Genomic DNA, 288,358 nt, shown 5'->3' on the forward strand with positions numbered 1-288,358 from the left:
ATGGACGTGTGACTTGAGGCTCAGGTCACCGCTTCGTTATGTATCCCATTACAGGGTCATGCAAACAATTACATAAAACCCACACACACCGCTGAATGTGAGGGTTCAACAGCTTACTAGCAGGGGATTTTGGTAACAGGATTAGCGACAGATTAAACTCTGCATTTAGGTTCAAGGAGTGCAAATAATCAGTGAGCCTGTCTGAGCATCTCATATAAAAAGGCTCACACGGCGTCTCCTCACCACAGCTCAGACTGCGACAGAAACTTCTTCAGCACTTCAGGTAAGAACACGCTGCTTTGTGGGGACCAAATGTTTTTTTTACAAACTAAATGAGGAGTTGCAAGAGTTTTCTTTTAGCCAGATTCAGCAAGTTGCTCTAAAATAATGAAAATTCATACTAAATTAAAATCTGCTCAATATTTTTTGGCCAGAATGGACTTCCAAATGTTCTCCCTGGCGATGTTGCTACTGGCCGGTGTGGAGCAGAGCCTGGCCTCCTGCATGGTGGACAGCTTCACTGTGAAAGCCGACTTTGACCAAGCAAGAGTGAGTAGAGAAATATTTTAAAGTATTTAAATCTGTTCAAGTGCAAGTTACTGTAACTAAAAACCGTTTACAGTATACTCATCTGTAGGTTCAGGGCAGATAGCTAAATGAACAAGGAGGACAATTTGATCAACATCCTCCAAAGTACAATCAGTCAATGCATCATCCGCAAACAATTGAATATAATGTTGCATATTGTGTACTATCCTTCCATTATTATACAAAATACACTGAGATTTACATAACAATGAATCCCAAGGATTATGGACCTTTCAATTAAAAATGGAATGGTACAAATCAGTGATTGGATAGGCCAACATTTTCTTTTTTTGTGCCAAAGGATCAGGCCTAATCAGGTCAGAAATCTTGGTGTAGTGTAGACCTACATTCCACAACCCGCAAAAACAAGATTACAAAATCCGGATACTTCTACCTCAAAATATAATATATATAATACTAGCCTAAAAGGAATCATGTTTCAGCATTTGTCTCAAATACACTTGATGTATGTATTCTTTACTAAAATCTGGGGTATAGGAATTACATTACATTGGATTTAGCTGACGCTTTTATCCAAAGCGACTTACAATAAGTGCGTTCGACCAGGAAGATACAAACTTGAAGAAAACAGAATCATATAAGTACATTAGGTTTCATAGAGCCAACATATTTCAAGTGCTACTCAACTGGCTTTAGATAAGCCAGTCCTTTATTAGTATAATTGCTTTGTTAGTAATTCTTTGTTAGTAATTCTATCGCTCGAAGTGGAGTCGAAAGAGATGAGTTTTCAGTCTGCGCCGGAAGGTGTGTAAGCTATCTGCCGTCCTGATGTCAATGGGGAGCTCATTCCACCATTTTGGAGCCAGGATAGCAAACCCACGTGTTTTTGCTGATGGGAACTTGGGTCCCCCTCGCAGTGCGGGTGCAGCGAGCCGTTTGGCTGATGCAGAGCGGAGTGCACGTGCTGGGGTGCACAGTTTAACTATGTCCTGGATGTAGGAAGGGCCAGATCCATTCACAGCATGGTACGCAAGTACCATTGTCTTGAAGTGGATTCTAGCAGTTACCAGAAGCCAGTGGAGGGAGCGGAGGAGCGGCGTGGTTTGGGAAAATGTTGGAAGGTTGAAGACCAGACGAGCCGCTGCATTCTGGATGAGCTGCAGAGGTCGGCTGGCACATGCAGGTAGACCAGCCAGGAGGGAGTTGCAGTAGTCTAGGCGTGAGATGACGAGAGCCTGGACCAGAACCTGCGTCGTTTTCTGGGTCAGGAGGGGATGGATCACATTCAAAATAAGCCTTCTTTTTTCAAGTGCATATCCATATTGTACTGATGAAATGGCTCTCAAAATATTTGCCCTAATGATTTGTCTCCACAGTATGCAGGAAAGTGGTACGCTCTGCAGAAGAAGGACCCTGAGGGTTTGTTCCTGCAGGACAACATCTCTGCTGAGTACACCATCGGAGAAGATGGAGCCATGGTCGCCGCCTCCAAGGGCAGAGTTACTCTCTTTGGGTGGGTATTTAAGTGGTGGAAAGTAATTAAGTACTTCCACCCAAGAACTATACTTAAATACAACTTTAAGGTCCTTTTGCAAAAGTGCCATTTTTTTCTCTTTTGCTCCAGGTTCTGGGTGGTGTGCGCCGACATGGCCGCTCAGTACTCCGTGCCCGACCCCGCGTCCCCCGGCAAGATGTTCATGAACTACCAGGGCCTGGCCAGCTACCTTTCCAGCGGAGGTATGTTTCTTTAGGACCAGCCTCAGGTTCCCATGCCAAGTCTCTAAGGCCTGAGCCACTGATGCCTAAACACTTTATGTACTTTGTGTTACCTTTTTTAGTCAGATAACTGCTATATAAAAAAAGTTTGAGGAGAGGATTGTACCCACACATCCTCTCAGTCTCTTTCTCACACAGCAGAGACTACTGTAACTTCTTGTTCTCTGCTCTTTCAGGTGACAACTACTGGGTCATTGACACAGACTACGAGAACTACGCCCTCACCTACGCCTGCCGCACCCTGAAGGACGATGGAAGCTGCGACGACGGATACTCCCTGCTCTTCTCCCGCAACCCCCGCGGCCTCCCCCCCGCCATCCAGAGGGTCGTCCGCCAAAAACAGGAGGAAATCTGCTTGGTCGGCGAGTTTCAGCCTGTGCTGCAGACTGGTACGTAACTCAGTACATTTACTCAACTCATGTAATTAAGTATACATTTGAGGTACTTCTACTTTAATTGAGTATTTCTATTTATGCTATATTTAATACTTCTACTGTGCTACATTTTGGAACTCAATATTGTACTTAATAACTCTCGCCATTTATTGGGATGTTTATTAATATTGTCATATTCTAAACATTTCTTGTCACTACGCCCTCGAAATGACTCCCTTCACAATAAGAACGTGACCTTTTTGGTTCATTACAATCGGGCAAGTCTAGAAAAATCACAAGACTGAATGTAAAAGCTTGTCTCCGTGGACAAGTATTCATCTCTGGATCTTAACAACTAATTTGAAAATATTTTTGTAATTTTATTTGTTACATTTGAATAAATCTGACACTTGTTTCTCTTTCTTTTTTCAACAGGAGCCTGCTAAACTTCTTCTTCTGGAGTTTCTGTATATACCGGATGATCATCCTGCCCAAAATGAAGACATAGCCCTTCTCAAAGAAAGAATAATAATGATGTTATGCTTATGATGTTCAAACGTCATAAGTGAGACTTCGGACATATCAAATGAAATGTCCCATGGAAGAATTAAATCAACACTGCCAATGACAAGATTAATACTAATGTACTTACCAAAATTCAATGAAAAGTATTATTGGTTGAGGTAATGTGATGAATAAGCAACCACACAGTATGTTCATGTATCTGATCTGTGTTATCATTCTGATTGGTGACAATACATTTTGTAAAGAAACTTGAAGTTGTTGTCTGTGTCTTTGGAAAAACTGCCATGTTAAATTTGGTGATCCAACTTTTACTTATCTTACGCACAAAGATATTTCCACATTTATATAAAAGAGTATAAATAAAATAGAGTATTACACATTTTGAAAAAGATAACAAAATCATCATGAATCCATTACATTTGTTCTGATTGTAACAGTTTTTAACAGTGTCATCAGTTAATTACTTATCTCTTCCCTTTCGTACAAATAGGTCGCATTTTCTGCTATCATCTGTCCCAAAGATCATGAGCATAAATGATAAATGTATGCTAACAATGTGATGAGAAAGATGACACAGCATACTGTATAAAACATATCCAATCAGCACAGTGATCTCTATCAAATGTATTTACATGGTAGAAAACTGTTAAGAAAATGATTTAGAAGTTTATTTCTCCTCTGAGTACCTCTCCGGCAGCGAGTACTGGCCGGGCCTCCCCCAGTAGTCCACAGCACGGACTCTGTACAGACCGCCCACCAGCAGGTCTACTACAAAACACAAAAGGGTATATGGTGGTATTTAGTTTTTAAAAAGGTGAAGACATTTTTCTGAAATGTTGTTAGTCATTATTGACAATATTGTCAATGAAATCATGAATCTTGAAATCATTTCCTGGGAATCCTTACCAGGTGAATACACATAAGAAGTGAAAATGGTGTTTTGAGTATTAATTCTGCTGAATTCCTCGTGGTCTGGGGAGAACTCCACTTCAAAAGTCTTAATGCATCTGCAAAGAAACAGAGAAGTTAAAGTGCATAGCGATGGCTTTCTTGTTCTTAGTCCATGCACGTATATAGAAATGTTATTCATTGGGATAAACCCCTTGAGATGCACCATCTCGTTTTCAAGGGGGTCCCGACAATAGCAACAACTTACAGACATACATAAACAAAAAGACAAAATGCAAAACATGACACACAAGACAAACCACATACAGTCTGTTAAGTGAATTTCAAGCAATGCACACAATCATTGCAATTTGAGACAGTCAAGCAAATCAGTTTCATCAATATCAGTTTCATTAATAACAAGTACAGACCAGTTGAAAGTACATATTACATATTAACTATTCATCTACTGTAATGCAGCAAGCAGTATGAGAAGGAACAAAACGCAAACCGAGTTGCCACTAATGTTTTCTCAGCTTATTTCTCTGATAGCTAAGAATCAGACATTCCACAGTTTTTTCTGTACAGAAGCTGAATTATCCGCAGAGGTAACCTCCTCTAGAAAACAACAGATCTGGTAAACACACTGAAAAAGCAGATTCATGTTACAAATCATTGTTTCTTTGAGGCGATTTGGCAGACATGGGATTGAGGTTCTGCGAGCTAACTGCTTAAGATTGCTGAGATAACTGATAAATGTGTTTACCACAGCTTCTTGAAGACAACCACAGTGCTGACACGTGTGCAAAGATGGATATGTCACCATTACAGGAGACCAAGTCAAATCTCACCCTTACTTTAATAAACAATTACAGATGTATCTGGGTTTGAAAACTGTTAGCAACGTTTGGATAACATAGGTACAAAACTATTACAAAACTACTATAGGTAACACTTTTTTACAAGGTTTGTAACTGAGGTGTGGTCGTTTATATACATTTGTATGTGAAAATGAACCTTCAAATGATTAATCTTTACATATTTTCACTCTTTTACATGTTTTGCAGTGAAAACAAAAATAAAGGAATAATTATGTCACCTACTTGGAATCAACACAGTGGTCCGACCAGACGATCAGGACCTGGCCCTTGGTGATCCTGATGAAGCGTAACCCATTAACCTAAACAGAAGTCAAATATAGTTGAGAGTTCATCTCTTTTGAAATATGCAGCTTAGTACCATGAAGGTGTTTGTCTGTTGAAAACGTAGATCCATCAGGCTTTCATCATAACATTCAGAACATAATCATCATAAAACACTCATTTACTTGTCTTACTTGCATTGACACAGACATATGCTTAACTGTATATAAGATAGTATTAACCTATGGAGAGACCTTTTATGATCTCTTTAAGGTGGACTGTAAAACACATGCAAACAAGAGGAAAAATCACATTTATTTTTTCTTTGTGGTTGCGAGTTGATACTGACCTGGTCTGGCTCAGCTTTGGGTCGTGCACAGATATGTACGAGGAGGACGGAGGGCAGAGAGAGTCTGGCTCTCAGAGTCAGAGTGTCCCCAGCAGGAACCTCCAGGGGTCCATCCACATGAGGGTGCTGAAAACAATGACAAATCATTAGTGGATCAAAGAATGTCTCACAGCACCTCACTGAGAAGGAAAAGCTAAAAATAGATCAAAGGAATCAGCTCTGCTGCACCATCTCATTAATAAGATAGCGCCGGTATCAGAAAGTGGAGCTCAACATGTTGATTAAAGATGCAAGAATCTTTTACATGGAAATACCCGGTGACAAAACTGAGAATATAAATAAGCACAGCTGGCTTGCCATCTACCCAAGGTTAAGATATTTATCATTCTAGTAATATATAAATAGGGGAATACATTGTTTTGTTAAAAATATTTCAAAGTAAGGTAATTAGATAAGTTTAGATTTACTTTATTGATCCCAATATGGGAAATTGTTTAGTCACAGCAGCATGTAAACAAGGAATTGCACATGAATGAAAAGTAAAATAACAGAAAATAAATATCAACATTATAAAATAAACAGTAAATACCTAAATCTATAGAGAATCTAACAGTGAAAGATATACATTTATATAGTATATAACGGGAAAAGATATGTAATTTTGAGTAAAAAAAACAGTGTGTTTCTTTCAAATTCCAGAGTTTCTTAACTGTAAACAACTTATAAATCACAACGTGTATTAAAAAAAAACATAAATATGATAATAAACATACATTTTTATAGAATCATTCTTCCCTGGTGTGTACCTGCTCGCTCCTGAGGCGTCTGAACTGCTCGGCTGTGGGGAAGTCGGGGCGGCCCATTCTCTGCCACAGCCCGTACGGGTTGGTTAAGTTGTTGTCAATATAATATGCAACATACACAAGACCTGCAGAGCAAACAGACAGATGACAATCAGGACTCAGATTTAACTCAACTTGCAGAAATCATGGTCTGTTGGACAAATAGTTATATGAATCACAAATCTGGATCCAACTCACAGAAATGGCAACTATCACTTATTTGAAATCAAGGATGAAGACTTGCTGCAGATGAAGATGCTGCTGCCTTTTATTTAATCAAATAATTGTTCATATCTTTCACAGCGTTGTTAGTTTTATTCTTGCATTATATTCCACGTTTCATTTAATATTCTCTTGTTGTAATTGATATTCTCTTTAATTTATAATCACTTTATTTAAATGTTTAAAATGTCTTGCGTTTAAAGGTTTTGGTAAAGCACATTTTTATTTCATCGTTTATTTTTGCTATATAAATGAAACTCGCATAACCTATTAATAATATTAAAAGGCAGCAGTATTTCATTTTATATTTTTTACTTTTTAGAGATGTATTTGCAGCCTGAACAGATGGGTTGTCAGTCTGCTTGTTTGAGTTTAGTTGAACCCACCCTTCTGTGCAGCCAGTCCCTTCAGAGACAGGCGGACATCATCAGTGTCGGTGGAGCTGCTGTTGTCGTCACTGTTGAACAGCAGCAGGGCGGCCTGCCAGCTGTCGGAGCCGCGCTCTGTTACAGGGCTGTGGATGCTGGCGAGAACTCCCACTGTGCTGTTAGTACCTGCGGAGCTCAACACCTGAGAGAGGACCTGCGTCTCTCCTGAGAGTGGAGTCACAAACAAAAGAGGCAACATTCAAATACGACTGGGAGGAGATGAGAAAGCAACATTTTAAAGATTTTAAAAGGCTTGATTGTCATAGGCACAGATACAGCCTAGCACTGAAGGTATACAAATGCAACAATTCTGTATTTTATATTTTTGAAATATATAATACAGTTACTAAAGTTAAATTCACATAATAAAATGCTGTATACGGATATATGGGAAGTTATGAATGAAAAGGTCGTATAAACAGATAAAAATAGATATCTAATATCTGAACAGATAACTATAACAGATGCAACATTGCGGTAATATGGTATTTACATGTAGTAAAAATCTAGACCGGAGGTATTTAGGTGGCAGCAATAAGACCTGGTCTAATTCTCTTATTCATCTTAATGCTAAGGAAAGAGGATTTAAATGCTTTCTCTCTTATCCCATATCTTTAGCGCAGGATACACTGGACGGTCCTTTATGAAAGTAAAGGAGATAAAGCCATCTCACAATTCCTTGCAATTCCTATGGATAAATTAAAAACATCCTTCTTAGGAGACGTTACTCTATGAAAATAACACCTTTCCTTTGCATTAAGAACATTTCAAGTGGTTATCATGGCTGTCACTAAGACACTTTTGGGTCATTCGACTTAGTTAGAAAACTTCCTATGAGACAATAACTATACGATCCAAAGATACTATCCTCTCTCTGATTTATTGACATTTTCCATGGAGGTAAAGGAAAGTGTTTAGGAAAAGACGGTCACCTAGCAGAGCCAGCAGGCCCATGACGGAGAGGACGGGCTTCCTGATGATCTGCACGTGAGGCGGCTGGGTGTTGTTGACCTGGAAGCGAGCGGTAAGCGTGCGCTGGGTGAAGGGGTGCGGGTGGTAGCTGAGGAAGGCGTTGTCGTTGCTGAGCAGGGTGTAGTTGATGGTGCTTGTTGGGTCTGCCAGCAGCAGGTCCTGGTGCTGGTTTATAACCTGTTAAGATGAGCAGGACAGAGAACTGGTTCAGTGTGATTTAACTGGTAGAGAGATGAGTTAAATTAAGAGATGATATTATTTTTCACCCTGTAGTGCAAACTGTATGTGCTATATTTGTACTTCTGTTTTTAGACACATTCTTAATGTAAGAAACTAGGCAAGGGTAAATAATTCACAACACATTTATCCTGGTCCAAATAATTGCAGTCACGAAATGATCCTGAAAAAGCATCAAAATATGCTAAACAACAGGCAAGAAATGGTACTAAACATACTTGAATAACGTAACATTTTGTCAAGACGCAAGTTTTTTAAAATTGCATCACAAATGGGACACACAACTTTGTTTAAAGAAGAAACAAAAATTAATGTCACTTTATTTTTTTCCCTGCTCTTTCGAGGTGACTGAATAGCAGCAATTATTTGACCAAAATAGCAATTAGCTTCAGCCACTAAAAATCCTTGTCACTTATTTAGAAAACATAATAATAAGATAAATGCCCTCCAGATGGTTAATCATTCATGCATATACCCAAATACATGCATTATTTGCAATGCCCTTTATTTATAATATCCAGTATTCAAACATGATTTTAGTCTCTGGGTGTTTTTCATGGTGCTCTCGTCACCTTCACCACCATCGCGGCGTAGGTCACATCCGCCCTCCACTCCTGAGGCCGGGACCAGCCCACCAGCGGATCAGCCTCGTCGTTGTAAACAGGGAGGCTGCTGAATCGGGGGAAACGCTCCTGGATCTCCCCCATGGTCTGGATCTCCTGCTGCAGGATGGGCAAGGAGAAGCCTCCTCCCTTTAGGACGGCCACAGTTAGTCAAAGTCAACAATAATTAAGCTGGTGTACGCATTAATAAATATAGTTTTACTTAACTCAGGGGATTTGAATTTTAATATTTGAATGACATAACTATACTTTTGTATAATTTGTTTGCTTTCGGACATTAATATAACAACTAGTCTGGGCAATGAAGATGTCCAGATGATTCAGATGCTTTAATTTCAGGGAAGCCCACCTTCTTGTGCAGGGCAATGTAGTCGATCCTGACCCCCGTCTCTCCAGTGAAGTAGTTGGTGCCGTTGAAGCAGTGCTGCAGCATGGCCCAGCAGTACGGTGAGTGTGGGGGGGAATGACAGGAGTCCCCCGGACCCCCAAACTTTAGGAGACTACTGGCAGCGAGCAGACCCTCCGAACAGGCATCATAGTAGTTTAAAAACCCTAAAAAAATATGTATTATCAAAAACAACTGATCATGGGCACAGCAGTGGAGTGTCTGTTTTTTCTAAGTTCAAAATTGCAATAATACATCTGTGAAATGTGAGCATTTTCATCGCAAAAAAACAATAAAAGATAAACCTTTTACAAATGTATCATTTTCAAGTCGCAAAACATATTTAAAAAATTGCTTTTTGGATAGTAAATTATCCACTGAAGTCTCATCTTTAACCCAGACTTCTTTTATGTTTGCAAAAGGATCTGTCTTATATAAAAAATGGTGTTATCCGAAAAATACGTATATCATATTGCAGGTAGACAATTGGGATAAGCTTGTGTCACTTTTTAAATTGAGTGTCAGTATGGCCTAATAAGCATGTATCAATAAACTAAAGCAAAGGAACTAATATCTATGACTGAAAATGATGAGAATGTCAGTATCAACCAACCAGTTGCAAAAAAGAATGTATCCAAATTATTTTTAAATAAATAGTAGTTACATAACCACAAGTAATATTACATCTATGAGATACAATTATGACAAAATAAATGATTTACAGTGATTATAAAAAATCGAAAATGATGCATTATTGGTTTACCTTGAATTGACACGCTGACATTATCAAAGTCGTGGTTGTTTGGCTCATTCCATGTTTCAAAGTTCCACTGAGAGACAGTCCCCAGGCCGTACTGTTCTGTCATTAAAGAAAACATGGGAACAATTACATTACGTAGCAGCAGGGTTATAGAGTGCAGATTAATTGTGTATCAGTTCACTTATTGTTACACTTTATGTTGAATTACACAAGAAACTAATAATATGTTTTATTAGGTTTGCAAGCTCTACCTAGTTTCAAAAATAGCTAAATTCATATTAAAGAAAGATATTTCAACACTTTAAATAGCACTTCCAAGTTAAAACTAATGTCATTTTATTGATCATGATTACATGGCATGCAAACTACATATAAAACATAATGGGGACAAAACAATGGCACTCACTCACCGATGTACCTCTTGGCTATGAGATAAACCAGATTTCTCCACTCAAACACTTGTGACTTGTCTTCAAAGTCAGTGAAGTAGTTAGAGACACTGCCCATGAGTTCAAAACCTAAAATATGTGTAGCCACATTGTGGTTAAAAACATTGAGGTTTCTTTATGAAATAAATACTTGAACACTATTGTGATTTATCTTGGGAAAAAAATACTTTAAATATGCATCACAAATATAATGTGATATTTTACAGACTGGGGTTGAGGTACCTGGTCGGAGTCCATTTATCCACAAGAGATCTATCAGCTGGTCCAGTTTAGTGAAGTTGTACTGGGGTTGTCCTCCAATATCCCTTTAAAAACATGCATAATTAAAAACCAGACAAATATTAAACTACACTTAGGTGGTGAGCTAGTTCACTTACTGTGCAGTGACCAGCTCCAACATCCAGTGTATCCTGACCTGCTGGATCCCTCCATGAGGGACGGAGCCCACATGAGCCAGGTTCTGCTGCTGGTCTACGCTCAGGTCAAACTGGTGGGCCTGGGTGTGAGGCAGCGGGGGGCTGAGGACAAAGAAGAGCCTCCAATTTATATTTGTGATACATCTGTTACACAGATATGCATTCATAGATTGAGAATACAATATACATATTCTACTTAATTACGAAAGTGTAGATCATTTCAGTTTCAGAGTGGGTCCTTAAAAAAACTGCAAGTCTCCACTGAAAAGAAAAACTATTAAAATAATACCTGGGGTTTATTGAAGATGCTTAATTGATACAAACATATCTAATACATAGATAAAGAGGTATTCTGGTGGATTTGGTGTGTAAATAAGCACTTTTATTTTCTAATTTCAACAAATTGTCCACTTCCTCAGTGCTTCCTGATCACCACTGTCTCTGTATTTTCCTGGAATAATAATTTAGATTTAACCTACCAGAAACCAGTGCTTGTCCAGAAGTGTTTAAGATCTCCTACTGGTCTCCCCACATCCACTGTGATGACATATGAAGTTGTTGAAGTTCTGGTAATGTTAAGAAGTAACGCAAAGACAGAAAATTGTTTCCACTGCATGTCTGCAACTGAGCATGGCAGCGTTGTGTGCTCGTTATAAAACGATTAACCGAGTGGTCGAGTTAACCACAACATGGCTTACACATTGTATGCAAGCAATGAAAGAAACACATTTAATAGATTTACTTGAGCAAAACACAACCACACACATGCATTTCTGCTCTTGTCTCGAGCTGCAGTCGCAGTCAGCTGAGAATGATGACGCGTAATCTGAGCGACACTGTTGTTGTAGTCTTTCTGGGAAACATCGGTAAAGTTAGTTTTAGGTTGGATAGGGCATTCAGCAGACATTTATTTCGCATCCAGGGCCGTCTCGTCAGTTTAAATAATGACTACACTTCTATAAAAAGCCCTATAATCCCATAGATAATTTAATTTGAACGCATTTCAAAGGTCCGATAGTAATTAGTTAGCGTCACAAGCTGTGAGGTTGACAGACAAGCCGAAATAGCTCAGTTGGGAGAGCGTTAGACTGAAGATCTAAAGGTCCCTGGTTCGATCCCTGGTTTCGGCAGGGGTTTCTTTTTCATTGCTTCTGATGTTACGGTCTATGTTTTGGCAAGTAACAGAAAAGCAAGTCTTCAGATATCAACAACGTCAATATCGGCATAAAATGTCCCCATTCTGAAAGTCATTGTCATATATTAACTGGCTAAGTTGTTTTTAGTTTGTTGTGTTGTATATTTAATTTAGTGTAATACTGTCTGAAGTTCAGACTCTGAACCATCATACACCAAAGCAAATTCCTTGATAAGTGTCCAGTATCGTTTAAAGCTGTAGACTTTATTAATGATAAACAGGCTTCTTATTAATCATATTACTTGACAAAAACTACAAAATAAAGAGTAAAGATTGAATCATTGTAATTTAAAAAATGGTATCTGGAAAACAATTCTGACTTTTTTTTATTATCATTTTGTATGTTAATAGGTATAAATGGCTGAATCATGGTTGAGTCTTGTATTTTCTAAAGTACAAAAACAGATGTGGTGAGTTCAAGTAAAAAAGATGGACGATTACATTTCTCTTTTTAAAATGAAACACAATGAATTGTCGTAAGCAGGTCCGCATGCTGCCAAACATTTCAAACATATAAAAGGTTTTTCTACTTTAAATGAAAATATCTCTCATGTGATAATTCTTGTGAAGATTGATTAAATTACATGTTGCAATAGCACAGGTAGCTGAGAGCTCATTTAATAAGATGTGAATATAAGTCAGTGAGATAACAGTTAACACTCTAACTAACTGGCATGCTGTCAAACTTTAAGACGACTGCCTCAGTATAGATACGACAGGAACATTGGAGCTCCTCTTCAGTTGATAATGTCACAAGTCATGCCACCTTGCTGCAGACGTGCCTGATATCCTTCTGTAGCTTCTCCTTGTTAAGGTGGGATTTGATATCACCTATCTGTCTCAGGGACTTGATGGCATCATGCACCAACAGGAAACCTGTTCAAAAGTGAGCCGGGTGTAGAGAATCAGTTTGGCTCTCTCTCTATTGTTCTTCTGCTGTCTGTTACTAATATAGTTCTACGTCCTAATGTATTTTTCATCGGTTATCATGACTTTATCTACTCTAAGAAGTATAATCCAGGGACTACAGTCCCTCTGTGGGGTGGAGGGACACACTTTTTCCAACAATGATGGGATATTAAATCACTATCCTTCTCTTTTTGACTCCACGCCTGTCTTGCCAAGTATATTTACGACACTCATCAATTATGTATTGCTTTTCTCCCATTTAATACCCTCTCCGTCCATCTTTTCATCCTATACTTAAAATAGAATGTTGGATGGATGGCTTTCTAGCACTGAGAGCAGTGATTCATAGAGCAGTTTTCTCTTGTTGTTATTTACTGCAGGGAGTCTTTGCCTCTTTTGTATTTATCTACACTTTAATAACTGTCAGGAAATGTACAACCTAACCCTGGTCCGCCCAGTAGTAGTAGTCAGATCGCTACTCCTGCTGATTTTAAAGCTAGGTCTGGGTTGGGTTTCATCCACTTGAATGTGCGCAGTCTGTTAGGTAAACTAGATTTTGTCCGTATCTGGGCGAGCTCGACTGACGCTGACGTCATTGTTTTATCAGAAACATGGCTAAACAAATCTATTTTGGCCTCTGACATTGCCTTAAATGGTTTTAATGTGTATCGTACCGACCGGCCAAATAAAGGTGGTGGCGTTGCCATTTATGTTAAGAATATATTCAGTGTAACCGCTGTAGTTTCCAAATCTATCAGTAAGCAATTTGAATTTTTAGCCTTAAATATAGAAGTGGCAAAGGGTCAACAGGTCATGGTCGTGGGCTGTTACAGACCCCCCTCAGCTGTCAAAGACTCCTTGTCTTCGCTAGCAAATCTTTTATCGCAACTAGACTACAAGGAAATAGTGCTACTTGGAGATTTTAACTGGGACTGGTTAACTGCAGTGTCAGAGGATTTTAAAAACCTTTGTATCTCTTTAAATGTTACTCAGATTGTTGACAGTCCTACTCGCCCTAATATTAAGTCCCCAAATAAATCCTCCCTAATTGATCTCATTTTAACTAATGTTCCCTATAAATACTCAGCTGTGGGAGTATTTGCGAATGATCTGAGTGACCACTGTGTTGTAGCCACAATTAGGGACACTAAGGTCCAAAAGGTTAAACCTCGTATTATCATCAAGAGAGACATAAAACATTTTGTGGAGCAGGGTTTTGTACATGATCTGTTTGGGTTTGATTGGGGAAAAATCGATTTGTGTGCTGATGTTGAGACTGCATGGTCTTATTTTTATCTTGGTTTTATGGAAATTATAGATAGACATGCACCCCTGCGTAAATTTAGAGTGAAGGGACGAGAAAATCCTTGGTTTTCTGCTGAATTATCTATTCTCCTACATGAGAGAAACAAGGCCTGGACAAAGGCTAGGAATTCAGGCTCAGAGGTAGAATGGCTGCGTTTTAGGCAGCTAAGAAATAGCTTCATTTCACATGTCAAAAGTGCTAAATCTAAGTATTATCTGTCAGTTACCACAAAGAACCTGAACAACCCTAGAAAATTCTGGAAAGCCATAAAATCGATATCCACCGGTGATATCCGTAATGAGCTACCTCCGTGCCTTACCACAGTATCTGGCACTATATCGGATAGGGCCACCATACTAAATTGTTTTAATGAGCATTTTGTGTCCTGTGGCTCTCTGTTTCATTCTGTTTCTAATTCTGCTTCTGTGAACACCACAGTCGGTGACTCAGAACAATGTGGTCTGGAAAACCCTTTCAGTTTTACTCCTTTTACTGTTGATGTTGTTCGTGAAGTCTTAACCAAGCTAGATCCTAAAAAGCCGGCTGGTCCGGACAACGTAGAACCTTTCTTTTTAAAGATAGCTGCAGATTTTATTGCTCCACCTCTTACTACTCTTTTTAACCTCTCTCTCAGCACGAACAAAATCCCAAAAGTATGGAAGTCAGCTTATGTCCTGCCACTACTAAAAGGAGGGGAGGCCACCTTATTAAACAATTATAGACCCATCTCTAAATTGTCAGTTCTGGCCAAGGTTCTTGAACGCCTAGTGAGTGAACAGGTAAAGGAGTTTTTATGTACAAATGACATCCTGTCTAAACATCAGTCAGGCTTCAGAAAGCAACATAGCACCATCACTGCCACAATGAAAGTGGTAAATGATATTACGAGTATTTTAGATAATAAGCAGAGTTGTGCAGCTCTATTTGTTGACCTATCCAAAGCTTTTGATACTGTCGATCATCGCATTTTGAAGCAAAGGCTGGTCAGTATAGGCATGTCCAGCCATGCAGTGGGGTGGTTTGTAAACTACCTCTCTGAAAGGTCCCAATGTGTTCAGTTTGATGGGCTGTCTTCTGAGTGGTTAAACATCACTAATGGTGTACCACAAGGTTCAGTTTTAGGTCCACTATTATTCTCTATCTATATTAATAGTTTAGGTGAAAATGTCGAAGGAGCAACCTTACATTTTTATGCGGACGATACCGTTATGTACTGTGCAGGTCCCTCGATTAACGAGGCTGTTGTTAAATTACAGGCTGTTTTTAACATTATTCAGGCTCAGCTCTCTGAGCTTAAGCTTCTTTTAAATGTGGATAAAACCAAGGTAAGGCACTTTTCGAAAGCTAAAGCTAAAAATACACCAGAGACTGCTTTGGATATTGTAACTACGCAAGAAATACAACTTGAAGTGGTTACTTGTTACAAATACTTGGGTATCTGGCTTGATGACTGTCTCACTTTTAAACTTCATGTCAATAACCTGCTTAAAAAGCTGAGGGTTAGGCTAGGTTTCTTTTACAGAAATAAGTCCTGTTTCTCGCTTGAGGCCAGGAAAAGGCTAGTCACTGTGACCTTTTTACCTGTGCTGGATTATGGTGATTTGTTATATATGAATGCACCTGCCAATTACCTGAGCAAGTTAGATGCTGCGTATCACAGTGCACTGAGATTTTTGACAAATTGTAAAGCACTTACGCATCACTGTACCCTGTATACCAAGGCGGTTATGCCATCACTTACTGTACGGAGGCTCAGTCACTGGTACTTTTTCATTTACAAAGCCATGTTGGATAAACTACCACCTTATATCTCTGCTCCTTGATCTCTCTGCGAATTGAAAGTACTTATTGCCTGAGATCGCATGCTGTGGTTTTATTAAATGTGCCAAGTGCTAGGACTGTCTTAGGGAAGAAAGCTTTTAGATGTGCAGCTCCACTAACATGGAACAGTCTGCAAAAAGAATGGAAAATTACCAAGCTAGTACCACTACATGTTTTTAAAGCTCGGTTGGATGCTACAAAATCAGATGCTGTTGGTACCTGTACATGTGGTTAAATATGTAAATTGTAATCCCTGTACATTTTGCTGTATGATGTCCTTTTGTTGTTCTGTTGTTTATGTTTTTATGTCTTCTTGTGGAACCTACTGCTCCAGGTCTCCCTTGAAAAAGAGATCATTGATCTCAATGGGATTTTACCTGGATAAATAAAGGTTTTGAATTGAATTGAATTGAATTGAATAAGAGCCGGAGACTGAGAGAGGTTGACAGAAAGTAGGAAAGGTTTTGAGGTCTTGTGCTCCTGGGAAATGAGACTCCTATTTGCAAATCAGTGAGATGGGGATGGATATCAACAGCAGCCTGATGTAGAGTGGAGCTCTGTGCTGGCTTACATAGATGGTTGTGCATGACATACTGTAACCCATCATTTATTAGATTTGAGGTAGCCACACAAAGCAGCTGTAGCTCAAACACAATTTATATAGGCTTTAACCTCTGTTGTAAGACTTATGAGTCAACATGTATGAATTTACATCCTATTCTGGCCTGTCAAGTAGTTCAAGATACCTGGGATAAGAGTAGTATACAAACTTTTCAATATTGTTAAAAGTATCTGTACACAATGCAAACATTTAATGAAACAACATGATGTGAGAGTTAATACGTTTCTTATGTTGCCTCCTGTGTAAAAAGCCCTGCTGCCCTTATTGTTAGTACAATTCAAATAAAGTTAACTGATATTAAGCGTCTCATTTGTGGGAGAAATAAATGAACTGTTTTAATCAAGTAATCAGTTCACTTCAAAATATGAGTAATTACAGTCTGTCTCTCTTTTTCTGACTCTTTTGTGAAGCTTTCCTGCATGTGAGCATTTTCCTTGACGTATATGGAACATATGTGTGTGTTTACCCACTGATGACAGCTTGGTACAGACAGTGCTAACCCACCTTTGTGGTATTCTTGTTTGAGCAGCTGCAGCTCTTGATGAAGGCTGCTCTCCACCGAGTTCATTCTCTTACTCAGTTTTGTTTCAGAGCGTTTCAGATGATCTGACTGACGCCGGTCTGCCTGATCCTGCTGGGCCTCAAACTGCTCCACACGCACCTCCAGAGCCTGTAGCCGCACAGCTAATCTAGATTCTGCCTCTAACTGAATACAGAACAAACATATAACAACTAAAACTTCAAACACACATCACTGTTTTCAACCATTGAGCTGTATGTGACGAGTCTTGAATACAATTTTTAAATCATGGTTTTAAAAGGTACTGCAAGATTTACAACTTAATTTCCATATTTATTTTTGGTATATTACTTTAAGTCTGTCATTATAGCACCTGTCTCATGTCAATTTAATGATCATTGCTTAAAAATGTCTCTCATGGCATCTTGAATAACTCACCCATAGAAAGGACTCTCTTTAGCTGAAGCTTTCTCACCATCTGTCTCTCTTTATTATCATTTTTAAATGTAAAGAGTGACAACTCGAAAAGAGTTGTTGAACTAACACCACTCACAATGAAATATATATCTTGCAGGTCCTAATAGTATAATAAATGGGGCATAACAAAGACAGATGAAGAGACATTTTACAGATAAACTTTATTCTGAATAAAGCCTGATTTGTACTTGCAAGTTGTTATTGTGGAATTCAATTGTTGGTCATACTGTCAGCTGCCGTACCATTTTGTCCTGCAGTTGTGTGCGGAGCTCCTGGCTGCGATCTGCATGATTCTGGGCCAAACTATTGAGCTGTTCTGTCCACTTCTTCAAATAATCGGTCTGCTCCTTGGCTCCCTTCAGTTCCCCTGACATCCTGCAAAGTCATCAAGGCAAGGCAAGGCAAGGCAAGGCAAGGCAAGGCAAGGCAAGGCAAGGCAAGGCAAGGCAAGGCAAGGCAAGGCAAGGCAAGGCAAGGCAAGGCAAGGCAAGGCAAGGCAAGGCAAGGCAAGGCAAGGCAAGGCAAGGCAAGGCAAGGCAAGGCAAGGCAAGGCAAGGCAAGGCAAGGCAAGGCAAGGCAAGGCAAGGCAAGGCAAGGCAAGGCAAGGCAAGGCAAGGCAAGGCAAGGCAAGGCAAGGCAAGGCAAGGCAAGGCAAGGCAAGGCAAGGCAAGGCAAGGCAAGGCAAGGCAAGGCAAGGCAAGGCAAGGCAAGGCAAGGCAAGGCAAGGCAAGGCAAGGCAAGGCAAGGCAAGGCAAGGCAAGGCAAGGCAAGGCAAGGCAAGGCAAGGCAAGGCAAGGCAAGGCAAGGCAAGGCAAGTTTATTTATATAGCACTTTTCAACGCAAGGCAATTCAAAGTGCTTTACAAAAAATGAAAGACATTAAGAAAATGGCATTTAAAATCAGTCATTAAAAAGAAAAGTTAATAAAATAAACATTAAAAGAAAAAATACATGGATAAAAGTTACAGTGCAGTCTAAGATATTAATAGTTCAATTAAACATTAAAAGAAAAAGTACATGGATAAAAGTTACAGTGCAGTCTAAGATATGAATAGTTCAATTAAAAGCAGCGACAAAAAGAAAAGTCTTCAGCCTGGATTTAAAAGTAGTCAGAGTTGCAGCGGACCTGCAGGTTTCTGGGAGTTTGTTCCAGATATTTGGAGCATAATAACTGAACGCTGCTTTACCATGTTTAGTTCTGACTCTGGGGACAGAAAGCTGACCAGTCCCTGAAGACCTGAGAGATCTGGATGGTTCATAATTTAGCAGGAGGTCAGAAATGTATTTTGGGCCTAAACCATTCAGTGCTTTATAAACCAGCAGCAGTATTTTGAAATCTATTCTTTGACACACAGGAAGCCAGTGTAAAGACTTCAGAACAGGAGTGATGTGATCCACTTTCTTAGTGTTAGTGAGGACTCGAGCAGCAGCGTTCTGAATCAGCTGCAGCTTCCTAATAGATTTTTTAGTGAGACCTGTGAAGACACCATTACAGTAGTCCAGTCTACTGAAGATAAAAGCATGGACAAGTTTTTCCAAATCCTGCTGTGACATTAGTCTTTTAATCCTAGATATATTGTTTAGGTGATAGTAGGCTGATTTAGTAACTGTTTTAATGTGACTGTTGAAACTCAGGTCAGAGTCCATGACTACACCTAGATTTCTGGCTTTATCTGTTGTTTTGAACATTGCAGACTGAAGCTCAGCGCTAACTTTTATACGTTCTGACTTGGCTCCAAAAACCATTACCTCAGTTTTATCTTTGTTTAATTGGAGAAAGTTCTGACACATCCAGTCATTGATTTGTTCAATGCACTTACTCAGTGTTTGAATTGGAGCATAGTCTCCTGGTGAAATTGTTACGTAAATGTGTGTGTCCTCTGCATAGCTATGGTAACTTATTTTGTTGTTTTTCATTATCTGAGCCAGTGGTAGCATGTAGATGTTAAAGAGAAGAGGCCCCAAGATGGAGCCTTGAGGAACCCCACATGTCATATTTGTCAACTCAGATATGTATTTACCTATAGAAACAAAGTTGTTTCTGTCCTTTAAGTAGGATTCAAACCAATTTAGAACTGTTGCCGAAAGTCCCACCCAGTTTTCCAGTCGGTCTAGTAATATGCTGTGGTCAACAGTGTCAAAACGCAGCACTGAGATCTAATAATACTAACACTGAAGTTCTGCCACTGTCTGTGTTTAAGTGGATGTCATTGAAGACCTTTACAAGAGCAGTCTCAGTGCTGTGGTTTGGACGAAATCCTGACTGGAACACATCAAAACAGTTATTTAAATGCAAGAAATTACTCAACTGTTGAAAAACAACTTTTTCAATGATTTTACCTAGAAATGGGAGGTTTGATATGGGCCTGTAATTGTTCATTACTGAAGCATCTAGATTATTCTTTTTTAAGAGCGGTTTAATGACTGCAGTTTTCAGGGCCTGTGGAAAAATACCTGAGTGAAGAGATTTGTTTACTATATGAAGTAGATCTGAGGCCATGCAAGGCAAAACATCTTTAAAAAATCCTGTTGGAATAATATCAAGGCAGCAGGAGGAGGATTTCAGAAGTTGAATAATGTTTTTATCATTAATCTGATGGAATTGTGTCATGGTGTTTGAATTGATGTTAGGTGGACACAGAGACAACACATTTGCTGTTCCTGATGCAGAGGCACTGACTGCTTGTCTGATTTTCTGAATTTTGTCAGTGAAGAAGGAGGCAAAATCATCAGGAATAAAAAGGAAATAATCTAGAAGGCTCTTAGTTAAGAAGCTGCAATTTGAATTTCTTTATTTCAAACAAGACACTAAAAAGCCATTAGTAGATAAGATTAGATAATTAGAAAGGTTTTTACAAATAGGCTACCTAGAAGGCTTCATGTAAGGCCCATTTTATACAGCTCATGCTTGCTGCTTGGCATTGGAATAAGCACTGGTGTGAAAACAATCATCCATCATAAATCAATAATTGATGTTCTACCAGTTTATGTCAAAAGCAGGATGCATTATGTTGAATTTTTTGGTTTAAACTTACTTGGTGCCAGCCTTAGTAGGCAGAACACTTTTACTCTGTTGTGAGGTGCTGCAACTATATGTGTATACTAGAGATGCATAGACTTACATGGTGCATAAAAAGTAAATAAACCCTTGATGTTGATCTTACTGCGCTGTTTCTTTGGTAAAGCAAAACAAATCTCCCTGTTGTATTGGACCGGTTGCCATTTATATAGGTTAGCTGTTTGCAGTCGTTGTATTGTACCGTAACACACAATGCGTGTCATCAAATATTTCTATAATGTAAAAAAACATATTGGCACTTCAATTAAATGTACCTACTTTCCTCTCAATACTAAGAATTCATGCTAAATGGGAAAATCAATGAGACCCATGTCGGGACTTTATGTGTGTCTGTGTTTAACAGCAAGACAAATCAGACTGCTGCTAAAGAAATTATATAGCTAGGTCTGCTGCTATAGAGACACCTCAATGTTATCTCCACCCAGGCTGGCTAATCTACCTAATGTTGACAGTTGTTAAGGCGGTGAATACTAGACAACAGGGCGGCTGATTTGGCCACGTAAAATGAGACTAAAATTGTAACAGGGTCAGTGTGCCTCCATTCTTTGCTGTTGTCGTGTTTTTGAGCTTGTCTGAAACAAATCTTCTGAGGTCCCACTTTGGGATAGATGTACATGAGAGTAAATAAACAAGGAGCACCCTGGATGGATGGAAGATATAATATCGCAAACTATTTGTTTTGTCATTACTCCACCTGGCTCAGAATCACAGACAGTGTTGCTTTTCATCTATTTTATCTACTGTTCTTTTGGTTCCAGCATCATCAGTGACCTGGTTTCCACAAAAGATCCACCGCAATACTAAATAGAGCATATTCCTCATTCATGTCTCTCTGTTTCTGTTCTACCATTGCAGAACTATGTGATTCGTTCTTCATATTGCTGCTGATTGAGACTTTTTATGAGTCAGGAGGACTCACAGGGGGTAGTATTTGATAATCAAATTAAATATTGGATTATTATTTGTTATGTGGATCTGGCCAGAATAAAAAGGTAGCATTAATCAATCAATTAGGTAATGCTGCTGAAATGCTAATTCAAAAATAAAATGACTATCCCAGTCACCAGCAGCACACTCACAGATGTTTCTACAATACAGTTGTTTTAAAAGTAACACTAGAGAACCATCTTGAATGTTGAAATTATAACCTCTTCCCCTCTCCCTCAATTTCATAGGTTTGAATATATTCTGGCAGTATAAAATCCCTCATAAACCACGTGCACTATGAGGAAAGCTGCTTTGTGCAGTATTAGTTGTGAGTCATCTGATGCCTTTTTTTATTATTTATTTATATTATTACTTTTACTCATAATCACAGCTATGTTGCAGTTCATCTACATAAGTACCACTGTGCATGGGTGTCAGTCCATGGAAAGAAAAAGGGGAATAAATACAAATAAATCAGACTAACACATGCTTTACTGCGATAAACAAGTAACCTATGTGTGTTTGGGTTGAGCTTCCTCTTTAATGCATGGCCTTACCTGTCATTGAGTAGTTTAAGTTGCAGATCAGCCATGGAGCTCTTTTGGCTCTGGGAATGCTTTGACAATGAGGCCTCCAGCTTTCCAAGATCATAATAAATCTGGAAAAACAAACAAGCACATGCTGTGACGTTGGACTATCTTGTGGTGCAGCCTCAGTGATCTGACCTTTACCCTCCACAGTTTCTGCTGAGTCAAGGTGATTGAGGTACTGCACCACTCCTGTAGCTGGTCAAGCCTGGGATTAACAGCGGCGACCCACTTTCTCTGAGTATTCAATTACCTTAATGGCACATTCTTGACCACTGCTCCACAGCTAATGTGCTGCCATCACAGTGATCTACCTTGCTGCGCCACAAACACAACTGAGAGCAGGGTGAATCAGTGTGAGTGTTAAGGTCATTTATGGTCAGCTTTGGATTTAGTTAAATGCTGGAGAGTATTATAACATGTTACAAACTGTATCTGTCCTAAACCAGTATTTTAAGAATTTTTTTAATATTGTAAAGATAATTTGACCTCAAAGGCAGGTAACACTGTTTTAATTGAGTCACCTTGAAATCCCTGTATGAATTAATTTCACATCTCATTTACCTCTTTCAGAAAGTGTGGTTGAGCCTCTGAATTTATTTTATAAGACCAGTCTCACTCCGCAGGAATAAGCTCCAACACATCAACGCTTGCCATCCTCTCGAGGATAAACAGCAAATACTCCCCCTGTGTATTCTCGCAGTTAATTATGTTTGTTCATTCAGGTAGCATAATCCCCTTGTTATACCTTAATCCATTCACAGAATAAAATGATTTCCTTAATGTGAAACTAGAGTAAATTAATCCCAGTTTCAACACCCTTTGTGTGTGAGAGAGAGTGCGTGTGTGTCTTAATCTGATGTTCAAATAACCTTTTTAGGATGTTTATTTTTTCAAATAATGTTCCTATAAGGTTTAAGGTTAACTAAGACATAACGTTTTAACTGCAACATTCAGAGGATGTTTTATGGATGTTATTGAGGCCTGAGATGACAGAAAGTTTATTTATAAAACATTCCTTTAATGTGATATGTTAACAAAGGTGGAACGTTTTCCTTGCAACATTCTAAGGATGTGTTTTGGACGTTGTTGGGTAACACATTAAAGATGTTCTTTATAAAACGTTCCCTCAATGTTACATGATAACAAATGAAGGACATTTTCAATGCAACATTCTGAAAATGTTTTCAGGATGTTATTGAGGCCTGAGATGACAGAAGGGTTTTATAAAAATGTTCCTTTAATGTGATATGTTAACAAAGGTGGAACGTTTTGCCTCCAACATTCTAAGGATGTGTTTTGGACGTTGTTGGGTAACACATTAAAGATATTCTTTATAAAACGGTCCCTCAATGTTACATGATAACCAAAGAAGAATATTTTGAAACATTTGGATAATGTTTTCAGGAGGTTATTATTTTTTTATAAAATGTTCCTGTGATGCGAAATATTAACAGGGTCATGGTCAACGTCAGATTTATTTGTAGTGCGCTTTAAAAAACAAACTTGCTGCATTTGTTTGAAAAGGATGTTTAAAAGAAATCTGATGTCACCACATTTTCGTTTTTAGAAAAAAACAAGCACGTAATTCATGATATTGCACGTTTGCGTAGGCATGTCTGAGTTCCCAGCTAGACATTGTTGGTTCTAAAAACATTCTGAGAATGTTACCATTCATTGTTCTAGGAATGGTTTACGGTTGCGTGCCGCTCTACCTTTTTACCAGCATATTCTTTGACAACTTTGCCTGCTTTTGCCTCACACTCATTTTTGTGTCTCTCCCAGGAGGAATCCAAGGCCTTCCACACTCCCAAGACCAGCCAGGCCTCTCTACCCACCCTGGAACAACTGTTTCCCACTGCCGCCATAACCAACCTCCACTCCCAGCTCCCCTTTTCTAATAAACAAATGTTACTTTCACCAGCTGATTCCGAGTCATCCTTTTACATGTGTTAAAGGTGGGGTAGGTAAGTTTGAGAAACCGGCTCGAGATACACTTTTTGTTATATTCCATGGAATGCTCTTAACATCCCGATAGCAATGAATATCGTAAGTGCTTTGACAAAAATCCATAAAAAAATTCATCGGTGGAAGCCGTAATACTGTAAAAAGTACAACCAATCCGTTTAGCCGGCCGGATTGGATTGCTGCCCTGTCTGTCAGCCTTCCATCTCGTGCACGCACAAATGTATCTCGTGCCCTCATTGGGCGTGCCGTCATTGGGCGTGCATTGCAGCAGTACTTCAATTACCTCATTCACACCAACGCAACTCCGGTTCAAGCTCCGTGCTAGGGCTTTTTAGGTTCAGAACCAGTTCTTCGGTTTAGCTCTGGCTCTTTTCACACCGCCCAGAGTCCGACTGGTAATGCGTCGTTGCGTCATCGTTTGCGTCATGACGTAACCGTTTGCGTGACTGCTTCATAAAGCCAAACCGCGCAGATTAAATCAGTTGCATTCATTTCTTATGGCTCTATCTGCAGCTTTTCCGGAGTCATTTCTGTGGTTTAGTTATATTCTTATAAAAAAGTGTACTCGTGTCAATTAAGGTTTTTTTAAAACACAACTGCTTCCGAGGTCGGTCTTATTTCTTAAGGTGGACTAAACCATGAGTGTGGAGTAACGTTGTATCTTTCATTTAAATTAACTGTAACCTTCACCCAGGTATGTAACAGCTGTTCTCAAATGAACACGTGAAGTAAAGTTTAATATTTATAGTTTTATAGATTTATAATGAGTTATAATGAGAGGTGATCAACGTGAATGCTCAGTCCCCCTTAACACGGAGACACGTTGCTTCACCATGAGCAGAAACCTTTATATACAGTCTATGGCAGAAACACTGAAACTCTTGTTAACCCTTGTGTTATGTTCACATTTCGCACCCTTTGGTAATGTTCGGGTCAAATTGACCCGGGACATATTTCAGGGTTTAAAAAAAATACAGAACCAAATTCAACATGCACAATTCCTTATATATATTGTCTTTAACTCATTCCCCAACAATATAAATGAAATATATGATTAGTTTTTGAAAATACTCTTTGCTAGATCAAATTTAACAATGGAAGTGTCCATCGTTTTTTGTGCTAAAAATGTAATTGATGTTAAAAAAAAATACACTGTAATAAAAACTAAGTTTACATTTTGCTCATGCTTTTCTAGGACTAATGTAAATGAAACATTTTTTCATTAATGTTTATTATTTTTAATCTGTCATATAATAATCAAAGCCCTGAAGGAAATAAAGAAATTAATCAGCAATTGGAACACAAGAACCACACATCCAAAAGTATTTGGCTGTGAAATATAGAGAGAATGAAACATCCATATAAATTACATAGAACAGATATAAACACAAAGCAAATAAAAACAATTAACAGTCACTATTCATAAAATACAGTATATCTGAAAAATATATTGATGAAGTGACGCTGCAGAACATCATGTGAGTCAATGGGCAAGTCCGTTTAGGTAACACATGATGTACAGAACTTCTTCCTGTGTCTAACACAGATGTACTTGTTGCAGTTGCTGCATGTAGTCTGTGTCTTGGAGTCCTTTGAGGGTCCACAGACCTCACAGCTGGCTGTGGGGGTCTTCCAGAAGCTGACTGTGGGGGTCTTCTGGCGGCTGGCTGTTGGGGTCTTCCAGCAGCTGGCTATGAGTCAAGTTCATCTTCCAATTTGCTGTCAAATTCTGAGTTTACCTCCACATCTTCAGAAATGTATTCCTGTTCCACTTCACCGTGTTCTTCTAATGCAGTGTTTCTCAAACTTTTTCATACCAAGGACCACTTAACCAATAAAAAAACACTCGCGGACCACCTAACTCCACAAATATCCAAAAACACATCGTTTTTTACAAATCGCCTGAAAATTGTACAAACAAGTGGCAACATGTGTGATGAAGGTGCTTATCTGGGCTATATCATGCAATCGAAAGTTAAACTTAAGCTCGTTTCATTGCGGAGATATTCCCGCGAGAGTGCGAAAAACTTAAATAAATGTATTTATTTCAAATGTGAAATTTTACCAATATACTCACGGACCACTAGGGGGTCCGCGGACCACACTTTGAGAAGCACTGTAAAAATGCATTCCACTCACTCTCATCCATTATTAGCTCCAAGGCTCTCTGCGCAGAATATCTTTTGGCCATTTTGTTGGTAGATAATTGTAGTTCTGCACTACACTGTAACTACACTGAGGTTATGTCTCTGTTTAGTCCCTCCTCCGGCGTGCAGGTGCGAGGGGGACAGTGCGAGAAAATGTAAAATGTTTATACATTTCTGGAAGATCTCAAATGTTTATAATGTTCTAGGATAGTTTTGTGTACACACTGCAAAGGGTAAATATCAAGGGAAAACAGGATCAAACAGCTTCTCTATGCATACAATTGTGTCTTTAGTTTGTGTGTTTTTGTGTTTCTGTGTGTTTTTCTCTGTCTGTCCTGGTATTGTATCCGGGTCAGAAAATAAAAACAATTCCACATGTCCTTCACAATAAATAAGCCCCGGCCATTGAGTTTCAGGTTGAACGAAAATATCCTTATATTTTTTTTTATTCATTGAAAATGGAAATGATTGATTGATTGATAGAAAAGTTTATTAACAGCTTGTATATTGGGTACAGTACAGTACAGCTCAAAACATACAATTGTTAAGGGGATGCAGACCAGAGAAAGACTTTCGTCTTGTTTACATCAGGGTCCCCCATTTCCAATTCATCATATCATTTAAGACATATAAGACATATTTGACATACAGATGGCTTATTTACAATTTACATACAGGTGGTTTTTTACATACAGATTGCTTATTACAATTTTCATTTTAGATTTCGTTCTAATACATCCTAACCGGACATTTAAGACATACCAAGTCTACAGATATACAGTTAGTAACAGAGTCTAAAATGCGAGTATATACATAGATGGGGGGGGGGGGGGGAAGCTGTCCATTGTAGACAGGTTGAGATTTGTACCATTACCGGGGCCAGTTTTGCAATGCTCTCCCCCAAAGGTGCTCTTTAAGAGAGGTTTTGAAGGTAAGTATAGTTTTACTTTCCTTTACAGTTGTGGGAAGAGCGTTCCACCTTGATGTGGCATAATTGCGAAACGTGTATTCCCCCTTTTTTGTGCCAAATCTGGGTTTCACATGATTTGTGGAGCTCCCTCTGGTGTTATGATCATGGTATTCCTTGACCTTTGGGAAGAATTTTGACATGTACATGGGTACCATAGAGGTGTAGTGGATCTTGTAGACCAGGCCCATTGCAAGTAGCTGTACTCTGTCGTCTACTCTAAGCCATCCTAGGTTGTCAAAGTGGGCAGAGGTGAGGTGGGTTCTAGATGAAAGGTCAAGCAGTAGTCTGCGATGTTTGAAGTTTTATTTTTAGTGCCTTGGAGGTGCTATGGTACCATGATGTGCAAGCATAGTCATAGTACCCTTGAATGAGTGCTCCTGCCAAAGTTTTCAGGGTGTTTTTGTTTACCAGAGAGGAGATCCGGTACAAGAATCTAGTTCGTTGATTGACTTTTTTTATTACATTGGATGCCATTTTGTCACAGGAGAGGTTTGCCTCAAGAATAGATGCTAGGTATGTAATTTCCTTCTTACTTGTGACAATGTCACCCACTGCAACTGAGAAGTCGTCGGATTTGCTGAGATTATGTTTCGAACCGAAGAGAATGGACTCTGTTTTACCCAGGTGTAATGATAATTTATTATCGGCGAGCCAGGTGCAGATTCTGCCGAGCTCGGAGCTGAGGGTTTTTTCAACCTGCTCCTGTCAGAGATCAGCAGGGCTGAGTCGTCCGCGAACAGGAACAAGTTGCAGTCACATGCTGATGACATGTCGTTTGCATAAATTAGGAACAGTAACGGTAAGTATGCTTCCTTGTGGAACACCACAGCTCACTGGGAGGGGGGGGGACAGAGTACCGTTTACCTCCACCATCTGTTCTCTCCCCTCCAGGTAGGACCGCATCCAGCTCACCGATAGTTTATCAAAACCAATTGCTTTTAGCTTGTCAATCAGAATGGGGTGATTGACAGTGTCGAAAGCCTTTTGTAGGTCCAGCATCACCATGCCGCAGTACTTGCCCTCGTCCACCTCTTGTTTGATGTGGTCGCTCAAATAAAGAAGGCATGTGTCAGTGGAGTGGGATGTTCTAAAGCCAGATTGAAATTCATAGATTAGTTTCTTTTCCGCGAGGTATACTTTTCGACCTGTTCATATACTATTTTTTCCATGACTTTCGAGATGGAGGTAAGTATAGAAATAGGGCAGTAGTTGCCTGGGTCCAATTTGTTGCCCTTTTTGTGCAGGGGGGTTACTCTTGCAATTTTGAAGTCTTTGGGTACTTTTCCCTGTTTTATGGAGAGGTTAATTATGTGAGCTATGACTGGTGAGATGGCGGTTGCTGTGTCTCTGAGGAATTTGGAGGGGATATTGTCGTGGCCAGTGGCCTTGTTAGGTTGGAGGGCGCTCAGTTTAATGAGTACCTCTGCTGTTGTTACCCTTGCTAGACTGAAATCATCTATGCGTACCCCTAGGTTTTTGTAGTAGGTCATGATGTGATCTACTCCAAAAAGCCCTGAGTGGGAGGGTAATTTATTTACAAGAGTTGTGGCTATGTTTGTGAAAAAAATGTTCAAGTACTTGGCCACATCCAGTTTGTCTGTGATGAGCCTGTTATCTGTCTTTATGTTTAAGTTCGAACATTTCGTTTTAAGTTTTTTACTGCAGCCAAGCTGGTTATTGAGTAATTTCCAAAGAAATCGGGTCAATGTGACCCGAACACCACACAAGGATTAAGTTTCTCCATCGTTGTGTACAAACCATGGTACAAACTGGATAAAACGCGGGCTTTTTGTTATAGTTCAGGAGTTGATCTGTCTCTGCCCCTGCCCCCACCTCGATGTATGTGGTGCTTTTGCTCTGGCCGGACAATTTTTTGGTACTTGAAACGAACCGGATTCCCGAGCTAAGAGGCTGCTCCGCTGCGGTGTGAAGAGGAAAACCCGGTGCTTTTCAAGCTCCAGCTCCGAACCGGCCCTGAAACACCGTTGGTGTGAATGAGGTATAGACTCGCCAGCAACAGGCGGCCACTTTCACCAGTCTGCTGACGTCATGTGCGCGTTCATGTGTGTTGGAGGAGGTGCTCTGTAAGGAAGTCTGAAGGAACGGGCGGATTATTTTCGGCTGTGTACTTTCAAATTTTAGTGCACTCGAGCCGGTTTCTGAAACTTACCTACCCCACCTTTAATAGTCAAATTCCAATAGTTAAGTAAACTATCAAAATCATCCTAATGACCACAGTGGTCAGTCCACTTACCCAGGAATTTTGAGTTGAACAATTACAGGAATATTATGTCTTTATGTTCTAATAATGTAAACATATTTTAGTAAATTGTTACCACAGAACATTTGCATACTTTTTTTTAATATAAACCATGTTATCCTTCTCTAAAATAATAACATTCTGGCAACATAACAAATCTAACTTGCAGCTGAAAATGTTTTAAAAACAGTAGGGCATAATGTTCTAACAATGTTATCAAAAACATTTTAAGAATGTTTTTAGAGAACGTTATCCTACCTTTCAGAAGAACATTCTGGAAACCAAAATAAAACCTCCTGCTGAAAACGTTTTAATTATAGTAGGGCATAATGTTCTAACAATGTTATCAAAAACATTTGAAGAAGGTTATCACCAAACATTTTAAGAATGTTTTTAGAGAACGTTATCCTACCTTTCAGAAGAACGTTCTGGGAACCGAACAAAAACTTCCCGCTAAAAACCTTCCTAGAACAATGACTGTAACATTCTCAGAATGTTTTTAGAACCAAACATTTCTAGCTGGGAAGAGTGGTCGACTTTATTAAGTGTAAAAAGTGGCATAAATTAAGACATATGAGAATAAGATTAAGAGTCAAAAACCATGCAAACATTTATTTGAGTCTCTGCTTAAAGGTAAAGTCCCCATCCCCGCCCAAAAGCAAAAACGCACAATAACCTACAGAAATCTCAAATCCATCTCACCTTCAGCAATCACTGCCTCCATTACCTGCAAGATGTCTGTCTCCCCCCCCCCCCCCCCCCCCCCCCCCACTTTCTGAAAACCCATCTGAACTTGTGGACTATTATAACAGCACCCCTCTCCTTCTGTCTCAATGAACTGGCCCCCACAAAAACAAAAATGTCTCTTTCATACACTCCGCCCCCTGGTATACCCCCGAACTCCGCCAAATGAAATCAAGGAAACGTCAACTTGAACGCCAACACAAGAAAACCACACTAACAGTCCATCTTCAAATCTACAAAGACTATCTCCAGCAGTACAGTAATGCACTCAAAGAAGCCCGGTCTAATTACTACTCACAACTCATTCAGTCTGGCTCCAGCAACCCCAAGCGTCTGTTCTTCACCATCAGCAAACTTCTCAAACCCTGTGACAACGCCACCTCGTCCTTCACCACAGAACAGTGCAACTCCTTCCTCTCGTTTTTCCAAACCAAAATCAGCAACATTTACAGCAATCTGACACCCTCATCAGCACCCCCCCACCTCCCCTCCTGGCTCCCCCCCCTTCACCTCACAGCCCCTGTCCCACTTCTCCCCTGTGACCCCCATGCAACTGTCCGACTTCATGACTGGAATTAACTCCACCTGCACACTTGACCCAATGCCCTCCAAATTTGTTAAAGAGAGCCTCCCTGCCATCTCCCAACTCATCGCCACCATCATTAACTCCTCACTCAGATCTGGATCAGTTCCCCCCTCTCTCAAACTGGCTGCTGTCACACCCATTCTCAAAAGACCTGGACTCACACCTGACATCATGTCCAACTTCCGGCCCATCTCAAATCTCCCCTTTCTGTCAAAAATACTTGAACGTGTCGTTGCCTCACAACTTAAAGCCCACCTCAGCTCCAATTATCTCTTTGAGCCATTTCAATCCGGTTTCCGATCAAAACACAGCACAGAAACACTGAAAATCACAAACGACCTCCTCCTCTCCTCTGACTCCGGCAACCTGAACATCCTCATCCTCCTCGACCTCACCGCAGCATTCGACACCATCAACCACACCATCCTGCTATCCCTCCTCGAATCATCACTCAACATCACCGACACTGCACTCTCCTGGCTAAAATCCTACCTCACCGACAGACATCAGTTTATCAACATCAACAACTGCACCTCCTCCACTGATCCTCTGTCCCAAGGCGTCCCCCAGGGTTCGGTGCTTGGCCCCCTCCTCTTCATCCTCTACATGCTCCCCCTTGGCAAAATAATTCGTCGCCACAACCTTCAATTTCACTGCTACGCCGATGACATCCAACTTTATATCTCAACAAAAACCATCACCCCCACAACACACTCCACTCTCACCAACTGTCTCTCAGAAATAAAAGCATGGATGCAAACAAACTATCTCCAACTGAACAGTGCCAAATCAGACATCATCATCATCGGCCCCCCATCCCGTACCAAAGCCATCCAGAATTTCAACTTCACCATTGACAGCCACACTCTACCCCCCCCCCCCCTCACATCCGCAACCTCTGAGTCATCTTCGACAGTCAGCTCAAATTCAACCACCACATCAATCACATCACCAGGACCGCCTTTTTCCACCTCAAAAACATTGCCCGTCTCCGCCCATCACTCTCCTCCTCTGCTGCTGAAACCCTGATTCATGCATTCATCACATCACGACTCGACTACTGCAATAGCATCCTCTCTACGGCATACCATCCAACCTCCTCAATAAACTCCAACATATCCAGAACTCTGCTGCCCGCCTCCTCACCCACACCCGCTCCCGAGACCACATCACTCCCATCCTCCAGAACCTCCACTGGCTCCCCGTCCGTCAAAGAATCAACTTCAAAGTCCTCCTGATTACTCACAAAGCCCTCAACAATCAGGCCCCCCCCCCCCTACCTCACAGACCTGCTGCACCACCACACCCCTTCCCGCTGCCTCCGCTCATCAGAAGCCAACCTCCTATCCATCCCCACCCGCATCAATCACCGGACCTGGGGGGACAGAGCCTTCTCCGTCGCTGCCCCCTCCCTCTGGAACTCACTCCCACAACCCATCAGCGACTGCACTAACCTCACCACCTTCAAACAACTTACAAAAACTCACCTCTTCAATCTGGCTTTTAATGTGTGATTGTTTTTGTATTATTTGACTTTAACTTTAACTATATATTTATTTGTTGTTCCTTTATTTTATTTTATCTTCACTATATATGTAAAGCGTCTTTGAGCACCTGTAAAAGCGCTAACAAATTAAATCTATTATTATTATTATTATTAAAGTGGTGCTTTGAGCTCAATGCCAATGCCAGCAAGATAACATGCTCACTATGATAATGCTAACTTTCTTCACTTGTTTATCATTTAAGTTGTGTGTGTTATAATACTCACCCTTTCTAATTAGAACTATACCTTAAGTACAGCAGGAGCCGATGGGAATCTCAGTGTCTTCCAAGTTTTGATGTCCTGAATGTCGCAGAAACTGAGAAGAATGTTTGTATGTCTAACTATGTAATGAAGGACTGACTTTGAAGACTAACTACATTTCATCTTCCAGACCATTTGTCAGCCTTCACACTCAGTCTCTCACCTTGACCTTCATCTCGTTGAGCTGCCCCCTCTTGCTGCAGTCTAATCAGCCACCGCTCCCCAGAGCTCACGTCAGCGCTCAGCTTGCAGGTGGCGGCATCACACCTAAAAGAATAGGTGAGGAAGAAGAGAGGGAAACTGAATGAGAAAAGCGGGATGGAAGAAAGTTGAGGGAAAGGTGTCAAGTCAGGGAGATTTTTCTGAAGTGAACATAGTCAATACTTTCCAAGGCTTACTAATGGAAACCAGAAGAAGGCTCTGCTGATAATTAAGCAATGTTAGTTTATCGAGGACAAACAGTGAACAAACACATTTGAACTTTTCATTGGAAGTATGTTTGTATCTGAGGATGAAATACTAATAAAGACACAGGCAAAGCTACCAAATAAAAAGTATACTAGTTTTATAAACTTATCACTAACGCAATCAGAAGATAACTAAAATACTCTCATGTGACATCCTGCTTCTCGTTCCGTTTATGTAATGACGATGAACTTTGTCAACATTGCAATATAGCTCTCAGCCTTCCTGTGCTAAATTTAAGATGCCATCAGCCAGCAAACACTCTCTTCAATATTCATGATAAAGCACAATCTTAGATCAACAACCAAAACTAGCAGCTAGTTATTATGTTAAGATGCCCAGTGTGAAATAAGGGTTATTTCCCTGTGGAGCACTTCATCTCTACCATAAAGGGATTCACAAAACAATACAGTTCATCAACAACCACTGGCCCATAACTTACTTGATTATTTATGACTAGAGAGGTCATTAGGCTGAGTAGGTGAGGTTTTATACAGCATTTAGTGGACTATACAGTAAATCAGCTGTTTGTTGAGTCATAGGCAATATCTTCTCTCACCACTAACATCTTGAACACCACAGAGGAGAAGAGCCTATTTTTGAAATAAGATGTTCACCAAAGTACATTCATCTATTGTCTCTTTGTGATGAGGAATTAGGCGAAATCATCTCCATGTATTGAGCAATGATGGCCATGGCTATTCAAAAATAATTCAGCCTAGGTAGCTACAGAGGAACATTTCTAATCCAAACACAATCCTAATTGTGACAGCCTCCTTTCGGGAATGCAATCTCATATGCACCATCTTCATAGACATCACATAAGAGCTAATCAGAAAACTTCACTCTGGTGAGAACAAAATAATGAATGTGTGCAATCAAAGTGTTTGTTTCTGTTGGAGTGTCGGAGGGGATGCCACGCTGGAATTGAAATTGTGAGACTGTGAAGAGCTGCCAGACAGGAAGCAGACCTCATCAGAGATAAACAAGTAAGATATCTGCAAGAAACCTAAGCCCTACCCATAGATTGTCAACTGTGCAGCAGATCTGGGTCTAAATAATTGCGCAATACCTTTAAACAATACTTCAGAGGAAAGTTTACTGTGCTAGTATTCAGCCCTCAATGTTGTATTTGTTCAAACTAAACAGTTTGTACCACAGTGTTTACAGACATTATTTGACCCAGAGGACCTGCTGTACCTGGCCACTCTTCCTCTCAGGTCTCCAATGCCAGTCATGTTCTTCTGGTCCAGGCTTTGAAGGGCCAGTGTGGTTGCAGAGGTGATGGAGTCCCTCTGGGCAATCTGTCTTTTCAGGGACTGTTCAAAACAGAGATCATATTTCAAGAAGTGGTGCTTTTTAATCGTGCATTAACTCCCTTTCTGCCCCTCTTTTCAATGCTGTTAAAATAACCAATGTGGGTTAAACTGCTCTGGAAGGTTAAAACTGGCAGACATTTTGTTGGGAAAATACTGAATGTACTCTTCCAATACCAGAGTAGCACATGATAATAAAGGCCCAGCTGTGTACGTAACAGGAAGTATGATGACCTGGAAGAGCATCAGGACACACTGTTTTAGGCATATGATAGCTATGTGACAACGATTAACATGATGATTCAGCCTCTATGGAGATAGACATATGACAAGCATGATCATTTCTGACGTAGGTCTTAGTTAATCTAAACAAAACATTATATACTGCATTGAACCGGTATTCCTGCATCTTGTAACTGTGTAAAACCCTCTCTTGTATATAAGCATGTGAAGGACACTGTTCAGGTAACTAGTTATACCATATGCTCTGTATGTAATGACTACTTTCATTCTTGAGAGGATAATAAATACATGTATCCTGATATTGAAGCTCAAGCCGGTGACGAGTGATATTTTTCTAACACATTTCATCACCACTTATGCATGAATTATATTTCTATGAAACAGGCCATAAGCATGTTTGCAATATGCCTGATGTTGATAACCCGACATCAACAGGACGACCCTCTGGATTATCATGAGAGCAAGTATGTGACTGTGTGATGTTCCTTTCATCTGATTAACTAGCACATTTATTTCACGCCTGAGCTTAATTCCTCATGTGCATAATTAATTAGCTCTCAGGCTTAATGTTATATTTCAGATAATGACAGCGTTTAATCATGTTAACAGCCCAGTTGGTATGCACTAATGAAGTAATGAGTAACAATGTTGTGCTCTGTTTCTATAAGTCAGTTATCAAACTGTGAGGCTGGATGTTGTGCTCGATCAATGATGATTGTACATCATTTTTTTTTTGCATGTATATACAAAATGTCCACGGGTTGACGTTGATGAGGTGTCGGGCAGGCTTTGCTCAGGCTCTGCACCATTCTATCAGGTGTAATCAAATCAGCTGCGAGTGTGTGTCCGGGAGTGTGCTGCACATCAAAGGAGATGAGAAGAGAGGAAGGCAGATAAAAGATGGAGTGACAAAAGAGGACTAGACATGAAGAGAGAAAAGGGAATGCACACAAATAGACACTGACTTCATATACATAATACCAAATATATATCACAACACGCATTAGCACATATGTGTCCACCTTATACCTGTATGTCCATGCTAAGCTGCTTGACAATGCGTGTAATGGTCAGTAAGTATGTGATTCTCCAGCAGCTTGCGGGACAGTGTCTCAACTTGGAGGGAGTCCTGGGCCGACTGCAGGCCTGCTGCCACTTCCTCTCTGATCCTGAAAGCCTGTTCCAGCAGCACAGCCAGTGTCCTCTCCTGACCACTCAGACTACTCCCCAAGACATCATAATGAAGTGAGCGGAAACAGAAAACCAAGCTTTGAGTCATGAAACCCCATATTATTGATATCTGTACAGGGAGACATGTCGTAAATCATGACAAATTAACATTTTCTAGCACTGGAGGCAAGGGAATCCTTTTACAGTATGATTCAATTAAGCATTCATCCACCCAGAATAATAATGGAGAGAGATGTGCTGGTTCTCAGACCCTCTGGTCTTCCTCATAACACATCTATCACTGACTTCATGTCCCTGTGAGTGCTCTGTCACCCTGTCTGATGCTATTGTGGATTAAGGATGAATTGATCAATGTGATTCACAGCTGTGTTAGAAAGGTCGCAGATGGATCTCCAACATACCTCCATCCAATCATTGAAGGGAAAAATAAGTATCTACCTCTGGACACAGACTGGTTTTAGAACACATGGACTAAGAAAGGTGAAGAATAAGGTACTAGAACATTTGTAATATAGAAATATTCAATTGAGGAAGTAAAAAGGAAAAAGTTACTTGCCGGGGTTTTGGTAGGGCTGCAACTTGTGTGACATTGTTCTTCTCTAAAAAGAATTTAAAAAACACATATTAAATATTTGGTGGTATTAACAGTACACTTTTCATTACATTGTGTTTCACATCTGCTGTCAACCTACTGCAGGGTTAAATGTGTCACAATTGTTCCAAAAATAAACAGAATAATAGCAGGCAACATACACAACTTGCTTTGACTACTTTTTTGTGCAGAGAACAAAATCACAGAAGATCAAAGTTTATCACCATTGCATTCATTTATTAAAGAAACATTCAAAGTTTGGACTTTTGGAATTTGCAGGGTAGCTACCCTTTTTCCTTGAATTAAAATCAACATTTGAAAGTCCTATCTGGGCATACTTCAACCAAAATAATGCAAAATGTTCCCATTTAAAACATCAAAACATCAACCAGTTCTTACATATTCAGTAATACTCACAATACTCACCTGTGCTTTTTTCTTCAGCCGGCTCTTGATTTGTTTGTGTTGTGTCTTGGTAACTGTGGTCTCCATGAGTGAGGTGTGCCTGCCAGTGCGTTGTTCAACATAGCAATGAGTGATGCTGATATTTGAACTCACAAAATAATTATATTCATCATCTCTCTCACTCCCACTGCCTTTCTGCTCGTGGCATTTCCCCTGTCCTGTGCACGAGCATGAGTAAACTCTCTACTGACTCATCTTTTAACTCAGAAAACGAGAACATTTATTTAAATTGAGTAAGTCATGTGTGCACATCACTTTTACGGAAGCTTAATCAGAAATGTATCAAGGTGCCTGTTTATCTTTTTGACCTGGATGGTTTATTACTTTATAGATATCAAAATCTAAAGTCCTGTTGGTGTTATGATCACCATCAGTTCCTCACTTAATTAGTATCACTGTTTACTCAATTATGATAAGCTGCTAAACTAATAGGTAACGGTTGGAATTTGGTGTCTAACTTGAATTGGCATCCTGGAGTTCTCCTAATCATGATATTCTTCATTAATCGTTTTCAGTTTCAGTACTTAAGAGTCTATTGTGTTTGTTAATGAAATACTACAATCTAGCCCTCATTGAGTGTTCCTTTCCATTTGGCTGACTGTGGCTAATAACAGATTACAAATGTAAATGTGCATAATAGCATTAGATTCAAATTCAAACAAATGTCTGTGCTAAATTAATTCAATTCACATCAAAACAAAAACGTTTTGCCAACAGTACTTAATCTATCCTGCTGTACATGGCTGATTTAAGCCAAAAGCTCTCCTAAAGTTTTTTGAGTATAAACTTTGAATAACTTAATTGCCTGCAGTAAGAGGTCATGACAGCTCCAATTACTCTTGCTGAGGCTGTAAGGAAGAAAATGTAATTATTCGAACTGGGAACTGGGAGTATTATAAGGAAAAAATAGCTAAATCAGCTCTTCATCCGGTCTGTCTGGTGTTTTATTGCACACAATATAATTACATATTTATTGTACATTGAGATTTACTCTCAATCCGAGAGGCAACACAGTGAAAATGGCCTTATCATGTTTTATATACACAAAACCTGAACTATTTATCATACAATGTGACTCAAGCTGTACTGTGCCACTGCATTACAGTTAATGCAAATGCAGACAGTGTACAGGATTCAGAATTTTTAACGGCCGCAGATACTGCAGATTCGTCTCTTATCAACCGGTCCAGGCTTATTAAGAGGAAAGGCCTGCTTAATGCAGACTCATCAGTTCTCCAGAAAGCCGATGACAGGCATTGTTTGGCTCACATTCTCCCATCTCCATCTACTTAACTGAGAGAGGGCCTCAGGGCAATCCACTGTGTGCCGCCAGTGCCCTCCTGGTTGTAATTCAAGTGTTTCATTTTGCAGGAAGGAGGGAGGATCCCAGGCCTCAACAAAAGTCTTTATTGGATTCTCATCCAAGGTTTGATAAATAACCCGATTACTCAAACACATGACTATTTGTCAAGTATGATGTACTCTGGTCATTGCTGCTATAAATCATCACACAACATTGCAAGCTGATTATCCTTTTCTAATTATTAGAGGGTCGAAGCCAAGTGCTTGCAACAGAAAGCATTATTAGCACCAATCACACCTCCATCGTTACTTCTACAAGTGATACCAGGGTCATATTAGTGTGTGACGTCACATGAATAAATGACCATGCAAGCAGCTACTCTCACTTACTCTCTTTTATATTCCTTTATCCCTTATTCCTAAGTATGTATGCTGCGTGTATTTTGTTGTCTTATGTTGTGATGTTTTGTTTTTGTTTTGATGGCACCCTTGAAAGGTATACGCATTTATCTCATTGTACATGTATAATGACATTAAACTATTCTATTCTATTCTATTTTACATCAGCCCTGTTTGCAAATAAAAGGTCATTCTCTGACCTTCTTCGTACTGTGTACATGTGTAATTACTAGTAATTATTGTCTCTGTTTGCTTGTTTAAGTGAAAGTGGGAACAATATTAACCAGGGGCAAAGAAGAGTCCTGCATTGAAACAATGGCCAGAGGGTAAAACGTAATGAGTTATTACAGCGCAGCAGCACAGCATCTAAAAGGAGAAGAGGCTGTTCAGTGCTGCGTGCTCACTGCTGCATGTGGGTGATAACGTTCACAGTGCAAGAACATCCACACAGTACACGTCTTTCAAACCTCTGAGGTTTCACTGGACTCTCTGTCTGCTCCGGCTTTACCAAGGTCAATGCTTTGGAGGAATAATCTGGTGGCTGAAAATCACCATGCACTAACAAAAAAGAGATACACTGGGATGGGGTGACAACAGAGTATTATAAACATCTCCACGAGGCATTGTGGGGTTGTGTTATGCAATCACCAGCACACATATTATCCAGTGACACGGTTGGCCAGAAGGAGGCGTGGTGCAGTCTTCATTTGAATAGCACAATTAATGTGGAAGTTTGACTTAACCCTTGTAAAGTACAGTGGACCGGTAATCAACAACCACCCGGAGCCTCACCAAGCATTATATATTTTTGAAGAAGTCACTGCATGTGCTCCAACTTCACAGCTTAGAATCTTCAATAGATGGGGCTATTACTTCCAGTCTATCCAACGTGCTGCACCGTGCAAGGCATCCAATTTACGGGCTGCATGCATCGGCATTTTACAAGGCTTGGAAGACTAACACCCCCTCCATTATCACATTGTGCGTATCCTTCTTGGCGCTCTAAACCTAATCATCAGTGGAAGTGCTCCCGCACGGCAGCAGCCCAACTGTGACATCCTTCCACTGTTCAGTGTGCTCAGGCTGGCTGGCTGCTGCACAAGCACCATGGAGAAGAAATCACCTAAGCATGAGAGCAGCGGCAAAGGACAGGAGTCTCTATCCTACCAGAGGAGGATGTGGAAGAATTTCCAGGAGAAAACCAAGCCTTGGCTCAGTCCTAAACTGGGATCTGAGCGTCGGAGTTCCGGGGGCGCGGAGGGCAGCAAAAAGGAATCGGGGTTATGGATGTTTAAGAGGAAAAAGAAACAGTTGGACCGGGTGTTCTCGTCGTCTCAGCCGAATCTGTGTTCCACTCCTCCAGCGTCTTTTGAAGGAGAAGTGAAGTCCCATGGAAGCGACCAGGTCCCCGCCACCAGCAGCGAAGGGCAGCCTCTGCATCCTCTTGGCGCAGCTTCTGGAGCCACGGGGAGCAAACCCGAGCTGACTGCGCATGGAAGCCCCAAACTCGCCATATCCCAGCTGATCACGTACCAGCAGAAGAGCTCCTCTCTCGGCTCGGCGTGCTTCGAGAAACTCGTGGTGGACCCGGCCGTGGTGGTGGGAGAGGAGGATCAGCTGCGTAAAAACGCAAGTGATTCTGTGAGTATAAAATCACGCATATTGTGGATTATGTTTCTATCAAGTAAGGCTATTTCCAAAAATCAATATATTTAAGGAGGCGGGCATTGACCAGGAAATCAAATAACGGAGACAAGCTTGTATCATGTGATGCGCTCAGTCCACTGCTTTCTTAACTCTGTCCTATAGCTCGTATGGGCCATGCCTACAGCCAATGCCAGTGTATGTGATCATCACCTACAACAATCTTATTTCACGAGTTGCTTGGTTTTTTCCTCATGTAACCAACACATTCACCCACTGCAGACATCCTGGCTGTGTAAAGGATTATTTCAATTATAGACTCACTGATAAGATATACTCAGGCTACAGTCTCTGATGGCAGCCTCCTTTTGCCTGCTCACATCATTACCCCCCCCCCCCCCCACTATAGGGATTGTGTGCCCTAGCTTCTCAGTCCATCTGTCACAGTATCCTTGCCAGTAGACAGTGGCTGCAACAGGCCAATGAGAGCTCAAAGGTTCATCATGGATTTCCTTTTCATGAAAAGTGGCCTGTTGGGAGGTGGTTATAAGCGACGCCACCAGCATTGTTGGAGATTGATGGCAAGTATATTCCCACACTGCTAGCCATGCTGAGTCAGAGAGCCCTAGAAGAAACACGAACAAAAGGATATCAGCAAGAGGATAGTTAAGGCTACTATCACATAAATGACGAACAGCCCACAAGGTCTGCGAAATATATTTTAAATAAAATAATATGGTAAACAAAATACCTAATGCAAATAATAAATAAGTGTCATGTCTGGAACCATGCCTTATCCCCTGATATGAATCCAATGCACTATTCATTCAGGGCTTGTCAGTTCAGATTGGCTGTTATGATATTTGACACAACTGTCAAAAGGAATAATATTGAAGATATGTGTGCACATTAAGTGCATTTTGTATCACTGGCAGCAGTTATTGCAAAGCTTTTCATCACAGCACTCTTGAAGTGTTTCAGGTCTGCTTTTCTGAGCATCATCCAGATTGCTGTCTAAAAGTGATTTAGCATATGAACACTTCTCCCCACTGAAGTTATGGCCATAGATCTGAGTCTATATTAATCTATATGAGAAGTGCAATGCACTCAGTTGAAGAGGTAAAAGAGAGCAACTATTAATGAGGACTTAATTTCAACGGATCTTGCAGTTTCATCACAGCACTTACCAGGTCAGTTACATAATACACAGGGATCTCACTTCGCCAAATAAAGTCTTAGCATTCAGTGTGACCTAGTAGGTTTTTTCTGTTGTTGCCGTGTTTATTCAAGCATCTGTTGTTCATTTGTTGGATTCTTTCACATATGAGGAGAGCCGTGGTAAACACGAAGTGACGGCATCATCTTCTCAAGTTTCACTACAGTCAGTGATAATAATTTGTTGTTAGCTTGACTGAATATGTGCAATCACATATCTAAGAAATACTGTATGATTTTAGTCTATTATGTAAGGATGTAAGAAAGAAGAAATGGAATGAGATGTAATGAGGGGATGAGATGAGGTCAACTGAGATTAGATGAGAGATGAAGATGATTTGATGTGTGATAGAAGAAGATGAGACAAACAGAAGTAAAGAGAGAGGAGATTACAACAGAAGAGGTTAGACCGAGATAAGACATGCTTTATTAAATTACTTGGGGGGAAATCAAGTGTTATAGGACAAAAATGTCACTGAAATGAACACTCAACATCACAATACAGGCTGGTAATTGAGCTAAAAAGGTCTACAGATGCATCTGCATTTTGTGCATGCTTATTGACTGCAATATTATTGACAATGCATTTATATGCTGCCTTAACACTTTCCTTGCCCATCAAGGATTATAACTCAAAGTTACACACTTCTACAGTCATCCACAAATCCAGTTTAGGTGAGTGTATACAACTTTTCATTACCAAAATGAGAGCATAAAACTCCTAGCCACAATTTCATTAATTTAAATAGGATATATTGGGCATAACACTGTGTCTCAGCTTGATTTGAAAAGCTAATGATGGGAGGGATTAATGCCAAGTTCAGGAAGTCATTTAATAATTGACTCCAAAGAAAAAAAACAAAGTAAGCACATTTAACTTTTGCTTGCAAAATAGAAATGTATAATCAATCAATCAATCAATGTTTATTTATATAGCCCAATATCACAAATGTTACATTTGTCTCAGTGGTCTTCACAGTGTGTACAGAATATCAGTATGACAATACGACATCCTCTGTCCTTAGACCCTCACATCGTACAAGGAAAAACTTCCAAAGAAACCCCACAGTTTAAAGGGGAAAATGGGAGAAACCTCAGGGAGAGCAACAGAGGAGGGATCCCTCTCCCAGGACGGACAGACGTGCAATAGATGCCGTGTGTAAATTGAAAAGATAATACATTTACAACATAGGTAGTCCAAATGGTTGGAAATGCATGTGTGTATAATAGGAAGATGAATCCACGAGGATGTCAGCAATTTTGTGGGAGCCAGTAGTATGGTGAGAGTCTGGCAGGACCGCAGAGACAGGTTCAGCCACGACCCGAAGTCCAGGACTCAGATCCAGTGCTCAGGATAGAGGATCCAGGACACACGACCACAGCAACAGGATTAGCCTCGACTCAGGATCCCGGCGTATATATGGACACAAAAAAGAGATTTTGGGGAAACTGGGTTAATCGGAACATGAGAGTACACAGGTACAAACAGCCAGAAAGACGGAGTAAGGTGCCCCCCCCAACAGTCCAAGCCTATAGCAGCCAAACTAACGTGTCTACATACATGCACTCCCTTGGGATAGGTTGAGGGAAAAGGGTAGCAAGTAAGAAGTAGGAAACAAAGGTGGAGAGGCACACGCAGGGAGAGAGGTCCCCATTGGAACCTGAATTTGTCAGAGGTAGGAGTGGGTCAGTGACTATGTTCCACACTCCCCGGCCGGGCTAGGCGTTCTCTGCAACCTGTTACCCTCTAATAAACCTTGAGAGGTCATAGAGAGGAAAGGTTTGGATAAAGTTTTAAATATAAGATTTAAGTTTTTAGGATTTAAGTGAAGGAGTAAGAACTAAAATGTATAGGTGAAGAGGCACAACGTATCTACGTCAATGATTAAAGATTTTATTTTATCACTATAAGCTTTATCAAAAAGGAAAGTCTTAAGCGTACTCTTAAAAACAGATAGGCTGTCTGCCGCCCGAACACAAACTGGAAGCTGATTCCACAAATGTGGAGCTTGATAAGAGCATAATTTATAAGAGTTGTCTATGTTCAGCAACATATTAAGATTGGTTAGTATATCAAATCGGAGAGCAGGGTCACACTATTTAATACGATTAGACTGAAACACACTTTGGACACCTCTTTGAGATGAGATAGTTAGCATTGTTGCTGGATTTGTCATGTTCTTCCTCATTATGTCGCTATAATTTAACATCTCATAATTTATAGGAACTTTCTATTCTAAGTCTATTACAGATATATTGGATCTACAGAGGTTTCAATACAATGCATGTTAGCCCTTAAGCAAAGTAGGTCATTACCTAATTCAAAATTCTTCACTCATTCTATGCTGTCAAATCTACTACCTTTACTAAATGAATACAGTAGACTAATTTATATTGACGAAATAGATTAAGTTTAGCGTTTGTGTCAGTTAAGCTCCATTTTCCAATTGAACAGTCTTCTGGTCTTCCCTATTGTAGTTCAATCAGGAGAGACGTGATGTATGGAATACATATTTATTATCGGTCACATTATATAATTGAAACATAATGACAGTTTATAACAAGTGAATGAAATGGTGTTTTGGCGATTAGGCCCAGGTTTTGTAGGATATAAATCGGGAAGGGAAGAACCGTTTCCGATGAACCCCCCTGGGTCTAGACACTGGTGGTGGTGATAAGTGGTTAGGTCCGGTTGGAAGGGAGAAGGTTAAGCTTGGTCCTGAGTTGAAAGCAGGAGGCGAAGGGGTGGAGGAGGGTTGCATGTTGACACCTGGAAGACAGCTGATAGGAAAGGGGAGAGCATATATAGAGGGATTAACAGGTGCGATGATTAGGCTTGTAAATGGAGGGGAGTGATAGGTTAGCTGAGGAGTGGCGCTCCCTCTCATTTAGATGCAGGGAGCGAGTATTGCCATGACGTGCAATACGGAGTGATAGGTCTTCCTGTCTGAACTTGCGCTAAGCTTCATTTGTCTCGCTGACCTTAAGTTCAGGTAGAGCTGCCCTTCTATCATTACTCACCTTGAAGCCTTTCATGAACACCATTACTTCGATATAGGCATAGATACTTAACTCTGCCCTGAGCTTTTAACAATACAAAACAAAAAGTAGGCCAATAATACAACAACATTCAAGACATAATTCCTGACATCATTAACAACATCACCCATATCATCAACAATTTCCAACATCATCAACAATCTCATCCACTTTCATTATCAAACTCAGCCAAGTATGAGTGCACTAGACACCCACCAGTACAAAATATGAGATCAAATTAAATTAGGGTTCACAGCTCACACGGGTACATGGTCATTAGTAGATGGCCCTTCAATCTCTTCTTGAAAGAGGCTCTGGACTCTATTTCAGTAAGGTAGTTTGGCAATGAGTTCCATTCCTTTATAGCTCTATAAGACACAGAAGATTTCAGAAGATATGTCCTGGGTTTAGGTGCCAGTAGATGGCCTGATGTAGCTTGTCTAGTCTTATGGTCATGCTCATCTCTTGTGTAAACTATTTGATCATAAAAATACAGTGGTCTTTTGCTAAATTGGACATTTTTTACAAAAGTGATAACACGAGATTGCAGACGTTTCTCAACCGGAAGCCAGGATAGGTTTCTATGCATAACTCCAATATGAGTGCGCTTAAACCAACCGTATACGAATTTATGATACTAACGTTACCGCACCGGAAATACAAGGGTCCACAAAGCGAGGGAATTTAGCGTACTAGCGGGTTCAATGCGGTTCAATAGTGAACAAAGTTGTATCTATTTGTTAGCGACTAAATGTGATCATTACGTTACCGTGAACCCGTCCTTCTTTCCCACTGGACCCTGCGTTTGTCCGGACCTGTTGGGATATGACTGAGACCAATCCGGTCAAAACGTTACCTGTTCCTTTTATACAAAGATGGAAACAGTTTGTGAGTGCTTGCCAAGGATTAGTCGAGGCATTTGTTGCATGTTATTTAACCCAAGCATTATTTATTGTATCTTAACTTTCTGTGCGGTATCAAATGCCCAGTCTGTATTACCTTTGAAACATGGCCCGACTGATGTTCATCACCAAACACCCTGGAGCCATACTTCACACAGGGAAGGGCCCAGTTAGAGCTGCTGCCTTTTTAAAAGAGAGCCCAGGACATCCAACATGTTTTAATGGTGAGTGAAGCTTTGGCATTGTTTTTCTATCCAACACACTCTCACTCCATAATCGTCCAGGAGCTATCAGCCAGGCCTACAGTACTTGCTTTTCTTGTGCTGGTAGCCTTACACTCTTGTGTGCACTACACCCATCTTTATCGTATCCATATTTACACAGTACAGTCTATGTTTGATCAAGTGATGTGTAGTTTTCTATGGTAGGGTTTATGAATATTGGATGTAATTTGGGGTATGGCAGCAGCATCTCAGACAAGAGTAATAGCCTTATAAACTGGACATCAAGTTAAAAACATTCACAGAATTGCAGGACTCTATTACAATGCAACCTATTACATAATCAAAACAAATGCAAGTGACACAATGGTGCAACAAATAAATAAATGCATTGGATCAACCTGCTACTGAAGCTCTTGTCACCTTTCCTTATCATCTTTAATCACTTCTGTTTCCATCATATGAGATAACTTACTTTTCTTTTGCTAGTAGCCTTCTTTTCATATGAATATTCAATTAGTTTTTAAGTAGCCTATGCACAACATGCCTAGTGTATTTTCAGATATTTTAGCAAAAACAAGAGTCTTTTTGAACAAGTAAGTTTGTATTTTGTGCTGTAACTGGGGTTGAGCTTGCTTGCAGTTCTTCTCAGTCTTCATCCCTCTCAATTTCTTCTGCTCAGCTCATATGGAGTACTATAAAATATTTAACACTTACAAGCCAGGGAAGTAGGTTTTTGTGTCACTGAGACGATACGTTCACAGTCTAATGCTAAATATATCAGATGTAAAATATGTCTTCTGGATAATTAATACATTAAATTGTTTCACAGACAGGGTGATAATGTTTTGTGCATGTACAATAGAGTATATGGCAAATACACCTGTTTTTAGAAGAACATGGCTTTGATACATGCTTTATCCTTTATCTAACCGAGTTGCGTTTTGAAATACTGCAACTGAATAAATACTAGTTATAAGGCATGCATTTGGATATCTTTGAGGCTATGGGAAGGTTCACTCAACAATCAAAAAACATCGAAACATTTTCTAGTGCCTATAACACTGTGTATATTTATACAATATAATTACTGGAACATTTAATCAATATAACTTTAACATTCATTTAAACTAACATCTCAAATCACAGTGAAGTTAATCTATGCAAGACTTGCTGCCCAAAATCATTTTTTTTGCACTATGGGAAAACTAGTGAAAATCTGAGCTTCATTTAAGCTCAGTTGGAAGCATATTCCAGTTTGATGGCCATAAAGGAGAAAGCAGATTGCATAGTGTGCTTCAATGTTTGCTGACGAAATTCAACACCACCTTGTTAGATTTTTGCTGTCAAGACCAGGCTCTTTTGATAATGCAGCGACACGTATATCAGAAAATGAGCAATGTTTGGATGTCCTGTAGGATCACGTGTCTCACTTGTGGCTGTTCGGAAACCGCCTGTGTCCTCGTTTTGAAGTGTCCTGATGTCAGCTCAAATTTGGATTTATTACAGCCAGGGGACCATCGATTGTAACACGTATGCACTGACAAGCACATGATTGATGCTGCCCTCGAAGCTGTCTGGCATCGCGAACATTCTCACAAAAGTATATGACTGACACCATTTGGGGATGTTGATGGGATTTTGCTCTCACTTTGTGATTAAGTGTCTTGTAGTGCCTCCCACACATCTGAGTTCCCTCTTTCACTGCCATTACAATCTGTGAACAACCTATGATAGAGTGTTCGAGTGGTTTTATCTGTAGACAAGTGTAATAGTGAGCAGTAAATGCTGATTTAATTTAAGTTTAAGGAGATACCGAGGTGTCGCTGTTGATACAGTGTTTCCTATGAGCCAGGAAGCCGAGGTATATGCTTGGTCTTTGTCTTCACAAGACTTGTCAGCATTTGAGGAGGTGCTAGTTTGGTGCATCAAAAAACGTATGGCTATGCTGAGTATCTATCTGTTAGCCCTGCTATGAACTAGTGACCTGCTAGCACAAAAGAAGAAACAAGCAGTTCAAAAGGAAACTCCACTCCACTATTATTTTCAAAATGTAAAAATGAAATTCTCTCTAGAACATGCTTATAGTTTTATTATATGCTTAATGATTGTCTTCCAAGTTCCTGTTTTGTCTGAAAAACAACACGGCCAATCACTTTCTAATGATATCAAATACAGGGAAGTTGCAGATCCTCACACTGACTATTACAGTGAATAGTTTTTAACTGTCTGCTAAACCTTTCAGAACTAAGTTCAATAGCCTGATGAACTCTCACCTGATCAGCAGAAACCTTATACTCTAAACCACCAACCTGTTTTTGCAAGTCATTGCCCTCGGCTCCAAGAAACTATGAATCCCCTTTTCCTTCCTTTCATCACTCATCAGAAGAGTGTGTCTTTAAATGATAACCTTACCTGCATTGTCTCTAACTCCCTGGTCTATATCCCATTCCCATTTTATGATCCATGGCTTCCCTGATAGGACACTTTTCCTTTTTACAATAGCTTTCGGAGGACAAATCCAAAAGACATCCCTGCCTGTGAGGAACAGCCTGTGAATTGCAAGATGGGAACTCTGCAGTGTGACACTGTGTTACCCTGGAGCGTTGTTCTCAGCAATCTCAGCCAATCCAATTGCAGTAGTATACACATTCACAAGCACATAAACAAATAATGTTTACACAGACATGCACACCCACACACTGCACTTGTCTGAGCCTCTGAGTGTCATTGTAAACAAGGTTAAGGAAGACAGTGTAGACTGCTGAATGACTGGGGTAGTGTCAATGCCCCTTTTATGAATAGCAGCATTACACAAAGAGAGAAAAATATATTGATGTGTTTCCTCTTACACTGAAGGAGGATAAAGCTCCTCCTCTTCATGCTTAATGCAGCATCATGCAATGATCAAGCAGGCACATATACATTAAGAAACGCAGACAGCGATGGCAGACATGATTTTCAGTCAGAGTAATGAGAGCAGGTAGAGAGGGATCAACCTTTAAATCTATAGATGGAGCCAGGGACTTGGCTTTTTTTACTCTTAATGCTGCCCTCCCACATAGATTAATCATCACTTATTCCAGCCTGATCAAAGTGGTGGGTCAGTCGGCGTAGGAGCCTTTGTGTGGGTCTGTTTGTGTGTGTATGTTAAGAGAGGAGGGTCAAATTACACTTAGCAGTCATCAAAGGCCTGCTATGATATGTGTTGATCCTCTAGAAACAGACAGTTGTTATTGTTTGAATGAAGGGATACGCTGACTGACAATGTTCTTGTTTAAGAGCCCAAACAAAGCTTTTGTATCTGCTATTTATTGTGTCGCTCTCAAACTCAAACCCTGACACTCTTGAAATGTAACAACCTACCAATTGAGCTATGACAGCTTTTATAAGTGGGTTGAGTGTAAATGAGGAAAAAAAGGATAAAACCCAGGCAGACGGACAGCAAACAGACAACAATTATATGGCACAGGTGGGCTGTGGTCATTCTTCCCGGACAAAACAACACTGTAACCAAAGGCTGTTTGTGTATTTATTTGCTGCTCCTCATGCTAATCACACCTAGGTCATTTGCAACTCAATATAGACCCCACTTCCTCAGTGGTGAGTGGATATTGAATATGTGCAAATTAGCTTTCCTGCAGCATGGATCAAGCTGTCCCAATAGTCTCTGAGTCATAGGCTTGATATGGAACATGGCTGTGCATTTGATGTACTGCATAATAAGACTTGGACAGTGTGCCTCCTATTATTCCAGTTAAAGACGTGGGCTGTTGAGTTTCCTGTGCAATGTATGATACACCTTTTTAAATACACACACGCATATGAATATCCTTCCATATATAATCATTTTGTTATATATAAATGTGACTAATTCTATTTAAAAACCCACTCGACATTTAAATGAGCTGATTTACCTATTGTCACGTTGATACCTCATGAGTTTCATGTTTAGCCTATTTGGGACACATCTACCCAACTCAAACCGTTACAAAACAAAATAGCCTGACAGTGGTTTACATCTCTGAAATGATGATGAGATGTTTTTCCCCCTAAAAATTAAATGTTGTTACCCAATCCAATCCAACTTTATTTATAAAGCACTTTAAAACCTCCAGACCAAAGTGCCTGTACAGAGAGATACGTAACATATAAAATCACACAGCTCAGCTCACAAAACATAAAAATAAGTATAAAATCACATAAAAGATACGAACACAAAACAAACCAGAATAAACGTAACAATTACAAAATAAAAATAAAAACAGCCATATAGTAAAAACAATAGACTACTGAAATCAAATAAAAGCAACAATCTACTTGGTTTCGAATGCTAAGGAGAAGAGGTGGGTTTTAAGACGGGATTTAAAAACAGACAGTGTGGGAGCCTGTCTGATTAGCAAGGGCAGGTCGTTCCACAGTTTAGTTATCTCCTGTGTTACATAATAAATACAGTAACGTAGGGAAGACCTGGCATTTCCTTACTGCATTTACCATGGTGGAGGTGAAAAGCAAGTTTAATTTGAGCATTGTCCTAAACCATACATTTGAATTAATTGAAACAATCGGTTAATCCCTCAGCTCTGACTGATTATAGAATGATCTTCTCTGGAGCACACAAATACGGCAGTGCAATTGCACTTGTATCGCTGTTACATATAAACAAATGTAGGTCTAAAATACTTGAATATGTCTTAACACAGAACTCTTGCCCTCTTGTTAGCAGATCACAATTGTACATTTTGACAATCCTTTAAAACTCCAGGGAACATCGGAGTGTGTCCGTGGGGGATTCTAGCAAGTCATTGTAATCCGTTGAACAGCACTATATTGATCCAGAGAGAGACAACAGGGAGAGGCTGAACCAGGCTTGTTGATGGAGGAGAGGTAGAGTGGCGTGTGAGTTGGGGAAATACAATGGGAAGTAATTTCTTTAGTTCCTCATCCAATGTTTTTTTATTAGATTCCTCTTCACTAAAGCCCAGTAATCAGCGATTCATGTACAGAAAGTGGACGTGAACATATTTAAGACTGATTGACTTAGAGGGTGTTTCTCAATGTCAAAGAGGGATGCTCCAGAGCCACTATTTCAAGGATACTTCGTTATCGAGTCCCGCCGAAGGACTGTATGTCCAGGCTCCTTGGAATTCTACCGAGCCCGGCGTCCTTCGTAGCGAGAAATTACGAAGCTGCACATGTGTATCCTCCGCGGTCTTAAAATCCCCACAATACTTTGCGCACGGACCAATTTCCAAATCTTTGGCGGAAATAGCGCTCAATTTAAGGCGGGGCCTCGCATATGACGCACACCTGCACACCTGTTAGCCTGTTCCACCATTCTTCGTTTTCTGAGGCTAGGAAGGATTCTTGCCTCGCTTCTGAAGCAAGTGACTCGGAAGACATGTCCAACCAAGGAAGCGTCCTCGACATTGAGAAACACCCAGAGAGCAACTTTCCTTCCTGCCAATTATCACTGCAGTGCCACTAGCTGTAAAAAATGCCCCCTAGAATGTTCCAAATACAATTGTGCACCATAAGATGAGGCTGTACTTATTTCAGTTTCCGAGGAGTTTCTTTCAATAATAATGTACTTCTTGGTGTTTTTATGGTTGTGTGGTGGATGGGACAAAGGGACAGCATTGCTTGAATTTATTTTCTTGACCTCTCTTTGATTTTAGATTTAGATTAGATTTTCTTCACATATGAGAGGTTGAATATGAGGTGACTCAAAGTTGGGTTTGTGTGTCGATTTATACTTGTGGCTTATGGATTGCTTTACCTTTTTGTGCATCAGTTTGTGTCTGGATGTGTTGGGTTTCTTGTTCAATAGACTGTAAGACATCCTTACTTTCCCCACTAAGCAGAGCTTATTGTTGCTCATGTATAGTGAATAGGTCAGGGTCAAACAAATACCCTGATTATTAATGTAACAAAATATTGCATGCTGCTATGATAAAAGTAATAGTATTTTTGTTTGTTTTTTTAACTTGGATAACAGACATTATCCAGTTAATATCACTGAAATACGATCAACAATGAGAGTTGCTAACTTCCAGCCCATCCTGTTGTTCTTTTACCTCGGACATTAAACATTGAGGTCATACACAACAGTTAAGACAATGTGGCAAATTCAATCTTCTCACAAAGGTGATGAAAGACATTCAGGCTGACTCCGGGTCGCTTTTAGATAATTTGCCTGCTAGCTTGTGTGAACGTGGAGCAGGCAGACAGCCTGCAGACATGCTGCTGTCCTGATACATTGGTGTGGAAGGATGCACCTCATAATTGCGAGGTTTGTTTTGTTCCCTGCTTGTCGGATGTAATGAACATAACAGTGGTTGCAGACACTGAAAGAGTGCTGTTCTGTGACATAATTGTACCTGAATGATAACGTATCGTAATGTGTACGATACAGATAGTCGCATACATCTTTTGAACATGTCTTACATTGCTGTGATTTTAACATTATTTTTTATTGGTTGGTGTCATTTCACATCATAGAGAGGAAGTGTGTGTGTGTGTGGCATTGATGGTGCACACATCACCATCATTTCAGGTCAGTGCTCACTGCTCAGTGATACAGCCAGCTAATTTCCCTTAAATCAGTCTGTGGGAAGTTTCAAAGGACAGAGAGGTTGAGGAAATACTTCACAGACATTGGAACAGCTGACAATTATTCAGCCACGTATGGTTCAGACCAAACAATTGTACTTAATTATGGATTAATATTGTATTTTGTAGCTAGCCTGTTACAGTGTAGTGTGTCTTTAAGGCTTTAAAGTCTTCTGTAAAGTATCTGTCTTTTCACTCCGTCATGACCTTAAAAGTTGACTTTTAGAGTTGACTATGGTAGACAACTGAGATTAAACTCAGTTGAAGCTGTATTTTCATTTGTTATGTGTTTTGCTTTCCGTCTGCCTATATTGTTTTATAGGTCTTTTTAATTTAAGGCATTAGATGAAGTAAGTCCGTCCCTTAACGCCAATAATCTTTTTTTATGGTTGTCTCTGTGAAGCTTTCATCTTCACCGGTGGTTTAACTCAGGGCTCTGACTGTGTGAGAGCAATCTGGCAAATGATTATCGAATTAGCAAAGTGTTATCCACAGCAGCGGAAATAGCAGACATCAACACCTATATCCAGTATTTATCCGCTTTCATTTTGCCTCTACATGCAGCCTGGGGATCAGCTGATGGTCAACTCAGTCTGAATCTGACAGAATTACATCAGTGTTTATCTTACTATAGAAAGGGCCTGCATCACCGTGAACTCCTTTTTAGCACTGCTGAACTTGATGCTGAATTAGTCTGGAGCTTGAAAGGTATTTAGTGCCACCTGCTGGTGCTGATGTGGATTTCTGGAGAGAAGACAGGAGACTGCTTGGCAGGGACTGATTATAGAGGCTGCTGGCTGGCTGGATGAATGTGATGCTTAACCTCCATTAATATCAAACCAAGGCCACTTTCTGCACTCTCTTGAGATGAAGAGGCATTTGTAAAATAGCTTTAAGAAAGTTAAAGATATTGGACATCAATCATGCATATAAATCATATTCTCTTTATGGAGGTGAGGTAAGGTAATTTGAATGAATATAAAAAGCATGACTGCACTTTTCTCTCCCTGATACATAGTTTAACTTCAGCTTTGTAGTTTGTTTTTCAAAGGAGTTTGCAGTCCGAAGTAAACAAAGTTCCACCTTTCTGTGTTTGTGTGTGTGTCCGTGTGTGTGTGTGTGTGTCCGTGTGTGTGTCTGTGCGTGTGTAAGTGTGTGTGGGCACGTGCACACATTTAACAAAATGTTATCTTTGAGGCATCAGTTTTAGTGTTATTTGACCGTTTTATGTTACAAATAAACTACGCTATGTTTCATGTTATCTACACATTCTTGCTGCAGTGACCACCTTATATCTCATGTACATTTAACTACAATTTGTTATGTACAAGTTTCATTGCAGAGAGGGAGGTGGTGAGCACAATGAAAGATAGGATATTATTATAGTTTTTTTCTTAAGTCATAATGCTGTGAATGTTCATTTGCGTTTTATTGTATGTACAATTCAAGGTTGCATACGATATAAGTGACTGCTGTTATTAACACCAGTCTGAGTGTGGTGCTCTACCTAATCCCATATCTTGGACGGCTCTCTGAGTACTGCAGAAGCCAGGTGTTTTTCCTCAACTACAAAGAGCCTGTGTAATTAGCTTGCCTATTGCTCTGTTCATATTTTTCCTAGAAAATCCTCCCTTCTCAATAAGTAATTTATATGAGCATTTATTTATCAATTGATTGAAGGAATCAAAAGTATACATCTGTGTTTTTAAATAAGTCTGAAACCTCTGTCATGACTCATTGTATGTATGAGTAAGATCCTAGCTCTAACCTTTGAGACTTAAAGTGGACCTATCATGCTATATTTCACAAATATATTGTAGGGCCATACCTATTCAAAACATGTCTGTGAAGTTTTTTTTTCAAAATACCAAACAGATCACCCATTGTAGCCGTGCCTCATACTGCTCAAACCCCTCTTTTGCAGCCCTGTTAGAGAAACGCGGATCTTGGGTCCTTAGCTTGAAAAAAAGAAAAAAAGAGGAGGCGGAGCTAATGCCTGATCAGAATTCTACCGGAGATAAAGTTAAATTCTGCTGTGATAAAACGCCATCCTGTTCTAAACCACATCAAGGATTATTTCTGAAACAGTATGGAGCTCAAATGCTTTTTCTCTTGCGGGTTTATCACAAGGTGACACGTCAGGCATTGTTTCTGATAGCAACTTTCTGTGGGTCCGCCAACGTCACAGCGGATGGAAATCTGTATCCGCTCGTTGTACACCCGTTTTTAAAAGATTTGGGTATGGAGGAAAAGAGAGAGGGTTTTATTTTCTGACGCTGCGTGAGTTCCCCGATGCACCGGGGACACATATTTATGTATAAAAGACATCACAAAGTGCATTTTGCATGATAGGTCCCTTTTAAGATGGACACTCTTTAAAGTTTTGAGGAAGCTTTCAGATGGATGTGTATTAATATTTTATTGCCATGATGAAAGCTAAGGTAGGCGTCTGGAAACATTTGAACAGAACGGTTTAACCTTTTGAACTATTGACTATATCTCAGTTTTTGAAAAACACAAGACCATAATGTACCAGTTTCTTTTAAAAGTGGGAGTGGGGTGAAGAAAGCACGTCATTTGGGAAAATGTGATTTTATACGGTGGATAAAAGGTTAACAAAAAGCCCCACTATCATTTTCCGCCTCGGACAGTCTCATAAATCACTCTGATACACACTGCTCCACCAACACACTGCAGACACGGAGATGCACAATGTTTTATTCCTGATTATTGTACATAATACTCAAAATCTTGGATGATTTATGAAGCATGGCGAACGGATAAATGAAACCGAGCCGATTCTTCAGTCTTCATCTTCGAATCTCTCCCATTTATGGAATTTAACAGGATTCATGAGGTCAAAGAAAAGGGTCTTCATTTTTTTCACAGCTTTGACCTCTTTTGGGTTTTGCATCACCTCTTTCTGTGGATGTGCTGCCTCTCTCGGTTTTTCAGTATTCTGTTGGTCAACTTGCTTTACTTTGTAAGTGTGCCCTCTCATTTCCTGTTTGTCCATCCATTCCTTCCATTGTCTCTCCGTCTGCACATCCTCTTTCTCCTCCTCTTCCTCCTCTTTTGTTCCATCCACTCGGACTCTTTCCTCCTCACACCCGAGTCCCGCGGTAGTGAACCCGGGATCAAAGGGACTCCTCGAGTATTCCTTTAACCGGCTGGTGTCAGCGACAGTGGCAACATCTGATGACATCTCTTGGTTTTCCTCTTCCTCAAATATAGCTGGCGGTGAGCTGGGGACAGAATCATTGGCGGCGTCACTGGTTCCTACATCAGGGCTCTGACTGTGTGAGAGCAATATGGCACATGATTATCACATTAGCAAAGTGTTATCCACAGCAGAGAAAATAACACACATCAACATCATTCCAGTGTTTCTCAGCTTTCCTTCTGTCTCTACATGCAGACGTTCCTGCTTTCCTCTACCTCAGATGATGTTGGTTTCTTTACTACGAAGAGGCTGAAAGTATAACATATTTTTTTAGAAAGGTTATACCTTAATGTCTCCAAATTCACAGAGTTCGCTTCATCCTTTTCCTCCTCTTTGCTTTCCTCCATGTATTCTTGCTCGATTCTTCTGTGGCACCTTAATAGGACTCTCTCCTCTTGCTCCTGCCTCGTGTAATTTAGGAATATCTGATTTGCTGCTACCGCCATCTCTCCAAGCTCTTGAATCTCAGACACCATCTCTCTCAGATTCTGAATATCAGACATCGTCTCTGTCAGCGTATACCACAAGTCGAGAAGTTCTGCATTTATCTCAGCGGTTTGCTTCTCCACCTGCTTATTCACTATCCTGTTGATCCAAACGATGCAGAACCTCCTGTTATTGGCTGCATGTCGTCTCCACCTGAGCAGTCATTAACACAACAGTTGTTAGATAGGAAACATATAAGCATTAGCTTGTATGGTTTGTTTTGAAATAAAATAAAATAGTAAACAGGAAAACAATGATAAATATGTGTAGCCTAAATATGTGTAAGACTTGCCTAAAGGGAGAGAAACTGAGTTCCTTCTTTGGACCAGATTTCCCCATCACTATCTCTTCTCGACCAGATATCTGTGAGGAAATGGAAGAGTGATTTTATTTAGAGTTTAACATTTTGGTGACTAGAATATCATTAAGAAGTATTTCTGCCATCCAAATCAACACACTATATTATAAATAGCAGTTGAAGAGTAAAGGGGTTCAAGAGGTATTAGGGGACTAATACCCTCCAATTGTAATGTATGATACTGGGACAAATGACACCTGAAACAATGTTGGCTATCATGTTAGACTAAATCAGAACAAATCTGAATAACAGTTGCTCTGCATTAAATTGTTGACGTTTTTGATTCGTCAGACAAAATGCTGTAAATGTTTTACAGCCACATCTAATGTGCTTTAAATAAATAAATGGCTTAGCGTTCTGAGGGAAGCTGACCAATATTTAAGGCCCGTAGCCTACTGTAGATATGACTAGCTGTTGCCATCATTTAAGATGCTTAGTGTTCTAATTTCCTTCTGGACTCGCACTTTTGAATAGTTTTCTTCACTGAACTGTTGAATATTAGAGAAAGCGTTTGAATAAATATCATCCAGAATGGACTTACCTCAGTTAAGTATTGGACATGTATTCTCTCTTCCTTTTATGAATCTACACCAACTAGACTTGTATACATTTGAAAATGAATGAAGCTTTGCAACATGTTCTCCAGAACTGCGTTGTTGCTATGCAGCAATCCCTTACAGAACAACAATCAATAACTGTATTTATTTAAGATATTGTGTTTGTGTGGTATCGTGTCAAGTCATCTGATTTCAAAATGTATTGAGTTTGTTAATTTCTCCAAATGTTGATACTTAGACTGGTTTTTAATGTGCAGGAATTCAATGTGTGCATGTTTTGTTTCTTATCTCACTCTATTTTAATGTACATTTTAATCTTCATATAATGAAGTTATATCAGTAATATCTTTAATTGTTGGTCTTCTGTCTTTATGTAATATGTTGATGGTGTGAGGCAAGGCAAGGCAAGGCAAGGCAAGGCAAGGCAAGGCAAGGCAAGGCAAGGCAAGGCAAGGCAAGGCAAGGCAAGGCAAGGCAAGGCAAGGCAAGGCAAGGCAAGGCAAGGCAAGGCAAGGCAAGGCAAGGCAAGGCAGGCAAGGCAAGGCAAGGCAAGGCAAGGCAAGGCAAGGCAAGCAAGGCAAGGCAAGGCAAGGCAAGGCAAGGCAAGGCAAGGCAAGGCAAGGCAAGGCAAGGCAAGGCAAGGCAAGGCAAGTTTATTTATATAGCACTTTTCAACACAAGGCAATTCAAAGTGCTTTACAAAAAATGAAAGACATTAAGAAAATGGCATCTAAAATCAGTCATTAAAAGAAAAGCTAATAAAATAAACATTAAGCCACTCTGTGTTGCTCTGGAGTTTCCCCCTCCAACAGGTGGCTGCTATTTCCAAGTAATAATTATGACCACAGCAGGCCAGAGTGGTTTCTATAAAAGGCTTATCACGTTACAGCGTTACTTTACATTGTACTTAAATGTCCACATTCCTACTTTACCGCCTTTCATTTAACCACTTTGTATGCTTATTGCTTACCTCTCTTCTTTGTCTCTTTTTGTCCCTTTGTCTTTCTGCCTCCATCTCTCCATATTTCCCTAACTTTCCATCTCAAGGACAAATAGCAGAGATTTTTAAGAGGGTTGCTGGGCTGTAATTCTAAACTAAGAAGTGTCAGGACTCAGGAGTGTTGTATTCCTTTACAAGATGGCAGGCTCTCAAAATGAGTCATGTTAATCTACAAACGTGTTAATTCCTTGGTCTGACATTAAAGTGCTGCACGCTCTCATGTGACCAAGGATTCCCGTTCTCATTGATGTGCACATCTGCTGTCGTAAAACCAGCTGACGCATAACTTCTGGACACACATATCACCTATTAACTCTTTGTCCCTCAGTCCTACGAGTGTGTTTTGTTGCTGTGAGGCACATTGGACTGTTGGCACTCTGTATTTTAGCAATGAGCTCCACAGAATCAGGGGTGAGTTTGATATGATATCTTTGACTAGGATTTATTACAAAGCTACTCAAGCGCAATATCACTTTTTCTATTCTTCTATACAATTGATCTGTTATTTTATTTAAAAAAGGATTCATTTCGTAGCCTGTTCCTTTAATTATCGTTGAATACAAGTTTGACATTTAGCCCAAATATTCGTTGGTTCTGCACCTTTGCCAATTACACACCTGAGAAATTTCCAAATGAGTTATCTGCGGATGTGATGTGTTTATTATCGCTCTTTACCTTAATGACATGATAAGTGATTCAGCTCAGACGTAGCACACCCCCACCCAGTCGTAACATCTCAGAAGTGGATATGGATCTTCCATCTTTTAAAATGTCATGCAGCAGAAACTGAAAAAGCCATTTGTTTGTGCATGTGGTAAATACTTTGTTTTGCCCTAATGTCAGTACAAAAAGAAAACAACAAAATCTGTTGTTGTTTTTGAACATGCACATCATTTCATTCTTATAAGGAAAATGTCAATTTCTCTTCTGGGAATGCTGAAAACTGAATATTTTTCATAAAAACACTAAGACAATCATGTAGACTTGAATCAGAGCATGCATTGGGAGGACGTTAGTATCCATCAGACATTTCTGTGACTACATCTGTGACTTCTAACTATCAAGAGACTTAAAACCAAGAGAAAGTTCACTCTTTTATTATTTCTGCACAGTGGGACCGTAGTGTCCCTCATTGTCTCCAGACTGGGAATCCTTCTTTTCATTAGCCATCTGTTCGTCTCTGTCCTTCCCATGTCTCCTTTTCTGCTTTAATAATTCAATCTCTCCTGCTGCTGCTCATAAGTATTCTCTTTGCACACCAATGCCAGACTACATTATCCATTCAAGGAAATAGTAGATGCTTTTTTTTATGTGATAGTTGGTACCAATACAGTGACTTATCAATTCCTAGCAAACCCCACTGACCATTAAACCAGTCTGTACATTATACAAAAGGGAATATCAGTGTCCTCAAATATGAACACAATACAGTTTTCCCATTATGGGAGCTGAGTTATCTTATTCATAATTGTTTATTTTGAGAACAAAAACATGATTTACAGCGATGCAGCGGCAAGCTAACCGTGGTGCTGAAAGATGAATGTTCGGATATACAATAACATGTGACAATGTTGTACTTTAAAGGTGAAAGCGTTCACATTTGTCCCAGCCTTTAATTATTGTATTGTACTCTATGGTAGTATTAAGTGGCCTGATTAGTTTAGATCAGGGGTGTCCAAACTACGGATCGGGGGCCAAATGCGGCCCGCGGCCCATTATGAAACGGCCCTAATTCAAAAAGTATAATGAAATATGGCCCACAGGTGAAACGTGTGCTTGTCTTGTATTATACTTCTTAAATATAGATGAAAACAGATATTACACAATAGGGGTGGGCGATATTGAAAAATATATTATCACGATATTTTTCAAGCAGTATCACGATAGACGATATATATCACGATATTTTTTCTTGTCGGTTATTATGGTTATTTTTTCAAGTTACTTAACAGTACAAGCACCTACAAGGTAACAGAAACTAAAACAAAAAGGAGTAACAGACCAAAATAGCATTTCAAGCTGGTTTTATTTCTGAAATGAATCCCTGAATGAACAATTCAACATTTTGATATGGCTTCAAGGCACAGTTTCTCAGTATAAAAATGAACTTTCTGAGCACTAGCAGTGAACATCAATAAACATGAAAAGGAGGGTAAAACATAACTAAGTAAAACATAAAACATCAATGAGGAAAAGTCAGTGCCAAACAATTCAAATGTAAACTTTAGACTTGAAGTGCAATAAAAGACTTTAGCATAACTGAAGGGAAAAGTTTATTTTTCAATTTCTTTTTTTTTTTTATCACCATAGATACGATATCTCTGAAAAAGCATATCGTGGAGACCTAATATCGTCACGATGATATATATCGTCATATCGCCCACCCCTATTACACAGTATTCATGTGTTAAAAAGCCCACTTTTCAAACAAATTCAGTCAGTTAAAGTTGAAAATGTTTTCTATCAAATCTAAGTTTATAAGAAAAAAGCCCAATAACTTATTTTCACAACTTGCTTGAAATAAACCCTTCCTATTTCCTTTTATCAGCAATCTGAGGCTTCTGTTTTAAGGAATGAGTTGCTAACAACATAATTGAAACCCTATGGATAGCTGTGATGTAGGCTGTTGTTTTTCTTAAAGCATATTCAAGTATTAAGCATCATTTAGCTACATTTGATTTATTTTTGCTGACTTATAACCTAACTTATGAGGCAATATACCTTACCTCAGTGGCCCAGGCCTTCGTATATTTGTCTGTATGTGGCCCTCGGCGAAAAAAGTTTGGACACCCCTGGTTTAGATAGACAGTCGTGTCTTGTAATGTCTCTGCAGAGCTAACTTTAATTGTGCTTTGGATAAGATGAGAAAGCTGCATCAGATTTTAGCACGAGCAGTTTTTATAAGGAAGCTTCTGGCATTGGAAAAACTCACGTGGGTGAATTAGAGGGACAAATGAGCTGGTGAGAATAGAACATGGGGAAGTCTGTGTGTGCATGTGGGTGCTGTTGTAATGAAAGAGGATGAATCACCGGCTAAACTTGTAAGGTTTACTACTACAATGGTTCAGGTCTTGGTGTAATGAAAGACGATGAATCACTGGGTACACTTTAAAGTTTGCTACTATAGAGCGTGGGCTTTATGCCAGCTCTGACGTGTAGGCTGCTCCGATGACACATTGTGTGGGGGAGGAATCCTTGGTGCTTCAAGGAAAAGCCTGAAACTTTTAAAGAAGCTATTTTGAAATATAGATATTTCTGTGTCTGTCATAAATATAGTCTGTGTAATGTGAAGTCACTCCGCTATGGAAACCATTACAATGTGTCTTTCAATAGATACAAATTTAGGGCTGTTCTAAATAAAAATAAGGTATATTTAAATCTACCATAAAAGTATTTGAGGATGTTCTTTTGTTCTAGGTTTGCTTACAATTGGATAATGTAGTAGAGTAATTAAATACAATTAACTGCATGATTCTTGTTAAGGTTATCTTAAGCAGTTACTCTTACCCGCATGTGGAGCTACCCCAATTAAGTTTTAGACTAGATTTTTGTCATATTTGCCACATAATAATGGTTCAAGTAAATGCCATTAAAAATGATGTTGTGCTAAGACCAAGGTTATGTTCCCAGAGCCTCTCAGGTTACAGACACCTTCATAACCACAACGAAGCAGCTGCTCATTTGATATGAAAGTCAGAATTAGTTTTATTTTAATGAGGTCATGACCTGAGAAGCCTGTTGCTTTTGCTCGAATTACCTGCAACTCGCACAAACAGGAAACAAAAATGGTTCTACTTCATGTTCAGTTTATTTGCAGTTCAGATATGCCAAAGAGTTTGCAAACTTACGTCAGACCTTTATGTTCAAACCTTAAAATATATACATTAGACACAAAAAAGGCAGGATTACTTATAGGTGGGGTAGGTAATTTTGGAGAAACCAGCTCGAGTGCGCTAGAATTTGAAAATACACAACTGGAAAAAATCTGCCACTTCCTTACAGAGCCCCTCCTCCAACACACACGAACGCGCACATGACCAATGAGGGCACGAGATAAGTTTGTGCTCAGATAGAAGGCTGACAGGCAGGTAGGCCATCCAGTTATTTTAGCCGGGCCGGCTCAGATGATTGGTCGTGCTTTTTACAGCGCTACGGCTTCCACAGATGACATTTTTTTATGGATTTTTTGTCAAAGCACTTAAGATATTCATTGCTATCGGGATGTTAAGAGCATTCCATGGAATATAACAAAAAGTGTATCTCGAGCCGGTTTCTCAAACTTACCTACCCCACCTTTAACATATACACACAAGAATCTGTAAAACGAAAAGATTAAGGTTAAGAAATAAAGAAAGTATAGAGGAAAAAACATCTTTGTCTGTAATATGTGCAGTTAATACAAAAAAGACTTAAATGGCACATCCCTCCAACAAGAGCAACTTATCTTATTGTTAAATATTGATGTATGAATTGTTTGAAAATGTTTATGTAAACAACTGTGTATCAGCTGAATATTCAGTAACACATCCTCAATTTATCTGAGGCAATTCAGACTGACGCACATGCAATTCAACCAATTATCTAAAGGTCAGAGTCTTCCTCTGTGTCTTCTAATTTGGGTGACTGGTAACTTTAAGTTTGTCTTCACATTTGTCTCTGGTGGTGCTGAATACAAAATGGCAATCAGGCTGAAACAGAAGCTGTTAAGGATACTGACTCAAAGGAGAAAGAAGACAAAAAGGAGACAGAGGGTTGGGCAGAAGTACGAGAAGCAAATGATGAGGCAAGCAAAGTCAAGGAGAGAGAGAGAGATGGGGGGGGGGGGAGAGACACAGACAAAAGTAAACAGAACTGTGAAATGAATCCATCCATAGATCCAGGGGAACAGTGATTCTCCCAGAAGGGGCTTTGCTGTGTCTGGCCGGGCTCCCGTTGTGTGACGCCTCTGTTGGACGCCTCTGTTGGACGCCTCTGTTGGACGCCACTTAGGCTACGAGTCAGCTTTTGCCTTCAGACAATCCCTTTATACATCACTGCATCCCTTCATCCCTTCATCCCTTCTCTGCCCTGACTTAAAGCTCTCGTCTCTCTCCGTTCCCTTTTTTCATTTCAGACTTTTTCTGGTGTTCCTTTTGATTTGTTATTTTTCATTTTGTGCATGTTTTTTCTTTTTTATTCTATGTCTTCTTTTGTTGTTCTACTACATTCATTTAGGTGAATTTCTCAAAAGGAACGACATTTTGACTGCCTATTTTGTTTTCTTTTAACACCATGATGCTCTGTATAGTACTACTGGCACTCTGTAATGAATGCCATTGGCAATTTTCGACATCACTATCAAGGCCTCACTGCTGTGCTTATTATATCACAGCTGTCATAAGCTGAATATCATAAAGAAGTGGACAAATGCTTGATCTCACACCAATTCTTACCAATTGGTTTAATGATCCTGTCACAGAAATACAGACGCGTATAAACTCTGGCCTTATGTCGCCTAACATGCTGTGGGGTTAACAGATCTGCTAAATAGTATTGGCAGTTACCCAACGATGATATTTGTGAGACAAAAGTTGGATTGGTCTTCCAAATACTCCCCTTCTTTAGTTATCAGAGTTCAACAAGTCATGTACAGTCATTTTAATATTTCAACTTTAGATCAAAGAGAAAGAGGTATTGCTGAGTGTGCTGGTGAACATGCAGAGGGCTCGAGGCAGTATCTCAGTATCTCTCACACACACAAACACACACCAGGTGAAGCCAACTTTTTGATGCCCCTGTGGTTCTAAGATCTAGTAGGTGATGACCTCAGATTCACAAAACTGATGAGAGAGAATATATTTCTTACACGTAAAAGAGGGAAAGACAGAAAACAAAGAGAAGGGAAATCGATAAGTAGTGAGAGGATTCGTAATTTACAAAAAAGGGCAAAAGTTGCGTGAAGCATTGTGTGTGTGTGTGTGTGTGTGTGTGTGTGTGTGTGTGTGTGTGTGTCACCTGTTCCAAGCTACCGGTGAGTTCTTCGGTGTCCTGCTGGGATGGAGATTAGTTGATGTAATGTAGAGCCTACTTCCTGGTGTGTGAGTTACATTTGTTTAATTGATTATTGATTTGTATTCTAGAGTAAATGTCACGAGGCATGAGGTAAGAATATAAATACATCTAGCCTTTGTGTGTAAGTTCACTTGTCTGCCGGCCTGTCTCTTCCTATTCTCCTCCTGTCCATCTAAAGCCTGTCACTGATAACGCTGCAGTAGTAGAAGAGTGATGCGAGTCGCCTTGAGGAGCTTGTGTAATTCTCCCTGTCAGTCATGTCATGCATTGTTTATGGCTGAAACACTATTTTGATTTGATTTTGATATACTTTATTAATCCCCGTGGGGAAATTGTTTCTCTGCATTTGACCCATCCTAGTGTTAGGAGCAGTGGGCTGCCATTTTGAACGGCGCCCGGGGAAGACTATACTGTATGCATGTATATGTGTTTCACTGATGTTATAATGTGCATATTTGTTTGCTTAGTTATGTGTACACACTGTGGGCAACGAGCAGACAGATGGTGCACACTGCAGGGTTTGTTGGTGCAGACATACCAACACCGGGGATTCTGGCATGGATGGTGGCATCACATGGGTGTGTTTGTTTATTATTGCATATATGTGTGTGTATGCACGAGTATGAATGTGTTTAAGTGCAGATAGACGGCACATTTGTGTGTGTAAAAATGATGGTTCTGGGTCGATTGTGTGTTTACAAAAGCGTGAAGCAGAACAGACTGTAGCCTCAATCATCACATGTTCTCTAAATATACATAAATAGGCCTCCACATGCATACATACTGTACTGTGCATGCAGGCAGTTGAGCCTCACTGTTCTTATGTCATTTCCTACCCTGTCAGAATGGCTTTGGCTTAAGGAAAATGTTCCTATTACTGAATGCAATGAGGCATCAGAAACCATTTTGGTGGTTGTTGCTTTTTTCTTCAGAGTTTTAGGCGAATTTCAGAATGATTTTTGTTTCTGTTGCGCCCTAGGCTATAAGGATAAGGTGTGTTGTGTTGGATTGAACTCAGCTACTGAAGTCATAAGACCTGCTGACAGACACAACACTGAACAAGCCTTCATACAACAGCACACATGAAAGGGACAGCTGCCGGGTCCTGAGGACTGACGCTACTGTAATATAAGAATGTGAGTGCACGCACACACGCACACACACACACACACACACGCACACACACACACACACACACACACACACACACACACACACACACACACACACACACACACACACACACACACACACACACACACACACACACACACACACACACACACACACACACACACACACACACTGCAGAGTTGTGGGTGCCAGGAAGCCTTTCTATCATACCCCATGTTTGGCCTGGAAATGTTTTGCTCCCTGCCGTGTGAGTCTATCAATGTTTCCTCCCTTTTATTTGTGCCATCAGGTGTTATTTTTCATATTCCCCCCCGCTCTTCTGAATAAATGTATTCTCTGTTGCGGCTTCTCATCATATTTGCCTCTGAGTTTTATCAGTATTGTGACACTACCCTATACTGCTGTCAAAATGTTTTCCCCCTCTGATTTTTCCTATTACTATCATCCCTTCTCAATCACAACTCTTCTGGTTGACTAGTTTCAGTCATCTACGCTGCGGGATATTTTCTGTCTATTTCATAGCAGCTCTCATATCATTCACCTTGCCAAAACATATCTTTATTTTCTCAGTTTTCAAGTGAACCTATCTGCAGTTTCTCCCAGGATAACAGTTATTTTCCCGCTAGACTGATGGCCTTTTGTTTTTGGGATTGCACACCATTTAATCTATTTGAAAATTGCTTTTTTAACATTTTCCACTTTTAATAGAGGCTGCAGTTAGGTTATTTTATTTCAAGAATGACAAGTATAAGTAAAGGTTTAGACTTTTGGGGCCAGATATAGGACAATTGTGTGTGTGATGATTTTATGCAATATCAGCAGTTTTGACTCCAGGTATTAATGACTAATGCAGCCGTGCTCACCCACACAGGGCTTTCTTTTAGTCTTGCTGAAGAAGCTTCTGGTCAAGTTGAGTCGTGCTATGCCATAAAATAGAGGATGTCACCTGAACTTTGAGGACTAATGTCGTATTTACGACAGTATGCAGCTAAATCGAAGTGCGTTCACATCAGCGTCTATATAGGAATGTCCTGCTTGGCGAGTAAACATTTTAAGGCTTGTATCCGCAAAACTGGGGGGTAATTTGCTGCGAGTCTCTACAGCGTTTTAGTATTGTTTATGGATGCAGTGCTCCTGTCCTCTGCTGTCAGAGTTTAACACACACTTACCCGCACACGCACACTGTCAAACTATTTATTGTCTCTGTTTTGCTGTACTGAAACAAAAACATACGTGACACCAGGGCAATTTATTATTTTTGGCAGTTTAATGATTCACTAGTGGATTTGTTATTTGCTAAACTATCTTCTGGGTGAAAAGAACTAAAAGTGGTACCAAAAATGACAGCACTGCTGGAATTACAATTCACTAATGACACCAAAATCTATCGCTTCATCTGAATTTAAAGGACATAAACTGTGTCTGTTTTATCGGGTTTCCCTTTTTGAGGAATTGCCTAAAATGGGTAACACAGCAAAGAAGCTAATTTAAGTTTATTTTCAGTAAGTGGAGTCATTAGATTCAGCCAATACAAGGTTAGCAGGCTGGGTAAACATCTTAAAATAATGCATGAATGCACCCAAGTTGGAATAATAGAATAATTATTTTGCTATTGTGCTGCTATGGCTTGGATGCAGTAACAGTGTAAGCTGTCCCTCCTTATCTGCTTTAATGACGGACAGCTGAGTGAAGCAAATGCCACTGAAAATCAGTTTGTAAGGTAAATGGCCACAGTACTGAGAATAACGCTTGTAAGTAAAGTATGGATGTTAATACATATTAATGCAAGGTAGAAAATAAGGTCGGAGGAGAACATAAGGATAATTTGTGTAAGCAGCTATGTGTTGGCGGTCTGATCCTAGTGTCCTTGAGCAAGACACTGAATCCCAATCACCCCTGAGGGCCAGCGTTGGGCTCAGCGATGTGTATGTGGGTGAATGCAAGGCACTATGTAAAGCACTTTGGAATAAAAGCACTATACAATATATATGCTGTCCATTAACTCTTTGTAGATTATAAGGTTCCTCTTATAAGTACTACTGCTGTCCTCCCATTATATCCTTTGTGCATTGTATACTTTGCATCTCCATTCAACCTCCTGTATGTCATATCACTCTCTTAGTACTTTTGGTCACTGTCTCTTAATGTTGTTCAATAAGGCTCATATCATCAGATGTCAATCTCAGAGGATTAGCGAAGATAAAACCACTACTAACTAAACATCTGCAGATGTTTGAAAGAGCATCTGGTAGCGAGTTCCTGGTTGTGCCCCTGTTAACATTTTGTGAAATTGTTAAATCTCGGAGGATCAGCCAGTCGACAGTGAGCATCTCTGCACAGTTCTGTGTGTGTGGATGAGAGGGTAGGAGAGAAAGAGAGGGAGAGAAATCTGCAGTTGTCATGCTGAGTGACTGCCTGTGGGGTATGCAAGAACCTCACAGCTGGTTGTCCTTTGCTGTGTGTGTGTGAGTAAGGTAAGGGGGAGCCGTTGTGTGTCTCGCTCTCATATAGGAGAGTAAGCCAGCAGCAGCAGTAGCTGCTGTAGTACAGTGGAGCGAGCTCAGTGTCTGGATGTTAGCGCTGCCTCTCTCAGCTGCGGGACGAAGCCTCACTGTAGGTATACACACGCACACAGATGCACATGTACACCATGATGTTTTGACTGTCTACCTGCTGTTTTTATAGCATGCTTCTGTTTTCTGTATGCTGGTGTTTCTTCTTTCTTAAACATATCAGTGTATTGAGTGTCAAGGCGAAAAGTGACAGCAAAGGAGCGTTCTTTTCAGTTTGAGACAGTTGAGTGGTAAAGGGATTAAAATGTGCATCTCATCTGCAAAATGTTTCCATCCATTCAGCACGTTCACTAATTTGCATGCAGAACATATTTTCATAAAATGTTTCCATAAACCTGAGCACCTGCTTTTTGCACTTAGAGTCACCAATAGGCACTGGCCATCTTCACACTGTGTGCAGGTGTTATTGTGATTTTCTTTGCGAGTATGGCGGGGTGACCAATAGTGTGGAACTTGAGCTGGCTACTAGTATGTCATGACATGGGGCTGTTGGTCAGACACCAGGATGAGAGGGGGAGGAAGGGTATGTAAAACACAATTGTAAGGAAGAGAGATGCAAATAAATAAGGACCCCAGATTCAGAAATATACAGAGTAGTGGTGTTGAAGGCAGATATCCTCTTTCCTGTGCTTTTATCTTGACCAGAAGAAGATTGACATATATTTAAAGGAAAGCATTCTCTCTAGCCGCAGTATTGTTCCCTTAATTCCTGTTTCAAGGATAGGTGCTGAACGTGCTCAGAATGAGAGCAAAAAAGCTGCAACTGGGGGAGAGGCTAGAGGGAAAGAGAGATGGACGAGAAGTATCCAAGAGAGTACAATTGAGGCAAGGTGAAAAAGAAAACCTAGGATAAAAATGACTTTAGAAAATATTATAGCAGGTCTAAGTCTGAGGAATTATAAGGAGCAATGGTATGATAAGAAGATGGAAGGGAATCTATATCCCCTTATGTTCCTCTCATCAGAGCCAACACATCCTGGATACACTTCAGGGCTTCTTCAGGCACCGTTACATTGCTTAAATACAATTTATATACATTTGTCAAGATCAGTTCATGGCAACAGAGCATTAGAGAAAAATGAAGTCTTTTTCTCATCACTCCACAAAGTGTTTGTGTCACCTAAAAATAGTACAACAAATGTTTTCAAGAAATGACTGCAGGACAGAGGCAACTTGTGTCAGAATTCCTGAATAGTATTTTCACTGCTTGCATACCTAGTACAGTACATGCATATTGCACAATAAGAAGTTCTCTTTGGAGGGACTAATGTGTCTTTACAAGAAGGAGCAGCTTTCACAACACAGTCCTAAAAGTCATTCACCTGGCCATGAGAATTGTATATATAAATGATTCCAAATAAAAGCCAACAACAGAATAAGTCTGTAAATAGACTTGGGGAAAGATGTGAAATCATAATAGGAAGATGCCATTGTTATTCTTTACATATTATGATATATGATAATTATCGTGCATCCCTAATGATATATGATAAACTCATTCAAGTGTATGTATTAGCATCATCCCCACAGTGTGTAGGATTTAATGGAGTCTTTCATTCATTTTATAAAAAATACTCGGGCTTGGAAAACGAACTATGTTTATAAACAACCAGTATGGGCTGCTATATTACAACATTCATCAGACACTTATGCTGCACTGGCTTTTAAAATGGAGTCTCCACATTTTAAAAGAATCCCAAACTATGACCGATGGCCTGTCAGCGTGCCTAGCAGAGTTTAGCATCGGCCAACAGTCGCAGCACTTGGCCAGTGTAAATGTCCCTGAGCTGGAGAGCAGGAGGATTACTCTTGGCTGGAGTGATAGATTAGCAACAGTTGCACACTTCGCTTTGTACTTTGTGAAAACTCAACATAAAAAATAGCCAGAATGCTTCCCCTGTTTACTATACCATTAAAACTAAAGAGAATATTGCAAGTAAATGTAGCTTTCTTTGTGGACTTAAATGTGGAACAATTACTTTTATCTTTGGGGGTGAACATTAGCTGTAACCACCTTACTCTGTATGCAAATAGAGCTACACAACCAACTCCCTTTTCTTCATTACCGTTCTACATCAATAATATTCACACACTTTTCATATAGTGACAAAAACTGGCATTTCTCAGAATGAGCTTTCTCATTTCAACGAGCTTTCTCTATGTATAAATCAGATAAACTCTCAGTTGATATTTACCTTTACAATGTCTTTGTTTCAGTCTGTTTTTTCTTATCACCTGGTGATTCATATCCATCACCTTCTTATTGTAGCAATACCTTTTACTCCTACAATTCCTCTAACCTCTCAGCTTTCATCTTTTTTTAGCAGAGGTAATGGTGTGAAAGGCACTCCTGTTATTTTGCCAGTATGTTTGTTTGCCAGCTTGAAGATAGTTACACCGTCTTGATCAAAATCATCTCCACCGTGTGTTGGGATGCAAGTACAAGACTGGCACAAAGACAAACAGCTTGAAGTGAAAATCAAGAAATATTTAGATTGGATATTTCTTGCATACTTTCTATCCATTTACTCTCCATTCCCACTGTGTCATCAATTCAGAAGGAAATCTTTTTCTGTAAATCATTGGTTAATAGATGCCCGGATTGATGCCAGCCCATCTGGTCAGCGTTCCAAACCTTTTCCAGAGCAGGTGGTGCTTTAAGATCTATTCATGGCCCTAAATACTGCTGCTTATGTTGTAGATTGGACTAGCTTGCTAGTTCTTTACAAATAATGTTCCTCCATAACATGTAAATCATAGCATTTCCTAAAAAAACAAAGTGATGATTCAGATTAATTTAAAATGTAATGATCAAAATTAAAAACTGTATGCAGAGAGTCTTATCTGAGAAGATGCTGTTCCGGCCAGATCTATATTTCAGCATCACGACTCAGACGCCGAGGGAACGGCTGGTGCTGCTGCACTGCTACTGATGAGAGGCCATGCCTTGTCACACATTGTCAATATAATGTTGTGGGTGTAATTAAAAGGGGAGCATCTCATAACACATGGCAGTCTGCAGCACAACTCAGACGGTTCCACTCTGGTGGTGGGGAAAAGGGGAAACATCTGTTTAAGAAAGTAGTAAACAACACCATGACAGAATCTCCCCCATGTCCCATTAGTACATGGGGGTTACAAGGTGCAACAAACCACAAGACAAAAAATGCTAATGTCAATACTGGCTCTGCCACCTTTTTCATTCTAGCAGGCATTTTAAATGGTTCACAGGGGATCTGCAAAACACCGGACTGCATTGGAAATTAGATGATAATGGCCTTTTATAGATTCTTTGAATTTGCACCATCTTAAAGGAACATGAAGTCTGAGCTGGTTGCTAATTATGACAAACAGTAGTACAGGTTCATGTAAGGTATACTGGAACAAGCGCTGCTCAATGTTAGGCATGCTCACATCAGTGCATCTTTAAACATCATAACATGTGAGTTTTAATGAAGTTATTTATAATTCTTCAGTATGCAAGACGTGGCACATAGTTGTAATAAATCACAAACAGTAAACAAGCCACAACAGGTTGAATCATAGGGGCTTCAGCATTACCTAAAGGACTATGATTCAAGCTGATGATAGTATTAGGAGTGGTATGAGAATAGTAGCTTGTATACTAACTAGTATCCACATATTCATTGAGTGTGGAAATGGCATGAGTGTAGATGATAGACATCCTTTCCACCAATCAAACCCAGGTGGTTTAATTTGTCTGAAATTCATTTTTGACACTCGTCTGAGGTATTAGTGACAGGAAGGCATTCAGCATTGTAATAATGCATCGACAGGGATTCCAGTAAATAATTTTGATGAATCAAAGGAGTAATGCTTCTATGATTCCTCAAAACCCAACTCTATATTCACAGTGCTGTTAGTGCGTGGGGTGATGGTGATGTTTCATAAAAGCACATCAGCAATATTTTTGGGCTAGTTCTGTTCTACTGTGAAGTTGCTGAGACAGCAAAGGAAGGCCTGGGTCGACGTGTTCCTGACAGATGCGCTCCTCTCTGTTTTGATCTGCTCTGTGCTGTGTGTGTGTGTGTGAGACGTGTCAGGGGGATCTCTGACTGGCGTTGACGCGATTCTGGTTGGTTGACAGTTTGGGCTAGCAGCAGGGCACCAGCTTGCCTGACTGCCATGTCAGCAACACTTGATGATCCCTGCTCAGTTGGTCATCACTCTGAATTCAGTGTTTACAAAAACATGGGGGAAACCATGCTCTGCAGTCTGCCAATATAAAGTACTCATTTAGTTTGAGTACCAAAAAGTTACTTGTCTGTATGTTTGTCTGTCTCTCGACCTGTCATAATTTTGCCTCGTCAACTACTCTTTCCTGTTTCTGTTGTTCATGCTGTCAGTCTTTTTTTTTATAACTGTTTGCTCTTTCTTGTTCATCAATGAAAACCTCATCTTTCTCTTACAAGCTGCCATTCTTCCTTTTTCTCTGTAAAAGCTCTGTACCTTTACTGGCTCACTCTGTTCCCCCCTGGTCTTCTTTCACCTCCTCCTGTCCTCAGTGGAAGATGTTTCCTCTTCATTATTTATGAAGAGTGGCTGTGTTGTGAACCTGTCAGTTGCAGCAGACAAGAGTGCTGTTTCTGTAGCGTTAACCTGCACTGAATTCGAGGAACATTTATGTCTCATATGTTCTTAGTGAAAACATGTACATATTAACGTCCCTGTGAATGTGATTTATCTTCCTCTCAATAGAATAGTTACCAAAGGAAGTGAAAGGCTGTTGCTTCACAATGTGATATTAACACAGACATTTAGCACTTTAATCCACAGCTGAGACAATTTATCCAGATGTCTTGAAAATCTTATTTTCTCTGTGGGTTTTATTTGAAATGTCCTAGACATTTTTATATAATAATTGTGAGATAATGTGGTTTCAGTGACAGGAAACTGTAAAAACAGCTAAGGATCCTATTTATGATCAGGACAAAGGCATCACTTAATAAATCCAACCGGCCATTTTATAGAAATCGACTTTACTTCATCTTACTTTCACCATTACAATGTATTCAAACAAAAAGCTCTCCTGTTAAACTTATAAACAGGTTTAATTCGTTTACATTTAATTTTCTAGCACAAGGAAACCATGTCCATATAATAAATAAACTATATTGACACTAACTTGCCCAGCACCCTACTGTTAGGATTATGTTTTAAACAGGACCCAGGCGCAGGCAATGACTGAAGATATTTAAATGGTTTATTGTTTCGGAGACTCAGGCAGGTTTGGTGATTATGGAGGTCCGGAGTGGCGGTAGGCAGTTCAGGCTGGACTGATAATTAGGGAGGTATGATGCAGGAAGAAGCAGGCAGGTTGGCTGGAAACTCTGGTGGATGATGGCCGAGGGATTGCACTGGAAACACAAGAGAAACTAGTTACAAAAAGTACGGAATTACACGCAGACAGGATAACTGAATGGGCAGCCAGGAGGATGTAATAATACCACTGGTGTAGAAAACAATCTGGCGGTGAGTTGCTGGGAGACTGGAGTAGATAAGCTGTGTCCTGATTAGATGATGAGGGACAGCTGAGTCGGACGGCCAGGTGAGAGCAATCAGGCTGCTGCCTGCAAGGGAAACCACACCCTCTCCACACACACAGGGGAACAAACAGGGACACAGTTTGGACCGTGACACCTACTGCATAAAGTTCTAACAAGCTGAATAGACTAAATGTTTTTAACCAAATGAAACTCTTAAAAAGATGAAATCTCACTATAGACTGAACTACGGAGTTGCAAATCATAAGCCAGAGGGGACAGACAAACGTAAAACAATATTTTATTCAAGTAAAGCCTCATTACGCTCCATTACAGCAGTAGACAAATAGCTCTCAGGGCTGCGTGACTCTTCGAAGTAATCGATTACAGAAATACAATTTGCATAATGTGCGTATATTCAATTAATCTGTGTCACAGCAATCCTTTTCAGTTTTAAGTCAGGTGTTTTTCTGATTAGTCACCTGATGAATAGTGTATAGATTTTTTACATTTGTTCATTAGAGAGTATAACATATACACACACACGCACACACAACCTAATCTTGTTTATCATGAGATTTTCTATTAAAGAGGCTCTCTCCTCTCCTAGTCTCCTCCTCATGTAAAGTATATGGTTTATCCCCATTTAAAAAAGTGGGCCAAGCCACAGAGCTCAGCCCTGACATCTGGTCAACTGGGAGGAAGGGTCTTCCCAACACAGCTGGGGGGAAGGATGGAAAGTGGGTTAATATGCTGGGTACTGTGTCAAATGAAAAGTGAGTTACTATGCTATGGAGTCAGAGCTCTAGATTAGATGCACACAGAGGGCAGCTGGGGTAATTAAGAGAGATCATGATGAGGATTATGATGATGGTGATGTCTAGAATGTTAGAAAGAGCAGAACCTAAGGGCTCTGCTCCTTCGTTCCGAGTCTTGATTTAGTGAGGTCTAGAGAAATCGGTTTTACTTCCTCCTCTTTAATCTCCTATTCTCCATCTATTTATCTTCACACCACTCTCTCCTATTTTTCTGTCCCATATATCTATATTTGTTTTAAAGCAAGAATTGTTTATTGGACGTAAACCAGGCTTCCGACTGTCCCCCAATTCCCCTTAGCATTCCTGCACTGTAAAGGGAAAATGTTACATAATAATCACAACGTGTGTTGCTTTTACTGTCCGCACACTCAAACCTAAGGCTCACTGGGTGGATAATTGTAATGAATTCAGACAAGTTGTCTACCGTTACTCATAGAGATCGTGTCAGTCATTTTAACTGGGTCTCCCTCGCTCCGTTTATGCGGTGCTAATAGACAATTGATTTGCTTTAAGATATCCTTATGATGTTGAATGCACAGTGAAATGGTTTTTACAAATAACGACACAATCAGTGTTGTTTTTTTATATTAAGCTATATAAGTAAGTAAAAAAACGTGCTTCCTATCAATACTACCTTTGTCATTGCATTAAGATTGGTGTTGTTGTTGTTCTTTAGTCTTCCTACATTTGTTTTCTGCTTTGGACAGTAGTCAGGTTCTTAGCTGTAGCAATGTTGCCAACATAAACAACAAATCCATCTGCTTGAAAATCATTGGACAGAAAATATGTTATCAATGTCGCACAGTGTGAGTGGAGAGAAATGCAGTGTGTCCTGTGTTGTTGATAGCTCTAAAATAGAAACAGATCCAGTTGTCTTTGCGACAGCAGCACCATCAATAATACCACATAGTTAAAATGCGGTCTGTTTCCGCTATAGACTTTTACTTGAATGTAATAACTGCAAATGTGTAACATAGTAGTAAATGTATTTCAGACTATCACACTCATATACGGTGCTATATTGTGAATGATCCATTCACACGTTACATTTTTTGATAACTGAGCTTCGTCGGTATTTAGTTATGTGTGTAAACATACATACTTAATCCCCGTTCAAGTGTAGTCTTAAAGCCATGAAACGTTTGCTCTTTGTCCAGCAGCAGTAAGCTCACCGATGTCCCCTGCGGTAATAATAATAGGCTTTGACATATACGTATGCAGCACTCCTGCCACTCTGAACTGGATGTGAAAAACAGAGAGGGAACACAAGTCAGCTCAGAGACTTCTGTCCTCAGCTGAGTCTCTGCCTCACCGTCTTCATCTGCAAATACTCATGTATGTGCAGGCTCACATCCGTTTGAAGGTGCATATTTAAGTCCTTTTTAAGTCTGTTAGGAACTGCTTCTGAACGCAGAGTAATTAGAGTCAATATTGTTAATCTCATCCAGATGTGTCACTGCAGAATACCTTAATAATATCAGATAGACGAGGAAGTCTTGTCTTTGATGATCAAGATCAACAAAATACATTGAGGGTAATTGATTTAGGCTGCATCTCTGTCCATCTTTATTATAATATTTTAACCAAAAATGCATTCCCACTGTACTCTTCAATGTCACTAAAAATCTATCTTTGGTATTTCTCTTCCCTCATCAGTCATTGTTCTCGACACAATGAGGCTCATGTCTGCCAGATAAATGGCAGCGGTTTGTTCTTGTAAAAAAAAAAGAGATTAATGTTTAGTAGTTTATTGACTACTCTAGAAAAGCCATTATTTACTTAAAGATCAAATGCAAAGCTTCCAAATATGCTACATTTTTATAGAAATTTTGTTTTTAAGACTGCCTGTATTTTTTATTTTATTTAAATCGAGATAATACACCCAAAAAAAAGCTTTTTATTGATCCAAAACTCGACCCAAAGCCGTCTGAATTTCTGACATGTAATTCCCAGCAGCCTCGCGTGACGTAATAGTGGCCAAACAGTCTCTGGACCAAATATCCCGACTCGGCTGTCTCGGTCACATGTTTTTCGAAAAGAAAACTGAATTAACATGGGTTATTGTTGAGCTTTTTGTTGTACGAACGGTGCGGGATCTGGGAGAGTTTTACATGCATTTCCCAAAGACCAAATCATCCGCAAAAAATGGATTTTTTTAGTGAATCGTGTTGGATGGCAACCGACAAAATGGAGCAAGTTGTGTTCTGACCACTTCGCGTGTGATGCATACGACGTTGATCCTGCTATCATGAAGTCTGTTGGTGGAGAAGCATTAATAGCACGTCGGAGGCTGAAACCCGGAGCCGTCCCCTCCATATTTCAGCACAAGAAACCACTGAAAGAACGAAAGAGCCGGGCGATGCAGAAACGCCAAAGAATTGAGGTAAACAACTTTTGATTAGATTTCAAAGCGCACGGAGCACAGCAGATAACGCAGATAACGGAATTGCAGTTTTATTGCTTATAGAGGTGGGCACCGTTAGATTCTGTGTCTTTACGATCATAAACAATGTGTTGGATGTGGAGCTAGGACAAGTAATAAGGGCGCTAGGAGTGATAGGTTAGCATTTTTCGCTCGGGGCTAATTCACTGTTAGCATTGTAGTTTATCTGCAGCTCATTCATCGCTCCTCCACTCATAACGGAAAATGTCGAACGTCCTACAGTCGGTGATGCAGACTTCTTCTCCCATCTCTTCCTTCACTTTCCCATAGTTGTGGCAGCACTTGTTTTCTCGGCTTGTAGGCATGGTCTGGCAGTTTCCACATCTACACCAATTCTCAGCACCCTCGGCCTCTTCCTCAGATGGCGAACTTGAATCATCGCCATCAGCACTTTCATCGGTGATATCAGGTGACGTTTCCTTGTATTTCCTCTTCGACATCAGAGGCTCGTATAGATATGGTTGGATGTCGACGACATACTCCAGATATTGGGTGGCCTCCGACTCAGAATCAGACATGATAGACGAAACTAAGTTGTACTATCGGCGGAAGCCGCTGTGAGCCGCTGCGAGCATTTTTCGCTCGGGGCTAATTTAGAGGCTCACTCAGAGCGCCTGGACTTTATTTTTCTAAACCTCTCTAAAAAGGTCAAATTTCACTTGTTTTGCATCAATCTTGATACAGGGTACTTATTATATGTTATAGTTTGGATTCCTAAAGCTTTTAGTCTATAGTCTACTCAGAATCAGACATGATAGACGAAACTAGTTGTACTATCGGCGGAAGCCGCTGTGATTGATAAGCCAGGTGGAAATATGTTTGGCACATCTGACGTCACGCGCCGCCATCTTGCGGAGGAGCGGCGGAGAAAATAAATCGTCGGACTTGGTGTTGGGGGTTGAACAAAATTAATATTGCGCATTGCCAGACTCATATTATCTCCGATTTTAATACTGCAATATCTTAGTGTTGTAGCTATATGATTTCGATTGTACTGGCAATTATACAAAAAGCTTTGCATTTGATCTTTAAGAGCCCATTGGGTTGTTGGAAAACATATCGATATACCTTACAAAGTCCACATAGCTCCCGGCCATACTTATACCAGAACCTGCCTTTGTAAACAATATACGCATTTACATCACAACAACAGCTTCACTCCTTCATGTTCTTGCTGTGGATAGCAGCCTTTTTTTCACCTGAAAGTGCAAAAAACGTTCAATGGTTCAATGTACTCTCTCTTGAACTGACAGTGAACAATTTAACTATTTGTCATCATTTGACTTTTTAATCGTTTTTTTAATAGTTTCACTGCTTTCAATCTATTACTCTGGTTCTCCATCGCTGGGTTTCTCTCTCCAGTGATCATGAACAATTTATATTCTATAAAATATCGCCATCTGGGCTGTTAAACTCTCTTATAGCATCAGAATAATGATAGGAAAGTAGGTTTTGACATCCCTCTCAGAAAAATCTGTGACATTTAGACGTTAATGTGAGTGTAATAGTAAACAGATGTCTGCAGTGCATGCAAAAGACTAAATTATGTCTTTCCCCATTGACAGATTCAATATTTCTTTATATGAAGTCTGACACACACTTCAAGGTGTTTGAATAGTTTATCACTGTTGATGCATTTCCTTATCAGGGTTTTAACTGTCACCTGTTCAAACACATCAGTAAGTGTTATTAGCATGTCCTGCTGTATCAAGAGACTCATCCCCAGACTAGCTTTATCTAAGACGCTATTAGAGAAAGTGAAGGGGTTTGCTCTTTGTACAGTGCACGGCTAGACTGTTATTAGGAAAGAACACACGAAGAGAGAAGAGACCTCATTATCCAGCTGAGTGGCTGTTGGCAGTCTACCTGCCTTAGCTCTGCACTGGCTGTGTTATGTCACATTACACATTATCAGGGTGGACATATTCAGGAGAGGAGGATCAGTGATGGCCCCGAGATCTGATTATTTAATGGAACAGCTTATTTGGCCGGGGAAGTTTAATGGAGAACATTTTCAAGGCTTTGTGACTAAGTGATAAGAAAGAGACATTATGTGCTTAAGAATATTCTGTTTGAACAAAAATATAATATCGTGCCAATTTTTTTTAGATAACATAGAGTCTCAGATAGGGCAGTGAGAAAAGTGCTTTGGTTTGTGCCACTGCCACAAAGTCTGACTGAGAGGAGGAGAAAACTAAAGAGAGCAGTAGAGAGTAGATGAAAAGAGGTCACAGAGAAAAATGATGATTCACTAATGATTGATGAATCAAGGACTTTATTGAGTTGCTGATAAACTACTTCCATCTGTGACTAAGGGCTGGCTGAATGGAAAATATTGGTCAATCAACAATGTGTGGTTTTAAGTTCACATTTTTTTTAGTTTAGGTCAGTTTTTTAAATGGGATATAAACAAAAATAAATATTTAAGATATTCATACATTTCAGTGATATTTATTAACTTGATGCTTACACATACTCATGGTACATCATATAGGATTCAGTTCTTTAAAAAGTATTCGAATCAATTCCTTTTAAAGGTATTTATTCCTGTGTATTACGCAGTCCCTGTTACCACATTTACACAATTATTTGGCTGAGTGTTATTTTTATATACACAAGAAAGAGAGGCTTTTAAATCTAAAAGTGGCAGTTTAAACTTTCATAGTTAGACATCACTTACTTGACTTCAGGAGATACTGTCAGTGTCAGGAGGGTCTTGAGGGAGGAATATACTATAGTGTACTGTAACATACAGCTGGAAACAACCTCAGCCTCAATCTCCTTTTTTCCTCTATTCGCCTCCCCCATATGTCCTATAATTAGATCCAGTCCATGAAAGATACATTTCTTGCAATTCAATAGGCCTCCCTGCCAGACCTCAAGAGCCTTCCTTTCCTTCTGTATGTGTTTCAGTGTCAATGCACTGCCTGTGTGTCAGTTATGTGCTATGTTATGTGCTATGTTCATCTTTTAGTAAGTGAATATGTCAGAGGCTAAGGGTAGACATAGCAAAGCACCACACCCAGGGGAGAAGATTGCGTCACGCTCATGTTCAGTACAAATTTAATTAAGTGTTTTGTTTTTTATTAGTGTAAGTAATGGAAGTCAAATTAATGGTTCCTTCAAGATTCAAAGGCTTTACCAGGTGTTCCTGTCTCCTGTTGTTTATTCCCTGTGGGTTAGTGTGTATTTTTCTTGCATTAATATGCAAATTGTGTGTAAGTGTTGCATATGAAACCTTAAATGATCTGTTTGATGGATGACAGCATATCCGGTGCAGGCAAAGCTTGTTAAAAAGGCTCTGTGGCTGAAAAATAATCCATAAAGGAAAGTAATGGGATCAATCATGCAACCAGTCAAACTTTACACTATTTTTGTGTTCATTGAAAATTACGAAAGATGAAATATATGTTTAATATCTATCTGGGCAGGGGATTTTGTTTTAGTTGCATAGCAACACCCACCCAGCATCTTATGTGTTCTGGTACAAATCCTAGATCCATGCCCTCAAGGAGACAAACCCTCAAAGAGTCAACAAGTGATACAGACTTCAGACTATGTGCAGCAGGTTCTCCCAGCCTCCCCTGATAGATGCATGGAAAGAATACTTTATTATTTTCTTCCTGTGATTTCCTGTTTTTAGGCTCAGTTGCATTTTCTAAAGCATACATACTTTTGCATTTATGTTTGTATCAAGACATTAAAGAAAACAATAATTACAAGTCAGGGGGCAGAGTAATTGAAATACACATACTGTAGATTTAACTGATGACCCTGACCGCACCATCCTGTCAGTGTGGCTTAGCGTCATGATTTAGTGATCATCCATCTGTGTGCCGACCAACACAACAGATGAAGTGCATCTTTCAAAAGCCACAGATTAATTACTGTATTTAGCCGTTCACCACAGCTGAAAGATCAGTGGCTGATGATTGCTGACTTGCATTATTATCTTTTGCACTTAATGGAATTACATTAATTGTCGGATCGATTTTAATTTAGGAGCCTCATTTATTTCCTCATAATGTGGTTTGTAGAATTGGAGAGCACTTTTTATCCAAATCAGATTTCAAATGAAAACTCAATTGCTCTGTTTTTTGGCGTTTAGGAGCTGGTGGCTCTTGGTTTTCGGCAAGTAGTATGACATGATCCTTGTCTATGAATCTGTTCACAGCACACCATTGCAGCACACGTTTAAGTCACCATTCAACTCGCTAAAATGTTAAAATTATTTAGGTACGTCAGCCATCCATGCAAAGACTCACAAATCAATCTTTAAATGGATAATGTTTTTCTTCCTAAGGTAGTGTTGTGGGCTATAATCCTTTATTAAAAAAAATGCTTTGTGTTCAGCCTTAGAGATCCTACCTAATATGACACTCAACTAAGCAACTAAAAAAGCTGATTATCAGAGAGAGGAGAGAATTATAGTTTGATATGTTAGGTAGCAGGATGTGGCATCTCTACGAACAGAAGGAGAACTGTCACAGTGTCCCAGTTAATGAGCAAAGCAGGAATAGGTTATTGTTATGCAGGAACGGAGGTGCAGAGCCTGGAAATTACCTGCCATCGCTGTGAGAAACGGAGTCTGGCTCCAAACAGTGCCCTGGGCTAAATACAGGCTTCCTCCTCCATTCAGACACCACTGTCATGACTTCTAATCCTGGATAAGAAATATGACTGGTTGAATTCCCAGAAGGGAAGTTTTCTTAGCCGTTCTGTTCCTCGGCCGTTTGCCCTTTTAAATGTAAACTTTTAGAAATGTCTCCCAGTAGGCTGTTCTTTCAAGCAGCAGTCAGGCTTTAACTGCAGGGCTCTGCTAAACGTCTTAACAATGGCACAGCAGAGTCATATAGTACAACTCTCCAAATAATGTCAGCATAAGACATAACCTATAGTTCACTCTGGGGGGGAAGTTCTGATTAGAAAATGAATTCAAAGTATTTCTGCGCCATGACTGGAAAACCTAGGAAACCTATAAGCTTTAGCTCTTATGATGCATCCGCCAGCACATTTGGAAATGCACCCTTCTCTATTGAAGAAGTCTTTCCTCAAACGTTCTAAATAGTATCTTATCACCTGCTCAAAGATGACGCATTAATAATACAGAACTTTTGGGAAACAGGAAGTCGGGAAATCGAATAAAAAAAGTCCTACCACCATGCCAGCAACATGGAGCTCTGACTTACTCTCAAGCACATGGCACTTAATGAGTAGCACTAATATATTTCACTCAAAAGCTTTTGATACGACAACATTATCACCTTTTTCTTCCCCTCCGAGGGTTTCCTTGTTGGGTTGGTTAAACCTTTCACAATTGGCTATTTTAACCTAACCTTATGAGTGCCTTTCTCGAGAAGTGAAACGTTATGAGTCATGTTCTGAGTTGTGAGTACATTTTTAGTGAAGAGCCATTAGTGCCTGTCCACAAAAAACACTGTAAGCTGCCAGATGACATTTGCCACATTGCCACGCAACACTTGCTTGATTTCCTTTTTTAATGAGTCGTTAATGTGCCAAAACACTGAAGATTCAGAAGCGAAATGTTGACCTAAAACTAATATTAGAACAGAAAGTTTTGGGTTCAGGGCTTTGAGTTAAAAAAAAAAAAAAGTTGTTGTTAGTTTCTCTTATATTACATTTTATTTAGTGTGTAGCATTGTGTGTGTGTGGACCTTTGTGAGTTTTATAGTATTGCAGCGTATCTTTGATTAAAGTGCAGGGGACCAATAGATGTGAGGCTGTTTGACTAAGTCGTTTTTTTATGGCTTCATAACAAGTCCTGGAGCAGAACTAATGCGCGTGCAGTATATCAAGATAATCTACACCTAAACCTCCAGTGCTCTTACACTCAGACTGTAAACAGTAGATGATTGTGTCTGGCTGGAGTCTGCTAGTGTGACATTTCTTATTGAATATTTATTCTCATCTTTCACAATTGTGATTCATCATCTGTCTTTGTTATTGATAAAAGGATCAGCTTTCCTGTTTCTGATTTATTGATGATTATGCTACACATTCAAACAAACATAAAGGAACAGGCACACACACACACACACACACACACACACACACACACACACACACACACACACACACACACACACACGCACACACACACACACACACATACATACATACATACATACACACACACACACTCTTTTAGGCCTACAATCACATTCAAACAGCCCCGATGAGCATTTCCATCACTATTTGCAATGCACTGTCAAACTCTATTCATCCCATTAAAGTAGTCCTTAGTTAATGGCAAAGGAAATTGGTATTGATTGACATTGGAATGGATTCAGTCGGGATTTAGACAAAAGGTTTTTCTGCCAAATGCTAAAGGCTTGTATCCAAACACACAGAGCACTTTCCACCACAGATCTCCTGGGATTACTTAAAGTAAATTTAAAGTGCTCCGATAGTTGAATCTCTCGGGATCCGAGCCACATTCGACTGTACTGAAACTCCTTTCTTTCCTTTATTTACATTGTGCTGCTGGATGTTATTCATTCACAGCAGACTTTGCTTATACATCTTTACATTTGGGATAACAATATCATTGGTGCACACATCACAAATGAAAATGGTTGGTTAAACATTCTAAGATGTGGCTTTGTGTTCACAGACCTTTAAATTGTCTTGTATATAATGGCACTCACAGAAGTATACTTTACGCAATTAAATTGTAATGAAGTGTAGGCCAAATGGGAACAGACATATGTTACACAGTCTGTCGATCTTTAGCGTCTCCCTCTGCCAGAGAGTTTGTTTCTGTCTGGGACTCAAAGGGGACTGAACATGAGGTTATGGTTGAAAATGTTTGGTTCCATCAGCCTCAAGGAGTCACTCATTGTAACACAGAGCAGGTGGAGTGGGATGGACCTTGGCTGTCCTTTCTTTCCCTGCTCTCTTCTCCTTTTCTGTCACTGTAAAATGTGTGTGTAATCGGTCTCTAAAGTGTGTTGCTCACTCAATAAATGTGCCATCTTGGTTAAAATATTCATTACAATTGTGCATCTTTGCATAACAGCAACACATTTGGAACAGATGTAGGAGTATATGTTATAAAATATAAGGCATTAAAAAGTACCAATATGCTACTACATATTTGCCAACAAAAAGTGGATTCAAACCATTCAACTAATGTTTTTACAAAAACCTGAGACTCTAAATGGAACAAGTATGCTGAATCAAGATCACCCTCCTTCTCATACCAATGAGCTTTGCTGCACAACATAAAGCAAACCTGGTCTTAAACGGCTTGTTGTTTGTTTTAGCCTTCATTGATCCTCTTGTGTACTGTCCTTCACATAAAAAAGCTTGCACTTGATCTGCAAATCCATTTAAAATCTCATGCTCTGTATAATGTTGGTGTACGTCTATGTCTGTTGTGGTACTGTTGGGAATATGCACGATAAATACTAACATTCTGAAAAATACTACTTTCTAATAAAGATATCATACATCTGCAACAGACGATATAAAGACATTTGAACTGGCATTTTCTGTTGGCACAGTGTGTTGTCTGGGGATTTTCATATTTTTTTAATCGCTGTGTGTTATGATGTGACCCGACTCAACCTTGTGTTGTTCTGTGTGTCTTTGTGTCACTGTTTATTTGCTGCATTCATAGATAAAAGGGCTTAATGTTACATGGTCCGACCTTCGAGTCTCCACACACAGTCCAATTACAGTGACTTAAATGCACTATTGACCCCAGGTTTACCCCGTCCAAACGCAGCTTTAACCCTGTTTGTCCCCGAATGCTCAAGTTGGATTTTTCCTGAGTCTGTTAAGCTGGTGCACTTGTTACCTAACAGATTACATTTAGTTTTTTCCTTTTCCCAAAACGATTGTGTCCATTTCCTGTTCACTCTGTTTTTCCCATGTTTGAAAGCAGGTGCTGTCAAGTTAAACGTTTTTTTGCGTTGCATTCAGATTTGAGATTAGGGTAGATGGTCAGTTTATTTTGTATGGCAGTCAGCAATATTCATGGAGGGAGATGTTATTGACAACTACAGGAAATACTAAGGCAGCATTATAAGTAAGTGCATTTTAAATTACGGAGTTAATGGGGATTCTCCTCCTGGGTCTTCCGTCTCTTTTTTTCCCATTAGCATCCTTACCCTAATTAACTCAAAATGTGCTCTTCCCGCATGTTCCTCTATAGTTGGTTCTAATGTTAGCCCTGGTGGTCTCTAGTAGCCTCCCAGTGGCCCAGTAGCATTTTGATGCCCTTTTTTATATGGTTATTCTTAGCCTTGTTACAGAGTATGATATCTGGGTAGACATGACAGGATGGCCCTCGCACGTGTTGGCTAAAGGCCCTGTCACACTGTCCCGAAATTGACACCCGATGGACACACGAATATGGAATTGTGAATTTCGCACATTCGTTACAGTACTATGATACTGTACTGATATCTTCAGACTTTGTTCTTTACTTTATCCGTCGTTATATGTAGAAAATATTACGTTTTCTCCGTAATGTTGTTTCCATAACAACAACAACTTCCTGTCAACTGTCCTTCAAAATAATATATTATATCCTTTTTAGTTTCACAGAACACAAATTGGGTTATTTACATAATATATTTACATGATTTTGTTGTGCAATAAAACAACCCGATAGACACACGATAAAGGAAATGTTCAAATTCGGCTGTGATCGTAGCAACATCGGGCCATTCGTGAGGGCATCTTAAGCCATCGTATGACCGCCGGTGGAGTTTCTCAGGCTCCGGCAGCAACTTCGTGAGCGGTGGCAAAATCTTTGGCATGCCAAAAAATTGCCGAAGGACCTTGCGAAGGTTCATTTTCGTGTTGAATTTGTGTGTCAATTGTGCCCTTCGTAAGGCCATCGTGAGGGCATTGTAGTGCCGAGAGATATGGAGTCAGAGGCGGTGCAAGGAAGGTGCAAGAATAGTGATGTATTCACAAGCTGCAAAGGACATGTTGTCGGGTCGCAGCCCGGGTCGACAAGAGAGAGCCAAGAGGGCACACACTATTTATAGGTAACCCATAACATGTCCGTGTGGGAACAATAACCGCAACTGTAGTTCCAAGTTTGAATTATGTCCCAGTGGTTAAATAGGTGGTCACCACACAAGACTCCCCAGAATTCAAACATGGCAAAAAAAAAAAATATCCCCACGTCCGTGGAGGAAGCACCACAAGGGCCGAGGAGGGTGGGGCCACAGGTGAGGACTGGGGCCGCAGGTGAGGACTGGGGCCGCAGGTGAGGACCGGGCCATGGAACGGGCCACGAAAGGGGGGCCGCAGGAGAGGGCAGGGGCCCTAACGAGGGCGAGGGCACCCACACCGGGGGCGGGCCGTCGTAAGGGGGCCGCAGTAGGTGTCGCGGAGAACCCAGCAGGAAAGAGCGCAACCCGGCCGCAGGCAGACGCACAACGGCGGCGGGCACGAAGTCCTCGGCAGGCGTCGAGGTATCCCCGGAAGAGAGGAGCAGCCCCCCGGGAGGAAGGAGCGCAACCCGGCCGCAGGCAGACGTGCAACGGCGGCGGGCACGAAGTCCTCGGCAGGTGTCGAGGTATCCCCGGGAAGCAGGAGAGCAACCCGGCCGCAGGCAGACGTGCCGCGGCGGCGGGCATGAAGTCCTCAGCAGGCGCTGAGGCATCCCCGGGAAGCAGGAGAGGCCAGACAGGGTCCCGGAGCGCGTCACCCATGGGCCGATGGAGCATGGGCGACGTCCGGAACTGTTGAGGCGAGAGGAGGTCCAGGAGTGCGCCACCCAGGCGCCGATGAACGTGAGTGGCGTCTGGATATCCCCGGAAGGCAGGAGCGGCCAGACAGGCTCCGGAGCGCGCCACCCACGGGCCGATGGCAGCATGGGCGACGTCCAAAACCGTCGAGGCGAGACGGGGTCCAGGAGTGCACCACCCAGGCGTCGATGAAAACGTGAGTGGCGTCTGGAACCGCCGTGGAGGTGGTGAAAAATGTGAGAGTGTCCACATGAGGTCAACCGGCTGGTCGAACCTCCTCTCCGGCACCAGAAAAAAACAAAACTCAAAAAGGCTGATAGCCGTTAGCACTAGCCGTCGTTAGCCCCACGTGGTTAGCCGCTAGCTGCCAGCCATGGGTAGCTGCCAGCCGTCGTTAGCCCCACGTGGTTAGCAGCCGGGACGTGCAGCCGCACGCCCCGAAGAACAAACCCATGAGGTAGCAATGGGGTTGCTGGTCGACCCAGCAGGTCTTGCATCGTCCCCCCGTTGGATAGAAAGCCGATGCGGGAATGGCGAGCAACGTCTCCAGCCTTCTGCGGAGCGCGCACCGAGCCTCAGTCCGCGTGCCGGTGGCAGCCACGGACGTCTCCAATCAAACCCCGGCATTTCGAGAAAGGAACTCGAGTTCCTTTTGCCGTGTTCGGCTCCGTCCCGGAAACTTCTCAAGACGTATCAGGGTCACCAGTGTAGTGCCGAGAGATATGGAGTCAGAGGCGGTGCAAGGAAGGTGCAAGAATAGTGATTTATTCACAAGCTGCAAAGGACATGTTGTCGGGTCGCAGCCCGGGTCGACAAGAGAGAGCCAAGAGGGCACACACTATTTATAGGTAACCCATAACATGTCCGTGTGGGAACAATAACCGCAACTGTAGTTCCAAGTTTGAATTATGTCCCAGTGGTTAAATAGGTGGTCACCACAGCATCTTGTTATCATCGGTGCCATCGGGCATTCGCCCCGATCAGAGTGAGGGCAGTGCTGGAATTGGGCCGGTACTCACCGGTACGCAGTACCGGCACTTCTGGTTCTGACCCATGGAGTACCGGCACTTCTTGCTCAGTACCGGCATGCTGGCGGTACTCCGGTACTCATGCACCGTGCCAGTACTCAACACTCTCCCGCCGTTCTTATTATACATCCATATATATATATACAGCCGCCCGGTACTCAGTAGATGCGTCATGAGGTGCCGAACGGACATTCTCATCGCTCTAACCGCTGGAGTTTCACAGCGGCTGTCAGCTGTTTACTCCTGTCATTCAAACAGAACGTGCTGGAGAGGGGGCGGGGGCTTATCTTCTCCATGTAAATACTGTGGTGGAAACGACTATGTCAAAATTAACCTATTTGACCGTGATTTAATAGTAATACACGTTTCAAAATAATAATAATAATAATAATGCCGAAGTAACAACATACTGAAAACTGTTAGTAAAACCATGTTTTAATGCTTTACAATTTACATACCTAGATGCACGTGTGTTGTGTTTATGCAGTGCAACTCCGACCCAGTGGGTGGCTATGTAGAGTGATAGAACAGAGCAGGCACGCCCCCGAGAGAAGGAAAGCAAGTCACGTCACAAATGAGCATTTCTAAAATGTTAGCGTGGATTAATAAAAGTGCAAAAAGACAGCGGTTGTCGCCGGAAGAAACTTCAAATACAGAGAATGCTGTGCCTGTGTTGGAAATTGTGTCTGATGGGGAGCTTTCTTTGGTTGATCCTCCTGCTCCAAGTTCTAGTGCATTAGCATTAGCACTAGCTCCGCCGCCTCCTCCAGAGCCTCTAACGTTAGCTGCTGCTGGCGCAACTGCCACCACCAACACCGGGCAAAGCGATGCACCTGACTGCTGGACAACGGACCAGGTGCAATATTTTTGCAAGACCAATGCATGGCTCCTTCTTAAAGATAAGAAGCTAGGATGTCGGATATGCAGAGATGTCAAATCTTTGGGAATACACACTGGACAAGGACTGAAACTGTCAACTGAATGGGGTGAGTGTGCAGTGTCTCATTTCGGTGTTGACAAGGGCAAACAACAAGCTAGCCTGAGAAAAAAAATCAAAGACTATAAAGAATCACAAGCCCATGTAAAAGCTGCTGACATCCTTACATCTGCTTCACGTGAAACTATTCAACATCAAGTGCAGTCTATGCATAAATCTGAATTAGACACCACTATCAGAGTTTTTCGAATGGCATATAAAATTGGCAAACATAGCCGGCCATTCACAGACATGCCAATTGATTTGAATGTACAGAAACTGAATGGGCTGAACGTGGGCAGGGTTTTGCACTCCAATAAAACCTGTGGCGAAATCATCGACCACATAGCTCATGAGCTGAAGAAAAAAATGGCAAAAGACATTACAGAAAACCAAAGAAAACTCTGTGTTTTGGTCGATGAATCTACCACTATTAGTGGTAAAACGGTGCTTGTTGTGTGTCTACGCTCAGCATTAGCTGATGCTGAGCCCGAAACGTTTTTTTTGGGAGCTGATCGAGTTGGATGGAACAACGGCTGATGACATCACAAAGGCGTTAATGGAGTGTCTTGGAAGAGATTTTAACGAGGACTTTTTAGGTCAGTGTTTCGTTTCTTTTGCATGTGATGGGGCTTCAGTCATGCTAGGAAAGAGAACAGGCGTTGCTACTCAGTTGTGTAGTAAATTCCCAAGCCTGTTTGTGTGGCACTGCTCCAATCATCGTCTAGAGCTGGCAGTTGGGGATGTGGTCAAGGAGGTCTCAGGGCTCAATCATTTCCAGATCTTTTTTGACAAACTCTATTCCTTGTTCCATGCCTCCCCCAAAAATCAGAGGCAGTTAGCGCAGTGTGCGCAAGCAGTCGGACAGCGTCTCCTGGTGATAGGGCGTGTTTTGTCCATCCGCTGGGTGGCTTCAAGTGAAAGGAGCGTCAGAGCAGTCTGGGAAAACTACCGAGTGCTTCATGATCACTTCACAAATGCTGCAAACGACACGAGCAGGGATTCCAGAGACAGAGCAAAGTACAAGGGCCTGGATGATGCGCTCACATCTGCAACGTTTGTCAGCAATCTGGGACTGATGTACGATGCGCTCACAGAGCTCAGCGACCTCTCTCGGCAACTCCAAAAAAGAGAGATGACACTGCCTACAGCAGATAGGCTCTTAACTCGAGAAATACGAGTTTTTGAATCCATGGTCACCATGCCTGGCCCACACATGACTACAGTTCATACAGCTCTAGCTGAGAAGTCCTTCAAGGGTGTTGCCCTGGGTGAGAATGGCAGGCTTGTACAGATTCATGCAGGTCAGTTTTTCCGCAGTATGGTAGAGAATCTGAGACACAGAATGACTTCCACAACCTCCTCTCATGTCAGCACAAGAGAAATCCCATTACATGGCCGGGAGGCCCGGGACAATCAGCTAATCCAGGACATGAAAGTTATCCATCCTGGAAGTTGGCCTGAAGAGGAGTTAGACGTACAGTATGGGGACGTAGAGGTGCTACGTTTGTGCGAAGTGCTGAAAGTGGACAGAAGAGAGACTGTTCAGGGCTTTCGCGAATACAAGGAAACCAGGGCATCCCGTACACCTGCTGCCATGGAGCCTCTACTGAAAGCAGTCCGAACCATCGCTGTCTCCACTAGTGAGTGTGAGCGGGCATTCAGCTGCATGAACGATATCCTTACTGCAAAAAGGAATGCTCTCTCTGTCAGCCGACTGTCCAGCCTGGTTTTCATTAAATGTAATGGACCATCACTAGGACAGTTCAATCCGGAACAGTATGTGAGGTCCTGGCTGGCAAAGGGAAGGAGAAGTGCTGATGAAAGAGCCTGTCCAGCTCCAGCCCCTGATACTGATGTCCCCAAGGCCTTCTGGAGCCTTTTCTAACAATGTGAAGTATATTGCAAAGCAGCTCACCCAGTGAGAAGACTTTTGGCATAATGTGCCGATTTGTACAGATCCTGGAGATAGAAGGACTTCAGACCAACCAGGGAGTTATCTGATCAGCTTGGTGTTCAATGTAACTCTTTACCATGGCTCAGACTTTGTTACTTGCAGTTACAGTTTCTCATTTTAGATTGTGCAAATTTTGCATTTGTTTTTACATGTTCTTTGTTCATGCTCTTTATCATTTTTCTGAGTTGGAAAGTTAGATTGCATCATAGTTTACTTTATACATATTTGTATTCTTCAGTGGTGAAGTATATTGCAAAGCAGCTCAGCCATGTGAGAAGACTTTTGGCACTTTTTCGTTTTTCGTTTTCTGAGTTGGAAAGTTAGATTGCATTCAAAATGTACAGAAATACTTAATTTTGTTAAAGCTTTTTATAAAAAATGCTTCTGACCAGAGCTTTGTTTCCTTGTCATTAATGTTGAACACCACCAGAGGGGCTCTCACCTGAAAGGTCTCTGCTTCATGTGTCTTCAGCAGAAGATCTAGACTTTGATTGCTATATTTTCAGTTAATATTGACCTTACTGAGCTTTAGCCATATCCGCTGCCTATCATAAAAAATGTTAAGTACAGTGAACCTTTCTAAAATATACAGTAGTAAAGAGACAAACCCACCAGCATTATAGTAGCCAAATTCTTGTTTGTGGGCTGTATATATAAAATTGACTTGAAAAAGTTGCTGATTTTAGAGTACTGGCACCTTTTTCATTCCAATTCAAGCACTGAGTGAGGGTGAATGCACCGATGATAACACGAAGATGACACGATTTGACAAGATGCCCTCACGAGTGCCTTACGAAGTTGCCGCTCACGAAGTTGCTGCCAGAGCCTGAGAAACTCCACCGGCGGTCATACGATGGCTTAAGATGCCCTCACGAATGGCCCGATGTTGCTACGATCACAGCCGAATTTGAACATTTCCTTTATCGTGTGTCCATCGGGTGTCAATTTCGGGACAGTGTGACAGGGCCTTTACGGTTGTGAAGGGTCAGTGGAGCAGAAACAAGCATGTTTTTGTAGTGCTATCGTGTCATACAATATATTGCATGCACCTGTTTCTCCCAGTGTGAGATACAATTGCTTATCTACTCTTTGAGCAAACATAAAATACATCACATATTAAATCACTGTAAATCCCGAAATTGACTCCCGATGGACACACGAATATGGAATTGTGAATTTCGCACGAAGATGGCTCCGAACCACACACGAAGGCAACATTTACATTACATTTAAGACATACAACTGCAATGAAAGTACCAAAAACAATTATGTTACAGTACTATGATACTGTACTGATATCTTCAGACTTTGTTCTTTACTTTATCCGTCGTTATATGTAGAAAATATTACGTTTTCTCGGTAATGTTGTTTCCATAACAACAACAACATCCTGTCAACTGTCCTTCAAAATAATATATTATATCCTTTTTAGTTTCACAGAACACAAATTGGGTTATTTACATAATATGTTTACATGATTTTGTTGTGCAATAAAACAACCCGATGGACACACGATAAAGGAAATGTTCAAATTCGGCTGTGATCGTAGCAACATCGGGCCATTCGTGAGGGCATCTTAAGCCTTCGTATGACCGCCGGTGGAGTTTCTCAGGCTCCGGCAGCAACTTCGTGAGCGGTGGCAAAATCTTTGGCATGCCAAAAAATTGCCGAAGGACCCTGCGAAGGTTCATTTTCGTGTTGAATTCGTGTGTCAATTGTGCCCTTCGTAAGGCCATCGTGAGGGCATCTTGTTATCATCGGTGCCATCGGGCATTCGCCCCGATCAGAGTTTTGAGGCTTAGATGCCCTCACGAATGGCCCGATGTTGCTACGATCACAGCCGAATTTGAACATTTCCTTTATCGTGTGTCCATCGGGTGTCAATTTCGGGACAGTGTGACAGGGCCTTAAAGAGCCTGTGACAGCATCCCAACAACTGTTGTGAAATGAAATATTGGGCTACTAGTAATATCGAACCGTCAGTTTAAAAAAGAAAAAGCGATACCGTTCCGTTAAATATCAATAATTTCGAACATCGCGAGGAAATTCCTCCGACTCATTTTGAAGTTTTGGGGGAAGCCGGAAGTGACGTCAATGCGGGAACGTTTCACTGTGCGGCGAGAGAGCCAAACACGGACAAAGTGTGTTGTCATGCGTAGAAATGGTGAATTACTGAGTTTAGGCACGTTAATAACGTTTTAATGAAGTTGACTACAGTATATTCATATTTGTCAGTGCTTTCATGTCAATTCGGCGAACATAAACATAAATGATCGTGGTGAAGATGATGATTACATTAGGATTAAAAATCGGTAGTGAGAGCTACTGAATTTCCTCCCGTCGGATGTGATATAAAAACAAATCGATTATTTTTGTAGTTGTAAACTCAAGTGGATGAAACTACATTTATTAGTGCTTTCATGTCAATTCGGCGAACATATGATAGATTAAATGATCGTGAGAATGATGATTAAAAATCGTTTGTTTCTGCATTTCCTGATGAGAAAACAAACCGATGCTTTTTGTAGTTGTAGTACACCAACATGGATTAAACGTGTGGTTTTTTTACCACAATGTTGTGGAAATTAATGGATAAAATGCACGGATTATTATTATTATTATTCCCACTCCGATCGGGACACCAGGTCCACCGTTTCCCCGCAGCGAGGCTCCCCCGTTGACAGTTTACGTGGGCTGGGTGCAGTGAATCAGGACGAATCCCGATGGGCCGGTACCGAAGTGGGCCGGTCGGATAAATCACTAGCACATCCCCCATAGGCGGCGCGTGAGGCTCAGGTTTGGGAAGGCTAAATAACTTTTTTTACCTGACGCTGCCCGCCTCCGTCGTCTATAGAAAAGAGATCAACTCAGTGTGCGGAGTTTAAATCTCTCAAGTCATATTACAGGAGAAAGGAAATACAGTTTACACTGCCGTATGCAGAGAAGGCGCCGACGTGTCGCACTTATCATTCATATTACATCATCAATCAGATCATCGATCATATAATATCATAATATATCATATATTTCCTTATCTGAGTCAGCTTCTCCAGCCGTATCTGGCCGTGCAACACTCACAGTGTCACATACTGTATGCAGAAGTATTATTTTAAGCAACACATTATGTTGACGAAACACTCGAGTCAAATGTAATTAAAGTCAGATCTTAGACGTGAACGCGCTCTCAGCTGGTGAGAGAAACCCTGGCTTGATTTACCGAGTTGATAACCAGCGTCGTATAGGACCGCTTAGCGAGATCTTGTTTGTTAGTTTGTTGTTGTTAGTTTGTTTGTTACTCAAACATATCCAGGGTATGTTGAACTGGCTTCGTAGTACAGGGCACAGGTGGCAGCAGCGCTAATGTCAAAGACACAGACATTGCATTATATTTGTATTTTACGAGGATGCAGTGACACAAATATTTACATATTTACATTTACTATCTACAGCACCCGCCACCCCTGACATCCCCCACTCCCCCTGTTGACAATTTACTAGCGGTACCGAAGTGGGCCGGTCGAGAGTCCCGGGATGATTTTTAGTCCCAGTCCACCACTGGCTACATGACCGTATGATCGCCCATATTGACGCACCTAATTCCTAAACTTCTAACAGATACAACATAAACCGATCCTTCAGCCTCATATGAGCTCTCAGACACGTTCAAAATTAAACTGTCATCGCTGTCTGAGCTTGCTGCTGTGTGCGCCATCGTGCGTTTACATGCAGATGCTGGGATCCTGAACGGTGCAGCTGGAGCGCTGTGCCCGCAATGACGTCACACATAATTTGGCGGGACTTGAAGAATCCCCGAGCAGATCCAGGATATGGTCAACATTGAAGGGCAGATTAATGGTTATCAAAGTACAAATATCCAAAATCAGTTCAGTAACGGTTTTCAAGGAGAGAATATTTACACAAATTGATGGGTTTGGATGATGGGGGAAACTCGTGTCACAGGCTCTTTAAGGGAGTGGAGAGATGCATGAGGATCAGGGAGAAAGTTGAGAAAGATGAAGGAAGTAATGCAGCTGTAGTGGATTCAGTGCTTCATCATGAGGCTTGCTAATGGCCTTCTAGCTCCAGGGGCAACAGGTTCCGAGCCAGTGGGGGATTCCTGTCAGAGCAAAGTACAGCACTGACCTCAGGGCTACAGCGTGACACATGTAGTCACAAAGATGACCCCTTTCAACAGCCGGACACTTAGATGATTCCCAAGGAGGGGTCGCATGCTGGAAATGAGTCATTTTCAGACTACACATCCAACACATATTATGTAATGTATTGACTTTCCAAAGGCTGAGAATTTTCTCGGTTTACCTTTCCAGATGCTTTTTACCTGTAGGCATGTTTTAACTGCTGAATTTGATTTATTCAGAGTATAATGATTCTGCAGAAAAATTCTTCTCTCACATTTTGGAGACAAAAACAAAACATAAGCTCTGTACAAAGGGGAACTGTACTGGTTTACCCGTGTAACATAACTTATGTAACTTTACCTCTCCACAGGGCATCAACATCGTGGGTCCTAGTAATGCAGAGCCCTCGCCTCGACCTTCTAGTCCAGCTATGTACCAGCTGGATATCGTCCTGAAGAAAGGGAACAACCTGGCCATCCGAGATCGGACCGGTAGGAGCTCTGTTTATTCCTCTTGTCAATTCATGAGCATTGAAGTTTATGTGGGAAAACGGGTGGACAGCATTATCGAGCCTCTGTCTAGCCCTCCGAATGTAAGCTACCCTATTGGTCTCTGTCAGCTTCTCACAATCATTTTGCCTCTGGCACGGGCAGGGCAGCAACCATTCTGTACCTTAGTTTCCTTGAGAATTGTATCCTCTATTTATCCGTTATCTTTAGGTGCCACCTCACATTTTTATACACTTCTCTTTTTGTCAATGTCTTTTGTCACCTCTCTTTTTCCTCTTCTCTTCTTTTTTCTCTCACATTTTGCAGTCTTTTCTTATTTTTCCCTTATCGAACTCCTTGTAGAGTTTTATTGAATCACACATCTCATTCTCACAGCTCACTCAATTTTCCATGTGGGAAGTGAGATGGAATCACTAGGAATGATGCGGATCATTTCCTGTGCATCTATGCATGAAACAAATGCAGTCTCTGCTTAAGCTAGAACTTTGTCCAATATGGAGCCAAAACTGAGGAGTACGATCTCTCCTGCAACTATTTCACCTCCCTACCCCATTGGCAGCAGGATCAAGGCTTTTAGTGCCTAAAGACTATACAGTATTGTTTGTTATCTCTGCCAAGCGCATCATGTGTGTTGTGTGTGTGTGTGTGTGTGTGTGTGTGTGTGTGTGTGTGTGTGTGTGTGTGTGTTTGTGTGTCTGTCCACGGCTAATCTTGCCTTGTACTGGACCCACCAACCTAATATCTTTGCACATATATGACAGTATGCTTAACGACCTATTGCAGTTTCAGTCATCCACAACGTTTTTGAGAAAATTATTTGATTACCTTTCTATACCGCCATTGGAGCCACAGGGGGCCACAAGTGATCAACATCTGCTTCAGCTAGAGTCTTGTTTCCGCCTCATACATGTGTATGTCTATATGTGCATTTTGTCATAAATATTGAATTACTTACTTTCAAGAACCAAAGTTAGAAACCCCAAGAATGCTGAGTTCAGTGCTGAGGCACTCCATTAAGGCCCTGTCACACTGTCCCGAAATTGACACCCGATGGACACACGAATATGGAATTGTGAATTTCGCACGAAGATGGCCCCGAACCACACACGAAGGCAACATTTACATTACACTTAAGACATACAACTGCAATGAAAGTACCAAAAACAATTATGTTACAGTACTATGATACTATACTGATATCTTCAGACTTTGTTCTTTACTTTATCCGTCGTTATAAGTAGAAAATATTACGTTTTCTCCGTAATGTTGTTTCCATAACAACAACAACTTCCTGTCAACTGTCCTTCAAAATAATATATTATATCCTTTTTAGTTTCACAGAACACAAATTGGGTTATTTACATAATATATTTACATGATTTTGTTGTGCAATAAAACAACCCGATGGACACACGATAAAGGAAATGTTCAAATTCGGCTGTGATCGTAGCAACATCGGGCCATTCGTGAGGGCATCTTAAGCCTTCGTATGACCGCCGGTGGAGTTTCTCAGACTCCGGCAGCAACTTCGTGAGCGGTGGCAAAATCTTTGGCATGCCAAAAAATAGCCGAAGGACCTTGCGAAGGTTCATTTTCGTGTTGAATTCGTGTGTCAATTGTGCCCTTCGTAAGGCCATCGTGAGGGCATCTTGTTATCATCTGTGCCATCGGGCATTCGCCCCGATCAGAGTGAGGGCGAATGCACCGATGATAACACGAAGATGACACGACTTGACAAGATGCCCTCACGAGTGCCGTACGAAGTTGCCGCTCACGAAGTTGCTGCCGGAGCCTGAGAAACTCCACCGGCGGTCATACGAAGGCTTAAGATGCCCTCACGAATGGCCCGATGTTGCTACGATCACAGCCGAATTTGAACATTTCCTTTATCGTGTGTCCATCGGGTGTCAATTTCGGGACAGTGTGACAGGGCCTTTACGGTTGTGAAGGGTCAGTGGAGCAGAAACAAGCATGTTTTTGTAGTGCTATCGTGTCATACAATATATTGCATGCATCTGTTTCTCCCAGTGTGAGATACAATTGCTTATCTACTCTTTGAGCAAACATAAAATACATCACATATTAAATCACTCAACTTAACATTGTTTCTGGCTCTCTAGAGGGATTTGAAGTGCAGGACTGATAGCCCTCTGCCCATTGCGGAAGCTGTCTGAACACATCCTGTATACCTTTCAGTTTCTGTCAGTTATGTCGAGTCGAAAGACCGGCCAGCAAAAACAAGCAAGGCCTGATATTTTCTTTATAAACTCTCACAGACAATGGTTCGGAGATTGACGGATGCAGGCGTCTCATTACCGTTGTAGCAGTCACCATGTGGGCAGATGTGAATATGCTGCCCTGCTCCCTCCCATGCACTTTGCCTGTCCACCTCTCCACCTAGTTAATGAGCGGTGAGGTGCAGAGCGCACCTGTCCTGTCCTGAGCCCATCAGGACGGCTCATTATAAAGAGAGAGAGGAAAAGAGACACAGTCAAATAACAGAGAAGTATAGCAGATTCATTCAATATGAGCAATTATGGTTTTATAACAATCAGTGCTGTAACACATGTTGCTTTGTCACACATTGTTCAGAGAAGACTTGTTAATATTAATATATTCACCAGTTGGTGCCAAATCTTGACAGGTTTGACTTTTGGGACATTTAGATGTTGCTTCTGTCTTACAGCAGACAGACACAGGATTAGTGTGATTCAAGCTAGGCTTCCTTCTCAGGTATGTAAGCTGGAGAAGAGCTGGGTTGTTTAAAAATATATTTTTTTGGGAGAAGACATTTAGTTTAGGTGCCAATTTATTTAGAAAAGCCCAGACATGAATTATAAATGGTACAGATGGTTTCCAGTGTTGTTGCAAAACTTTTGAGAAATCTTTCAAACTGTGAGCCTCAACATGCAACATGCATATTTCATTCTTCGTTATGATATTTACGAAGTTATTGTGGCATCAAACCAAATGGCTGATGTCTGATTTTCAAGTCTGAAATATTGAAGAACACTGGGATCAACAACCAAACTTTAAGGGAGACTTGAGTTTACAAGAAGCAAACCGAAGCAAACAGCTAGCAAGCGTTTGTTACCACACTGAAGCTCAGATACATGTCTCACAGTGATGTATGCACCCAGAGCAAAGAGTGACAGGCCGGACACAAAGGAGCGATGAGGCCTCAGTGACGAGAGGCATCAGGTTCAACATGAGCGTATTATCTTCCGTTAATGTCCCCGTCAATAAAAGTCCTATCTGATTCGATCTTGACTACAAGGTGTCCATAATACAATGACACGGTGTAAATCAGAATGTTCACCAACCTTACGTTTTTATTCTAAATATCTTCTTACATGTGTGGCAAAGGTTTCTTTCTATAATTCAAACAGGTACTAACCTTTTCCATCTCACATTACATTGTAGAATACTCACATGATGCTCGAAGCTAGCATTGTCTTACCTTTGCTGAGATGGATGCTATTATTGCCCTTTTGTTATATAATTGGATGCAAATTTTAATAATGTAATAATTTCCTCCTCAATGTTGGAGAAGTCAGAGTTCAGAAGTTTCACGTTGAACGTAATACCGTCTAATATGAACATTTTCTGACCCACAGCCTTTTTTACATCCCCTTTTATGTTGACTTAATATACACTTGAAGCACCTTAAAATCCATGTACAGTACATACAGTTGCTCACCTGCTAGCAATGTATCACGTTTTTGTCTTATGCATGCTTCTGTAACAACATCCATATATGATTTACTCATATTTCATCCGATATCCTGCCAACTTATTTAGCTTATTAAGTAGTTTAAGCTCAAAGCACTTCAAATAATGAAACTGCTGTATACATGAAATATAAATTATCCTCAGAAAACCCTCTGCTCTAGTTGTCAAGAAACATTCCTGTTCCTCATAAAGCATTTTCAGCTCTTGTACCCTCATGCATTTCTGCTGAGCATGCAAGTGCTGTCAGATTTAGTGTGAGTTTTCAGTGCTTAGAGCAGGGGGTGGACATGGGAGTGGGTGACAGTGCAGACACTGACATGCCAAACTGGAAGACCCGTGTGTCGTCATACCAAATGCATGCGTCACCATATGGTATTACAGTGTATTTCACAATCCTACAGCTTTTACTGAGTGGGAGCACTGAGGATAGATTCCCTTGCTTCTACTTGAATAATGTAGAAGCAAGTGAATCTGTCATTATGCCAAAGGTTCTTCCCATTTTTCATCATAAGTTCGAGTTAAAGTGCTTTTCTTACTGAACACAACATATGCATACGCAATGGATAGCATTTGACTATATAGGCCCCTGTTTATTATCTGTTTGTCTTCATCTGGTGCTCCGAGGTTGGTTGTTTCAGGTAAGCCATCACTGCTGGATATGAGTATGCAGATATCACATACACATTTCTGTGGTTCAAAACAAACAAGAGACATTTTGCAGCTTTTCCGACACAACCACAATAATTGGCTGGCATTGTTATTTGTCTCTCTTCTGCCTGCACACGCTATTTCACAGACAACACTTGACATGGTTTAATATTATGATAAGATAACAAAATGATCATTGGGTATGGATGAATGATGTTATTAAGTACAGCTTGTACAGAAGAAGTGACTAATTCTGTTCATTAACTGATGCCTCTAATTATATTGTATTGAAATTACATTAGCAGGAAGAGAGATATTTAAAAGCAATACATGAGAACAAAAAGGGTTCATAGCTTCATTATGATAGCCCCCCTTCTCTTTTCATGTTTATTGTCCATGCCCTCAGGTAGAATTTGCAATTCAGAATCAGAATCAGAAACAGGTTTATTGCCAGGTAGGTTCACACATACGAGGAATTTGACTTGATGTCATGGTGCAGACACCAAATATAAAACAAGAAATCTAATATAAAACAAAAAATCTTTAAGGACACCGTAATACAATATAGTTAAATAGCAATAAAATAAAGCAGTCATTTACATGGAAATAGAATGTTATGAATGAATTATAGGATATAAAATATTAAATATGAAACAAGAAATATGTGCAGTAAGCAGTATGAACATTGTGTGCATTAATGTAATGCATATACTGTAGGGACTACGTTGTGGCTGAGGTAAGTGTCAGTGGGGGGGCCGGGCCTTGTTCAAGAGGACGGCAGCGGAGGGGATTAACCTAAGAATTCTACCTGTCAAATAACCTTTATACATTTCACTTCCACTTATCCAATATGGGAAATACCCTTTTGTGTGCCCAGAGCCCTCAGCCTGTCATATATGATGAGATACAAATGAGACGTTTTGCAGCATTCAAAGTGAACTCAGATGAAAACACTCTGCCCTCTGTCTCTCTACTCCTAGTTCCCTTTAGTCGAGGTACAACAAGGTGGAACTGCTTTATAGCCAAAGACACGACAGCCTCTCTTCCCATCTTGCATTAGCGTTTGTGTGTCGGGAGAACAACAACCCTTAGCTGCAATTCCACAATATACCATGGCCTGTGCTGTTATAATTATTCACTCACTATAATCATATGCAGCGATCAATTCAAGTCTTTGACACAAGACTGGTAGAGATAGATTGGTAAACACAAACTTAAGTAGTGTGCACTTTGCAGAATGGATGTGCAGCTGTGTTTTAACCATTTTCTTCAGAATTAAAGTGAATTATTATTTATTTAGCTTCAAAGTCATGATTACACATTCATACAGCTTTCTAAATATGGTGCATATGATAGAGATATAAGCTTTTGGATTTTAGTATATGTTGGCAAATTGAAACTGATTCCTAGTCCTTGGACATCCCAAACTGCTGTCATTTCTTCCCTCTGAGACCAAGTAATGACAGTGTAGATGTCTGTATGTGCTGGCTCCTTCTGTGTTCATTATACAGTATATATGTACTGTGTGTGTATTTAAAGGTCTTGTATTAGTGTGGAGGTTTACAGTGATTAGTTCTCAAAGTACGACTAAGACCAATTGTGTCTAGAGCGAGCCTAATTATCTTGTCTGCCGAACTTTCTAAAGATGTGAAAACAGTGAGAGAGCCAGAGCCTGACACCACAGTCAGCACATTGTCTATTGTTGTATTTTAAGTCCTCTTCATTGTTTTCTCACCTCCCATGCTATTCTTCCACATGCTGTGAAGTTCTCATCTCTATTAAGCAATCAGTCTTACTGTTATGGTATCTCACACTTTGCATTGTAATTTCAGCAAGATTGCACTGCAGCTGCTCATTAATGAAAATTCATTTTATGTAAATTTGACAAGAGGGGAGTAAAGTAAACTCCTCTCAACCTAAAGCAGCAGGAGCCAGCGGCATGTGTTGTTGTTTGTAATAGTAATGAGGCAGTTTTTCAATCCAGCCGTCAGCATCCTATGATGGCATTTCTTTTACAGCCAATACATTCTCCTGACTGTATTGCATAGGCCACGCACGCACGCACACACGCACGCACGCACGCACGCACGCACGCACGCACGCACGCACGCACGCACGCACGCACGCACGCACGCACGCACGCACGCACGCACGCACACACACACACACACACGCACAGTGCCCACAACTCGAGCATGAGGCTGTTCTGTGTTTGCAGCGGGAGCATGACGGAGGGTTTTATGGGCCGCTTTACTACTTTTTTCCTCCTTCTGTTCTCCGATCTCATGACAAGCATCAGTGAGCCTCCTTCATGCTGTGGCTCTTAATAACAGACGTTTGACAGGCAATGTGTTGCCCAACTCTGAATAAGCTCCAGTTAAAGTTTTGAACACTTTAATTATCTTAGTGGACTTCAATTCCTGGTTTGAGTGATGGTTGGAACACACTTCCGTTCATTCCTAGAGTGAGAAGTTAGATCAGCCTAACTATTCAATTACAGAAAGTCTATGGGATCACAAGCAGTTTTTAAAAAAAAATGTTTTAACAGAGTTCTAAAACATGTATTGTAATAATAATAATAATCATAATAACTTAGATTTATATAGCGCCTTTCAGGGGACCCAAGGTCACTTTATAGAAAAAAAACAGGAGTAAAGAAAAAAAAGAATTAATTGTAGACATTTAAAGGGACCCCATTATGCTTTTAGGGGTTTCCCTTTCCTCTAGTGTGTTTTCTAGGTTTTTGTGCATTACAATGGTCTGCACAGGCTAAAATCACAAAGCTCCCTCTAGAGGCTGTTACTCTTCCACACATCATTATTTTTTATGAATACATAAATAGGGCAGACTTGACATTGCAGGTCAAGCTTCAGGTTACAACTAGTAACTTGCAATGGTTTATTTCTATTTAGAACATACAATTCCACTAATCTATCGTTCACATTATAAGATCATTCAACTGTAACATTTACATGTATTTTGGAATAGATTGTATTGGTTTTAAAGCTCACCTATTATTCAAAATTCACTTTTTCCTGTCCTTTATACATCAACATGTGTCCCCTCTGTGTAAAGAGATTCTGAAAGTTTCAGGAAAAAATATTCTCTCTCTTTTTGTCCTGATCCATTTATATAAAAACCTGTCTGAAAATGAGCTGATCAGAATTTGGCCACTTTATGATGTCATAACGATTTTTTTGGCTTGTGTAACCATTAGCCAATCGCCAACCAGGGTAACCCCGCCCACCCTATCACCTGCATCTCCTCCTAGAGCACCACTGTGTTCTTTTTAACCAGATATCTCTCAGAGGGGCGTGGGGAGTGGCTCCTTATTTTCATCTAAAGTAACACACAGAGAATCAGCACTTTTTAAACAGGGCTGAAACAGAGGGGATTATGGGATGCTGCAATGATATGTTTGGTGTTTGGAGCCAAACACTTCAGAGACATGTTTTGTATATATCTGAGACCTATAATATATTGATAAAAAACGGTATAATAGGGGACATTTAATGTTATGTATTATACCTGTTCTTTCCTATTATTGTGACATTCCTCTGCTCTGAAGGTTGATGCAATTAAAGTTGAATGATTTGTTTGATATTTTGTTGCAGAGGTGGTATTTGTTCAAGGAAGGCACCATACCTCTTGTATAATTTGATGCAGAAAACCCTCTCATATTTTATATTTGTCACAAGCAATGTCAGCGAGTACAGGTTAAATGAAGTAGATGCTGTTTGACTAGTCTCCTATCGCTGAACAAAGTTTAAATTATTCCAATACATTCAAATGCTGCCTCAGATTCTGAAGACATCTATCAAAAAAACATATTTATTCCATTTCTTTCCTTGGCAGTCGATTTCTCCTCATAGTATTAACTATGTTTTCTCATATTGGAAAACAATACAACTTGGTTTTTGTGGACTGACAAACCAATTTAGTACTGACACACATTATGGACAGCTTTCTTATGATATCAGCATTCAGTTTGTCATCCATTTGTTTGTTTTTTATTAAATGTTAAGTCTTAGCCTCACAAGAAATTGTGTTTGTGTTTTTGCTAAGTCTTAGTTGGATTGAATGTGCGTAGGGCAGTCATTTGAATAGCTTTGAGACATTTGCTCTGGAGATTAACAAGTCTTTTTTTGACTACTTAAGCAGAAAGTTAATAACTTATTTTTCATGGAGAATGATACTCATTTTTAGAACATAATATCCCACTGTCCTCTGAAGAAATGTAATTACCTGCTCATCCATTATCAGTTAATAATTCAGGACCGGTTTTCTCCCTTGTGCTGACTCTGAAAGCTATTGATCACGAATGTATAATAAGTATCTGCAGATTAATGATGAAAAGGGGAAGCAGAATAATTAATAGTTCCACTCATCAGTGTGAAGCCATATGACATTAAAGAGCTTTTTATTTTATAAATGTGCGGCTAACCCTGTACCATCATATCCTATTTGTCACGATCTTGGTGTTATGTCACGGTTTTAGTGTTGTCTGTCTGGTAATGGGTTTTGTTTTGCTGTTCTGTTCTCCCTGTCTCTTTTCCTCCTGTGTCTGATTGTCTGATTGTGTTCACCTGTTGCCCTTGTGTTTCTGCCTCCCTTACCCAGCTGTTTCTCGTCCCGTGATTACCCCTTTCTGTATTTAGTCTTTCCCTGTGTTCCCCTGTCGGTTCATTGTTTGTTTTTCCTGTGTCCCTCCATGTCAGTCACGGTCAGTTTTTTGGTGTTATTGTAACCTTGTGCAACCTGTGTTCTTCATGCCATGTTTTTTTGTGTTCGTCGGCTTTTGGAATAAAGCTCGCCTTTTGTTTATAGACCTTTTTTGTAGTCTGCATTTGGGTCCTACCTTTTCCGCAACCGTAACACTATTTCAAACTGCCGTCAGTAACAAGCCCCTTTCATTCGCTTTTTAAAAGGCCTTGACCAAGATGGCTTGTTTGAACATGACCTTATCTCCCATTATGAGATCTTAGCTGCAGCAGAAGCCTCTTCTCCCAGCGTAAACATCTCTTTTGTCCCACTCACCGTCTCAGACAGACAGGAGTCACCCTCTGTTTTGTAATTATTTTATAAAAAAGGTCGAGGACACATGTTTACTGCCCTGCTTCCTCTCATAACCATGAACACAGCAGGTATGTGGCTTAACATGTGTTTGTTGGTGTTAAGGTAATGAATAAGTGCATCCCTTACACTTGTGTGTCTATGTTTATGTGTGAGGAAGGATAGTGGTTTTGTAATTAAAGTGAGAGAGAAGGAGTAGTGGTGCTTTTTGCGATGACCTCTTCTGTGTGTGTGTGAGTGCAGTGTGTAAAAAATGCCTCTCATTCATTCATACACACATACTCAGGCACATATTTACTAATCTCTTTCATGACCTCCCTGATGAAATAAATCCATCCTCAGTTATTGCTCAGGGGTTTTTCTGGAGCGTTTGGAGGCTTTCTTGCAGGCACTTGGGCGGCTGCTTGATCCCAGAGCAGCACTGGCATTTAAATGAAAGCATTAGATGTTGATGAACCCTCTGTATTTTAAGCCTGTCCCTCTAATTACTGTTGTATCACAGCTTTCTAATGAAACGGTTAGTTTTGAAGTTGAATCCATAATTGACTTGTAGTTGACTCTCTTTGTAATTAAAACCTCCTAAAAAGATCATGCATAAAAGGTCAGAAATCAATAGTTAATGTTGTGCTAAAATAAGTCACCCTTCAGTGAAATACGATCCCAATACAATGTACTATCCAACACTACATACTATACTACATATTGTATGTATTGCTTTTGATATATTGACCCTGACATTAATCAGACACATTGCATTCTCTATAACTGAGACATGTTGCCTGGTTCCCATCATTTAACAATGTTAAGCTGTGTCTAATTTCATCACTTTTAATGTTTTAATAACTTTCCCTAAATATGGATGGGAACAACGAAGTCCACTGGGAGGTCGTTTGATTAAGCTTTATGATGTAATTTATTTAGGACAGCTGCAGGGGGGCCAAAGGGGGAAGATAATTATGGTGAGCCAGGGAATGAGAGGATGGTGTTTCATCCAGAAGGAAAAGAGAGAGGGAAGCTAGAAAAGTTGATATGCAAATTAAATCAACGCTCCACAGTGTAAATGACTACAAATAAAGAGTTTTGGAAAATCAAACTCACACATTGGCCAATAAATGGGTTGAATCAATTAATCGACTACAGATCAAAGACACACTGTTAGACAAAAACCTAATACAAACATCAGGAATGGCTTTACTCATGCATATGCCTTGAATGAGTGTATGGTGTGTATGCACACACACTGCCTCACTTTGGTAAGGGCTGGTATGTTATTAATGGAAGAGAAAGTCTTCACTTTACTAGTACATGCATCAGTAAATTATAATTATGCATTTGCAATTTGGAAATGATCTGATAGGCCTGTTTGCATTGTCGACTGGACATTGTCGACTTTGCTCTATATTCATAAATATCACAGGACATCCTAGGAATTAGCATGTGTTGTCAAGGAGAGACTCTGAGGCATGAACTCAATTGCACGACTCAGATAGTGTTCTCAAAAAATAAAGACTTTACTGGAATTTAGCACAGTAATCAAAACAAGGAAAACAAATATACTCTTTCGAGGAAAACTAGCAAGTGATCAATGAGGTAGATCCGTGGGAAGTCCGTGAGGTAATCAGGAACGTGGGTCATAGTAAGACAACGAACTGACAATGAACAGGAGGAAGCTACCACAATATATACACAGGTAAAGGGGACACAGGTGGAAACAATCAGGGCGGGGAAAACAATCAAGGACGCAGGAGACAGAAGGGGGCGGGGAGCGTGGAGGCCTGAAATGAGAGGGATGATTAATTAAGGGAATAAACATAAAGCACAGGGCAAAGGGACATGACAAAACTAACATAAAGAATACACTTTCACTATTAGTTTCCTAGACCTGACATGTGTTACTCTATCTATGGATGTGTTAGCGTGCTGATTAGTTTCATTACTTTTTAATGCAGACACTTCTACTGTGAGCTATCCCTACTCTCTTGCTTGTATGTCTTGGATGATCAAGGTTGCAAGATGTTTTGAGTGTATGCCAGCCATGTAGCTGGTGCATTTTTTAATTCACTTTTTTGTTTGTCATGTCAAGTCACAATCACACATTGTGCCTTAACAACATGCATTAGCAGTCTATGCATTAATGTAGTATACACACACATATACTGTAGATATTTTTCATGTAAACAAGAGAGAGCAAAAATAATTGTCCCCATTACACGATGGATTCTGATGATTCTGATGACCATCGAGAGTGCGATGGAGAGTTTTGGTGTTGATGTTTTCACATTTGGATTACAGAGTCTGCTTTCAGGCTTGCGGTCTCTGCGTTCTCAGGTGTCTGGCGGGGAAGCCTGGCTTACTGGCAGACAGACACTGAGATGCATTTAAATGGCCGCTGCCCATTAGGTGTTCAGTGGAGATAGATGTGTGGTGGATCCTGGTTTCAACTGCCTGTCAGGGAGACCGAGAGCAGCTAGCAAAAGGCTATCAGGGGCTTTTAGATCTGCCTGTGCGCCACACCCAAGTAAAGATTACCTGCTGAGTGCCCACTGGGTCTTCTCACAAACACATTTATTACTCCTCCCAGCTACTTTCACAGTGTTTAGTGGTTGACATTGATAGCATCATAAAAGATGAATAGATTAACACCTTGATATGAACAACACTCAGTATCTCTCTGTGTGTTTGGCAATTCCTCCTCACCCCCTCTCAAGTCTATGGAGCTGTGTGACTCTAGAATGAGTTAACCACATCTTTCACTTCAAAATGGGATGAAATTCTTGATTTTTTGTTCCTAGACCGGGGCTCAAAATAATTCCCTTTTACAGATACACTGTTCATTGATGTCTGTTATGAGTTTTGTTTCTATACCCTTATACCGTACATAATCATAGCATCTGGAGTTTATATTAACTGTAATGTTAATTGTTGAACTTTCGACCATGGGTTTCAACCAGTTTTACTCAGCCTTGCCTCCTACTGACCTTTCATCATCAACCTCCAAGCTATCGCTAGCGATCCTACTGTAGCTACTGAGGTGCTTCATGGTTTTAGGAGTTATTGAATCCAAGGGTTCACTATAAATGTTTTTGTGTACTTAAGCACATTGTGTTTGTCTATACTTGTGACTTGGCTGAAGATCCGATCACATTTTATGACCAATTCATGCATAAAACCCTAACCCTAACCCTAACCCCCTAACCCTAACCCTAACCCCCTAACCCCAACCCTAACCCTAACCCAACCCTAACCCTAACCCTAACCTAACCCTAACCCTAACCCTAACCCTAATTCCAAAGGGTGCCACTGTATTTGGGTTTTTATTAAAGTTCAATCAGTGGTTTCCTGCGCAGGCTTTTTAGTTGTGTTTTCATTTGCTGTTAATTATGGTTTTAGATGTTTGTCCTTATGGAGACACTTTCAGAAATCAGCAGGCTCCAAAGTAAACACTGCAGATTGCTGAATGAAGCGTGTTGAATTGAAAGAGTGTTGAAATCCAGGAAGGTGAATTAGTGGAACATTGCAAACATTAAACTGCCAGTGATTACTTTAAAATGTATAGTTGCGTGATCAAAACCTACTTAGAAGCTTTTTCTAATCTTCTTTTCTGAAATGGATTTGACCGTGCACACATGACTCGCCAGTAATGCCACTCAACTGCAGAACGACAGAAAATCACTTTGTGCTCTCTCTAGCTTCTCGTCAGCACCTATCTACCTCTGACAGTTTATCAGTGTGTGATACCAACTCTCCCTTTACCCAGCACTTTTAGTTCACAGGGCTCCAACTGCAAGGTAGAAAAAACAACCCTAGGTCACCAATTCAGGTTTTAGGCCAACTTTTTCTTCTTCCTTTTAAAGCGTATTGATCTCACCACACATATAGCTTATTGACCTATCCCCCCACCAGCCCTTATGTACGACATGCAATCACTTTCTGTCTTCATGGACTTCATCCAACTGTTGGAAGTATTTTAAGAAGTATGATATACATTTCATTTATGATGAGTTCCAAGAGAGCACCGCTGCGATCACTCTCCTGTGCTCTACCCACGCTCACTCATATTGAGCCTGCACCCACCTTTTCCCATTTCTCAGCCTGCGTGTTTATGGCACCGTAAAGCTGGCACTGAGGATGCAGATACTTAGCCAGTGATGTGTGTCTGGGGAATATCGACCCGGTGTGAAACAAAATCAGAGAAAGATAGACAGAGAAAGAGAGTTGCTGCAGTTTTAGAGACAAGTGGCTTCTGCCTCCACGATGCAGTATGGGACCATTCCTGTTTAGATTATCTTTAGATAGTTCCTTTAGTATAACCTCATGTACACAATACAGATTGTTTTACTCCTTTTTCACAAAGAAACATGATTTATTCTATGCCTTTTTTTACAGTTGTGCACATTCTTTTGTATTTATTGTCTGTTGTGCCTCACCGTAATGCCCTTCTGGCTGTACCACTTTTTTCTCCTTTTTCTTCTTTTCTTGTCACTGTGTCCTCTCACTGCAGGAGAGCTGCAGTGATATGTCAAGGGCAACAGTGTGTAAAAGTGTGTATGTGAGGGAGTATTTCTAGTATATGCCGCTCCGCATGGTGGTGTTTAACTGTGAAGAAGTGGACATCTTTTCCCAGCAGCCCCGGCGTCAGTGCATGTATTTCCACTCTCGCTTCAAAGCTTACTGGCAGCTGACATCAGTCAGCAGTTTTTTCTCAGACGAAGTTGAGTTTATGCTCTCTTTTTTCTCTTTTGTTGGATTCAAATGACCCGTGTTTTTTTTTTATATACTATGATTTGACTTTGAACATATATGGTATTATATAATCTGTTGTGATGAGAAAATAACCTTAGTTAATCTGACTTTGAGCCTCTATTATGTCTAGGGATAGTGGCGGTCTAATGGATAGTGAGGTGGGCTGGAGATCGGAAGGTTGTGAGTTCAAATCCCCCCAGGAACACCACCACTAGTGTGCCCTTGAGTAAGGCACTTAGCCCTTAGTTACTCCAGGGAGAATGTCCCTGTAATCGGTCATTATAAGTCGCTTTGGATAAAAGCGTCAGCTAAATGAAATGTAATGTAATGTAATGTCTCTAATGTGCATCAATATTATGTGAGGTATTATTACGTGTTTTCTGGTGATAAACAAGAATCTATCTTGATCTGAGGAAACACTGAGAGCTCATCCTTTCATCCACTAGCATCCTCTCTGCCTCCTGAAAACAGGGCAGATTATACTAAGGTAAACAACTCAACGCAGGATTAGGGTGCTCTTGGTTCCATCTAAACTATATCATATTCTGAGCGGTAGGCTTTATATATTCACTTACATTTCTCTTTTATCCAAGTGATCTGACAGAAAGCATCAACCACAGGCTCAGAGTGACAATTGTTAGACATAGGATTGCCTTATCTCCCATTGCGATTTGCTTGGTAATCACTTTGGTCACAGTGGATACTAACATGACACTGATATGAGACTCAGCACAAACAAACAGATCCGTACTGCTTCACTGGAAGCTGCTGCTCATCCTCATCTCAATGGGCAATGGCTAGATAAGACGAAAGGCACTGTGATTCCTGGATGCCAAAGATGGGGGAAAAGTTTTGGGTGTGGTAATTATACTGACTATGTATGTGTATTGGAATTTTAGCAGACCGCCTACCTTCCCTACATAAAACAAAAACTCTGATGTAAACACTGCACTGTGAATACTTCCCAGTCTCCCCCAGTCTGTGTGGTTGCTTGTCAATTCTATTCAGATGCAGTAAACATTTGAACTTGTATGTAATGGATTTTTTTTAAATGTGTGATACATATTGAAGTGTGTCTTCTGGAAGAAATGTCCCCGATACGTCCTTTAAAGTAATTTACTTAGGGCTCCATGTTTTTTTACATAATTGAGCTGTCCTTTGATTATAAATGTGTGCTTCCTTCTGGTCTCTGTCTTTGCTTTTTTTGTCCATCGAACCAATTGATTATAAAATGTATGGTCCTTAATGGGATGTTTAAATGAAGCATGGGAATGACAGGAGGATCAATGTCCCATTTATCAGGGTAATAAAATGTAGGTTTAGAAATACATATCTTATTTTGTCCTCTCTGTATTTGCGTGTAATATGGACTTACCTATATCTCTGTATTTACATTGACATACAAAATACTTGTTTTGTAGTTTTCAAAATGATCTCGCTCTCGAGCAGAACACAATTGTTAATCAATGCCTCCATCTAGTGGTCAAACAGAGGATTTGAACGGGCTATGCACATCCATAGATATATATAAAGGCTTGATGGCTCAAGGGGGAGTCGCCAGCGTAGCTCACCGGTGGCCATCTTGCCACAGTCAACAACTACTGCTACAGCTGTGGTAAGCATAGACTGTATATATCTTATTATATGTATATATATATATAAATAGTTCTTATTATACATCCATGGTATATATAGGTTGTAAGGTGAGTGATCTGCACAAAAATACTCTTAACTCGCTGAACTCTTTTTATTATAAACGTTATTAGCATGGCTATGATACAGGAGACAACAAGACATGTTGAAAAAAAAAGTCCATGATTATAATTATAAGTATGCAGTATCATAACTACATATTTGATGTTTATAACAAACCAAACCGTTTAAAAATTGGTTGAAAATTGAGCAATCTATGGTTATTTCAATTAGCCTTTTCAGAGCAGCATTTACAAGTCTTTGTGTACTTGGAAATGCAATAATTCTCCTTAGAACATATTTAGTTTAAAACAAAATCTTGTAGTATGAAAACTGAATTATCATCAGTAAAGGTCAACGTGAATGTTTTGACACTAGTGTCATTAACTTTTTTATTTGTATTAAAGCATAATCTTTAGATACACCCATTTGATCAATGCCATCAAGAAGAGAGTTATTGGCTTTAACTTTCAGTTTGACCCTTTTTCTCATCTGTTGTTTAATAGGCAGCATAAGGCATCTCTTCGGTGGTACTCTTCTTAATCCGATTGTTTAAAGACATTTCTCTGTGTTTTTTGTCTTTCTTTTGTAGGCACCAGTGACCCATATGTGAAGTTTAAGATAGCAGGGAAGGAGGTTTTCAGGAGTAAGACCATCCATAAGAACCTCAACCCGGTGTGGGACGACAGAGTAAGCCTCCTGGTGGACACCCTGAAAGACCCGCTATACGTCAAGGTACAGTAGATACGACCTGATTAACAAATATCATACTACTGGAGAATAAAATGCTTTTGCATCTTTGGAGATTTTGAATAATTGTGACGGATAGCATTTGCATCTTATTTTGAGGATACTCCATTGATAGTTTCTGTATATTGTGTCTTTTAGGTTTTTGACTATGACTTTGGACTTCAGGATGATTTCATGGGCTCTGCATACCTCCACCTGGAGTTACTGGAACATCAGAGGTCTCTTTTTTAATTATTTTAAAAGGCATTTATATTATAATTTGTATTTTGACTTGCACTATACACACCCTCATTATACTGTATTGTCCCTGTTGTTAACTATCTCCTGAACTCTGGGATTATATTTGAACCACTTAATTGGTAGCTGCAAGCCTCCAGTAATTGGCATGTTAAGAGATGCTGTTGTTTTATTTGAAAACAGATGGTGAGGTTAAGGGTTAGTCTCCCCTAAGATTTCTCCCACTAACACCTATTTTCTTGGCACACACCATCTTCAGCATTTTTCTCCCTCTTGACTGAGTCATTGTGATACAAATAAGGTCGTTTGTCTCTCCCTAGTGGCAGTTTTTGGTAACTCATTTCAAAACTCATGAAGCATAACAGCTTTATTACAATTTGATTGAACAGAGAAGTATATGAAGAGTCATTTGATACCACAGACCATCATTAATATTCTTCTTAGTAGTAAAACCACAATCTCTCAAAAAACCTCACGTGTGCCATCTCTGCTGTGCCATCAATCACTTTGGAGTAGGTGTCACATTTTTGATTGGAAATTAGTTTTGGTTGCACACCCACACAGGTGCTTGTAATGACTCCTGACTGATTGTACCAACTGGCAGGTGGGAGTTGGCTCAGCTCTGCTGGTAGAGAACTTCTTCGCAGGACTTGTAATAGCATGAGAAGCACAAGTTTTAATATTAACATTACAATGGCTCTGTTTTGTTCAGAAAGTGTGTGACAGTAAACAAGCGTGCACAATGCCAGGACCCAGAAACTAAAGCAGCTAATTGGAATTCAGCCCTCATTAAAACTATTGGTTATACCTGGGCTTTTTCTACCATAGTGTGACTCAAATGATGACCTCAGTGAAAACGCCTATTGGATGTTAGGCATTGGACAAAATGACAACTGAATATCATGATTATGCTGGCCAAAGTTGTTACCATTCACAGTATTATCCAACCAAATATGCTTAAAACTATTCAATGTCAGTCAACATGCCAGCTATAGGAGGTTAGTAGCTTTTCCTTCCTTATACATAAATGCAAGATTTTTTTCAAGGTTCACAGTTTGTGAAACAGTTATAAGCAAACAGCTAGAACGGCAGCTCGTGAGAACTGATCAAATGTTTCATTTGACTCTTTGTTAAAATGGATTGAATTAGATTAATGCATTTATTTATATGTGGAATCCATTCACTCTCAACATATACATTTACACCATTTTTGTATGTACCTACATTATACGTTTTTATGTGGTTTACTGTGCTTCTCTGCAGGTCACTGGATGTGACGTTGGACCTGAAGGACCCACAGTTCCCCGAACACAACCTGGGCAGCCTGGACCTCGGTGTCACTCTGTCACCAAAGGAGGGAGACATGAAGGATGCTGTAAGAAAATGATGAACAACAATAATATTATTTATTTTTCTTCCCGCACACAAGGAATGATTTATTGTACTTGCCCTTTACACAATCTATCTACCATCCACCAAAACAAGGAATAATATGAGAGGATGTAGCCAAATGAGGGAAAACCAAGGGTCTAATTTATGCTTAATTGCTTGTCAGTTAAAACTAACAAGTCAAAATATTAGGACTACATTTGAAGTTCAGCAGCAGTGTTATAACAGCGGAGTGAACTGTTTCTCCGTACATCAGAAGCACCAGGCTGTGTTGAACTAGAATGTTTTGGCTTCGTTCATCACCAGTTTCTGAAAACTCTTCAACTCAGGAAATACATATGCATAAACACAAGTGTAATTAATATGTTCTGTGGAAAAGTTCCATGTTCAAAGAGCAATGAATTATCCTTCCTAATTATGTTGCTTGTGCCTCCACGGACATGCTCAATGTTTCAGAGTTGCTTTTATTTCTGTTCAATTATTTGTTTGGTTAATTGGACCCCTGCATGCTCGATCCGGAACAAGGCAGAGTCATGGGGGAAATATTGTATTCCTTTTGATCTGATGTCTTAATTCTGCTGCTTATTTAGTGCTGTAGTTCAGAGAGTCCACATTTGACAGAACAAATAAACTCTATTTAGGTTAAGCATCATTTTGGATTTCTCCAACTGTGAAGAAAATGAGTACAAGGCTACACTAGTACACACTGGATGACTCTCTATTGCCATCTACTGGTTTACTAGGGTAAAAGTTTACCCATGGCTCAAATTTACTTTTAATTACTCCTTATTTGAAGTTATAATAATATGGTGATTGTAGTTATCAAGCAGCTATATGAGGTGACCTTCATTATATCATGTGTGTTATCAAGTTCATGACTGTTCAGGGAAATTAACGTATGTGAGTAGTCCTCTCATGTAGTGGTATTGATTATTGCATTTATCTCAATTAAGAAGAAATAGGGCACATCCATCTCAGAAATCATTTAAAGTTAAGATTAGAGACATTTGGCCGCATTTTCACAAAATCTCTTGCCTGTATGAGGACATGTCCATAATCCTCGTTCTTATGGTTGGTGGGGGGAAGACAAATGATTTTCTGTAGTTAAGTACAATGTTTAACTGTTTTTCAAGGTGATTCTCTATATTTTGATCCAAACAAAGCAGGCTAAAATGAGCAAACCAAACAAGGAAGCAGCTATGAGTCCCCGTCTTTCTTTGGGTGTAGGAATGGTCATGACATTTGTCAAATTATCAAGTATTAAAATGATGGGTACACTGTATGAGAGGCACAAACGGCAGCTAACATTAATATGCATGTGTTTAACTGCATGTTTGCATATGGGTATACTTCATAACATGACAAGTAATTGTTCTTCTTATACACTCCTTGCTCACTTAACTTGCATGAATGACAGCTACCCTTGTCTCTTTATAAACACCCCCCTCTTGCACCAGGCCAGCTAACATCTGACCCTTATATACCCAGTGCCCTTTAACCCCTGACCCTGTAAGGGGGAGACAGTGGGGGGTGCTCTGTAACAGCTTTGTCTCATTTACAGACCATGCTTTTGAGAAGGAACTGGAAACGATCTAGTAAGGTAAATTAAAACAGCATGTAACTCCCCCTCCCTCACAACTTCCGACTGTACTGTAACCACCCCCCACTGCACCTCACCTGTCCTGCACTCTTCACTTGTGTCCTGGTATATTGATGGAGTCTCCGTGGCCCTCTCCCTTCCTCCCTTGTTTTCCTCCTTCCACAGTGGTACTACCCGTTTCTTTTCCTTTATCAGTTCTTTAGTTCTCATTATCACTTGCTTATTTCCCACAAGCTGCAAAATACCACACACTGTTTACATCACCTGAAGGGATGTAAATAATATTTTTTTGGAAAGCAATTGCTAAAGCCTAAAGATGAACTGCATTTAGATCTGTTAAGGCAAGTTGTAATTCATACAAATACATACCGAAGTAATGCACTACACTAAGTACTGTTTTTATACGTGATGTTTCACCTCCTGGTTATGTTTACATATTTAGTCTTTCAATTGAGAACAGTGACAATATGTCTGGAGTCATTTACAGTGAAGTCAATGTATATTCTTTTTTTGTAACATAATCTATACTAAACTTTGTCCTTTTAAGCTTTTAAATAATGCAGTTCTATATGTTTGCGCCTTCCACCTTTGATCCGCACAGTCTATTGCAGCTGCTGTGTGAGTAAATAAAGCAATTGATTTGTTATAATGGGTTTCAAAGGATTCCTGTACAGCAAATCAAACTGTGGAATGAGACAGTTTGCTGACGGCTGACTGTATGGACTGATTATAGGACATACTTAGACCCATTCGCATCAAGTGGAAATGTTTCTGTTTGACATTATTTTGAGTTCTCATCTTGCAATACATACAACTGCTACCATCATGGTACATTTCGTTTGTATTTCTCGTTGGCTGTCGGGTTGAACAGAAAGCATGATGTTCAAAGTTGCGCTTATTTGGCTCATGCATGAAACACTTTAATTTGTGGTTTTACAGTTTTGGGAGCATTTTCCTTAATTTATTCCCAGCTTTGTTCCTTGTGTCACTTTTACTGAGGTATTTTCTTATCTATTCCTGTTTTGGTTTACAATCGTCACTGAGAAGGGAACCGTTTAATCTTGAGCTTAGCTTCAGTCATAGTCGATCCCTTAAATCGCACTAAAAGTATTACAAAGTTTAATATCCTACCAAGAGACACAGATACACATTTGAAGTGAGTTATCCAAAGCTGGGCAGACGTCCTGCTGCACCGTGCTTCCTTTTGAAGCCCACCCCGCCTGTGACTCTGGATTTAGCTCAAACACTAACTTAGTAGCTAAACTGTGCTACCCCACCAAAAAGGCGCTGCTCCTGAGTGCCTCCCTGCCTCCATGCTCCACTGCATACAAGTACAGTTATTTTTACATAACCACCTCTTTTAATGAACCATCAATGAGTGTTGAACCAACAGCAGAAGATACTATTCAATATCTAGTTTGAGATAATGATTATGAGTCAGATGCATATTAAACCAGGTCTCTCCTCTATCACTTGGAAAAATGCTTATTTTTGTACTTCAAACGTTGTTTATTCTTCCAACGGGTTGAAAGAAGTTGTGTGCCAGGTTATATTAGTTCTTAAACTTAAGAGTGCAACTATCTCTTATAAGACTTTCAGCCTCTGAATATCTCTATGCACGATCTATCTCCTGCTGTGCTCTGGCAGAAGGATGTGGATTCCCAATCCAAATAGCCTGTGGTTTTCTGTTAGAAGTAATATGTAGCAACAAAACAAGGAAACAATTAGGATTTTGCTCAAGTAGGACATAACGGTGACCTCTTATCATTAGCATACAGTGTGTTAGCAGCAAGTGAACAGGAGAAATGAAAGATGTGGGAGTTGCAGTATGGGAGGTTGGCTCTATTGCAGGGAGCCATTTGCATTGTTTAATGTCTGGAGAATGGAAATTAAGAGGCTTCGTCTCCAGATCAAAGGCCTGCGCTTGCGAGGCAGGGTTTGTTCAGAGTTTAATGAAATTCACCCGCAAAACAAAAGCTATGCTAATAAATTCTCCCTAACGAGGAAGGAGGAGAGTGAAAGGCATAAGAGAGAAAGCGAGAGAGAGAGAGAGAGAGGGGTGTATTTGTTTGACAAATAAATACCCTGCTCTTTGTTTTAGTGAAGGATACTGACATGATTCAATGAGAGGTTAAATAGGCCTGTTAGTGCTGGGAAAACTGTTGGAGAAAAACAGACTTATAATACGGAGAATCATCAATCTGAATGTGCAGTGTTGTCAACTTACAGTATCGCCAGATGGAATAAAAAAAGCGAGTTATACTGGAGCAGAATCTCAGTGATATGCTCGTTTTGGATAAGACAGCCTTCAAATCACTCGCCTTTTTATTTTGTATTACATTCTTTTTTTTACAAAAAGGCAAGACTGATATAATGACACACACTATCTTGTGCAGACTGTAACATTTTCTTTCTGCAGTAGATTCACAGTAAACACAGAGAGGTGAGAGGGCATTATTCCATTCCTCAGCATTCCCAACCGCTTCAGCTTAATAGACTTGTATAAATAGGTGGATACTATGTTTAATTTATAGTATAAATAAATATGAATCGGGTCAAATGATCACATTTCTGTTTGATTCTACTCTAGTGTGTGTTGCCTGCTCCTCTCTATGTTGTCTTGGTGTCTTTATGATTGCTTATTTTCCTGTTGACAAAGTGTACACAAGCCATACTTCTATCTTGGGTTTAATGAATGCATATGTGTACATGCTTGTTTATGTATGAATAAATGTGTGTGTGAATGTGTGTGTCTACTGCAGTATCAGAGCATGCGCCTGTCAGATGTGCACAGAAAATCCCAGCTGTGGCGAGGGATAGTCAGCATCAGTCTGATCGAAGGCCGCAGCCTCCAGCCAATGGACACCAACGGCCTCAGTGACCCTTACATCAAATTCAGGATGGGGCACCAGAAGTACAAGACCAAGGTAAACACACTTTTGTTTAAGAATACTTAATTTGACAGTAACCTCCAAATAATTCGGAATAAGACCGTAATGTTATGTGTGCCCCCGTGATCAAAATAACAAAAGAACATTTTTATACTAAGATTTCGTTCATTTCAATATTCAACTTAGAAAGAAACCACTGAGAGAGGTCACTTCAGTTATACACTTCATATTGAAGACTAATTTAGTTGGGATTATACAGAGATTGCTCAATACAAAAACATCTAACCTTAGTTAAAAATGGATGTAGAAGCACGTTATTGACAAACAAAGGATTTTCTTTTGTTTTTAACTCAGACAATTCCCAAAACGCTGAACCCTCAGTGGAGAGAGCAGTTTGACTTCCACCTGTATGAGGAACAGGGAGGCTACGTGGACATCACGGTCTGGGACAAAGACGCTGGCAAGAAGGATGACTTCATGGGAAGGTACAGTGGCCTTCATTCCAATTATATTTCAATACTGCTATATTTTAATATATTTTGTAATGTTATTATAGTTTTCTTAAAATAGTTTTCTATCTGTGTTTTAATTTTTGTTTTACTTTTATATATGCACCACAACACCAAGTCAAATTCCTCGTGCGTGTCAACCTACCTGGTAATAAACCTGTTTCTGATTCTGATTCTGATCAGTCTTTTACCAAGTAGCTAAAACAGAAGTAGCCAGTCACAGCTTATTAAAATCATTCATTTTTTTAAGGTCTTACCTAACCACATATGTTAGGTCTTACTGTCATTTTACAACCTTTTTCTGTATGTCAAATCATTTAATATCAAATGGCCATGTCTGATAATTGTGCGAATGTACTTATTTATTACCTCCTATTTAACATCCATGAGAACAGCATCATGAAGGCACTCAAAAAAAGCCTTTACTTTGAAATCTTTGACCCAAGGACAGTAATTGCTATTGCCTGCCTTGATATAAACTGAAGATATATGAAGGGCATGCCAGGAAATCAATTCAGTGAAGGGAAGATGCTCTCAAGTGCCTACTTAAAGGTATTAATTGTGTCAGCTTCAGCTACATTGTCTGCAGTTGCTTTTATCGTACACACATGACGCCCTTTATACTGTTACTAGGCTGTTGCTATACTCCAGTGCCACATGCAATATATTACGTTTTATACGATGATAACTGAAATGATTTTCGGGACCCCCTTGAAAACGAGATGGTGCATCTCAAGGGGTTTATCCCAATCAATAAACATTTCTATATACATTTCTATATATAACTACAGTAGTAGAAGCCTTATTTATAAAGGGAAATTGGAGATCTTTTTCTGTGCTTTGACTTAGGTTTAGTCTTCATTGTCCTCTGTTACTTTTAGCCTGTGTTGTAGCTGTGTCAGCTTCCCCCTAACTACAGTTATATCTGTTTCATTGTGCATTTGTGTGCACTTTAGGTGTACCGTAGACCTGACACATCTCAGTAAAGAACAGACACACAAGCTGGAGCTGCCGCTGGAGGAAGGTGAAGGTGTTCTGGTGCTGCTGGTTACACTCACTGCCTCCGCCGCCGTTTCCATCTCAGACCTGTCTGTCAACATGCTGGATGACCCGAACGAGAGACATCAGATCATGCAGAGATATGTGAGTTAGTTTTATTGTAAGAGTGGCCTTGTGTTTTGTATGTGTGTGCGATCACAAAAAAGCCAGTATGCCAAAGTCCCCCACATTTTTTAGGGGTAATATTAAAGCAGTACGCCTACTTCATAATTAACTGCCCACACAACTTTACCAAATTCCATGCAGTAACCCCTTGTTTTATTGATCAATAGTATACCTGAAAGTGTGGCTTTTTCTTTTGATTGACAGCTATGTGACAATCAAAAGTCCAAGTTTCAAAGATAAATAAAAGTATTTTATTTTGTGTCATGAATGACACTGAGGAAGACAAACAATTACTCACTCACACATTTATCATCAGGTTTCATTTGATGAAAAATCTCCCTTATTCATCAAGAGGAACTCCACCAAGTGGAGGCCAGAGGAGTGGACAAAAGGAAGAGGTTGAAAAATGTGATCTTACTGCTTCTAAAAAAACGATGGAGGCTAACATAGCTGGTTTGTTTCTTTTGCCATGATTCACGCCACCAGTATTGTGCGGTATTTGCGTCATGATTTTAATCATCATTAATGTGTGTGTAAAATATCATAGCTTGTTAGCCAGTTGTCATTGAATTGAGCTAAGTGTTGGAGAGAGAAAGCGAAAAAGAGCCCAAAGGCCCCATCTGCCCCAGAGGCCCTCCACTCGGCACACAATGGTTTCAGCCTATGTCTTTGTCTTAGCCTAGTTAACCCTTCGCACCCTGTCATCTTCACTCCTTGCTACAAAGAGACACTCACACACCCATGCTCACACACACTTTCAATAGGTTTCATTCACGGACGGCCTTGACGCGGGACATTACTCGGCACATCAACAGAATCAGCAGATATCACTCAATGCAGCAGCCATATTTAGCTTTCAATCAATATTTTTAATATAACATATAGAAAATTGGTTCACTGAAGGACAAAGAGTGTATTTAGTTTATTTTAGGAATTAGAAACAAAACAAAAATCACTGGATTATTTCAGAATCATGATTTCATTTAATTATTTAGGAGAGCTTTATAGCACATTTACCCATTAGTAGCACTTTTAAGTGTGCTTTTTTGTGCAGGGACACTTTGCCCGTGTGATCACATACCGTACAGAGCAGTAGGTAACTGTCTGTATGTGAGATTAAAGAAAATGATTTGATTTCAGTTAACCATTTATCCCAGCTGGTGTGTGATTGCGTCTTTCAGTGTGGGCACCAGTGGCGAGGCTCCACAGGCCGAACACGGGTGCCACGACCTACATAACCGTGGCGGTGCCTTATTGGCTAGCCGCAGGAGGTTGACCACTGTGCTCCGCGCTGCAGCAACCACCCAATATCAGAGGGGGGAGCTCTAGGACTGAGTCATAAACACGTTGTGCCTCTCCTCACAGCCACAAAATGAGGGCGGGGAGCGTGGGTGTAAGTGTGTGTGTTTGTGAGAGTGTGCGTGTGTAATAGGGGGCGAGAGGTAAAGGATGAGGGTTACACCGGGAAGGGAAGGCGTGTAAAATGAAAAGAAAAAGCTATTTCACCTTTCTCACAACTCGTGCAGACCCCGTTTTTCTGCTCGGCTGAAGGCGAGACGTTTTGCTTCCTGCGCCTACCTCTTTTCCTGCCTCCTTCTCTCCCCAGCTCTCCCCATCTCTGCCCCGCTCTCCCGGCAGCCTCCACTCTTTGTCTGTTGCCACTGTGGCCCTCCCGTTAGATGAAGGGATGAAGAGATAGAGGGTGAAAGAAGAGGGGGGATTCTAGATGGAGGGGCAAAGGGAGGTCGGTTTGAAGACTTGAATGGTCTCTACCTATTAACATATTCCTTTTCCCCAGACTGGCCGTCTTTCAGTTAGAGAATTTAATAAAGATGTTCCTTATCAAAGAGCACTGATAAGACCAAGTACCACCACTAATACGTTACAGTGCAGCTCAAAGCCCACTAATCTGCCCATGGTGTGTGTGTGTGTGTGTGTGTGTGTGTGTGTGTGTGTGTGTGTGTGTGTGTGTGTGTGTGTGTGTGTGTGTGTGTGTGTGTGTGTGTGTGTGTGTGTGTGTGTGTGTGTGTGTGTGTGTGTGTGTGTGTGTGTGTGTGTGTGTGTGTGTGTGTGTGTGTGTGTGTGTGTGTGTGTGTGTGTGTGTGTGTGTGTGTGTGTGTGTGTGACGTGTGTGTGTGTGTGTGTGTGTGTGTGTGTGTGTGTGTGTGTGTGTGTGTGTGTGTGTGTGACGTGTGTGTGTGTGTGTGTGTGTATGTTATTTTGCTTGGGCACATTTTAACAGACTGGTATTATCAGCTTTGAAATCAGCTTTCCATCACCAGCTTGCACAAAAGCATCCAATGCTGCTAATCACAAACAGGCACACGCATACAGACCCATGCAAAAACAGTACCTTCATGCATCAGCTATCTAATAAAAAGATGGGTTGGCGGAGCAATACAAGTACCATGCTGTCATCATCGCAGCTTTAAAGAGCAGATACCTTCACAAATGAGTTAGAGAAAACAATTGAATTCCCCTGCTTGTGCTAGCCTTCAGCAGTGTGCCCCCCCCCGATCAATGTGTTGTAAAGACTCGATACTGTAAAATAAAACACCTAAAACGTGCATTAATAGCCTAAATCTCTACAAAGACGTTGCAGATTTTAAATCCTCCAAATGGCCTTTTCACACATGCACACCCTAACAAATATGTGCACACGCCACACCTCATGTGGTCACAGTGAGGTCACTGTGTTGTATCTGGCAGGTGCTTTTTCCTCATCCCAATCTGTGGCCATTGAAGGAAGCCGATAATAGACACCTGAGTGCTGGGATCTGATGCTAGCGCCGAGCTCATTAATGTCTCTCTCATTCTAGCTGTTCTGCATTGTGACGGCTTTGTGTGAATGTGTGTATGTCTGCCAGGTTTGTGAGTGCCTCTGTACACTTGGAAGTACCGCATGCATGCGTGTGAATGAGTACACATGATTTTCTACTTTGAATGCAGCTGACGGCCCTGCTATATGCAACACGGTGCAATACACTTAGTGACAACTGCCTTAGATGTACTATTTCTCACCGTAACCTTTCCTTCATCCCTAATTACTGTTCCGCAGAAGTAGAGAGGGAAAGGGAGAGAAAGAGATTTATGCATTATGATGGCAAAGGAGCACACACACTAATGGCTCTTAATGGGCCAGAGGTAGCCACAAGAAGGGTGGATGAGGACATGGCGACCTCCGCTGAAGTGGTGGCACTTCACCACCCACCCACATGTATGCTCACTCACGCCAGCAATACCTCTCCCACCCACTCCAGTGCACTGCTCTAAGGTGAAGAGAAAGGACACAACCTGGACAGGAAGTGAGATAAGGGTCTGCTGTGAAGTGTGGGATGGGCAGAGAGCAAACTTTGAGAGAGATTGTTGACAGACAGGGATTCAGGGTTGATGAGACGGGGTGGGAATTGGGAGGAAGTTGTTAGCATTTGAGCATTTCACAGGCATTTGATTAAATGTCCTCTGAACTGCGCGGCTGCTGGGCAGACGCTTTGTGCATGTCTGCGTGTGAAATGTTATATGGAGAGCTGATGAAAGGTGACACGATGCAAAGATGACAGCGAGTCATACGCCTATGCTGGGAAGATTCATCTGTGTGTTTGCGTGTCTGTTCAGTGTGACAGAGACAGGAAGAAGATGTCACAGTGACAAGATGTCAATCATAGGCAGAGCGGGGGTTTGTTTTATGAAAGCCAACTCTGTCCTTCCATTTTTCTCTCCTCTGTTCATCCCTCCTTTTTATCTCCCCATTATTCCTGTCATTCCACCTGCGTGCGGATGGGGGGTGCAGGGACGTGAATGAGGGGATGGGGGTCGGTCATGGCCTCCCTTCATCTCACTCTCTTTCTGCCTGTCTGTCTGTCTGTCCGTTTTCTCCATCTTTTGCTGTTTATCTCTCTGACGGGGATTTGAATTGTTGTGGAGGATGGGTATGTTCTGTCTACCATTTGTGGATCGAGGCTCAAACCTAAATGTCCCCTCAGGGAACCTGTATGGAGGAGGAAGGGATGTATAGTGTGGGTGATGGATTGGGGGGTGGAAATATGTCTGCATCCATACATTAAAGAAATAATTCGGTCTAATTTTTCTTCATTCAGCCTCGGTGTCATTTTATGTATCCGGCTATCATTACAGAAACCACCAATTGTTTGAATTTATGATTCTACAGTATTGTCATTTTTGTACAATACAAATATAATGCTTTTTGATACTTTACTGAAAGGTTTAACATTAAAATCCTTCGATTTGTCAATTAACAAAATGTGACAGTAATTCAAAAACTTTGCCTCAACAAAGTACAGTCTGAAGGTGGCAAAAAGGTTGATATAAATCAAACAATTTAAAATATAAAACATCCTACCACTGAAATAGTCTGAATTGGTATAATTAAATATCAGATCATATATCCTAAGTAACGGTTGTAATGAACCCGACCGGACATTCAATTACAGCTTTTGGTAAAGTTTAATAAAACCTTCTACACACTCCTAGGTAGGTTACTAATGTTTAACTCTAAGGCACTTACTATTAGTTTGCCCCTGACTCCTTCTCTGTAACCTCCCTCACTCCCTTTCTCCCTGTGTCTCTCCCCAATGATCACAACAAGCAGCTGTATCTTGAGAGAAATCGTGCCCTAAAATCCAGAGTTTTCCCCTCTCTCCCTTTCTCTCTCTCTCTCACTGTATTGCTGTCGTTCTCTCTCTTTTCCCCATCTCTTTCTTTCGCACACTCTCCCCTCTCATCTCCTTTAGAGAGCTTTTGGACAATGATATCGCTGGAAACAGGCAGAGTCTGACAGAGTTGGTAATAATGAATTAAGTCTGTAGCCTGGCCCTGACTCTGAAATTTAAATTATAATTACTCCTGTGGGGATGGAAGGGGTTATTGCCAGAGAGAGGGAAATAAATTGAAGTGAAGTGCATTTCCACTTTGCTTTTAAGACACGCCGACATGCTACTCAATTTGGCCCCAGTGTAGGTTTTGAATGCATGTGTTTATACCTGAGTATTTGGGTGCGAACAAAAGCATGAGTTTCTGATTGTGCATGTGTCGGTCAGTGTGTAAACATGCCTCATGGCCGAGCGTGATCTCAACAGGCTTCTCTTTATTCCACAGATTTACAGACTAGGATTTACAGTCATCGTTTTTTCTCTTGGTTATTTAAACCTTGTACTTGCCTTCTCATTTCAAACAATCCCAGGGCGGTATAGTATCTGTGTGTGTGTGTGTGTGTGTGTGTGTGTGTGTGTGTGTGTGTGTGTGTGTGTGTGTGTGTGTGTGTGTGTGTGTGTGTGTGTGTGTGTGTGTGTGTGTGTGTGTGTGTGTGTGTGTGTGTGTGTGTGTGTGTGTGTGTGTGTGTGTGTGTGTGTGTGTGTGTGTGTGTGTGTGTGTGTGTGTGTGTGTGAGCTTGAATGATTGACTTCTTGTTTAACAGTTGGTTTGTTTATCGTTAGTGTTTCCCCTTTTTGTGTGGATGTAGTTCAAACTGCACTGTGTGTGTGTGGGGCCAGTGTGTGTTTGCCTCATTATTAAGATATCAAATACATCATATCACATTATACTGTATGCACCAATGTATATCACATTACTTCACTTTTCTATGTTGTTATATATTTCACCTGTACGGACTGTTGTAAGAAATGTACTATTTTATACTTCATATATTTCACTTTCTTCTGTTGATACGAATGCTGCTATTCACACACTCTCCCAACACCTCTTTTTTCTTACACACATTGAGAAAGAAATTCATGGAGTGATTAGATAAGAAAACACCAGCCCGCACCCAGACTGACAGTGTGCATAACGCTGAAGAGATTCTGTTTGAATATTTTCTGTGAATTTGTTCAACTTAACATGTTAAACTTGCCTGTTGTTCACAATTACCCCTATTTGTGTACTGCGTGGATTAGCAGTCACTTTTAACAATATATATATTGTTGTGTTCTCTCATCAAGTTTCATTTTATCTAAAAAGTACAGAGTTAGGGAACATTTCAAACAGGCAAGCACAGCTATTCAGTGAAATTGAAATCTGGCCATTTGTCCTCTGTTAGGCTCGCCTATAAATGCCAGCTCTACATTTCCACATAAGGACTGTTAAAGGACATATTCTACCCTTTCCTATCTTAATGAAATGTCAGGCTATTGACCTGCCATTCTCTTCAATGCTAATTTGGCATCCTCTTTGATCTTTGACCCCTGTCCCTATGATGTTTCAGAGCCTGTGGAGGTCATTCAACAGCCTGAAAGATGTCGGTGTGGTGCAGGTAAAGGTCATCAGGGCTGAGGGACTGATGGCAGCAGATGTCACAGGTAAGACAATGATCTTAAGTCCAGACCTCTGCACTTCTGTTATTTAAAGTTAGTCTCTTCATGTTTCACTCTTGGATTCGTTGTCATGTGTTCATACAGAGTGAAAAAAGGCCTCTGTCTTCGGCTTGAGTTTTGCATTAAGACATTGAACAATTTCTGTGGCATGTTTTCCTCCACCAGCGGTCTGCCATAAATCTAGCAAAAGATAAAGTCAGGGTGTAATTTTGGTGTAAGGGATGATGCTCTGCGAGGATCCTCAGAGAGAGATAAACTCTACTTTTGCAGGACTCTAAATTTGTCTCTGCATTTTTAGAAAAGATGCAGGCTGCTCATTTGAATAATAGAGAAAAAGTACATATTTGAACCAACAAATCTCTCCCCCTCCTCCTCCCTCCTCCTGCTCTTTCTCTGCTTGCTTTCTCTGAATCCTCCATTCTCCATTAATTCTTACTTTTAATTAGGTCTACAGTGGACAGGCCTAGTTTTTCACTCTGTATTATCTAGTAGAGAGAGAAGGAAATGTGTGTGTCTCTGTGTGTGTGTGAGAGAGAGAGTGATGCTAGAGTTTTTTCTCCATTTGAAACAGCCACAGTCCCATTAGCCAATACAGACTGGAGCTGGTTGATTTGGGTTATTGCGTGGAGCGACCGGAGCAGCCGGAGTGCAGGGCTAATGGTTCTCTGGCTCTTGTATTTCACTCCAAGCTGAAATTTGCTCCGTGACCTCGTTGTAGAGCTCATCATTCAGTCTAAGCTTTATGGATCCTTCCCAAAAAAAACAAAAAAAGTAAAACTGGAAATATAATGTCTAGTGGCTGTTTGTTTGCCTTTCACTTTGTCTCTTGCGGTTAGACGTGCTCATTGAAAACATGATTGATTTCAGAGCAGCCTCTACAGCCTGTGGTGATTTGAAATTAGCGCTACAAGCTTGCTACACAGTTACAGTGCAGCATATCCTTTAGTGTCAACCAGGGCTACAATGTTTCATTGAAACTATACTGTACCAACACTGAATATTTTGAAAAAGTGTAAAATTCAGATTTGAATATCCACAACCAACATGTTTTGAACATTTGACTGACAAAGTTTACCTATGTTTTTTCTTAAAATGTGAAAATGTGAACTGTATTTTTGACATATATACGTATATTTAAGTATGTGCCTGCCATATGTCGCCAAATGAGTACTTGGGTTTCACATGTTAAAAAATAAAAAAAGATGTTTCCACAAGGGACTCAGTATACAGTATATTTTCAAAAAGCAAGACAAAACATGGGCTTGGTTTCGCATGTGGGTTTAACACGTTACTTTTGTGTTGTAGCCAAAGAGATCTCAAATGTAGACAGTCCAATGTTTAACCTTATTTGAATTCATACATTCTGTATGAAGTATTTTGTTCCTTAGAAAACGTTTTCTTTCAGCCAGTCTTACAAAGATAGATACACTAGGTGAAATGATACAGAAAAATGACAGGGTTGTTTCTAGATGGCTTATTCCTGTTTTGAGCCTGATGCTGTGTGTGCATGTGTGTGTGTGTGTGTGTGTGTTTGTGAGTCACTGGCAGAAACAATAGCTCTGTAAGAGCCACATAAGAGCCCTCACCACATGAACACCCTATTTTAACAGCCGAGACCAAGAGAGGGTCGGGAGCAAGGTGAGAGAGAAACAGACGGACAGACAAACAGACAGACAGAGAGGGGAGGTCAGTGAGAGAGAAAGAGTTCACCATCTCTCTCCCATTCACGCTGCCTGTCTCCTCACCCATCTCTTCCCCTCCTCCTCTCTCTGTAGCCATCTCTCTCTCTAATTGAAGTGTTTTTGTGGAGTAGCTCCTCTCCAGCCCGAGTAGGATAACTGAAAATAGTCTCTAAAACCAACAATCCCTTTTGTCTGCAAGCTCTTGTCCCTCTGAGTGGATGCTATACAGTTAGAACATTTCAATAGTCACACACACACACACACACACACACACACACACACACACACACACACACACACACACACACACACACACACACACACACACACACACACACACACACACACACACACACACACACACACACACACACACACACACACACACACACACACACACAGGCACACACACACACACACACACACATACAAACACACACACACACACATACACACACACACACACACAGTCAACACACACACACCACACAGTCAAACACACACACACACACACACACACACACACACCACACACACACACACACACACACACACACACACACACACACACACACACCACACACACACACACACGCACACACAGGCACATGCACTTCCAGCAGCTACACCATAGGAAATGTAGACATTCTTTTTACGCTCAACAATAACACAAAATCTCCCAGCAAAGTGTATATTTTCCACGGCAGCACTTGACACACAAAGAAATACTGTCTTTATCTTGTCTAGCCTTTTAAAAGTTATATGAAAAGTAGAGTAAATGCTAGCAAAAATGCCATTGATTCACATTTTAAAGTCTAAATCATAATTCATTGTGATTGTGGAGGAGCATGAGAGCGTTCCCTCTCCAGCCGCAAACTCCTCACTAACTCTAAGCTTCCTGCGAGGCAATTACAGTGCTCCCTTGTCCCTGCACTGTTTTCATCCTCCACACTTATCTCAGGGCCTCTGAAATTAGTTTGAGCCCGCTGCTCGCTGCAAACTCTCTGCCAGCGGCACCGAGACGGGACCCAGAGGGGGGAGGAGCTTTGCTCTGACATTACCTGGGCGATCTCTGAGTGGCGCTCAAACCTGAGCGTGTAATTGGTTAAGACAGCCGCCTCTGGTGCTGGCGGCCAATAAGGTGAAAGTTCATCACCAATGACAACTGGCTCTCTGCAGCAACACAGCCTGCCATGTCATTAAAAACAGAATATTAGAGAGAAAATGGGGGAGGGACCGGGTTCTGCAGAAATAATTTCCATCTCCTAATTTAGATGATTGCATTTAAATTTAATCAGACTTGATTTGTGGGGACAACATCATAATCGTTTATGCTATGGATGCTCCGGGAGGATTAAGGAGGATTTCAAATATTCACTTTTGTAATAAACATTAAAAGAAAGCCAAAAGGCATCATTTTAAAATACATTTCGGTGTATCCGTGACAGGGGGCAGGGAGGCATTTATATATACCAAAGCAATAACAATTTATATTGATAATAAAATATGTCCATGGAGATGCATTTAAAAGCAGTTACTTGAGTCCATTTTCTTTTGTCAATTTTAATATATGTTGTTTTCTATCGTAGGAGTCATAGCTGTCAATATCCACTTCAAACACTCCACATCAATAAAGCCCCACAAACAGATATGAAAGGCAACACCTACGGCTCAGCATTGATCACGGTGACATTTACTTTGCACACCCACTAAATGTCCTGCCCTTGTCACAACATTTGAAGAAAATCACACCAATCAATGACACACACACACACACACACACACACACACACACACACACACACACACACACACACACACACACACACACACACACACACACACACACACACACACACACACACACGCACACGCACACGCACACGCACACACACACATACCCCACACGGTTCCCGTGTTGCACACTCACACACTCAAACAGACGGAGGCACAAGCTGAAATGTGGCAGGGGGCTTTGAACTCAATCCCAACTTTATTGAGTCCTATTATGCAACATTTCTCCTTTATTATATTTAAATACTCTCTCTTTTTTCTACGGGAATACGTGTGGGACATGTTTTTTTTTTTACTTGCTGACCCAGTCTCTTCAAGTGGTAATCTTGAACAAACAGCGCAACGGCTCCCAACAGTTTTAATAAAAAAAATGATCAAAGCCAGAATTAAGAGTTTTGTTGTTTTCAGTGCGTTTTCAGGCAATCGAAGGGAGGTGTGCTTGCAGGCGCGGGGAGCTGGTCTCTCTCCTTTTTGCGTACAAAGAAATTGAGATGTGAGATGTTAGTGAACAAATGGAGAATATATAGGACATTACTGGTTTGATTATTATAGTACAGTAGGCTATTCTCAGGAGGAGGAAATAACTCTGTGATTATGTTTATCTCTCCTCTCGGTCTCTCTCTACCCAGTTATATAACTGTAGTAAATTCTGAATTGAAAGTTTTGTTGGAATAAATCAGCATTAATGAATATGATTTATAGTGAACCATATATCATATCTATGTTTTATAACAGCTGAGGGTCTTAAAAGTTCTCACGTAGTGTACTAAAGTTTAATCTTTTTTGGCAGCAACAGGCCACTAAAATGATTTCATATGTGATCCTTCAGTTTTAAAATGAAATTATTCTGTACAATAAATCTACATTTGGATATATGATGTTTTGTTATTATTACTATAAAATGTCACTTATGTTATATTAATGAAACTAGTATTGCTGCATGCAGTGTATAACACTGCATGCAGCAGTGATTTCCCTATAATAAACACAAGGGATATATTCAAAATACTTTTCATACTGTTTTGATCAATTTACAAGGCTGTCAATATAACAAAGCCAAAATGATGGGGAAGAAAACAAATGTTTCATCATTTAATTCTCAAATGTTGTTCTTACTTTCATTCATTTCTTCCGTTGTTGCCGCTGGCTCGGACTCACTAATCATGGAGCAGCGATGTTTCTCACACCCCTGCTCGGCTTTCTTTATCTTCTACTTTGAACTTCTCTGGCCTTCAGAGCCACATCGCAGTCTGTGTCCTCTGCACCATCCATTCAAAATCTCTCTCTTCTGACTCTCCCGCCCCCTCCTTGTGACTGCCCAGGGCATAGTTGTCCTGCAGCTTATCTTCTAGTTGTCCATGTTCCCAGGGTTTTGATAGAAACGGCTCGCAGCTGTTCCACTGATATACTGTTTTATAATATGGCATCAGGGCTAAACATGAAATAATCATATTATTACAGCTCTGATAAGTCCAGGGTATTGGAGGGATTGGAGATAGACAAAAGCTGTTGGAATTACTTTGAGGTTTTTCGAAGCTAACTAAAGCGTAGAATCTTCTTAATGTATGTATCTCTTTTCAACACGAAGGTCATTCTTATGTTTTGTTTTTTTGCTCTGAAGGTAAGAGTGACCCTTTCTGTGTGGTGGAGCTGAGTAACGATCGGCTGCAGACACACACTGTCTACAAAAACCTCAACCCAGAGTGGAACAAAGTCTTCACTTTGTGAGTAGCTTTTACAAAACTCACATGTCTCGCACACACATTGAAATCACTGCAGTGATGAAATCAAATAAAAACAAACATATATATTTGTAATAAACTCTGGTAAAGTCAAAGCAATAGTCTCACAGCAATACAATTTTGTTTACATTTTTTTTATCCAGTTAAATTTGAGCATTAAAAAAAAATATTGATCACAGTTAACAATGCGGAAAGCCTTTCTCATAAAAACATCTAGGAAGACATTAATATAAGATGAAAAGCAGGCTTGTCAAATGTTTACGTATTCCAAAAATATTTTAAAAATATAGTTACATTCAAGCTATAATTAAATGTTGATGCAGATCTCTCTTTGCATCATTTCTTACATGTATGATACCATTATAGAAACTTGTGAAATCACAGGACAGGTTAATTCAGTCATCCTCTCTTTTAGCCTCATTTTCTATACATAACATCAGCTTTCTTCTTGATTGCCTAGTTTTTTAAAAGATAACATGTCACTCTCTACTTCTCCTTAGTTATTGTAGTACTGTAGTGCAACATAACATAATGCATGTCAATAGTGATTTTTAAACCATAACGCATATATAAAAAATGTTGTTGGGAGTGTTAATCATTTAAAGAAGCTTATCCAAGACACAAAGCTTTCATAGTATTCAGATTGTAACCCATATCTCAGTATATGTGTCATTGATGTTGTGTTTCTGTGTGCCGCAGTAACGTGAAGGACATCCACTCGGTACTTGAGGTCACTGTTTACGACGAGGACCGAGATAGAAGTGCCGACTTCCTGGGGAAAGTGGCTATTCCTTTACTAAATGTGAGTCAAAGGCAGCTTTCTGTGTGTGTTTCTACGTCTTTTCCTTTGGGGATAATATAGAGAACATAGAGCAACGGAAAGAACGAAAACACACAGTTGAAGATATAAAAAGCAGGGGTTATTTTTGCAACTCCACAGATGAGGCTGTTATTATTTCACAAAGAAAAAAGAGATGACAAAATGGAGAAAAATAGAAGAGAGCCTAAGAAAAAAGAAGAGATTGATAGGTGAGAAGAAAGAAAGTGAGAGATGATATGAAAATGACACTGATAGAGAGATGGAACGACGCGATTTATAGATAAAAAAAAACAGACAAGTGTGTCATAGTTGAACAAAAAAAAATATAGCCTGTAAAAAGTACTGTGTGTCTAATATATCCATGCTCTGCTGTACAGTATGATTCCCCAGGATAGTTAATTTCTGTTTGACAGAGCCGAGCTGCAGTGGGTAATGAACAGGTACTTGTCAGAGTTGCCACAGTTGTTTTGGGTTCCCTGTCAGCGCCAGCAGCTGAGGTTCAAAGGTGGCCCGGGGAGCCGATTCAGCCGGGTATTGCCAGACAGACGCCTGTCATGTCCCTCTCCCACAGATCCAAAATGGAGAACGCAAAGCCTACGCCTTGAAAAGCAAGGAGCTGACAGGGCCAACAAAAGGGGTCATCTTTCTCGAAATAGACGTGATTTTTAATGCTGTAAGTCTTTCTTTAGCTTTTTTGATTCTCCTCCCTGATTTTTTTTTCGCCCACCACCCCCCATTATCCTCTCCCTCCATCCCGCTCTTGTTCTCTCTAGCATCTCCCCCCCCCACCACGCTGCTGTTGTCTTTATTCTGTTTGTCCCCCCTCCCTCGCTTCCATCTCATCCCTTGTCCCTCGTCCTCGTTTTGGCTTTAATTATCGAAGACTCCCTCTCAACAGCCTTTGTTCGCCCATTCACCATCGCTGTGTGTGTCCTATAGCGGCCATCTTACAGCTTTCTCTCCCGCTCTCTAACCACTGACATGGGGCACGCTCTACGCATGTGCTGCCAATATCATTACACAATGTATACAAAAAAACATTCAAAATAAATATAATCGTCATAAATTCTGTCATTTTATTTATTTGCGCTATGAAATAAGTGTCTTTTCACTCTCACCATTTGCTGTTTTTAAGGCTGTGTGTGTTCACTCCGTCCTCCAGGTGAAGGCTGGTCTCAGGACGTTGATTCCCATAGAGCAGAAGTATATCGAAGAGGAGCCCAGAGTGTCCAAACAGGTACATCAGCAACCAACACTGATCTTCTACCTCTCCGCCTTATTTTATCTGTGTCCACCCTATTCTGCCTAACTGTCTGAAGCGAAACCAACACGCCTGCAGAGTGGCATCTTGTAAACCAGAACAACTGTGTGGGCAAGATACAACTGCATGATTGAAGGAAAAACAGCATTTTGTTTCTTTTTTTTCTTCCCTCCTCTCTCCCTTCTCTCATCTCTCCCCCCTTGCATCCACTCTGAGTGGTGAATAGAAATGTCAAGCTGTCAGCTCTGGGGTGCATAAGTAGATTGGCCATCCTTATAGTTGGCCCTCTTTGCCACTGCTGCTTTGCACTTCATTGTCACGCCGCTCAGTGTGGCGGCACCACAAAGGGCTGAATAGTAGGGGCTGGCCCACATCAGACATGTCATATGACTGACCGTTTGGGCTCAGCAGTCAAAGCTGCGCCATGCACAGTCGAGCGCAGCAAACACACGCACCAGCTCCCATACCAGACTTTTGTCAGCCCTCCATCTATTCCCTTCTTTCCTCACTGTTCCTGCCTTCTCTGTTGCTCTCTGTCTCGGCCCACTCTACTCTTTTTTTCCCCAAGTGCAGAATCTTTTTTACATCTGCATTTCACCTCTGACTCACTGAGATGACCCATGTCAGCGTCTCGCAATGATGATGTCACTGGCTGCTTTAGAGGGATTGCCCCGTGAGGGCTCTTTTGTGTGGTAGCAGCTCCCCTGCTGTTGCTCGCTGCTTAATGTGCAGAAACATACACAGTAAAGAGAAAGAAAACGGAAGCTGGCTGCCAAACAAAACCATATAGTCGTAATTGTCACATTTGACTTAATAAATGGCTTTACCACTTTTGTTTTAGAGGAATAACTCAAGGCACTTTATGAAATACTTCATGGAAATCAAGACAGTTAAGGCAATAATAAGCCCAGAAGAGTACAGCATGTACATCAAGTGCATGCGCTGAGGAACGTGGAAATGGATGATTCACAGTCTTGCTGTCTTCAGGGTCTGTGTGTCCCCAGCAGGACATCATAAAGTCATCCTCAGTTTAGCAACAAAAATACTTCACAATCCTCCTCTCATCTAGCATCAAAGCAGCCAAGCCACCCCTAACCACATGCAAATCCACCTGGAAACACACATGCATATAGACAATAGACTTTACTGTAGTGCTACAAACCCATACTGTATACCCACAATATACACACATTCAAACACACACACAGAAGTTTTTTTCTTCTAAATAGTAAAATAATGGCCTAGAATTTTTTGAACAGCGATCTGCAGAGACAGTTTGTCCTTTGGGAGCACTTTCTCCTGGTGGTGACCTGATTGGGTGGTTGGCATTCTGCGCTGCTATACTGCTATTCCCTGAATGGTTGGCAACCCATGGGGAGGACAGCAGTTAGCCAGCTTTCGCTCATACCTGGCCAAAATGAACGGAGAGCCCTCGGGGAGGAGAGTCCAGGGACTGTTGGAAATTATTGTACTTCACTTTATCACTTGGAGAGAAGACTTACAGCAACATTGTGAGTCATCTTGTCACACTTTAAGCGGCCGTTTGTCCTGTATGCTGATCCACATCCATATATAGCTATCCAAAGAAGGAACACATGACATTGTCCTCTTGGTGTCCTCAGTGCTGCACTATTAGACAGTAATATTAAAGCCAAAGAAAAAAAAAACGTAATGCTCTACTTAACTTTCCAGTTTGAGACACAATGTGGTTTAAAGTGCCCGTATTAAGATTTACGGTCATTTTAACGAAGACATACATTAAATGTTTAATTGTGACAAATTCACTCAAAACCTTTACAAAAAAGAGAGAAATGAATTCTTAAACATAAAGTATGTGATAATGTTTGTATGTGAAGCTTATGTTAAAAAGTCACAACCCTGATGCGATTTAGTTTGTTCACACAGGAATCTGTCACATAAAGTGTCATTAATATGATACTATATGAGTCATAATGATATATCATCTACAGCATATAACAGGATTTGTTTTAATCATTCACTTTTGTTTTTGTCTCCCTGCTAGCTGCTGTTGCACAACTTCAACAGAGTTCGTCGCTGCATCATGTTCCTGATCAACACAGGCTGCTTCATCAACAGCTGCTTCGAATGGGACTCTCCGCAGAGGAGCATCTGTGCTTTTGTAGTACGTACAGCTGCACTCGCATATACCTGTACAGTACTACACATGAGGACATATTACATTCACATCGAAACTGAAACCGGACCTAAATCTTATCTTTTTGCGTACACTGATTCTATTATCAAAACATATGATAATGCTTTTTTATTAATATGGTGAAATGAAGATTTACGTAGACAAAATCTTTTCAGAAATAAACTGACATGGAGTTGGGTGTACTATTACCTCACAGGTAACTAAATCACCATAATTACCATGATTGATGGATCAGTACTATTCTAAATAGACTGACAACATTCATCTATTTTACCGAGTACTCTCATATTGCCAGTTAACATCTGCACAGCAGGAGAGCATCAGAGGCTGTAGGACCATTTCTGCTAACAAAGTATGGATCCTTCACTGGTAATTGCACACTCTAACACGGGGGGTTGTTGATGTCTCAAGCACAGCTAAGTACATTTCCACACTGTAACCCCCACTACAGACTCTTACTCACATACTCAATTTCTTAATAAGATAGTGGCGATTAAATCCCTTTTCAAGCTTTGTATTAAGTGTAAAAGCACACATGGTTTATACGTGGAAAGTGTCTGTTTTGGTACTCAGTTGCTTGGAATAAGTGGAGAGTTGGTGTTGAAACTTGAACACTATTTTAATTGAGACCCTTAAACATTTAAATACTTGTGTTGGAAATGTTGCTATATTCTATTGAAGTGTGACAAGCTGTTCCTGCAGACAGTGGAAATGGTAGCTTCTTTCTCTCTTCTCCCATCATCCTCCTCTGTCCTCTCTCTCTTGCCCTCCTGTCATCTGTGTCTGGTATTATAAGGTGAAGTGTAATTGGACAGCAGAGCTATCAGTAAAAGACATTCTCCCGCAGGGCGGTGAGTGGTTGAATGGAGGTTCCCTACCCTAAAGATGACAGAGAAGGCATTTAATCCTGTCTGGTTTAGTGTCCTGACTTAAGTAGCTACAGGACAGGTGGACCGGCCCCGCCCCAGCCCTTTACTGTAGGAGCACTAAGTGTCTTCACAGCAGACATTAGACATTAGCAGCATTTGGCTGTCTGACACCATGTTCATCTCTGCAGAGGCTGCATACTGTATGTGTGTGTTTGTACAGCAGGTCACAGTGTCATCACAAGACATGGGTCAGAAGAGACTAGTATTGATCAGTTAACATTTTCCCTCTGTGTGTGTGTGTGTGTGTGTGTGTGTGTGTGTGTGTGTGTGTGTGTGTGTGTGTGTGTGTGTGTGTGTGTGTGTGTGTGCAAGCAGACTCATGTGTGATCCTGGTGTGTGTGTGTGTGTGTGTGTGTGTGTGTGTCACATTTTTTTTGTGACGAATTCACAGAAAACAAGGTCAACTCAGAGATGCCAATCTTTGTGGTGAGAGGAGGATGCAGCCTTGGATAGCCCAGCCTCCATGTCAGCACACACAAACACACACATGCACATGCCTTGTATAGCCCTTCACCCTTTTTAGAAAACACAGCGTATAGTACATCCCCTTCTGAGTAATAGTGCAGACTATTCATATTCTCATTGTACTCGCTTAAATTCAAAGTATTCAGATGACGATAAAGGGTGTATCTAGGCCAAGGACATAGCGTTTTATAGTTTATAGAAAGTCTGAAATGTAGGTGTCATTGTGCTTTTCCTCCCCCCTCTCCCACTCTTTTGGGAGTCTGTTATCGTAGGACTATGCACTTAGCTAAAAGCATCAGAGTATTTAGGGCCTCTCCTCTACACAGGTACTCCCTCCCTCCCTCCCTCCCTTCTATTTCTTCATCCCTCTTTCATTTCTCCCTCACTTTGAGAGGCCTCTTAATCACTTCGCTCATCTCTTTAAGTGGGTTTTTATGGGGGGCCATCTGGCCAAGGTGGTGTGTTCATGAAGGTGTACGGCTGTGTGTGATTATGGGCATGTGTGTCTGTTCACATGTGCACGTGTGTTTCTGTCTGGCTGTCTTTCTAGACAGATGTTACACTTAACTTTCCAACACGGCTGTAGCTACAGAGGTGGAGTTGTGGGCAATTCAACCTCTAAACTTACAAATGTGTGCACTTCTCAACTGCTCAGTGAGCCCGAGGGGAGGAATTTCAGTGTGTTCATATAATTCTGGTATTTTGTGAATGCATCCAAATGCAGTCACTTCACAACATTCCCTCCATAAAAACGCTCAACATTTTTCTTCATGGTCTCTTGCTCTCCTTCTGCACGATTCCAAAAGTTGCCAGCCGCATGTACACATCGCCCATTAGTGCCAGCTGTGATTAGTGTGTATGTTGTGTGTGTTGTGTGCGCATGTGAGAGAAAGAGAGATATCGCATAGTCTCACATGCAGCCTTTCTCTCTCTCACACCCACACTGCTGTCACCCACCCATCCCGACAGTGAATCAGCCACCGTGGCAGCTTTGCCTGAGGCGTTGGCACAATGGACGGGACTGGAGTTACCTCCTGTCCTGCATGATGGGTGGTGTGTGAGTGTGTGTGCATGTGGGTGTTGGTCTCGTTGCCTGTGTTTCCCTGTCTCAGGGTTAAGCGTCTGCTTCCTCTCTCCACACCTGCAAGCTCAGTGTCTCTTCCTTCGTTCCCTCCATCCATCCCCATTCCTCTGTATCGCTCCCTCCCCTCCTCTTCCTTTGCCTCCTCTCCCGGAGAGTTGAGGCCATTGTGGGGCTGAGCGGTGTAGGGTTCTGTTCTCCTGCTGCTGCCAGTTCTCCCCACGGCCCCTGCAAGACAAGGCTGTTATTGCCCCAGGGACCGCAGGCCTCAGCAGCTCTTCCTCCAAACAAATTTGCTGTAACTTTATCTGCAATTGGGCTCTGAATTGGGAGCAAATAGAGGCAGCTTTGTGAAGCTCGGGGAAGGGCGAGGGCAGCGAGCTGGGGGTTGTTGGGGAGGCAGGGGAAATGATACCGGGCTCTTTTATGTCAGGCAAAGTAGGACTCTTATCAGGAAGAGAGCCCAGACAAGGGAGCTACTTCTAGAGGAAACTGGAGCACCTATCACCTGCTTTGCATTTAGATAAAAATTCACCCTGCTGAAATAAAAAAGGGAAAAAAGCAAAGACAGGTACAGAAGCAACTATTGGAGTGTGGGTGTGTGTGTGTGTTTGCACATGTTTAATACACATGCACAGTGCAGAGACGCCATAGCAGTGGTACACACCACTCCAGGTCTCTTTAAATTGCTCCTTTGACTCCTCTTCAAAGAAGCAGTCTAACTTTTGAAAGTTTTAAAGTCGTGAGTTTGTCTTTGCCCACAGCAAGGGACAGCTTTGAAAGATATACTTTCACATTTTACTGCTCTCCTGATTTGCTAAACGAATGATAGTTGAAATATAGTGCCATGACTAACCAAGAATACCAAACCAGAGTTTAATCACCAGAGATAGACGGAAAATGTGCGAGGCCTTTTGTTGAGACGTCAGGGACTCGGCATCTTTACTTCTCGTAACACTCCGTTTTATAACTGCAGTCATAAAATGGTGGATGCTTTGTTTTATTTTTTTATGTTTTTAGAAAATGACTGGCTTTGACACATTGGGTTTAGTCATTCAGGCTGCTGTTTTATCAGATGAGCAGCATTAGTTGTGCTGTGGATATATATTCTGCAGGAGTACAGCAGGGGGCAGTCTAGCACCACTGAATGCTGGGGAGGTCCGTTCACTAACAGGACACAGTCCTCCTCCCTCTCCCTCGAACTTAACAGGACTTCTAGTTGTTATCTGGCAACACTTAGTGCCAGCATGGAAATTGATGTAAGAGAGATAAAGGGGAACTCTGAAATCCAAACTTCAGTTTCACTCCACTGAGACAGAGCAGGGGGAAAGTTAGCCTGGTGTGTGGTTAATGTAAGCCAAAGTACTGAATATTACCCTCCCACAGAGCCGCGGCTCAGAGCCGTAAGGACGCGGGTTGTGTTTTGAAACAAATAATGCAAGATACAACTCTCAACGTGCCACACTGAGTGCTTGAATAAATCATTTTGACTTCTCTATTTTGTTAACACGTTTAATATATCTTCTTGTGCTCAGGGGATTTCTTAATATTAAGAGAGGGCATCTAAGATATAACTGTAATGAAATTAGACTACAGAGACTTGTCAAAATAATTTATTTTGCTGATTATATGTATTGGTATTTTAGCCAAAATATTACAAATTATACTGCCATTGTTTTTACTTTGTTCCTGTTTGTGATTGTCTATTTTAATTACACATGTCGTATGAATTTCAGCTGGGGCTTAGATGTGAAGTTTGCCCAGTTCAAATGTAGCCTTAAACCATATTTGAAATGGTTTAGCAGATTTGACAGAGGAAAATATTGTTTTACTTTGTTTTACGACAAGTGATTAGTTTTGTTCTTAAAAAATCATTGCTGTATAAAAAACACTTGTTAAAGCAAATGATTTAAAAAGAGTGATGATGGGTTTTTATGATAAAATAGCTGTTTAAAGGTAAATGCTGCCAGTAGTTTTGGGGACAACATCAAATGTTCACTATAGTAGAAATAACTAACCTGACTCTTGAATGTATTTGTTACTACTCTATTCTAATTCAGATAATTACAGATACTATTTCTAACAATGGTTGTATGAGAAGAGAGAAAATGGTTTATATCTCATTATTGTTTCTGTTCTGTTGCACATTTATATACACACTCTCAAGACTTAATTAGCGCATAAACAGAGAAAGACCATCTACTGTGTTTATATGAATGTTTTACATTAGCACACAGGTAAGAAATCAGCAGTATTTAAAAGGAAAGCCAGAGTGGAGCCTGGTGAGCGTCCCTCTCAGTCCGTGTTCAGATATGAACCGGTCACTACATTGTGTGTCTCTGACCACGCAGAGTCATCTACAAATTATTCCCTTTGACTACATCTGGAGCTTCATTTTGCATTCCCCCCCCCTCCTCTTTCCCCTTCGATCCAGCATGTTTTTATCATTGTTTTTTCCCCCACCGTCTTCCTCTGGTCACTGACATCCACAGCAGGCTCCTTCCCACTCCCTCTTCCCCAGGCGCAGAGCTTGCTATCTGGTGTAGCACGCAATGGGGGGTGTTTGTGATCGCCAGGTCCTGGTGGAAAGGTCCAGGCACTGCAGGGCCCCTCTTACCCCGCCGGGGGGCTCGGAGACGGGGCAGGGCCGGCCACTGCTGAGCCTGGGTGTCCGGTTGCTCTTGCTGCCTGTCAAAACTTCACCCTCAGCCACTAAAACCAAATGGAGGAGGAATGAAGGGGGACGGCAGGTTAAACAACCTCAGGCAAATGGAGAAGAAAGCAAAATCCTTTTTTTTAAAAACAGGGTTTTAAGGTTTCATTTGAGCATCAGGACAGTGTGGAGCACATTCATTCGCCTGTTGTGTGATAACGATACCATAAGCGATTAGAGAACAAGACACTACATATATTTACTTTACAATATGCCTACTGTAAGTGTTATTTATAGCAGAGCGTTTGAAAAGAACATTGTATCTGCATGAAGATTTGTGTAAGGTATTTATATCTTCTAAGAGAATACGTTTAAGACAAGTGAGCTCCTTTGTTTGTTTGAAGACATATTTCTGCACCTCTATTGCGGATTGTATTAAAAACTGATTATTACATGTTTATCAGTGTTTTGAGTTTGTAAACTATAATACTTTGCAGGAAGATGGATCATTTTAGAATGGTTATATTTTGTAGAGAACATTTTTTTTCAAGCATGTGATATGTTTGTTTGTATGCAAGTTTATTTTGCTGAGCTTACACAGTCCTTGCCTCTTTTCTGATGTATGAAGGGAAATGGTTGTGTTGCTTATTAGTATACAAATATGAATTATTGAATAGTTCATTTCCAATTCTCCTACACAGCTGTATCAGAGAAAGGCTCTTTGTATTTGAGAAAGTGAAGTTGAGCCTGAGAGACGGGGAAAGATTTCGATCCTTTTGGGAGATATTGTTGCTGCACCAAGGCCATTCAGGTTTATTTGAAAATACATTTTAGCTGTGAGAATTATGTAAATGTACTGGACATTTCTAATGTTTAATTTATGTATTTTTTTTGCTTTGTATACTACGCCTCTGTTGGTGAATTTTACATAAAGATAGTTTTATTAAAAAGTTTGGATATGAGCCTGACCAACTTTTTTTTATACATGAGAAGGGAAAAAGTTAAGAAAATGTTATTATTTAATTATGTAAAGAGTTGTTTGCATTGATATTCAGATGTGTGTGTGTGTGTGTGTGTGTGTGTGTGTGTGTGTGTGTGTGTGTGTGTGTGTGTGTGTGTGTGTGTGTGTGTGTGTGTGTGTGTGTGTGTGTGTGTGTGTGTGTGTGTGTGTGTGTGTGTGTGTGTGTGTGTGTGTGTGTGTGTGTGTGTGTGTGTGTGTGTGTGTGTGTGTGTGTGTGTGTAGTTTAGTGTCCGACTACTGGCTCCACTACAGTAATAGCAGAGCTGCACACACACTCTTGAGGGGCTGTTGAACCTCATATCCACATTCACCTTAGACTGTAAACACAATGAAGAGCTTGTTTTTCATTTCCCCCCCTCTCTCCCTCTTCATCCTCTTGACACACGGAAATAAAACATTTGATTGTTAATGATGTTGTCCAGCCAAACAGATCATAATTGGTACACAGACACATTACTTGCTTCATATTGTAATGGTATTAATTACACTTTAAAGTTTCCCATCAAAACTGCCTGTTAAACATGGATGCATTATTATACCGACAATATTTCAAGTGAAATCTTCCTTGCTCATATTTAAAATAATACAATTCTTTCGCTTGAATTTAATAAACAGTATCAGGCATGTTTAGCATTTGTTATAATTGTTGCTGTACTCTTATTAATTATGAAATATATGTGTATACTTCTACATACAAATATTAGAAAATACAAATGATTTGTTCTTTTTGTTTCTTAAAGATAGTATTCCCACACATTATCCTATCTGAGCTAAACTCTAACATTTCCCCAAATCCTTTCTCACAATTGATACAATGCCGTGATAAGATGACAAGCTTCCATCATTAGCAATATTATTTTCCCACATATATCTTCTCACAAGCCCCATAATAATCTCTTGTCATCGGCTAAAGAGCCCTGCCAAATCCAGAGGGTTTTAGGAGAGGTTAATTTTCAGATGGTACTCTTCTTGTTTGGTGATGAGAGGGGAGGTATAGAGGTTATGGTTTTGGCAGATGGGTGCAGAGGAGGTTAGAGATGGGGCATCAGAGCCTTTTGGGGAAGGAGAGAGGGTATTGGGGCTTGGAGTGACAGGGTTAGGGACTCGGGGTGCGGGGTGTGTGAGGTCAGATGCTGGGGTTTGGGGCTGAGTATGGAAGGGTCAGCTTTGACGTGCTGCTGCTGAAAACGATACATGACCTCAGCCTCTGGGATGATTGGCATGGAGGGAAGAGGCTCTGACGGCTCGTACTCATCCTCTTCATCGTCCTCCTCCTCAGCTGAAGGCCCAGAAAGCCTTGAGGGTCAGAGTGTTGAACCTAGGCTCACCGACACCAGGCCTGCACCTTTGTTGAAGCACAGTCTTATTTTTTGCGCTTTGTTCCATGGCGGTTATGATTCTGCATATGAATGTGTTTGAATGCGTTTCCAATCGCACATATGGTCGGCGTACGTTCTCAGGAGTTTGCCTCACCAGGGTCAACATGGGGTCTTGAATGTATACATTCTTAGCCCACACTGTTCTCACTTTTTTGTTCTCACTTTTCTTTGGCTGATGGTTTTGTCTTTTTCTCTCTCCTCAGCTTTTTGTCATCGTTGTGTGGAACTTTGAACTCTATATGATTCCTCTGGCATTGCTGCTGCCTCTGGTCTGGAACTACATTCTCATCGCGTCAGGGAAGGATACCAGGCAAGACATGGTGAGTGACCCCGTACCTTTTGATATCCCTCCGCCTTTCTTCTCTCTCGCTGTAAAAGCCTCCAAACACAATGCATGGTAATACTCGGACACCAAATTAATATTATTTACAGCATTTTTCATATTTACAGGCAAGTCAGCCTTTTGATATAAGATATAATATATATAAAATCCATATTTGTGCTGTAAAAGATGATGTGATGAGGCATGCAGATGATTGGAAAATAATCATACCTTTTATTTTTTATTTTAAAGAAACAAGATGTTCATTATACAAACTCATTTTAAATATACTTTTGATTAAATTGCACAAACATTGAGCCAAATTGAAATTTAATTTTAAAATCCCTCTATGGTGAATTTAAAAAAAAAAAATCTGCCCCTTGAGGAGCTGCATTCACATTCGGATCTCACAATTCTCACTTTGCCTTCTTTGAGGCAAAGAAAAGGGAGAAATAATAGGCTGTCACCTTGAGCTACGTTACGCTACTTACCTGGTAGTATATTTATTTAATTCATTTATTTTTATCTCTTATACCAATTAAATGATGTCAAAGCAATGTCATGGAGAAACAGACATGTTTTAATCATGGCCCGGCACATTTGGAGAGAAGAGAGTGAAAACGAGAGAGAGAGCTGGACTATGGAGTGAGCGTGAACAATGAAGTGATTAATTTTAATAAGTGCCTTTTTCCAAGTCTCAGTTGGAAATAACCAGTTAACAGACCTCAGATTTTCTTGCAGTCTCTTGCCTTCTCTATGTGTGTATTTATCTCTTCATAAGGATTCTTTGGGTTTGATTGGATTTGGAAAAGATGATACATTCAGTCATTATAATGAACCAAATCTCATTGCAATGTGTCATTGTAATGTTACACATACAAATGGAATTAGATGCGAACTGTGTATAAATTGCCAAAAGATTTATTTGGTAAGTCTCCAGAACTAAGCATCTCTATTTATAAGCCTCTATTTTCAAATGTGGAAAATGTAAAGCGATGAAAATGAAATCAGAAAAGACAATCCCTATGTGACGGATATAAGTCTGTTACTTGACAATTACGTGGCAATTATACAGTAATAGGTGGTACGTCATGAAAATAAGAGCATTTAAACTGGATAAAGTCAGTCAAGAATGAACGGCTAGTTAATGCAGGTAGTTTCAGTCAAAATAAATTATTTTTTAATTTGTGAATGACTGAGGCTTGACTTCCTCAGGATATACCTTCCGCCTGTAGATGGCAACATTGCTTGACAAAAAAATCCCACATGCCTTAAGACGAAACCCGATCATTTGTGCCCCCACCTGCTGCTTATATTTATCCAGACCTAATGATATTCTTTTCCAATGCACTTCCTAATTAAAATGAGGCAACAAAGGTTACATATTCTCTTAATGTGCCACTCACTTCAAGTAAGAGTATGTGCATGTAACTCCCACTTCATGCAGAATTGCTTTTCTCTCCTCCTTGAAAGGGACTATTGTGTGTAAAGTACCTCAGGAATTGGTTGGAACATTAAGACATGTTGATATTGTTGATACTCGTATGGCAAGTGCCGTTTTAGAAAGACAATATTGTTCTGGTGAGTTCTACAAAGTTGACATAAACTCAGAGACAAGAGGAGATATGGGCACATGAGTGAATAGGATATTTAAGTTTCACTCTTTTTAAATCGGAGATGGTCTAAGTAGCATCACGCCGCTTTAATGACAGATGTTGACCCATGTTTCTATGATCTGGAGCAGTGGAATTTAAAACCTAATACACTGTTTACTTGTTGTACTTTTATTGAATGTCTTGTAGCTTGTGTTGTTGCTAATCTTTTATATATCTTTGATTAATTACACATCATGATCCAAGACTTTTTTACTTTTAAATTGTTGCTTCAATATCATCATCCTCATAGAGTGGCTTAGGAGTGTTTGGTTGATTTCAAAGGACTTATCTGTTTGGGACACTGGGCTGAATAGATCACCAAGACCAGGCAATTCTTTTTTTTCAAGCCACAAGAGCACTCCTGGAAAGTTTCATATCCAACCTTCTTTCAGATAAATGTCTCCTTTCTCTATTATGATCACAATCAGCTATGCCTTGTATACTTTACGTGTACAGCTTAATATGTGTGGACAAGAGCGTCAGTGCTGCTAGTAGAGGGTGTTAAGAGAAGTTGGTTCAAGTTGTTGGTGACATTGTCAGAGGAAAATACGTAATTCAAGAGGAAAGGATACCAGTGTAAATGTAGTATAGGGGAATGTGCATGATGCATGAATGCTGTGTGTTGTAAGAGTGTTGTCCTGCTATCTTTCAGAGTCTGGTTTGTTAATTTATTCCAAGGATAGGATTCAGGCACGACCACAAGTATAGAAATACAGCTGTGAGTCACTCTAAGTGTGCAGGGTGTTTTCTTGTGTGGGGGGAAAAAACAGCGTGCGTAGATGGGGATAAGTTATCTGTGTGTGACTAATAGAATATGCACGTATACTTCCATAAAATGTGTGTATGAATCCACGAGTGTGCGTATGCGGGAGTGTGTGCAGACATCCTTTCGCAGCAATATATCCGATGAAAGTGGGATTAATTGTCAAAGATTAGCACCATTAATGCTCCTTTTCTTGCCGCTGTGACAGTTGTGCAGAGCAGCACAGGCAACACAAAGAAGATTCTCTGACAATCATCATCTCTTGTCTTGGCATTGCAATCTCACTGCCTCAGGATTGGTGAATGCAATCACTCCATTATCAGCTCTCTGCATCTTTTAGGTGTGATATTTGTATTATAAGTTAAATTAGAACATGCACAGCTAATGTTGCGTTGTGTAAGTACTCATTATTTTTTTGTCATTTGTGTTTGCAAACGCTTCACACACATAAGCACACACATTTGTAACACACACATTCAGATGCATGTATCCCCCGAGTCCTGTCCCTGTTTGTTTTCAGACAGAGTTTCCCAATCTGCGGTGGTGCAGGGGGAAGTGAGTAAAGCGAGAGCATACAGTATCTGCGTGCTTCGTTTCCTCTCCCGGTCCCCTGGATTCCTCTTCCGAGTCTTTATCAAGCTGAAGTCATGGACGACTCACAATTTCCCCCCTCGCACTTGGCAGAGAACAGAGAAGAATAGAAAAGAAAACAAGGGAAAAAGGCTTTCTAATTACTTTAAACAACACACCAAATTAAAGCATTGTGCTGAGCCGAGCAAGGGTCAGCATCCGGAGCGCTGCGGTTTTCCAGCAGTCTGGGGTGAGGGTAATGCCAAAGGAATCTTTGTTGAACTCACTCTGAAGGGTGAGATAGAGAGAGGGATAGGGTGGGGGAAGAAAGAGAGAGAGAGAGAACATATGAGAGTATACGCTTGAGTACAGACTTCCTAATGAACTGAAGGGCCTTGCTCCATCTGATGGGTTCAATGTGAGGACCCTTCTCTGATTCTACACCGCAACCACAGTCCATAGCCCTGTCTATAGCAAATAAACAAACACAGTGTTCCTTCCGCGCTGTAATTCACCGCTCAGGGTCACTAAATGTTGTGCATGCTGCTTTGCAAACAGATCTCGGATCAGAAATCCTTACCCTCGCCCCAACCTTGACCAGTACCTGCTAAGCAGTCGGAGCGTCCTCAGAACAGCGATTAAAGGTGACGCACCAGAAAGGTCTATGACCTCCTCTCTTATCGTGTAGCACTCTGACCCCTGAACCCTGACTCTTCAACACTGTAAGCTGCCCTGTGTGCCGTGCTGTAACATGCTCAGTGAAGCAAACAAACAAAGAAGATAACCTTTGCTCCTTTTCAATATATGTGGAGTATGATACTGCTTTGACATGGCTAAGAATGTACCTTATCCAAGGTCCAACCTGTGTCTTTGCTAACTATTGAGTCCACTATTGTTGCGAGTTGGAGAAGCACTTAAATGACATTACCCCCTCCTTTAAATTTCTATCTTGTTTTGAAACCTGGAGCAATGTGTGCGTTAGATCCATCTCAAGCCTGTAGCAAAGGAAGCAGCCAGTAGGCCGGGCTCGGTCAAACAGAGGACAGGTGGCTCTGCTGGAAGAGAAAACGTCTGCAAGGCTTGTGAACGTGTGTCTTTTCATAGCAGTGTGGTGTGTTCATGTGTGTGCCTGCTTGCATGAGTGTATACAATTAGATTAAGAAGCAAGAGATGCATCCCAGTAGAAATTCATCTTTGCTGTTGGCCCAAAAAGGCCCTTACCAGATGTTAGGAAGGTGTTCATGTTGGCACAGGCTGTCATAGAGGGCACATACAGAACATGGTGATGTCTCTTTTTTCCACAGGATGATGGGCAATTAGGCCTTGTCACACTGGAGGACCATCATCTTTATACCATGCTTCAGACCATTACATAGATTCACCAAATCATTACACAGAAGAAGACCTAATGGCCTGAAGATACTTCACACTCACAGAAACGTTCAACCCGCCCTACATATTTAGTTAATAGCATTGCCATAAACACAAATAGAGGTTTTTTTAGAAATAAAATAATTCACTAGGGTTTTTTTTTCAAGCCAATGTTGTTCTACTTATTTTGGTTTATTCTTTATGTTCCTGACTGTGAAGCCCTCTGTGAGACTGCTGAATATTGTTCATTAGAGTAAAAAGAATCTGGTTTATTTCCAAACTGTAATTATGTCTGATTTTATTGGAACATCGTCTCATTTCTACACACAAGCCTTCATTGCCATTTTCATCTATTCTATTTTCTCCCTGATTTTGCATCTTAAAAAAAAGCCGTCTCTGCGTCTCTAAACACACTGTGCCTTGACATCTGCCCTCATTAAGAGCCACGCACAACACATGAGTAAATATGGGGAGAGCTAGAAGCAAAAAAGGAAATGTTGCCTATTATACCTCAACTCTTCCAGAAAGTCACACCTCCACTTTTTCCCAATAAAACTGCAACTCTGGAAAGAAAAGACGAAGGAGATGGAGTGGGAGCAGGAGACAGAAAAAGACAGAGGTATTCAGAGAGATGGAGCAACAGAGAGACGGAGGAAGAGGGAAACGGCGGCGGATGGCAGGCACTCCTCAGTGCAGAGTCAGACATGGCAGTTGGTGACAGGTGACAAAATCAAAAGGTCATGTCACTTTTAACTGGGAGCGCCTGTGCCCCACTGATTTCCCCCGTGCCGCCCCGGCATCACCGCGCTCATCTCTGCTCCTCTCTGCTCCTCTCTGCTCCTCTCTGTCTCTGCTAAACTGGCAGATAGGATGGCAGGCTGGCAGGCAGAAAGACAGGCGACGGGCATAGTTTGAAGCGGGACGGGAGCATCGGGAGCATCATGAATGCCACTGCAGATTCTTCCCAGCCTTCCTTTTCATCATGTTGTCTCTCTTTCTCCTTCTTTCCCTCCGTTTGTTTAACTCCCTTTATCATACTGAACCTTTGTAACTGTGTGCTCTTTTGCTAACAACGTCAGCAGCAGGGTGTCTGCCTCAGTGCTTGTTGTTTTATCTATACAGTACACCCGCTGTAGCTATTTGGTTTAAACCTTGAGCTAAAGCCTACAGATGTGAGTGTGTTTGTGTGCAGTTGATTGCACATCAAGTGTGTACCAGCTCTAGCCCTCTTTGCCACAACTGAGTATAAGAAACAATAAGACAATACAGCATCATCTGTTTGAAAAGGAAACACATCTTATCACTGGATTTACTATATTTACTCACAGTGTCAAGAAGGCTAGTGGAGCGTGTGAAATGGTGCTTTCCTCTTGATGGCTGCTGAATCCCTGCACAAACATACAGTACTTACTGATTTGTCAGCGAATAAACAATACCAAATGCACAGAGTGTACATTACTATTGTGAAACTCAATCATTTCAAATGCTAACAGATTTGGTGTTGCTTTCATGAATATGGAGCTGCCCTTCTCACCCCCACCCCCAGCCTCCAGCTCCGGTAGCACCCCGGCCTCACCCCTCTCTGGCCCCCTGCTGGGTGAGCCCTGGCTGGGGCAGTGCAGATGGAAGGGCCCCCCTCTGAGGGCCACGGCTCTGACAGCTTGTGAAGAGCTCGCGTGGGTCAGCCAGACTCAGCCAGCAGCCCTTATCAGGCGCACAGCCCTCCCCAAGTCTGCAGAAACTGTAGTGTAGGCAATATGCACATGCACACACACACACACACACACACACACACACACACACACACACACACACACACACACACACACTCATGGACGGTGCATACCAAGTAGGGCCTTGAGATCCCCCAGCCAGCCAATCGGCCAAACCTTAGCAGCTGGAGAGGTTAAACCCCCCTCACGTATCAAAGAGGAAGAGCAGCAGGACGATGGAGGGAGGGAGGGATAGAGGAATAGGAGAAAAAAGCAGAAAGTATATCTTCATGTTCGCTGGGATGTCTGCTTCGGCGTCAATTCCCAATGCGGCTGTCATTGGGAAGGTTAGGAGGGGAGATAGTGGAACTCAGCCCGGCCAGGGAGAGAGAGGGCCGAGTTTAGAAGCATTTCAGAGGAGGGGGGAAATGATGTGGCTACTACTTCAGGTAGTAGATGTTTACTTTCTCTCTGTGGAGTGTGTATGTGTGTGCATGCGCACTTGTTTCATCGATCCAAACAGGGTTTATTTTCTCACTTACTTTCGTTAAAGGAGCAAACAACCCCTCGAAGGGATATCCTTTCCCTATAACCTAATTTTACTACTTGTTTTCACATTGTATTATTCAGGGAAGGAGTTTAATGAGTTTATACCTGGACAAGAATAACAAACGCCACAGTTTAAATGAAGACTTTTAGTCCAGATACTGAACAATTAAAAAAAATCTGCCCTGATTGAAATTGAGGAGTTTACGGTTACCTATAATTACTGTCACACTACAGAGTCAAAAGTGTTTGCTCTCCATCCTAATATAGGCACATTTGGCTTGTGCTGTTGATTCTGTGAGAGAAGCTCCCTGTATAGGCAAAAGGAGAATAAACAAATTGCCCTCTTCAATTTCTACCTGATAGAATGTTCTTGAAAACTATGTTTCTGCTTTTTTTTCTCACCACCTCAACAACTCATCACACCTCAGTCAATCAGCCTGTGCAGCGAAATTCAAATCCAAAAACACTTTGGTCTAACTTAGATTACTCTTGTTTTTCCAGACTTAAATCAAACTCTGTCCAGGAAAATGTAAGCTACAGTAGTAACACACACTTCATCAGGACCAAAGCAACAGTAAATGGGGAGAAAGATCACACTCTATAAGGCTAAATGTTAATGCTAACAATGCAAAACATAGGTCACTCTAAGTCCCAGCTTTGTAGCTTATAGAAAAAGTCATGAAAGGATGCATTAAGAAAACACCAAACAAGGGGGTATTACACCTCTGATTTGGTTTGGTTTATGGACTGGGTGTCATAAAAAAATCAAGTTATTTTCACGTCAAAATCTCTACCTGCAGCATAGTAGGCTTTTTTTTAGTAAAGACATTCCACTCAATTTGAATTGACATGAGTTTGTTCTTCACAGGCAGTATATTTGCATTGATTGGAAGTACAGAAAGAGAGCCAGAATGAGAGTGATGTAGCAGAGCCGGGATCTGAGCCAACGCAACAGAAACTAAGTTCTTACAAATCAGTTTTGAAGCCACTAAGGCCAAACAGATGTATTCAGATATTCACAGCTATTTTGAACTCTCAATGTCATTGTACTCACTTATATTGTTTGTGTGGATTTTATACAATCACAATCCTTGTATGTATTTATGGGGCACAGTGTAATCTGTAAGAGTAGCCTGCATCATCCCTGTATCATTTGAATAGGTCTGAATATGTTAATCCCCACCTCAGTAGATGTAGAATTGACTGGAGCAGCTCTGCAGGCAATGTGAGCTCTACGCCGTCCTGTCGACAGTAAGGCTTTGATGCCGCCGTGCTGTAATGATAGTAATTCAAACAACATGATAATGGGGGGATAAGCAGACAAATGATATCATACAGCAAACAGGTCTTAGAAAGAATGGGACCAATAGAGAGGTAGAGGGAGAAAAAGAAAGATGTTTGGAATTCATCGGCTGTATTGAGGTAATTTATATCCTCCCTTACTGAGACAGTAGCTTCAGTGCACACATTTAGCCGTGGCAATCTTCAGGGCAGATGACATGTTCCATGTCTTTTTATTTATTAATTTTACACTGTGTCTCATCGCAGGAAACATGACTTCTCTCTGTAACCAGAGGCGATAGAGGAGAGAGAGCAGAGCGCAGAGCAGAGGGAGACAAACGACTCTATCATTCTCTCTGTCTCTCTAGGTCATGCTTCTCCAGCTAGCTCATGCTCATTCCCTTTGTTTAAAGTTTGGAGCGTGTGCCAGGCGTGCCCTAGTAAAGCCTCTGTGTGGTGGAATCCATTATGTTTGTATTTTGGCACGGGTGAAAGGATTTGGGAGGAACCATGATGACTTTATAAGCAGTTATAGTTCATTTGTTTAGTGTTGCCAGAAGGCTTTCATTTTACTGTATCAAGTCTACATCTCTTGCCTCGGCTGAGCTCAATAATTCCCTCTCTGGTATTTGTGCGCTGTAGAGTATATGAATGTATTCTGTATCAATAAAGAGATTGTGAACTGTGAAAAATCTAACTTATTCGTCTAGACACTGATGGAGTCTCAGTGAAGTGGGAATAACCAGTTGCTGTACAGTTAAAACAAGGGGTGCAAGGCGTACATGCACAATAACCATTTGCCTAGTGTAACCGAGCTATTGGTAGAACACACACACTATTGACGCTACCCTCTCAACTCTGCTGTTCTGAACTCCTCTTTGTTTGTGTGGGAAGCTGCATTTACATAAGAGGCTTATGTCAGCCGCCACATAGTTTCCCCCCTTATTCCAATGAAAAACAAAAAAGACAAAAGCTATTGTCTTGTTAAGTAATGATTTTTGGATTTCTCCAAAGTAGTTTGTGCTGTTCTGGAGCTGGTTAGGGGGTTGTGGTGATGTTGAGGCTGAGCAAAGATGTTTGGGGGTTGAGGTTTGTGAAGCAATACAACAATGAGAGTAGATGGGGTTAACAGCTGTAGGGCTTATGATATGGGTGTTTGTTTATGCAAATTGGGAGCAACAATATGACCTTGTAGCTTTGATGTGTGATCGACAGGAAGAGGGTTGATACGAGATGCAGTCGTGATCTGTGATTTGCCGCTCATTGGCATCAGACTAACACATGAACTTGCTCAAAAATGCACCAAAACAACTGAAGTCCTGTAACTCTAACCACTTAGATATGGTGTCGCTAAACACAGTGGCTCAAGCTGCTATTGTTGGTTCAGGGCTTTCCATATATGCCAAGACATTTGTTTCACTGCCTGCTTTTCACACACTGATTGAGGTCTGAGCTGTATGTGAATTGAAATGTCCTCATCTCAATCCTTCATCCTCATTATTTAACAGGAAAAGCCAAACTTGCTTGTTCCGTTGTTATGTCATACACTCCCTGTGTGCCTCTTTGTTTATGACTGTGTGCACATGAGTGTGTCATCTCTTCCTTTGTGTTGTACAGTATGCATCATGGTATTTGGGGGCTTCAGAGCTATACCAGCTCCAGTTTCATCGGTTGTGGACCACTGAAGCACGTAGTTGCTGTTCTTTGTGACTTGCTCTCTGCGCTGCAGGCTTTCTTCTCTCGTGGAGCATCATTCTGTGAAAGAAGGGGAAACTATAGATTGACAAGTGTATAGCTATAGGACGGCTGGCTGTAGAGGTGAGAGACGAGTGCAAAGGTTAAAGAGGTCAGCTGAGACCGACCACAAACAGAAGAAGAAGAGTGGCTATCAGTGGTCTCGTCGCGCTGAATTGTGAAAGATTTGAATGCTTTTGTGCAATGCGATTTGGGTGGATGAATAGACTTTAATCCTCAGCCCGCTGAAAATCAAAGCCACAGCATTTGCTTACATTTCCCGAAGTGTCAACACATTTGAACAACAGAATGTTTCTAAAATTAAATTCCAATTCTAAACCTTTCTGAGGCTCTTGACATATTAGCACACACAGTTGCTTTCCATACTCATTAACAAACTCTTGCCAGACATAAGCATAACCAATCAGCTTTATTATGCCTCTTTGGCTCTTCTGATGACATTAACCCTGTGTTAGCTGGTATTTATCTGTACTATAGCTGCTGCATAAACATTATTTTTCTCTTTTTTTCTCTCTCTTTCCCCTCTGTTGCAACTGTCAGCAAGCAGTGGAAGACCTGCTGGAGGACGAGGATGAGGATTTTGACAAAGATGACAAGGTAATTATGTCTTGTGTCAGGGATGCAGTCACACACAATCATGTACACAAAGGTATGCACTAACGCACACGAGCATGTGCACACACTGCCTCAGGAGTGGTTGACACTGCTTCACACACCGGAAACACACAGCTGAGTGAAATGACTGCACCCCCCCCATCTCCTTCCCTGTACAGGTTTTCTCACTGCCTGAGGCACAAACACATGTACAAAGATTGAACAACCTTTTTAACCTTTTGAAAAGTTTTCTCTCTAGATATATGTATATCAACTTCACATGTCTCACCTTTTGTCCTTGTGCTTTTTTTCTTTGGTCTGTTACTGCAGTTTGCCACGCTATCGTTATACTTCCCTTCATGTAACACTATGTCGAATTTACCTTCCTAACGTTGTGCTTCAGCCCTGCTTCCTGAGAACATGCGCCCATATAAAGAGCTTAGTTAGCTATTTAGGTCCATTCACTGCTCCTTTATGTCCCAGTAAAACAGCATCTGGGCTTGTCCAGACACTATCAGGTAACAACAGGTGGCTGCTTTACTGCCTCCGCTCGTTTACACTGTAGGAACAGCTACTGAAACAAATGCCACTGGATCGCATACAGTCCCTTGTCAATGTTCCACTTGGGAATGGTAATTGAAATGGCACAGCTCTTTATCCTCCCACTGTGTTGTCTGGTTTTTGGTGAGGCACACTTAAAATGAAAACAATATTCTGTTTGATAGTCGAGATGAGACTCAGGCAGTGTTAAACAAGGACACAATAATAGCTTTAAGCTTTTAAGTCCAAATATTTTTCTGTGAAATCAGTAAAGTACCTTGACTGAACAGTCTGGAATCTGAAATGACTTGAGCTGATATTCGATGCCTTACAGCCACACTCCAGCAATATAAAGGTTAGGAGGCTAAGATGTGGTAAATTCCATGGTCTGGTTTGGTAATATTTTTAGAGGAATTTGCAATGGTAATTGTAATAGGCCTCTGACCAGGCAATTTGATATTTGAAATTGTTTTGCCTGAGGACACTGTATGCTGAATGCACTGCAACCTTTAATGCTGAATTTAATAGAAGTGCAACCTTGCTACAACCTCTCCAAATTTGAAAGGGTCATAAGTGCAAGCCTGCAAGTAAAGGGTTAAAAAAAAACACATTTATAGTGCAGATGGTCAAATAGTCATCCCACCAGAAAGTCAGCCTGTCAGGCAATCAGTCAGCCAGGCAGCCAATTGGGCCATGAGCACACAAAGATACGTGAGCATTACATCCTCTCCCACAGTGATGCAGGAGCAAAGTTTCATGGCTGTGAAGTTCCAAGGCTGAAATGTGCAGGGGGCCACCGACTGAAGATATGCACAAGGCAACCTTGAACCTTTTTTCTACCCCTCCTTTACGTCTGCCCTCCATCATTGCATTCCCCACCTCCTCTCGGGGAAAAAATACAAATACAGGCATTTGAAAAGCTGCAGATTATATGAAATACATTTTGGACTTTCATATTGAAATGAGGTGCAGCAGAAGCTTTTGCGGCCTCTGTCAGATTTGGTGCCAAACTGATTATTCCACATAAGAGGGCCTTGCTCTCTGTGCCCACACAGGGCTGGGATGCTGGATAGCACAGCCGCCACAAAGGCTACAATTTACCAACTCTGGCTTCATACATTTTGATCTATTGCTCCCCTCAACTGTTAGCATTTCATTTGAGCTGTAGGGAGGTTGAAAGGGGGGCATTTTTCTTTTTTCTTCGCCTACATATCTCCCCCTCCCACTCTCCTTCTACCCTTCCGTCAATCGTCCTCTTCCCTGCTTTTTTTCTTTTATTCTTGCAGTCTCTCTCCCTCTCTCTCGCTCTCTCTTGTCCCTTTGCTCTTCCTCCAACCTGGTTAAGTGCAGAACAAATACATTTTCAAGGCTTAACAAATTTGTCCTTTACATTGGATATGAGGTCTTTTATATTAGATATGAGGTACAGCTACAGATTGTATGAGTAAGTATGAAGGACGGGTCAAAGGAGGCCTCTTTTATAGCACAAGCCTATAGGGGGAGATGGAAATAGGGAGAGAGAGGGTGAGCAACAGAGAAAGCGGAGGGAAAAAAAGATTAATAAATATGCCAAGGACTCATTTTAATTGAACTTGAAGCATATGTTGCAAGTAGGTACAATCCGTCCCAGATGTTTACTTCGGCCATGTGCACCGCTCTTCCCAGTGCACCACAAGGCAGCTATTAGCTGGATAACCTTTGCTCCAGAGGCTAAATGGGGTATTACATGGCCAAAAAGTAGAGCACCTGTTTTTCATTGCGTGGAAGACCCCTTGCAGGCTTTTTGCCTTGGATCACCACATGTGTTTCGACTTAACAGATTGTTGGGCAGACGTGAAAAGTGTCTTTCTTGTGAGCAAGCGCTGATATTAGTCACTTAATCTCAATGAAAGTGTAGCATCAGGACTAATTGATGTGGACGGCTCAGTTGTTAAAGACTAGTAGGCAGGCCCATGAAGGGTGAAAAAAGGTTCGACACAAACTATTTTTATTTTCCTCTCACCTCCTCCGCCTACACACACACTGTGTGTGTGCACTGACCTTCAACGTGGAATGTTGCTCTTTTCTTATTTCCTACAGACACACATACAATCTGTTAGCAGTATATAGCCCCAGTTTTTAACCTCTATTCTCAATCAAAGCTCATTTTAAACATAGCGGCAAGCTGCAGATGCACCTTTTCTCCTTGGAAGTACATTAGTGATCCAATACACAGATGTAGGACACTAAACACTTGGACAGAATCTGTATTAAAAACATTCTGCACGGAAAATAATCTTTAAAAAAAATATGTTATCTTTTTAGCCACCCATATTTTCATCACATGCCTTAAAATACATATTGTAATGAAACATAATCAGGCATGTAGTTATCATTGGACATATTTGAATTTGCCTTGGAAAATGATCTTTAGAGTATTTTGCCATCATATATAATTGCCTTTTTATGTTTGTAGAAATGTTGACTTGTAACTAAAGCAGAGGTGTTTTATGTTCATTGACAGGGGCTCAATTCAATCCACTGAGCATCATACACAACACCAGGACCCTGGAACTGATACAAATAGAATAGCAGTGATTATAATATAACACCTGTGAATTTTCAGAATATCTGCAATATTTAAATGACACGAGTATGCACATCCAAATATCTACTTCTTATCATCGCAACCATCCGTTCACCCTCTAGACAAATAATATTTTACTGGTTTAAATATGTCCTTTGCAACCTTTATGGACCTTTTCAGTATCTTCCGATGCAGCTTGAAGTAACACTGTGGACTTGGACAGTGTGAGATAGCATTCCTATATTTACAGGCCACTGTCTGCAGGGGCTTCAGTGTGCAATGTAGCCTGTGATGGCTCCTCTCACCTGTGGGCTCACTGTCCAGAGCCGGCATGAGGCAATCACCTTAAGGCTTTGCATGGCTGTGAGTGTTTGTGTGTAAAAGTGTTTGTGTGAGCGGCTCACTGTGTGTGTGCAGTCGCTCAGCTGCCTCTTAGAGGGGGGGCTTACTGGAAAAAGGGGTGAAAGAGAGAGAGAGTGCGAGAGAGACAGAGTGAAGGAGTGAGGAGATTACCCTCACACGGTTGACTGGTCACTGAAGCGCTCGTGCTCCGCTCAGCTAGGCTCCACTAGCCTCAGGAGGACCTGACACAGATAAGATACACACTGCAATCATGTCCTGCTCACGGGCTTACTGCTCGGTGCACTCCCTCTCTCTTTCTCTCTCTATGTCTATCTTTCTGTATCTCGCTCTCTCACACACACACACACACACACACACACACACACACACACACACACACACACACACACACACACACACACACACACACACACACACACACACACACACACACACACACACACACACACACACACACACACACACACCACACACACACACACACACACACCACAAACACAGACGTACCACATGCACCTTTAATATCTCTCCCGTTTCTTGCTCATTTTCTCCTTCCCTCCCTCATGAGCAGAGTTGATGGTGAATATAGAGTTGACTTAATTCATTAGCTCATTGATCTGTACAATCTGTATTACACTGACATGAATGATATGATTAGTGTAATTCATAGACCAAATCTAAGTCATACCACATTAACCAGCAATGCGATCTGTTTTCATCTAGGACATGGGTCAAATAGTAACCTATTTGTTGTTTTTTGATTGTTGTTTTTGACTTACTGAGGCACCAGCTGATAAAAGGTTTGCCTTATGGGATTAAGATACAGTTTTTAATGATATAAGACGGTATGACCCATGCACAACTCGCATAATACACAGTGAATAGACTCGAGTTCATCCATTTTCCAAGTGCTTTTTACCTGCTGTTTGTTTTTTATTTACAATGTCTTGATGAGTCCACTGTACATACACTATTGAGTATATACAGTCCTGTCTTTCTTCCTTTCTTCCTACACCACAGTATCTCTTTATTCTTCTCATCTATAGTGCTGAGACAGCCATTCCGTCCTCTTCCAGTTTTCCATTTGGCATGACTCATTCACGCACATGAACACGCACTAACACACTCTCAATTGTGCACATCTATATCTGTTTATCAATGGTTCTCTGGTAAATGTATACCTCCTGGCAAATGGCTAGTAAAATCACACATCCAGTTATTGCAGGCTTCACCACCATTTTCAGCTTCAGATTTGAACATACAGTATATCTCTGTTTATATCTGTCCGTCTATTTCTCTCCCCATCTCTGTCTTTGCTATTGCCTTTATGTGATTGAGCAAGTGCCTCTTTGCTCCATGTAATGTTTGATAAGGTGTGCACTCTGTCTCAGCATATGTAGCTCTGCGGTACCTTCCCAAGCCCCGACTCTTCGCTTAGTCCCAGTCACGGCACTGCACTGATCGCTCAGATAGCGCCATGGCATGATGTGATGGACTAAAGAGAGCACTGGGAATTATATCAATGCTATGAAAAAACAGTGTGACTGTAATGTTGTTGTTTGGAGGCTATTGAGCTTGTGGTGCAGCGGGGTTGTCCTCAGGTATCAGGGGGGTTTCAATAGCTGAGTATAATGGGAAAGAGAGGCAGAGGGAGACAGGGGAAGACGGAAAAGTTTGAATTTCTGTTCTCTTTTCTTCTCGCCGGCTGTGAAGGATACAAAGCGTCACGCTTTAAAAGATGCTTTTGACTTTTCCCCTTCATTTTTCCCCTCCAATCTCACCGTTTCTTTCCTCTTGTTCAGCACAGACGCTGGAAGGAGCTGCATTTTAATCATGTTTTGCTAATAGAGGGAGGAATGAAAACAAAAAGGAGGGTGAAAGAGGCATGGAGGGGTATTGTCTCTCCATGCAAAATACACTGCAGTGTTTGTTTGTTTTTCCTCTTTGTCACACACATACATCAGGTGGATCATCTCTATTCCCCTCAGATACATATCTCTTGCTTTGTCTTTTGCTTTCTCTCATTTCTCCTTCAATTCCTGACTCTCCCCCATCCTCCTAACATTTTGCTTTAACTATGGCCTTTGTTATGTAAATGGTATGTTGTTGTTTTTGCACTGTTGGTCTTTTTATGTAGTTTTGGACAGTTCACTTTAGGTTAACACAGTTTAAACCAAACTCACCACTGTCATTGTAAAACATTATATACATAGGGGCCTCCCTTGGATACAGGTTGCTATAGTTGAATGGACCCAAGCAAACACAACCCTCAAATCAGTCCACTTTTAAACCAGCTATCAAATTCAGTTACTTTGAGGTCAATACAAAGGTGAGTAATTAAAAATAATCTATTATGGCTCTTGTCTGCATTGCAAGCCACATCTCTTTCCAGTGCAATGCGTGTGTTTACAATCTGTGGAGAGCATTTGGTGAGAACAATGTTATTCTTACCTAGAGGCTACTGCCTAGTTACCTGGCCAAAAGTCAACTTTAAGATCCAGATGTAAAACCTTCACATTTTTTCTTTAACCCTTTCACCTTCATTCCTCTGGGTTGTAAAGAGAACATTTCACTTTAATCTATCCACAAGGACCCTAAACCAGGCCCCTGGGAGGACAGCAGTGATAAAAACCATATCCTCGAGGATATTTTGGCTTCCTGGCACTTTGAGTGGATACGAGCTATGGTGGTAAGTGGGCATGTGTGTGGCTCTGGCACTGACTCCCGATGGTGTCTGTCGCTGTCTTCCGGTTTCCTCTTTAGCTCATCGTCTGTCTGGCGGCCTCTGTCTGCCGTCCTGTCGGGGTTTGTGTAAAGTACTTGTCCTTTGTCCGCGTCTCAATCAACACCCACACACTGCACGTTCGGCCCGCAACCCAACCCCACCTCGAGGCCTCCGCCTCTGCCTGCTCTTTAAGGTGATGGGGGAACTAATGGGGCTCCAGCATGGTAGGCTGCTCCCGTCTTCTTGTGTGACTTCCCTGTAGCACTGTAGACCTGTTACACTGAGAGGTGACAGCTGAACTGAGGTGCAGCCGGGTGTTAAGTATGTTTAGCTTTGGGACTTTTGGCTGTTGCGTACTAAAGGTTGACATTAGGAGTGACTCAAGTATAAAAAAAAAATTGTGCAGTGAGAGGGGCCATAAGGGAATAAGATACACTCACAGGGTTGTCGTGGATATTTTTCATTCACCCCTCCCCCCCAAAAATAGACTAGATTCATTGTTTTGAAAAGCACTAATTATATTCCTCTCACAAATAACGATTGTTTTCACACCTTATGACCTCTAAGTCACTGATAATAAGCACCAAACAAACAAATGTTCTAATGACTTTCAGAGCCCCGAGTGTGTATATGTGTGTGCATGTGGGTGGTGGTGTGAATTGAATGCGCCTGTGAGCGGTTTTTCTTAAAAGTTGCTACAGAAACAGCAAAACTATTTCATATTGGTGAAGCAAATCCCAATGCTCATTATGCCTAATGTAGCAACGTCTTCTCCCGCAAATGTTATTGTTCTGAATCACACACACAAGCGGCTGAACCAATTGAACCATTTGACTGATGAACTATGCATCAAAGGAGTACGAAGAGTACTCGTTGCACTCTAGGTGAGGAGCTCTCTCCTCCACCCAGAGTAACTCTCCTAGAGACTCCCCTCCCTGTCTCTCATTGGACAGAATGTGGAGCACAATACTTGACAGCAGTGTCGTATGAATTCGAAAGTCAGACATGTAAGAAGGCAGCCGCCACCTTTTCTTTTAACAAGAGTCATAAATCTGTAATGAGCACAGAGAGAATGCATATTTTATTTACTTTTTTGAAGACGTGATCCCTTCACTTCACAGCGATGCACTCTCGCTCTGTCGTTTTTCTCTCTTCCTGAGACAAAGTTTGAAACAGTGGATGTTACAGCTGTTCCTATTGCCTGTGTCTCGCTGAACATGAATATGTAATTAAAGGTAGGCAAAATCTAGGTGATGAAACAAATATACATTTCCCTAAACAATAGTACGAAGTGATTTTACCTAAAACTTGTTTTTAATAATAAATAAATAAATATTTAAAGTTAAATATAGGATAAACTCAATATATGATCCACCTTACAACATCAAAAAAGCATTAAAAAAAGTAGTTTTTGCTTTTCTAACGTAATTACCTAATGTCTACATTTTCCAAAGTAATGTTGTAAACACACAATTGTACCTTCCTCGTTAAGTATGATTATACCAAATGAATCCAGTACTTTTGCAGTATGTTTGAAGCCATCCAAGACAGAGAGACTGAGACAGACAGACAGACAGACAGACAGACAGACAGACAGACAGACAGACAGATGGGGGAGATGAGCTGGAGCAGCTAAACCAGGCCAACAGAGGACAAGAGTAATGGTGTCCCATTCATCACACACTGCCAGGCATGATCCTGGGAAGGACAGGGGAAGGAGAGCGCAGGAGCAGGGGAGCAGAGGTGAGGCACAGTGAGGGAGAGCTGGGCAGGCTGGGGGTGCAGGTTGGGCGGGGGTCGGGTGGCGATCAGCGGGAGGTGAGGAAGGGAAAGAAGTTGTGGGGCGGTAGTCATTTATGTGTGTGTTTGTGTGTGTGCCCGACCTTGAGTCTGATGGAGTGGCTGGTGTGGTGGAGGTGATGAGGGGCCCCAGGGGGAGATGGGTAAAGATGATCAGTGGCAAACAACCTCCTGCCACCCAGACTCATCAGAGACACACATACAAACGCACACCCCTAACATCAGAAACATTTCTCCTTTGGACAGGAAGCAGAGGTCAAACTGAAAGTTAGACACCGCCACCTCGTCCTTTTATTCCTAATTTCTCTCTGTCCTTCTATCCCTCTCTTTTACATATGTGTATATTTATCCTCGCTGTGGGACTAGGCTGGGCAAAGAGACTAATTAGTACTAGAGAGCATTATGTCTGACTGGTCCACCTTCATCTGACAGTCTAAACTGGGGTTTGACTTTGGCTTTGTGGGAGCAACCGTCAGCCAGACATATTCTCAAAGAAAACGGTGTGTTCACCCTATACACAGACATACACACTCTCCTCACAGTCACAGTGGGCCTTTGGGAGTGGGACGCCCCTTTACAACTTAACGTGTCCTTTTGTGTGCGAGCCGCTTGATGAGGACCAGGAGGACGTGCAGCACATCTCAACACCCTAGTTTAACACATATTTATGTGTTTATGATAAAAAGAGAGGGAGGGAAATAGAGATGTATTCCCCACATTCGCTCATGGATTAGTTGTGCTATGAAATACATTATTTATTAAAACTGCAGCTTAAAAAAAAGGAGGAACATCTGCCTCTTTCATGTGGTGCTGGCAAGGGGCCAGGCTGCAGGGTGGCATCTGAGGCTGGTCGCGGGCCTTTTGTCTCGTCTTGTTGTCATTTCCTGACAGAGGGGAGATGTCCTACTAGGATTCCAAGTTTGTGTTACCCCCTTTGTAGCCTTTCTGAATTCCCAATGCGAACTATCTGTGACTCATCGCTCCCCAGTGGAGTTGGTAATTCTTGGAAAAGACACAGACATATATTATTTAGTTTGAACAGCTTAATTTGGCTTACTGTACATACTTGTCTCTGTTTTTAGGAGCTGAACTATTTGAGTGGTCAACACGATAGAAGCCTTCCATGCCACATTTGACTCTCTGCCAAACATGTCCATCCTAAGAAACCATAAGATTAAAATACGCAAAACTAATTAGTGTCATTCTGCTGATTACCAATCCGAATATTTGTTTTATCATAGTTAAACTACAACATCTATACATACTCTTGCTTGCCTCATTTTAGAAACTGGCCATCTGCTAATTTGTTACATATACAGCCAAAAAAATAAGCCTGAACTGAATGTCACTAGAGGATGCTAGAGGTGTTGCGCTTTTATCAGTCACTCAATCATTTTAATATTCATTTAATTTCAGTAACTCAACAATTCCACACAGCCAAATATCATGTTTATGGGAACAAATCCATTTCTTTCATCCATATTTGATTTTTTTCAAAGAGAGCTTGCAACAGATCATGTTTTAAGTACACGGTAGATGCTAATTGTGTGCGCTATTTATTACTCTGTCATTTCTAATTCTTGCACAGGCTTTGCAAATTGAATTTGTGTCTCCCCTAAAGCATTCCTCAACTTGCTCAACTTTTCAATGTTTTTTCCCCCCCTTTTTCCTGGGGTGGAAATGGGAGGGATGCCGCCTCCCCTCTGCAGTTACAAAACCAACAAGAACGCTTTCAGATGCCCTCTGGGAGCCACATATTAACATCCTGTCACGTTTTATATGACATTTCAATTTTTACTGTGCTGCCAGAGTGAGAGGCAAAAAGAAAAACAAAGAAAAACAGGTGCAATTTTAGCACAGCAGCAGTGAGCAGCAGCTACTTGTGGTTCAAACTCATTTCGTGGTGTGATGGGATGTATGGTGCTGCATTATAACGGTTAGGTTTATCATTTTTATGGCGTAACCCAGCAGGGAGAACAGTGTGATCGGAGGTTAAAGCATTCTCAAATGGCTCTCTCTATTTCCACCTAGTAGATATAGGACAGATATTTGAGTCCATGGTAATAGGCTAAGTCCTCAGTGACCTCTCTCTTGTTTAGCTCTAGGCCTTGGGTCAGTGAAGTACAAACTGTCTTTGCAAAGTTTACATCTGCTCACTGTGCACTTTTCATATAGATGCACTCTGGCATGATGCTATCTCGCTGAAAGAGAAATGGAGCAGTCGAGTACACAGAGGCACTGTTCATCTTTCCTTTTGTTAAATATTTAATCAAGTGTTTCAAGGAGCTTACCACATTTGTTTACCACAATTACCAGCAAGTGCATTGTGGTTGGCCTGACTTGGCTGTGTCTATGTATATGTGTGTGCGAGAGTGTGTGTCCCTGGGCTCTTTCTGGTGTCACCGAGGGTTGTTTCTCCTTAACGCATGCAAACAGCTTGCATCACTTTAATGAGCCTCTGTCTTCTCTAATGGGAGCAATCCCACGATGCATCCTGTTCCACACACTTCTACACAGGGCAGCTCAATGCTAAACTGATGGGTGCTTGGCAGAGATATCATATCAAACAACCAAACAATGATGCAAACTTTGGACATAACCACAAAAGATACATTTGTATGCTTTTGCCGGCATATGTGCAATTAAAAGAACTCTCTGCCAACAATGGACAACAACTCACTAAATATTTCTGTTACCAGAAAATATCTCTGCTGATGAGAGCTAATTGATGTCAAAGATGTCTTCTGCACACAGAAACATTTCATTTACAGGACAAAGACATTGTTTCATTGCTATTTTTAATACATGTTGTAATGTAGTTCTTCTGACTTTATTCTGAACTCACAGCTTCACATTCTGACTGAGCCTGACCCTTTGCACATTATACAACGAATGCTTTTCAGAAGTAGATCTATACCATCTTACAAGAAAAGACAATGAGAATGCATACTAATGACAGGAATGTGTGTAAAGGCTTCAGTTCGCCTTTGAAATAATGTTAGATACTTGGGAGTATGCATTCTGAGGTCACAAATAACTGATATTTTAAAGGAGTGAATACTTACGGTCATGGGCATTTAGAAAAATGTATTAAAGCCTTTTGTATTCTCTTATATACTCTGTAAACCCACACACAGCGATGCTAAATCGTACTTGATATTCATGCGTATATTTTATGTTCATTCAATGTTACTTTATATGCAAGTTTATATGTATTATTTAGCCTCCTTTGATTGAAGCAATTGTTTTTTTATGAAAGTTGTGGCAAAAGTAGTGGTGGCAGAATTCAACCATAGATCTTTTATGAATAATCTCAAATGATACAACTTTATTTCTTAGGTGCAGTCAATAGCACTGCACATAGTTGTATATAAACTGTACTGTGCTATCCATTATTCAGGCATATGTGTAGCTGACGGAAAAGTAGACATTATATCTACATATATTCAGTCTTGTCTTAAAGTAGATGAAATCGTCAAGAATGAATGCTCTGTCAGCCGACTGCAATGACAATTACACAAACTGAACTGCGAGTTACTGTAACATGTCAGCGTAACACATTGCGGATTAACCTACAGTTGCAGTTTATTAAAATGCATGATGCTAGACTCATTAGGCAGGCTTATTTCACTATCTGTCTGAAAGGCTAAAGCCATGCAGCATCATCCTTCAGAACACTGTTGTCAGAGGTGCTGGGATTTGTAGCACACTGTGAGCCCTAACATGACTTGCAACTGTAGCCAAGTAAAAGCGAGAGGCCCTGCGGATTTAATTTTATTAGCTTCAGGTCTCCAAACAAACCTACTTAGTATTACTGACTGACACAGGAAGAGACGCATGGGAACACCGGCCCTAAATCTCTTGCACAGGCCATACTCATCCTCCTGAGTAAAACTAGAAGCTAGTCAGGACTGAAAAAACTGAGCTTATGGTCGACACGCATCAACACACATTGCCCATAAAACCACATAAGATACCAGTGACTGATCCACTCTTGAGGACATATGCATGTATCTTATAAAGCTCCCTACTTTCCAAATATTTAACAGATTTTTGTTTAAAAAACAAGTCAACAGAACGCTTCCTTTAACCTTGACTGTCATGTGTGAATGCCATGTCTCCGTCCTCATCTTCCTGTATCAATTCCCTCTTTATAAGTGATCACATTGCAGTATAAAACAAACTTGCTCAGTAGAGAAAGATACTGCTTTCTGAAGTCAAGAGCCCTCATCGTATAATCTGTCAGGATATAACATTGTTTGTAAAGTAACGCAGCAAGACCAGGTGTGCAGATCAACCTTATCTAATAGCTGTAGGGTGTGTGTGTGTGTGTGTGTGTTTGTGTGCATATTAGGTTCCATTATAAGAACAGGTTGCCTGGCTCCATATGTGCGCAGTGTGCGGGGAAGCTGGGAAAACAAGGTTCTCCGTGGCCCTCTGTGTTATTGCTACCTCCCGCCTCCCTGAGCCGTGTTTGAAGACAGGAAATACGAGTCAGGCCGCAGTCCGAGGGGCATGTGGCAATGGTTTATTCTCCAACGACCTCTGATCTATCCTCTCCACCCCCGCCCGCTCTCTCACACCACTCCCCTGGCGCTCAAACACTCCCGAAAATAAATCGGCCTGACCCGGCCCAGCCCGGCTCGGCTCGGCCTAACCCAGGCCAACACAATAGACCCTGCGTTTTGAGATTTGTTTGACAGAGCAATGAAAAACAGATGGACTCTAAAGAAAAAGACTGAGAAGAGGAGGAGGAACAGAGGAAGAAAGAAAGGGAGTCTTGTAAAAGATTTGCGAAGACAAATAACCCAGGGACGCCGTCTAATTATATCTATTTGTCTTGTGTGGTTTTTACCGAGGAGGCCATGTGGTCTCCCTGGCTGCTCCATGGTTCATTTTTCACATTATCTGATCCTGGATGGAGAGTAAAAAGAAGAGGTGGGTTATGGGGCAGAGGGAGGAGGGTCGTAGTTTTGGGTCTCTAAGGGACAATTGTGGTGAGCTTTGCCTCAAGGAGCGAAATGTGGTAAAGGGCTCTTGGGTCCTGGAGGTTTGGTTTCGTGTCTTCGCCTGCTTCCCTGTCATCTTTGGGTATAATGGTGAGGATTATTCTGAGTTTTACTTCTCTAATCTAACAAGGCCCATCCATCTTCACCAATAACACAGCCATTGCTATACGTGCTGTTTCTCTGACATAGAGAAACGTTTGGTGGCCATTTTGGCTTGTGCCATACTCTTTTGGTTCCTTTTTAAACTTTTCCGTTTTGGGTTAATTAACGTAAGTTCTTCCAACAGCTGTATAATATCCTTTTTTTTATTACAGATTTATGATTCTTTTTTAACTGAATCTCATTTAATGAACAAATACAACAATAGGGTGAAGAAATAAGGTAACCCCTAACCCTCCCCTAAAAAACATAACTTATAATCACTGAAACATGATTATCTTATAGGTGATGTCTCTAATTGCTTTATTGTCCTCACCCTAACTCTTTTTTCCTGAAAGCAGATTGTCTTCCTCTTGCTTTCCCCCCCCGTCCTGTCTCCTAAGCATGCCCACCACTCACATCCAGCCACAACCGGTCTGCGTGTTGATGTCCTCACTCAGCCAACGGCTCTCCATCCCTCTCTGTCACCTCATTCTGTCCAGATCCATCCTGTCCCTGCCTGTCAGTCAGTCAGCAGGCAGCTCGTTGACTGTTGCATGACTTCTTCAATTCTTCACTTTGTTTCAGTAAGAGGGGGGATTGTAGATTTCAGATTGCCTGCTTAGTTTGTGGTTTCTTTCCCCGCTCCTCACAGTATTCTCAAGTTCTCAACCATCAAAAGTTGAAAAGGAAAAGCTCTTCATGGTGGGTGACGACGTTTAATAAGGATGTTAATGATGTCACGGCTGGTGACATCATCACAGTGTGCCAGCCAGCCGAACAAAAGAGGGCTCTGCCCGGTCTTCATGGCTGTCTTGGCAGCAGCAGGGAGAGAGAGAGAAAGAAATAGCGCCCAAAGATTGATGTATCTATTCGGCTTTCAGTTAATTCTGTCTCTCTATTCACATATTCAAATGTTCCAGTATGAGCATTTTGATTTGTTCTGCCGACTTTATATCTTTATTACTGCCTAGAATGAAAGCACTCCGTCAGTTCATGCAGGATATCCGGTGATTTGGCTCCCCACCCCAAATCTTTGACGCTATTTAAAATGTATTGTTTTCACAAAGATGCCTGTGCCCAGCCTCTATCTTGTCTCTCCTCTTTTCTCTCTCTCCTTCCCTCTCTTCACTGTCTCCATCTCTCTCTCTCTCTCCCTCAAACCACGCTTTCTTTCTCCCTCGCTTACATCTCTATCTGTCCTCTTCCAGGACTCGGAGAGAAAGGGCTTCATGAACAAGCTTTATGCCATTCAGGACGTGTGCATCAGTGTGCAGAATGCACTGGATGAAGTGGCCTCCTATGGCGAGAGGATAAAGAAGTGAGTCGTAAGCCCGCTCCTCGGCATCGGGCCCGCTTTGCTCCGCTCTGCTTGTCCCAGTGTTTTTTCTGCAATGCCAGGTTGCCCCGCTTCCTGTTGCCAGCCTAACTGAGTATAACTGCGTTGCTCTCAGGAAAGGCTGCCAGCGTGACACCCAGCCCCGAGAGACAAACACAGGCTGCCTGTCTTTATGCCCATCACATCTCACTTAACCCTGTATGACCTCTTAACTGAATCATGTACATACTAGATTAAACACATCACTGCACATGCACACACACACAAAACCATTTATACACTGTAGGCTTCTGCATACACAGAGATCCTCACTTCTGAATAGATCCATACAGAGCACAGGGAAGGCAGGGAATTTAGTCTTAATTAAAAGATGTGATAAAAAAAGACAGGCTACAGGTTCCTTTTTGGGCAAAGGTAAACACATTTTAAATCAAGCTGACACACTTGTGACCTGCAAAGTTTAGCACATTTTACTGATTATATAGTGTGAATTCTATTGACACATACACTATTTTCACAGTGTAATGCTGACCTGTAAGACTTTCTCAGAGTGTTTTTGCTGCACTAAGCTTTGCCATATCTCCTAATAAACTCCCTTTCCATCTCTCTTTTCAGCACATTCAACTGGACTGTGCCTTTCTTAAGCTGGCTGGCCATTGTGGCTTTCGGAGCCGCCACCATCCTCATCTACTACATTCCTCTGCGATACATTGTACTAGCTTGGGGTGAGCTAATGTAAAAATGTTTTATTTGTATTGCATGTAGCAGAAATATTAGCTGTAACATTTTAAATGTGTAATTTGAATACAGTACTTTATTAAATCTGTGGCGGAGCAATGCCATTTGAATGTCCCATGCTCCTTTTCATGTATTGTATTTGGAAAAAAAGCGCAATCAGAGAGTTTGATACATATCTTCAGCGAGCACAACAACCATAAAGACTTTAAAGACTTGTACAACATACAGTAGGTGCTGTCTATCTATCTTTCCAGACTCTTCCCTTCATGACCTGATCGTTTTTCTCTCTTCAGGGGTGAATAAATTCACCAAGAAGCTGCGAGACCCTTACACCATTGATAACAACGAGCTGCTAGACTTTCTGTCCAGAGTGCCCTCAGATGTACAAGTGGTGGGTGAACTTTCCTTTTTCATTTCTGTTTCATCTTTCATATCTTTCTGACCACACATCTGTCAGTTCTGTCCACGGGCAAGGGTGAGGGCTCCTTTTATTATCTCCTGGTCTCTGTCTCTTTTCTCCTCCTCTCAGCTATTGGCACCTCACTGTTGTACTGTTTCAGCAGGGTGAACTGACTGGCCACGTAGACATCTGATCTTATTGTTTCAAAGTCGTTCCTGTGTTTTCCTAGTAATAGCTTCCTAGTATAATTCAATTTCCACATACATAACTGGAGCCGTGTAATAAGATAACGAGGTTAAGTGAGTTTAGTGGCCAGCATATAACTAGGTTGATTGACTTCATACACACACTCCCACACAATAACAGTTAGCTGTTGTTTCCCAGCTATGCTAGTAATTGGAACAGAGTGTAAACCAACAGTTAACCAGCCCCATGCGGTTTTGCTTCTACATTAACCGTGAGATCAGATTAACTTTGTGGCTGAAGACTACAGATGCTTCGTTAGGTAAAATATAGGTGTGTGTGTGTGTGTGTGTGTGTGTGTGTGTGTGTGTGTGTGTGTGTGTGTCTGTAACGTGCTGTGCTGTTCAGGATGGAGTGCAGTTTAAACTGCAATTAAGCGGCAGCTTGTGAAAGTCGTTGTGTTATCCAGCACCGATGGTGTCCGCTGTGGCCGTTAAGCCCTGCTGTGCTGAGTTCAATACACACACACACACACACACACACACACACACACACACACACACACACACACACACACACACACACACACACACACACACACACACACACACACACACACACACACACACACCACACACACACACACACACACACACACACACACACCCACACACCACACACATACACACTCACTCACACACACAGGCTGAACAAACCAGGGCCTCTGATACGACCAATCCCCTGCCACATCAGCACTGACACACTTCCTCTTTGATCGCTTGTTGCCGCAACCTCTTTCATCTTTACAGGGTCATAATCCTTGCTCCCCTACACACCCCCGCCAACCCCCCATCTTCTCCCCCTTTCGGCCCCCGTGCAGTTTTACAGTTTCAGAGTTTACTGGGGCCTGCTGCAACAGTAGGCACTAGGCAGGTAGCCATCGGCTTAAATGAGCCCAAGCTGTCCCCTCCGGTGAAGTGCAGCCACCTTACACACCTGGAGCCTGGAGGAGCAGAGCGGTGAAGGGGCCCAGGCCCGGCAGGTATAAGGCCTTTACAAGGCCCCTAATGAGGGCCTGCTGGCTGGGGAAGGTGGGGGCCGGCATACTGCTCTGGTCTGGTGCCCGTGCTGCTGGAGTTGTGCCTACTGTATAAGTAATACTGTAAGTGCTACTGTAACAGTTATTGCTGCAGCTGTCGGAATGGTAATTGTTGCCAGGTTTCTCTGACAGTTTGGAGGCTTACCGAGTAATGAGGGTGAAAGACCAGGGGAAAAGGGAAAGAATAGATTTCAGGGGAGGAAAGATAAGGACGGAAGTACAGAAAAAGGGAGATGATTCAGGATATAACTAAAAATGGAGTTGATTTAACTGGTTTGTTTATTTAGTGTAGGGAAGTCTTGTTTGTATCAATAAGATCAGGCCAGTGAAGTTTAGATCTGCTGCTCTGTCAACTGACAAAGAACCTAGACCGACGCTGATCACTATCTCACTGAATCCAAAGGTTAATTTCCTGTGAAGACACCCCGCTCAGCGGTCGTTGGCTAAAAACAGACCAGAACGTTCTGCTCTGCGGTGCGTCCCACAGCTGCCTGCGGTGCTGGCTTCACCTCATTGCCTGCTCCCACCTTACTGGGTCAAAGCTGTCCATGGGGATCAAGCCCTTTAGGCTCTTGCATGATGCAGAGAGGTGCTGGGGTCCAAATGGAGCATACCCTCACAGGCACGTGGCCATGGCACCCACTGGCATTGGTGCAGGGACCCACTATGCCTGATACCCTGGATGACTAATGAAGTGCTATTTCAGGGCCCTTGTGTGACCTAACACACACACATAAACACACACACACATGCTCTCTCAGCATTGGTGCATGTGTTTGTTTCAGTGCGGTGTTCCGCATCATTTAGAGGTGCTTCAGTGCAGCAAGAATTGATGAGGTTATAATGACTTTATATACAAAGGGCATCCACACTGGGCCACAGTCATAATGCATGTCGCTGTACGGCACCCCAGTAACTGTGGAACAGTCTTTGACCTCTCACAGTTTTCTCATCTTTTTAATCAAACAGGGTTCATAAAATAAACTTTACATTTAGCAAACAACCCTCTTTGGTTGTACCATTAACGGAAGGAACTTTGGTCTTGCAAACAAGCTGTTTAAATCAATGACACTGGGCCCCTAACAGCACTGTCAAACACCCTTTAAAAACGAAATCCCCAGTGGTGCATGGAGGCAGCAACAGGCAGTTACCTTTTTTACCACCTGAACAGTTAACTTAAATGATTATGTCTCCCTGTGAGTAGCAATGTAAAAGGCTGGCATGGTATGTAATGCATGTGTGTGTGTGTGAAGGATTCACTGTCCCTCTCTGGGAAGCAGTTCCTTGTATGTGGTTTGGATTTTTTTTACCAGCGTAAGCTATCGTTATGGTCATTATCAGGGAATCCTTCATGTCCTTTTAAACGAGGCCAAACTGAGCACCTTTATAGTGCTAAGTATTCCCTACCTGGCGTTTGGAAGGTGTCAGTACACTAGTATGTTTTACGACACCATTAGCCATGTGAGCGAGGGAGTGCGTAAGTAGGGCCAAGGCAATTAGCATGCCAAGTGGCCCTTTATGATCGGTGTAAAGGAGCTGGATCAAACCCCCAGTATAAAAATAAGCATGAATTCCAATTTAGTGCCTAATGAGCAGTGGGGAGTCGGGTTAATATTTTTAGACAACATTTATGTTGGGGAAGAAACCTCACTGGACACACAGGGGCTAAAGCCATGATAGTTAAAGGTTGAAACGTTGCCAGATGTCATCACTTACATCTAGCAGTGGTCTCTCTCTCCACCACTTTGTCCTTCCCTACTTTTGTGATACATTTAAGCATTTCACTGAAAGAGTCTAACTAGTCACTTTTCAGTACAGTATGTGTCGTGCCAAAGCAGCTAATAGGCACACTTTTATTCATTGATTTATGTCTCCTTCACATGCCTTTTCTTTCCCAGCAAAAGACGTGGCTGAATCCTCCGATCTGCAGATGTGTGAACTCTACACAATAGTGTTTCCCCGGGAACATTTAATAACCCTTATGCTCCATTAGGCGTCACATGAGATGAAACCCACTGAGGTTTGTGCTCTGTGGAAAGGGATACAAAACAGAATAACATTGTATCATTAAAAATACTGCTCCTTTGCTTTTTTTGACTTTATTTATTTACTCGCCTATTTGCTTTTTTCTCCTCTCACTGTCACCCACCCACCTGTGTTTCGCCGTGTCTGTCTGCCCACACTGGCATCATCAAAACACAGTCAAAGGTTCAATGTGAGAGGGAGAGAAAGAATGAGAGACAGGGAGAGAGGAGCAGGTCCCGGGATGCTTTGTGGGTAACACCGTTAAACGAAGCACGGCACACGACGCCCCTTCGGCAGAGCACACTTCAAAGCCTGTTTTGCACTTGTACTGTCAACATTTGGGAGAGGAGCGGAGAGGAGCGAGGGTGGAGCAGCCCTTTGAGCAGCGCTGGGTCTTTACCCACTGCCTCTCCTGTTGATGTTCCCTTTAAGCTCCCCACTCGCGCTACCAAATTGCTTATGTGCTCGCCACATTACCACACTTTTTACTTTCACCCAATTCCAGTTTCTTTTATTTTTGCTAACGTCCCACTTTCTCCTCGCCTCCTCTGCCTTTTCTTCTCTTTTTGAATTTAACTAGCTCTTGTTGTCAGCATGGGTTTGGTGCCTGTGTGTGCTGCTGTGTGCTTGTGTGAGTTATTAGGTGAGGTGAGCGGGGGAGCCAAGGGTATAGCATCAGGCAGGCCTGTCACCTGTGAGGTGGAATCGAACCTGTGAGCCCCATTTCTCTCGGCTGGCAGCTCTTCACAGAGAAAACTCCTGTTTGATTGAGATATTGTTTTTTTCTTGCACCCTTTGTTTGTGTCGGTCCCCTTCGCTACACTTCATGAGAAACAAAACCCTACTTTTTACTGACATGCAAACTTTTCTTTGTTTTTCTGCACTCACAAATAGTTTTGTTTGGACAGGAATGTCAACACACAGAATTAAATTGCCGTGTTCCTTTTTGCTGCTGTAGGCGTTTGGCCGCGTAATGGGACAACCAACAGCCAGTGATCCCGCACAAAACCTGTCCTACTTTTGGATCCACAGAAGCTAGCTTAAAGTTTAAAGTAAACGACGAGTGAGAATGAGTTGCATATGGAAAACATTTTTAATAAGGGGAATTGTTTTGTGAATATGCTAGCAATTATTTGATATTAAGGGACATTCTTATATGGCGCTACATGCAGATGTGCGGTTACTCGTTCGCTCATGTGAATGAAATCATTCAACCATTTCTTCCTTGTTCATCCATTGAGGCACAACCGTCATTAATCCCAGTCAAAGTGGGCACTCTGCCAGGACTGTCATGGTCCCCTAACCAACTACCACTGCACACACACACATACCCAAAAACACACACAAATACACACACAGATGGGGCCATATAAACCCCTCTCTGTCCCCTGGGTTTTTGCTCCGTTGTCTGCTTTAGTTGGCAGGGCTATAAAAGGATCCACACCCACATGAGAACAGTATCTGTCATCACCCGAGTGTCCGCAGATCTCCCTTTCTCTCACCCAGTCTCTTCTTCACCCTTTGTTTTTCCTCCTGTCTCTTTTGTTGGTTTGTCCCGCCTTCTGCCCTTTCCTCCCTTCATCTTCCTATCTATATTTGTCCCGTCTTTATCTCGCTTCCCATCATTCCTCTCCAGCCTTGTTTTCTCCACCTGGATTATTTTCTCATATCTTGTCAGACTCTCTTCTCTCTCACTGTATCCAACTAACCGGTTTTTATTTATACAGCTGTTTAGAAGGATGTTAGTTTGCCTTGTGGACAGTGAGGAGTATTCAGATCTGTATCAGTGCAGTCTGGCTGCCTAGTGAGGCGTACAGAGCAACACATGCTGGCCTAACTGCTCTGTAAGCACCGTAACGAGACATCGTTGACCACCGCTGAGGAACTGAACAACCCCATTGTACTGTATGTGTGTGTACAGTCAGTGGATGTCTATGAGATTTTAATGATACCGGAGTGGCAGGGTTTTGTGTGTGTGTGTGTGTGTGTGTGTGTTGGTACATTCTCCTTGCTGGTATTCATATGTGTCTGCATGTGTCTTCACTGGTGAGCACAGCCTCTTTGCATCTCAGATTTGTAAACACTGAATCAGGCAGAGGATACTGGGAGGCGTCATTGAAGCGACAGTGGGAACCAGTAGAAGATGGATGATAAAGGCGCGTTCCCAGCCAGTGCTGAGACACGCTGCTGTTCCCGTCCACAGCAGACAGACCCACCACGAGACAGAACAGAGAAACCATACTGACGTCAGTTTGTTGTCTGCCTGGAGAATCAGAGAGGGTGTCAGTCAGTCAGACAGGCAGAGTAGCCTACAGTACATCAGCCTAGGAAGGATCCCACAGACGACACTGGCTCTTTGGTGCTGTGACTGTTAAGTCTTGTTTTTTCTTTCTATTAGTATTCTGATTCAGTGGCTAGTGCTTGTCAGTGTCTTGAATTTGTCAAGGCTAGCGACTGTATTTGTGTGTGCATGCACACACATCTGAAAGTGAGAGACTGCCAGAGTGACAGTCTCTGGTTGTTGACGCTCAGCCCCTGTGATGCTGTTGCGTCAGAGTGTCCATCACTTAGCAGCAGCTCACCATCTCTGCAATGCATCACATGAAGTGGGAATCAGACCCCTTTGGAAGAAATGGGTCTGTGATGATACTGAACACATTTTAAAGGATTACAATTTGCCACTAAAATATCCTTGTTGTGATGCAAAAGTAGTTATTAAATTACATTAAACTATCAGATTTGTAATGTTTTGCTTTATTGATATCAGTCTCATATGTCTGTTAAAAATCAACTTACAGCCAGGTGGCGTCTCTTAATTAAATTGCACATGAACTGAGAGTTTACAATTGTGTTTCTGTTTAGCCATGCAGAATAAGGTATCAATAAACTATCAAGCTACATGTGATACACATGATTGCAAGGTGATACTTTAGTCACCACAACTAGCAGCCAACACAGACTTGTAATAGGGTTAGAGTTTGTTTTTACTATCTTCTGTCTTCCTCCCATCTCTCTGCACTTCCTCTCAGAACCATCCTGCCATACTGAGATGACTGTGTTGTCTCTCCAAGCTTTCCCATGAGGCCTTGCCCTGTTCTCTGTTTGTTTGTGTGATCCCTTAGGCCACTGTCCCACATCTGCGGAAGTACATTTGTATTTGTGTGCGTCTGTGTATTTGGAGCTTTGAACAGTGTACATGGGATTGTGTCTAAGTGTGTGTGTGTGTGTGTGTGTGTGTGTTGTAATCATTGTGTAATCCCTTCCCTGAGGCCACTGTTCCACACAGCTGGACTCAGAGAGCCTCTGGAGGGTTTCTGTGCTATTCAAGCATCCTTTGCTCTTTCCACCTGACCGGGTGGTGTGTGTGCGTTTCTGTGTGTTTTAACAGGTGCAGTACCGAGAGCTGAAACTGGATCCCAATCCCAGTCCAAATAAAAAGAAGAAAAATAACCCCGGGTAGATGACTAAAATGACTGTCCGCCCACCGACGCTTCTCTTCTCTTCTCCACTTTTCTTCTCATGGTCTATAACTGGACACTGAGGAGCAGAGGAAGCCTGGACCACATCGGCTCAGCTATCTTTCCTTTTTTCCCTTTTCTATGTTCTTCTCTTAAACCTTTTTTTCTGTCTCTAAATCCTCATGGCGTTCTGTACAGTATACTACAATACAGTACAGTTTCCTGAAGTGTAATATTTGTAGAAAAAAAGACAAGTAAAAAAAATCTTATCACTTTTATGATTTTGATTGATTTTAAATGTGAGTTGGAAAGATGGATGGATTGACCTTTTTCTCAGCCGTGGGATCCAATCCCTATTTCTTCTCTCCATCACTCTGACAGCTCAGAGGAATCTGTCCATCTGCTTGCCACAAGTGACAAGTGTCACACAACGAGTTTAAGCATTTATACATATCGTCGCAAAAATACATTTTTACTGCATCCATGTTTATACAAGCCTTATACTAACTTTCTGCAATATACTTTTACGTTTTGTTTTTAGCTCATATTGTATTTATTAAATGATTTTGGTAATATTTTTTAATTGTTTTTGTACTGAAGTATTTTTGGTTTTCCTCTCTCTTGGATGCTGTAATGATATTATGTTCACTGGCAGTAATTTGGATTGTTTCCACTTAACTCAGCCGGCCAAGTTGATTAGCAATTATTGTAGTAGCCTCCAGATATATCCCTTTACACAAACACAAACCTGGACCAACAGGCTGAAGGCTTGTGATGCTATCTGTCCGTGCTTTAAAACAATGGCCAAATTTGCTCTTTTAAAGATATTAATCCCACACAAAAACAGGAACCACAATGGTATTAGTTAAAGTACAGTGAGTCTGTTCTTCCTAAAATAGATTGTGATTACATAATCATCCTTAGATAATACCCAAAGGAAACACTGTTAAGTACTGTATTACACAGTTGGTGAGTTATCCCAAACCTTTATCACTGCCACCTATCCAGATAATATAGACTAGCCTTGTGTAACCCTTTAAAAACATCCAAATCCCCTGCCAGTCCATCAGCGGGCCCACTGACTGGGCCTTCTGATGTCGTGGTGTTAATATAGATGTCACCCAGTCACTACAGAGTGTCGCCAGGCCTTTAGGCAGCCACAGTCCTAATCTGGTTTGAAAGGCTGGTCTCCTTTCCTCTCATCTCCCTGTGTGTTTTCCTCAGCGGCCACACAAGAAAGCCCTCACACACACACATATGTGCATACAGACATCTTAAAAAAAACAACAACAACATGAATACACTGCTTCTTTAAGAGATTCCGCATACAGACTGTACCTACTTGCTCACAGATGAAAGCATAAGATCCCATTTGAGCAGGCACATTCTCTCCCTCTTAGGCACACACACTCACACAAACATGCTCTCTGTGATGCTGTGCCCCAGGCTGGCCGTCCTCTCCATCTGCCCCACCTCCTGTGCCCACAGCTCAACTTTGATCCGTCTTCCCAGAGACACAGCCTTGTGTATGTGAACTGTGCATGTAAGAGTGTTTGCGTACACACGTTTATGCAATCAAAGACACATTGCTTTTCTCTGCGCCGGTGTGTGTTTCAATTGTATCTCCCCTCCAGCTGTAGACTGATGCTTAGATTCAGTCGATGTGTGTCAGCATGTAGAACTGTGTGTGTGTTGCAGCGGAAGTGCCAGCTGTTATTTGGTGTGGAGTTTTCTGGTGTAGAGGGCCGTCAGCTAGATGAGCAGCAAGTCTCTGTGTGACAGGCCGAGGCTCTGAGGGGACTTAGGCTGAGGTATCCGGGATGTGTGTGTGTGTTTTATGCTATTCTAGATCCCTCTTCCCATCATGCTTCTCTCCGTTTGCTCTCTCTGCGGTTCCCTCATTCGTCAGAGAGCGGGGTTGCGACCCTGTCTGAAGGGACGGTCTCCTGGGCTTCTTGCTGAGCATCTGTTGAAAGATCACAGCTCAGGCTACATTTGAGGAGGTCTCCCCTCATCCTACTGATCCCTGCCTACATCTCCCCCCCACTTCTTCATCTTTTTGTTCCCTCTCCCCCTTCGTCTCTCTCTGTCTGTATTGCTCTAACCCCCCTCCACACCACAACTAGAGCTCTTCTCTGCCATTTTGTCATCCTCTCGCCCTGCCTGTCTGCTTGCCATCGGCTGTACCCCCCACTCCCCTTTTACCCATCCATCTCCATACTTAAATATCAACAGGCTTGGATCTGTCACTCCAGAGGGCCATTGATTTTGTTTTGTTGTTTTGAGGAATCCACTTGAAAGACAATAACAGACTGTCCCCTAAGAGCAGCGTCTCAGACTGATTATAGCCTCCTCAACAAACACACTCTGTCTCGTGAAGGATGGCTTTTTAGAAGGCCTGGAGGGACTGTTTGAATACCTGATATGTACTGTATGTGGCTACTACTGTACGTAGTTATTTTTTAGCAAATTGTAGTGACTAGAGTGTGGTATTGCATCCAAATACCGTTTCCTTTTATTATTGGATTTTAGCTCTGTTTGCAAGCAAACCAAAGTGTTTTTATTTTATATGATGTAGAGAAAATATATAACAGAATGTATCAGACTGACAGCTGTAAAGGGAAAAAAAGCACTTTCATTTGCACCAAGTTAAAATGAGACTATTTATTTTTTAAATATTGTACAAAGCTAACTATTTAATTTACGTTTGTATTTTATACAGTATGCCTGTTGATGCTCTGGTGTTGTAAAGTAGGTGTATGCCTGCCTCATTTTATACAATCTGTCTTTTTCCGCCTGCAACGTTGCCTGCCTGTTCATCTTCATGTGCCCAGTTCTGACCAAGAACAGAAATAAGGAGCTGAGACATAGGTTGGTCAGGAGTGGGAAAAGAAAATATGATGTATATTTCCTGTTTGAGAAATGAAATGCATCTGATGTATGTTGCTTATTTTGAAAAAGAACATGAGATTAAATATTTTGTATCATCTTCAGTGTCTGGATTATTGCAAAATGTGTTTTTCAGCTACACCGGTAGCAGCAAGGGAAATACACGTTCATTTATCTCAGTCTCAAATCCCCTCTCCTCACCTCTGTTGCTTCACCGCCCACTCGACCCACCCCAACAAGCAGGCCTAAGCCCCTTCTTCACTCATGTTCAGCTTCAGGAAGTGGCTCATTCCTCACTGCTGTCTGTGGCGGAGACACTGAGTGCACATCAGAGCCTCAGACTGGGACCACTTCTGCCAGAACTGGTTTCACTCTTTCATTACAGCCCCCACATGAAGCCACTCCATTTGTTAAAGCACCTTTAGCCCTACACTGCAGTAGCCATTTCCTCCCGATGTATTGCTGTCTAAAACCTGACCACCCTGCTGATTTAATGCTATCAAGATGTTTGAGCAATTACTTTATTTGTGATAAATATTAGTGCACATCAATCTGTGAAAAAAATACACATATCAAAAACTTGAGGTAGTAACACATTATACAAAAATGTAATAAATGTCCGTGACCTATTGCAGAAATTAAAATACTGCTAAATTAAGAAAAGCATCCAACCCATTTACCCAAAAACAGGAGAAGGCCAAATTATTGTGGAGGAAAAAAATCCACATTTTAAGGCCTCTTTATATTATTCATCCTGTTGAATAAAACAGATACAGACACAGATAACCTTCTGTTAGCATTTCAACCAACATGTTTCACATTCATGTTTCAAGCTTTTACAATATGTTGTGCATTGTTTCTGATTTACAGATCAGCGAGAAGCATTTCCCCCCGATACTTCAAATCCTCCAGTATCTCCATTAGGAATAGTGTATTCTCTTCTTTGCACTCTCTCACTGCCTGAGATATTTGCCCGAGGTAGCCCCCTCTGCCGAGCTCCAGCAGGGTCTCTGCGTCCTCCACCAGCCTCACCACCTGCTGGTCTGTCCAGCCCGAAGTCACCTTTTGGGGGGAGTGTGTCTCCAGGGCCCTGACCAGCGTGAGGCTCAAACTGTCGCCATGGTGAGGCAGACCCTGCTCTCGCCGGTAGGTGAAGATGAGGTTGGCCAGCAGAGAGGATGCAGCCTCCAGGAGGGGCACGTTCAAGACTTCAGTGGAGAAGTTTCTCAGGGCTGAGTCTCCGACATGCGCGCTGTGGAGAAGCTCCTCCCTCTGAGTAGTTTCAGAGGTCAGATCCAAAGCAGTGTGTCCGTTCCCATCAGTCTGCTGCAGGAGGACCGAGCCTGGGGGGGGGGGGGGGGGGGGCAGAGGTTTACAGGATCAGATCACACAGCCCTTAGTAAGTATAACTTCAGTCATTTATACACAAGTAACCTCCACAATGAAATGTAAAGCTCTTGAAAAGATCGCTGTGGATAAAAATGTTTTAAACTAAATGCTTGCCTGTAATACTTTTTTGTTACATCAACACTTCAAACAATGACGTGTCTTTAAGAGGGTCTGTCAATGTGTCTTATAGTAAGTACACTTCCCACAAGGACAAGAGTGCAGTCGAGTGTAGTCGTTGTAGTGTAGTTTTCATAGGGTTTGATTCAAAGTGCATGCAAAATGCAAACACAACTTGAACCCCCCCTTCCAGTATTCTCCCACCTTCACTAAAGCTCATCTTTAGGTTGCCTCTCAGACTGAAAGCAATGAAGATGTGCTCTTGTTTTAAGTGGCTTAACCTGAAATAAACTACTGCTAATTAACCTTTAATGTGTTTTATTGTTCTGGGGAGCTTTAGCTTGATTCTGAATATCTGAATTTAACATCGCAGTTGCCCTGAGACTAGGAGGTTAATGAGTCTAATGTAAACAGCTGGCTGAGGCATCAGGGATAACATCATGACACGCTGACATGCTGCCAAGCTACTGTAGGCTGCAGCATCTTTATCAAAGAAGGCGGAAGAGACACTGCTCAGGTCAACCACAGGACGCTGCAACAGATATAGTGTGCAGACACACACACAAATGCATTTGCTTTAAGTACATACACATTCATCCAGAGAGGAGTTCAAGTGAAAAGGGAACAGCTGTTCTCCCAATAGGACCTCAGTCCCAGCCAGGCCTTTTAGCTCATTGCAGGACTAACTTCATCTGACACCTTGTCTTAACTGTGTGACTGGCGGGTCACTTTGTGTTTGTGTAAAAAGGCACAGTGTTGGTGACCTGATGGAGGCTTTAATAATTTAAAAAAAGCAACGGTATGATCATCAGAAACACCACAGGGAGCTACTTGCGGGGACAGACCTGCAACAGACCTCCAATGTGACATCAGAAAGTTGCTCTGCTAGTTCTTTATAGGGAACTACAAATACTATGTTCACTTAGAATGAAGGCGAAAGGCCACAAATTATCATAAAATACAAATACCTTTTACATCCAAAACCTCTCAGCCTGACTCTACCCTTTCATTGCTATATTAGTACTACGTTCAACCTGAAAGTCACAGTTGAATGTAACACCTTCTCCCCTCCTACAAAGCCAGGGGAAGTTATACCAGTGACATTTAATGTCTATTCTCTATACTCTCCTGCTTTTGTCTGCTCAGATTGAGCCATTTCCCAGTATCAGACAGACCAGTGCACACTTAGCCTACATGGAGCAGGTCGAGTCAAGTGCCAGCCCTTTGTTTGCGTTCAGATGGACCCATTTCTATGGCAAACTGCTCTTGATGACACTTGACTGTTCAACCTCGGCAACGTTGCTGCCACATGCGAGTGAGCGGCTCTGTGGAGGCTCGACACACAGACGGCTGCTTGATGCCACTGCTGCCACTTGTTTGAGTTTGACAGCAATATGTTTTAAAGGGACAATCACGTCTGTGTGTGATCCATTGTGATACAAACTGCACCTACTAAGCCTCCGAAATGCCATTTTTACAACAAGACAGCCTTGTTTTAAGTGACATTGTTATAAAAAAAAAAGTTCAAAATGGAACAATATGAAATCTGAAATTGCCCCCCATCTCTCTGTCTGCCACTGGACTAACACTGTGTAGCAGTTATGAGATAATCGGTGAGAGCTCACGTAGCTGTTAGCGGGGAAGGTCAGCGCTCATCTACCTTTTAGTGCTTCAAGCCTGAGTGGCAAAAACTCAATCTGCATAAATTGTGGCATTAATCTACATACACTTTTACATAAGCGGGGAAATTTCAAATGCAGGGGTCAGGCATCGGGGGCAGCAGTCAAGAACGTAAGAGCACAGATTTGATCAAAGTGGCCACGAGAGAAAGACAGAGGGGAGGGAGATGGAGCGACGTGGTGTGTGAGAGAGTGAGCTGCTCACAGCAGGTCATAATCACCAGGTTTCTATAACACACTGTCCTCGCTATTACACTCATGCAGTAAGAGTTTCTGTAATGTGTGAAGCCAGCCATAGCGTGACACAAGCAGAAAAGATTCAGGGCCACGGAAATATGGAAAAAACACTACCATAGTACCCCATGCAGACACACAGCAACACGCAACATCATGTCTGCTGGAAAATGGATCCATCTTTGTCCCTTTCCAGATGAAAAAGATGGGGAAGGCTTTCAAAAGCAGAGGCGGCTTCTCTTCATAATATATCATGTGCTGTGATGTCCTTGGAAAGGTCCAGCTTTGGACTGAACACTGCAAGGGGTCTTTAAGCTTCAAACTCAAGCACTGTGCGCTGTCTTCAACCAAATGTGGAGGAAAAGGTAAAACATGTGGGCAATTTTTACTTTTCCATCTCCTTCATACTGCTCCACAGTGCTTTTACTCAGCTGGCACATGCAGGAACATTTAAACTGATATAGCATATAGACAACACGGAAATGCACAAGGCCACATTTTAAATGAAATACTGAAATATGTGCACGGGAACATACATGTCTAGTGTGTGCATGAACTACATTTACGTTAATCACTTTCGAAATGCATGAATTCTATGCATTGGTTATATAAGATGACAGTCCCCTCATGGGAAATAGCTTGTTGCAGCATCAAAGATATGGAAGATGAACAGAAATAGGGATAATTTAAGCATAAAGACAAATAAGCACTTACACCACCAGTTAGAATCCCAATTACAACTGTGAGATAAAACCTGTAATGTAATGTAAATGAGAAATGACTATAAAATGATCTGACAAATCTATCTAAAATGATATAACAGCAACGTATTTATGTCTCTTTAGTCCAATTCAACATACCACAGTGTTTCTATCACAGCTCTGTTTACTTACAAATCATCAAAACTCGAGATAGAAAATGCAAGATCGAGAAGAATGGTTTTCCAACGTTTCCCCGACGTCATCGTGTCAAACCCGGCTGACAGACAGGCTCCAACCAGAGACATGACACTGGTGTAGGAGGAGAGGGCCCCTGCAGCGCGGCCCTGGGCTCGGTGTGTAACATTGACTGTACGTCTGTGTGTTTGATTCTGGATCCGTCTGCCTGAAAGCTAACTGTGTGTGTCAGTGTGTGCTGTATGCCATTTGTCATTTGCATATCTACCTGCTTGAATTGTTGTCACTTATTTAAATTAGTATCAGCGTGCGTGTTTTTCCAAGATTTTACATTTATTTTCCTCCCTTTCTATACTTCTCACCTCTGGACAAGAGGATCACCGTTTATCCACCCTAGGATATAAATCACGCTCTAATGCTCCAACACACAGCTCAACGACACTTAATACAGACGTCAACGCTCATACCCAGTGCTAAATTACATATTTTCTAACAGTAGACATACAAATAGCATCATGCTGTGTTTATAATGTAATACACACACACTGTTATGAGGCTAGAGGCTTGGGAATGGTTTTGGTGCAGGGACAGCGACTGAAGTGAATCCAGGTATTGGCGCTGGGTGTCAGATATGCTGCAGTGAAGATAAATACAGCACCTGGGGGATTACATGAGAGCACAGGGTAATTACACCATCCTTTATGTGTGTGTGTGTAAATGCCCTGCTAAGACCTCAGCTCTGAAGCTACAGCAGAGGGAGGAAATTCACATGCATAGCAAAAGCCACTGCCTGATGCACCAGCCAGATGCAGTCTGAGTGCCCACACACACACACACACACACACACACACACACACACACACACACACACACACACACACACCACACAACACACACACACACACCACACACACACACACACACACACACACACACACACACACACACACACACACACACACACACACACCAACAACACACCACACACACACACCACCACACACACACACACACACACACACACACACACACCACAACACACACACACACACACCACATCACACACACACACACACACACACACACACACACACAGAGCGCAAAGCCCTTTGGCCTTTAGAGGGCAGGCGAAGACAAGAAATATAAAAGCGAGAGTGGAGGAGGGTAAACATTGGCGCAAAATGAGGGAGGGAGGGAGAGAGGGAAGGAAAGAAAGAAAGATGCAGTGCCCCCCCCGACCCAAGTCTCTCTCTGTCTCTGGTCTGATGCTGTGACTGAGGCAGACAAGCTGGGAAGCAGGCAGCTCCACAGCATGGTAAACATCCTCTCTTTCTCTTTCCCCCCCTCACTGCCTGGAAAAGGGAGGCAGGGTGAGTGTGTGAACTGCAGCCAGGGGCACGGAATCGCATATCCACAGGGAGCTGCTAGCTAGCGACTAGGAAACCATAGCAAAAACAACAAGGATAACCAAGTGTAGCACTAATGCAGCCAGCGGAGCGGCATCAGATGCAGGAAAAAAAGAAAGACCAGCCAGACATGTGAATAATACGCTCACATCCCTCTAAGCTTTAGCAACAGTGCCTGAACGCTCCGTGATATTTGTCTCCCCCTCTACAAGAGTTAAAAAAAAGCCTGTGGAGGTTACATCAGATGAAGCAGTCGGGTTAATATATTCTGTATAACAATGGGTATGTCATCAGCTATATTTCCTGTTTAAATTCAGATTCAATTCTCTTAGTCAGTGACAGGTGTTCTTCTCAGTCACAGGTGAGTGTCACATTAACAGGTTGTGTGTCTCTGAGCTCCTCACCCAAACACAGTGTGGTCAGGCACAGATCCCAGCCGGATCATAGCCTTTCTGAGGAGGTGGGGCAGATAAGGAAAGGATCAAAAATGTAAAAGCATGGGCACCAACTGCTAGCTTTGTGTAATCCCCTGCCACTCCAACACCTCCAAGGAGAAGGGGTTATCAGATATACGCTGATTTACTGAATGCTCATCAGCTGTGGTTGATAAGCATATCAAATAATCAAAGTGGAAATAAACTAAATGAACTCTTATCTGCTCTCTTGAATCAGAAAAGGCTAATGACTGCCACCAGCTTTCTAATATGTCATGCACTGAGTCATTATGTGCAAGCAAATAAACATTTTCCGATGATTTAATTGGCCTGCACAAAACCCAATTTAGTTGTTTGTACTATTTGGAAGTTAATTTGATAGAAGTAGACTGAAATACTCTTTAAACACAGGAGGTAGATTTTGGAGTTCAGCATCTGTAATGATCCCATGCTTAAAATAATTCCATAAACATTCAACCTCTTCGTTTTTTCCCATGGCATTTACAAGTCCAATTAGCACCATGAGATGTTGGTATTTTCCTGCACTTAAAATGCTCTTTCATGCCAAGACTCAAAGACGAGCGAGTTGTTTGCAGATGATAAAGGAAACCTGAAGTGATAATTTAGTAGAAAAAACTCAAGAGTTTACAGCAATGCTAGCAGCTCCATACTGAACTTAGTTAAATGCTAACATCAGTATGCTAACATGCTGATGTTTAGGCAGAACTCATTCACCATGTTCACAATGTCAGTTTAGCATATCAGCATGCTAACAGCTGCTAATTATTAAGGTGAATAATATAGATAAAAAGTCAGGGGATCACTAAAAACATCATCAAGATTCATCCCCTGGTGGTTTGTATATAAATGAAAATTAACATTCACATATCTTGTAATAAAATGTCCCTGTTATTTTGGATAATCCACTAAACACAGTCAACATTCTTTATAAGAACAACTATCCCTTAAGGGTCTGTGGCTAAATACCACAAGAAGTAATTCATGTTTTTTTTTTTAGTAAGTTGGATGAATCAAACTTTTTATTAAGTTCACTGGATGCAAAGAAGTGCTCCTTGTTCATTATCTTGTCTCTCTCTCTGCCCTTATCCAGCACATGTAGGTTGGAGCCACACTAGGACGATAACGCAAACGGACCGCAATCGTTATCAAAAAAGTCTTCCACACGCAACAGGCACCAGAAACGTGTCCGTTCACACGAGACCGCTCGAAAGCGCAGGAGACGCTGTAGTACACATGCCAGGCCTGTCAGTGGCGCTGTAGTCCTGCCACAAAAGCAGCGAAGAAGACTTCCCGCGCATGGTTGCCATGGTTGCCCTTCTGTTTATTCTCTGCTGTGGACGCTCTGGCTCTTTTTCTCCCTCCCCGAGGCAAGCATTTGCTCCTGCTGTAAATCTCTCCGGTAGTCCACCAGCAGATGAAAAACACCCACCTCTCCGCCTCTTCCAAGGGACGAGGGGACCGTGCAGCTGAGTTTCAGTTAGATTTTTTTTCGCCGGTCAACATGTCCGTTAAAGTTGAAATCTTCCGGACAAAATTAGAAAAGTGCCGGTCAAAGGTCTTCTTTGTTATTTATTGAGCTTTAAAACAAATGAATAACGACTCTATATAATAATATAAGAATACAAAACGGCACCTTTTAGAACAGAGACAAATCCCTGTATTATTTGAAGCCTTTACAGTTGACTTTGTGCTGGCAGTTTGAAAACTTGGGCACTTTAGACTCACTTGACTTAACATTCTTGTTGAACGACTAACTGCTCTCACTGTACACACCGTCCTTACTCCTGCTGCAAACTCTTAGAAAGTACAAGATTCTTCAAATGCTGCAGGCTATAGCTCCTTATAATAGGAGGGACTTAGGCAAACTACACTCAACTGCTGATGAATGTCTTCATGTAGATCAGGGCTATTCAAGTGGTGGCCCGCGGGCCAAATCCGTCCCCGGGGTGATATTTACTGGCCCTTTGAGTATAATGTTAAAAGTAATCTACTTTTTTTTGGGCCAGAGTGCCTTTATTCCAGAGAGGGTGTTAAATTGAGAGATAGAGGGAAAGACATTGCCTGAAAACTTCGGCGAGCTCGGGTTTCAAACCCACCTACTAGCTGTAGTGACAACTCACCTACTAGCTACTGTAGTGACAACTCCTGTCATTTATTGCATCTCTGCGTGAATTATTAGATCATTTCACCTAAATGAAATCAAATTAAATGATGTTGATGGTTAAATTAGCTTCACATGTAGGCCTACTGAGTTCTGAACTTGTCATTTAGATCTATAAAGGCCTTGGGGCTATGTTGTTTGATTTAATTAAACACAATATATGCACTCCACTATGCTGTTGTAGTATTTACTGTATCTGAAGCTCTTAATATGATTGGCTCATATTTCAAGCCATCTTTTTCCTGGCCCCTTGCTTTGGATCATTTTCATCAACCGGCCCCCATTCCAAACTAATTGAATAGCCCTGATGTAGATGTTTGCTCTATGACCCACTCAACCAAATCTCTAGTATTCTTGAATTCAAATCCAATGATTGTATTTTCTATTAAAATGTTCTTTCAATATACTTTTTATTTCCTTCTAGAGTCACTATTTTAAGGGAAAATGAAAAGAGTACTACCGTTAGAGCGTATGACGAGTTAAGTTCATGTTTGGAGGGCATAAACAGAACAGAGATCTTCATGGCCACAACATCCTCTTTGGCCTATGACCATAGGCGCATTCACACTGCGGTACTTTTCCCACAAAGGTTCATGTGAACTTAGTTCATGTGAACTCTTTTATCGCGTTCACACCAAAAAGAGCCGGTACTAAAATTAGTTCATGTGAACCTTTTTACCCCCTCGAAAGTCCCTGCTAGAAAGCAGGGACTTTCGAGCGGCTCTTTTGTGAGAAAAGAGCTATATTTCTGATTGGCTGGGCGGATTGCAAACCACGCCCTGTAAAACTCCCAAAAAGTGTTGTGAAGCCGCCATTTTTTTATCCTCGCATTAGCATTATTAGCATTAGCATTAGCCCAGCGCAGAAATGCAGAGAGACTAACTTATGGCAACACAAAATAAAACATGGGAGCGGTTGAGATGAGGAGGTGTCGGCGTTCTGGCGATTTACTCGGAAGGCTTCAGTAGAAGCTGCTGGGACTCCCAGCAGCTTCTACTGAAGCCAGTCCCCAACTCCGGGGACTTCCGGCCGGGGACTTTGGGCGGCAGTAAACGCCTTGAAGTGGTTTGCGGCCTGCCAGTAAACCCAAAGCAGAAGAAGAACAAGTGACGTCAGCGGCTTCATTTGCCTAATCCACCCCCAGGGACTTTTTCCAGTGTGAACGCGATCTGTACTTAGTTCATGCGAACTAAAGAGTTCACATGAACTAAGTTCACATGAACCTTTGTGGGAAAAGTACCGCAGTGTGAATGCGCCTATGAACTAAGTTCACATGAACCTTTGTGGGAAAAGTACCGCAGTGTGAATGCGCCTCATGTTGGTGTTTTTTTTTTTCAATAGCCCGGAAGCAGACAAAAGGAAACAAATAAACCTTGAAACTTAGATTTGCTGATAGAAGAACGTGTTCCCAACACAACAACATGCATTATCTGGTCCATACAAATAAGTATACAACATTTAACTGAACCTTGTAGTTGAAGGAGGACAGCAAAAAACATAACACAAGTAGAAAAAAGAATATTCCTTGGCCTATGCCATTCCCTTTTCACTGAAGCTAGCTTCTTGTGGCCTTCATGCTCACCAAATGCTGCAGCGGTTTAAGAAAGGAGAACAAAGGTTATCGATGTAAGCACACTGTAAAAGTTGCTGCTGGGAATACGTAGCCTGTAGGAAACTTTATTAACAAATTGCAACATCATCATCACCCTCTTTTAATCCTCTATAGCGCTCATCTCTATAAAAAACACACACACAGGGTTCGTCTGAAAAGGGGTCTATTCCTCCTCTTGGAGCATGATGAGGAGACTGGGGAGACTCTTGGAAAAAGCTCCAGACTTAATCTTGGCAAGCAACCATAAACACATAAAGAAAGGTTGGGGGGTGGATAGCAGGAGAGAGCGAGTGAGACAGAGAAGCAGGAAGAGAGGAGAAAGAAGAATCTAGTCAAACATTCCCAGTGAGGAAAGCCCTTGAAATACAGCCTGTAGAAAGCTGCAGTTGAAACATCAACACGCCGAGTGAAGCGAGGGCTCCAAGCTCAGCCTCTAATGGTACGAGAGCTCAGCTCCTCACAGGTGCCAGTTCAGGACCCACAGGGAAATAAGTGCTGAGCAGAATGAACTTTCTTTACCGTGTTGACAGTGAAGAGGCCCAATTGTGTCTAAAGCACTACCTCTGTGTGTGTGTGTGTGTGAGATCTATGACAGAGATAGACAAGCAGACAGAGACAAACCATGAATGACTACAGCAGTCCGAGGGGACCTTACGTTTCCTGTGCCACTGAGCAAATGACATCTTTCTGCTCCACAAACACTTGTTCGCATTAAGATCTGCAGGGACTATGGGATGCTGCGTTTGTGTGTCTGTGTACCAGAAATGCTCAGAAATGCAGTCAGTCATGTAGCAACCTCTGTTGCATTTCTGAACTTGACTTGAGCCAAAGACATAGACAAAAGAGAAATAACAAAAACACTTTTACACATACCTGAACAATTCTTTATGCTCCTATACTCCTTCCCCTCCAAGCATCTAAATGGGTCTATGTGTAAGTGTGTGTGTCTGTGTGTGTAAGTCGAGGTGGACTGGCTGTGCTTACTAACACGGCGGGCTGTATTGAGAGGACGCCATCAGCGATTACGGTCACAGGGCCGAGTGGTGACAGCTTAAAGGCTCTTTTCTTTATTCCTCCACCCCCTTCGCTTACTGACACGCCTACACTGTGTGTGTGTGTGTGTGTGTGTGTGTGTGTGTGTGTGTGTGTGTGTGTGTGTGTGTGTGCCAGGTCTGAATCTACAGCAAAAGGCTTGGGGTCATTTTCCATTCCAATCAGGGGTACCGGCTGCCCAGGCCACCCTGCACATTTTGAACACTCCTACCAGCTGAGGAAGGGGCGCGCGCGCGCACACACACACTGGAAGCCAGCTTACTTTTATTGCAGCATTTTAAGATACACAGAAATATGTGTGCATGCCGTGTATACACATACACCAAAATATATAGCCAAGGACACTTCCATACCGTGTAAAAACAAGCCACACACACACCTATACACACAGGGTCATGTGGGGCAGCCTTGGGCGATGGGAGGAGGAAGGGAGGAGAGCGGAGTCAGCCTTGCCCTCAGCCATGGCATCCTTTCCTTGCCAGCTCCCTAAGCCCTGAGGGACTGAGGTAGGGGGTGGGATCCTTCCATTCCTCCCCCCCTACAATTCACCCCTTAAAATGCACTCACACATACACACATCGAGAGAGCCCAGGCCTCTAAGCAGACAGGCTTACAAAAGGGTGAGATCACTCCTAAATAAAAGCTTTGTTGGTGTGCCAGTGCCAGTGTTGCCCTCTCTGGCCTACCAGAACCTTGGCAGCTAGGTTCAGCCTTTCTGTTGGAAACAGCAGGGTGAATGCCTCAATGGAAAATATAGTTTCAGGAGATGCAGCAGGCATTCAGAAGAACAAAACACAGGGATATAATAAATAAAGAGGAAAACCAGGCTAGTGGGCCAGATGTATTTCTATTCTTCTATCATGGGACCTCGCAGCTAGTCTCCCTGGCCAAAATGTAAAAAGTAGTCTGATGTATGTTTGTAGGAAACGCTGCCATAAGCATAAAAGTCTGCACTAAAGTCCTCCTGCTGGAATGAACAACAACATTAAGATGCTAACGGAAACTAAGAAGGATGTAGCCCCAAAGCCAAGTCTTTCCACATTTAACAACCAGGACTTAAAGATAAAAAAAGAGAGAAAAATGCTAGACCTATCGATGGTGTCCATGGCAACCGGATGGAGATCACTGAAAAGAGACCGAGAGAGACAGAGTAGCCTGGAGTCAGGAGGACCACCTCCTCACCAGATCCCTGCTGCAGCCTTTAGACAACCCGCCATCAAGGTGAGAGGAAATAGCAAACAGTCAGGAGAGAGCGAGAAAATAAGTAGGCCTATAATGTACCAGCCTGCAGGTGTTTCAAATTGGGAGTATTCTCATTCCTGTTGTTCACACACACACACACACACACACACACACACACACACACACACACACACACACACACACACACACACACACACACACACACACAAACACACACACACCACACACACACACACACACACACACACACACACACACACACACACACACACACACACACACACACACACCACACACACACACACACACACACACACACACACACACACACACACACACACACACACACCACACACACACACACACACACACACACACACACACACCACACACACACACACACACACACACACACACACACACACACACACACACACACACACACACACAAACACACTTTTTCTTCTAATTTCCAGATACAGATAGCTGTTTCTTCCTCTGACCTCTTTTAATTTGCTCTCCCTCCTGTTACTGAGGAGGAAAAAAAAAGTGCGCTCTCTTGTTTCCTCCCCGGGACTAAACAATCCCAGTCTAATTTATTTTTTGAGGACAGAATATGTACATGTGTTAATGGGAAAGTCGAATCAAATTAACTATAATTAGTCAAACTGAGAGGTGAGCAGAGGCAGAGAGAGGTATATAACATGGGAGACTTGTTCAATGCTTGGGAAACTGGCAACCCCCCTCCCCCTACCCTCTTCAAAAACGCACACACATTTCCTCTGCCACCTGCTGCCGCAAACCCAGCGACGCCACCCTCTCCTCCACCCTCTCCTGAGCGCAGACACCCGTCACGCTCGCTTCAACCCTCCTGAGCTCAGACTGTATGTGGCACGCAAACATGCCGACACACAAACTAGTTGTGTTGTGACACATTTCAACAAAAAACCTGTGTGTGAATTTCGCAAGCGGCGGATCCTGACTCCTCTAATCTCGTCAAGAAGACATTAACAGACATCTCATGAGGTGATACAGTAATCTGTTTGGACAGACTCGCAGTGCAGGAATGCATGAGGATTATGAAGACAAGCAGTGGGGGAAGAGGGGGAGATGGTATTGATGATCTACAATTCATAAAGTGAAGAGGAAGACAGCCTCCGGGGTCCAGTACCAATTCAGTTTGTATTGGGCGCACTGTATGTGTGAAGTGCATAACTCTTTTGGTATTGTAAGTAGCAACAATATACCCTCAAATAACAAACAAAAATTGGTGTAAACTTTCAGTGGGTATTCCAGTGAGAGACCCTTTCAGTCTCAAGTATGGTTCAGACTTAAACAAAGCTGAATACTACAATTTACCATAATGCAAATTAGTATCGCCTTTAAAATAAATACCCGTGTGTAGAATTTAACCAAAGTCTAACTCTCACAGGCTTTCTGCCAAAAAATTGCAGTCTCCATGCCCAAGCCAAATTAACCCTAATGACATCATCAGTGTTGTTTTTTCTAGACTTTGTAAAGCTCCATCCTGAACCAGAAAAGAGATATACAACTGTTTTTCAAAGGCTGAATAGTCATCTATGTGATGAAGGAACTGAACTTGATGTGTAAAATCGGTGCCCCTTTAAAAAGCCCCACTATCAACAGGTGCCTCGCTCCACCGGGAGGCTAGTTAAGATAAAAGTGGCCCTGCTAAAGAGGTCAAAAGCAGTATTCAATCAGTCAGTAAGCTATACGGCATTTGTTGGCTACATTAAATTGAAAGCCTGTCTTAGCTGCAGCAGTCATAAGTAACCCTAACCCTAACCACCGCTGCAGTAAATCATTAGCTAAATGGCTAATTCCACAGATTAGCTTTCTTGTCAGCTGACCGCCTAGAAAAGTTAAAGGTGTTTTATTTTAGCATTATATGATTCCATCAATGTGACGGGGACCATTTGGTTTAATGAATCGTTTTGAGGAAGATGGATTACATAAAGACATATGAAAACATGTTAGTGTACCCCCATGTACATGGGCGTAGGAAGCATCCTGAATGTGGGGGGGACATATTTAATGGGGGTGTGGGGGTCCTCCCCCACGAAAAAAAATAGATTTCCTGTATTCTGGTGCATTTTAACAGGTGGTTTGATACTTTTATGTGGCTATACTAGCATGAGGAAAATGATGGGTACATTTTGTAATTTCATCCAGTAGTAAAGAAAGGAAACATATTTGATTATTAATTCAGAGCCGTCTTTGAATGAATAAAAAGCAGTTTAAATGCCCATTTTTTGTACATTTATATACAACAATAAATATTTGTGAGTGCATTGAGAGATATTGTTGTGGAGAGTCATTTATATATAAATCGCAAAATACATTTGTGAATCCTTCTGTGAGCATTTATTAATATTGAGACTGATCTGACTCCATACAGATGTTAAGTTCACCTAGGAATGGTATCATTGACTTAAATGTTCAAATAAATGTTGCTCTTCTGTCTATATTGGTCATATGATGCCCCTTGACTGAAATGCTTCCTGTTCAATATCCCCACTGATTTCCTTAACATTCTGGGATGAGAGTCCACATCACAATTGACTCTAAACTGTCATTTCCCTTTCATCACTCACCTCAGCAATGAACCTCTCTCCACTGTCCCTGTGTTCTGCCTCTGACTCACTCTCAAGCGCCTAGATATCAAGAGAGGTGGTGAAGTGATAATTATTTATTGAGCAGTATACTCTTTCACATTGAATCATAACAAGTCATACTGAATGTAAATACAACTGACTCTAAAGTAAGTCCCAGTCTGTGACATTGGACATTTTGAAGACTCAAAGTCCCAAGCAGTAGGTAGAATATTAGCTAGTCTATGTAATGTGCACAGAAAATAAATAGTTAACTGAATACTGGGATGGAAATTGCCTATAAGCACTCAGTAAAACATAAACACACACAAAAAGCTTCTGAATGATAAGAAGTATAATTAAAACATAATGCACATTACCATTTTGAGAGAGAGTACCTAAATTAAAGAACTCAGAAAATAATCTCTTATCGAACTGAGGCTCCAGTAAAACACACTGACTGCATCTCTACATGGACATCATGGTGTTTACATGAGCACAGAGAGATTGGGTTATTCATGTTCCCTGTTTACATGATAAATACTAGTAACCTGGCATTTCGATGCCTTTTCTCATCTAAACTATTCAGTATTTGTATCTCTCTATCATGACATAAAGACGAAACGCCTCTCCAGAAGTGAGACGCCGCCGCCATCACTGTTAACTGATTAACTGCTACCAGCTGAAGACTTACTTTCCTCTTCTTTGAAAAACATGTTCTTATGTCCATGTTGTCTGGGGGAGAAAACATATCAAACCAAGTATTGTCAGCTTTGATTTTCGCTGTATTCAATGTCCTGAACACTTGGTGTGTGTGTGCCTTACCTCCGCTACCGGCATCGCTTCATACAACAGATCTGAGCTGTCCAACTATGACAACACTCCTTGAACATGCGCGCGCTATGGGAGAATCTACCTTGGTACAAAGCAGCAGTGAAAACATGCAGGGTTTCCCACACATAGACTATACTTGGGCGGGCCGCCCAGGTATATTAACGGCCGCCCAAGTATATTTCGCGACCCATTTAGTTTTGTTTTTTTTATTCGTCCGTGACCACGACGCCATCTGCGATCGATTAACTTGTAGACAATGATCCCTCGCTCCCTTGCTCTGATCTCGCCTCCTTCTGGCCTGTTAAGTGGCCTGCCTCACACAGGGTGACTGGCTGTCCACATGATGTGGCCTGCCGACATGGCCACTGTCATACAGATCATAAATCAAAGCCCTTGATTGGTCTCTGTGTGTCATTCAAGCTCGGGATAACCTCAGCTCAGGTGAGGTAAAGGACTCTCTGAGTGTTTAGATAGTTAACTTAGTCTAAGTTCTCAGTGGGTCTCAAACGGTGTGGTCACCATTTATGTAAACACATATTTCCATTTGAGAGGGTAGTGATTGGTCTAATGGATAGTGAGGTGGGCTGAAGATCGGAAGGCTGTGAGTTCAAATCCCGCCAGGAACACCACCACTAGTGTGCCCTTGAGTAAGGCACTTAGCCCTTAGTTACTCCAGGGAGAATGTCCCTGTAATCGGTCATTATAAGTCACTTTGGATAAAAGCGTCAGCTAAATGAAATGTAATGTGATTAGTAAAATATGCATGAATAAATAAATAAAAAGTTAACTAGGTGAAAAAAGGTAAGATACACTTTTAAAACTTGTTGAGAGAAAACTAGTCTTTGCTGCTGCCTCAAAGAGGAGCAGGGGGAGAGGATGGAGAGGGGGGAGAGGAGGGAGACAGGAGAGGCTGATTCAGGAGCACAGACACACTCACAACTATAAATGAACCAAAACTAAATTAATAAACAAGTTTCAGTGTTTTTTTCATATTGGAAATGGTATGTTGTTGGTTATGGCCTTGATTTTATGATTATTGAAATGTATACAGTTCTGTTAAATATAGGTGTTTCCATAGATCTAGTCTCTTTATTTTCCCCTCAAAATGCACCAGATTGATGCATTTAACTCCAAAATAAAAAATAAAATCTTACCGGGGGGGCATGCCCCTGGACCCCCCTAGAGGATTTGAGGTCGACCCCCACTAAAAATCACATGGATAGGTTCCTAAATACATTAATAAATACATTTATTTTTTTAAATAGTAACCCATTTCCATATGTTCATGTGTGGGTAGTAGATTTAAACTATAGAGCTATCATTATGGACCCTGCCTGTACCTGTACCTGTTCGCTCTGCCATCGCGTCTGCTAACAAGCGACCAACAGAAAGGTTAATGTTGTTGCACGTCACGTCACCTCAACCCCCCGCTACCACCACCCCCCCCCAAGTATATTTCAGATCTGTGGGAAACACTGGCAGTTAATGGACCAGCACCAGAGGCGTTCCCATACACACAGGCGTTGGAGCTGTTCTTCATGAAATCCCAGAAGGATGAAGTGCTCTGACAAACAGTGCCATCTTTGGGCAAAATGATTATACCGGAATTACACCCCCCCCACCCCTCCCCTTGCCACCACCCGCCCAAGTATATTTCATATCTGTGGGAAACACTGACATGGTATGGAGTTTCATTGATTTGGGCATTCTCTCAATAAGCAAGTGGAATGGATTTGATAGTGAAACACTGACACAGCGCTCTACAAAGTGCGGCGAGTGGATAGACCGATTCACGGACTTTCCACATGGTAAAAGTGGGGGGGACTTGTCCCACCCTCATATAATGGCTGCGACGCCCATGCCCATGTAGCATACAGTTGGAGTAGCTTTAACCTTGCAGAGTAATGATATTCGAAAAAGCCCCGATACTAATACAAATCAGTGTTACTGTATCAACTTAAATTAAAGACTAACCTGAAATTAATAACATATATGGTAATTTTCTGATTGACCAAACCACATTTAATGACCGTTAAGTAGCCTAACCTAATAAATGTTCACTTAGATAAACAAAGGTGTTCATTTACTAATGTACAACTAAGCAACCACTTACAATATTTCCCGGTTATATAATAATATTTCACTATTATTTGCGTATTTTAAAGATAGTTCACACTCTAAAGCAGTGGTTCTCAAACTTTTTCAATAATGTACCCCCTTTGAAAAAAAATTCAGCCAAGTACCCCCTGATCAGCGCAAAAACTATTTGTTAGGGAAAAAATGCCTATAAAGAGGTACAGTATGGCGCTGCACCATCGGTGTCTGATTTATTAAAACAACAACCTTGTAACTGAGAAACACTTAAATATAATAACACTACAGTAAGACGACATTGAACTGATCTTTTTAATAAGTTGTACTTACAATTTAGTGAGAAACATGGGCTTGTGCTTCACTGAGGAACTTTGTCATTCTCGGTGACAGGGAGGCAACCTGCAGTTATTACACTTCGCGTTTTGAAATATGTGTAACTCTGTTCATATAAAACCCACACTGCTCAAACTTCGTTACTTTTCCTAAAATGTGTATATTTATTTATTTTGGGGGGTGGGAAATGAAGAGAGAAAAAGATATGAGCATTTTATGAGCATGGGATTTTGACCCCTCATATAAACATATGCATAATGCTGCGCTATACTTTGCGGCCGCACGCCGTTGCCAAGCAACGCTTATTGTTTAGGACAGGTCCTTTGATAAGCAGGCAGTCATATAATTAACTAGAACTAGCTAGATCTGATAGATTTGGATATTAACGCGAGTGAAGACCGGACGCAAGAGAGAGATCAGAGATCAGATCAGCTGCTGCTGACGGAGAACACGCAGCTCTTCCGGATCACAGCTGCCCCACTGTGACGGACCGTTGAGCGGAGCAAAATACACTAAGAGTAAGACCTAACACACTTAGCTAGCTTATCTACTCTGGAACTAGCTAAACTAGTTATAAATATATTTATTCTTTACTGTCGGGTCACTTATTACAGGATCAGCGAGCTGCACGAGACTGACGGGCCGTTAGGGTTAAGGGTTAACCCTAACCCTAACCCATTTTATTATCCAGAATTACTGTAAACCTTTGAATAAAGTAAAGTTTGTTTAAATGCATTACTTATGTTTTTTTTTCATGAACATAAAATAAATCTCACGTACCCCCTGCAGTACTGCAACGTACCCCTAGGGGTCCGCGTACCCGCATTTGAGAACCACTGCTCTAAAGCACTGAGTTTCTGGGTGTATTAGTAAAGTTCACTCACCTGCATGCTCCAGTAGCATTTTTGCGATGTCCATGTGTCCATTTAGCATGGAGTCATGCAGAGGACTGACTCCGCCCACCTGGTTATCGAGTATTGGTGCAGGGTGGTGTTGTAGCAAAATCTCCACACACGCAGCGCTGCCATGGTTGCACGCTTCATGCAGAGGAGTCCAGCCTGCATGGTCTACATGGTGCACAAAAAAAGCACACACAAAAAAAACAAGCGCATCAACTTTATGTATTGTTTATCTATTGAGGTAATAACCTTAGATAGGCATTTCATATATCTATCACATCTAAGACTTCCAAAGTAGTTTTAGACAATGTTAAGGTTTGACTGGAGGGATGAAACATTGAAGATGAATTATTTTGGCATGAGCAGGCTAACCCACTCTGTTGCAAGAGGAAAGCGATTGATTAGCTAAGGGCGCAAATAACTCGGCTAGCAAATAAGATAACGTATGTAAGTTGAAAAAACTCTGTGCTGACTTAGGTAAAAATGAAAAGCACCTTGCAAAGTAATTGTGGCTAATAATGAGAGCATTTTAAGATTTGATGTGATTCTTTATATCAAAGAATTATCTCACAATTATTTTGCCTTAAGAAATAAGACGACTAAACTAAGGCGCGTAAGACTGATAATGCTATTATGAATTACCTGTACTTTGGACACTTGTTTGGGCGTTACAAACAGTTTGCTAACCTCTACCAATGTGCGTCTTACATAACATAATCATACAAAAATCAGCTTTTCCAAGAAATATAAAAATAATTGAGTCCATATTTTACACTGTTCATAAACAATGTTAATGAATAGACAAGTTCTAAAGAATACAAAATATACCATTTGGAGAACGCCACAACGGAGATCTGTTTTAACCGGTAGAACGACTCCAACCATAAATGTTCGGGCCTGGTTAAGAAAGACAGCTGCAAGGTAATGGCGATAATTTTACCATTTAGCATATACATAGTTCTGCCTAATCACATTTTGGACATCAACTCCTGCATTAGTCCCCAACAGAGAAGCTAGTCAATTTATGCTGCTATTACAGGGCTATTACAACATTGGAGAAACCTTTAAAACAGCGCAACATTTCCATAAAAGGAGGGAAAGCCATTATATTTGACCTAAAGGGACAAAAGAAAGTCACTCTGAAATATCACAAGGCATTCAATTCACTTAGCAAAGTCACCGTAAAGCAGAGCTAATCTGAGTCTCTAAACGCATCCAGCTTTTTCTAGACACACCCTTTAGATTTTAGGTAAAGGTTAACCTCAATGATGACGCACACGCACTCCTATTTCTTCTCACCAATTTTATTCCCCCCCATGTTAATCGCTTTTTCGAAACCCTAGAGCAAACAGTGGAGTGCAGTCAGATGACGGTGAGACGGAGGCTATAGATAAAAGCGAGAAAGTCTTACCTTTAACGTTGATGTCTGTGTTAGGAAGCGCCAGGATCTGAAGCACTGTTTCCACTTGGTTCCTCTTGCAAGCTCTGTGGAGGAGGGTCTCTCCTTCGACCAGGACACACACAACAGACAAACACACCCAAAAGAGAGAAGAGAGAAATCCAAAATTAGGGTGTGCCCCGATGTCCTGCCCATTGTCCCCCTCCATATGGTGAGCAAACCAATAAAATACCACAGAAATGTCCCCAAACACCAAAAAAAAAAACCTGACCTAAAAAAGTACGAACCGCCAATGAGGATGCGATTTAAGTAGAGTGATGAGAAAAGGGGGGAGATCTATCAAATGAATAAAATTAGATGAGACTAATTTGCCTCGCTCTTTCGCTCTTTTATAGACACAGAGACTTACACCCTGAGCCGAACAAAGTTAAGATCGGGGCAGTCGGCGAATGAATGAATGTAAGGGAGAGAATGTAGCCTTGCTTCCTGTCCGCTCGTCCCTATATTGTTACTTGAGAGGAAGTTATGGTAGACAGCCCACGCACAAAGCCTCGAAAAAGGATTCTTCACAGATCCAGTGTTCAAAAGCTCCGCTGGGCATTGCCAGTGTCACCACGTGATATTTAATCTAAATTACCAGTGAACAAGCGTGGCAAAAACGCTCTCGAGGAAGTCCATTTACATTATTAAAACACACATTTATTCCCCCCTCTTCCCTTTTTTCTCATCTTTACCCCGTCCCTCACTTTTTCCTGATACAATATTAAACCAGGAATATATTAGCGGGCCAGAGCCCCCTCTTTTCATGTATGGCTGAACTTCAGAGGGAAGTTAAAGGCCAAGCATGAGTGGCTCTGTGCTTGCCAGTATAATACAGCACTGCAAAGCCCATAATAAATGCTTTACTAGCTCTCCCCAGGATGCCACGCCTGTACAGGGGCTCCACTCCAGCGTGCAGAGAGCACAGACTGGGGCAGAAAGGAGGGGGGGGGGGGGGGGTGGAAATAAGAAGCAGTGGAGGAGAGAATGAAAAGGGTTTCCTGCTAGCATATAGGGGAAATATTGGAAATCCTGGATACTATTCATCCTGAAGAATTCTTTTCTTTCACGAGGTGTCTTTGATGATGCAGAGGACGTGTTAAATGTCATCCACCGGTAATAGAGGTTGAATAGTAGAAAAAAAGACGGGGAAAGGGTCGGAATGTTTATTAAAAAGAGGATCGTTTATATTCTCCAAGGAAATGTGATGCAAGTCAGAAAAACGACAGTGTTTCTCCTCTAATCTTAGTTATACATAATGCTTAATTGTATTTAACCTTATGTAGTTGACCTTTCAGCTTTAAATAATAAGAATCTTTTAGTGGCAACAGGCTGTTAAAGGTTACAAAAGTTAAATGGAATAATGCTGCTCGGGTGCCAATGTCGACAAAAGAGACTTAAAAGCATAAAAAGCAATGCAATTGTATTCTAAAAAACAACCCCTGGGAGCAGTTTGGGAAAACAAACAGTCCGATGAAGCACATGGCAACTTATTTCAAGTCATTCTAAAAGTATGTGTAAAAATCATATTAAATTACACATAAAAATAAATAAATGTGTTTGCCAACCTAACATGAGAAAGCAGCCATTGGAGGTCGTACAGCATAACGAAAAAACAATAATGAGGTCAATCAATGTAGCAAACCGATATTTCGTCATCTTAAAATCAGAAACACCCGAACAGAGGGTGAAGCCCGGTCCGGACTACAGTCACTAATGAGTAAGCTGTACTGTGCGGCACGTCAGTGTTCTACATGGGCTGCTCTGCTATTACCGGGCTCTAAAACGCTGTGATTAAACACCCATTCCACTACACCCCATGTGTACACATCCTCGCAAATGCCAGGGCCAATCCACGCACTGTTAAATCACTTTAATGGCTCCAATTTGGACACAACGCCTCTATTATAGGGGTAATTGCATGCTCAGCATTTACAAGCACGGAAAGGATAAATCCGCCTGTCCTTTTCTATAAATCCCCCGTTTCACACTTTAATAGAAAAGTGAAATGTATGTGTTGCTCTTTATATCCCTCAGTCTGCTTGCTACACTCCTGTAAAGTGTCGCTTGGCCCGCCGATGCCTGGACCAAAAAGCTGCTGGAAGCCTGTAACAATGCTATTTGCGATGAATGTGTTGGAAAGGTATTCAGTGCCAGTTATTGGATATATTTGAACACTACTGCCGTCGCTGGCTCGAAGCACACCACGTTAATTCCCGAGCATCAAGATTACTGCAGCCTTTACAGTGCCTCAAAATAATTGACTGGCATTAACGCAAGTGACTATCATTTTAACATTCCACTGGTGACGATTTTAATGTAGGATACCTCCATTTAATCAGTGATAAACCACGTTGGGCAACAGCCTAGCCCCTCTGTGCCAACAGGAAGTAATAAGACACAGACTGTCTGTTAAAAAATAGCAAGCAAATTCACTGTTGCTTGGAATAAACAGTGAAAGTGAAGCCAAACAAAAGTATATAAATGTAATATGCAAACCTGGCTCCAACAAGTATTTGCCTCTCTCATCTTTGTGTTACACCGTGGTACGAGCAGATGTATTACTGATGGCACGTAGAGGTGCAGTAGGAATGGTGGAATGGACAGGCACAGATCCTAATCAATGTTCACTACAAAATCACTGGGTAGAAAAATAGATCATAAAATAGATTGGGTAATTAAATGAACATCAGGGAGACAGTGTTTTAACTGCCCAATCTGCAGCACATAGACTGCTGAGGCAGTTTAGGCCTTAGTCTAATCCAACCACACTACAGATAGTGCTGCCGACCAAATGGGAGTCAAGTAGTGTGGTTACAGTTTGCAAACAGTGTATGAGGACTATGCCATAACTCTTGAGCATGCTAAATATATTTTGAAGAAGGATTCATCTCTGATCATCTATTAAATCACTAATTTCTTACAAAGTTCTCTCTCATTTCTGGATAAAGTTGCTTGGAATACCTTTACATTCCCAATAACAAATCCTAGCTTTTGAACTTTGCTGTTGACTTTAATAGTTTCAGGATGACATGAAGCTTCAAGTAAACAGACTTTAAGTGATGTTACACACAGTAGTTTTTGTTTGACATTCTCCACACAGTATATTCAGGCTGATTTAGATTGAAATCTCTGCCGAGTCTCCAGGAACAAATACTCATCTTAAAAACAGAGAAGTTCTTCCAAATCCCTCATCCCTTCTCAGCTTCTTTGACAAAGATACTGAGGTTCCAGGAGGTGAGGCAGATGCTCCAAAGCAAAGAAGTGCAGCATATAAGAAAGCAGACTCACATATGTGGGTGAAAAAAAGCCTGAGAGAGAAAGAGAGTAAGGGAGAAAGAGAGAATGGGAAGGGATGAGAGGGCGAGAGGGGAGGATGCTGTGCCGATGGTTCATCAAAAATTAATGCCGACCGCATCGGTATAGAGATCACGTAGTGGAAAAACAACAGCCTTGAGACTTCTGCCTCAACCCCCCCTCCCCACCCCTCCTTCGCACCGGCACAGGGCCTTTCTGATCAGGTGCAGGGGGGAGATATGAGCTCTGACACCTTCAGGAGTTCACACAGAGTGCCATGCCTCTAATTGCAGGAAGTTCCACCAGTGCAGCTGCTGTATCTCCGCAGCCCCGCCCTAATTGCTGCATTTAATATCTCTAAAATGGAGATCTGAGGCGCATTGTGCGTACTAATATGTGTTATTGTTTTGTGTGAGGAAGCCATTATTTCTGTCCATGCCATTTATTTATTTATCTATTACTTTTTTTTTTATAAAAGGTGAACAAGACATGAGGAAAAAGCAAAACAAAAAGCACAGTGTTGAATTTCAATGCGCATAGAACAAGATGAGGAGGCGTTATGCGGCCCAAACGCTGCCCTGAACACGCGCGCGCCGCAAATTATGCAGTCGAGTTGACTTTACAGCTGACTAGATGGAAGCGTGGTCCGATGCAAATCAATCACTCTCTCCATACATTATGTGCTCTTCATTAAGCTGAAAGTGATGACAGAGCTATCATGTCCCTCTTTACTGATGACCTAGTGCAGTGCATCAGTCCATTAAAAGTCCGCTCCTTGCAAATGTGCAGCTATATTGTCAAGCAGCCGTGTGTGTACGTGTGTATGCATGTGCCTTACCTGCTGCGTTGACTCTGTTTAAACCTTTGGGGACGTTCTCTTTCTTCAGGCTTGTTTCATTCACCGGAGAGCAATCAGCACTGTGTGGAGACAAAGGACATGGTCAAAGGGGGAATGAGAAAATCCACATGTATGTGCTAAACTTAATTCAATAAGAGATGACACTAAATGTACATGAACAGTTATTTAAGTTTCAATGACTGACCATTTCAGTACCACAGCGAGGAGACCTAATGGTACAGAGTGGAATGGGCATGACTTTAAAAAGTGCCATTAGCAAATGAATCCCTCATGGCGTTTTATCATTTTATATGAAATCTGAAAATATCTGTCAAACCCCACACACACACACACACACACACACACACACACACACACACACACACACACACACACACACACACACACACACACACACACACACACACACACACACACACACACACACACACACACACACACACACACACACACACACACACACACACACACACACACACACACACACACACACACACACACACACACACACACACACACACACACACACACACACACACACACACACACACACACACACACACACACACACACACACACACACACACACACACACACACACACACACACACACACACACACACACACACACACTTCACACACCCAATCCTCCATTCCCATCTCCAAAACACTTTTCCTCCCACTTAATGCCTCAAACGCAGAGACGGCGAATTCCATGTGAGCAAGCACATTAGGAGGAATAACTAGTAAAAGAAAGTGAAGCCTCTTCAAAGTAGTGGCGTGCTAATAGCTGTGGGCTGTCACTAGTCCTGTGAGTGGGTATGGGAGATCTGCCTACATGAAGCCTGACAGGTGTCTGGAGTGTATATGTCGGTGCACGTGCGCGTGCGCTGCATTGAAACGGAGTGCCATCCGTATTACAGGGAAGAGGCTTGTTCCCTGGTAATTGGCTTGTTCAGAAGCCAGGAAGGAGCTCCCAGCAGTGAGGAGGAAACACACGTCCTGTCACGTTGCTTGTTATTAGCAGGGACAAGGCTGAGAAGAGAGGAGACGAGCTCCGGGTGTGTATGTGTGTGTGTGTGTGTGTGTGTGTGTGTGAGAGAGAGTCCATAAGAGTGTTTGGTATAAGGGTGTACCGCTTCTCATCTCGGTACACTTCACCCAAGTGTCCCCTGTCCATATAGCCTGGCAGCAGTGGAGGTTGACAGTACTTGGCTTGTATACGCCCCAGTCTCTCCGTCCCTCATGGTTTACTTCAGCGGGCCAGCATGCTGTCAGTGGCACAGATATCAATTAAGGGCCTGGGGCAGCGCCTGCCCTTCGAGAAACGTATGAGCAGTAATAGAGGCAATGGGGAAGATCAATGTTTGCATTGTAACTTTAAAATGGCTTTAATTGTTGTTGTATATCCTTTTCTTGAATCCATCTGATATTGTCTACATGCAGGTCTGGTCAGAGGAAATTGAGCCAAAGTAATGCAAAGTTAAATGGCTTGAAAAGATAACAGCAATACACAGAGCTTGATTAAGCCAGCGGGAGAAAAATGTAGTTTAATTACAGCTTCCCTTCTGCTAACAACACTCACTGCCACGCAGCCAGACGGCAAGTCAAACGTCCATCTAAACAGTCGGTCAATCAGCCGGCCTGTCAGCTTGGTATGGCTTGGACGAATGCCCTGATGCCATCCTGTCTGTCGGTGCAGAAGCAGCACACTCGCAATCTCACACACTACAGCAGCCGCGAGTCACAGTAAAACAACCTAATGCGTTCTAACAGCCAGAAATGAAAGATAAAGGGGTCATGTGGCTCCTCTCCACCTTTATGACCTACACCTGCTGTTTTCATGAATCCAATACCAAACATCTTGCAGGGTTTCGTCTTGTGCTCTACGGACCCTTTGAAAAGGCAGATACAACTAAACTGAAACCATCTAAACAGTTTTACTCCTCCAGTGACACCACAATCATGTGTGTGCCATTTAAACACATTTCTTAAAATGCTGTTTTCACATCTTCTGAAAGTCTGAGAATTGTGCTCGAACAATAAATAAAGTGGATTTCTTAAATCTTTTTTAAATAATTATACTGAATCATAGCAGCAGCAACAACACAGATAATTGTTTTACAAATGTTAGGCTATAGAGGAGTGTGTCAGAATCATAAATGCTTCAAGGTGTGGTAATTGATTAAGAGTGTCAACATTGCTGAACACAAGAGTATCGTAAACTCATGCATGAAAACTGAGGAAACAAGATTTCCCTTTTGGTTCCTGTTCTCAATTCATCACAGACTGTGTCATTTTGATTTCATTCTTTCTTTCAGGGTCAGGTGACTTTACATGCCCTTTGGCATTTCTTTATCTCATCCACGCAGATTGCATTCCTTGTTTCATATAGTTCCTCTCACGTCTGTGTCAAAACAAACTAAAAAGTGGAAACTGTGGGGAGAGCAGAGAGTAGAAAGCAGTGATGGAGGGACGGGGGGATCATGCGGCACATGCACCAATAGCCTTTACATGAACCTGCTCCCTGGTGGCTCCTGCCCTTCTCCAGGCCAACTACCTGCTGGTGGAGCAGCAGATGTCTGATACCAAGTATGTAGAGTGTGTGTATGTGTGTGTGTTTTCAGAGAGATATTTAGTATGCGAGGGCAGATCAAGAGAGGTGAAGACGGAGGGTTAAGGCAGAGAGCTGGTGGTCGTAAGGGAAGACACAAAGGCCTGATGGGATATCCTAGTCTTTCTATCTGTCGGCTTCCTGTCCAAATCAGACTCAGCACTGTGAGTGTGTGTGTGTGTGTGTGTGTGTGTCTGTGTGTGTGTGTGTGTGTGTGTGTGTGTGTGTGTGATGCAGGGGTCTAACCTCCCTTTGCACCCCTCCTGTCAGCCAGCTCACACTGATAGGATCAGACCTGGGCATGACCCATCACATGCCAACTCCTCATGCTCCGTCTGACCTCCATTTGCCTCTCCCCAGCTTTCCCTCAGTCCCTCCATTCATGCTGCTCTGCCTCCCACCCACCACACACACACAAACACACACACCCTCTCCAGGTGTTCCTTTGTTCCTTTTCGCTCACATTTCTCATCGGGTCCTTGCATTTTCACTCGATTTTGCCCTTAAATCTATAGGTGGAAATCTGATAATGAAGGCAGATAACTGCTGGTTGAATAGACTTGTTATTTTAATTTAGACAAAAACAAGATACAAATAAATGGAGACAAGATGCAGCTAATTTGAATGGTTCCCAGAAAGTGGGTGTTTATTACCGAGCCATCGAGCAAGAGACCAGCAACACGTGTGCAGTTAGACACCCATTTTTGATCATCTAAACTCTTAAACGTGCCCTTTTCACTTAAGAAACTTTCAAAGAACCAAGAGACTACACTTTTGGCACATGTGCAGCCGCCACCTCTGCATGTGTGTTTCAACATGGTCAGCCTGTGGCTTTATGAAAATGTACCTGTGAGACTTTGGACAGACAGATGTGCGTAACTGACCTGCAGCCGGCCCCCTGGCTGGCGCCGCTGTGGGGGGTGGGTCCGGTCCTGAGGCGAGCACCGCTGGGACACTGAGCTAAATTTCCCAGAGCAGGCAGGTAGGACAGCACCTGTCAGAATTCACACAGAGACACACACAAGGTCAGACAGGGCCTTTACATTGTGTGTAGATGTGTGTGTGGCTTTAGGGGACGGAGGAGGCAAAAAGACAGGCCAGATGTTCTACTTCAAGCTGTCTCTCTTGCAGAGAAATGCAATATAATCCATGTTCATTTTCACAATGCCATTTTAACTAAATGTCTTTGAATTTTTAACAAAAAAGCACAATAGAAAAAGGAAACTTAATCATTAAAAGTTGTGAATTTATCTAAACATATTTTAATCAGTTTGTTGTATTGTCTTCAATTACTGTGTATTGCAAACATCAGTGTGTGTATGTATTATATAAATGTTAATAACCTTGCACACTCATTCTGCCAAAATCACTTTCAAAGAGTATATTAATTACATTTTGGGCCAACTGAATACTCCAACATTTAATTTTTACAAAATGTCACTCAATTTTATCATGACTTACTGAACTAAGCAGCACACGACTGTTGTGATTTGAAACTAAGAAGTGCATGCCTCAAATTATGACGAAGCCTGTCAATTGCATAATACAGGAATGATGAAAAGTGTAAGTAATGGGAAGATGTGAAGTCAGTGAAGAACAAGAAAAAAAGATAAACACACCATTTTCTTAAAAGAGATGGGTTCATCTCCAACTGTGAATCCATTTCTGCAGCAAAGACTCCTGAATATGCCGTCTGCTAACACCAATTTAAGTCGAGTAGATGTAATCCTGACGACTAGCTCCGCCAGCACTACCGGAGACACATCTACAGGACAAACAGACACACAATTGTCAGTGATGCATGTATTATATCTAGGGCTGTCAAACGATTACAGCTTAAAAATGTATTAATCATGATTAATCACCATTCGAACTATGTCCAAAATATGCCATTTCTTTATGTATATTGTTGTGGGAATGGAAAGATAAATGAAAGAAGGCGGATATATCCATTTAACATACAGTAGCCTATGTATGTATGTTTATTATAACATTGTTCTGTGTCTCAAAATGAAAGTCGGCCCACACACCTATCACTCATCAAACCGTGGGGTCTTATTTCATTACGTGTTGATTTCTCGCAAGATCTAACCGCCTTCTAGAAAAGCTTCACAAGTACGTCGGTACGCAAATGCGCTTTGTGACACAAGTGACGGTAAGCATTTCAGATTGTTGCCGCGCATGCGTACCAGTTATGTGCACCTACTACAGCAAAAGTATTCTCCGTCAGGACAACACCACGCCGTTATCTTGATTCTGATTGGCCAGAAGACATTATCAAAGATGTTCTATTGAGAAGACGATCACTACGTGACAAAAGTTATCAAAACCGTTTCTGGTCTTCGGTATTTCCAGACAAGTGGCTGCTGAAATCAATCTTACTAACTGCTGTCTGTGCAATTCTCGGCGCGAGTTGGCGGACTTTATTTTGCTTACTTTAACATCATTTTTCATGGTGGGGCTAAGCCATTTCTTGGTATGGGTGTAGCCTACCCCAGCCATACCCTGGCGCTGCCACTGGTGGGATGTATGGGGCGGGCGTGCGTTAAATGTGGTAAATATTTTAACGCAATTAATTAAAAAAATGAATTACCGCCGTTAACGCGATAATTTTGACAGCATTAATTATCTCATGTATTATTATTTTAATTGCATTTAATTAAATAAAGTAAAAAGCATTTGGGTCAGAAGACAATTTTTTTCTCAATAATCCAGGTGTCGCACTACTGAAATATGTTTAAAATAAATTTATTTATTTAAAGTATGGTACTGATTCTGTTAAAAGTTAATGACGTATACATTATGTATTTAATTGCATTGTAACAGCTTGGAAGTAACTACAGTATCAGTCAATATTAACAAACATAGAGTGAAAAGAATAAAAGGCAAATATGTATGCACAAATATGTATCCATACCCTGGCTGATGACAGCAAAATGCTCAGCGAGGTCTTTGAGACCCTTCTCCACCAGGGTCTGGTTCAGCTTGAAGTGCTGCTGACACCAGAACTCCACCAACACGGACAGCAGGTCCAGAAGGTTGTCCGCCAAACGCAGCTTCTGCTTCTCATCCCTATGAACACAGTCCTTCGGTGATGACAAACAAAAACAGTTTGAAGTTTGTTATTCTGGTCCGATCCGACCAAACTGGCTATTTTCTTGGGTGATGTAATACACCATCCAATGTGAATAACAATGCACAAATTCCCCAGTATTTACCTCAATGAAAGCCTGTAACAAAAGCCTGGTGAGTTGTTTCACAGCTCGGGACAACAGCGTGGAACGCTCCCACACAGTCCAGAAGGTTCCATACAGCAAGGATCCTGATGCAGGAGCAAAACAGACTCCTCTTCTTTCAGGCAGTACAAAATCCCTGAGACAGAGAAAGGCAGGGGTAAATAAAGAACAGACCATCTAATGTAACAAAAACAGTTGCATATACATTCAATTGTGTGGCCAATATTACATGCAGCTTGGTAAATATTTGTTGTTGACACAGCTAAGTGAAAAGAGCTAACCTGTTAAGCCCCAAACCTGTTTTCCAGGTCTTAGGCTCGAAAATGACATTTCCAGACCATAACTACACTTCTAAAAGAGGACAATTATTAATCTTTTTCCCCAAAGCAATGATAAACTTGTGAGTTGGATGTAGAGGAGTCAGAATCAATATAGATGTTTTTTTATTTTAAAGTAAATTCAGATTGAAAGAGTAAAGAAATTATAGTAAATTATTGTGTCCGTCCAAAAAAACCACATTACTTATAGTGAAAACCAGGGACGTGCACAGGTACGGGCTAATGTTGCCCGGCCATTTTTGTCTGACCTGCCCCTCTGGAGAGAGCAGTTTTTATTTGTTTTCTGTTGTGGCCGAATCAACATGATAAGCCCACAATTAGTATTGTAGCATCTCGCTGCAGGAAACACACCCTGTCAGCGCTGTCATCTGCCCCCAGTCACGTGACTTTGTTTACAATCTGACAGCTGGAAGCAAAGGAAAGCCCTCCTGCCTCATATGGCTCTGGTGATCACACCAAATGCCTGCCTGGCGTAAGGGACAAATCAGGGGACTTTACTTCCTCTTGACACCGTCGGTTATTTACAAAAAAAACACCTACATATACTTGTTATTGTGCTTCTGTCCTTCTGTGTCTTTTACTCTGCTCCGTAAACTCCCTCGACGGGGCCGCTCGCTCTCTTTTCTTGATCACCCTCTCACGGAGAACACTTCACTGTCACGCTTCATTGTAGGATTTCTGCCACTTCAGTTTTATTTATTTAGTATTCCATCATTTAATAACAGAAATGGTCAATCTCTGTTATTAAATTATGGAATACTAAATAAGTAATTAGATACCTTACCGTTACTGCGCTCATAAAGAATGATAAGAATAAGAATAATGTGAATTGAACTGGTTTCATTAGTGAGTTTTCATCAGTATGTCTGCACAGCAGTTACAATGGTCAAACTACATTAAAACAGAATTGTCCCCATTTTTTCTTTAATAGTTACTAACATTAGATATTTTAATGAGATATGGACCGCACAACAAAAAATGTGCCTGAATAACGAATTTAGCAGTTGACATAGAAGTCAACTGAGTGTCACTTGCAATGACACTGTTGTGTTTTTCTGTTATGAACCTTTTACATTAAAAACAAGTTAGAATTTTCAAAAGGTCTTGTGTTTTTCCGGGGGGGGGAAGAAGAGGCCCTTTTTCCAGTTTAGAGCAATAGCCCCTCCAAATGTCTGTGCACGTCCCTGGTGAAAACCACCCTTGAATGATGGGATAGTAGACTAAAAGCTTTAGGAATCCAAACTATAACATATAATAAGTACCCTGTATCAAGATTGATGCGAAACAAGTGAAATGTGACCTTTATCGAGAGATTTAGCACAAGAAAACCACTTCTGGGGTCATTTTGGGTGGATTTGACCTATCTCTGGCCCCCCTTGGTCGACTTTGATGATTGACATCTCTTTTTAACCGCTAGGCTAGAGCCAATGGAATCGAGGGGAAGTTGCACACACACACGTTACCAAATAAGGAGCGAGAGTGACGGTAGCCAAAACTGGAAGCTGTGATACGCTCTGGTGGCTACCATTAGCAGCCAAAATGTATTCTTCGATTTTTGCATAAAAATGGAATAATGGATCATCAATAATGTTTTCAAAGTGACAGACACATTGGATTAACCTATGGATTAAACTTCAGCCGCGTTTTTCTCGTTTTAATGCCATTGAACACAACTTTTGATCAGAATAACAGCTAAAGGTGAGCATATCTCCGTGTTTTGCTACCAAAAGCTACGTCGTGTGATGTCTGTATTTGCTTCCCTTGTCGCGAGTTCTAATCGCTCAGTGATGATACTTATATTTCTATAATCTGTGGAATCTCAGCATGTTAGCTTGTTTGTGCAGATCCAATAAGTATATCGATCGGTATAGCTAGAGTTCTGTGCTAAGTGCGTTAGCATGTTTTCGCTCAGGGCTCATTTAGACCCTTTTGTTTCGGGGTGTGGAAACGGTTGGTTCGTATCATCAGTTAGCTGAGTTTCTTCCCGTTAGGAGGGTATGACACATTCATAGTTTTTTTTAAATATTAAGAAGCCCTGAGACACTGGCCGTTTCTCAATCGCGAGGAAACTGGCTTCCAAGCCAATATTTCAAGGATGCTACGTCATCGAGTGCCGCCGAAGGACTGTTCCAATCTCCAGCATACTTGGAATTCCACCGAGGCCGCGTCCTTGGTTTGGGGGTAATTTCGAGGCTGCACATGGGTAGACTTCGTGTCCTTCAAATCCCCACAATGCTTTGCGCACAGACCAATTTCCCCAAATCTGTGGCGGAAAATGTAAGGCGGGGCCTCTCATATGACGCACACCTGCACAGCCTGTTCCACTCTTTGTTTTCCGAATGCCAGGAAGGATTCTGGCCTAGCTTCTGAAGGAAGTGACTCGGAAGATATGTGCTACCAAACCAGCATCCTCGCGATTGAGAAACACCCACAGTGTCGTGAAAAAATCCCAAAAAGACCCGCCGAAGGGGTCTTTGGGGCTTAACAGGTTGACAACATTGAACGTAATCTTAAAAATGCGGACCCCTTCGCTGCCAACCACAGCAGCTAAAATACCATGATATTTTTGGTTGCAGGTTTTATTGGAGTAGGTTACTGATTTTGGGGAAATTTCTCCACAGTTTGATTGGTTAACAGAAAAGACCAACCAATCACCATAACCTATCACCATAACTGCTCATATAGAAGTTGTTACCCGGCATTGACAGAGTGGAGTTCTCCCTGGAAAAGCTTGAGGACAAAGGCCAGAAGGTCACTGTGGAACTGTAACAGTGTTGGAAGGGCAGGTCCAGGGAGTGGGTGACAAGAGACCCCAGTGGACAGGCAATAACTGAAACAAAAAACATATAGAAAATCAGTAAATAGAAGATTATTGTATATTACATTTTAAATAAATGTCAAAAATGCTTGGGAAATAATATATCTTATAATGTAGAGAAGGCAATTATCTTTAAATCTCCTGTTTAAGAGGTGTACCTGATGGCAGTCTCTAGAAAAGGCCACAGGCCTGTCTTACACCGAGGACACTGCAACACCTGGGAGAAATATTTTCTCACTTTGCAGTGAGCCATCCAGGGAGGGTTGGTAATGAGCAGGTTGTACATGACATGCCTTAAATTCCTCAGGTAGAAAGATGTGGCGTGACCCTGTGACATAATAAAACAGACAACAAATCAAGTTTGACTGGTTTGTATATGTGGATACACAGTTAAAGATGTACAAAAAACATCTTACAAATGTCAAGAAACAGGTGATGCTTTTGTGCAGCCCCTGAGGCTCTTGCAGCAGCTGGTGGGAATGTGTGCATTCTGGATGTTCTGGTCCTACCTGCTGTGCATATCCTAAGAGGGAGACCAGGTATGGGGCTGGTGGCACTAGGCCAGGGAACACATCACTTCTGATCGAGTCCAAGGCTTCAATGAAGAGGCCGCACTCTATCATACTACCAACATTGCTGGAGTCTGTTTCTGTAGCCTGGAGGAATAAAATAACTTTGATGAAACATAAAAGCTATATGGAAATTAGGAGAAAAACATTGTACTCAAAGAGATGGATGGCAGAAAGAGGAGGGCAGAAGGGTAATGGAAATCGGAAGTGAATGGCCATCACAAGTTCCTGGAGGTCATTTCTGACTGTCTGTTTCTGGCAAATAGCATATGCATTCAGAGAAACAGAATGGAAACACGAGCACTTATAATAGCAATCTGATGGAGATCCACTTGGGTAAGGTGTGGACAGGACAGTTGAGATTATTGTTAATAGGCCTGCCAATCAAAATTCTCACATCAGCTGACAGTGGTGGTTAAATCGGTGACCTGAGTATGATGCGCCCTTGCTCTACATGTCACTTGCCATTGAAATATATGACATAAAGGAAATTGAATGACCTGATCTCCTTGATGAAACGAATAGTTATTTTAGAGATGTATGGTAGTAATCGTGGAGGGGAAGGCAGGTGGGTATGTACGCGTGTCTACCTGGGTCTGCGGACTGTGTGGGTCATGGTAACCCAGAAATTCGAGGAAGCACATTCTCGGCCGGCCCTGTAGCAAAAACACCCCATAAACATACACAGGGAAAACAAAGGTCATTTAGAAGCTTATTAAATGATGACTAGAAACTCAGCTTCAGTCCTTCTTTGCAATATGCTTTCACACAAACAAACACATACACACCTCCTGTTTGATGACATAATCCCTGAGCTCACTCTCCAGTTTTGAGAAGTCAACATCAACCACACTCTCTGTCTTCGTCTTCTTAGCTGGGTGATCATCCGTTAGATCAAATTTCATATCCACTAAATTGCTCTGCCAAAGAAAAATAATTACAGATTTTTAAAAACGTTTTCGGGCAAATATTCTGACAATGAGAATAACGTTGTGAACCCAGAGAGTCAATATCTGTTACATAAATTAGTTTGGCTTACCCCAAATAGGTGCTGGACTATGTGGCTAACAGGGTAGCAAGGAGCATTGTGGTATTCTGAGGCCTCTGTGATGGGTTTAGCCATGACATGAGTGACAGAGGCAGGAGAGGGAGGAGGGCAGTTGTATACTTGGGCTTTGCCTGCTTTAAGGAGCCTAGGGAAAAAAAGATTTAGTATAATACCCTGCAACATTGTGATCATATAAGGATGTGTTGTTGTAAGTTTGCGATTTCGGTGATACCTTACCGTTTGAACATGGCCCTGCGCGCGGGCTCTTGGACCTTGAGGAGGACCCTCCAGCCCTGGAAGGCCCCCCCCCAGCCGCCCACTGGCCACTTTCTCCCTCCACTGCCTGACAGGGTAGAAGGAAGATGTGGCATCTGTGGAAATTGACACTTCATAGGGTCCCTCTGCGAGCCAGGAACCATTCTTAAAACTGTCCAGCACATATTCTGGAGTCAGCACCCACTTTCCTTTTGGGGGTGGGGTGTTAAGAGAAGTTCAGTTAGATGATTAGTTTGGATATAATCAAGTCAGATTTAAATATTTGTTCTTCATTTAAAATGATCATGACTGACCTGCAGCACAGGCCGCCAAAAACTTCTCGCTGGACAAAACTTGAGGGATAATGAGATGGGTGCTGGCCTGTTGATAGACCTAGAAGATGATCCCAGCATCAGTGTACAGTTCACTTGAAATCATTCAAATCATTCTTCAACCACAAAATGAACCGTTACATATCAATCATTCACCCTGTGTTACCTTGCATTATACTGCACAAGTGTTGTGAAAGTTTGTAAATAAATGTTTTCATAGCTTTGATTTGTTAAATGCAGCCCCAATTCACTTTAATTGAGCAAGTCTTTTCACCCTTTTCTGATTCCTCTTTCACCTCGAAGACATGCGAGAAAAACATCTTGAAGGATTCAAGGTAACACAGGGTGAGTAATTTATCTACTAATGGTTCGTTTTGGGATGAAGTTTTCGAGTTAAAGAAGTTTGTATAATATAATATTGTGAGCATCCTGACAATTGTAAATTTCACTAAATCCTAAAATGTGTAAAAAGAACTACAGTAGTACATCATTTGAATAAACTACAGTAGCACGTTTATTCTCCCACAGTGTAACATTTAAACACATCTTCCTGACAGGAGCACATCAACAAAAAGAGGAACTGCTGTCAGCCAGAGGCACATTTGTTTTGCATGTTTACCAAGAACACAAAGACCAGCAGGACCCACAGTATTTTCCTACTTCTTGTTACACATGGCAGTAACTGATGAAACATACAATGACACCAGTCCCTGTACATGAATAGAGTTTAGCACTATTGTCTGATATTCATTCACTCATTTACAGTTAGTAATGTAATTTAATAAAAGCATTTCACAAGAAGTGGTTGCCGTGTAAATGCAATTAAGATAAGTTCCACACTGGAAGTTTAAGGGTGTGAATTTGTATCCGTTTGACTTATTTATGGCCCTTTATCCAAAATAGATAATATGTCAATCACAGCTGCCTACAAAACAAAACTTACTGTAACATGAAGATAAAAAAAACTCAAAAGTCAAACACAACCATATTCTTTCACACACAGTGACGTCACAAGCTACCCACAATGCAACACGCGCCATATATATATATATATATATATATAAATACGCCATTTTCATGGAGGTGCAAATATCCTGGAAGTGCAAATATAAACAGCTAGCTAACGTAGCACTAGTTTTTTGTTCTGAATTAACGACCGAAGAAATCGCTGCATGTCTTCGGATTACATCTCTGGACTTGAGGGGTGTGCTCTAGGTCGTTACCAGCGTAAACTAGAGCTGTGTGGGTTGTCGGATTGCCCTTACAGACTGCGTCGATTTTGGCTGCATCTACGTCTAATTTCTGGAAACACCAGGTGAATACCCCACTTGTCACAATAATATTATCATGCCATTGCATATGTGGTATTTTAGAGTTGACTAGATATTGATTAAGGCAATAGACTATGATATTCAGTACAGGAAGCTTAGCAACACCTAGACGGTGTACGGCTAAACCCTTGGCCTGCTTGCACCTCGCGTAAAACGGCAGATACCGGAAGTACGGTGTCGCCCTCGGCCCAATACCCGTATGTGTGTGTGAAAGAATACCATCATCAATCTACACATTAGGGAAACAAATGGAAATCCATCAAAAGTTGCAGGACTATTTGACAAAATATAGTAAAGCGTTGGTTGAAGTTCTGTGATTTTCACTATGTATATATATTTCTTTTTTGACAGATTTTTACTCACTGAGCCACCTATGTATTTTCCACCCAGCTGCCGGATTCTCTGGATCAAAACTCTCTTCTTATCAAGGATCTTGAGCCCAGATATCTGGAAAACGTGTTTGCAGCTTTCCATCCTGATGTTAAAAACACATACAAGACAACATGATGCACACGTGCATAACACGAAAATGACAGGTTGCAAGTAAACTCATCCCTTTCGCTTTACATTACATTACATTGCATTTAGCTGACGCTTTTATCCAAAGCGACTTACAATAAGTGCGTTCGACCAACAAAATACAAACTTGAAGAAAACAGAATCATATAAGTACATCAGGCTTCATAGAGCAAAAACATTTCAAGTGCTACTCAGCTGGCTTTAGATAAGCCAGCCCTTTATTAGTATATAAGTGCTTTGTTAATAGTTCTATCGCTCGAAGTGGAGTCGAAAGAGATGAGTTTTCAGTCTGCGCCGGAAGGTGTGTAAGCTATCTGCTGTCCTGATGTCAATGGGGAGCTCATTCCACCATTTAGGAGCCAGGATAGCACACCCACGTGTTTTTGCTGATGGGAACTTGGGTCCCCTTCGCAGCGAGGGTGCAGCGAGCCGTTTGGTTGATGTGCACGTGCTGGGGTGTACGGTTTAACCATGTCCTGGATGTAGGAAGGGCCAGATCCATTCACAGCATGGTAAGCAAGTACCAGTGTCTTGAAGTGGATTCTAGCAGTTATCGGAAGCCAGTGAAGGCAGCGGAGGAGTGGCGTGGTGTGGGAGAATTTAGGAAGGTTGAAGACCAGGCGAGCAGCTGCATTCTGGATGAGCTGCAGAGGTCGGATGGCACATGCAGGTAGACCAGCCAGGAGGGAGTTGCAGTAGTCTAGGCGTGAGATGACGAGAGCCTGGACCAGAACCTGCGTGGCTTTCTGGGTCAGCTGGGGACGCATCCTCCTGATGTTGTAAACAAAGCATGTATCTGCAGCAGTGGGTTGTAGCAGCTATGTTTGCAGTGAAGGACAGGTTGTTATCTAGGGTCACACCCAGATTCCTTGCAGTCTGAGTCGGGGAAACAACAGAGGTGCCAATGTTGATTGTTAGGTCAAGAGTGGAACAATCTTTTCCCGGAAGGAAAAGCAGTTCAGTCTTGTCAAGGTTGAGCTTGAGGTGATGATCAGACATCCACTGAGAGATGTCAGCTAGACAAGCAGAGATGCGTGCGACGACCTGGGTCTCTGAGCGGGGAAAGGACAGAATTAATTGGGTGTCGTCAGCGTAGCAGTGGTATGAAAAACCATGCAGGCTAATGACTGATCCGAGCGAGTTTGTGTACAAGGAGAAGAGGAGGGGACCAAGAACAGAGCCCTGAGGGACCCCTGTAGTTAATTGACAAGGGTCGGACTCGGACCCTCTCCAAGTAACCCTGTAGGTGCGGTCTTTGAGGTATGAGGTGAGGAGGGAAAGTGCAGAGTCTGAAACTCCAAGTGCTTGGAGAGTGCGAAGGATGATCTGATGATTCACCGTGTCGAATGCAGCAGACAGGTCCAAAAGGATGATGACAGAGGAGAGGGAGGCTGCTTTAGCAGTGTGCAGTTCCTCAGTGACAGCAAGGAGGGCAGTTTCTGTGGAGTGACCTGCCTTGAAACCAGACTGGTGCGGATCCAGAAGGTTGTTCTGATGGAGATAGCAGGAGAGTTGTCTAAAGACAGCGCATTCAAGTGTTTTAGATAGGAACGGGAGGAGAGAGACACAAATAATCCTGCCATTCTTGTTTGACTGGATGATTTGAATTGGCTCCACATCAAATTCAAAGACTATTGGAATAAACACGAAGGGGAGCAATTGTATAATCCAATCTACATTTAAAAAGACACTTGATTTGTTTGGAAATTGAATTTGACTAACCTAGTTAATGTATAGTTCCAGAACAGGTTAACGTTACTTGCATTCAACCAAATCAATATGGGTCTACTAACACTTTAGGCGATATGCACTTACATAATGTTGGCTTTAACAACACACAGTCTGAGACTAAATGATCAAATATATACATGAACAATCTTTGTGCATTAACTAGCACTTTATTCTCTGTTGTCATCAAAACATCTGACTGTTCGTCTACCTTTCCTCATACCACCGATCATAACATGAGTCCTCCAAGTTACGCAGAGGCGCGCCAAAACCGACATCCACTAACGTGAGCAGTGTTTAGTACAAGGCTGCTTCTGCCAAATACATGTATAACTTCGCGAACAAACATATATGACGACTTTGTTCATCAGTATTAATAACAGCTCTGCAATATGTGTTAAATCCCTCAGGCTAGATCACCCGCCCAAACGCATTTGTTGACAGCTTCACGGCATACGTATGGGAGGGGAGGCTAATCATATAGTAGTACATATTACAGGCATAAGAAACATTAAAACGACTATATATTGGAATTAAAAGACGTAAAACACTATAGAGATTAGCTACTTTCACATAAATGTTACCTACTGCTAGCACAATCACGTATATTTCTGCCATTAAACAAGTACCCCCCCCTCTTATTTAGTTGGCTTCTTCCGTGAAGCGGAAGTTTTCATGCAGCTACTTCCGGGTTGTTGTCACGGACGCTTTCTGTCCCCGGAAATAACGGCAATATCTGGATATCATACAGCACTTATTGACTATTGGTGATGGTTGATTGATCGATAATAATAACAACGTGATTCTGACAGAGAGCCTGCTTATGAAACCGTAGAGCTGTTTACGAAAACTGCTTAATTAACGTTCCGTGACAGCGAGATAAGCTACCATCACAGTAACCATATCAACCTAACGTTACGTGGTGGCATATTTGCTGTTTAAGTGTTTTGGTATACTGCTTTTTTAAAGCTACATATGGCTTTCGTAACATAAATGTGGCAGCAAATGAGGCTGTCCATATTCCTGTGTGTGATGGATTAGCATTTAAACGAGAGACAAATAAAAGGAGCTTTTGAAAGGTAAGAAACCGTTACCCAAATGAAAGGCTACACGTGCATGATGTAACACTGAACCACTATGTTTATGTGACATGTGAATCCAGCACATTTAAAAAAAGATACAGATGACCTGACAAAGTTAGCAAGTACAGTGGCAATTCTTTGTTATGCTGATACCGACTGCCTTATCTGTGACACATGGTCAAATACTACAAGTCGGTAATGTTTAAAATCCACTGATCAGCATTTAAAGTGACAGTCTGAGGTATCTCTCTAATTGATGTGTTGCTTACATCTACAAACAGATGCTATTTCTTAACACCAGGCTATAGAAGAGACAACTATTATAATATAATATCATTAAAGGAGCTTTATTTTCAAGCCATGACTTGTTTTTGATAAATAGTTAACATTCATCTTAAATGTCCGGTTAGGATGTATTAGAACGAAATCTAAAATGAAAATTGTAAATAAGCAATCTGTATGTAAAAAACCACCTGTATGTAAATTGTAAATAAGCCATCTGTATGTCAAATATGTCTTATATGTCTTAAATGACATGATGAATTGGAAATGGGGGACCCTGATGTAAACAAGACGAAAGTCTTTCTCTGGTCTGCATCCCCTTAACAATTGTATGTTTTGAGCTGTACTGTACTGTACCCAATATACAAGCTGTTAATACACTTTTCAATCAATCAATCAATCAATAACTATGAAGTGTGATGCTTTTCAGCTTTTCGGTCCATTGTATTATTTAAAAATGAATCACATTTTGGTTTGAAGCTGTTTTTAAAAAAAATGACAACAATTTGAAACCCCTTATTTTATTGTGTGGTCACAGAGATCTTTTTTCTGACTATGGATGCAATGAAAAGCAAGTAAAAGTCAAGAGCTCCACTCTCACTTGTTGCTTACACCTCTCAACTTATACAATATGTGTGATTGCACCACCAAAAATACTCAAAATACTGTTATAATATTCAAGTGTACCAAATGAGAATTAAATGAGAATATAATGCATTTTAAGCCCTTGTGATAAAAGGATTGAGATGAAAAAGGCATTTGAAATATTATATATATGCACATTAAATACCTTTGGGTTTTAGACCATTGGTTAAAAAGACAATAATTTAAGCAATTTAACTTAGGGTCTGTTATATTCACTATTTTAACTATTATCTGGCATTGTACAAACTAAATGATTGCACACTATGGGCTATAAGATTAATTGATAATATAAATAGTTGTCTGTGCATCCATATTGGACATATTCATCTTTCCAGCTTAGAATGTATTGATATAGTTAATTTGTACCTAACTGCAGTTATTAAATACAACCATTGAAACTTTCATGTTTATGTCAGTTCTCCTCCGGTAAATGAATGTTTAGTAAATGATTTAAGCTACACAATATGAGCTGCTCCAGTGTAACAATATTGTCTGGTTTTTCAATATTTGTAATTGACTCATTGCTCAGGGTACTTTAATACTGTTGAATGATGATGATTATTACAGAGAAAACAGCAATGACAAGTAATATCATGATTAAGTCATGTATTATTCATCCCCTCAGTGTAGGCTAATCACATGGGCATTTGTTATTATATTGCTAGTTGTTTCACCGCAATTTCTGAACAGTCTTACACAACATATTTCACGAAGATATGGTGTAGACATATTTCCCTATAGTAAAGGAAAACAATTGATCAATATATCTGAAAATGAGTAGTGCCTATTAAATTGACCAGAACTATCACTATATCAGGAGGGATGAAACTAAAGCCCATATAAGGAATTATTGTTAAAAAGAAAATCAGTCAAATGCAGTGCGCTGTAGTGGGACTATGTGGTTGCACAGCAACAGTGAAGCCATGCTCCCCCCTGAGAGTGCATTAGATAGTTCTCCCCAGTATTGTGATCTTAGAATATGCACCTATTTCATGTATCATGTTTCCTTTACTGCAGACTGTTAGGTAAAAGGTACGCTCTTTAAAATAGTGTTGACTTGACATGCTCTAAGTGGCTTTAAAGCGACGGCCTGGGGGACATGCTGCTAAATATTTCAGGACAAACTCATTACTGTAAATGGGCATCAGCAAGATAGATAGATAGGAGAGTGATGTGTGTGTGTGTAAGTGTTTCCCCTGATCTAATAGCTGTGGAGTGGATGTCTGAGGCAGGCAGCGTCTCAGTGCCTGGCCCAGTTGTCCCTGTTGCAAGACTGTGAAACACACAGGGGCTCTTTCAACATCTGCTTTGTAAAGAGCTAATGACAAGACGATGGAGACCGGATGATTTAAAGTATATTACTAATGAGGCCCTGTGTGCTGCTTGGAGAATCCTAACACGCTCACTTACTGTACATGTACACACTTATGCTCAAGTTAACAGATGATATGTTGGCGGACCAGGAGGTAGACACCCAGCAGACCTACATTCAGAACTCCTGTCCATCTGTGAGTCTGTCTCTGATAGGTGTGCGGTGTTGTAGACAACACACACACAAACAAAGGGTATTCACAATAACATTCACCCACTTACACTGTATGGCTTAGCCCAAATAATTACAATGTTGAATATCTAATCCATGGATTTAAAATGGTATTCATTTTCAGAAATGGCTGAATAAAGACCCCTACTCAGACAGTGGCACAGAGGGAGTGTGTTGATGAGGGGAAACAGTAAGAGAGAAGAAGAGGGAGAAATAATAAAGGACAAGCTTAACTGGTGTGGCTGTCAGCGGAGGAAAATAATATTTGTCCAGCTGGACAGGCCTCCCTTTGTGCAGGCTAAATGAATGTTGAGCTTCCTGTCTGCCCTGTCAGGGAGAGTGGCACAGACTGTATGCAGCAGTGTAGGAGCGGAGTGTGGGGAGCTGTTTGGAGTTTGACAGGGATTATTAAAATCAGAGCAGATGACGAGGAAGGGGCGAGAGGCGGAGTGTGAGAAAGCCAAATTGACACAGACACTCTCCATTACCTTCCACTTGACTCGCGTTGATGACAATGTTGATATGAGACCCAGCAACGCAACACTGGTGTGGGATTGGCTGTTAGCATGAGCGTTAAGCACCACAGAATGGGGGGGGTTGCCCACAGTTGTGGCAGAGACGTAAGATGAGTTGTTTATTTAAAGCCTCGACTGAAGAGCACCTCACCTCATTGTTTATTTATTTGGTCTATTTTTTGTGTTGCTTTGTTAACTCACTGTAGTGTCAGTAGGTGGAAATGGTTAGAGACTGAGGCAATGCATTTTGATCAGGGGTCCTCCAAATGCAAATCATTGTTTGAGGAAAGAGGAGGGGAACTGGAAGAAACCATTTTCATTGATGATAAGCTTCCTTTTGTTTCAGGTGCAATTGATTTGTGCCTCCTAATAAGACTCCTGTTGAGGAGATTTCAAATTATTATACTCCTGACTATCTGTGTGTGTGTGTGTGTTCAGTTTCTTGACAGACAGCTGTGATAATACAATACTCCACATCTCTGTTATTTGGTGTCAGCCTAAATTGTTGATTTAATCCTGACACCAGTGCTGTCTTTCTCATTATTTTGCTTTATGAACAGACACATGTCATGTGGAGTGTTTCTAATGTTATACAGTATGGCCGTCTCTCTTTCTCTCTCTAGTTCCTTTTCCCTGCAGAGCAGCATGGAGTGGCCGGGGGATTTCCCTGAAGACCATGCCTTTGTTGATCTGCTGGTTCCAGGGGTTTCCAGTGAGCTGGACTTTGAGCAGCTCCTAAAAGACACAGAGGAGAAACTCAATCTCAATGCCAACAGGTCAGTTAGAGAAGCAAAAGCATTGACTTAATATGCCCTCTTGATCCTTTTGAGCTACAATTAGACTATAGTGTTTTAAATGTATAGTTTTACTACTTTCTTTGACCTACACTTGACCCCTAATTACTTTTACATCTCTTTAGGAATTTACTGTTTATAATGTCAAAGCCAGATTGATATTAGGTACTGGCAAAAGAACAACAGCAAGTGGAGTGCAATATAATGTGCAATTCAGTATGTGAAAATACACTTACACAATGAAAACGTATATAAATGTTAAACAGTACCTTTGACAAAACATAGTTCCAGCTTCATGATTTTATTCCTTAGCAAAATGGTTACGTCTGTGGAACTGTTTGTTTATTCTTTGAATGTTTTAAAAGCTGACTTTGTTCTGACATTAACAAGAATCAATTTAAAGAGATGAGCAACCTGCATGACCGGTAATATAGTGCCAGCAATATGAGCTGCGTCGCTAGGTAGTAACATGAAATCTAAATCAAAAGCTGAATATTTTGGACTGTTTTAATTTCTCTTTCGCTCTCTTCCAATCCATAAAAGTTAAATCATGTTGAGCTCCTGAATGAAGAGGTCTAATTTAACAAGTAAACCACGTGGGACAAAAAACGTGAATGCCCGCTATCAAAAATATTAAACATTTTAAAATAGGATTTGTTAGAAACCCCCTCATTTTATTGTCTGGTTTCCTTAGTTGGGATTAAAGGATTTTTACAAACCGTCTAACACAACTATCAGAAATCTGCTGGAGAATAAAAACACTGATTTCCTGACCCTATAAAGATGGCTAACAGGCCATTTACATGATATGAATCACAAAGACCACAAAGTGTAGGCAATGTGAAGGATTAACAGTACAACATCTTTGATAAAGCTGTATGTTTTTGTATATGAAATATAGAAATCAAATACAACAATCTGAATACAACTGACTCTAAAATAAATAAATCACACTCCACAGCTGAAGAGCCTGCATTGGTTCATACAGTACATACAGCAGGACATAAAGAGAAATCTGGCCAGTTACAGGTAACTGTAGGTGTGCACTAACCATTCAATAGCAGTAAAGCCTTCATCTAATTTGTTCTGGTTTCATCTGTGCTTGTAAATGTTTCTGTTCCTCTAGTTGAGATGTATTTTTTTTTTATTATTGAAAGTCATTAAGAGTCCATAATCACACTTTACAATGGTTTTCCAGTGTTCCTGAAATGTGTGGTATAGACTTTAATAACAAAAAGAAAAAGAAGAATTGTTCTCAGTTGTTCAATTAAATGATATGCAATGGAATACAATACAGTTTACTCAAATTAGATTTGTTTCCTTTGGTGCACTGTTAAAGAGGACTGAAATATAGATGATTGTCTATGACCCAGACGGGAAAAGTTGGAGAGCCCAAATAGACTGCTAAAGAGAGAGACATGGGGGTGGGAGAAAAAGAGAAATCTATATTTCAGGTCTTTTATCGTTTGTGGCGTTGTGAGGCTGAGGGCAGATGATGAAGGACAGGCTAAATGTAGCAAGTGAACAAAGCCTCACTCTGGTACCATTAGTGGCTGGGACTCATGGGTTCCTCACGCTCTCTCTTTCTCTCTGTCTCCCTCTGTCTCCCTCCCCGTCTCTCTCTCTTTCTTTCCTTCCTCCTTCTAAATGGGAACATAATAATTGAAGATTCCACATCTTGAAATGAAAACCCTTGGGTAGGTAATTCAAGGCTTATTACAGAAGGCCAGGCCATTTTTCTGCTTTCTAAGCATTAAAGGGTTATTTTGTGTTCCTGCAGATGGGAGTGGGATAACCATTATGAGAACAAAGCATCCGGATAATGGAGAATGGGGCTAAAAATAAGGCAATCCTCCTCTCGCTGTGGGGGACCACTGGTCAGTGTCTGTCAGGCTTCAGCTAACTTCCTCCCAGACTACTTCAGGAAAGCCCTTTCACCGTCAGGACACATCCAGGCAAAGTCTTGCAGGGCCTCTTTTTCGCCTCAACCAGGGTGGGCTGTAGACACACACACACACACACACACACACACACACACACACACACACACACACACACACACACACACACACACACACACAGCTCACTCACCTGATGCCTAATCGACTCATCAGTGTCTGGGACAAATTACGGAAGTGGAGCAGAGGAAAGGGAAACCGAGAGATGGAGGAGACAGTGCTGCCTACACCCGTGAAGGACTCCAACCTGTTTGTGGGTCAAAGTGACTGGCCTGCTCCCAGTTCTCAGATGTCACAGATTTGCCTAAGAGCTGCACCCTAATTGAAAGAGATTAAGATAGGCTGACAACGGAGCTGGATCCCCCAAATTGAAACGCTGTAATCCATTAGTTTTCATCAGATGGGAGAGTGCTGCAGTTCAGGGTCGGGTGGGGAGTGGGGCGGTGGTCTACCAGGAAAAGACCTCTAATGAAGTGTCAGCACAAGCCTGGAGACTGCAGACAGGCCTATAGTTTCTCACTCGTAAGGCAAATGGCTCTCACTAGTTGCCTGCCAATCTTGATCAGGATACAATATCAATACTTGATTCTCTGTGTGTGTAATGCTTCTGATAACCAGGATTTAGCATATGTGTGCAAGCTGTTGGAGTTGAAAGCCTGCCACAGCAAATATCGTGCAAGGTTCCTTTCAATGAACAAAACATACTGATCCGTGGTCCTTGCAGTATGTAGTTGATTTTGTGTTTAGCTGTGCGTGACACGTGTGTTAGGTTAGTATATCAGCTGTATCAGTTCTCCGGTATCATTGGCCGGGCTGGGGGGTTGAGGGCTGAGGGCACTAAGTGGGCGACAGGCTGGGCCAGGACGGGATCAGTTTTCAGCCTGTTCATTCAAGCCCATTCACTGCTTTGCCTTTGCAGAATGGGGCCCTTTGATGGAGGAGATATTTAGTTCTCAGGCGGCTGGTTTGGCACTGACTGGAGCTGGGGCTTATTTGAAAGAGATCTTCCTGCCCCCGTTGCCTCTAACCCCCCCCCACCTCCTGTAGGCGAGCGGAGCGCGACAGACAGACAGCCCCACAGCAGCCCACCCACACTAAATTAATTCTGACAAGGAACTTAAGATAACGTCAAAGCGCTGACTAATCGCGGGATTGGGTTTCTGTAAGTCAGGGAGCTGTGAAATGTGCCATCATATCTAATAAAAGACCTCCGGTTGTTCCCTTTTTCTCTCAGCGGTGGTGAAGGTTGGGGGTGTGCAGCTGTGGTGTCGACTGTCTAGCTATACAGCTCTGAAAAACAATTAGATTTCACTTCAGCAGTGAAAGTGCAAGTGTGTGTGTGTGATGGTGTGTGTGTTATCTCGGGTATGATGATTGACATGTTTGTCAAGAGGCCTAAAGAATCCTTTCCTCCCAGTTTCCTCTACCTTTTTTCTCATTCTCTGGGTCTTTTGTTGAGTTCTGCTCCCGCGTTCTTTGCCATTACAGGTTTGTCCATTGTCGTCTTTACTGTGGTAGTTGAATGGTTTTATTTTCTGTGACTGCTCTGTTTTCTACCCATTTCTACCTTCCTATTCTCTCAATCTCATTCTGTCTCTTTCCTCGGCGTCTGAGCTGCTGGCAGTGAAAGTCATCAGGTTTGGAGCTAATCCTGCCAAGTTGATTAGGCTGCAGGTAGCTTTTACACCGGCGGGCAAAAGGTCGCAACATTGAAGAGAGCTGGATGGACTTCTTGACACAGACCATCCACATTGACTTTATAACTTACAGCACCAGGCCCTAAGGAGGGGTAATTGAAAGGCGAGAGTAAGGAAAAGAAAATTAGGAAAGTAAGAGTTTAGAGGAGAGAGAAAAGAAAAAGGGGAAATAGAGAGAAAAACTGTGGAGGCAAAGCTTGAGAATGTATCTGAAGGGGCAAGCGCTGTTGCTGTAGCCATTAGAGAACATTGTTTTGTTGAGTGAAGGCAAAGGTGAGATGATGAAAAGTGTAACTAGAGAATGAAGTCCAGAAGCCATTCTGCTTCCTGTCTTATGGCTTTATATAGGTTTCAAGTCAACAATATATTGAGTTCACATATGTTGAAATTGGGTCTCTGAGACTGCTCTAAAACCTCACGGGGTCCCAGGCTGTAAAGGTGGATGTCCTAGGTTTCTTCATTTTAAATTAAAAACCTCTACTTACGTTTGCTTTTAATGAACTTCAGAGAGTCGGTAAAAAGTGAGCTATACAGATGGAAGCCCATTTGAAACCTGCTGTCAATGTGAAGTCCGGGGGTTGAGCCCAGAAAGAACATCCATGTTTATGACCTGCTATAAACACACATACAGTGCTCCGTGCTGCCATTAAATTGATAGCACGGTTTCACTATAAGACATGACATATGACAGAAATCTATCTTAAAAATTGGATTTAGGTGGTTTGTTGCTTTTGCATTTTTTCTGAAATGTATATCTTCTTTCTTTATATTTTTCCTGCCTTTTGTGATTTGAAAAAAAGAAAAGAAAAGTGAAATGTTGTTATGTACTGTATCCAGAAGTATTTTTCCTCAGAAAGTAATTGCTATATTCTCCTTAGAGAGAGCAAAGTCAGAGGTCATACAAACAAACCAGAATATTAACAGTCCTTTTGTGTTGTTTAAAGTGGTGTCTATTCATTTTACACACACTGCCGTTAGCAATCCTGAGCCATGCTGGTAATGCTTTGACCTCGCTGAAGCTGTGTTTTACAGATAGTGAGCTTTGGGCAAGCATAGTTAAAATGTGTTGCACTCCTACAGTCTGTCACAAAAAAAGGCAGTATATTTTCTGTACAACTATTGTACCAGAAAAAAGGAGTAACATGCACCGTAATACAGAAAGACACGGACAAACAGGGTTAGGTGACAAAACAGTTCTGCACTTTTGTAGCTTGTGTAGCCTGGCATCAAATCATTCCAAACAAAAAGAAACACCCACCTTATAACCAAGAGTGTCCTTTCTGTCAGTAAGTGTGTTCCAGGAGAATAAAGTGAGATGCATCATAAGGCCTGCCTAAAGAAGAAGAGAAAGAGGAAAATATACTAAAAGCGAGAAAGAACTAAAGCATTAGGCAGTGTTCAACCGGTTTGTAACAGTCTATAACATTTTATCCCCTTGCGTTTTTCCCCTCTGAAACGAAAGTGTGTCAGTTTGAACGGTTATTTAATGTGTTGCCATTGTAAGACATCTGGATGCGTTCATGGCCCAGGAGCAGGCAGGAGGCAGTTTATAGACCTTCGCTAGAAAATGTGATGGGCTGTCTGAGATAGCACTTTGGCTCTTTGTCATATATGCTTAAACACACACACATTCATACACACAATTGTGTTAGACAAGATTCAACCAATTAATACTCTCATTATCTATCGATTATATATTTGATTATGATAGAGACGTCTCATTTCAAGTTTGCAGAGACCAAAGTGAAGTGTTAAAACACCCCTTTTACCATTATTTGATTATCTACCTATTATACACACATGCATTTCCAAACATTTGGACTACCTATGATGCAAATATCTTTTCAATTTACACACGGCATCTATTGCACGTCTGTCCGTCCTGGGAGAGGGATCCCTCCTCTGTTGCTCTCCCTGAGGTTTCTCCCATTTTTCCCTTTAAACTGTGGGTTTTCTTCGGAAGTTTTTCCTTGTACGATGTGAGGGTCTAAGGACAGAAGGTGTCGTATTGTCATACTGATATTCTGTACAAACTGTAAAGTCCACTGAGACAAATGTAACATTTGTGATATTGGGCTATATAAATAAACATTGATTGATTGATTGATTGATTGATTGATTGATTGATTGATCTGAATTCATTCATAGAGTTATATTTCTTTTTGTAATTGATTTTTGTAGTTCAACACATCAAGTCGGTTTAATAATAATATCAACCTTACTTTTACTTTATGCACACACAAAATCCAGCAAAAAAACACACACAAACAGAATAGCATCAATCACAATCACAACACCATAACATGTTTAATTATGCAGGTGTGTAGGCCTGGTAAGCTCGCACACACACACACACACACACACACACACACACACACACACACACACACACACACACACACACACACATATACACATATTCTTACATACCCAAATATATATGCATTGATTTGCATGGAAATGACTTAACATGTTGAGCCCAAAAATGTCATTTCTAATCTGATGTCATATTATAGGGGGAACGGAATAGATGATGCAGTCTGTTCAAATCAAAAGAGCAGTGTGTGTTGGTGTGTGTGTCAAGGGGAAGAGTAAGACATGAGAAGGCAGGGAGCGTGTGCCTCAGATGCCTGCCGATGCCTGTAACACCATTTCGCACCAGATGCTTAGCACACACTCACACACTGATATATCGATGTCTGTGTTCATTACTGTTGATGCTTCTGTATCTGTCTTCTCACGGACACTGAATGAGAGTGAGGGAGAGCCACACGTGATGATATGGTCTCTGTATGTCTGTTATGTGGCTGCTTGTGTGTATTGTTCTTGTTTGTTTGTGCTGCAGCAGCAGTCTCTTCATTTATGCTTGAATGACTAGGGTGTACTTAATCTCTTAAAAGGAGAGCCTCCTTTCAAAATAAAGAAACTGTCCTAGCAGATCTTGACAGTCAAACAATCAAATCGCGCCTGGGTAAGGGAAGAGTTTAGATTAACAGGAACATGTTTGCTGCGTGCTAGTAAACATGTCATGTAGGAGCAAATCAGATGGAGAAGCTCTAATCCAAACTTTTCAAAGCAGATACATTTTTAACAAGGCATATTGTTCGAAATGTTACTGATATTAGACATAAAACCCCTAAAATGTCATATTTCTGCATATTGTACTCCTTTCTGTTGGCAGAATTAAACATCAGCGGCAACAATTACACAATGTGTGGGGGGTACTTTCCGCTCAATTTCCTAAGTTAACATTTATTTTTCTGAGTGCTTTTCTCTTTAACTCTGAGCTTGGTAATTGTTCCATAGTCCCAAGCTTTCAGACTCACACAATGTGTCTCCATTTCCCTCAGCATTGAACAGCAGCTAAAGGAGCTCCAGGCCAAAATGGGAGAATCCCAGGAGCGTCCGCCGAGCCCTTCAGAGTGCCTGCAGTGGTTCAACCTCAGAGCCAACAGTTTCAGGCCTGTTCCCACAGGACATCAAGACCTCATGGACTTCTTCAGAGCTTTGGTAATACATCAGGGTGATGATGACACTAAGTGATGAGGATGATCATAGTAATAGCACTATTCACTTTTAAAGGTTTGACAGAAAATAAAATGGTACATATATTCTAAAATGAGAAATCTACAAGACTGAAAACCAATGTGTTCATGTCGATCATAATGATCAATCAATCTGAACTTGTCTGGCAGGGTATCCTCGGTTTCCCACTTAATTGTACAGACTTTCTGTCATTAATAACAGACCTGCCGATCAACTGCTAGCTTAATATTAACAAGACCTTTAGATCTAAGAGAAGGCGGCCCTAGATTTGACTGCAAAATAACTTTTGTATTTGCATTCATGTTTCGACATATTTTCCCTCTGTTCCCCTCAGATACAGTACCTGAGGTCTGAAGAGGAGGGGAAAGAGGAAGTGACTCTTCAGCTGCTGCTGAATCTGTCTTCCCAGTGTGGTGTCTGCTTTCCATGTACCCCTTCTTCTTCCTCCTCATCCTCCTCTCTGCCGGCCGCCTCCATCCACTTGGTTCATACAGTCAGAGATGACACTTCATTGGAGGTAATTTGGCGTACAATTTTGTAGTTGAATGATATTCAATTAGGGAATTGATCACTTACAGGACAGGTTCACATTTGTATGCTGTCTCCAATCAATACTAACATTGAAAGCATTATTGGAATTGTTTCTGCTCTTTATACCGGCCACAGAGTAATACATTTTTTAGAAGGATTTTGATGATAGTAATAGGGAACAAAATATATAGTCTGTTAATTCTGTGGAAAAATGCATTCACAAGTTCAGCTAAGGCTTATATAAGTATTCAGAGTTAAATCAAATAGGTATCTTCCAAAGTTGGAATGAATGATTAATCAATGATTAAAGCACATACATGGTCAAACACAAATCTATCTCTGAATCCAATATGTGTTTTAGTAGACTAGAATAAACACTTGAATAAACACTTACGTACCTGCTAATGTTTGCTCTTTTGTAAACTTGAGTAACAGAACTGTTCACTGCAAAACATTTTCACTAAGATACTCTCTCATTTGTTGCTGTTTATTATCAGGGTGTTTTACACTTTTGGTTCAATTCACTATTTCTTTAAGATCCAGGAAGCCTGGGATGACGTGCGGCTCCAGCTGCGCCGCCACCTGCTGGAAAGGCTGTCTGCACGCAGCCCAGATCACCAAGGACCAAGAAATATGTCCGTCCCTGAGCGGCTCCACTGTCTGCAACAGCTGTTCTTTCTTTACCCTGAGTCTGAGGCCCTCACATATTACCAGGTTCAAAGAAATTGTAGATATAGATTATTCTAAATAATAATATTGATATTTTCTATACGTATTACATTTGTGTTTAAACCTATATTTGACACATTTGCTTTACCAATATGATACAATAGTTTACCAATGATTTAACAGTGATATATATATATTTTTTTACTGATGCAGAGCCTGAGAAGCCAATCAGTGCTGGCTCTTCTGCACTCCACCCTGAGCTCTAGCCCAGGCGATGAGGCCGGCTTTGACAGACTGGCTGAAGGTTTCCGCTCTGTGGTCCCAGCTCTGACCCAGGCCCTCACAGAGGAGATCCATGTCCTTTCAAGACTAGCAGAACCGCACACCATCCTGGGTTTCCTTAATGCGGCCTACCTCAGCATTGTGACCCAAGCACTGGCCTCGCTGATGGAGAGAGAATCTGAGACGGCCCTGAGGGACAACACCTCGCTCACTAGCAAGATAAAGAAATATTCCGCCAGGTCGCGGGCAACTGTAGGTCTGTGTAAATACTCTTTATATTTTAATTTCTCTTCCTCCTGCTTCGAGTCCTGAGTGGTTAGTGGTTTGTTCTGCCTTTTTTCCTCTCCTCTCTGTTCGTATTGTTACACTATTTAAAGCTGTCTTCCTCCCTCCCTTTTCTATTACTTTTTTTACTGCAGTGTGTCGTGATCTCAACCAGAGCCAAGGCCTCTGTATCTGTTTGTCAATAACTACTGTTTCTATGTCGCCTTCCACATCTACTTTTTGAGAGAAGAGCCTGCTTCTCAGGTCCAAGGCTTTTAAAAAAAACGACAACTTCAAATCACTATTTACCAATTTATCTGTGACTGTGATGAGCCCTTCTCCCAAAAGAGTTCCGAGCAAAATACGAGGTATGTCTTTGTGTGTCACACCATTAATTCACCTATCCACCTTGAACTTACAGCAAGGCACTCAGAACTGCGCCATTTTAGGTAAAGGTTTGAATTGTGTTGATAAACAAAATCAACAAGGGCAGAGCAGCAACAGCAACCCCTTCATGCTTTTGTATGACCTTAAAGTGAAGAAGGGAAATGTATTAATCTTAACCTTCCTCTTACTTTTGAGCAACAAAACAGCCAAGAAAGAGTTGGTGCAGGAGTAAGCGCAAGGTTCAACATTCTATTGACCTTGTCACGCAGGGGGATAGATATTTGAGAGAAATAACTATTGTGAAGTATTTTAATGTTTGTGACTAATGCAGAATGTGTCACTGTCCCCGAACAGGCAGTGAAGTTATTCACTGAGACAAGAGTAAAGACCTTCACATGCAGTGACACTTTTGATTCTTAATTCCCCGAATTCTCTTTGTTTGTTTCATATTGGCCTATTTACGGCTTGCTGAGGGCAAAGACTCACAATCAAAAAAATGTAAAGTGTATGAGCCATTGTTTACTTTTTCAAAAATGGTGCACATGTCAGCTTCCCTGCGGAACGGGGAGACGAGTGCTTTTACATCTGCCATTCTTCGATAAACACCACCAGCCTTGCGTCTTTGTATCCCTCCCTTTCTCCATCTATCTCTCTTTCCATCTCCCTCTCTGGTTTTTACTTTCCCTCTCCTTAAATGTGAGATGAGAGGAGGCAGCCAGGATAATTGGCCATGCGTCAGTTGGGCTGTTTGATCACGTAACACGGCGGAGGCTACACACCTACGTGCCGCTCAACAAACCGTCAAATGTAGCACCGGAGGCAGAACATGGCTCCAAAGGGAGCGGGGGACCCGTGCTGTGTAATGATGGTAAAATGGAGCAGTTTTGCCTGTGCTGGTTTTATGTGTGTGTGTTGGCGTGTGTGTGCGTGTGTGTATGTGTGTGTGTTTGTTTGACTATCAGCTGCAACACCGCTTTGAGGGCTACAACTGGGATTACATTTTGTGTTGTTCATGTTTTACGCCCCCCCCCCCCCCAAAAAAAAAGAGCTCAAGAACCAACATATCCACCACCCTAACGCCCATGGCTTCTTAAGAGCCAAAGCTTGAACATTAATGCATAATCTGCTTTCACACTTTACTGACTATACTGTATGCTACGCCCATAATTGTCAAGACAATTATGACAGTGGTGAAATAAAAGTGATTCTATTTCCATAAGCATCCTATGACTCCTTAGATCTCCCCCTCCTTCCCTGCTGTGTTATTGTTTATTTCTGCAGTAGAGGCAGGCGGTAGGTATATTTTTGATAAGAGCCATGCCTGGGAGACTGTGCCGGCTCCCAGGGGAGAGGCGCTCTCTGTAGCATCAGCCACTGTCAAACCACTGAACCATTTAACAGCGTTCACGGCGAGATCTGCCTCCTCTTTTAACCCCACCGACTCAAAGGCAGACTCTGACATTGTACCTCGACAGATGTGAAGGATCTCAGCCCTTTTTTTTGTTCATCTGCCCCCCCCCCCCCCCCCCCCCTTTTTTTTCTTTTCCTCAATCTCTCCAGCGTCCACTTTTTTCCCTCCCCTTCTTTTCTTGTCTTTTCCCATTTTCCTGTAGTTTTCCGAGTGTAATGGGGTGAGCAGTGAGACTGGGGAGTGTGCTAGACAGGTTGGCTGGTCAGGAACAATACAAGCTTTAAACCTTACTAACACACCTCACTGAGTCTGCAGGGGAGTGGGTGGGTCAAATATGTGTGTGTGTGTCTCTGTGTGTTTTTGTGTGGGCGTGTGTGTCCCGAATAGCGAAAATAAAGAAAAATACTGTATCTTACATTTTTCAGTGCCCTTTGCTCGACAGTGTTATATTAGGATAAAGGTTAATGGTAATCAGTTACAGTTCTCATACTTTTAAGCAATCATCCAAATGTTATAACTTGATACTGATTTTCTACGATTAACCATGGAGGCAATTACACACTTTTTTGTTCAACAATATAGCTTAATGCTTCTGAAACTAGTGAGGAGAATATAGCCTTTGGAAATGTTTTTTACCTCTTTCCTGATGTGTGTGTGTGTGTGTGTGTGTGTGTGTGTGTGTGGGGCTATGTGTCGTCATGTGTCTTTTCAATCACCTTTGAGGATGTCATGTGAACATGTCTGCCCATCTGTTTGTTTGTGTGTGTGTGTGTGTGTGTGTGTGTGTGTGTGTGTGTGTGTGTGTGTCTGTGTGTGTGTGTATTTGCACTAATTGCAGCCTTACTTAGAAAATGGTGTGATCAAAAGTCATTTAATCCCTCCCTTTTAAAAATGCATCATTAAATTACCATATGGCATCAGTAATGTTCATATGAATAGGAGATCTGTGTGTTGTTGGACATCAAAAGCTTTCATTCCAATTTCTCTGCATACACACATTCAATGTATTCCCTAACAATCGACCACAGGGGTGAAGATGAGGTTGTGAAGTTCTGTTTAAACTCTGTAACGCCATTCTGGTTGTGCTGATTTGAATTTTACTACTACTAATTTCCTCATATGAAGGTTGACAGCTCCCTATAGATAAAAAAAATTGAGTTAGAAACATGTATAGCAAGCACATTCACCCCTATTGCACCCTCTCCATCTTCGCCCTTTCTGGCTCTCTGAACTATTTCCTAGTGAAAGCACAGCATCCTATTCAGCAGGGAGAGAGGTTCTGTAGTGACGCGAGATAGCTGTGCTGAGGCTCTGACTGGCATTGGAGGTGCTTGTGGGGATTGAGGCTGCTTGGGAATGGCGTTAGTTCATATTTATTAAGAGCAGCTTCCCACTAGATCCTATCTCTGCCTGAGTTTATACACAGTCTGCCAGGAACGTGCATCAGCATGCTGCCATGTAATTATGGGCTATGTAGTTGGTTTCTGTCTGTGTACATGGACATGTGTGATTGCGTGATGCTTTCCAGTCTCTGAACGATTGGTTTTCATGAAGCTCTCTTCCTGTCCTTGTTGACAATGAGAGTCTTCTGTAAGGAACCACACAGAGCAAGTTGTTGTTTTCTATGTTAGGCTTGTGTTAATGTGTTTCAGTGTACATTTTCTCTAAATCATGGCACAAAATCGTATAAAATATGTTTTGTGGCCCTTGAGAATGTGTATTATGCTTGCCATCCCTCTACCCCCCATTTCCTCCGAGTGGACACAATGGCTTTTGTGTATCACTCTTGAAAAGCTCAAGGATATGAACATTTTCCTGGCAGCTTCTATTGAGGAAGTACAGACAAAAATGGCTTGCTTATTGAGAGCAGCCAGCACTTCGTGTTGAAGAGTCAGTGTGATTCACCAAGGGGTTGAAAACAATAATGCAAACAAGGGCACTGAACAAGTGGGTTTTAATGGAATGCTCCCATCAAGACAATACATTCTTCATGTTCTTTGTCTAGGCAGCTCTGCGAATCTTAACCCCTATCTCACTGTCTGTAGAATATTCACAAAAAATAATCAGACACAACGTAAACAATAATAAACATAAAGCATAGAAAAGTTAGCACTGCTTCACTGTCACAACTGAACACACCACCATCACTACTGCACCTCCTTCCTCGCAAGGAAACTTAATTGAGATATCAAATATGGCTACTTTCCCCTTATGGGAAGGGCAGGTGACCCCTGCTGTGGCCTGGTTGGACAGCACCCAGGGAAAGGGCCGCGAGAGACCAGGGCTTGTGTTCAAGTATGTGTGTGTGCATGTGTCAGTGTTTATTGGGGAGTCGCAGCAGGAGACTTCCCATAATAATGCTGTCTGAGTGAGCATTGGGCCGCAACTGACGAAGAGGACCCCAGCTGTCACAGGGCCTAGCGGGGGGCTACAGTGGAACACACACACACACCACACACACACACACACACACACACACACACACACACACACACACACACACACACACACACACACACACACACACGCACACCACACACACACACACACACACAGATGAACCCCAATGCACCTGCAACCCTGCCTGACACACAATGAACACACAAAACAGCATGGATACACAGAGAACACAAGCACAAAACGAAACACACAGAAGTGTTTCAGAGCCGTATCATTGCACCCCAAGTGCAGAGCCCCATGTGAAGAGGTGCAAAAATACAGAAATGCTCAAGATGGTAAACATATACAGTAAGGATTCAAGGAGAAAGAAGAGCCCACTACTGTGGGAGAGACTTTCAGGAGAGTTGTGTTGCACTTTGTTGCTGCTTGCATGCCTGTATCACAACTTCTTTAACCGTTTGAATTGTGTGTAAATTGTTGAGTATTGAGTATAGACAACTAAGTTCAGGATTTTATTTTTGTATTTTTTATTACAAACATTTGTTTACGATTTTAATCTTCCAGAGTTCCACAAGGTTCAATATTTTGTCCCTTTCTATTTGGTATCGATATGCTTCTGTTTAAAGTGGAAGAGCTCCAATTTTGAAAATCAATGCCTTTTTACAGGTATCGAGTACAACAGTTATTAAAAGCCTTATTTGGCTCATAAGGGAGATGTGCAAGGCCTGATAAAAGGCAGATGCGTGAGGCAATGAAGGTTGATTTTTCTGTAGATCAGGTTGAATTTATATTGTTTAAGAAGGGCCAAAGCCCAAACACAGAAAGCTTGTTTTCATATATTCTCATGACTCACATGACAAGAAATGATAGGCCAGTAGGGTAGTGTGAGAGGAAAGGGGAAGACCGTCCCTCTGATCGGTCTCATTTACACTACACAGAGACAGAATGGGAGAAAGAGAGCAAATTGAGAGAGGGAGGGATGCTGTCCTGGAGAGAAATTAAATCAGTGGCCAAATGATTGCATGATTGCCCATTCCCCTAAGACTCGGGCATCATTTGGTAGAAAGTGTCTAATAATTGGTTTTCGGACATGTCAGACACATGCAATTCCCCCTACTAATGGCTCTGTTTGGAAGAACTGGGCCTCCTGGGTCAGAGAAGGACACAAAAAAGCCAGACGGCAAAAAGCGTCTACTGCCTTCTCCCTTTTTATTCTTCTCTCAGATAAATGAGTGAACAAGAGAGACACAGAGAAGTGGAGAGATAGCAAGAAGGAGAGAGTGTGTATGTGAGCGAAGAGGAAATGAAGTGGCAATAAGTGCAGCCAAAGGGGAAATGCTCTTCACCGTGAGTTTAATACATCAGACTGGGGATTTGGCAGCCCGCCACACAGCAATTGTTTACCTTTTTGCTCACTGGCTGCATCTGTTCTGTTTTGTAAACGGCACTAAACTATTCACCCGTAAACACCGGAATCAATAACAACTGCTAAGGGAATTCCCTTATCCCGCCCCTCCCTCTCTTTCTCTCTTTCCCTCCCTCTCTTCCCCATGTTTTCATCCCTTACCACCACCCCTTTCCCTTCCCCTAGATCTCCTCCTCTCTCCCCCTCTCGCTCTGTTCACTGCCAGTCAAGAGCAGTGTGTGTGTGTGTGTTTGTGTGTGAGAGAGAGAGAGAGAGAGAGAGAGAGAGGGTGCTGTGGAGCTGATGGTGTAACCCACAGGAGAGACTGACAAGGATAAGACTGATGGCTCGCCAAAAATACCTGCACTGTTTGTTTGTTTTTCCTTCTGTGTTACATTGTTGTCATTGTTAAAAGCTACAAACTGAGACTGGCCACTGTAGACTTGCAGAGTTGGGTATTTTCAGACATTTCTTTTTACTATGTTCCTGCTCAATATGAAACAATAAAGCCCCCCCTTATCCACACACAGTTTCCAGTTTCAAACATTTTGCTGAATGACATATGGCTTGACGTATGCTTGTTTTTCTTTTAGTGCCTATGATAAGATGCATACAACTTTTATGGTTATCACAGTAAACATTGATTTTCTTTTTCTTTATAAGAACACCATCACACTGTAATGTCATATGGGGAGCTCTTATATAAACACACTCATTTTACCCTGCTTTCAGCACCAGCTTTCAGCACCAGTCCTCCCTTATTGATTCTCAGTACATTGACCTTTGGTTGAACCCTTCTGCCTGTGAGTGCCCTTCCTCATTCTACTCTTTGAGACATGTCATGCACTGCGCTATATGACACACCTGGGTGCTTTTAAGCACACCCTCTCCATCAACCGGCTATGAGAGCCTCCATTTGGCCTCATTGTTGTGACAAAGGTATAATGAGGTTTAGATGGCTGTGTACTACACTGCTATGGCTATAGGGCTATTTGGCTAGGGAGTAGACTATAAATACCTATATAGCCTATATAGCAGCATAGCTCGATGAGAGGCTGAGGCAGAGCATTGCTAAACATCAAGGTCATGTGCGACTACTTAGAGTGTGAGTTAGTGTGCATGTGAAACAGCCATTGGGTCACAGGTTGAGGGAATGAATGGTTACAAAGGAAAGAGGCAGAGATGATGCTCTGCAAAAAGGTGATTCTCCGGATGAAGTGCTGGTTAATGGTTGCCCTACCCAGATTAATGTCCAGCGGAAGGTAGGATGGGGGGTTGTAGTGATAGCTTTTTAGAAAATCCACTAGCTCTTTCTCTAATGTGTTTCAAGTCTCATCCGGTTTAGATTGTTTACTCCTGAGTTGGTGACAGCTTTCATTTTGCCCCACGCTGCAGCAGGGAAAGCTGTGTTGATTTGCTGGTGACTTCAGAAATAGACCTGATTGTTGGTGCGTGCATGAATGTGCAAGCTGGAAAACGAGGCTGGCACGTGGGTGTCAGCTAGGTCACACATATACACATGCAGAACGAGGTAGTCTCTCTAGCTCAGACTCCCACTGGACCCCATTACAGCGGAGCTGCAGATTCATGCAGCTTAATCCCACATACACACACATACACACGCACACAGTCTTACACACACCAACTAATTACACAGCTATTCACATGTGATTTCATACATGCATGCACACACACTTGCACATAAATACATGTATACACTTTCACTTGCAAACACAAACAACTTGAGGTCAGAATATATTCCATGGTGACCACAGAGTCTGGCAATTATCCTGCAAGACTGACATGTGCAAATGTGTGTGAAAGTGTCTTCTACGAATCAAGTTACTCATAATGACCTGCATTACATGCACATAAACACACCCTGCCTACACAAACACACACCAACTCATGGACTCTCACTCATGTAAACAAACACACATGCCTACACATAGAGAGATTCAAACCTCATGCATGATTAAACCCGGCATCCTTGGGGACAGTGTGTGTCATATTGTCAGAATTTGTTAAACAATATAGCAAAATTACATCAGGATCCAGAGGCAATAATGTAACAATTATTGGAATAGGCCCCCCTCTTCTTTCTTTCCTTCCCAACGCTCAATCAACTCAGTGCTTTCAGAGTCAAGGCTAATACTGAGCTCATCCATTCCCCAATGCCTTTGCAGTGGAGGAGCTCATTTAAGCGGACACACAAAAGTATTTGTGCATGTGTCTGGGAGTATGGCAACACATCTCCCAGCCGCCCATTCTCCAGCTTAATGCGGAACATCCCCCGGGTGATGGCTTTGGCAGCCTCCAAAATGGGAAATCCATATTTGCCGAGGGGTCATCGGCGGGTTAGGGGGAGAAAAGTTTTGTGCCGAGAGAAAAGGATGTGCATGTGTGACTTCTCTGGGAGCAAAGTTTTGCATATTTTCGCTGTCTCTTTGTTTATGCCGTGTATTGGGAAAACATGAATGGGTCGATATTTATAAGAGGTGCCGTGCAAGGCAAGACATGGGGGGGGGGGAAGTGTTTTCTGATGAGTGCATGTTGGGATGTTGGGTTGAAAACCTAGTTTCATGAAATTGTTTATTCCTTTACCAAACTGTAAACCGTAGTGCAGCGCTCACTTTCTCTCTCTGTCAGTCATACATTCTACAAGCATAGCAATGTTTATTTTCTTCTCCTTTTCTCTTATACAACACCCCCGCCCATTTAACAGCACCAATGGAGCTTCCCATGAAAAGCAGGAGCTTCAGTTTAACCTCCCACCAGTTGAAAGCGTTGACCCACCTGGCCTGCACCCTGCTGGGGTTTGAGAGGACGGTGATGGAGCTCGTCACTAATTTGACCTTCATTGACTGTACAGGAGAGACTCCCTCTGTGAAAGGTATGACTCATTTCCCCTAAATACACACATATTTTTGTACTGTACATATTAAAAATGTTTTGTTTTTTTAAATACAGGCAGACACTTTAAGGCTGATACAATATTATTTAGATGAAATATGCTTCAAATTAAATGTAAAAGCCGTACACATTTTACAATATATACCTCCAGTGTTTGTTTATGTGTAACAATGAGAAGAAGGTTCTAGAGCATTATTACATGCATCAAGTATTGAGTTGGATTTAGCTGAAATTTAAAAGACAACACTAAATAAATTGTAATTTAGATTTTTTTTTGATTATTATAGTTATTTTGTAAATGTTTTGTGGGGTTGAATGGGGACTTGCACTCATGGAATTAGTATTACTAAAACTCAGGCTACAGCCCAACGTGTGCCTCTCCTCCAGGCATCAATAGTCCAACTACACACCGACACATGCACACACACAATTACAAATTCACACATTGTTACATGTTTAACGTGAAGTCTTAGTTGTTTCTGAAGAACATTTTATTTTAGTGAGGAATTATCTCGGGTATTATATAAGCCCTTAGTATCCTTTCCCTCTCTCCCCTTTGAACTGCTGTTAAATGAAGCTTTGGTGCATGGAGTAATTTCCATAAAGGTTACATTTACAAAAACAAGACTTGCAGAAAGGCTTCAATTTACAAGAGAGGTAAACAGCCTTTAAAGGGCAGTTATCCAAATCATTAATTCCAGGCAATCAAACGGCTTAATTACCAGAAATTCATCAGATGGGCTTAAAGGTCAAAAAGTGATGCGCTTGCTGCTTCCTCCTTCTTCCATTCCACGCGGTCTTGTTCGGCTAAATTGCCTCGCCTGGGGTCTCACTCTTCGCCAGCTGATTAGGAAATTGTGGCCTTGATGTTCACGCTTTTTAATTGCACCCCAATTCAACATCCTGTATGCTTGTCTTCACGTCGCCCCCCCCCCCCCTACATTCCCCCCGTCTCCCCTCACATCCACACAATCTCCCCTCAAGGAATTACCCCATATGTGGTTGATGCTATTTGGGTTCAAATCAAATCTAAGCCCCAAATTTAGACTCGTAAAGCCGTCGCCATTAGCATTTACTGCCTTTTCTGCTCCCTCCAAGGCATTTACAGTCATACTCCGGTCAATGTCTCAATTGGCTAGTGGGGGAAAGATGGGAGCAATGCGACCCATATCGGGCTTTGAGTTATATACAGTTGCTTTCATTGTGTGTGACTGCAGTCGGCATCCAGTCAGGCCTTTAACGCATAATATGATACAGTAAACCATTTGTGGAATTGAAATATTCATACTAAATAATGCATATATTTGAAAGATGCTTCAAAAGGCCACATTGCTTTTTATCTATAATTGAGTTTCTGTATCATTATTGCTCCCTTTTTAAAATTTCACTGACTTCATTTGAGAGCTTGACCATAGACAGCAACTGTTTAATACCTTTTAAGACTTATTACATAATGTTTTCATATAAAATATGTATTGGTCATTCAGGCATCTTGAAAAGGAATCGAGCAGATTTGGACATGACACCAGACTGCAAGAAATCCACAGCAGAAACACTAATCCACACGCCAGAGGTAAGACTTCATTTCTCCTTTGACATATTTTCAATTTCATTCTTTTCAGCATTAAGACATGAATTGGCTGTTTTGCTGATCTCCTATTTTTCAGGCACAGGTTTTGGAGTTTGACTGGAGGTCAGCATTTAAGGGGCTGGTCCCTCACATGGCACATTGTGTTAAAGTGGTCCTGGATGAGGTTTGTTTCAGAAGTCTAAAGCAGGAGGAGGAATTATATTCTTCAGGACACACCTCAATCCCCTTGAGCCACACAAGAGGACACACTGCCATCCCTGCCGGAAACACACATCTCAGAGAAGATTCCTTCTACACCTACTCAGAGAGAGAGACTCCTATGATGACAGCAAAGGTATTTCTGGATTAAGATAGAAAAGATTGACATTTAGTTTAGGTTACATATCTGACAATGAATTGTAAGTAGTTGTTACTCTTTTAAAGATGTGTCTATGATGAATAGACTTTAGTTGTACTCAATGTGGGTGAACATCATTCATGTCTGTAGATGGGTTGTAGCCTTCAACGAGGATCATCTTGCAAGTTACTTTGAAAAAGGAGGTTGTGAAAAACATCTTGACCTCACCTTTTTGTTAACTCCTAATAGTATGATCTATAATCCTAGTAGGAGGTAAATAAAAACAAAACACAGTATTGGATTGTGCCAACAATACCTGATTTACAGGTTTAAAGGTACGATCAATAAAGTTGTATAAAAAATTCAAATCATAAACCACCAAAATTAATTGATATACCTTACATCTAATGACAGAGGGTCCAATATGCTGTCGAGATTATAGAGACCATACAGGTAAACTAGTTATTTGTGATATTATAATAAAAGTGTGCCTAAAGCATTTATTTTCAACACTATGCCCAAAGGCAGTATAGCATGCCCAAAGATGCTTTACTGAAGCTGACACACTGAACTGTAACAGCACAGCTCAAAGTTAAAAAAGTCTGTAGCCTGGAGAGCAATTGTAAACACACGTCACCCCCCCCTACATTCACACACACACATGCAATCAAACAAACACTCACACATATAACAGGATTAATACAAAGGCACTTGTGTGAACAATTAACCGACCGTGACTTGTCAGTCCTCAGCCTGTGCATGAACATGTTGTGCCATACATACCGGTATCCCTGCCCTGTTCATCCTCCTTTATTACTTTCTGGCTGAACAATGCAAGTCTACACATCATCCTGACCCAGGGAGATTAATGCTTTTTGTAGCCCCAGAGGAAAGCACCCTCTACAATAGAGAGCCCAAAGGATTTGGGCCTGACTCAGTTGACACCTTGGATCAGAGAGGGCCTTGAAAATACTCAGTATTACTTGAAGAGAGGACTCTGGGGACAAAAGAGAGCCAGGACGAAACCAATAAGCACTATGGCTTGATAGTGTGTAGAGACAGTCGTTGAGTAGGGGAAAGTATAGAGTACATAGATGATAGAGGGATGTGTCACAAAGGCAAAGAGGCTAGGGTAGAGAGCAGGATAACGATGGGATAGTTTGAGAAAAGAGATAAGAAGAGAGGGCCTGGGAAATGGCAGATAGAGGTGAAGTGGCCAGCAGAGATTGACTTTTCTCAGGAGGAAGACTTGTGTCTGATTTGAGACAAGGCTTAGTATCCAACTCTACAAAGGTTCTCCAATGTTGCGAGATTAACCGGCATTTACTTACTTCCTTTTAAAATGACACTGAGCTGTTTTTTCTTAATGATAGTTCTCATGAAACTCCCTGAAACCTTCTACAACTGTCATTCCTCTAACTCCTCTGCAACACTGCACTGACTGTGCAGACTTTTATCAAACTGCCTTACCTTGATTCTCTCCTCCTCCTCTTCCTCCTCCTCCCCCTCCCCCTCTCCCCTAGCCTTTTTACACTGACAGTATTTGTGGTTCTCATTGGTAACAAGTGTCAGAATTTGTCTGTGCTCAGGACCTGTACAACGTATTAATGTGTAGGTCAACGCTTCAAATATGAGAGCCTTTCAGCCAAAAGGTTATACATGCATGTATTTGCATTCAATAACACGGAGCTAGACAGATATTATATATATATTGTTACCCCCCTTCCTTTTCTGATATATGCCCTAGTGTTTGAGCAGAGAGCAAATTACTGTACGAGACATAAGCATGAAATATGGCAGGTTCAAAGGCATTATGATGGATCAATATTCCACACATTTATATTCATATGTTCATACCCCAATCCACGCTCCTTTTCATTTGAACCCTCTTCACTGTCTGCATTACCATACATATGCAGGCTGTGATGATACTGTTCATCCATCAGAGTACTTTAGATGGTGTACTTTTTTATTGGCAGTCAGTTGTGTGTTGAATGCCAAATACATTGAACAGCTTGAACTTGCCCTCTGTGAGAACCTGGGATTGAACTATCCTTGTTTGGGTAGGCCCTTCTAAACTAAATGCCACCTCTCTATTATAGCAACAGAAGTACCTTTTCTGTACTCACACTTCACTGACGCCCTCATGTTGAGTTCTACACTAGTCTGCCTACTCCAAATTCTAGACGCACAGAAAAAGGTCTCCCTGCACTTAAAAACTTTATACAATCTTTCACCTTGCTGCAATGGTCCTGGTGGGATTCTGGGCTTTGATCTTAGCTAAGATTTCAGTCTGACTTCAGTGTGGATGCATGTGTGGTTGTTTCTGTGCGAGTCTGCATGTGAGGATAAATGTCTGCTCAGTGTGTGTGTTCGTGCCAATACTGTATATGTATGAGATGCTTCTCCATGGCCTCTCCATCACCCTGGTAATGCTGAGTCTGTGCCTCTGCTTTCTCTCTCTCAAAGCTCCTAATGACTACATACAGCCATATATTGACTTAATTGTCTAAATGGCCATTGTTACCAGGCCTTTTAACCCCACTGGAAGCTTTTTAAGGAGGAAAGTGTGTAAAGAGATTGTGAAATTGTCAATTGTGTACACATGCTGGAGCCCTGATCTGACAGAATGTCGATCTTCCCAGTCAGCTCCTATAGTAGGTCTAGTAATAGAGTGCGTGACTCTAGATACAAGTAACACATGCTATGATTGATTAAACTGGCATTTACTTTTCTGAGTTATGGTGATTTTTTCCCCTTCAGTGTGACCTCTCCTGGTAGCTCTGAATATGTGACATGTGCTTTCTTTTAAGTTTTTTTTAAGAGTCAGCCTGACCCATAACTCAAATGTATTGGTGTATGCATTTGGAGGTGAACCCACATACATATGTGACTCCATGGCACTTGCTTTATCGTATTTCACTGTTCACTCAAAGTGATGTCAATAAGAAGCACATGAGGTCATTCTATGCAGAAGTATAGGTACATAACATGTTTTTTTACATTTAAAACACTACTGTATATGCAAACCATGCAAATATTTTACACACACACACACACACACACACACACACACACACACACACACACACACACACACACACACACACACACACACACACACACACACACACACACACACACACACACTAGAATAATAATAATAGACTAGCATCAATATAGCAGTATTTAAAGCTTGCTGATTCACCTATTGCTTTCTTATAATGATCATTTTTCATTTTTTAGATACTAGCTAAATCCCAGACTGCTTATCTGTGTCTCAGCAAGACAAAAAGCATGACTATTTTAAAGCGCCTTGATCAGCCAGTCTCCCAGCTCCTGGAGAAGGGAAGGTGTAGGCAGCGCTGTTCCCAAAGGGGCTTTCTCCAGGACAAATGTGGATAAATGAGATAGGTCTTGGTTGTTTCTGTGGCAGTTTTAGAAAAAGCTGTAGTTATACATCACTGAAACAGCCCTTTCCGTTCCTCTTACTCACTCTTAACTCTGCCTGACCTTTTCTGTTCTTTCTTCTCAGCACGTCTGACTCCCCACCTCCTCATATGTGCTGTAACAATTCAGTTTGAATGTGGTTAACATGATGTCTGCTGTTATAAAATTAGACAAGAGCTGATGTTCTCTCAGAAGCGAAGGTTTTATTTGACCTGATACCAATTATGCATGTTCAGCAGCAAAGTTTGCGTGGAGGGCAAGTCTTCTGACATCTGTATTCTACATTTGCACTGATGTTTGCTTTTCAGCTGTAATGCCTTGCGCAATGTTAGAGAAATATGCATGTGTAATACTCAGCTCAGTCTTGTCATTCAGAGGAGTCCTCGCAAATGCTCTATTATTTATATATAATGAGATTGCTTTTTGATGTTTCTTTTCAGTTTTTCCTTTTACTGACATATCTCCCCTCTGTTATTGAGATCATCTTGTCTCATCTTTGCTTTCCTTTCCCCCTCAGTTTTGTGGAGCGATCATGACTGAGATGGATGCCTTACTACCCTTGGCAGCAGCCTGCAGAGACAGCTCTCTCCTTGAGGTGCGATCAAGCTTTGTAGAAGCGTGTAGCAGGGCAGTGTTTGCCTTGCTAGGCCGTTTGCAGGAGAGGGCCCTGGAGGTACCATCCTCCGCACCCCTGAGGAACCTCCCTGCTCTGCTGGCCACTTGCATTTATGTGAAGCAACGACTGGAGCACTACCATGCCAGGCTGAAAGACTCAAATTCTACTGCGGCTAAAGTGTAAGGAGAGGGTGTTTGCAGGTGTTGATATAATGGTGTGAGAGTATTTTTCTTAGAGTTTACTTTAATATCTCTGTGTATATATCTATCTATGTATGTCTTTGTGAGTGATCTTGATTGCCTGCACTAGTCAAAACAAACTTGGAGATGAGCCCTGTTGTTGGAAAAAAGTAGGATTCACCTATACATACATTTTTACAAAAACTTTAGACAGCAAAAAGCTATGTAAAAATAATCAGAAATGTTTTGTTTTCAACATAACCCATGACCTCATCTATATCATGCCTAATCAGTTCCAAGCTTCTGTCAACGGCCTGCTCAACAGATAAATAGAATTGCAGAAAACAGAAGTAACATTTTTAAACTGTACATTTGAGATCAAGAGGAGTGGACCAGAGAGTAAGAAAGGAGTAGAAATTATTGACAGGAGTTAATGACACCCATATTGTGTCTACATCTGGTGAGTTTTTATGCCCCGTAATACCCCTTTAACCTCTGCTCTCCACACATCCTCCCTAAAGACATCCCCGGTGCCCTCGGTGCTCCTGTTGTCCCACCTTTGGCCCCTTGCACCCCTCCACCTGCACTTGCACCGTGCTCCCTCCGGTCATAAAGTACTTCCCTCTCTCTACACCATCCAGTCCCCCTGGTTTTAAGCCTCCTGCACCCCTGTTAAACTCCTGCCAGTCTGGAAAGTATAAAGGCAGGCAGATTTAAAGGATATGAAATGTCACACTGAACTTTTAGAATATATCATCATTTCTTTGATATATTCATTTCACATCATGTTTGTTTGATAGCTTGCTGAATATACAGCAGTCAATTATGCATCTGGATCACAGAATGTGCTCTGTGGATTTTTATACCATCAGCCCCTTTCTTCTTTCATATGATACCATATGTAGTATAGATAATGTATTGTGATGTAATTACCTTTAATGGTTTGTTTCTTTCCTCTATGCCTAGACCCCTGACCCTGCTGCCTATTCAGAAGTACAAAGAGACAGCGGAGGCCTTCAGGGATCAGCTGACCAGTTACTGTATCCAGATTTGTTCCACCTGCATTTTTCAAGACGCAGAGAGTCACCACTGGGCTGACCCCCAACCTTTCTACGAGGTAAAGGGTCCCCACATTTCCCAAACATGTGTCTGGTTCAAATGTATTTCCCCCCAAAGACAACTTAAAAAAAAAACATAACCACACCTCTTACATGATAAAGATTTTAAAACGATGTAACTGTCTTCCTAAACTTACGTTTTCTGGTATTTTAAATGTTCTCCCTATTTGAGAGTTAAATATTTATCTCGAAATAAAAAAAGACATACAGTATGTGACACATATGATGTGCAGTATTGTCATTCCCTTAATTTAAAAAGTGGAAATTCCAGTGCCACTTGTCTTGGTAGGCTTGTTCTGTAGATTTTGAGGAACTCTAGGAATTATACTCTGGAGCTTTCTCTCTTATGCTTTTCATTCCCACAATACACCTTTACCTCCCACTCTCCCTCTTCTAACCAAGCCTTCTACTCTGAGCTCCCTGAGAACATCTGTGGCTTCCATGCTGCCCCGGGGTCTCCTGGGATTCGACTGTCTGAAGTCTGCAGTCTACACTGGGACTGTCTGGAAACAGCATAGGGCCTCTGAAACTCCCCTACCTTTATGCCCTTAAACCAATCTAAACCTCCTTTCTCTTTCATACTTTACCCTGCTTTTGCCTTTTCTCCCCTTTGTTCCTCCTTCCTTCCCTGGGTCACTGGTGTCAGACAGACCTGCTGCGCGCAGGTGTGTGCTTCTCTTCAAGCATGCCCATGTGCATCTACAGATGAATGCATGTGTGAGTGTGCAGCAGCATCTAAGAATTTGCGTTTCATTTGGTGTGTGTGTGTGTGTGTGTGTGTGTGTGTGTGTGTGTGTGTGTGTGTGTGTGTGTGTGGTGTGTGTGTGTGTGTGTGTGTGTGTGTGTGTGTGTGTGTGTGTGTGTGTGTGTGTGTGTGTGTGTGTGGTGTGTGTGTGTGTGTGTGTGTGTGCTGTGTGTGTGTGTGTGTGTGTGTGTGTGTGTGTGTGTGTGTGTGTGTGTGTGTGTGTGTGTGTGTGTGTGTGTGTGTGTGTGTGTGTGTGTGTGTGTGTGTGTGTATGTGTATATCTATGTTTCCATATCTGTTATATATATGTAGTTCTATGCACCAGGATTCAATCTTCTGGATTCCTGGCCATGTTTCTCATCTCTCGTAGAGCTCAGTGCAGCTCCTGAGAGACCCTTCTTTTACTTTGTTTTGTTATTTTACATTTAATGGACACATTGTGGTTGGATATTTACTATGGTATAATAACAGCAACAAGGTCAGTTAAGGTGATCAAAGGAAGTTCAGAGCATTATTTTTGCTTCCTTCCTTTGCAGGATTTTCCTTCAGAGCATACCGAGCCAATTGAGAGAACACAAAAAGCTGCTATGAGTTTCCAATTTTACTCCATCCTCAGTTTTCTGTCCCAGATACAGTCGTCACTGCCGCAGGCCATCATCTTTAACAGGAATTTGTTCATAGTTGACCTGGCTGGTTAAATAAGGTTTGACTTGAGTGAAAGGATTAAACAGTCAAACCTCACGTGTAGTTGTGGCTGCTCTTGGTTGGGATCCAACGTCTGTGTCTGTGTTTGCTCTGCTGAGTCCACAGGCGTAGGATGGCGGCCTAATCCCGGACATAGCGCTTGGTCACGCTCCCCATCAACCACCAATCCCTAAATGACTGGCTCCGGGGAAGAGAGGAAGGGAAATAAATGAGAGAAGGAAAATACGAGATGGATGAGGTGAAGTGGCAGGAAAATGAGAACTGACTGTGGGGAATGATGAGTTTGAAGACGTGAGGAAGTTTTGGATGTGTAAATATCTCCGCCACACACGCGCCATCCTCTGGAAAAGTTTATTTTTGAAGGTTAAACAGTCAAAGTAGGCGGTTTAATGAATGAATTATTCTATATATTTCTTCAAAGAGCTGCAGGATAAGAATCTATTTTCCTCCATCTGTCCTCCCCCTCTCTGTCTGTCTTTCTTTAGTCTCAATCTCAGTTTGCAGAGAAGTTCTCGATTTCTCCCCTTCACTCTTTCTCTCGCTGCACATTTGAGCGTGTATTTGCGTGCAAGTGTGTGCCTGTAGTGATGTGTTCTCCAGTTCAGTACTTTAAAGCAGTCTAAAATCCCAGTGGGGGAAGAAACCCAGGTGCAGAGTGCAGGTGGCGTGACCACTGAGACATCCTGGTGTTGACAGACCTGCCTCTCTCTCCCTCTCTCTTTCTTCCCCTTCATGTTTTCTCACTTACTCTCTCTTTCTTTCTTATATCTCCTTTCGCCTCTTGGTTTTCTCTGTTTTTCTTCACTGTCAATATCCATATCACAATATATCTTCATCATGTGTAACCCCCCACCATCCCCTCCTTGCCATCTACCTCTTTCTTCCACAGGGTGAGCGCTGTTCCTTCTCGGTGCAGATGTGGTTCTACTTCCTGTGTGGGCTCCGTAGCGACTTGTGGCCGATTCTCCCTGCAGAGATGGCCAAGGAGGTGCTGGGACAGGTGCTGTCAGAGACTTTACAGCTGCTGGTGCAAAGATATGCCAGGGCCCGTCCATCGTACAAGAGACACCTGCAAATCAGGTACTCATCACGTGCCATACTGCCGAGGTTATTTTCAAGTGAGATTTCTTGTCACTTTTTGTAATATAAAAGGGGGGGGGGGGGTTACCTTGGTTGGTGATTGGCTAATGGTTACACAAGCCAAAAAATAGTTATGACATCATAAAGTGGCCAAAATCTGATCAGCTAATTTTCAGACAGGTTTTTATATAAATGGATCAGGACAAAAAGAGAGAGAATCTTTTTTCCTGAAACTTTCAGAATCTCTTTACACAGAGGGGACACATGTTTATGTATAAAATACATGAAAAAGTGGATTTTGCACAATAGGTGACCTTTAAGGCCACTATAATAATATACATAAAAAGTAATATACTTTATATTCTTTAGAAAACTGTTTCTTAATTTAATTTCTGAAAGATGTATGTACAAGTTTCATTTTCACAATATGGAAGAATTACCCTCTGCAGAGCCCACACATGATGATAATGAAGAAAAAACCTCACCACAAGTTATGTTAGCGTTAGCTTTATGGACTTCTTGTTCATGATGGCTTAACCACTGAGGTTCATAGTTTATTTCTGACCTTGCAAACAGAAGTTGAGAAAGTATTTTTAATCCCAGTTTTCAACAAACCTGGACCAGAGGTGCTTGTATCTCAATAACTGATTGCAAGGTCAAGATTGAATTTATAACCCCAGGAATTATATCACAATTCAATAATGTGTTGTTTTGCTGATAATTATAAATGACTTTTGATTGTATGTGTGACATCTTCTTTAACTACCTCTCTTACATATGTATTTGTATATCCAACATGAATGGTATATACTGCACAATATATAGAAATGGCTATGAATTATGCTATCCTAAACTTCACCAGAACCTTAGACAAAGCCCTGCATTTCTCTCTCACTGTTGGCCCCTCAACTCCTGTGGGTCTTGTGGCGGAGGTGGTCTGACGTTGTGTTAGCATGTCATAGACACACTCTGTACAGGCTCAGGGGTCATCCTCTCCATCCTCTTTCTACTCTTAGTAGCTGAAAGATGACAATGAACAGGCTAATATATGACACACAGCAAGAGGATGAGAGAATGACAGAATGAAGTGCATTTTACATGTGTAGCACCACAGGATGTCAACAAAAAGGCTGGTTTATGTTGCTTGGGGATGCATGTGTTTTTGGAGGGACAGTTGTAAAGTGTAAGGCTAGCCTAAACAGATGGCTTTTCAAAGCTTTTACAAGTTATCTATGTATATAACACTCACATGCTTATGCTACCTCATTCCTCCTGTATCAGTCCATCTGTGTGTGTGTCTTACGATTCATGATGAGGAGCATGATTGAAGAGATGAGAGATGATGAGCAGCTTTCCCCAATTTAGGAAACGGATTTAGGGATGTATAAATGTAAAAGCCACAACTTTTATTGTGAAATCCAAATCCCTTAGTACACTGACTTTAAATAACAGTTCAATCCCATTGGGGTTCTGTTATCTGATGGGCTGTACTATGAGGCTAATATGTCATGATAAATGGTGGATTCAGCCTTTGAAGACAGAAATGTTTGCATTCAGTTCTATTCCTCTCTCTTCATGTGTTCGCATATTCCCTCTCATCTTATTCTTTTTCATCTATACATTTCCCTTTTCTGTTTCCCTCCTCGGTGTCTAAGATGTGACATTACAGCAGTGTTGCTGTATGTGGAGCAGCTTATGTGGAGTGTGTGTAAGAGTCCCGAGGCCTTGTGGCGCTCCAATCCTTCTTCAGCAATTGCCATAATAGCGGGCGGATCAGACTGGCCATACCAAATCCACAGCCTGTGTGAGCAACTCCTGACAGTCCTTGTCATTGTGACTGCACCGCTTTCTTTGCTGTATAGGTGGGCATACATTGTTATATTTGGGTAATTCAGCCTTGAAAACGACGTGCATAATTATTATTTAATATTAATCTATTGAATATAGGTAGTTGCCTTTTTAATCTTATGTCCTAATGGAACTTACATGTAGCCCTACATTTGCCTTAACATAAGTGGGCAACCAAATGTATTAAATATGTCAAATACAAAAATACTATTTAATGAAATCATTCCCTGAAGAAGTATGACCACCAACATGTTTTGTAAATTGAAGATGTCAAATTGCCATTTGTGATCTCAATTTCTTCTAGGATGTTGATGAATAATCCTGGGAAAGAGTCCAAGCCTCAGCATGACAGCCCTGTTGTCCTTTGGCTAAACGCTATCAACCCTGACCTCTTCACAGAGCAGACCATACGGTATGTAAAATACATACAGTAGGTTCACATTAGCATGTTCACACACAAACTCACTCGCATGCTCTGGTATTTCTTAGCCATCACACACACCTCCACCCACTGTATTGAGAACCATATGTGTGTGTGAGAGTTATAGCCGCATACTATATCTGTGGATATATAACCAGACTTACCCGTGGCCCAGGCCTTCAAGCAAGAGTTGCTGTGGTAATGTAACACAGATGCAAGCTGGGAAAGAACAAAATAATAAATAAACTACCGTAGCCGTTGACACTGATTTTGTTTATGTTGATGGTTTCTGAGGGCTTTACACATGAGGCGTCAACAGAGCACAGTGTGATGTGTGCATGAATGTGTACACATGCATGCATACATGTGTGTCCAGTTACTGTTATGACCTCCAAGGTGCAGTCAATCACTCTCCCCCCTCACCCCTAACTCCACCTCCTCCTCTCTCCCCAATGCCAGAGGTGATGTCATTGCGTGCTGATGGAGCACAAATCAAACTAACCTCAGTTCTCCTGCTCCTAAGTATTGGAGAGCTGAAATTAGTTTATTTTTATGACCTCTTATTTCTTTACTCCAACCTCCTGCCTGCATGCGAATGCGCCAGGGGGCCTGCCTGTGGCTTGGGGCCAAATCCACAGGTCCTCATCCAGGACTCTGCCTCTGCGGCCAGATCTCTCTCCAGCCTATTAGAATAAAACACATTGTTATGGTTATTAAATAAAACAATAAGAACATCTCAAAGCACGTAAATAAATCATCCAGCATTACAAGCGAAAAAAAATCTTCTGAAGTCATGTATTCTGGCCTTATCATTTGTTACATACATTTAGGCTTTGCATTTTCTTTCTTCCCGTCTTTGTGTGTGTGTGTGTGTGTGGTGTGTGTGTGTGTGTGTGTGTGTGTGTGTGTGTGTGTGTGTGTGTGTGTGTGTGTGTGTGTGTGTGTGTGTGTGTGTGTGTGTGTGTGTGTGTGTGTGTGTGTGTGTGTGTGTGTGTGTGTGTAAGCTGACCCTGCGCTGTAGCTGGCTAGATTTATCAGAGCAGTTAAAAGAGGATTTATTCTGGATTTGCGGTCCTAGTGACATCATAAATTGCACTGTCAGATTTAGGCATAGTTTTCCTCAGTCAAGCAGCAGGGTGCACCCTGCTCTAGCTTTCTGGCTCAAATGGAATGGTTAATTCTGGTCTGACACCCCCTGAACCACCTCCGCCTCCTCGCTCTTCAGACAAACTCTGTCCATTCCTACCATTAGATTTTATTGAGATGTATAAAGTAATATGGAGGCACACACATGTTAGCATGCCCTCACACTTGCACACGTACACAACCACAAGCACAGGCTCTGAAGGGTACACACACACACACACACACACACACACACACACACACACACACACACACACACACACACACACACACACACACACACACACACACACACACACACTTGCACACTCACCAAGGATACGGCTCATTACCCACAGCTGGCTGCAGCCACTTGGTTATACAAAATATGTAGGAGGGGGGTACTGCTGTATATTCATGTATTTGGCTGTCTCCCAAATGTTAATTTGGTTTTAGCTGGCCAAGATTAGAGCTAATTCCTTCCCGGTGCACGCTATTAGTAAGCGAGAGTGAAGGCATTTGCAGACTTATATCAGGAGTGAGTGACACTGAAGGAAGTTACCATTGTAGCATAAACATAATTTCTACCCAGATTGGCATCAAAGGGAACTGTGATTTCAGTCTCTGTCTTTCACTTGTGAAGCTTTTTCCCTCCTTTGTTGTCTCTTGCGAAATGTACTGCTTTCTGAACACTCACCTGACACTGCAGAACTGTCAACTTTGTTTTCCTTGTTCCCACTCTCAGAGATGGCCTCGTGGGCCAGGCGGCCTCTCTGTGTCAGTTGAGGCTGCTGACCTCTGACCCAGGACACAATCCCAGGTTGCTTCTGCGAATGCTGCTGTACAGAGACTGTCACCTGCCCACAATACTCCTGGAGAACTCTTGTAAGTCTGTTTTTTTATTATATAGGAATGTGTCTGCATAAATGGATAAAGTGCAACGTGTGTGTGCTTAGCTTTCAGGCACTTTCGTTAATTATTTGATATTTCCATTTTCATAATACTGGACCATAGATTCAATCCCCCAGCGGCCATGAGTGGGATGGTGTTTACCGGTGTCTTAATTATGGTGCTCTAAGAGCCTAAACGAGTTTTACAGACCTTAGATGAGCTCTATCCATTTTATGAAGTTATCATCAGCATCTTTGTCATCATCATCATTTTCACCTTGGTCACCATCATCACTAAATCAATAGAGAGTAGTAATAAACACTCAACAGGCCCAGGCGGAGCACACACGCTGACCTTTAAAGATTTTCCCTTCCTTCTTCTCCCCTCCGCACTGGCAACAGTCTAACCTTTAAAGACTGTTGTGCACTCGCACATTAATTCACATTATAGCGACCTCATTAATAACAACTCTCACTGTCTTGTTCTCTTGCTCGGTCTGAGTCTGGCTCAGAGTCTCTGCAATGCTTCTCCCCGCACGCTGCCGTAAATCAACGCTGGAAGCGCTGACTCTCGCGTGTTATCACGGTGACGGGCTAATTAACCAGGAAGCAGACAGACAGAAGAAACAGCTTGACTGAACGCCTACACTCCAATAAGCCACTTCCCCATACTGTACATGTATATAATGGGTTCTTTCTTGGTGCTCTATTGATATGAATATGTTTAACTCACTAATAGATGATAATTCAATGAGTCACAAATGACCTTAATTGGACTCTACTACTTCCAGTTTATTTAGTGCGTTACAGAACTTGTTAAGGTCAGCTGCAGATTGAACAGGACAGTATTGTTGACACTTTGTTTAGTTGACAGCACTTTTTCAACAGTGTGGTTGCTCTGTGATCAATTTTTTAATACAAAAATCTGCCTTTTCAAAGCATACTTACTTGCTAGAGAGCTAACAAGCTGGCTAATTGACCCCCCTCTGTCTCATAATGAAATTGTAAGTATTTGCAAAAGGATAATTACTCCTCCACATCAATAGTACTGTACACAACAAGTATTTTGCTAAATCAGATGATACAACATGGTGCACACACACACACACACACACACACACACACACACACACACACACACACACACACACACACACACACACACACACACACACACACACACACACACACACACACACACACACACACACACACACACACACACACACACACACACACACACACACACACACCGCCTTTTTATAATCATCAGCATGTCTGCTTCCAATTACAGAGGTTTGCAGAGAGGGCCCTTGTGACTGGTTGACTGGTTGTCCGGAAGATAAACAGGTGTATGTCTTGGCTATGTATCAAGGTTGGATAATCTTTGAGACAGAGAGGGAGGAAAAGAGAGCAAGGAAAAATTAAAAAAGGAACCGAGAAATCGACACAGAAACACCAACAAAAAGCAGAGTTAGTGTGTGCTGCATACATGGTGTATACTCCGAGATGTGCCAGCGCACTGTCATCAGTTATTTAAGTCATCTTCTGGTCCATAATAGGATCATTACTGAAATGCCCCTAGTTAACATGCCATGCTCTCACCCCAAGTGTACATTTATGTTAGTCACCCCTGTTTCCTTGGAGCATTGTAGCCACACCAGTGACATCATGAACACTTTTTTCCTTGAGGACCAATTACCGGACAGGGAGAGGATGAGATAATAATAATAATGGGTTTAATTTATAACGCGCTTCATATCTGAGTTCAGATCCCGAAGTGCTACAAGCATTTAGCATGGAAGAAAAATAAAAACAGTACACAACACGGTAGAATGAATAAGATGCAAGCATAACCCACATTATGCAGCCTAATAGACTGATTGTAGGTCAGGTTGGTTGAGCACTTTTGAGTGTTATTAAAGCTGTTACACACCAAGCCGTTTATCGGCGTCGATAGATGTCGATAGATCGTGTCTTTTCGGCCGTGCCGACACCTTCCGCCGCCGATTCGACTTGTTGAATCGGCAATGTCGAATCAGCTGAAGTCTTTGCGGTGTGAAAACCTCGAATCGGTAGGTTTTCGGCCAAAAAGGTGTCGGCACGGCCGAAAAGACACGACGGTGCGGGCAGGGTCGGCTCTAGAACAAATCGAATGGGGGGGGAAATCATTTACCACGGGGGGGCACACACTGCCGTCAATAACCAACACACAATCACCAACGTAACTTCAATTTCAAAACATGCTGTAAAGTCTATTGTCTTTCACACACATTGCAGGGGTGTAGTGCTATTTTATAGCGCACCTATGACTTGTGCATACATGCACGGTTGTGGCAGGACCACCCAAACAGAAACATATGGACATAGGCCACCATATAAAAAGTGTGCAAATGTATTTAGTATCTTATCCATGTGAACATGATTTAAGTAGGGGGTGGACCTCACCTCCTCTATGGGGGTCCGGGGGCATGCTCCCCCGGCAAGATTTTTTTGAAATATTTAAGTTAAAAGCATCAATCTGGCGCACTTTGAGTGCAAAATTAAGAGATCTATGGATACATCTCTCAACGAAACAGAACTGTAAACAGATTTTATTTTTCTTTATGGATATTTTACAAATCACTCACTGTTTATTAATAACAACTTTATATATACTCATATAGTATTTTATACCTGTTTTTCATTTATTATCTTGTTTTTTAAAACTATAATGATCATATAGGCTAAAGGTGTTCCTCGGAAATACTTGTTTACATAAATGGTGACCAAACCGTTTGAGACCCATGAGATAAATTACACTAAAGTTAACTATCTAAACACTGAAAGAGTCCTTATAACCTCACTGAGCTGACGTTATAAGATCCTCTCAGTCTGACAGGGGAGGACTTTCCCTTCACCGTTTTAGAAACAGCTCTTTATATCCTAGCATAGCTAGCTAAACAGATGCTAACAACAACATTCCACGGTACCGCTCGCGCACTCACACAAAATGCGCTCGTCCCACACACACACAGAGCCGAGCTTGAATGAAACGCAGAGACCCAGAAGTACTTGTTGTAGTACTGTATCATATTATTTTATATGGCTTTGCTGTATCAGTATAACAGATGAACAGATCACCACTGGGCTTTCATCTAACACACGCACACAACAAAACAAAGGTCGGGGGTCATTGGTTAAGCAACACACCAATCAAAGAGCAGCAGTGCTGTGCCCTCAGGCTGTGTTTTTTATTTGTATTCTTTATTTCTGATTCATTTCACACCAACAACTTTTAGTGGAAACGTTTTCACTTATAATACAAAATAAAATAAAACGGCAAAGTGGCAAGGCTTGCCCGCCCTGCGTTGGGGGGGCACAGTGACTCAATTGGGGGGACATGGCCCGCGAATTACCCCCCATGACGCCGACCCTGGGTGCGGGACACACCAATTTGAGTAAGGTGACAGGACTCTCATCGTCGGCCAGACATCCATCGTCGGCCAACATCGGCTTGGTGTGTCCGGGGCTTAAGAGGCTTAGATATGTTATGGTGAAAGAAATGGAGAGAGATGTAAAGGGATACTCAGAGATGGAGACAGGGAGATAGAGGATATCAGTTCTCATCTGGACCTTGAGTGGTGGCAGTGCTTTTTACCTGCCTGTTATTAAGGTGGCTGATATTACTGTCTCTATAATGCAGCAGCTAATTTAGCCTAGTCATTTTAAAATAGTCCAGCATTAGTCAGACGAAGCCTCGCTGCCCTCCATCACAGCGCTCCCTCATTGACTGCTGCATTGCATATACTCTCCCATTCTAATAGCTGTCATCTCCCACACAGCAGACTGACAGACCGCTGGATGTCTGCCACCTCTGGAGCAATGGGCCTTTCCTCAGCAACCCCTGTCAACTTAACACACACACACACACACACACACACACACACACACACACACACACACACACACACACACACACACACACACACACACACACACACACACACACACACACACACACACACACACACACACACACACACGCACACACACTTGTAAGTGCACAAAACACATACAGTATATAGACATCCATATGGTTTACACACGCACACACACCTCCATCCTCAGCCCTGTGCTCAGACAGCAACCCCCACAAGGACACCCTGTCAAAACCTCTTCCTTTTCACTTCCTGTCTCCATGTGCTGTGGGGCCTTTGAAATCTGTTCCTTTTTCTGGTCTGTTTTTCTTCTCCATCTAACACAGATGTGTGTTTTTTTTCTTCCCCTCCTATTTTACAATGCCTTTTGTTCACCCTTTCTGTTAACATGTGTCAGGTTGGGCAGCCTTGACATTTTCCAATGTGTTTTTGTATGAAGAAATCAAATATGCTGTTTCATAGAATATGGTTTTATATCTTTCACTACCTACATCCATAAGGTTGATATTTTCTGAATCGCAATTAAAAAAACTCACGGTGTGTAGGTGAGTGTAAAATGTGAAAACTGAAAGTATGTGTGCATATGACTAATCCTCTTCATCTCTTTCTGTATCCTGTTGTGTGTGTATTCATGAGTATTAAAGATTTCATAACTTCATTAGCATTTTTGATTTCCCACACATTTATTTGTATTATGCACAAAAGTGTCTAACTGACTCAGTCTTTTTTTCTCAGATATTTGCCAAGAGAACAGCTTAGAAATGTCTACAGACAGCTGCAAGGCCGGAGATGACTTCATCGTTGCATTGTTCAAACTCTTCAGTTGCCTGAATAATGTTCCAAAGGCCTTGACTCAGTCCCTTCAGCCATACCTGGAAAGGTCACGCATGTGGGAGCATCTCTACACACTGGCAGGTAAAGTAGCAACTAGCTGCTGCATAATGTTGCAGAACTGAAGTCCTGACTACAGACTTACCCTAACCTTAGGAGCTGCAGTAATGACCTACTATGCATTGTCTGCTTCAAAACCCAATGTGTTTTTGTGTTAATAGAAAATATATGTATATGTATCTATTTTTTTCTGATTGTTACACAGCTGTGTCTTGCTTGGATAACATAAAATGAATGTGGGTTAATGATTGAGAGACACTAAATACACTAAATACTCTAAATCTATTATAGATAAGTTTAATACAAAAGTAAATCTGACCCAATTTCTTTTTTCTAAGGGCCAGTGTTGACATTGCATGCACGTGAGCTAAATCACGACTTAATATGCTGTTACAGAGACTGCAATTACTCCCAAACTCTTCCTTTCTCTCTGCCTCTCTCTGGTACATGCTTTGATACAGAGCTTAATCAGAACTCCTGTGGAGTATGGAGCCCCTTTTGGTGGTGATTTTTATATCCTGGTTGAGTGGTAATTATTGTAGCATACATTAGGGTGATTGAAGAAGAGTATTTGGATGGAGACAGAGCAAGGGATGGGTCGACAGAGGGAACAAACCAAAAAGAGATAGTGTAAGCCAGGGAGAAATTCTAAAAGTCATCCAATCATCATTTATCCTCACAGGGTAATTAGTTTAATTATTTGACTGTGCCAAATCTTTGTATTATAACTTTGGTTACAGGATACCCCCGGTGCCCCCATTTCTATTTAAACTGTTCAACTTGAGTTCACTTTCATAGATTATGTTGAGAGTTGACTATTTCTCCACTTACACTGATGTTTCATCACACGGTAGCAGGTTGTTTCGAATCAATACTCCAGTCAATACTGTAGCGGGCGGTATAAACTCTGAGAACCAAGTGACTTTGAAAAATAGGTCTAGGTCTCACCTGCCACAGAGCGCTTCTCCTTCCAAAAGCTATATCATTTTCTGTTCCGCTCACCTCTTTTCTATGGGTCTGAGGTCACACATTTGTTAGGCCTCCCTGGAGATTTCAGTGCACTTCCAGCGTCGTCACAGCACTATATCTCTCTGTTGTAGCCTTTGGTTTTACAGTCTACACTGTAGGAAGTTTATGGGTGCCATACAACTTCATGCTGTAGCTGCTCATCTTTCAATATGAGAGAGATATGAAAGGGCAGAGCGACAAAAGAAGAGGTGCACCTGGAAAAGCTAGTACAACGTCTGCTGTCAGGCCACCTGGGTTTAATCGAGAACATCTGAATTTAACTTGACATTACTCGCTTTTACTGCACATACTTCAACAGAATACCTTAGAAGTCTGTTGATGGACAAGTTATTTATGTCTCTGTATTTTCCAATTGTTTGCAGAGGGGAGTCACCTATTCAGCGTGCTATGACTAGGGGCTATTGCATGTAACCCACTCTAATTTGGTAGCAATCATAAAACTTAATCTACCCTTCATTTTTATGTCAATATTATGGCATGTCGGTGGGTCTCTGACAAGTTTACAAGTCGAAACATTTTATGATTTAAGACCTTGTATAGTATCACAAATGTATTTTATTAGAACAGTATTAAATGTTCCTACACACAGTTGGAGGATTACATTTTGTATTGTGCACTGAGAGACTTCTTTGTACTATACGTCTACTTTTAAAATAATAAAAAAACAGGGTTTCCCGTAAAGCAGGCAACATTTTTGCTTATGGAATTCTACTTGACATCATATTCTGAAGGTTCATTTCTATTCATTCTTCTAAAGTGACTAGTGAGTTTTTCAGATGGTGGTCTCAAAAATAGGAAATTGTACCATTGTAGGTCAACTGCACTTAACATTTTTCGTTTGTTAACCTGGTTGAGTAGAGGTGCTTTATTCCAAAGTAGTTCATCTTTCTTTGTGAAGTCACCTGGGTGTCTTCTTTTTCACTGCATGGCTTTGGACCTTGCTACAGCATCACACTTGACACAGCCTTACACAAACCTGATGCTTGTTTATACACAGGAGAGATGTTTTCTTTTTTTATTGCAGCAGCATAAAAAAATCATTGATAGATAGAAAGGTCTTTTAGTCTAACTTATTTAACCGCTGCATGTCTTTTACGGTTTCTCTCAGACACGACCCGGGCTGTACCTGTAGTGATCAGCTGTGTCCGAGCGATCGTCACAAAGTCCATCCACAGCATCCTGATACACCTGGTCTCCATGGTGATTGGTTGGCAGACCACGGAGGAGCCTAGTGGGGCCTTGTTTAAGCAAAATGTACCAGAGAGCATCCTAGCTAAAATACCCAAGGAGTGGAACTACACACCACTGGAAGCACGCAGAAAGGAGACTGCCACTAAGAGTACGTATGTTGGTTGTCACATTTTCAAATGAGCAATACAACATCTGGTGGTTGTTTTCAAAAGCTAACATTTCTTTCTCCTTCCAGCTGTCATATCTGTAACTATCCAAGCCTTATCCCTCATTTTCACCAACCTGCCCTTGGCCGTAGCATCCATACCTCTCCCCATCCGCTACCTCTTCCAAGTGGCAGAGAAACACCTCTCCCAGCATGCTCGGCAGCTGCGCTTAATGGGCCTGTTACTCTGGGCCCTGTTAGGCTGTCTGATCCAGGGCCTGGAGGACCCTGACACACTAGAAGAGATCAGTGGTCTGGCCCTCACCCGTGGGGCAAAGGAACCCCTGTCCCTGCTGGCTGAGTGCCTACAGGCTACCATGGGCATTCAACAGAAGGTAAATGATCCGGTCTTTGTACAATAATAATGATAACAATATTATCTATAGTAACTAGCTGGATGTTTTTATTCAAAGTTGGTTAACTGAGAGCATAATACCAACCTGTTGTGTGTTTCAAAACCCTGATACTATCCTTTTAGGATATTGATGGTTGATTTAATGTTTGTGAACCATTCTGACTTATTAACCTTAATGGTCTGCTGTTTGTCTGACAGGGCGTTCCCAAACCAACAGTGCACAAAGTGCTGCAGACTCTGGAGGAGAAAAGACCAAAGTGGACAAACATGCAGCTGCAGAAAGCCCGCAAGCTCTGCTCAGACAGGTGAGAGGTCAACTGCGAGGATTTAGCAAGAGGTGAAGGTCAGAATGGTATTGATGTCATTTATATTACTTTTTCATGCATTCAGGAAAACACTATATTATGGCTATCCATCATTAGTCTCAATTGATATTGATTATTCATGTTGGGCTTCAACAAAAATTGTGGTATCATTTTTTGCAGATAATTTTGATCGTAAAAACAGCTTTTTATAAAGTGAATTTCCCAGTACATAATTTTAGTGATTTATCAATAGTAATTGAGATTGAAGGCTGATGAAGGAGGTGGTTCAAACTGATCAAACTGACTGATGGTGTAGTAAACTACTTGACATTCAAAAGAGATACTGAATACAACAATGAAAAAGAATGCAGCTCAGATATGCTTATTTTTAATTGAGCATTTAAATTCTGATGTATCGTATCATCAAGATCATTTTTCATGTTAAAGCTTCATGAGTAAGATCAATGAATCTCAGATGTGTTTGTTGTGGTAAATGATGGACATGTTGTCTGACTGAATGGACTGCAGGCTGGAGTGATGGGAAAACAGCTTTCACTTTGGGCGGAAAGTGACCTTTGGCTCGCCATTTTGTAGCTTGTTCCCAGAAACTGTGCCTCTGGTCGCTCACTTCATCATAACAAACTTTGGATACATCCATCCTCATAAAAAGGTGATTCAGTCCCGTACCACAACATGTACAAATTAAGAGAATGAAATAAATAAAAAAACTGATTAGATTACAGCCAGTTCTAGGAAATGCTGTCTGTTCCAGTGACAGGAAGAAGAAGGGTGAGATCGGGGGAGATGGGCAATGGAGGGGTGCAGAGGGGGTTGAGTGGAAAAGTGAAAGAAGAGTGATTATGTATCACCTGTCGGAGGCATTCAGTGGGATCATTACTATTCATTAAACTAACCTTCACAGTGAAGTGACGCCTGGCTTGTAAACAATCAGAATACAGTGTCAGAAAGAGAGGGGGAGAGAGAAAGAGAGACACTGGTGTAATAACTCCAAAAAACTACTGGCACTCCACTCAAAGCAGCTCACACACACACACACACACACACACACACACACACACACACACACACACACACACACACACACACACACACACACACACACACACACACACACACACACACACACACACACACACACACACACACACACACACACACACACACACACACAGTACACCCCTCAACAAAGAACATTTGCCCCTTGCGAGGCCTCCCATCTCTGTCCCCTCATCCCACTTTGCCTCCTTCCTTTCCCAACTGCACCCCCCTCCCCACGCCACCCACCTTGTCTTTGCAAAGTAATTTGTAGAGGAGAAGATTATTGTTCTCCATCATGGTGACCCTGGCTGGGCTGACGGGATGCATACACAGATGAAGATGAATGCAGTTATTCCTTGGCGGAGGTCTGCCTCTTTCAGGGCACATTGGCCCTAATGACATGATTGATAGGCTGTCCCAAATCCGGAGGGGCCCTCATTAATCACCCCGCTGACTGAATCCAATCATCTGCTTCACCTGCACAGTGATGGACAGGAAAGGATACAGCACAGGTGCTGACACGGATGCACAGCCACCATCGTCGACAACACCACCGCCGGGCCGTCTGCAAAAGAATGAGGGGATGTTCATGGACGAGAGGGGACTCCTCTTCCTTTGCCACTCTCAATGTCAAGCAGCCAATGGCTGGCTGACAGGCGACACCGTTTCTGCCACCTTATAATTACAAAGGGGAAGAGAGAGAGAGCAGGAACAATGACAGGAAGTGTATGTGAAGGAAAGGTTTGATGGACGGTAGGGTGATATCCATCCATACAGGAAGGGCAGGAAAATGATGCGGGCGTCTGCCAGGGTTGGGGAATGTACATGCATAAGGACCTTGACACACAGTAACACACGCTTAAGAACACACACACCAATCACTTTTAGTGCCCAGCATACTTCGGTTAAAATTCCCCTATGTATCTTATGAATGGAAATGAAAACAGTAAAGTTATTGTGTTATCTAACCCTTTAATAATTTGGCTGTTTTTTTACTTTCATGGAAGCCTTAACCTGAATGGTCTGAACGTTTGTTCAATTTTTTTTTTCTTCCCAAGAATTGCATTTCAAAAAACCAAAACAGATAATTAATTCTTATCTCAGGAGTCGTGTTTCAGTCAATTGTTTTTTGCAAATCCAAAATGGTGAAAATTGTACCCAAAATGATTCACTAAACTAAAAAATACTTTCTTAGCCAGAGGTGTAATAGAGATACAAGCTGACACCCCCCTATTCCTGTTTCCTCTCTTTCCTCTTTGCCTGTTTTTTCGGTCTTTGTGTTTACTCTCTCATCTCCTGCTTTTCCTATCTCTGTTTCTCTCCTAGTGTTTCTGAGCGAGGAAAGGAGAGCGGAGTCGCTGAACTGACTGAGCAGAAATAGGCCTGATGCTGCTGGAGGTCTGCCACAAAGCAGGTGGCAGCGACTACCTGAGGCAGATCTATCACATCATCCAAGGCAATGAGGTAGGGAAGCACTCCCTCTCCCCAGCAATTAGGTGGCTGCTGGCCTGAGGCCGCAGGCTGTTCAGGAGGGGGAGACGGAGGGAAGGGGGCTGCTGCTTGTGTGCAGTCTGCTTGTTCTGATCTTCTGTTGTTCAGGTGACCTCAAGGGTGCAAACCTACAGTGGTTTCCTGTGTTATACTCTCACCACATGTAGAATAGAGGGAGCCACATGGAGCTACCACATTCAGCATAGCACTCTTTGTAGGAGATCTGAGTGAGAAAGAGCAGCGGTTCTTAAAAAAAGTTTAACTGAATGAAATGTGCCTGAGTTAATTGAAAAATACATATATACATAGAGGGCTGGTAAAACAAGTGGGTTAAAGAGAGGACTCCTGGAAAGAAGTAAAAACGACATAAAAAGTGTAACATACAAAAACTTGCAGGTCATTTTAACTGGTTCTATAACACCTCCTCGGGTAACTCTATTTAACACTTCTTCTTTAGTTAAAATCAAACAAAAACATCCATTATCTACAGCACACTACATTTACATCCCACAAACAATCTCCTGCTACTGTATATCACAAAGGCAATAATATCTATACATTACCCACTGAATGACTTTTGGGCTCATGTCTTAACATAATGGCTCTTAAAAAGGGAAAGATTATCAATAATGGGATGGGGCCTGCAATACTCTGTACAAATATTATAAAAGATCAAAACCATATTGTGGATTATTCCAATTTCCCAATACTTTCCAACTTCCCCACCCTGTCTCTGACATTCAGGCACAATGGTTCATACCGAGGACATAAACCTTTTGGAAAAGGTGATGAGCATATTCTCATTTTGAGGAAACGATTAATCATATTGTACATCGGTTGGAACTCATTGGCAAATATTAACGGTTAAGTCTTTGTTGGAGAAATGTTCAAGGCACGGCAAGTTCATTTAGATAGCATTTATTAATAACAGAACAATTCAAAATTATTTACACAAAACATTTATAGCATGGAAACAAAGCTTCGTGTAAGCGCAAAATAAAAAAATAATAGATTCAGAGCCAAGAGAATAGAACATGAAATCAAGCTAAAATTAAATGGGAATAAAAAATACAGTGCATCGTAATATATATCGTATATCATATATTTTATTCATACTTCCTTAAAGAAGCTTAGACCTTCTCCTGCAGAATGCTATAAGAATCAATACAGTACTAATAGAGTTTTCTTAGCTGGGAAAAGATGGGCTGAAAGTTGGGGTGTTTCTTAGAGACATGGTCCTCCTATAGACTAGTCTATTAGGACACAGTGTGGAATATACATTATTTTTGCTGTTTTCGGAATCGGTGAACGGCTATAACTCTGCGTAGCAATTGAATAGAATGTGAATAGGATTCCCTGGCTCTGAGTTACCCTCCTGCTAGCTCGAGTATCTCCACTGAGCCAAGGTCGACGCAAGAACACGAAGGTCAGGGAGAGACCGGGCTGGTGGTGAGGCGGGGGGGTAGGAGGTTCAGAGGCCATGTCCAGCTGACGGATGGGAATATAGTGAATTCACACCGGGATGCTCATGTACTGTACATGTACGCACACACTTAAAGAGATGTACACATACTCATTACTTTATACTGGCCTTTATAATGTAGGCCTATGGTGATGTTCCTGAACATATTGGATTTTTTTATACTTTTATGAGGCTGATCAATTTGGATCTTGGAGAAATTGATTATGTTATGCTTTCATTTTGTCAGCAGTCCAACTGAATAATGAATATTGCAATAGTAAAGAAAAATCCTAATGTCTAGATGCTGAATGTCCTTCAGTATGCTCCATGAATCTTTCAGTCTGAGGAAGTTTTGTTTTAAAAGTAACTTTTTTGCCTCATTTGGTCTCGGTTTGTCAACCTTTTTCTTCACAGAATATGTTCTGACAGTCTGTCAGTCATGATATGTCTTTTTCAACCTCCCTCTTCTCTGTCTCTTTTGTTTTTCCCCTCTCTCTTCACTTCCGCCATGGATACAGGAATTACTGATGTCAAACCTAAGTGGAAGCACAAATTCGCCCAGTAATCCTCCTCACGTGGTGAACTTTGACCTTGGCTCTGAGAGTCGCATGGACCCTGACTGTTTCAACCCTCTCCACCAGTTTGATCATGTTGGCAAGAAGACGCTGGATCAGGTTTGTCAAGCATCTTTACAAGTTGTCATCACATTTTTATTTGGTAGCAATTTTTGTTTTTTTTACATTTATTCTACCTCTATGAAATGTATTTGATATTCTAGTGATCATTGGTGCAACTATGTGTCTTTAGACTTTGTACTGTGTGGATGTACTTTTGATGTGCAGGGTGGTGTCGTTTTTACTTCCTCCCAAGGCCACAAGCTTAATGTTGAAGGTTAGGAGCTGTTAGAGTCTCTAGTGAACTGGATACTGTGGCAATCTCTGAAGTTGTCAGCTTTCCTATTCTCCATAGGTCGCTACCTTTTCCAAGCAGCAGTTAGACTAGCAGGAAGAAAAGAACGCTTAAAAGGTGAAAAGATGAGAAGAGATTTATTTTTCCATAAAAATAATGTTAAAGGAGAGTGCAGTCTGAAAGTGCACTTCTTTGGAGCTTTGAACCGTATACCCTCTTACCCCAAACTATTCCCCAGGAGTGCCACCATGATGTTCAGTTAATTGTTAGATTTTCTTTTCCGTATGAAGAGGATAAGTTTAGCTACATGTAGTCCTAGCTAAAAGTGAGAGTTGTCAGCTTTCACCCGCCATGCTCATACGACAGATATAATACAAAACAATCAACAAAAGCTTGTATTTTCTCAAGAAAGGCTTGTGTGTGTATTTTTATTTAAACAAATATATAAGGATTAGATTTATACACACATTACATCCCTTGTAATGTAGCTCTGTTTGCTGCAATTGTTTTTCAAGAACAGACACGTTTTAATCCTCAGACTTGGCCTGTTTTCGGCTTATCACAGGAGGCTGCATAGCTTTGCATAGAAACACCCTATTAAGAGAATGATTAAAATGCCTTCTCCGCTTCAGGTGCCTGTGTTGTTTGTCAAATAAAATGGAGGGTGGAGGGGAAAAAAGTTACATCCATCAATCACCTACGAGGAAGGAGCTGAGAGGGGGGATGAATGTGGAGGGAACAAGTGGAGTTCTCCTCCTCTAGTCAATAAAACTCAGCCTGGAGTTAAGGTGACATTTTGGCAATCAAAGCAATCAGATTTTTATTTGCTTTCCCAATATGGTGCTAGTGCCAAGTGTGTTTGGGTTTGTTCGAATGCGTGTGTTTACAAAAAAGAGAGTAAGAAATGGAGGGAGAGGGGGGGTTGGCGGGGTGCCATTGAAGATGGTAAGAAAATAAAGCAGAGCAGCCACAAGAGTAACGACTCCCTCCCAAAATTGATTTATCTTTCTATAAATGATGGCTACATCCCCCCAAATGGATTTATAAATTAATTGCTGTCTTATTGGAATAAAAACCTTCTTGTGCGGACATGATTGATCGCCTGGTGTCGGTAGCCTGCGCTGAAGACCCCCCCTCCTCCTTTGTTAGTGGGTCCCAGCTGGAGCAGTAATGCACTGATGGTATTAACCCTGATTAATAACTAACAATACCCTATCCTCATACATCAACAGAGTGCAGTGGTCGAATGGGCATGGGACTGGCCAAAAGTGCTGCCAGCCTATCAGGGCATGAGTCAGATCACCTTCAAAACTCTGCTGGCCAACAGGTAAAACACTCATTTCACTTAATAGACACATGTCCACTGACAGGGGGGAGGGCGTGCAAACACAAGTGTCTTTACATGTACACAATGAGGCGTTCATTTGGGACTCCGGAGGCAAGTTTCCCTCCACCTCCAAATTCCCTTTTGACTTAACTTCAGTCCAGTCATTGGGGATCACATAGCCTAGCTGCTCCTCATCATAGGTACAAACTTCCACTTTGTTCAAAGGCCAAGGGCTCATGTGGTGTTTACCATTGAGGATGAGCTTGAGAAAGAACACTTTTGGAAAGTGTACTGGAGTGCCATAATACCCTGTGTGTGTGTTGAATCATGGGATCCTGTTTTTTTAATGCACATGTGGCTGACTGTTTGCATGGACAAAGTGTGTGCACATTTTGGTAATTGAGGTATGCCTTTTCTTCAGGCCTTGGAACAACCAGGAAGGTAGTAAAAGATTGAAACATTGGGGCTAGCTCAGAAGATGTTAGTGCCACCTGATTCCAGATTTGTTTGCCCAGGTCTACCACTCCTTTCCCATCCTCCACCTCCCCCCACTCTCCTGTTCTGCTTTTCAATGGGCATACATATTTATGCAAGTATGTGACACATATTAGATGGCAATTCTTCAGGCTGTTCCCTGTTCTCCATTCACAGCTGTCACGCTGCCAGCTATCAGGGAGCCATGGGGCTATTGCACCTTGTCTCCACGCCTACGCCCAATCCATTCTAAATCACCGCCATTGTAACACACATACACCTTTCTAACAAAGGGCAAGCTCTGCATCTGCCAAGGACACAGGTCTAATAAGGGTGAAGTATGCAGCTCTGTGCTGTGACAAGCTTTGTCGCCTTCATGCCTCTACCCCCTCTTCCCAAACACACACACACACACACACACACACACACACACACACACACACACACACACACACACACACACACACACACACACACACACACACACACACACACACACACACACTCCATTCTTCCTCCGCTTACATGATGCTTTGTTGCATGTTAAAACCGATACTGTCATTGCTTGTCTGAGCCAAATTAGTGTTAGGGTATACATGAATAGAAACCGAATGTAGTGGATATAAAGTCTGTTGGAGGAGAGAAGGGGGGGGGGAAACAGATTGGTCGCAGTTTGAAATAGTGACAGAGATCGAGAGCAGTCAATACTGCCATGGCACCAAAAAGTATGAGGAAGGATGGGAGAGGAAGGGGGTAAAGGTTATATAATTCACCCTAATCTCACAGTATCAAAATGTCTGAGATTCTGCCATTTGCCTCATTAGCCTCCCTTTGTTGGGCCAGAGGAGCAGATTTCATGGAGGATTTGGAGAATGGCTTTGGTTCTGCATGAGACGCTTGCACAGAGCAGGAAGTTAGTTTCACGCCTGGCGACATGTAAGCTGTCAAAGTTTTCCTCAGATCCATCTCCGACTCAAAAATATCTCTCAAGCTATAGAAGACCATTCACGAGATAAGCGCACTGATGTTGGACCCACTGATCCATTTGTTAGTGCAGATAAGGATAATGCTTTCTGCATAACGGCAGACTGAAGTGCCCTCGGCTGTTTTCACAGAGGCTTCACAACAATTGCTCTTTTACTCATTCCAGATGCTGGACAAACCAGAGGATATCAGCTTACACTTTTGTCCATGTTAATAATAATGACTCTGTCTTATACTGTATGAAAACACCTATCATTGTGACCTTGTTATGTTCTGTATATTCAGTCTTATGAGTATAAGTCTCCTTGAATGACTTCCCTTCTCTGTACATACTTTTTTTTCCCACTCCCTTGACTGTGTGAGTTAGCAGTGTGGCCCATTGGCCTCCTATATATTGTTACAGTGGCAGGACAGTTATTGTGCCCAGGGTTTATATCACATTCTAATGGAGCAAGGCTATGAGTTAAGGGCGGTAGGCTTTTACACCAGGGCTGTTAAATCACTGTTCAGATGACTTCATTAGCAGAGCAGGACACATGCTGAGACACACACACACACACAAACACACACACACACACACACACACACACACACACACACACACACACACACACACACACACACACACACACACACACACACACACACACACACACACACACACATTTTCACCCTGCTACCTTGACGATGTAGCCAGACAGGAGTAAGAGTGGATTTATACAGGTGTGTGTGTCCTTCTTTGTCACCTGTCACTTCAGTTCCCTCAGCACGATGGCTCATCCATCATCTGCAGATTGAGCTTTTCAGCAGAAACCAGACTGATTAATACCACCCTAGGACCCCCAGGGTTGACTGGCTGACTGGCTGACCTGACTTCCTGGCAGGCTGGAAGTTTGAATGGATAGATGGACAACTTGTGGGTGTGATAACTTTTAAGCCTGCTTATTTGCTGGCAGCTAAATGGCTGATTAACTGGGGCACTGCCTTGTTTAGGGTATGACTGTTCATATGGATGTAGCAAGCATGAATCAGTTGAATAGTGGATTAGTGACAGGCTGAATGGTGTTTTGACTGAATGGCTAGGTGGTTGACTAGCCTGTCGGCCTTTTTTGATGAATGGCAGGTTTGGAAAATGGATTGATCAAAATAATATGATTGACTGACTGGGAGGAAAACTGGTTGACTGAAAACCAGTTGGCTCCCAGTACACTTAATCTGTAAAGGATCTTTCTCTAGCGAAACTATTAGGTAATGATTTCTGTTTTTCTACTTCATTGCTTCAAATAACTCCATATTTATCTTCTAAACACCATCTTTCTCAAGTTAAATTCATTCAATTATCCTTTACAGATCGGATACTATGGTACTGTTGGCATTTGAAAAAGGTGTACTACAGATATACCACGTCAAACAGTATTCAATAATCAAGGTTCAGACCTCAATAGGACTACAGTGCAGATGTACCATCTTGACGTGTATTCACTCAGCTCCTTTGTAATGAGTCCTTAGCAGCTTTAAAGCAAGGTTCCTTTCATGAAATGCCTAAATCAATGACATTACATATTCATGTTAATTATGTGCTTGACGTTTCACCTCAAAGAAATTGCGCATTGAAGGTTTTGTGTTAATTCTCATGATCTACAGATTTACTTCAAATTATGAGTCATAATTTGCTGTAGAAGCAGGGAGTCAAAGTGTCAAGTGATTTAACTGAACCGAATAGTTCCTCTTCAAACACTGATCTATGGATCACTAATTTGCTTTGTCCTTGGTTACACTTTGAAATCCCCTTTTCTTTAGTGAACACTTGTAACTATCACAGCAGATTTTTTTACAGAACAGTGAAAAGCAAAACAACCCCTAGGTTGTAATTAACAGCAGCAATGCCGACCCATGTCTTTCATTAATTTGCTCATTGCGTTAAAAGGCCTTTATAAACTGTCTTTTATGTAATTTTTCTTTTCCATCCAAGGAAAATACATCAAATCTTTGAAAAGGTATGAAATATTGCCACAGAGAAATGCCAAGGTGACTTTTTGAGACACTTTCCTTGAGTCTGTATGTCAGAAGAGGTCCTCTGACCTGGTTGATAAGGGGTAGACAAGTATGAGGGATGAAGCTCGATGTGTCAAAGGGCGGCTCCTCCATTCCATCATAAGGACCAAATATCATTCAAGGACATTCACACCAACATCCCTTTTGCTGGTCTACTACTCCAGGTACTTCCTAGAACCAGCATGGGGCAGCAGACAATATACATTGACCAACAGTAAAGTTTGTATATGCTATGTCTTGTGCGTTAAAACATTTTCTCTTCTGAGAAAGAGCTAGTCATCACGATTTTATTTCACCCATTGTCAGTAAGAAAGTACTAACAGCATTGACCCATAGATTTGGTAGCTTAATATGTTAAGCTACACTGTAACTACGGAACACTAAAGCATTTCCTCTGCATTGTCTCATTGTTGCTGTTACCCCTCAGGTCCATAACAATAGCAGTTTGTGGAAAAATGGCAGTCTGTGGCATTCTCTTGCTTGAGCGGCTCCTTAAATTGCAGCGATAGACGCTTGTGCTTTCAGGAAGTGGGCAATCGCCATCTGTTCCTGGGCTCTGCCATATGGCAGGCCTTTTTCTCAGGGAATAAAATAAAAACAAATATGTCAGAATGTTCGTCTTCCTCCACGGACGCTGATCAACCTGGGGAGAAGCTGGATCTCAGTGTGTCTGGATTAATGGTCTTACTTTACGCTTCAGGGAATGAGGGAGTGCGTGCTTGCTGTTGGTGGAGCTGTGTGTGTGTGTGTGTGTGTGTGTGTGTGTGTGTGTGTGTGTGTGTGTGTGTGTGTGTGTGTGTGTGTGTGTGTGTGTGTGTGTGTGTGTGTGTGTGTGTGTGTGTGTGTGTGTGTGTGTGTGTGTGTGTGTGTGTGTGTGTGTGTGTGTGTGTGTGTGTGTGTGTGTGTGTGTGTGTGTGTGTGTGTGTGTGTGTGTGTGTGTGTGTGTGAGAGCATGAGTATGCCTGTTTGACGGTATGCACATGCTAATGCACATTTATGTACCTGGAAGTATCTCTGGAATCATTTATCTGCCTTAAAGGGTGATGTTACCGTACCATTTTGAGCAGTTGGGTGCCCTAGACTTGGACGCATTAAACAACACAGGAGGAAAGAGCTTCAAGGTTAGCCAGAGTGACATTTCATGGATGCCGCTGCCAAAGACACAAGACGAAACGCTCTCAAGCCATCATCAGGCTCTCCGTCTTTCGAGGCCAGAAATTCAAAAGACTTGTCACTTTTGAAAATCAGGAGAGTGTGATGTGTCATTGAGGAAGGGCTTCTTTCTTCTCTCGTCGATCCCCTTGTGTGTGTCCCCTCCACTGACTGACAGCTAGGGATGGGAGTTTGTGTTGGTGGAGACAGAATACATCTTTTGTCTGCTTGGTTATACATGGTGTGTATTGTCTTCGCTACCCCTGGACAGCACTGACACATTGAGGTTTTCATTAGCCATAAGCAGGTGGTGAAGGAGAGGGGCGAGCCTTTGTGCACGAGTCTGCTTCAGAGCCCGTCTGTGTGCGTACGCATCTGCACTGCACCAACGCGTACACTGTATGCATATCATGGAGGGCGTACATGTGTCTGCCTGCATGCGTGTGGATGTTCGCTCTTATATTTCAGTGTGTGATATTTGGAGGTTTGCTCCAAAGGCGAATAAATCAGTGATGCCTGGGATAAGGCCGTGGCCCCTCCTCAAACTGCACAGACAAGCTGAGAGGCTCATTAATCAAACGGCCAGTCACAGATGTGATGGCTTCCACACAAACCGCCAGCAGACTGTGAAAGTCACATCCAACAGAGTCAACTGTCAGCCAGGCAGGCAGGCCGGCCACACTTTTCCTCTCCCCCCTCTCTCTCCCTTTCTTTCCCCTCTGTTGTATTTATCTCTCGGTCTCCCTTTACCTCCTCTCACCTCCAACATGAGGCCTCTGTGTGATAGTTTGAAATATTTGTCCAGTCCCTCTAAAAACGATCTTGAGGGTTGAGACAAATGTATCTTGTCGGAAGAGAGTGTTCATGGTCAAACCAATACAGAAACACAAGACATTAGTCATTACTGCACATTGCTGTGTGTTTCAGTACACTGTACTTGTGGTTCAGTACAGTTGAATGATATATATTTTTCTACGACCTTGCCTATCCAGTTTTACATCCTGTTTCCTTGCGACCTTAATAAATGGCTAACTTACCATCCTATGAAAGTTGATATAGATGGCTTTGCACTGGTCAAGCCTAGGAATATATTTGAGTTAACTTTGAATAATGCATACATTCTGTTCTCTGTGTCCAGCTCTAAGTGTAAGTGCTGCTGAAACAGTAGAACTCTTCACCGAAATGAAAAAGTTAAATGTGCATCCTTAATGGATACTCAGCCCTGTATAAATGAGTTTGTCCATCTCTTTCTTGTTATCATAGTTATCATATTCTAACCAGTTCACTGCTACAATCTCCTCCTCCTCCCAAAGGAGTTGAATTAGTTACAGTTGTTTACAATAATGTCACTATTCACTGACAGGATTGTCGGTGTATAGTGCTTACTGTATGCCACAAGGCAAGCTTCTCAACAGGATTATCTGGTTATCCCTTGTCTATTGGGAACTGTCTGCCTTTTCACCTGACCTCTTTTTCACAGATATTGTGATTTCAGATAATTTCATAATATAAATAGCAACCTCTTTGATTATTCCAACTTCCAATCTTAGATGGATAAATAGTTGGGAAGACTTTGTAACACCAGTGCTAAATGAAAATACCACTTAATCTATTGCAAAGCCCCTCGAGGATGGAGAGAAATGAGGGATTGAACAGGGACAAAACAAAGCCACCCGTTCCTGATTAAAAAATGGCAAGTCCCAAGGCTCTCTGAATACACTGGGGTATTTTAATGATACAAATATAAAGACAGTGCTCCACATGGCACAGCAAAGCCATGCTTTTGTCTTCAGTTGATGTAATGGTGTTGGAGGGGAGGAATTTCTGTTCTTATGATGGCAGCATTCTGAGGATGACACCAATGCAGTATGCTCTTGCAAGATCACGTTTTGCTACACATACCTTATAAGCAAGTATTTAACTATAGGTTTTAATAAACATTAATTGAAGCCATGGTTCTGCAACTTTTTGGTCTATTTAACATTTTTGTTTTCTTTCAGTGTCAAAATCAGAAGCACAAACTAGTTATACATCACGTTGATGTTAGAGTAAAGTGAATACAAATATTGGTTTTCATCTCTTGTAAAAATGATGTGTGTCCCACATTAGATTGAGTACTGTAACAAACGGACTGTCGTATGAGCCTTCTACAGTAGAATCATATCTATTACTCTCTATCTTTACTATCTTTCCACACACGGTACCTTCAGGCATAATGTTACCATGGAAAACAGTTGGGAACTTTGTAGAAACTTTTGCTCAGAAGTTCTAGTATGTCCACTGGGTATTTGTTTTGGTCAGCTCCGTCAGCAAATTAATTTCATATTTTGCCCTTGGAACCAGTTTTGTCAACCAGTTAAGATGGACTGGGACTCAGTTCAAGACACGGTGTACTGTTTGACTCTGTTGCCATGTTTCCTGCTGATTTACTGAGTTGACTTTTTAGCTGACTGCAGCAGTCCATTGTCAAGAGCCAGACTGTGACCGTCTGTTCCAGTCCATCATTTTATTACTATGTTATACCATGTGCCATCTTTATTCAGACCCTCTGGAGGTGACTCTGAGTTAGGCTTATAGATAGCAGAATGTTTAATGAGTGTATTGAAGAATAATGCTGTTCAGTAATGTAATAATTCAATATAGAAAAAAAATAATGAATACACATTTTGTTTACTTAGTCAATACCGAGCCAAGTAAAGTCAAACGTAATAGTAGTGGTTTTGATATTGCTAATGACTAAATGAGTAATAGTAGTTTAACTCATACAAGGGCCATTTTAAATGTCAATACACATTTGCATATGTGTGCTGATGCACCATTGTAGCATAGGGGTTAGAGAGCTCATCCCTCTGCAAAAAGGTAAAGGAGCTTGATTTTATTTCTGTCAGCAACAAATAATTAATTAATTATTTTTGCAAGACTTTAATCTTCTTTACACTTAATTTCGGTATAAGTCACACTTAAAAAGGGCACCAGCTAAATACCTTTAACATAATTTCTGTGTGTGTGCACTCCTGTGTGAAGCTGTTTGACGATGAGGGTTTGTTTTTGGTGGTACATCACGAGGTTGTATCCTGTCGCCAGGATCATTAGCCCGTCGGCAGCGCTCAGGCTGCCCCAGCCAATCGCTGCTCTCCATGCGGCTCTGCCATTTGCATGTGGTCCAGGAAGAGATAATTAGAGGGATCTCTGCCTGTCACTGTTAATCTGGGTCTTAGTGAAGGGCTGTGACGCCGACATGCTGATGGTCTCACATGTCTACTCGCACACACAATGTGGAGTCATATTCGTGTAAACACATTGGCAACCAATACACACACATGCACAACACACAAACACCGTACCTGCGCACACACACCACACTCAGCACAGGAACACACTTGAAAACATGCACATGCCCACATAAACACTGTCTCTGGAATGATTCCATGGAGTGTAGTGCTCATTAAACTATCTACTTGTTTTACTTTTTCAGAAATACGTCGTCTTTTTGTCACATTTTTATCTAAAAAACTAGCATCTTACAAATAAATCAGAGCTGCTTCTCTATTGGTATGTGAATGATAGCATGTTGACTCAGTGGCTGTTTACACCAGTTGTACTATGCTGTTGACACAGGTTTTAGATTCCTGTTCTGATAGACTCTGCGCTTTTTTCTTCCCAAACAGGCAGAATGCTCAGTAAGCCTTTTGAACAAGCCCAGCTGTCAGCGCTATATACTTTCACACACACTCACACACACTCCCACATCGATATGCACATATCCGAACAAACATGTACATGTGCTCATGCGCTGGCACGTCCCCAGCCACACATGCCGAACACAGACAAACTCACTCGAACTCACTGATTGGCAGGCCTCCTGTTTTCCCATAATTCCGACTGATTTATCCAATCAATCTCACTTGGAGGGCTGCTTAAGCGTTGAGTAATATTAAGAGTAAAACATGCCACAATTAAAACATCCTTCAGGTAATTACAGAGCTGGTTTAGCAGCAAACAACTGAAGCATTTTATACATTCAGCATGTTGCCTGTGTGTTTTATTTGTACCTATTTGATATTTAATCGGAGGAAATGAGGTACATCTGTTAATGTTACCACCTTTAATGCACGTGTCGCATATTATGTAAAATATCATATCATTAGCTTAATGTGTCTATGCAAATATTGACTCGGTTCACCTAATTGAAAATCAGAGAGAGTGTGTAATGCTGAACAAGAAAACCCTGTGTAAAAATCTGGATGGATGTTCTTTACACCGCAACGCCTTTTTTCCACCCAATGACAGCATGTCCTTTTTGCACACTTTGGGACTGTTTAATGGTGCATGTTCAGAGCACCGTCGCTGACCTAAGCCATCCTGCTCTGTGACCCTGTGTCACCACTGATGACACATAATAGTTGACACTTGACTTTAGGGGCTCTTTAAGTGCCAAGAGTGCCCATGGCCCTGGATTCATATTCTAATGTGGTCATCTGCGCCTCCACCTTTCGTCCAGGAGCTCTCTTTACACTTGTCCCCATTTTATCTCTGCCTTTTTTTTATAACTCTCTCTTTCTTTGTCTTGTCTTACAGCGAATACACAAACACAATCGCAAACAAACACACACACACACACACACACACACACACACACACACACACACACACACACACACACACACACACACACACACACACACACACGCTTCGACATGCTTTTGCTGAATTGAAATAGTCTGTACCGCCCCTCCTGCCCCTGTGCCATTACAGGTAAGCACTGAGGTGCATTTGTCTTGACAGATCTATAGACAAATAGATCGAATACTCCAGATTGAATTCACCCTCTGTTTTTATATTCTTCTCTTGACTACTTTTCCTTCTCCCTCCCTTCTGATCTGTTGTCCTCTCCTTCTCTTTCCTTCTCGTCTTGTCTCTTTTCTTCACTTTCTTCTGTAATATACTCAATGTATTTTGGATTGTTCATGCCTACATAGAATCCATAGCCATTGAATAATACAATATTTATAAATTTGCAAATATACTCTCTTACTAACCATGCTCAACATGAGTGATAACATTTTGATGAACCAGCATTAGTTCATAATAGGTAATTATGTCCAAACCATGGAGTTTTTACATCATGTTGGAATAAATGCTTTAAACTGACCTTTTTTCTTGCATGATCATTTTCACCTAGCATTTAGAGTTTGTAGATGTACTGTTGTCATGTATTATACAAAGCTTAGCAACAATTTTCAGCGCAAAAGTGGCTGAACTAACCAGATGAAATAAATGCATTGATCCACATGGATCATGTGACGGAGATTGAATCACATTAAGTCCAAACTCAATCAAAAAGCACATCATTAAAATAAGTAATAGTATTTAAGAACCAATTCAGTATTGATGCCCAATGCTGATTATAATCTAGGAAGGCAATATCAGAATCAACTGTAAGGTGGTGACCAGTGGGAAATGTGTGCTTGCACCCTCCCTTACCCTTGCCTCCCACTCTCTGTTTCCCCCACCTTTCCGTATTTTTCCTCTATGTCTCTTTCAACTCTTTCTCCTTTTACCTGTTCTGCCTCCCCATTGCTACTATCTTCTCAGAGTAACCATCATGGGTCATATTTTTCTGAGTCTTTGATCATTGAGTAGTCTTTCAGCATGTTGACTACAAGGCCTCTCACCTCCCCAGTGGTTGTTGCAAAAGAGGGGGCACACTTATCCGGCTTCTATGATGTTAATAGTTGAAAGCATCTGCTGATGTTGAAAGCGTGTGTGTCTGAGTGTATGTGTGTGTGTCCACTCAGACATGATGAAAGACTCTGTTATAGCACTGGGTTGTGATCATATTGCAGCTACATGTAGCTATGTTCAGAGTTGGTTGATAAGCAAGGGATTCTTAAATACTGTGCTGTGTCTGACGGATAACAATCGTGAGACACCGTTATCGTTCAGGAAAAAAAGACCCTGAACGCTTCAAATTCTTTCAATGATTTTCAATAGCTTCAAATGTTTAAATGTAGATCTCGTACTATCCTGAGAATTGTATCCATATCTATTTGTTCAGTTATTGCATGCAAAACTTCCTTTACTGTGCTATAATGAGTTTGTCCTCAGGGCACAAACTCTGGTTCAAATAGAAGAATACTTTTTCCTCAGTCTTTACACCTCATGTGTAAGCGATGGTTGGGTGTCTGAGAGTTTTGCCGCTCCATCCAACTGCAGAATTCACCCCTTTGTAAGATGCAGGGGATGGCCTTGATGTGACAGCTTGCGATGTTAGCCCAAGTTGTTTTTGACAGAAGACAAAGAAAAAGGGAAAGAGGGAAAGGGAAAACAAATAAACATAAAGGGAAAGCTTTGAAAATGTTCCTCTGAGGTGAATTGCCTTTGCAGGAATAAATTATTTTTCTTCATTTCTTAAACAGCAAACATCTTTGTTTTCCCCTGAATTGCTTTGTCATGACAGTTAAGAACAGTCTGTTTGATTGAATTTGCCACTGGAGACATTTAGTGATCCTGATGGATCTTTTGGATGCAGGACCTAGGCTTGCTGGAAGCATCGTTTTAAGATTTTTTTCCACTTGTGACATTATGGAAACAGGTCTACCCTTTACAGCAGACTGAACGGTGAGTGGTATTATTTGACATATTGTACTGCTACATGCCAGTCTACAAGAATGCCAATGACAATCATAGGAAAGGACATTTAGATTACTGTCGAGCCTCCCTGTCCTGTCTCTTCCTATCTGGCTTTCTATCACTCCATCGGTTTTGTAATCTGTCTCCTCTTCATCTTGAGTTTGACTTGTAATGATGAAGAGCTGGTCAGAGGGGTATAGAGCGTTTGTGTGTGTTTGAATGGGTGGATCTATGTGTGTGTATGCATGTGTGTCCAGTATCTCTGCCCTCTTTGAGTCCCAGTGTGACCCTTGGGCTCTACCTTGCAATCAGTCAACCTGCCTGGCCCTCCTGTATGAGTGTTCCTCCTACAGCCCTTTGAAGGAGCCCTTCTTATCACAGTGTGGTAGACCTTCCCTCTGCCCCTCACTGTTCTCAAGGTTAGTCTCACTCTGCGCCCTTTCTGTTCCAACTATCCTTTATGTGCACCTTACTGATATCTATCCCTTCCCGCTTATTACACAGTTTCATAAAGGAGGCTGGATGTTGGAGGTTTTAGCTCTGCCCCTCAAGGTGAGCCTTTCCCAGTGCTCTCCATATAGCCTTCTTCTAGCTCTCTATCCAGTACTTACACACATCTGACAAAGGAGTGGAAGTTTAAAGGTGGCTCGACTCCCTCTTCCCTCTTCCCTCTCATCCTCACTTTCCCTCAAGGTGAGTCCTTTCCTGCTCTCATCTTTTCTATTTCTCTTCTGTATCTTGTCATACCACACATACTTACACACACACACACACACTTACAGTACACACACACACTCTTATTTTTGTTAAGAAATCACTGTGTGAAAGTTGGGCCGCACTTCCATCTCTTTTCTTCAGTTTTCCTCTTGTTCTATCTTGGAAGGCCTACCCACTTCCGCCAACGGTATCTTTAGGGTCTCTGCTTTGATGCCCACATGCCTGGTGGAGAGGTTAAAACGCCTGCGGTAAACCCACAGCCTGCCAACATTAAAGACGTTTCAAGGAGATTTTCCTATATGTACACCATCTCCATATCTGTCTGCGTGTATGCGATGTGAGTATGAGCATTACTTGGAGTATATATGTTTGAAGATACTTCCCAAAGAAAAGTTGTACAATGTATACATTGAACTTGTTATGCATGGTTTGGTGATCGGTACAGTCTGTCCTCCATGTGCTGTAGTCTCTGCCATGGTGGATTTTAGGAATGCAAAGCTGAATGTTTTTAGGTCATGATTAAAACAATGAGCACCTAAATCCAAGTAGTCAATTGAAAACGATTGTGAGTGAGGCATTTTTAGTGTTGCGTTCACACCAATTTTATTTTTTTGTAGAAAGACATATGCTTTTTTGCCTCATTATCTTTTGCATCAGAAAAGAAAAAGAGTCAAAATGATGGCAAGTTACGAGAGTCTTACAGCATTGTATTTTTTCCCTATCTCTTTTTCCATTCTTGCTCAAACCTGACTCTGATACAGTATATGATGGTTATGCACTACTTACTTGTTTTGCCTTTAACTTTTAAAGTAAAACGTAATGACATCTATTTATAGGCAACATTTTCCATTTCCAGTGAGAGAATTGATATACTTGTTTCACACACTTGGAGGGTGAAAGTTGTTGAGGATGGTTGGCATACAAAGCACAGTAATGTTACACAGGCATCAACACTTTGATATATGTTAAGGAAATATTGTGCATTAGGTTAATCAGTTTCAAATCGAGAGTACTTTAACCAAGCATATTTAGTGCCTTAAACGTAATCTGTCAGCAAATCACTCTCTATATACTAAAACTGAAAACAAATAAGAAATGTGCTGTCAGTGATAATTTTGCAACTTTATTACGTTATCGCACTATGATGATAATGTGTAAATTGGCTTTATAATATTCTAAAATCCAATGTTTTGTCTGCTATTACATAATACTTTCCTATGTGTTGTATTGAAAAACAAAGAAGACATACAAAATGAGTACAGCATACCATTTTTGAGTGCGTGCCGTTTGACATAACAGCCCTGGATTCTGTTGGCTCATCACTTCCCCTTGAGGTAGTTGCGTCCATGTAGTGGGAGGCCAGTGTGGGCTGATATCTGTCTCTCTGTATCTGTATCACTGAGAGCAGATATGGCTGATATCGCTGTCATCTCAGCATCTCAGACTTGACAGGACCAATCATAATCAGTCCCCCTTCATGCTCTCCCTCCTGATATCTGTTTTTCTCAGTATCTCAACCTTACTCGTTTATTATACCAGGTTTATCTGTTTTTCTTCTATTGTTTAAGGTTTTACCTGACTCCTAACAACATCTCACTCTTCCACGCAGTAATGGTGCACTTTGGGAATATGGACTATATGCAAAGGGGGTTAGAGTTGGGAGTGCTGTTATTTCTGTACATGGTTGTGTGTGTATGGTGTTTGTTTGTGTGTATGTGGGTAGGTGGGTGTGTGTCAGAGAGCATTTACAAAGGGATCAGGCCTGGGGGTGTCGATGCATCACTGCAGTGGAGGGAGAGCAAAGGGGTGGAGGCGAGCTAGTTCACAGAAGATGTAGCAAACAGCCAACTAGCTTGAAAACCTCCCCTTACTTGTCTCTGCTCTGCACAGTTCAGTGCTTATTTATTTATTTGGGTTGGGGGGCAAATGTATGTTCAGTGGCGTTGGATATCAGTGACAGGAAGGATCAAAGAGCGACACCACAAATGAAGCTGTCAAAGTGTCCGACAGTCGGGTCCCGAGGCGAACATCCCTCGCTCGCACATTTTATTATGATCCCAGTGAAACCTCACAGCAAGGAGGAAAGAGAGAAGGACAAAAAAGAAAATCATCATCTCCCCAACCACAGAGAAAGAAAAAGAGACAAAACGAGCGGCGCCGTATCATCGCCGTCCATGATGGAATGAATTATGAATGTGTGGAGGGGATTAGGAAACAATGGTTGAAATCACTAGGATCCTCGCCTAGTTTCCTCACCCTCAGCCCGGCGACTAATTAGCACTTTCAACACCAGTGTATGATCTCATTAATGTGATTTCTGCTTATGTAACGTGCATGCAGTCGCACACACTTACATACAAAACATACGCACACACACACAGGTTGCAGAAGTGTTACATAAAGCAAATGCACGTGTGAGTGAAAATAGATTGTTGTTTGTTAAGCTAATGAAGTTACAGTCATAATTCAAATGTTTTTCTAATGTTGAGATTGCAGTAATGCTGTAGGTTTAGTCGACAGTGCTGTCAAGTGTTTAGGGCATTTACACCAGGCTCTTCCCTTATGTCTAGCAATTATCTGAGCAATTTGATAATGTGTGATGAATACCATCAGTCATAGTATAGTGTTGATTGGTCCACAGCAAAGACAGTTACACTTCTGGATTAGATGTGTACTACCTCGGTGGGGAGAAGAAACAGTTTAAACTCGTACTGTAGGTAGCAATGTGTACTGTTTTAAAAGGCAGGAATATCATTTTTTCACATAATTGCACAGTCTATTTGTATAGTAGACACAATTCACATCAGCTAATTAGTATCCACACACTGAGATATAGTGGAGGGAAAAAAAAGAGGGGGAGGTAGCAGGGAAAGGGTAAGGGTAGATAATTAGACAGAATTAAGCCATCTCTTTTAATCTAGCCCCCTGAAAGAAAGGGAGAGAAAGAAAGAGAGCTGGGGGTGGGGGTTCTCGGGGTGAGGCCTACACATTCACCCCTCTTCTCTCTCTCTCCTGCTCCCTCTCTCCCTGTCTGTCTGTGAATGTGTGGGAAAAGAGGGGCCTGGTGCCTTAGCCTCAGCAGAATGGATCAGCTTGTGTTTCTGAGGCTCTAGAAGTGTCCCATTGTCATGATGTCACTGCAACTCAAGAAGTCTGACCTCTGACCCCTATGGATTCATGGCAGCCCACCACAGCTCCACCACACCCCCACAACGCCAAAAGGGCCAGATTGCCGCTGGGCGCCCACTAGGGGGTACCCAAGCCTTTTGCTGTGGAATTTGAGGTGCTTGCGGCTTTACTGCGTGCGACTCATAGTGTATTTGCCAAATAATCCGTCCATGTATGTCCCCTTGATTAGGGGTCCTTTCCCTCGCTCTACCCTGCTCTTTCTTTCCTTCAGTCGCTCTACCATCTCTTTTCTCTCTCTCTCTCACTCTCTCTCTCCTCCTACACGCTTGTATCTCTGTACCCACGATTATAGCTAGCGCCGCCAGATGTCGCAAATACATCATCTGAGGGATGCGGCTGTGATGGAAAAAAGTCAAAGCACGTACGAGTGGGGGATGTGAGCCGACTGGAGCTCTCCGTGTGTGTGTGTGTGTGTGTGTGTGTGTGTGTGTGTGTGTGTGTGTGTGTGTGTGTGTGTGTGTGTGTGTGTGTGTGTGTGTGTGTGTGTGTGTGTGTGTGTGTGTGTGTGTGTGTGTGTGTGTGTGTGTGTGTGTGTGTGTCACTGTATGCCAGCATTCATCTGTGCACGTGCGTTTCTGTTTTCTGGGGTGTGTGCGTCTCCGTGCGTGTTGGTGAATGTGTTCCCTTTTGTGTGCGTACGCATGTGTGGAGGTCACAGCAGGTCAGCATATTGTCCCTCAGATGTTTGATATTTTATGTATAAGAGGGTGGCTAGAGCGGGAGGATAAGCACGTTCTTGACAGAGGCATCTCTCCGCCACAATCCGCCACCTCAGCAATGTAGAGCCCAGAGTCAGATCAACAATGGAGGGGAGCTGCCTTATACCCTGAGAGGGCGGATGGGAGGAAGATAGAGAGAGAGTGAGAGAGATGAAAACCTAGAAAACCAGGACGGCTGCTGTTGCTGGGGCAGTCAGCAGCCTGACAGCACTGTTGCCATAAAACGACTACGATTATGCACAATATTGTGTTTACATATGTGATGTGCTGTAATGCATGCAGCAAGACATATCATACAACAACAATACACAAAAGCACCCTTTCTTGTTCATCTACATGGACAGAATCAGTGGATTAACGCACACACTTTTTGGCCGTTGCAGGTGAGTGTGTGTGTGTTTGGGGGCCGGTGGGGGCAGAGTTGGGGCACTGGTGTCCTCACATCATCCTGTGTCGGGGAGGAGATTCCCCAGAGTGGAGCTATCCCAAACAGCACTCCTCTTTTCTCCTTCAGGGGGAAAAGTTTACTGCCAGCTTGCTTTTGTAGTCAGCCTCAAAAGATTTGCGGCAGTCAGCATTAAAAGGCACAGATCTAAGAAGACGCCTCCAACTGAAATACCTACAGAGGAAAGAGAGGAGGAGAAGGAGAATGAGAGGCAAACTGATACAAACATTAAAGACAGACGCTAAACGCTCGTTTTTATATTGGCTTTGTACCCTAACATCAACAATAATAGCAACACAAATTCCGACCATCATCTTGTGGTGCTTTTTTCTTCTTCTTGGCAAGGCAAGGCAATTTTATTTATATAGCACTTTTCAGCACGTGGCGATTCAAAGTGCTTTACAGATTAAAAGTAAACGACATTTAAGAACAAATACAGCACAAATACATTATTAAAAAGGCATTTACAATTCTTAATTCCTTCCTCTGTTTTTTGCCTTTGCTCTTTTTCATACTCTCCTATTTGTGTTCGGTTGTTAAAAGGTTGATTTCTTTAAACCCTTTCGCATACAAACACGCGCACGTAGGCTGGTTACCGGGGTGATGGTGTTGCGGATGACATCATGCTCTGACTGTGTATAGCGGGTCGCGCTCTGGCAGGGTTCATGGGATGGCGGCGTGGGCTGGCGCAGCACTACTCGCTGTGTTTCCTCCATCTTTGCCTGTTTCTCTCTCTCTCTTTCTCTTTCGGTGCCTCTCTGGGCTCTCAACATTGGCTTGTCCAGTGCACCCTGTGTTCCCTGGGAAAAAGATTAATTATTCAACACACAGCCTCAATTAAATTTAAATTCGGCAGTTCAAGTAACCTTTTAGCATGGCACATTTATTATTAAGGCAGATGCTTTGGCCCTGTTTAGATTTAGAGCTTATCGGAATCTTTCAGCCCCTTATCACATAGGCAGTTTACTCGCATCGCTGGGAGCTTGGCCTTGGCTTGGCTGGAATATAGAGGGATATATTTTGTCCAACAGCTTCTGGTAAACATTTCACTGATTTAAAGGTGGGGTAGGTAAGTTTCAGAAACCGGCTCGAGTGCACTAAAATTTGAAAGTACACAGCCGAAAAGAATCCACCCCTTCCTTCAGACTTCCTTACAGAGCACCTCCTCCAACACACATGAACACGCACATGACGTCAGCAGACTGGTGAAAGTGGCCGCCTGTTGCTGGCGAGTCATTGAAGTACTGCTGCAATGCACGCCCAATGACGGCACGCCCAATGAGGGCACGAGATACATTTGTGCGTGCACAAGATGGAAGGCTGACAGACAGGGTGGCAATCCAATCCGTTTAGCCGGGCCAGCTAAACTTTTTACAGTATTACGGGTTCCACAGATGACATTTTTTTATGGATTTTTTGTCAAAGCACTTAAGATATTCATTGCTATCGGGATGTTAAGAGCACTCCATGGAATATAACAAAAAGTGTATCTCAAGCCGGATTCTCAAATGTACCTACCCCACCTTTAATGTTCTTGACTGAAGATGTTACAATATAATATGCACTGAAGAGCAAGCTTTAAATGTGACTCATGCAGTGAAAGAGTGAGACATGTGGGGCTTTCATTCAACTTGGTTTTCAGTGTGTACTTTCGTCATCTATAGTGACTATCAAACACAAGACAGGATGTCATTTTGACAGGCATTTTTTTGTATAATGGATACTTGGAAACTTTGAAAACTTCATCAATTGCAGATATCTTTTTTTTTTTGGTTATGTCCAATTCCTCTGCTGACTAAAGAGGAATGGCAGTAACAAACTAGAGAATGCAATTCCTGAAGAAATTGCTAGTGGGAATGCTTTATGCTGAAAAGCTGACGCTAAACTGCTATGCTGAAATGTAATGTGTAAGAACAAAGTGAAGAATTTAGATTGAAATTATGAACACTGGGGGCTTGAATGTGTGATGAGAGAAGAAAATAAAGTAAAAAGGCTTGGAAAAGTAGCAGAATATTTGAACTGCAAACTTTTGAACTAACTTGATGGCGAATGATCTGTCGCCATGCCAACGGCATTTGATGACATCCCATAATACACTTAGATGTGTTCATGGCTGCATCGTTACCAAACCTGTGAAGTTTTGGGGCGTTTAAAGCATTTTCACTTTTTGAAGTTATGAGAAAACTGTGTTTCATGGCGAGCATTGTGTTGCCATGGCAACGGCATTTGAAGAAATCTCAAAACTGTCCAGTAGATGTCTCCACGGTTGGACTATTAGCACACATGGGAAGTTTGAGCACTTTTTCAACATTTTCATAGGAGTTATAGCGACATCGTCTTTTATGGCGAGGGATGCGTTTCCATGGAAACGGCATATGATGACACCCCATAATTGACGTAGAGCTGTTGAGGGCAAGACCATTAACCATTATCTGAAGTCTGCTGCTCTGAGCATGTCAGTTCGAGTTATGACATCATCGTGTTCCATGACACAGATGTTTATATTTGAGCTAACGACGTGTCCAGAGATCAAAGGTTTCCATGGTGATGTGCAGTAATCAGTGAGAGGAGAGCATTTTCATTGTTCTGAATGAGAGATAAACCTCTTTCATGTGAACGTTTTGTTGAAGAACCGTAACAGATATCGGTGAAATTTCAAAGCGTGAAGCATCTGAAGGAAGTTGAGCATCTGAAGTGTACTTTTTGTGTACTTTTGGGTTAATAATGTGGCCTTTTTGGCAGATTATCTAAAGGTGCGCGGCTGCTGTGGTGAGGAAAGATGAGGCTGAACTTACAATGGGGTTTAATGGAGACATGTTGAAAGTTTTTGTCACTTCATGCCCTCAAGAGGCATTGTGTTGAATTATTTTGCTTAATTTTTTTTTATTTCTCAAGCTACGAGATGTTTTCCTACGTTTCTCATGGAAAATTATTTCTCAAGAATGTAGGGTTTGGGAATTATGGCAAGTTTAAAAGAAAATATGAATGCAAAATTAAAGCTGTCCTCCACTCTAGCTGTGACATCACGCACTCTAAAATCTGAAGAAGGCCTCTTTACCAAGGTCTGAACAATGTTTAATATCTCTAAAAGTACGAATCAGATTTAGAAGTTGTGTTACACAAATAATGTCAGAAAGATGTGTAACATTTTAAAGTTGGAATGAGGTTTCTGAGTGAAAGTATGAAGTAGCAGTTGAAGTTGCATGAAGATTGTTCAAGTCTAAAGAGTTTCTCCATTGACTTCCATGTTAAAAATGTGATGAATTATGGGATGTATCTCTGGAATTATAAAAGTTATGAATAAGAAAAGTAATAGCCATCGATTCCTGACCGAGCTGAACGTTTTGATGTTTGAACGGAGTTTCTGCGATGTGGGAGAAGAAGAGGTGCAAAATAACCCGGCGGAATAATAAATAATTTCGTGCGTAGCATAACAGATAGTTGGAATGCTGTATCAGCATTCCCACTAAAATAGACACTAATAGTAAAAGAAACAACC

At 41.6% G+C, this 288,358-nt stretch overlaps 6 protein-coding genes and 1 non-coding gene across 12 annotated transcripts in view; 4 read left to right on the forward strand and 3 right to left on the reverse strand.

The window, feature by feature from the left end:
- Positions 1-354: 354 nt before the first annotated feature.
- LOC117544013 (purpurin-like) lies at positions 355-3,247 on the forward strand. The gene is made up of 5 exons (XM_034212756.1): positions 355-549; positions 1,926-2,062; positions 2,174-2,286; positions 2,502-2,714; positions 3,135-3,247. The coding sequence occupies exons 1-5, from the start codon at positions 388-390 to the stop codon at positions 3,143-3,145; spliced, it is 636 nt and encodes a 211-aa protein (XP_034068647.1). The 5' UTR covers positions 355-387; the 3' UTR covers positions 3,146-3,247.
- A 305-nt stretch (positions 3,248-3,552) lies between these two features.
- idua (alpha-L-iduronidase) lies at positions 3,553-11,744 on the reverse strand. 2 transcript variants are annotated; one of them, XM_034212753.1, is made up of 14 exons: positions 11,417-11,744; positions 10,899-11,039; positions 10,744-10,826; positions 10,483-10,590; positions 10,076-10,171; positions 9,277-9,479; positions 8,877-9,056; positions 8,028-8,244; positions 7,054-7,260; positions 6,410-6,531; positions 5,604-5,729; positions 5,216-5,292; positions 4,131-4,231; positions 3,553-3,992 (listed from the first exon to the last, which is right to left on the reverse strand). In XM_034212753.1, exons 1-14 carry the CDS (start codon positions 11,551-11,553, stop codon positions 3,892-3,894), a joined length of 1,899 nt encoding a protein of 632 aa, XP_034068644.1. In that variant the 5' UTR covers positions 11,554-11,744; the 3' UTR covers positions 3,553-3,891. The 2 variants fall into 2 exon arrangements, with proteins under 2 accessions (XP_034068644.1, XP_034068645.1); XM_034212754.1 differs by lacking the exon at positions 10,483-10,590.
- A 250-nt stretch (positions 11,745-11,994) lies between these two features.
- On the forward strand, positions 11,995-12,067 carry trnaf-gaa. The gene has a single exon. It is a non-coding gene; the product is annotated as a tRNA-Phe (tRNA).
- An 822-nt stretch (positions 12,068-12,889) lies between these two features.
- On the reverse strand, positions 12,890-36,165 carry fam81b (family with sequence similarity 81 member B). Its single transcript, XM_034212653.1, is given in 10 exon segments — positions 12,890-13,008; positions 17,295-17,496; positions 18,030-18,162; positions 22,351-22,451; positions 24,256-24,272; positions 31,507-31,521; positions 33,032-33,129; positions 34,528-34,646; positions 35,916-35,960; positions 35,962-36,165. Coding segments are annotated over 10 exon segments (1,053 nt in total).
- Positions 36,166-39,543: 3,378 nt separating this feature from the next.
- Positions 39,544-178,663, forward strand: mctp1a (multiple C2 domains, transmembrane 1a). 5 transcript variants are annotated; one of them, XM_034212706.1, is made up of 22 exons: positions 39,544-40,476; positions 94,817-94,937; positions 111,436-111,578; positions 111,732-111,811; positions 113,094-113,205; positions 114,781-114,819; positions 117,582-117,746; positions 118,065-118,195; positions 119,176-119,362; positions 125,604-125,697; positions 130,810-130,912; positions 131,630-131,732; positions 132,322-132,423; positions 132,913-132,987; positions 135,035-135,154; positions 142,919-143,035; positions 153,234-153,290; positions 159,347-159,445; positions 167,640-167,749; positions 168,383-168,492; positions 168,799-168,896; positions 175,601-178,663. In XM_034212706.1, the coding sequence occupies exons 1-22, from the start codon at positions 39,943-39,945 to the stop codon at positions 175,670-175,672; spliced, it is 2,772 nt and encodes a 923-aa protein (XP_034068597.1). In that variant the 5' UTR covers positions 39,544-39,942; the 3' UTR covers positions 175,673-178,663. The 5 variants fall into 5 exon arrangements, with proteins under 5 accessions (XP_034068597.1, XP_034068599.1, XP_034068598.1 ...); XM_034212711.1 differs by lacking the exon at positions 39,544-40,476 and adding an exon at positions 67,828-67,890; XM_034212708.1 differs by lacking the exon at positions 159,347-159,445.
- A 403-nt stretch (positions 178,664-179,066) lies between these two features.
- On the reverse strand, positions 179,067-216,145 carry slf1 (SMC5-SMC6 complex localization factor 1). The gene is given in 18 exon segments (XM_034212712.1): positions 179,067-179,902; positions 197,522-197,704; positions 198,948-199,040; positions 203,110-203,189; positions 206,629-206,738; positions 207,364-207,509; positions 208,662-208,830; positions 208,963-209,116; positions 212,014-212,148; positions 212,295-212,464; positions 212,646-212,792; positions 213,296-213,361; positions 213,494-213,625; positions 213,745-213,898; positions 213,991-214,061; positions 214,063-214,217; positions 214,323-214,401; positions 216,035-216,145. Coding segments are annotated over 18 exon segments (2,634 nt in total). The 3' UTR covers positions 179,067-179,423.
- A 2,476-nt stretch (positions 216,146-218,621) lies between these two features.
- The window catches only part of kiaa0825 (KIAA0825 ortholog), a 99,791-nt gene continuing 30,054 nt past the window's right edge, over positions 218,622-288,358 (forward strand). The window contains 23 exon segments of the mRNA XM_034212705.1: positions 218,622-218,997; positions 222,609-222,761; positions 229,785-229,944; positions 230,315-230,497; positions 231,049-231,225; positions 231,394-231,718; positions 240,055-240,222; positions 241,730-241,815; positions 241,910-242,167; positions 246,138-246,415; positions 247,382-247,532; positions 249,873-250,063; positions 251,719-251,925; positions 252,216-252,323; positions 254,203-254,342; positions 259,003-259,182; positions 261,296-261,526; positions 261,614-261,918; positions 262,137-262,243; positions 264,629-264,678; positions 264,681-264,766; positions 266,774-266,929; positions 268,397-268,491. Coding sequence (XP_034068596.1) covers positions 222,631-222,761; positions 229,785-229,944; positions 230,315-230,497; positions 231,049-231,225; positions 231,394-231,718; positions 240,055-240,222; positions 241,730-241,815; positions 241,910-242,167; positions 246,138-246,415; positions 247,382-247,532; positions 249,873-250,063; positions 251,719-251,925; positions 252,216-252,323; positions 254,203-254,342; positions 259,003-259,182; positions 261,296-261,526; positions 261,614-261,918; positions 262,137-262,243; positions 264,629-264,678; positions 264,681-264,766; positions 266,774-266,929; positions 268,397-268,491 — 3,773 coding nt within the window. The 5' untranslated portion in view covers positions 218,622-218,997; positions 222,609-222,630.

Source organism: Gymnodraco acuticeps, unplaced genomic scaffold (genome assembly GCF_902827175.1).
Source record: "Gymnodraco acuticeps unplaced genomic scaffold, fGymAcu1.1, whole genome shotgun sequence".
Taxonomy (NCBI): domain Eukaryota; kingdom Metazoa; phylum Chordata; class Actinopteri; order Perciformes; family Bathydraconidae; genus Gymnodraco; species Gymnodraco acuticeps.

Bases quoted from the DNA above. Each gene is read 5' to 3' on its own strand.
- idua (XM_034212753.1), bottom strand. From the start codon at position 11,553: ATGCAGTGGAAACAATTTTCTGTCTTTGCGTTACTTCTTAACATTACC. The intron at 11,040-11,416 runs GTAGGTTAAATC...CTTTGTCCTCAG, and splicing joins TGGACAAGCACTGGTTTCTG to CCCCCCGCTGCCTCACACCC. The intron at 8,245-8,876 runs GTGACGAGAGCA...TCATCTTAACAG, and splicing joins ACGCCGCGATGGTGGTGAAG to GTTATAAACCAGCACCAGGA.
- mctp1a (XM_034212706.1), top strand. From the start codon at position 39,943: ATGGAGAAGAAATCACCTAAGCATGAGAGCAGCGGCAAAGGACAGGAG. The intron at 94,938-111,435 runs GTAGGAGCTCTG...TTTCTTTTGTAG, and splicing joins GGCCATCCGAGATCGGACCG to GCACCAGTGACCCATATGTG. The intron at 113,206-114,780 runs GTAAGAAAATGA...TCTCATTTACAG, and splicing joins AGGGAGACATGAAGGATGCT to ACCATGCTTTTGAGAAGGAA.
- LOC117544013 (XM_034212756.1), top strand. From the start codon at position 388: ATGAAAATTCATACTAAATTAAAATCTGCTCAATATTTTTTGGCCAGA. The intron at 550-1,925 runs GTGAGTAGAGAA...TTGTCTCCACAG, and splicing joins CCGACTTTGACCAAGCAAGA to TATGCAGGAAAGTGGTACGC. The intron at 2,287-2,501 runs GTATGTTTCTTT...CTGCTCTTTCAG, and splicing joins CAGCTACCTTTCCAGCGGAG to GTGACAACTACTGGGTCATT.